A 286,178-nucleotide genomic window follows, 5' to 3' on the forward strand; every position below is an offset into this window, starting at 1 on the left:
TGCTTGCTCGCTTAATGCCGTCTGACGGCGGGGAGGTGTGGTGCGGGCAGGAGTGCCAACCCTGTCTGCGTGGAGCCTGAGTGATGGAAAAATAACTAGAAAAAGGCCAAGTCGAGCTCTGTATCTCAGCCCTGTCAAACTTCAAGAGGTGATCTAAGGTCCTGGTGCATAAACCCTATATTTTCTCCTCTCTGCTCCCATCCCCTTGGCTGGCAGCAGCATCCCTTTTAAAACACACCAGGATTTTGCAGTTTGACATCCCCAGGAAGCAAGTAGCTGGGGATTGAGACATCTTGAGCCAATGCTCCCATCCTTAGCTGCAAAGACAGAGGCACATTAGGCTATTTGCTAAGAGTGTTCGTGCGCACAACTGCGTGGGGAGGGGGGGGAAAGGAAGAAAGGGTGTCTTATAAACCCCACGACAAATGGGAAGGCAAAGGTAATTCAATTACTCTGCACAATGATGTTACCAAAAAGGATGAAGAACTTAAGTAGATAATTGTTTATTCTTTGTTTTCATTGTTGATTCAAAACTAATACAATTATTTGTGCAGGTGATGCCTCAGTTCTGATGCACATGAGGGAACAGTACTTCTTGTGCCTTATGAATTGTTAATTCAACATGACAGGTTTGACCTGAGAACGCTAATAATGTTGTCATCTCAGTTGTCTGTTGGCACAAAGCTGGACCGATACATTCTATCTCACTAGTTCAGGCACTTTTGTGAATTTTGTGGAAGCAGAGATCTCTCGGGCGACAACTGTGTACAAGGGGAATTTCTTTCCTTTTTCCCTTTTTTTTCTTTTTTTTTTTTTACAAAATCTCTTTCCCCACAACTTAAAGTTGTGGTCGCCTTTTGCTTTGGTTTCACCACCTAAGTCTTTCCTATATTACAGCTCCAGTAAGGGAAGAGGTATGAGCAGGAAAGTCATCTGCAAGGTGGACTTTGGAGCACAGTTAGACAACGTGGCTGTGGCGGGGATGTTTATTCCTCTGCCTCTGTCTTCTACTGCCAGCAGAAGAGAATTTTTTCCTTTCTCCTCTAATTATCCCTGATACTCAAATGGCAAAATCCCCACTCACAGATGTTTTCATTTGCGCTTTCCCATGAGAAGAAGCAGGGCTTGTGCCAGGGACCTTCCTCTCTGACCGGTCCCAGTTCAAGTTTCCAAATACTCCCACACAGCCCCTGCCAGGTGGTCCCCTTGTACATAAGCTGCAATCCCACCACAGCCACCTGTGCTCCATGCTTTTGTGGTCCAGAAAGTATAAGAAGAACTTTCCAGGAGCCTTAGCAAGCCTCCAAGACCTTGAAGATACGATCCCTCAGGGAGAGGGAGGCTCAGCTCTCCCTTTCCTGTGTCCTCCTGTGATTTAATTTGATTTTACCCTGCCATGAAAAGTTTCCCACTTGTCTGCTATATCCTTCCACCAGAGAGAGACCTGTGGTGAAAAGAGACGATGGTTAACACAGCTGCTGCAGGATGCAGTGTTGAACTCACTGAGATTCACATGGTGTCATCTTCAACCACCTCCAGAAAGGCAGCTTTGCTGTAGGGACCACATTCAAACACTTGGAGCTCTCAAGCTGGGTCTCTGAGGGAAGGAAGGCTGGAGGTAACAAACGCTGGGTGTTACGAGTTGCTGGGTGTCTTCAGAAAACAACTTCTTTGCCTTATTCATCTCTGTGGATCCATCTCAGTATCTTCTTTTTGTTCTTGGGCTGAATAGCTCCATTTAGCACTAGGAGTCTTTATTTAAAAGCATATTCCCTTAAATGAAGGAAAACACACAGGGAAGAGAGAATCCTCTTTACTTTCAGACCTCTGTCTTGAAACCTTTGCTTGGTAATGCTACTCACCAGTAGAGATGAGCATACACTTGCTTCTGGAGTACCGAGGAGAGGACAAAAGCTCTGTGTAGTAGAGCTGTTGCCTCATTATCTTCACTGCTGGGAACAGCTTCGGTTGTTACATCAGTTTTCCTATTTCCTGTTGTTGCCCCTAGCTGAAGTCATTATCTTGTCATTGGATGAAATGGAAAAAAAAAAGAAAAAAAATATGTACACACGCAGTGGGTATTCATTATTGTGGTAAGCACCTTGGCTGGTTCTCTTTTCTAGCTGATGACTATCCCTCCCAGATCAGCATCATGGTACCTGGGACTTTCTGAAGATGGACAGATCACCCCGATCATCTCACCCTGCCTCTGCAGACCGTCAAAGCTGTTGTTAAAGCACTAGCGCATCTCAGAAGCTACTTGACCCTAAAGGCTAGGGCATGGATCACAACAGATTCTCAACAGCATCCAAAGGAAATGATTCCCAAACACAGATCAGACACAAAATATCCACTAGGAACCAGAGCCGTGGGATGTCTCTTCTCACAAACTCCTCCACTCCTGCTGACAGCGGATGCTGAAATAAATTTGCTCAGATGTCACATTGGAGCCTGGAGACAGGCCAGTGGGAAGGGAGGAGGTGTGGGAGTGGGTGAGGGGGAAGGATTTTTTTCGCTTTGCAAACATCCAGTTTTACCACTGACAAGTCTGACAGGTGGAAACCAATTAAAAAAAAAAATCCTACTCAAAAGTGCCCAACTTCTTTGGAGAAGTTCCTCAGTTCTCCCCACTCCTTTGTAGTAACTTCTGCGTTGCTGCCACAGGGCAAGCGAGCGAAAGCAGCCTCGCCTCCCTGGTGTCACAGCCCTCTTGTTTGAACAGGGACTGTGCTGAGGTTTTCGTCAGCTTAATGGGGTAACGTGGCCACAGTCCCCCGGTTTGCACACTTTGTGGGACCACCCATCAACCACTCTGCTGCCCAGACTGTTTGGAACAATGCTGCAGAAGGGTCGATTGCCGTCTTTTGCTCCCATTTTCCCATAAGATGCTAACAAAGTGTCTCAGAAAGATAAAAGCTATTTCAGTTTGATGCTTAGCAAAGCAAGGATAAGGGCTAGCCTATTAAGATCAGTCATTTGGCTTCAGAATTTCCTTTTCTGTCACATACTAAAAAGGATCTAAGCAAAAATATCTGTGTCAGAAAGGCAGGTCCTGCCAATTCATCATCAGGCAGGCTTGGCACAAGAGCAGAAGATGCGTTCTTCCCCTTCCAGGGTCAAGTTTGAATTTAAACACACATATTGCTGAGAATCTGCATCAAAGATCCTAAACAGCTCATAACAGAAAGAGCAAGATGGGCAAACAATGTTATTATTCAGCTACATTTACAAAACCTCCATGCAAAATAAATGTGAATTACATTACTGCTGCAGTGTCTATGAATCACAGGCACCTTAATGTTTTAAAATTCCCTGACGAGCTTTGCTCTGCAAGATACTAAGCAAGTTTCCCCTGTACCCTGAAGTCAGTAAGGGTGGAGAGCTGCCAACGCTTTGTACGATAAAGCTTTTCCTGAGACAGGAAAGCTTTTCCAGAAAAGCAGCTTGTTTTTTGTCACTTGCACTTCAAAAAAACCCCGTGAGATCTGAACCCTGCAGACCCAGGTAGAAGCAGTCTGGGTTTAATGTTCCATGTACAGATCAGACACCAAGAGCATCAGCTCTTCTTCAGCTCTGCAGCCTTGGGAAACATATCACACTGGCTCTCTGGTTATTTCTGCATTTCCAAGCTGCTCCCAAGACAGGCTGCACTCTGAAATGCAACAACTGTTCACCCTCTTTCCCAGGGAGTCTTCTCACAAAGAGGGTAAAGCTTGATAACAAACAGCTGGGTAACATCAGCAAACATGGTCAACTGGCCACAAGGGTGTCAAACAGTTTGGTTTCTCGGTACTTAAAATGACAGACTCAAGTCCTTTGATGTCAAGAGACATCAAGTCACCATTTTAATTTCTCCTAATGAAAGGACATGAAGGACAATAGTACTTCCAGGTGTGACACTAGCAACCACGCTGTGAGTTGCTCCTCCTTAGGAAAGTAATAGTATTAGCTGTGGAGACCCTGCTAACAGCAACAACAGAAAGAAGCCACTGGCATTCCTTGGCCCACAATGGAGATCTCACCTCAGTGAATTAACCTCAGCCCAAGCAAAGGAGGCCCTTTCTCTCCCTCCAATGGCCTTAGAAGCTCTTTTTTACTTAGTGTTTGTCCAGGGATGCTCACCTCAGAGGTTGCTGCCCACTCACCCTTGTTCACATGTGAATCCATGAGAGATCTTATGCCGTGAAGCCTTTCAAAAGGTTTCCCCCTTCATGAGAGCCACTTCTCTGCAAGGAGCCACCGTGGCCTGGTGATCAAAGTCAACAGCCATCACCAGACACAGCTGCACTGTTATAACCCAGCTTGCTGCAGTGCAAAGCTCATTAACACAACTTGCATTCATCACTGGTCATTACACGTAGAGGCGACACTTTAAAATGCTTGGCAAATCACACAGCAAGGTCTCCTAACCCCAGCTTACTCATTCCTTCCCTAAAAAAAGGATCTGCGGAGTAATGACTGACAGAAGGTCTTATTTGCCAATGCTTCTTAGTCTGCACTCATGAATTTTCATCCCAGTGCCTTCCTCATAGGACTTTCAGAACGCCAAACTGATTTTACCAAATGTGACAGGAGATAACAGTGCCTTATAATAATTGCGCTTTTTTTTCCGTCATGAAAACTATATAGCGTAGCAACCTCAAGCTCACTGATGAGCGAAGGGATATCTTGCGAAGTCACAGCCTATAACGTAAGCAGCTAGAGCTCTACTTGCCCTCATTACATCCCACGTAAAGAGGATGACCCAGGAGGTTAGCACTGACGTCCAAAGCATCTTATGGTTCGGTTAGTCCCCTTATGGACAACAAAGAAGAAATTAGGATAGGAGCAAAAACACACTGGAGTGTATCTCCCTTCTGAGGGACATCCTGCTAAGATGGGGAATGAACAAAATGGCTTGCTCTACCTTGTTATTCAAATTTATTCCTGGAGATGGGCAGTTAACTACTGGATAATGCCAACAAGGGAATCTTCTCCCATGGCCAAGAAAAAGCCTGCCTTCGTTTGTGAGACTCAAAGGAATCGGTTGCTGAAAAGTTATCCAAAGCCAAAGGGAAAACTTCTGCCTACAACATCTGCCTCTCTGAGATGGGCGTCACTCACTGTGGATCAAAAGGACAGGAGACGTAGCAGGTTGGAACGTGGAAGGCTTGAGAGCAGAGGAACCAGCTCCACATGCGCTTGAGTTATGTGCCCGGTTGCGTGTGTCGGTCAGGCACTTGGCTGCACGGTGACTCCCAGGAGTGTCTCTGCAATTCATGCTACAAGCACGGGAAAGAACGGCTGCACGTTTTGTTTGAAGAAAAACTGGCGGTTTGGTGAAGATTAGAGCCAGACCAGGAAGCACTTTCACTCCTGAGTTCTGCTTTTTGCACAAAACCACCGGTGCAGAGATATCAGTATCCTAAAAGAATGCTCGCATACTTCATTTCTTCCTTTCAGCCTCATCATTCTCCAGTGACTCTCAGTTTGCTCCACTCGTAATATTTTTCCTCCAACAATAATGAAATTTACGCTATTTTCATTATCTTTCAATTTGCTGCACATTCTAAATAGCACTCTTGGAAACTGATACAGGGAGCGTGCTGCTGTCATTTGAAAGCAAGAAATGATTAAGGGGCCTACAGCCAGCTCTCAGATCCACTCCTTGGCTTAGCACAGCCAAAACGCGACAACAGAAGGATTACATTTGGAAAAGGGAACACAGAAATCACTCCTACAACCTATGGCACGAAAGTCCAAAAAGACCATCAGACACTTGCATACGTGCACACACTAGAACATGCCCCGTGTTGTATAGACGTAGAGACACGCATTTTGTGAGACCACAGCAAGGGTTACATGCATACTTCAAAAAACATGCATGGATTCTTGCAAATGCATGCAGTAGATTGGCTTTCTGACTTGTTGCCCATGCCAGGACTTGGGTCTCTTTGTGCTTCCCACTTTACCATTCTTTGCTTGAGATGGTGGAATTTCACCTTGGTCTCAGAAAGGACTGGTGAGCTATAATGTTTTCTCCTCACAACAGCTCTCTGCATCATGATGACAGCAATAAGCCAAAGCAAAACAGATGTAAAAAGTTCCTGAAAGCGCAGCTGATTCTAGGCGTGCTCATTCAGCAAAACATTTTATGATGCTGCATGTGAAAGGCATTGTGTGAAATTAATTGTACTACATTTAATTAGCTCTCAGTCTCTTTTTCAGGTCTGCTACATGCATATTTCCTTTCTTCCTGTTCAATTATTCTACATTACTCTCTTTCAACTCCTTTTTTCATTTAGCACTGTAGCTAATTCTATAGCTGGTTGTTTACTTAGGAAAGTGGAACTGAGGCAATTTGTACAGGAAAAAAACCCCTTTGTGCTACAATATGCACTTCTAGTGGCAGTCACCAGCCACAGGCTCTTTCTGCCTCCACCTGTAGACCCCAAACAGCTAAAATTACCCCTGACCACACTATATGAAGCAGAGCTGCAGCCTAGCTTAGATGTATGCAAATCCTTGGCAGCATTTTAAAATCAGGAGGAGCCGATGTCGATGGCCTTCTGTCAAGTAAAAGGAGTCCATCAAAGTCTACACCTTTGGATAGAGAATATGTCTGATTAATTTTCAGCTAAATACCATACGCAGTGGAGCTGTGTTTACCCGACTGTTTGGGCACAGTTTCCTTGTTTGGATTGTAGAAATTTGTATTCCTGTGCTGGAATGATTACTATTCTCAATGCTCATTTTTCAGCTGCAACATCATGTCTTTCACTAGAAAGATACCTCGGCAGAAGCAGAAGCAGAAAGAGAAGAAGTGATAGCGTTAACACGAATGTACCACATCCACAAACTGATGCAGAAACTATTGGCAGCAGAAGGACAAGAGGAGGAATAACCCAATGAGCACTCGTTAATTGAGGGGTTTGGATGAGCAAGCTCCAGGAAGGTGGCTGATGAGACGATGTGTGCTATGCAATCAAGGACAATAATACATCAACTTTTACCATCACGGACAAATACCATTTAGCAAGCATATCCCAGTGTCTACGATAATATCCCTAGAAGCGGCCCAATCTGCAACCATCACCACTGGATGATGGTGACAACGAAGATACAAACTGATGGCAACAAAACCAGTGTGGCTTTGTTTTGCATCCACAGTGAAAGAGAGCTCTTCCCCCCTTCCAGCTCTCACTCTTTGAAAAATTAACTTTGATGGGATCTTGCCTATTCCTCCCTTCTCTCAGTTTTGCTAGAATTTCTTTGAGATGTAGATACTGCCATAACAACGAGCTGAAGCGACCCTCAGCGAGCTCCGATGTAAAGCCAGACTCTCGAAGTTAGAATTTATGTAGAAGCGGAACAGGTATTTTGAATTACTTTTGCTAGAACCTTAACTTTGATGGGCACAAATACACAAGTGGATTTATTGGTGAAGAAGAGAAGTTAGTTAAGGTAGCAGTACATGAAATTGCATTAATGCTCTCTTTTCTTTGGCAATAAGTATTAAAGCTTCAGGGCAAAGGTCTGTTCTTCACTCGATTTTATTATGTGGCCTGGATTTAATTGTGAGCATCCTTTATCAGCTCTGTTCATTCTCTTCATCAGACTCCAGATGCACACATAAGAACACACATTAGTCTTCCCTGCTATTTCAGCTGTCTCTGAAATACTGAAGCACCAGTTTTCAAGGCAGCATCGGTGGCTCCTGGGATGCCAGAGGGCAGCTTAAATGAAGCTGGACAAAAATGTCTAGCCAGTTAAAAAGCTGCCATGTTATAGCCACATTAAATAAATGTTGATGTGGCTGGAAGAAGAGTGTGTCCTAACATCAAGGTGTAGTACAGTGAGGATTTAAAAACATGAGGAAAGGATCCGTTACTAAAAAGTCAGCCTGAGGAAGTGATCACCTATTTTGTTTACCCAGTTTTGCCTACAGATCTGCTTTTTCTTTGCTTATTTATCACTCAGCTCCATTATATAATTCCTTAGTCTGGCTGCCTATACACTGTCCAATTGTTTTGAGTTTTTCTCTCTCTGTGTCCTTACAACCCGCTTTCTGAAGCTTCCATCACAGGCTGGGACCAAATGATAGTGACAACGTGATTTTGTAACACGAAATTTCATAATGAGCTCCTTTTCCCGCACCATTCCAAGCATATTAATTCAGAAGTGGAAGCCTCAAAATAGCACTACTGCTACAAGTTCATACTGAAAACTGAGGCCAAATACACATGGAGTCTTTATTTATTAGTTCCAGTAAGTGTTAGTAAGCACAGTCTAAACTTCAAATCCAGAATGTAAGGAGAGCATTTGTAATACATAAATACTCTTGGTCAGTGACACTGAATGTGGTAAGAATGTTACTGCAAGAGAGCAGCTTGTAATTTTGGGTCAGAGCCAACTGAATTCAAAGGATGATTTCCTATCATCTCTGATAGGTTTTGGGATCAGGCCCAATTTGCCTTAAATCAGGAATCTGGCACTTAAATAAACTAAAAGGTTTCTTAGTTTGTTGGTTTCCAGTCAGGCTAGCAGCAATATGTTGTGCAAAGAGAAAGCTCTCATGTAATATTCCTTTCTAGCTATAGCTTTGTCCCAAGATGACAAATTGTTTTCAAATAACTCACGTGATATAATTCTATTACAGATGCTCTGTGCATGTTTCGTGATGGGTCTTTCTACTTCTTTAAACTCCTTCAGGAAGCATATTTTCTGTTAAGTGTATTGATTTATATATATCAAAAGCCGTGTGTTTAAAGGAAAATGACAAAATAATTCACTTTTTTTGTTTGTTTGTTTAAGAAAAAGTAGCAGGAAATAACAGAAAATGACATAACTCCTAGTACGTTAGAGTAATTACCTGCTGAAGGAAGAGATAAAACCTGTTCCGAAGCAAGCTCAGGTAGATGGGAACAGATCACCCCAGCATGAAATTAGCCCTCGTTTTATTTACAGAAGTGTCCTGTCAGAGATTTTTTTGTTCAGTTGAAATCTGGTTCATGCTCAACCCTTGGAAAACTGACCAAGCATTTGCACAACCTGATTGGCACAGAAGAGATGTTCATCGTGGCCACGCAAGAGAAGGTTGTCAGCTGTGCTATAATATACGTGGGCTTGGCTGATTTGATAATCAGAGACTCCTACACGTTGAGAGGATCTTGACAAGACTCTCCTGACACTGCTCTTCCCTCATGCTCTGCCAAAGCCAGAGGTCGGTTATTTCAGTTCTTCTACACATTGGACATTCAAACAGTTCCTTGGCTGCTGCTGTTTTATTAGGAACAAAATGTCACAGCTTTGGTACAGGAGGGATCAAGCCTTCTACTGCCAAGAGGCTCTCATCTTAGTTTGTGTATCACTAATCTGCACTTACGCATTTTCATGCTGGGATGATCATTCATAGAAATAAATGTATGCATAAAACCCCCGGCACTCAACACCAGAGGATCTGGGTTTGGCCAAGAATATTGTGCTAGGAATTTCATGTGTTAAATTCTCTGGATCCTAGTTAGAAAAGGCAGACCCTAATATTTACTCTGTTTCTGTCATGTCTTGTTGATAATCTGTGATAAAACTTCTCTTAGTGTTATTAATCTCTCATGCAGAACCATGTGAGCAGAGCCCTCAGACTTACCAAAGTCTGTTTTGCGAGCCTTTGAAAGCAGTTCTCCCGGTGTATCTGTCCCAGAGACCAGGCTTCAAATATGAGAGCAAAACCTAAAGTTCATGCTAATATCCATAGGGACTTATTGCAAATTATAGATACTAATGTTAGGTATGTGATTACCAACTATTATTATATCAAAGGCACCTGTAACTACTTCAGCTTTAATTATATTGATTAAACAACACAGGCACAAAGCAAAAGGAGTTAATCGATTGCTCAGCACAGTGACAGGCTCTTCCTTCATCTCGGGAAGATCCCTAGATGTAATTATAAAGAATGCAGGTTGGCCCATAGTGCCCAGACTGTGTTAGGGCAATGGGCTGCCCTTTGCAATTTCGATCATCTATCAGGCTTGTCTCCTCGTGTTCTTGCCTCTCCCAGATTTGTAGTGACATCCACAGCAGGAGCTGCTGAACCCTTGAGCTTTCTGCCATTCACTTGCTCCTTCTGATGTGAATTGGATGCACTGGGCAATCCTGGGGGAGGGTGGAGGGCACGGAAGCAATTAGCCATCGACCAGCTACAAGGATGAAACCATTTAATCTCAAGCAGCTGTGTGGAGGCAGCTGGAAGGAGTGTTTTCTTGAATGGGCATCCTTTTTATTGCTCTCTTTTGGGAGGAAGGACTGGAGGGTAAGGGTGAGTTGGGATATTTCTGGGGTTTTTTTGTTGGTTTTCTGTCTTTTCAGTGCCTCTTTTCAACAATGACAAGATGTATGATATACAGCAAGGGTAGAAGTGTGTGAAATGATATAAATGGGAAAGGAGGTCAAGCCAAAGCATTCTTTGGAAGAAATGAAATCTCTCTGAGTTGTTATATTTTTTCTCAGCATCTTTCTTTGCTTGAATCTTTTGGCTAAATAGCCAGGTCTCCTGGCACTGTTTCTTCTTCCCTTCTCCTGGAGAGGGTGTTTTTTCTGGTAGTGTGCTGTTTGCTGGGGTTTGTATTGGCTCTGTTCAGTGTCAAACTGGTGGAAACACTACTGGTGCCTTTGGGAAGCAGAGATGTGAAATGCCTATGAGCCATGGACATATGATGTCTCTATTCTGGCACAGCCAGTTAATGAGAAAAGCTGGAAAAACGTTGATGCTATGGACATCTACCTGCTGGTAGAAGCTACTCCTCACAAGTATTACTTAGTTTACTATAACACTTAGAGACAACAGTAAAGCCAGAGTGCCTCTGGGTTTGATGTTGCTCTAACTTGGACGGTCCCTTGCCTGCATTTGGTTTTCATTGTCCCAAGACCTAGAGATCCAGGAGCATCAGATCAAAAGTTTCATTTTGGGCTCATCACTGTGACAGGTGGGTGAATTTTATCCTTCCATGCCTTGAAGATAAGTCAATTTTTTTTTTCCACCAAGCATCAGCATAACTTTTATTGAGTCTTCACGATAAAGATTCTATTGTTTAGTCAGTATTATTGTTTCTAGAAAAGGAATGATTGTCAGTGCTGCTGTGGACTGGCATTTTCTCTGGATTTGAGTTGAATGAAAAGTCTAAATTAACAGTCTGCTATAAAAATGAAGAGATGGCAGCAGTTGTCATAAATCTGTCTCTCCGTGGAAAGAATAGTGGAGTTTGCTGCTGATTTGCAGATGGTAGATCTGGGTATCAGACCAGTATACAGTATGTCAAATAGAGTTACACTGAGGTCCAATGAATTAAAGAGGTGTAACTGCATTGCTGAGAGGATACAAATCCTCTATTACAATCAAAGCATAATCAGCCAAATTATTTCCACTTTGCTGTTTCTTCTGGCTCATGGTATGTCTTTATTCTCAGGAGAAATAACAGAATGAAAGACAACAGTCTGTATGACTTTAGGAGAATGCTTGGAACAATTTCCCAGACATAGTGCATCATTTTGCACTGGTTTCTCTGTCAGCAGACACAAGGCAGATGGGGGAAATTCCCCCATCATAGAGGAATGTAATGGTGCCATAGCAGTAATGAGTTCCAGTGACCTGCAAGATAGGGAGCAGAAAGTTGCCAAAACCTAGGGATCTCTTACTGTGAGCACCCTGGGGAGACAGGGGAAATGCAGAGTCTGTCCCAGACAGAGAGATGCTGCGGGGACTGTGTATTGATGAGCAATCCAGACTCTGCATTTCTAAATTCAGTGGGACATGTGGGGATGGAAGACAGAGGCAAGGCCAAAGCACTCCAATTTTCCACATGGAGCTGTCTCTCCACCTAAACTTTATCCCTAGAGAAAAAGGGAATATGGGATTGAAAGAGCTATTGACAGAGCTTGGGATCCAGAAGAACCATGTGATATGTCAGTGCTTTGTACCATGACTGCAACATAGAAAGTTCATATTCCTCTCCTTGCCTGCAATGCAAGTTTGTCATTTCCTCTGCTTAGGAAAGAAAGAAAAAAAATAAAGACAGAAAGATAGAAATGCTGTTCTGCTGTTGCAGCCCATCTCATAAAACATCACATCTGATGTGATAGCTGGGAGTGAAAGTGGGTCACTCTGCTACAGCAAGTGACTTTAATTAAACTCCTTGGCAGGATCCATGAAGGCGCGGTGTTCACACCTCTAATTTAATCTTTTTTGGGTGGTTGCATACAGCCACAGGATCCCCTTTTCTCCCTATCCTCTGCTGGCATCCTCTGTGCCCTCTACTCCCTCTGACCCAGCCAGCCCATTTTCATAGAAAAGCTGTAAAGAGGAAAGCTTATTGAGCTCACTGGCAGGGGCATGGACTGGTGGCATTTTGAGGATTCCCCTCTAACAGCCCTTCTTCCCTTGCTGCTCTTCTCATAGATGGTCAAGAGAGGACAGAGTGGCACAGAAGCAAGCACCAGCTGGTGCCTATATCAGGTCTCCAGGCAATAGACAGCCTCTATACATTGCCTTGGGAGGTTTTGGTGGAGAATGAGAGCTTTTAAGTAAGCCCTCCGCAAAATTTTTGCAAGATAATGCGTGCTGGTATAAAATACTGAATTATGGCATGGTGCCTCCTACATCACATTGTATTAGATTAAGCTCAGCAGCAGGACAGTGTATTACATGGCATCGTGGTGTATTAACTTGAATTTGTACTCAGTGTGTGTGCATCATGTGGTAATGGTTTGCTGTCAGCAAAGGTTGGTGTAAAAAGGAAGACTATTAATACAGACATAATGAAAACAGAGGGAGTGGGAATAATTACATTTCCTAGCTCTTGTTAGAGGGGCTCAGGGAGTGGCATGCACAGCCTGAACGTGGCAAGAAGGGAGCAATTAAGGGAATTCGGAATGGGAGGGGAAAAGAAGTATTGCCACAGAAGTTAAGACCGGGTGGACAACTTTTCTTCTGTTTAAATTAGGAAAGTTCCTACTTTTTTTTCTGAAACTATATGCTACCAAATGAATAACTATTCACGGAGAGTTTTTTTGGAAATAGCCTCATTTAGGAGCTCTGTCCCTGATAACAGACAAGCATTTATTGGGTTTATAGGAAGATGTTTGTGATTTAACCCCAGCCAGCAACTAAGCACCATGAAGCCGCTCACTCGCCCCGTTGGGATGGGGGAGAGAATCAGGGGGAAAAAAAACCCAGAACTTGTGGGTTGAGATAAAGACAGAAAGGAAAAAATAATAATTATAATCATAATTATAATAATTATGATAAAATGACAATAATAATAATAAAAGAATTGACATATATAAAACAAGTGATGCACAATGCAATTGCTCATGACTTGCTGACTGATGCCCAGTTAGTTCCCCAGCAGCAATCTGCCCCTGTCCTCAGCCCACTCCCCCCAGTTTATACACTGGGCATGATGTCCCATGGTATGGAATACCCCTTTGGCCAGTTTGGGTCAGCTGCCCTGGCTGTGTCCCCTCCCAACTCCTTGTGCCCCTCCAGCTTTTTCGCTAGCTGGGCATGAGAAGCTGAAAAATCCTTGGCTTAGTTTAAACGCTACTTAGCAACAACTGAAAACATCAGTGTGTCATCAAAACTATTCTCATACTAAACCCAAAACACAACACTATACCAGCTACTAGAAAGAAAATTAACTCTATCCCTCCTGAAACCAGGACAGAAGAACAAGGTCTTCCTTGGGAAAGACCTGAAGTTTCAGCCACCTTATTTCTGTCTTCCAGGCTTCTCATCAAAGGAGTAAAACTGATTTAGCACTGGATTGCTGTCTATGAGTCACCTGTAATTTAGTCATCACTTATTTAGAGAGACGTCAAGAGTAAATGGACGTGGAGTAAAAGCCAATGTACAATTAATATTTTTCTGTCAGAGATAATAACTTAAAATACTGAAAACAGGACACGGCTGATTTTAAAGTGATCTCACTCTTGGAGAAGCAGTGAAAAACTTGTTAAATTATGTCTTCTACAGATATATTTTCAACATGTATATATTCAGAAGACCCCAGAGGAACAGATTAAATAGAACAGGTTTTTAGGATGCCACCTGACAAGTGAGTCTTGTGGTCAAGGTATTAAACTGCAAGTTAGAAGAATATGCTTTAGTTTCTGGCTCTGCAAGAAATGTTCTCTCTGACCTTTAACATCTCATTTATTCTCCCGCTGTCTCCAAAATAAATAAGAAAAATCTTAATATTGTTGCCTAACCTCCAAAGGCTACTACAGTGACGAATGCATTCATGCCCCTAAGGCACCCAAGTAATGCCATGACTACAGCCTTATTAGAACCAAGACAGATGCTTCGTGCTTTGGCCCATCACTCACCTATGGGTCACCAGGTCAATCCATACCCTGTAAATGGAAGTGACAGTCACACAACAAATTGCAGGGCTGTGGGAGAAATGGATCTGTCATATGTTTCTGACCCCGTCACCCGCCCTCTGCCCACAAATGCATTTATGCCATCCTTCCCCATCCTTGCAAGCTCCAACCTGCCAGAATTTGACAACTGAATCTCAGCTTTGATGAGAAATATTTCGGGACCTGCTTTGTCATAGCTGCAAGATGAGCACTATTCTAATTCAACAGTGCTCAGATATCAGTGTAGCAGGGTGGGAAGTGTCTCCTGTCTTCTCTTTAACTCTGTCTAAATTACTGCTTTGCATTTAAAGAATATTCAGATGAAAACCTTGCAGTCACCAACAACCAATTTCATTTCCAGTGTCATGGAATAAGTTGCCATACATTATCAATAAATAGAGGGAGAATGTAATAATTCTAGAAAGAGATGTTGTTCAAAAGGAACTCAAGTGGACTCGAATGGAATAATACAGCACAAAAAGATCACTGCGTCTACCCTCATCACCAGCTATTTGTAGCAAGCACAGCATCAGCTATATCACCCCAAGGCAGTCCTGTCAGGATCAATGACATCTTTAACTAATCCAGCCAAGACAAAAACAAAGGAAAGAAATCTCTGCATTCAATATTTTCTTTCCACTTTGTATATCCCACAAAAATGAACTTTGGGGAAGGCAGCGTAATACGGCATTTTGGTACCCAGACATCCATCTGTACTCCCTGCCCTTTCCTTCCAACTGCCTCGCAAACCGCGCCGAGGTGGGAAACACGTGTCTGCACCAAAGAGGGTGTATTCGTGCCCTTTCACGGGTCTCAGACTTTTAGGTCCTAGTCTTTTAAAAGCCTGATTAGTCACAAAGCTGTTATCAGCCCTTTGGTAAGGGCTGACCTCCATCAAATTTGGGGTGTCACACCCTTCTTTTGGGGATATTTGCTCCTGTGCGTTCAATAGCCAGCCTCTGCTTCATTTTCTCCAAAGCAATCTAATGAAATGTATTAATCTCTCAGTCTCCAGTCCCTAGCTTTTCTTTTTAATTATCTCCTTTGCTTTGCACATGGAAGGTTTGAGAAGTGAAGCCGCCAGGGGCCAAAATTTAATTTGGGTGGATCACGCACCTAAGCAGACCTGATAAGCCAGAGGATTGGCAACGCTAGGAGCCTGGAGACAACGCTGCAGACGGCTGCATGACCTCAGGTAAACCAGATTGTTATTAAACATGATCTTAGTGCGGCTAATGCTTTAGAAACTAGAAGTTTATTAGGTTCTATATTGACATTCCAATCTCCAGCAGTTGATAGAACAAGCACAAATTCATCTTCTGGCTGACTGGGCAACCCTCTGCTCCTCTCATGTTGACAGATCTCAGCTGAAGCACATTTTCAGTTTTCCTGGCAGATAAGTCAAGGATTTTTGCCATCTGAGCTGTCTCGGGCCAAATTAATTCACTGCCACATACACCCATGCCCAGCTCAGGACACTGGGCACTTTATCTTGGTGCCAAGAAGCACATCCTCACTGAGAAGTAAAAGGACATCTCAAAACCTGGGTGACCCTATTACACACCTCCAGAGTGAAACTGTCCTTCTGGTCCTGTCCAGTTATGGGCACTGAAAAAAATCAAAGAATTTTATTCTGTTTTGTTTACACACGTGAATATGTATGTAAATTTACACACAAACATGCACATGCACACGCGTGGGTGTTTGTGCGTGTGTTGGAGTACAGCCATCCAAACAACCTGAGCAGAAAACAGACCACTACATTAAAGTTGATTGGATTATGAGGAAATACCGTACAGTACACAGAGAGAAAAAAAAATAGAGTAACAGAAAGCATTTTCCCAACTGATCCAGCCTCCCCAAATGCCTTTCCCTTTACTCAGGGGACTGTTTTATACTGTATTTGGAGTTGTTGACGATTTCTAATGATTTTCTGCATGACCATGAAGGCTATGGATGAAATCTGTGCTCCTGTACCACAGGATTCATGAATGGTGCAATCAAGACCTTTCAGATAGCTCAGATGGCTACAGATAACAAACAGATTACCTAGGGTACATGGCAATTCAGAGAGTCTGAGGGGCTTAAGGAGTTTCTCTGCTTTTAAACATGATAATGTTTTGCCAGAAGTAGCACCCTGTGCTGTCAGAAAGCAGTTTAACAAACCCTATCTCAAAAAACCTCTTGCTACTGCTACTTCACACCTCGTTTTCATATTGTCCAGGGTCGCTGTATGAAGCAGGGCGCTCTCAGACTCTTTGGGTTTCTGTGATTTCTCAATAGTAGGCAGAAAGGCAGATCTCACCGGAGAGAGCACACACAGGAGGTCCAGACAAGGATTTTCTCACCGAGGGAAGTGCCTGCTGTGTTTCTGCCATGTTCACTGGAAATTTGTGTATATTCTTCATAAATTAATGTGAAAGAAGATACAAGTCGGACATCACCCACTTCTCATCCTAGTGGAAAGAACTCTAAAAAGCTGTGAATATTGGCTAATCACAGAAGTGGAAAGGGCAACAATTCAATTAGCCAAGCCATTAATTATTAACACAGTATTTGTTTCTTCACTTTTCTGAGGAAACGCAGCAAAACACTAAGATAAAAATCAAAATGCATGATAAAGGCAATCCCTAAGTGTGTGTTTATTGACACTCACTTTTTAATGCGCATAGAGCTGCCACTGATAGGAAATAAAGTCCTTGTTTGAATCTCATTTCAATAAAACCCACACGATGTGCAGGGGGATATCCGTCCTGCTGAATGGGGGTGTCTGGCAGCCACTGAAGCTGGTTCCACTTCTAAACATCTGCTGGTGGTTGCACCAGCTTCATCTGCAGGATTCTTGGCTGGCTGTTTGACTGGGTTTTTATAACTTGTCATCTCTGTGAGATGAGGATGGTCCCATCCTGCCATCCCCATCTGTCTGAGGCTCCAAGACTCGGTTCTCCATTCTTCTGCTTCTCACAGCACAAATTTGGGCAACTGGGTCAATTTGCATCTTTGCTGTATTCCCCATATGAGTCCCATAGTAACAGCCACAGCACAAACTTTTGCTGAGAGGCAGGACCTGCTGAAAATACATTGCAAGCTAAAGGGAGGTGGTAGCTGGGAAGAGTCATTACCTTAATTTTGTGAGTGGACAACTGAGGTAGGGAAACAGGGTCTACAGTCCAACTCACGTTTAAAAATTAAGTTTAACCCTAACCCATTTCTTAAATCCTAGCCCAGGGTCTTACCCAAAACCCATTTTCTGAGCTGGGGTTGTGAAGGGATAACTGAAAAACTACCCTTTTGTTAACTTCATCGTTTTGTATCCCATTCTGTTACCCTTCCCCACGCGGGACAACATTTAGCTCTGCAATTCATCTCACTTAAACCCTGGGAACTCTATGGAAAGAGCAAGTCACTAATCAACTTGAGAGCAGACAGAATCTGGCCTTTACAAGGGGATGGAATGAAAATGGGAAAGCAGAGGATCTCGGGGGAGTTTAAAGTGTCTGTCAAACACACACCAAAGCTCCAGTTAAGTGGGCTGTGGAAAGTTTAATCGGATGGCATTATCCCAAACTGAATTCATTTGCTAGTGTATAATGTTAATGAACCTCGGCTGCTCTTGCTGAAAATAGGGTATGAATGTGCATTATTTTGAGTGCATGCATTAGCCACCACTAGTTCCTTAATTAGTTTTTCAAAAACTGTGTCTGAATGGAAAGGTTATGGAATAATAAGTGATAATGGACTCTTATTTTATTTGGTGCTCTTTCCTAATTTATGGGACATTAAAAGAATGGTAAAGAGAAATAATTTCTTTTCATCAGAGGCATCCATGTTGTGGGCAAAATGAAGCATGTATGTCTTCCACAAATGATCTGAAACTCAGATCCAGACAAGTTTGGCTTTGATGGAACTCCCTTTTCAAGGGACAATTTGTCTGCCAAAAAGGAGTGTATTTTTCATACAGCTTTTGGAACCTGCCAGCTTTGCTGTAATCCACTTGACTGATGCTCCAGTTCTCTTTAAAGAGCAGATCTGCATCTAAACTGCTTCAGATGCAAGGACAAAGGAAACAGTGAAATTCCAGGAACTGAAAACCATCGAGGCACTGGCAAAGGCATTGACATCCATGAAAAGAAGTGGATCTGGAGCTACAGGGCAGGCTTTCATGGAGAAAGAAGGCTGACTGATGGAAACATAAAAAAGGCCAGGGTCTTAGACAAAGACAGTGTCAGATTTCCCTGTAGAAAATGGGAACGGTTCTTGAAAGAGTTTTTTCACTAGCAAAGGCCTTTGCATTTTTTTTTAAGCTGGATTATGTAGCAGTGCTCACAAAAGCAGAGACAATGATCTACCTGAAACAGGAGACCCAAAATCTTACCATGGACAACGGGACTGGAAGATGCACCTCTTCTTTCCTGTCCCCTAATAGGGAACCCCATTACATCCTTCATATCCACAGGCCAGGGAGACCTCACCCTTACCCTGACACGGGTGAGCAGCAAATTCCCCCCACCATCTTTCTCCTGCCCCTTGCTGAAGGCTCTGTGTTGCTTTAGGATTTGCTGAGGAGGGAGCAAAGAGCACTGAGCAAGCACTGTTTTCTTTACCAAAGAGCCATCCGTGCTCCGCAGCCAACTTTTGAGGGTGGAAGCCAAGAGAAAAATCTGACTACAGGCTGCGATGGGATGGCCTGGAGTATGGGACCGTATGTGCAATGGAGCCCATCCAGGCACAGAAGTAGAGCTGGACTGATCTCAGTCACTTTCAAAAATAGTTTCACTACAAGAGTTCAGAATGTAGATACCATCTTTAATCTATTTTTTAGTGGGTTTTGCTCTCCACGCAAAATCAGAGGCACAAACTACACCCACAGAAAGGTTTGTATGGATGTCCACGCATGCCCCGCTTTCCCCGAGCCGTGTTTAAATCACACTGTCAGTTAAAGAAGCCCAGCTTCGTGCATCAGGTGGGCGTTAATCAGATCGCAGGGCTCTGCTGAGATCTGGCGGGGGGCTGTGCTTCAGCCCGTGCGTGTAGCATGGAAGGATTTGCTTAAAACTCTGCCAAGACATCATCCATTCCCTGTGCTCCCTCTCTGAGGATCTCACAGAGGTGGGGTGGGGTTGTCCCCATTAGTTATTGATTGCCCTGCTAGAAAAGTTCAGATTAAAATTTTTGAAGATTTTTTTTTGATATTGAAAAAAAAAAACATTTCCCAGGCTGTGTCTCAGACTCATGCAAAGTTGGATGGCACCTTACCAAATAACACAACAATCATCAGCTTCCACTGACATGGTTTATGGCTTGATAATAAATGACTTAATAAAATAGTAGTAGCCATTTCTTTTTGTATGAATCTGTTTTCTGCATGAGAGATCCTTGAGGACATTCTCATGCTAGAAAAATGTGAAATTCAGGCCCATTCCCTCTGGTATGTTATAGCTGTTCTGTTCACATCCATTTCCTTCACCCTCATATATATATATAACCTCTTTTACCTTCACTCCTTTTGTTCTCACTTCCTTATTATGAATTCTTGATGAAACAAACTGTGTTTTGACTGAACACGTACAAAAAAATGTAAATTTCTATGTTTATTCCACATAATTGTGCCTCAGCGTAATTGTGCAAGGCTTGATTTTGCTTGTAAGGGATCCATTTGCACACAAAGACTCTCTTTGCCTCAGCTATTTTCCTTTGCTTTATTGCTTAGAATAAAATGTAAACACCACAGTCCCTGCGCAGTTGTGCATTTCATTGTATCTCATTTCCATACTTCAGGTTTGCTAGCAAGTCATACTCTGTGATTTACAGCAAAAGAAAAATAGGAGACTAAGCTGTCAGCCCTGTCATTGAAAAACTGACACATAATAATGTCTAGAGAATTGCCCCTAATCAAACAATTTTTTAAATTCCAGTGTATTTAATTATTAGTAAACTTACCAGATACTCAAGCACAGAGCAGTCAAAACCCCTTCAGAAATCATTTTTCCTTGGAAAGCTGTTTTCGTGTGTCAGGATATTTGCCATGTTCAGACTTCTCACCCTGGATTAGTAGAGTCTTTAATGTAGACAAGGATTACTGTATTATTTGCCGACTTATTTAACAAATGCTGATGCCATGATGAATAGAAGCAGTATTTTCCTGAAAGTCTGGGATATAAATTAAACCCTGAGGGAGACTAATATCATCCCAGGCTGTTCTGAAGACCATGAAGGGACAGTGAGGCTTATTTAGATGCTCTTTCATTTCAACCAGAAATTTAATTTTTCAGAACACTAGAACCAATCTCTGATAAAACTTTTATACGAACTGGTTTTTTCTGCTCCTGTGAAGGATTACTTTCCAAAGAACCTACTTTTTCCACAAAAAAATGTTTCTGATCAGGTCCTGCTCCCAATCATGTCCCAAACATATTTAAAGAAGGGAGGGGATGCACAGCATTCGCCACAAGAGAAAAAACCATCTGCAGCTCTATCTCTCAGCCAGATGCAGAACACCCTGAAATGCCCTGGCTATTCGAGAGTTTAAAGATGAATCACGGCCACCTGCAACTGGCAAAGAGAGAGAGTGAAACTACTAGATTTAAGCATGAAGAGCCCTGCTGCAGGCTTGCATCCTTGCTCTCGCGGTTAGAAAAGAAACCTTTTTATCAGCTGCCAGAAGACGGGTTTATTACTCCAGACAGAAGCTCATGAGCCTTTCACTCCTAGTTCAGGACTTTAATAGAAGAGGGGAGAAGAAGGGTTGGAAATGGGAGATAAAATGAAAATCACTTCTTAAATTCAAGTGATTAATAGATAACATTTTACTGAGGTTTTTTTCTGCTTCCAGCTGTCAAGTAAAATGCCAGTAGGTAGTATCAGAGAGAAGATGGAAGCTTTCTCCCAGAGTGTAAGGATTGAGAATTGGGAGACACAGATTTAGTACTTGCTCATACCCGGCTACAGAACCTCCTCTGCTGCACTTTTCTTGTCTTCTTTTGCCACACAATAAGGAATTACTGGCAGGGGAAGGGTGGAATTGCCCAAAACCCTCTTTGAGCGTGACCATGGTGAGCCCTCTCTGCCACCTCTGATACCTGATGCATACTTGGTTCTGGGTTGCTGTCCCAGAGGCACAACAAGACTCAGCACCTTAAAGTTGAAGTCAGACACTGCAACAGAGTAAATAAGATCTTGTTATCTTCAGATCAATACTGGGTGTCTTCCTAGCCGTGTATCAGTCGCATGTAAGTGCGTCAAATGCAAGGTAAATGGGTGAAATTTCATGTCTGTGACATATCTGAAGTAAAACTATAGGATTCGATGTCCCTTCTGGCTTTAAGCTCACTAGAGCTGTACTGCAGTACTATGACTATAAAGTAGTCCTCGGTCAGAGCTTTTATATTATTTCATGTAATACCACAGTGGTGCCCAAAGGACATGGGGAATTTGTCTTGACAGAGGACTTCAGTCTGTCTCTTAGTCCCTTCAGCAATATTCCTTTTCTGGAAAACTAATTTTATTTTCTAAAAACTAACTGCTGTACCTTTTTGGTGTGCAATGCTGAGAAGGAAGGAAACATCTGGAAATTTCATTTAACAAACTTAAGAAGTAAGACTGTTTTTTGGGGCTGCGTGTTCTCACTGGAACACCTCCAATTCCTTACTCAAGGCTCTTTTTGTCTCCTCGGGGGAAACATTATAGCAGTACTGATGTCCTGATGGATTAGACAATTTCTTAATAATTAATGATAGTTTCCCTGCGCAGCTTGGTCAGCATCCCACTAAACAGCGCAAAACAAATGAGGTAACAACAAAATAGTTCACCGGTAGGTAATGCAGGGCGAGAGCTCTGAGTCTTCTTTAAATTTGCCATGCACCTTCAAACTCCTCGCGTGGGAAGCCTGTTTAGCGTTGCATTTTTTTTGAAGAGATGATTAAAGACCATCAGAAAATGAGCTCAAAATTTTGCTCTCAATAATATCCCCCGAAGTCCTGTAATTTCTGTTCCTTGAATGCAATGTGCTGTACCAACTCTGCAGAGACTCCGTCACTGCAGTGTACTCCCCAGCCAGAAGGTAGGTAGAAGGGGACTTAACTTTAGCCTTCTACTGATGGGCTGTTTGCAGATGCCTAAAGCGAACGTATCCCCAAGTCTCCGCAGCCTGTAAAAGGCAAAGCGCTGTCACCCTGCCCATGCCATGCTCAGGCGTCTTCACCGCGGTTTGAGATCTCCTTCAGCAGCATCGGGGACTGACATGCAGATGAAGAGACATAATGTTGCCATCAGAGAGGCACTGCTTTATTAAATTATTAATGTGCTGCTGGTTTCCTGAATGTTACTGAGAAATGATTATTTGAAGAAATAATAAAGTATACTTTATGCATATATATATACACTTTATATTTTATTCATACATAAGGATAAAGTGTTAGGAAAAAATTTCAGAGCCATCAAGTATTGGTTCCCATAGACTTCGGTTATACCTTTTCACTCTTGCATTTAATTATTTGAAAATACTCCATTCTTTATCGTGAAGAACACTAGCCATATGGGATAACCAAGCACAGAGAAGTGTGGATCTGTTACTTACTGCAAAAGAAGAGCAAATTATAGATGAAATGGAAAAAGGTTGAAATATGTCATAGCTGTACCTTCACCAATAATAAATAAATAAGTGGAAACCAGGTACGTGGTCTCCACTATTTTCACACAGGGTGAGAAGTGCAGGCCACATACAGATTAAGTACTATGTGAGTAAGGTGGATAATTGAGTTTGGCAGGACCTGCAGAAATCTCTCTTACAGTGTTTAAGGAAATGGTCAGAATTAACTATCTGACCATAAGTTATTTTCTATTTTCCTACAGTCTTTCCTGAGTATTTGCTATATAATGGAAGCAGAAGAAAATTACAGCTATTGAAGTAATCATATCCATTTACCTACTGAGACTGAGGCACGTAAACACATTTTTAAAAAAAAAAAAGTTGGATTTGGAAATATTTTTATTCTGTTGGAGCTTACAGCCTCATTCTTTACTTGTACAAAAAATCAGTACTGGGATCTGTTTCAGCAGAAATCAAAAGTCTTCCAAACTTGTGAACAAATTATGTCCTAAGTGAAAATTCCTGTTACCCTAGAGAAGCACGTGGCTAGAAACCAGAGCAGATTTGAGGCAGATCTCAAATCAGAGTGCATATAAACTTCTTATGTTGTTCTTACGTCCAGCCCCAGTTTAGGATTAAGGTTATGAAATGCTAAAATTATGTAATCAGAAATGACGGCAGCAGACAATTTATCAAGTTGTTAGGGAAAGAGGGCTGTTCCAGCTAAATCAGATGTGCCTTTATTTTAAATATTCTCCAAAGAGAACTAAAGGATCTCTGAATGGGAGAGGAGAGCAACAACCAAAAATTGAAGTTGCTAATAAAAACTAATAGGCTGAGTAATCAAATATGGCTTAGCAAACTGCTGCTCTGCACAGAGTAAAACACCAGCAAATGTAACTCATTTTCTGCGTGCGAGGATATTCACCCAGAGCCAGGGCAGACTCCGTGACACCCCGCGACACCCAGTGCCAGAACATCCGTAAGGGCATGGGCAAAGCAACCTCTGGGAACATAGTCTAGTAGCATTAAGGCTACCTGCCCTTCTCCAGCCCTGGATCCTGTGCTGACGGTAGCTCAGCCAGACCAAAGAGTTTTTAGAATATTTTATTGCAATTCTAGCTAGAAACTCTCTCACCTCACCATCTTTCTGTCCCTGAATAACCTACTAATAGGTCATGTTGGGTGATGTACAGTCCCAGGCTTGGGCTGTGTGATGGGGACTGCCAGGCAACCCGGATCCGCAGGCTGTAGGATGATGTCCATCAGCAACACAGTCAACACAACTAATTTTGTCACTTAAGGGAACGGGGGCCCTTCAGAGCTGTTGTCACCCTGTGACTGCAATCCAGGACCGGAGCGCTCAGTTCTCGGCGCCAGGTCACCCCGCTCTCGCCACTCTCAGCCCCTTGTACCTTCTGCTGTGTGACCACTGGAGCAGAAAGTTTGGCCACCCTTTACTAGTATCTCAGTGGGTGGGGGATTTCCAATGAAGAGAGCTGCCTTTTTTGCCTTTAAAAAGATTTCTCAAGTTCTCTTGTATCACAGGTGCCTACAGTGCCATCTCATGAATAAATACATTTGATCACTGATTAGACACTAATAAAAATTCCGTGCTATTGTTCTGGCAAAAACTGGTGCCACCAACTTTCTGAAAGTGTTGGGATGTTGTAAGGTTGGTAGGAGTTTGATTAAACTGTAAGTGGAAGCGCTGAGCACTACCACCAAAAATCTCCCTGCAGCTGTAGCTCCAAGTAGCACTCAGTCACCCACAGGTATTCTAAGTGATCAGAATTACAGAATTTCTCAATCAGAATCAGAATTCCTTGTTCCCCAAGCAATACTCTGACCAACAGTCTTCAAACACAGGAGACGGAGAAAAAGCAGATCGCTCTGCAGACAGATGGATGGACGGATGGATGGACGGACAGACGGATCTGAGCCGTTACACTTACCACTGAGGGCAGGTCCCATTTGTAATTGTGGCTGTAAATAGGCTTGAGCTGGCTTTAAACCATTCAAGTACCATGAGCACTACAGAACTGAATGGGGGCTGGGAAACCCCCTGTGGAAATTAAGTACGCATTGCAGCTGTCAAGTAAATTATATATTGGGGCAATGCTTCCAATTACTCCTGATTTAGCTAGTTAAAAAATAATCTGGGTAGAACTGTGTGACCTGACAATTTTCATAGTCTAAATAAAATTACACATAATTAGGAGAAGATGCCAGCTGGTAGGTATGATTTAAACACAGGTATCAGTTAAACCCATTCTGTATAAGAAGAGGGCAGTTCATGTCAGCCCGTTCTTTGATCTCTCCTTCACACTTGCTGTTTGCTCTCTGTTATGCATTCAGCTCTGCAGTGCGGTGAATTTTCATACTCCAGTTCATCCAGCGTTTACCTTTCAAGTGTTGCCAGTTCTACTGTAGCTAACTAAATTCATGGGTTCTGGAGGCTGTCCTTAGTATACTGCTGTTCTGAAGACAAATCCTGGTTGGTAGGTGCCGTCTCAGGATAGAAAAGGAGATGAAGCACTGAACTAAATAGCATTGCCCCAACCTTTGCAGTTTGCCGTAGCCTTCTTGTAACTGCCGTGCACTCTCTTTGGAGAGTTGCCTGCCCTGCTTTGCGAGTGGCTTTGCCTTGATTGATGGCTCTTGTGCTCTGTTCTCTGGGGCAGGAGATTCGGGGACGTGTGCCCAGCACTAACCAAAGGGGTTAATTCACATCATCTAACAGCTTTCACCTCGGCTGACTCAGGAGGGATGCCGAGAGGTTTGTAATAGGGCTCTGTCCAGCCAGAAAGCCTGAAAGATGCCAGCTCTGGGAAAAGGTTTGAAACCAGGGCCATGGATTACAGCTGGGGGGATGTTCCCGGGTTAGAGAGCCCTGCGGCTGATCCTGGAGGAGCAGGGAGAAAAGGCAAGTTTCTTTTGCTGTTCATCAGGCGGAATAATCACAGCCAGCAAGATGCAGATGACAAAGACGTGCCATGTTCCCATGTTCAATAAGATACCTGCTTCATAATTAAAGATTTTTCCAGCAAGAAATATTGCACAGTGGATTTTATTGCAGTCTATAAAGAAGCGGAAGGGCACTGTTTGCCTTCCAAGGTCAGCTGGGAAGCCTGTACTTAGAAAACTTGTCTAACTGTGCCTGCTTTCTGCTTCCACCCTCTAATGTCTCTGCCCTGAGGAGTTCATTTGCAAAATCAAAGCACTTACGGGACAAGGCATGGGATAACAGCTGGGGAGAAGAAAACTGGATGCTCCCGGGATATTCATAAGCACATTGTTCTGTGAGCAATGAAGCCTGGTAGCCTACAAAGTGGTGCTTCGTGGCTGGATTCTCTAGTATTTATTAAGGCATACTTTTTTTGTCTGAAGTCTTCCCCAAAGATTGCAATATTCATAAGGACTCCATCTTGCGTGTCTTCTCTGATGTCTACTTAGGGCTGTGCTCACACTGGAACCATTCCCCGATAAGAACACTGGCAAAGTCCACCCCCTTGCCAGGCTTCCTTCTGCTAGGAGGTTTGTCAGACATTCATTTCTTCAGGAACTCTCCTGGCATATGAAATGAAATATATAATAATGAATAAAACAGACCATTTGGGACAAAAACTCAGAGTTTGTTTACACAAGAATTCCTACAGAAAATGAGTTAAAAGCTGAAAGATGTGAAATATCTCTGAACTCCTGAAAGTCAGCCTTTCTTTCTTACTTTTCAGGATTAGGATCTTACCTAAGGATTTCAAGTCTAGTAGGGCAGCCATGGCTTGTTGTAACACCCAGCTTTATCCACCCTTTTTCTTTCAGTAGTTACAGACTATAAGCACTTGGGGCAGAGTCTGTTTTTGTAAGATGCATCTACAAATGCCTGATGCAAAGAGATTCTTACTGGATTTTCTTGCTAGTATTGCAGTCATATGAAGAAGAAAAACACCTGGACGCTGAACACAAATCCGTGTCTTTTCAGTCACAGGATAAGGCAAAAGATCATTTTGAGTGTAGCTGGGGCAGAACAGAATTGGTGCTTATGACCTTTTTATTTTTTAAATTAATAAACACTTTATTTGCTACTCCCCCTCCCCCCATCCCCTTAAAAAATAAAACCACTTAAAGATTTTGGAAAGTTTCTCTTTCTGGTTGTTTGAAAATTGTCTGGTATTGCCTCAGGTTAACAATAATCAGAATAGAGCATTCTGCAAATGAGCTCATGAACCTTTCCCCAGGACATCTCTCAACCCATCCTTTGCAGACCAGTGTTTTCAGCTTCCCTGGCTGTGGCTCTTCATTAACAAGATTTATGTGGCTTTCATTTGTCTTGGACAGGGGAACCTCCTTTAATCATCCATCATGGCTTTTCACTGAATAACGTGAGCAACAGCAGTGTGTATCCTTGTGTTGTAAGAAATAATGTACTTTCTAGTCCTTCACGGTGTTAATTCACCAGACAAACTCAATAAATTCCCATAGGAATTCAAGGGTAGTCAACAGCAGCCTAGAGAATGGGCTACGGTATGGAAAAGGATATTTCTTGTGTTGAATCCATGGCTGTGCTGTGTAGATAACGTAAGTATTGCTTATTTAGCTGTCAACAGTAATGAAGATTTTCTTTTCTGCAGGCCAATAGCAGTAAGTGTTAGCACATCACTGCAGCAGCTCTGGTTTGGGTTTTTTTTCTGGTTTGGGGTCTTTTGGAGGTTTGTTGTTGTTTGGGTTTGTTTGTTGGTTTGGGTTTTTTGTCCAGAAAAACCTAAGAGAGTGGGCAGGTGGAATAAATACTGGCAGAAGGCAGTACAGAATGGAGTTTAGGACAAGTAAAGGGAAGGATAAAGGAAAATCCATCCTGAGGACACTCCTGCTCCCCTTTTCATTGGTCACATAACAATTTTGGGCTCAGACACACATGGAGTAAACTTGCTAACTACCCATGCTGGTATTCAATTTGCAGAAATTGTATAATAATATGAGTTAGCCTAGCCCCAGAAAAGGTAAGATAAATGTATTCAAATTTATCTAAAAACTACTACATAATGAGATCAGTATATCATTAATTCAGGAAGAAAGTTAAGAACTGTTTTGATTTCAGGAGAGTTACTCTTCACACACACCACTGAAAGCCGCGTGTGGTGTTAAAACAGTCGAAGATATCTTTTTAAAGCTCCTGGAGGAATCCCTCGTGTTTTGTAACATAAAAATTACACCTTAAGTGAACTTCTGGAATCCCTGACAGAACCAAAAGACCTTATTCTCCTTTCATTTTTAATAGTAGAACTACTGACCGTTTATACTGATAAAAGAGAGGAGAATAAATAAACCCCGGCTGTGCACTAACACTCTCCAGAGACTCATTAAGCGAATTGTGGCTTGTTCACAGGGGCCTGATGCCAGTCTCACCTCCCTGCCTCTACACCACCATAGCCAGGGTCAGCAGAGTTCATTTTATACCCCTAAAGCCAACATTAAGACAAGTCCTAAGGAAAAACACAGTATAACTGAAATGCAACACAGCAACAGTTTTAATACTACCCTACTTCAGTTTGTTCCCCATGGGTATGCAAGAATTGTAATGTATGCAAAGCACTCGGCGGGACCATATTTCCTCCGAAAATGTTTCTCACAGGAAGCCAAAGAACGTTTCTTTATTCCACCCAGACTAGTTAAATTTGCATTTGCAAAATGAGTACCAATTTCTTCATGATTTTTTGCTCCTCAAAGAGAGGCTTCTTAACGTATATCACATTTCCATCACATGCACAAAATCCCCACCTAGAATTGTGGCCGTTTAGTTACCACAACCTCGTGTGCACAGGCCAGTTACTCATCTAATGGAGAAACAGCATTTATATTATAAATATTAAACATGCAAACCTGGCATGCAAATCTGAATGTTAGTCTGAAATTCAGGATCTGTATGTACCAGTAATTTTAATGCAAATAAACAAAGATGACCTACTTCAGCACACCAGCTCTTCCCTGATACAGATGGTTCTTCCAAGATTTTCTTTTTGCTCTAGGTTAGAGTTTAATCTTCATTACACAGGTGTGACTATGGATCTACTTAAGCGACTTCAACAGCTATTGCATTGATCCCACTAAGAAGATTTGGACTGTACCGACTTGCCCAATGTGTCATAGTGGATTTGTGACAGAGATGAAAAGAAAATCCATGAGTCCTCATGCACCCTGCTGTTCTCCTCCTTACACAACACTTTGTTACATAAAACTTTTTCTGGGAAAAAAAAAGGGACGGAGGGGGAGATGGAAAAAAATAACATCTTTTTGGTTGTAAGCCAGTTTTCTGTATCAACATGGCAGTAGCGTGTGAAGTGAAGCAAGATTTCCTTATAGCACCATGTGACAAGGCTAATCAAAATAAACATCCAAAAAATAAAGAAATTAAGGATGAGGTAGCAGACTGTGGGGAGAGCAGATGGTTATTTAAAATAACAGCAAATTTTGCATGCTGACTGCAACTATAGCTCTTGTCACAAAACATAGTTGTTAATGGCAAAAGAGAAGGCAGAAACATCAGCAGAGTATTTTGTGAGGTTGATGAAAGCAGTAGGATGAAAAATATATGGGGAAGAGGGTATTTTCAGGTCTCTGCAAAATCTGCCCCAAATATCAATGGCACTAGAGCAGAGGCAGGGGAAACAGAAATGCGGTAGGTAGAAAGAACATCATATTGATCAAATTTGTCACACAAAATAAAAGGTCTCTCACAAGCCCAGGGATCAGACACTGAGCTAAAAGAGAACCTTTTATCTCTCCAGGAAAGGAAAACCACAAAAATCTGTAATTTATAGTAGTTTGAAACACAGAAAAGAGGGTCCAGACCCTGAGAAAGGTGCTGGGAAACCAGGACTGAACTGAAAACTTAGTTCAAGTCGTCATTCAACTCCAGCCACTAGCACAGTTCCCAGCCCCATGCACAAATCCACGACTTGAGTTTGAAGTCACGGGTTTAGCCACGGGTTTTGCTAATCCTGTCATTTTGCAGGCTCTTACTATGAGAAAGGGTTGTTGCCAGGGGTCAGCCCCCATACAGGGCTGTTCAGCCTCTACTGTATCGCGTAGAAGTGTGCCAGGTTATTTTATCTTAACCTGAGCTTTCAAGGGATGGGGCAGAAACCGTACCTGCCCTCCCAAGTACTTCCATCCCTTCTCGTGACTGTGAGCATCAGCCACGCAGCTCAGTGTCACTCTGTAAGCATGTGGACTGCCCCTTGGGTTTGCCAGGATACATAGCAAAGAGAGGGGCAGATTATTGCTAGGCTGCAAATCACATTAAAGAACAAAATAAAAGCCAAAGATGGGTCTGTTTACAGACGGACAGGGGCATGAGCCAGTTCACGAACAAACTTTGTAGCCCCCAAATTTGTATCCAGTAGTCAGATGGCTCATAGACTCTGATTAGGAGCAAAACACTCACTCAAAGAGGCTACCACCACCTCAGAAGGGCTCCCAGCCATCTCAACATCTCCCGTTCATTTTGCAGATGCCATTCTCTGGACTGACTCCCTGAAAACTACACTTGAAATGTGCCTGGCTAAGAAAAAAAAAAACAACAACTAACAGTCTCCTACTGACATGACTGTTGTGACGAATTGAACTGCAGGAACAAAAACTTCTCTCTGTACAAACTAACTGCTTGACAACTGTGTGGGAAGGTAGGCGGGAGCAGGAGGGGAAAGTGGCTCGAAGCACCCAAAAAAAAATCCATCTTTTTGTACTGCAGCCTGCAGCAGCTGCTGTGGGAAATGCTCTGGAATAGCAACCTCCCTCTGCACATCCCAAATGATGCTACAGCACCAATCCATCTGCTCTTGGAGACCTGATCTTCAAATGTTCTGCAATCAATAGGAGCTCGAGGCCTGAATAACAAGGCAACGAAGAGTTTATCTACGGGGTCATCTCTGACCAGCCCACGGTTCACCCCAGATTGGGGAGGACAAGACACCTCACTGAAGACCATACCCAGGTTACCCCATCCTCCCTAGACCCATGCTCCATACATCTAAACCTTCCACACTGATCTCCAAATCTTTCCTAGTGAATTGCAAAATAATGTGCCATTGTAATTCTACAGGAGAGACTCCGGGAAGGAGGGGTAGCAGGTGTTTCAACCTGCATCACCATAGCAAAATGAGCAACTACCAATTTAAAAAAAAATCCTCAGATTTAAACTCATACTTGTTTCACACTGAGTGGCCACTGCCAAGTGCATTCCCCCATGCAGGCAGCACTGCGCATACTGGCCACTTTCAAGGGCTGTATATCCACCAGCATGATCTTTTTTACAAATTCAAATTGAAACGTGTGCTGGAATCTCAGGTAAAAACAGGGAGATGCAGTTTCTGAGAAAGAGAGGGTGCTGCCAACCAGCTGCCGAGCAGCATCTTGGGTGTTTCAGATTCAACAGAGAGAACCTGGGAGCCTCTGCCTGCAATTTCTCTCTGCCCTGGCATGTGCTGTTTGCAATTTGCCCAGTGTTATCCCTGCTAACTGTGAATTCATTGCTGGCCTTCTGGCAAGGAGCACCAGCAGGTTGCTGTTGTACTACCAGCCTGTCCCCTGGGACCAGCCATCCCAGTGGGGTCAGCCGAGCAACGATATCAACTCAACAAAAGACATACATGCTTTTATAAGTTCACAGGAAATACCTGTTTCCTCCTGAGCTGCTAAATCTACTACTTTTTACTGTGATTCCCCCGTTAAGGATGAATAATAAAAATAATAATCAGAAATTGCAGACAAATTGCTTCCTCTCTACAGTTAAAACTTTCAGAAGTGAGCTGTCAGCACATTGAAAGAATGGAAAGCAGCCAGCTCCGCTCTGTGCTATTAAGTGTTTTTAGCACACCAGACACTTTAGGATCTTGGCACAGTGAGCAATAAATGCAGAAGAAGCATCTTTTCTGTCTCCTGCAGAGGAGGGGGAAGTAGAGGGACATAGTCTAAAGCCTCAAAAGCTGGGGATGGCAGTGATGTAGGGGATGCAGCTGTACGCTTTTCCCAAGGATGACGGGTTTCCGTGGAGTTCACACCACACATCATCTGCAGTTTTGTTGGTCATGTGTGGTACCCACCCCGGTCTGGCCTTCTGGATGCACGAAACCCGGCCAAGTGTGTGTACACATGAAAGACCTAGATACAGCAACACAGCCCTTTCCCTGACACCTGAGCACTGACGCTGTATCTCTCCGAAAGGTGGAAATTGCCAGGTTGGATCATCCCCAGGGTCCATTTACTCCACTCGCCTTCTCTGACAGTGGCAGCACCAGATGCTTTGGAAGAAAGTGGAAGAAAACCCCCTTGAGTACTGCAAGCTGAGCAATGCCCTCAGATCTGGGAGGTTTGGGCAAGGCCCTCATCTGCCTTATTATCTGCATTTTCCTATCCTTCCAGCTGGTTTTCTGCCCTCTCTAATATAAATGTTTGTGTTTTCCATGACTGTGAGACAGCTTTTTTAGGAGTTGTTTCACTCCTTTAGCAAAAAAATAGGGTTCCTGAGTGTTCCATTGAATGGCAGCTTCAGGTCTGTTGCATCAGCTTCTCCTCACTCAGATGCATCTCAGTTCTTGTCTCACACAACTTCCTACTTAAAAATACATTTAGCAGCTATCTCAGCAACAGAAAGGACTAAGGCAAAGGCTTATTGCGTGCCCAGAAACACAGAAATTTTCATCTGTCTATCCTGATAAACTACTGCAGTCGAATAACAAATTAAATTAAAGTGTTTTTCTAATTTTCTTCCTCCTAAGTGATCATCCTTGCAAAAATTAACTGTGTGGATGCTCACAGTATTTAAGATCATGGTCTGCTCAAAGTTTTTTCTGAAGAGAAAGAAGTTTTGCTGACAGTCTGAATTCCTGGTGATTGTATACAAGATTCTTCTAACTCTGAATTTCCCCAGAAGTCATGCATCTTTGTAGTGGTTTTGTACACCCTTCTCTTTAAACGCCCTGATATCATGCAAGCATTTTCTATCACACCTCATCAGCACAGTACTGGAACACTTCCCACATAAAAACTGAGAGTGAATAAAAACCTCGGTTAATTCTTTGTATTTCTTGCACATTGGGGTAAAACCTTAGCTTTGATGGCAGTTTTATTTTTTATTTTAGATGTTACTATTTCTTCTTCACTTAACATTGCTTGATTAAAAGGGATTTATTGAACAGAAATGTTGTTTCCTAAAGCTGATTGTATTTGCTGGGACTCAGGGCAGGACAAATCTCATCACTAGCAGAAAGAACAAGGGTATTTCCAAGGTTATGATACACAGGTGGGAAAAAGACGCTGGTCATCCAGAGGAGAATCCCAGAACCACAGCTTGCGAGGTAGTTGAGCATGATTAGAAGGACCCAGGACAAACAGCAATAAGGAAAGCTTTAGGAGAGCTGACAGAGCCAGAGTTAAATCCACTGTCTCCTGTGTGTCAGAGGCAGATGTGGTGAGTCATCATACTGCTGTTGGGGAAGCAGAGCTATAGAAACATCTATATGTATACTAATACCCAATTTTCTAGCTCCTGCCAGATCATTTGACTAGAGCTTTTTAGTCTGTTTACTTCAGTTTTGCAAATATATCCTACCTCAGTGGTCTAATGAAACAAAAGATTATGGCTTTCTTCATTGCCGAAGGCCTTGAAATTCAGCACGGCAACTTCATTACAGAATCAATTTATCAGATTACATTAGAGTCCTTTGGATTTAAAAAATGGACGCTCGGTGAGCTTCTATATTACATTTCCAAAACTTCTTGCACTTAGCATCATTTTTCAATAAGTTTATTTGCAAATTAATTGGCAGTGTGATTAAATTCTTATTCGGGTACTCTATACAATGATTCAAGCCCCCATGTGAATATGTAATGAAACATGAGATTAGACTCACTATGGAAGCAGAACAAGAACAGTGACTGGCAATTTTTGCTTAGATATTTTCTTTTGAGATTAAAATTCTTGCCAAGTTTTACTGCCCCCAAAATTACACATCTATGCCTCTAATACCCTAATAAACAGCTGCTTTGCAAAACATCCAGACTTGAAGGATAAATTATTAAGTACAACCCCAGAAGATATAATGGAGGCTACTGCCATGTTTACAGGCTTTGATTTGCTTTTGAAAAATAGAGTCTTCCCATCTAATGTTTTCTGCCGGCAGGTCCCTGGCCTGCTCAGTGAAGTACCAACCAGGTAACAGGTAACCTTTAGTTTATTTTCAAACCATCTGGCCTCAAGGGAGCTGTGTACTTAAAATATCTACAAAACATTGTTTTTCCCTCTACCTACAGGGTGTGAAAAAAGAAGGAAATTACCAGGAATCAAATTCCCCTGCCCACTGTCTAGATTTATTTGGATTCCTCCTGCTCGGTGCCACATCTCCCACCCATCACAGGAACCATTAGGGCCAGAACTAGCAGGATTTTCGGAAGGGAAAAGCCCGAGTCATTCGTGGGACAGAGAGGTCCATCCTTTTTTGCTCAGGTGAGAGGCTCTACAGCTCAAATTCCCCCTCTCCTTTTGCTTTGCCACTTAAGAAGTAATCCCCCCTGTTACTTGTGGCATCTCTGGTCAATGGCTTAGCAGGGATCATTCTGTGCCTGCTTACAGAAAGATATGCAAAAATACCTAATGCCCTCTGGCTGGAAATGAAATCACTTAATCTGCAGACACCTTCCTTGAAAACAGCCTCATCAACAGTCCACAAACATCTGTGGAAAGTCTTCACCAATTTCCCTAAATCCCAAGCTTGGATGTGGCTCTTTCTGGCACTTGGCACGTTGGGCTCATACCCAGGGTAGTTGTCTAATGTCACAAAGCATCGCCAGCACTTCTGGAACAGCCCTGATGGCAGTGTAAATGCAGATAACAACCAGCAGTCTCAGACTAGACAATAAAAACAAGTGATATTAACTGCCCATTAAGCCTGATGAGCGGTACTTATCTTCCAAATTAAGGGAATAATAAAGTAGATTTGGATTCGATGATTTCGACTGTTGTTGCTATCAGAGCTCAGGTGCCAGGCCTGAGCAAAGCCTCCTCCTCCTCGTTTTTATCTCCCGGCACCTAAAATAGAAACATTTTCCCTGATCTCCTTCTTGCTGCCCACCAGGACCACGAACACACCGCAGGCATCACAGAGCTGCTGTCACTGATGCCACCCAGTGCCATCCAGCCAGCCAGGGTAAAGCAAACACAAAACTGCCGTTGCCACGCCAGGGCTTCGGATTTGCCAAGTGACTTGATGCCAGTGCAAAGTTGCTATCATTAAAGCCCGTTATTTTCACAACACGGCCACTCACGGCACTTTTGTCATTTCCCTCTGTACGCTAAACTGTTGTTATCGCAGTGCTGTGTGTATGTCTGATTCACATGAATGCTGGTGTGTTGTTTGTTAAAGGAACAACGAATGCAAAATCAATGTCTAGGAGGGCTTTATAACTGAAACAGAAACACCATGTTCTGGGCGGAGGAATGGAGGAGAGAGAAGAATGAAAATGGAGCTGTGGGAATACCTGAATCCTGCCCCACTTGGATACTTAGTGGGGTATTAAAAAGGGTGGTTATGGGTTTTCTTCTGATAGTTCATTTGTGAAAGACTGGGGTGTTCTTATCTGTGAAACCTTTGAAGCTCCTCTACTAGTCTGTTATTAGGAATTTTTAATTATTAAAAATTATTTTAAAATCCCGTAAGGAGGCTTTGTTCTCTACAACTTGTTCGTAGTAAAAACTGGATACGGTGCTTTAGAACAGGCTTCTGCCAGTAACAGTCCAGCAGGACCAGGAACACAATCCATTGCCATGGAATAATTTGCAATTACAACTCAGAATCCAGACCCTGCTCTTCCCAGCAGAGCTGCTCCTAAAACAACTTTCCTCCAAGCAGGTTTGTCACCTCTCATGGGCATTCATTTGGAAAACCCTTGCAGCTCTCGGACAAACCAGTTACAAGAAATTCTGATGCCCTTTTAATAAGGTATCACACAGCAATGGTGGGAACACAGCAAATACCTGCTGCCCCCCCCACATCATGCAGGAAAAGGAGGGGGCAACAGCCATCTCCAAATTCACAAGAGCTGTATCCATCAGCCAGGGCAAGGTGTGAGGAGCCAGTCTGGAGGCAGGGAGCACAGGGAACTGGGCAGCCTGCTGCTACAGGAACAAAGGCACCTCTAAGGGATGTTTCCAAATGACTGCTAATGCAACAGAAGGGACTAAAAATAAGTGGTTTGCATGTAAAACAGTAATCATAGGCAGTTCCACTTAAATGCTGTGAAACCAAATATTTTCCACTTATGATTACAGCCCATAACGGCATTTCCTAAAGGATCTTACTGTGCTGCTGACACAGACTAGAAGTGAATAGGATAGTCTCAGTAAAGCCTGATGTCCAATGGGTTGCTGGAAATTATTTACACTAAATGGTTCCCTGAATAGCCTATTCTCCTGAAGAAACTAGGCAGGATCCCACCTCCAGTGTGACTTGGCTACTTCTCTTCATCTTGCTGTGCCCCTCCACATGCAGCTCAGAGAAACGCAAGAGTATTCAGACAAAAAATTCTGACAAACTTAGTCACAGAGTGACATTTAAGGATATGTGGGATTAATTATATAGGAAAAGTTATACATCAGGTGTCAGAGGCCTAGGGTATTATGGTGAGAAGAAAACCACAGAAAATCAAAAAAACTTGTTTTCATTAGAGTGGGGAAGCATAGCATGTAATCATCATTTTTACTGCACTTCATCAGTGCCAGAAAGGTTTACACTAGCACCTCTCTTGCAGCTTCTGTTTCAAGACGTAACCCTGCACGTATCATAGGGCTGTCGGACAAATTCACTCCTGCCACTTTAACACAGCACAGCACCATTGCTGCTCCTACTTCTAAATCTCCAACAAAACTGCTTCTTTTCTGCCAAAGGTGCTCTTATGCTTTATGAGAAGCTTAAGAAATCTCTGTACAGAGGCTAAAATCCCAATCCAAGCTCCCTTTTGAAACTATTTCTATAGATCAGACATTTTAAACATGTTGTTTGTTGCTTAAAACAACAAAGTTTTACTCCAAATACTTCCAGCTATATACGTGTTATCTCTGTGCCAGTATTTCTTCCTAGAGGTAGATTTAAGCATGAGGACTAACATCAGATCATTTCTGATGTTAGAGAAATCTGAGTCCAAACCCAAACTGCCTGACTGAAATCTATTCCAGCAAGAATAGAAACCAAAGTACAATTCCAGATTATACACCAGTAAACTAAGCATTTGGATTTGTACCCCAGATTACCTTCTGCACTTCAGTTTCATCCCTTAAAATCAGTGAACAATCGTATTTGCTGAATCTAAGGCAGTCATCGTGGATGGAGACTGAAGTCACGTAACAGGGTATACAAATAAATTCAAAGATATGTAATTGGTGTTAGTGCTAATTCCTCAGCCACAAGAAATGGCATCACAGAGGGAAAGGAAAGAAATGCTGTGAGAACCTCAAAATGCACTGAATTTCACGAGGTGTAATGCAGGTATCCAACCACCCAGTATCATCAGCAGGGCTGCACTTAACTGCTTGACCATTCTTAAAAGAAAACCAGTTTTGCATTACGACGTCAAAGCTATGTTTAATTACTTGTAAAGTTACACTGAATTTCGAAAGGAAGAAATTGTCAGAGTGTACCAAGAAGCCAAGCAATTAGCCTGCATTAATTTTTGGTTCCTGCCATTCCCTAAGGTGACCTGAATTTGTAAGTTATGTGAGCTCTGAAGTCTATGTAACCACTGGGTCAAGCCACAAGAATTACACAGAGTTTTCATTTTGAGTCTGAATGCAAATGCACAAAAAACTAATGATGATTCTGAAGAATATTCAGGTTTCCAGTTGTTGACACCAACGGAGCTTATAAAGCAGCAAAAAGACAGCTGCTTCCACCAAACGTCAATTTGAGATCTGATGCTTGATCCCACTTACCTTAATTATAACCTTTCATCAACTGTCTAAAGAGAAAAACAATTTTAATATAGCATCTCTTGGCAGAAGACTCAATTGAACAGTAAATTGAGGAAAAAATTCAGACTCACAATGCAGTTAATAGTCATAATGAAAAGCTTTTTCCCTCAGCTGCTCTCTCGTTATAATAGGTCACAAAGTTTTAAAATTACATTATATTCAATGATCGGTGATTTTTTGCAATGTAAATAGCAACTGTTTTCCCAAACTGAAAATTAAAACATAGGGTTTGGTGACAGAATTTTCTTGTATTAGGACATATCATAGATATTAACACTACATCTTAATGGGATTTTAAAAAATTTTATTGTCTTGTCTTCTTAGATGTTTGAGGAATACGGTGATTTAAACCTCTTGGACAACCCTTGCCCTATTGTGAATCCACAGAAATGAAACTGCTCCCAGTGCTGTTCACCTGGGAGGTTTCCACCTCTCATGCACGTGGAAGGGTGGACTTGGACATGAAACTGCCCAAGAGAGCAAATAACTAAGTCTGAGGGCCTGAATTAGATCCACTTGTGATGAATAAATAGAGGATAAACAAAAAAAGCATCATGTAAAAGAAATAGCTATGTGGTATGAATTGTACTGCCATATAGACACAGCATCTCCTTCTGTTTGCACCATTGCGAATCAGGAGTATTTCCAGTGACCGAACGTGGTAGATTTAGTCCAGTGTCATAAAACAAGTGATCATCATCATGTTTAATTGCCTATTGTTTAAAATACTATCTGTTCGTAACTAAAGAGTAAATGGAGCAGCACACATTGTGTATTCATTGTTCCAGTAAGTCTGTGATTTTCATTTTCTAGAAATATGTTTGCCAACAAACGTCCTGTTATGAACCTGAATATTACCTGTATTAGAATCAGGAGCTTCAAATAGCCGTTGTCAGAATTCATTTTAGAAATTGGTCAGGAAGACAAGTATAAAGACATCTAATCAGCAATCCTATCTAATAAAACTGATTAGAAGAGCACAGTTTTGCCTGAGCCCACCTTGATCATAGTGACAGCAAATAGAAACTGTTCTGAATTTGAACAAATTAGAAACAAGCCCATCAGGGCACAGAGATAAGGTAATATAGAGATACGAATTGCAGCAATAAAAGATAAATTGGAAAATGAGATAAGATTATTTTTCTTAACAACTCAAATAAGTTGATCTAAGAATAACTTAAAAAATTCAAAGTGGTGAATGCAGCTTGTTATGTTCTTGGGTTCGTCTTCCAGAACAGACTGTAGATATAGCAGAAAATTCATCAGCTACCCCTAACTTTCCCATCTGTGTTGAAGATAAATTACACTTCTGCACATGTGTACATAAACAGCTACACACCTTATACGTGAAGCTATTTTCTAAGGGTGGAAAGATTCCCATTTCATCCCACCTTTGAACATGGAAAATATTCAGACGGAATCAATCAGACTCCACTTCAATGGAGAGAAATTAAATGAATGTAGTAGCAAGACTCTTTAAAAAACAGCTTTAGAAACTGCTGTACACAAAATGGGGAGAAACTGCCACTTTCCTTGCTGTGCCCATGTATGAAAGCCACCACAGATATCACAGCTGGGCACTCAGAAAGGCAATGGCAGATTAAATGTTGTCCTGTGCAAGAGTAGAGCTTCTGAAATGAGAATACCATCGAAATCACCTCTGCTGATGAAAGTTTGGCAGCTGTGTAAGGACAGCAGTTACGTTAGACCCAGGGCTAACTCTACATCTGTGTTTCTATCAGTTTCACTGATGAAAATCCTTCCCATAAAAAAAGAAAAAAGCAATTACAAGACTAGTTTAAAGGGGATCATTTAACAAAGGCAGTGAATGACCCAGCATTTTTAATTTGCTGCAAACATTATTTTTTCCACCTCTCATTTTAGGTCTTTCTCCACTTCAGCTACTGAGCATTTGGTCTTCAGGCTAAGAAATAAAAGAGAGGACAGCAGAACCAGATATAGGGAAAAAATGACAGCATGAGAAAGGCTAGCAGGAAAGGGAATTTCTGAGAAACTCAGCCGATAAGTAGATTTGGTGGAAGGTTCTTGCATACAACGGAGCTGGATGATTTTGTCCTCTGACCAAGGTCAAGTGGTTCTTCTAAGGTCACACGACTCTTCCTTTAAAAGCATCAAACAAAACATGGTAGATGCAAGTTCTCTTCTAAACTTACCACAGTTGTAAATTTTTTCCAGTGGAGACTTAGTCATTCAAATGAAAAATTGTGGTGATTATGTTTAACATCACCAAAAGTAGAGTGCACTTCAGGTAATAGCTTCCAGGGAGGGGAAATAAAACACTGGGAATAAAGCCATCCTTTTAATCTTGTAAATATTTATTATCATCGCATGAGGTATTCAGAATTCTGGTGTGCAATGTTAATAGGACCCATTACAGTTCACCTGAGCCCCAAATTTCCTACAGTTAAGGCAAACTAGATTTTTTTTTTATTCTTATTATTTTCTTAAAGTACATTTTACTCTATTATATGGCAAGATGTGTATGGATTCCAAATGAACTTTCATCTGCTTCTAATGGTGAATAAAAAAAGAAAAACTTGAAAGTCAGAAATATAATGTGATTGAATAATTCCTATCTCAGGACTCCTAGTGAACCTAGGGCCTAATTTAGTGTCTCTGAAGTTGCTGCAAAAAATAACTTTCTATTTTTTTAGGTTTTGATATCTCACAGCAGCAAAGAGAGCTGGGAAAAGAGCTGTGTTCTGCAATACTTGGAGTTACGTCCAAGGTATAGTAAGTTTGGCAAATATAAATTAAAGATATCAATTGCCATTGACTGCAACTCTCTGAGTACAACCATCCAGCCAATTGCCTATCCACCGAGTAGTCCATGCATCAGATCCATGTCTCTCCAGTTTAGAGACAAGGATGCCATGTGGGACAGTGTCAACTGCTTTGCACACATCCAGGCAGATGCCATCAGTTGCTCTTATCCACCAATGCTGTAACCCTGTCATAGAAGGCCACCAAATTTGTCAGGCACAATCTGCCTTAGTGAAGCCTTGTTGGCTGTCACCAATCACCTCCTTACTTTACATATGCCTTAGCATAATTTCCAGGTGGATCTGCTCCATGATCTTGCCAGGCACAGAGGTGAGCCTGACTGGCCTGTAGTTCCCTGGGTCTTCCTTTTTTCCCCTTATAAAAACAGGGGTTATGTTTCCCCTTTTCCTGTCAATGGGAACTTCCCCAGACTGCCACAACTTCTCAAATATGACAGAGAGTGGCTTAGCCACTTATTCCACCGGTTCCCTCAGGACCCGTGGATGCACCTCATCAGGTGCCATGGACTTGTGTGCCTTCAGGTTCCTTAGATGGTCTCGAACCTGATCTTCTCCTACAGTGGGTGGTTCTTCATTCTCCCAGTCCCTGCCTTTGTCTTCTGCACCATGGGTGGTGTGGCTGGAGCCCTTGCCCGTGAAGACTGAGGCAAAAAAGTCATTGAGTACCTCAGCCTTCTCCAAGTCCTGGGTAACCAGGTTTCCTTCTGGAGAGGGCTCGCATTTTCCCTAGTCTTCCTTTTAACATCGATGTACCTATAGAAGAGTTTCTTGTTGCCCTTGACATCCCTGGCCAGATTTAATTCTGTCAAGGCTTTAGCTTTCTAACCTGTTCCCTGCCTGCTCAGACAATTTCTCTGTATTCCTCCCAGGCTACCTGTCCTTGCTTCTAATGTCCCCTGTCCCTGCCCTCCCTTTAATCCTGACCCATAAGCTCTCAGTTGGCTCCTCATCTGTTCCCAGACGGAATTCCATGCACTCCAGCTGGTCATGGACATAGAGGGTGACACCCCCTCCTCGTTTGCCCTGCCTCTCCTTCCCGAAGAGCCTATATCCTTCCATTCCAACAACCCAGTCATAGGAGCCACCCCACCACGTCTCCGTGATGCCAATAAGATCGTAGCCCTGCAGGAGTGTGCACAATAAACTCCTCTTTTTCATTCCCCATTTATTAGCTTCTCACACAGTTAAATGATGAAGTTATCTATTATGAAAGAAATTGGGGCCTTCCTACCATTTTGAAAATTGCTTAAATTTGATACTTTACCTCTGATATTGTCTCAAGGAGCATAAAACCAGCATGAATGGCTGAAGCAATTGAGAAATCCTGAATAGGAGGAGAAGCTCTGCCTCTTTCCAAAAAGCTTACAGTCGCAGCTTGCTGGGAAAAGCTGTGAAAAGTGCTAACAGGCTTTGTCGCTAACATGATTATGCAAAGTAGATGATAGTAATAGCGCTGCCCTGCCATCACTTACAATGGCATCTGCTCTCTTTCAATTTTATGTAATTTTCATTGAATTTAGGTCCGTCAGATTGCCTTGCCATAGGATTCATGTGAAAATGAGATCCTTACTCTAAGCAACTGATGCAGTTGAAGAAATGGGAAGTGTTAAGACTGTTATCCATTATGCAAAGGCAGGAAAATTATTCAAAAAATGCAAAGAGATAAAATCTATTTAAATGTGCAAGTTTTCAGTTACTTCCATTCCAGAAAAAACTGAGGCTATTCTAAATAAGAGGTCTGTATATCACAGCTGGCCTCAGAATACTCCAACATATGTGTTCAGATGGGAATTATGATGTATATGTAAAATTGCTTGCAGACCTGACCCAGCAAAGAATGCATTCTGATAGGAATCCGAGTTGGAGTTTGGAGTGAATAATCACTTCTGCTAGCTTGAAATAGCAACTTTGGGGTAGAGGCTACTGAGCAAAATAAATAAGGGATAAAGCAGGACCAGTAATTTAAAGATGGACAGTGATCTTAGCAAACTAGCAGAGCACATTGGCCAAGTCAGCCTATATCAATCCACTATAAATTCCTCCAACACAAGAGTTTAATTATGTGGTGCTCCTAGTAGAAAACAGTGCAGAAGGCGGTAATTAGAATTTTGGAGTGCAGAGAACTGCTGATCCAGTGGGCAGGTTTATGCAATTAAGTCTCTCATGAAGGTAAGACACATAATTTGCTGAACTTCTTAACCAATAGCTCATTGGCATCATTGACTTTTACATAAGCTTGTAACATCTCTGTACAGTTTATAAAATCACTGATTTATGGTATACAAGCAGCAATGCGTTGAAATAAAGTTCTGCCTGCTGAATCAGAAAACAAAAAGTGGCTAAGTGTATCAGCGCATAACAAAAAGAATTGCACCTATTACCTTGGTAATATTGTTAGCTGTATCTGTTCCCTTTTATAGGAAGATATTTTTCTGTATACATATATATATTTATATTTTTATATAGTGATGTCAGTCATGACAGTGTCGTCTGCAGCCTTTCTTTAAACCTGTTTATTTATTTGAGGGTTTTTTTTTCCTCCTGAGACGCCCTAGGCATGCACATGGTGAAAACTGACATTTCGTTGGCTATGAAGATGGAAACACTTCCATGCTTCTGTTCTAATCCAAATACTTTAAATTACTGACATAGTTCCTCTGGCATTTTTGTGCTGTTTTAGAAGGAAAAGGCTTTGAAATATGTGCTGTAAATTACAGAAAAAAAAGTAAGAGTCACGGGTCTGAAATAAAATAACCATCTCCTGTCTCCTCTTACAGGTGTCTCCTAAACTGCCAAATAAATAGAAACAAGAATACAGTCTATACGAAATTCCAGCCTCACTGAAATAAATGGATTTTTCCCCTTTGATTAACACTTAAGCATAAGACAACTTTTTTTTTTTTTTTTTTTTTTTTGCAGTCAGTCTGTTTTAGGATTATTAAATATAGTGATGGATTCATTGAAAATGGTGAAGGACAAAACTCAGAGACTTTAGGCAACACTAGTTGAAGTTGCTCCTGATCCAGGACAGTAGCATCTGTCTGGTTGAAGGCAAACTCTGACCCATGTTAAGAGCATCTCCTACCAATATAACCACTGCAAATATACTGATAATTTCCGAGAATCCCATTTCTTCTCCATGTGATGGACTTCACATTCAGTGAGGAATTTGGCTCAACAGAAGAAGCTCCATCATCAGATACATTGGTTGATCAAGCATTCCCTACTGTGAGTAATTATATTCTTTGCACATGAAGATAAACCCGGAATTATACAGCTCTGGTTTGGTTCTGCAAAATAAATGCAGGCTTGAAATTTTGGAATCAAAACAGAAATGTTTGTAAAACAAAACAGGAGACAGGACAGGTCTGTTTTCCATGACTAATGAGGAAGAAATTAGTGTTAGTAGCACTTGTGGACTCTCTTGTTTCAGAGACGTGCTGAATCTAGAGACATATTTCTACAAATCAGAGAAGTTCAGACGTTCCTTGACAAGTTACTTGGCTTAGGCCTGGATGGTGCTATTGCCTTATCATCATTGCAAGCCAAATTTCAAACTAACCTGTTGTTTCTCACAGCTTTCTGTAACAGCAGCGTTGCCTGGCTGGCTGCAGCTGCAGTTTGTTCCTAACACATTATTGTTTGCCAATGCATAGGGTCTATCTTAGGAAGCAATCTTAAACATCACCCAGATGTCGTAGCCTAAAGGATGATGATGCTGAAGGGTACTTCTGAATACCCACAGGTGTTCAAAGTTGAAATGCAAAAAAAGGGCCCTAACAGAATCTCCCAACCCCCTGACTTGCAGAGTTCTGTCAAGGTTTGTATGTGCTTAAAGGAGTACACGTACTTTATGAAAATCTGCTGCCACCCTCCGCCACAGCAAAAGGCTGAGTGTGGTTGTCATTTTAATGTCAGCTAGTCAGGTTTAGTGCTTGTGTCCTTCCCTTCTGAAGATCCTTTCTGTTGATGCTGGCTCTTTTTTATTTAAAAAAGTAGTATTTTTGTTTTGAAAAATGAGATTTAAAAAATGCCCCAGAAAAGAAAACTATGATCTGAACAATCCCGATCACAACACTGAAACTGTCAAGGAAGGGAATCCCTTCTAGATTTATATTGACCAGCTGGGCTAGTGTGAGTTTAGTTTGGCAGGCACTTTAGGCACTATCAATAAAAATCACCTCCGGTAAAACATGCTATGGCATTCTGATGTGGGCTTGGGATAGCCAGGGATTCACGAACTGATTCTTGTGCTCACCTTAAACTGGTTCATTCTAAATCCACTGGTTCTTCTTTCTACTTCTGTGTAAGCCTGGGATATGATGGACTCATTAAACTGAGAAATCAGTAAGATGGCTTTTCCTTCTCCAATCCCCACTCTGCACTGGGAGATTTTAAAGCATAACAGCAGCAGTAATGAACGCCTCTGTGCGTGCTGAGAGATGATTATTTGCACTGTTTTCAATCTATCTTTCTAAGGCTTGCCATCTGATGCCCATCTAGTATATAGCCTCTCTCTGTTGGGAGAACGAGCACAACCGATCACAAGGGAAAAGTTCAGTTCAGGAACATATGTCCCAGCAAACAGAATGTATCCTTGGTCTGACAGCTGCTTCCCCCTTCTTTGCTGCTTCACAGCCCCCCCATCCCTCCTTATTTTGAATTAAATTCCATATTTTTGCCCATGTAAGAAACTATACAGGCCAGCTCTGAGAGTGAACTCCCCGTTCAAAGTTCTTGCTTAAAATATGCAAACACACCTTTTTGCTAAGAACTTAGGTAATTGGAAGAAACCTGGGAAGTATCTCCTTGCCAACCACTGAAAGAGGCAATGCTGCTCTAAAAGTCTGTGCGATAAGACTCTTAACAACAAACAGGTGTATCTTTTTGGTTCTTCCTCCTTGACAAGTTTAATGGGGAGAAAAGCATGTCTATATCAAACTACCTTCATTGATTTATTAAAAAGATATGAAAAATGACCAAGCTCCAACTTTTGGACAACTCCCTGTGCAGCTCTTTTAAAGCAAAACTTCCCACAGATTTCACACTGAAAGACAGATTTTGAAAGTACAACAAAAGCTTACAAATCAGATCAGAACTCCTCTTTTCAGGAGGTCCTCATCGGTCAGAAAGGGTATTATATTTGGAAATACTGAAATATGCCAAGGCTCTGAGATTACTTGTAGGAGGATTTATGGACCTGAGAGTAATTTGATATAGGACTAGGCCCCAAATGTATGTACTTCTGCATGTAAAAAACCCGTATGCAATGAAAATGGCATAATACAGTAACTAGTTATCCGGTTTGTCAAAAATTAAACCCAGCTATGGCTAGCGACAAACACTCCGCATCAGACAGCAGTGACTGCTGAGCACATTTATCAGCTTTAGCTGGGATCCCCATCCACGGTCTCCAGCAAACTGCAGCACTTCTCTTTCTCAATTTCTGTAGAATAAAGCTGGTAATGCTCTCCAGGGGGTCTCAGGAGGTTTCATTCACCTATGTAAGAAAAATTCTCTTAGAGTCTATATCAAAGATGTACTAAAAAACCCCAGCAAAGGTTAAGTGACTGGTTTTAATGCAAAAGTGTGCAGACGATATTCTTTTACAAACGTTCATGTGGCATACCAAAAATTATCCAGGATCGGGAATGAAGTTTTTACTTTGTTAAGGGCACTAACACATGGTGTTCTGAAATAATGACAGAAATAGTTGTAGCCATATTGCTTATCCCAGAAATCCAACGCTTCTAGAGAGAATGCCAAATGCTAGGCGTATTTCTCAGTTGTTGCAATGCCTTATGAAATATCAGATTGTCTCTCCGGGGGGACACGACCTGATCCAGCAAAGAAAGGGCTGAGCGCCCTTAGTTAATACAATAGGCAGCCAGGTTTCTAAGGCTGAAAGCAACCTAAAGAGTGGGAAGAGAAAGAGGGGAACTAAATTGTGCACGTCTTACACAGCTGCTACCTGCTTAAAACGCAGAGTAAGATTTAAACTTGAACAAGAGGAGGGTAAATTTTTCAGAATCTGAAAAATCTGTTCAGTGAGGGGGAACAAAAACGTCTAAAATGTAGAGGGAGAAGAATTTAAGTCTGGTCCGAATCCAGGTAGAGGCTGTACGTGGCATTATTATAGGCTCCCATATGTTTCCTAGAGGCATTGAAAGAGACAAGGCAATTTAGACACAGGGAAATGTAATTATTTGTGATTGAAACAAAATAGCAGGCAGTTTATGCATATACTCTTCCTGTTGAATTAACATTATTCTACTGAATTCTTTTCATATGCTATTGTACTTTCAGAGGTAGCCATATGTTTTTTCACATTCTGTTTCACATGCTACTTTTTTTAGTCATCAGAACTTAATGACATAAAAATTGCTATCTGACTTGACACGGTTATTCCCTCTTGATGATAGTCTTTAAGTAGAAGCATAATGTGACAGATGAGAGTGCTGAAGCTCAGTGTTTCAAACAGACTTAAAAATAATAATAAAAAAAAATTATTCCTGCAAAACTTTGAAAATGGGGGAACAATTTTTATACTCTGTAATTTATTTGCTTTGCTTTCTTCCCTCATTTTCCTACGCCTAGAAACATGTGTATGAAAACAGGAATTTAGTTGTTCAGGAACTCATTTACTGCTGCTGTGTAGTCATCACGGGAAATCATAACCCTCTCTCTCGGCAGCAGCTTAAGACTAGGTAGCAGCATAGATCAAATAAACATTGGATGATTAAACAGGTCTGAGACCCATACTGGATTTAGGGCTGGATTTAACTGGAAAAGCACGCAGACTTGTATTTGAGATCGGCAAAATCTTGTTGATAGATAATTTTGGCTTAAAATGGGGAAAGTAGCGTGAAGCCTGAACTGTGTAAAGGCAGGTTCGGCACAACCAGGACATAGGTACAGAGGTGACAGTAGGCAGAAGAAATATTTCTGGAGATTCATGTAGTCTTGATGCAGAAAAGTCATTCCAGCAAGATCTCCGTCAGTCTGAACGGAGCTTGCACAGGAACAGTTATTCCTGGAAAATCTCAACAGCATCTAAGCAAGACTGGAGTGAAACACTCCTTCCCATGTCGAGAGGCTAGCCTAAACCCCACTGGAAATGAGGATTTGTACCCAGGCATCCACATCCAGGACCTGCACCACCAAACTTCCCAAGGCTTCACATGTGAGGTTTTGGGTTTAACTCATTTCAAGTGTTTACTTAATGTTAGATTAATCTGTTTCGGGTATAAGCCTTACATCAAGCCCCAAAGAATGATATGAGTCAGGTTAATTCTCTGGGTATCAAAGGTACAGAAAGTTTTCCATTTCAGGAAATCGCATCTTTCCCTTCCTGCTTTTTATTATTTGGATAATTTGCATGAAAATAATGTCTCTTTGCCGGTGTGTTTTTGCCCCCACTGCTTTATTATTCACTCAGAACAGTCACTCTTAGCGCATGATGTCATTGTTGAAATGACATTGTTGAAATAATTTTAATGTCACAAAAAGGATTAAAATTTCAAGTGAGGAGTGAGCAATAGGAAAACCTTATCACCTAAGCAACAGAAGTCCTGTTTCATGCCTGTGTGTCTAATTATACCTAACAAGGCAAAAAAAACCCTGTCACGGAGGGAATGATACAGTCTCTTTCTTCCCAAACAGAATGGTTTTTTTTTACGCCTTAAATGATGGGCAAAGCTGGTGGGTTCTGCATTTTTTAAAACGTGCCAGGCGTAATTATTTGTCAAGCATCAACGGCAGGTTGATATAAGACGACCCTGTTGCGACAAGGACGAGCGGTTTGGGGGTTTTTGCAGCGCTCGGGACCTTTCCCCAGCGCACTCTTCCATCTTGGCAGCTCCTTGTGCCAGAGGATGACCGGCCGGGAGGACGAACCCTGAGGTGGCCGAGGCTTCTCCCGGCCCCGCTCTGCCCTCCGCAATGCCGCCTTCCCAACCCTCCGGGGATCTCGAATGCAGAACAGCCCTAGGGAGGCCATTTGGGATGGCGGCCTTGCCCTGCCTCCATGACTGGCCCCAGAAACCCGATCGCTTAGACGACGCTTCTCGGAGGCACCCGGCGGCCTCCTCCCGGCCCTGAGGGGACGGGCTCGCTCCCCGCCTCACCCCTCCGGCGCTACGAGCGCTGTTCGACCCAAACCTGAGGTAAACCCCCCCCCAAAAAACCTCCCCCTGCCCCAGGACAAAGGCCACAAAGGGCCTTCCCCCTCCCCGGCCTCGCCTCGCCCCGCGGCCCGCCACCCCCTCCTCCCGGCCGGCAGGAGCCGCTGCGGGCGGCGGCAGCGGCAGGCGGCGCGGCGATGGGCGAGGCGGAGGGCGGCTCGGCGGCCGCTGTGGAGAAGCCGCCGCTGCCCGCGACCGGGCCGGGGGCCGCCGCGGCCGTCGCTGCCGCCGCCGCTGCCGTTGCGGCCGCCGCGGCGGCAGCGGCCGCCGCTCCGGAGCCCGGCGCGCCGGCGGAGGAGGCGGTGGTGGTGTGGAGCCCTGAAGTGGAGGTTTGCCTTTTCCACGCCATGCTGGGCCACAAGCCCGTAGGTGAGAGCAAGGCCGCGGCGCGGCCGCGGCCTCGAGTAGCGGCGTTGGCCGGGGAGGAGAACCAGGCGCTGGGCCCGGAGCGGCAAGCTCCGGGCGGGGGACCTCCTCCGGGCCCGGGGGGCTAGCGGCCCGGCCGCGCTGCGGTGCTGCCCCTAGCGGCCTCCCGGGCCCGCTCCCGCCGTGGCAGCCGGCCCAGGGGCCCCGGGGCTTCTCCCGAGCGTGGCGGGGCCTGCGGGGGAGGAGGCGCCGTGCCCTGCCGGCCTCCTCAGCCGCCCTTCCCGGGGACACAGAGCCCGCCCGCCTCTCTCCCCCATGCCGTCCCCTTTCCTGACTCGCTGCCTTACACTTTCCTTCGGTTGTTTTTTTCACGCGGCCTCTCAAAAAGCTCTGGCTGCGGCCACATGTCAGCATTCCCCAGTGGGGCACCCTCAGCCCCTCTCCAGAACAGCACCTGTAATGTAGGGTGAAGTAACAACCAGGCAGGGCTGCCCAGATTGCCATGTGTTTCTCCTGTAACGTATGATTTCCTTGTAACGGTGGGGTGGGGTTTTTTTTTAATTGTGTGGCATAAATAAAACTGTTAGTAGCGTTAATGGCATTGAGTTCTTCCCCCAGGTGTGAATCGCCATTTCCACATGATTTGTATCCGAGATAAATTCAGCCAGAATATTGGACGGCAGATTTCATCCAAAGTGATTTGGGACCATCTGAGCACCATGTATGATATGCAAGCTCTTGTGAGTATAAAGGCTTGATGCAGCCACGTTCTTATTTCTTAGAGTTCAGGAGTTTTGACAGGCCAAAATCACTGGGCCTGTCATACCTTTCTTGTTACTTAGTTTTGTGTCAGTCCAGTGAGTTGATGGGGTTTTCCCTGTATAAAATACATCAGGTGGGAGACAAAAACCCTGCAGTGCTTTGGTTTTGTTTTTTTTTCCATACTGTGTTCTAACTTTGTTTATTAAAGTTGCCTAAATGCTGATCCAGCAAACGTTTACATAGGTACTTAAGTGTCAAATAAGGAGGTTATAGTTTATTTACATAAGAATTTGCCGTGATTGGGTTCCAGAAGTGATCTCAAATAGTCATGAGTCATGATCTCAAAATATCTTGACCTTAGTAATGAGTTTGACATCAGGATCCTCCTGATTCTCTAATGTCTGAAGTGTCTTGTTAAGAATTGTTTAGCTACTAATTGCATGTAAAATAGAAGTTGAGATTGCACTTCTGAATCCAAATCAAAGTTTTTACCAAGGTCATTCATAGACATCTTTCTTTTCTTTCTAAGCACGAGTCTGAGATTCTTCCGTTCCCTAATATAGAGAAGAATTTTGCTCTTCCTGATGAAATGATTCAAGAAGTGAGAGAAGGTAAGATGTGATAGCAGTCTTTTATTCTTGGTAGCTCTAATCTCATCTCAGAATGGATGGTTAACAAAACTCCCTCCAAAAAAGAACGTAACATGGCAGTCCAAGGCTGTTCTTTCAGACTGGTGTGTTAGGTGTATCAGGAGAAGGAAGTGTTAAGCAGATACAATTTTATCTCATGAATTTTTAATCAGCTGACTGAAGGAAACGGTCACAGGGAGGATCACACTACTTGTGCTGTTCATACTCTCACTATCGGCCTGTGTGATTGACCACTGTAGGAGACAGGCTAGTGGGAGAGATAGACTGTTGGTCAGATTCCACGCAGTATTTCTCATATTCTTACATGTAATGTAGATAGGACACCAATATAGCACAAAGAGGTTCTATTTTTAGTAGATTCATCTATTCATCTATCATCATAATAGTTTAGATTCATCTTCTGGGTGTACGCAAAAGCTCCATGTGCTTCACTGATACTAGTTTGCAGAGTGAAAGGCAAAATGTGGTTCTTTGCAAGGTGATCAGTAGTTTATTGTGGGGTTTTTGCGCTTTCTTGAGATGGCTGTAATATTACATCAGACCATAATTTTTGCTAAAATAGATGATCTGCACACTTGAATGTGGTTCATTTTGTAGCAAGATCATATTTTTCTAAAGAGTAGGAGCTATGGAGATGATGAAAGTAACATTTTGTGCATATAATTTGGATATAATAATATTTCTGTGATAAAATTTTCTGTATGAATGATGATATAAGGCAGTTAAATAGCAATTCAGCTAATGTTTAAAAACGTACACCAAGAATATACTTACTGAATAGCTGCAGTTTAGTAGCTGGAGAAACTTGCTTTTTGGCCATGGACTTGCACCTTATGCTGATATAACCGTCTCATTTTTGGGCTGTTACTATTTTTAATATGGTTCATATGTCTTATTTTTAAAAGGATTACTGTTTTTTAATGTCTGATGATAGATTTTTCATTAGGTTTTTTTCTGTAGTTGTGTTAAAATTATTGAAAACAAAAAATGTTTAGAGGCGTTTGTATAGATTCACGGTGGTTTCACTGCACTGTGAAATCAGCTCTTTGTGTTTTTATCTTCTTGGGATTCAGCTACCTAGTTCTTTCAATCTCTCTCATTCATGATAAGCCTACCGGTATTGTCTAATCTCATAGAAATACGCAGCAGTTTGGCAGAAATCTTAGGTTGAGCAGTGAGAGCTGGATTTTCAAAGTTGAGCTATATGTGTGTTACTTAGTACTGTTATCCACGGTTGGAGCTGGGAAGTTCAAGCATCTGCCAAAGGAGTCCTTGGGATATTTTAAACTACAGTGGAATGCTTCTCAGTGATAGGACGAGAGGAAATGGCCTCAAGTTGCGGCAGGGGAAGTTTAGATTGGATATTAGGAAAAATTTCTTTACTGAAAGGGTTGTCGGGCATTGGAACAGGCTGCCCAGGGAAGTGGTTGAGTCACCATCCCTGGAGGTATTCAAAAAGCGCATAGACAAGGCACTTCAGGACATGGTTTAGTGGGCATGGTTGACGGTTGGCCTCGATGATCTTAAAGGTCTTTTCCAACCTAAGCGATTCTATGATTCTATGACTATTAGGTACACTAAACTTTATGCTAAAAATTCAGTATAAAACCGTAATATAGCTAGGACATTGCAGTATGTTTTGTCTTTTTACCGTTTCACTTTCCTCCTGTTAGTAACTTCAGTGGAACTTTTTGACATGTGACATAATCTTGTTCAGTGCATTTACCTCACATTACCTCATTTACCTTTGCATTATGCTCACAGTATGCCTGGACTGTTAGCTACGTTTCTCTATCATAGTGCTAAGGAACCTTTACTGCTGAATGTTGCACTGAGTATTTGTTAGCATTATGCACATATGCTGAGGCTACTAATCCAGAAAAAATACATATGGTTCTTTAAACCCATCTAACCATTGCCTAACAATCCTTTCTGTAGGAAAAGTAATGATAGAAGAAGAAGTGAAAGAGGAAATAAAAGAAGAGATGGAAACGCATGCAGGTCCAGAAGAAGGTAAATTTGTAACTCTCTACTGTGTGATACAAGATTAAAAACCAACTGTAACTCTGAGAAATTAATGTTAAAATGTAAATCCCAAATCCAGTGTATGTTGTGATTTGTATTCAGACTTGGCATATGCTCATGCCAAGAACTAGAGTAATTTAAGAATGCACAGAGTAAGCAGTTGCCAATATCTGATACTTCAAAAGATTTTTCCTTTGCTCCTAATTCATATGTACAAAGTTGTATAGCTTTGGAGTTTTTTGGTTTTAATTTGTACTTGACAAAACCCTGGGAGTCTGAAGTAATCTAAGAATCTCTGAAAGAAAGTTGAGTCCAGTTTTAGCGAACCTAAATACTCTGTGTTAGGATCTTTGTAGTCACGGGGGAAAATAGAGCCTATAAATCAAAAATGATTGTAAGAGTGTATGCTTAAATGAGAAGGCGGGCAGAGTGGTTTTTTATTTTATTTTATTTGCATTATCTTTCTTCTTTTAAATATAAGGGTTATTTTCCTAACACTTTGCTGTAGAACAAATTCAAATGTGAACAGTAGGGATTCTGTTATTTACCTTAACAGACCGAGCCAACTGTAAACTATATAATTTCATAATATTTATATCACAGAATAAGTGGTGGTTTAAGATTGAGTGTAATAAAAGATCTAAAAATGTATTTTTAAAATATATTAAATTTCACATTTTGGATGTTCAGTTTTAAAATCTATCTATAATACCAAATGTAATGACTGTTGCTGATAATAAGTTTCATAGATTGGTCCTATGTTCTGTAAGTGTTCCTATTAAGTATTTTAATTTTAAGTGCTGTTTAATTCCACTTAATGAATTTCACTTTTAGCCTGTCAAAATACATGCCTGTCTTTAAACCAAATAATAAAAGCAAGATGTGCCTTTCTTACAGAAGATTTTTCCTTTAAAAGTGAAAGTAATACTTAAATAGTCATTAAATATGCTGAGAATTGATTGGTTTGAAAAGTTTTATGTAATATAAAGAAATTTGTTATCATTTCTTGTTTGCCTATGTGTATGACTCTGATCTGGAATCATTACTTTGATCCTATTTCAGTTTTTGCACCCTCTGGAAGTTTAGGAAAAACAACTGAAAAGCCAAGCAGCAAAGAGAAAGAGAAAAGTTCATCAGATTCTGGGTCCAAAGAAGGATCTGATAAGAGGAAGCGCAACAGAGTCACTGAAAAGGTCTTAAACGCAAACAGTAATCCTTCCAGTCCAAGTGCTGCAAAACGACGCAGAACATAAACCAAGCTGTGAAAGAGAGAAGTAATAAACTCTGGAACGTGAGGAGGGAACAGTAAAAACGAGTAGCAGGATAGTCGCTACATAAACTTTTTGAGAAGGGGAAAAGATATCTGAGCCAGGTATTGAAGAATCTGCACATTGGCTTTATACGTGCAAGACTTTGTCTTTCCTGATGTGTTTTCTAGTCAGCAGCGAGTAGCTGAGCGATGGCTGCCTTCTCAGGGCACTGGGGGAGAAAGCTGGCAGCATTAAGAGTTTATGCGTATGTAACAACTCCGGTGGTTGCATTTCAAACAAGTAACACACTCTGTGTCAGCCTAGTTCGTGAAACAAGTGCTCAGTGAAACACAGAGCCTCAGTTCATGAAAAGCATAGGTTATTTCTGTAAATTTTGGATTGTTTTTTCTGCCTTTGCTTTGTTGCTGTCTTTGAATATTACAGACCCTCTGTGGGTAATGTTGTTTGGCCATTTGACTTACTGCAAACATAGCGTTTGTATCAAATGTCTGAATTCATAGGTTCAGTAAAACTAAAATTCTTTTAAATACAGATAACTACTGAGTTGAAGTGTTCTTTCGCTCTGTTTGCTGGAGGAACCTTTACTTCTTTCACCCTTAGTGACGTAACATTTTCCAGTCTTTTTAAGTGTATGTACTATAAGTGAAGTGAAAATAACAATGCCCCTAGACAGAATAATTAATAAGTGTCCTAAATAAAATATCCAGTGATGTCACATGGTTTTGTAAGGGATCAGCTGAGCCGTGCATGAACCTGAAGATGTTGCCTCATCCATTTGTAATATAGTAGTATATAACAGTGGGTTTTGTACTTCATTATTTATTTTTTTAACACAGTTTTAGTAGACCTTAATGGAATTGGTATTCCAAAATGTTAATTTTGTTCTACAACTTAAGAATCTTACTGACATTGTAATGCTTACCTTTAATATGCTAGAATATTAAGATTTTATGAAGTTAACTGTTTTTGTGTTGTGAAAAGATGGACTGCAGTCAACAAACACATGTTAAATGGTGAATGAAGTAGGCTGAAATGTTACTGGATTTGTTTCACCATATTAACTATCGGTTAATAAAAAGAAGAATTACTTCTTAATCTGTCAGTATTGCCTTCAAGGTGAGGAACTTAGGAATCTACTAGTTTTTGCGTTTATTCTAGGTACGTAGCCAAGTTCATGTCTGCCTTATTTGCTTCAATTGTTTTATAGCAAGAATAAATTTGACTTGTTTTTATTTTGCTAAATGGTAATTGTTGTGTAACTTGATTAAAATTTGGCCCAACTTATTCTCAAAGTTATTTAGGTATCTTGTGCCTTTAGTGAAAGTGGTCAAAAGTGCCTACCTGGGGTTTGGGTTTGTTTGGGTTTTTTTACTAACTTTGCCTGGATCTTACGAAACTACTACCCTGTTATTTCTATGATACTTGATAGGAAATCCTGGCCTGCTGAACTCAGTAGGCAGGTTGCTGCGAGCTTCCAAACTAGAGGATTTTCTCTGTTCTGACTAGCATAATGGAATTGTGAAGTACCAAGTTGAGAAGGTGAAGTTTTTGTTGCAGTCTTTTGGAAGCTCACCTGTGCCCCCTCTTGTATGCACTGGTGAGCTCTACAAGGTCAGAACTGCTGGGATGGCAAGCTCACTGTTTTAGGGTCTGAGATAGCGGGGCATAAACAAATTCCAAACCAGAAGGTATGAAAAGTTTAGTTTAGTTTATGGAGAGTTTAGTGCTGTGCTCCGATAAGCCTTGCAAAATGTCAGTGAGATACCTGCCAGCTGGAGAGCTCTGTGGAGCTCTAGTTTGTGGGAGAGATGCTGCAGGAGTCTCAGAGGTTTTCTGGATGGGTAGAAATTGAACTTTTATGACCTTATGGGAGGAAGCTTCTGGGTTTAATTTTGATGTTTAAGAAAAACAATTTATTTGGAATGATCAGCTTCCTAGAAGTTGTAATTATATGTCACTTACAGATCTATCATCGGAGTGAGTGCTCACAGACAAATGCCTCTGCTCAGTTTTGCTGTTTCCTTAAGAATTAAAGTGCTGGTTACTTTGTTGTGACCTACATAGATCTTGGCTATAAAGTGCAGACTTTGTGACTTTCAAGTCTCACAGCCTTGTGGGTAAATCCTTTTCATCCAAGGGATTGTAGTCTAAATTTTTTTGCTGTACCAATGAAATGTTTTTTATAGCTTAAAGTAGAAATGCGTCAACATTAACATGTACTGGTGCAATCTCTCAACACCATGCTTGAAGCAGGGAAAGTCCAGTTGGGATTTCATGGTCAATCCAGCAACATGGATTTTTTAGGAATACGTTGGTGGTGAAGTTAGATATTTGGAAAATGTAAATGTGTTAAAAGACCTGGGTTGCTGCAGCTCTCTTTTCCTCCCTTCCCTTTCACCAAGTCCTGGCTTTTTGGGAAGATTGTTCTTTTATTCATTTTCCTGTTGGAGGAATATTACCCCATCCTACGGACGGAGCACGTTTTTAACGTGCGAAGAGGTTAAATACACAACTCTTGCTGAATTCTTTGCTCGAAAGGGAAGAGGAAAGCTCCCCTTACCTCCAGTATCTTGCTTCCGATCAATTTCTGCGCTCGGGGAGGGCATAGCCTCCCAGCGCCGGGGTGGATGGAAAAGAGCAGAATTATGTTTCCCTCTTGGTTTTTTTTTTTTTCCCCCTTTAGGTGGTCACGCCGAAGGGAAGGAAGAATCCCTGCAGCCCTCCGCGGCGCCCGGCTGCGTTGAGTGAAGGGGCTAGAGGGAAAGCAGCGGGCGGGCGCAGGGACCGCGCGGCGAAGAGCCGGGCGACGGCCAATGGGGGCGCGGCGCCGCAGGAAAGGGGCGGGGCGTAGGCGCTCTTCCTTCCCTCCTCACTTCCCCCCCCCTCCCCACGTGGTCGGGCTTTGTGCCCCGCCGCCCCTTTCGGTTTCCCTTTCGCTCCCCATGGCGGCCTGGCTCGGCTTCAGGGCGGAGGAGGACGAGGCGGAGGACGAGGCTTGCTTCTGGAGGTACGACTCCACCTGGGAGGAGGAGGAGGAGGAGGATGGCGGCAGCGATGATGATGATGATGAAGGCGAGCCGGAGGGAGCGGAGGCGGCAGCCGGGGAGGAGCCGGAGGAGCAGCCGGTGCCGAGCTGGGTGCAGGGCTGCCGGCAGGCCCAGGTGGGTGCCGGGGTGGGGGGATGCGGGGGGCACAGAGCAGAGCCTCCGAGGTGGGACGGGGGGGGGGGGAAGCCCCTTCCCTGCCGGCGCCGAGCTCCTCAGCCGGCTCAGGCTCCGCGCCCGGCGTCCTTCCCTGCGGTTCTCCGGCGGTTGCCGTTCGGGTATCGAACGGCTGGGTCGGTTCCCTGGGAGTTAGCGTAGCCCTCGGGTTGATTTCGGACACTTTTGGCGTCTGCGGCTGATGTGCACGCGTGGATCTTCCCAGGCCACCCGCTTTGTATGCCGTCAGTGTATTTGGGCCTCGTCTCTCCGGTATCCTAATTTACTGTCGGGAACTGGAGCGGCTTAAAATACTTAGAAGAAGCCAAACGGTTTTGTCCTGGCAGCGATCGCTAGCATATAATTTTGTCCTCGTCTTGATGAAGCACATCCCGAAGGAGAAGAGACGACGCTCAGAAATGAGCTCTGGGGGTGGCGAAGGCAGAGGTGTGCTGTGACTTTATGACCCCTTAAGTTCCATTAGACTGCCATGAGATGGGTTTTAATGTTTTTTTCCTCCACCATTCCCTGTGGTCTGGATACTTGATCCCATAACTACAAGTTTTGTTTTCTGTATGGCACCTGCCTGTTCACTGCATCCTGGTGGCCACTGGATTTGATGTTATGACGTTGATGTTCTTCAACAACTCCTTGCTTTTAAGGTTGTTATTGGTATCCTCATCTTTGTACGGTGGCCTTTTGTATGCTCTTTCATGCCATCAATAGAAAGCCGTCACATAACATCTGCTCACTTTTAAAAATGAGCTGTAACTTTTTACTTCTTTTAGACATGGTTTTCTTTTTTCTAGGGAGCGTATTTAGAGCAACTCTGAAAACAAAAAAATACCCACTGATGTTCTAAAAACTGCAGGTGTGTGTGCAGTTACAATGAGTGAGGTAGTGCTGCAAAATGTGGACATTTGTGTCTGGTGCCTTAAAATGATGTTGATTTGAAATAAAAGGAGCTTGTTAGTCTTATCTGAAGTTCCTATCTTTAGCATCACTGGTTTTGAGTTTGACATTGAGCATCAGTAATTTCTTCTACAGCATTGCTTTGGCAAACACAAAACTGTGTCTGTCTTTTTCAGTATTTCCTGGGTCAGTCAAAACACACTACAGTTCTTTAACTCCTCCCATTTTGAGGAAAGGGAAACTAATCCTTCACTTGAGTTTCATTTCAGCAACTCATCCATATTCTTAGAATATAAATAGGCAGATAAAGCTCTCTAATTAATACACTTTTAAAGGAGTTTAATAGTGAGCTTTAAGGGCTTTTATAAGCATTAAGATATTAAAATAACTTCCCTTTAAAAAAAAAATTCTGTGCAACATAGTGTTCCAAACACTCATGACGTCTCACAAAAATACACACTCTATGTTTTGCAAACAAAATCAAAGTTGAAATACAGCAGATGGATATGCCCATGCATGTCTCTGCATTTCCATGGAGTTTACTGCAGGGAATGTTGTTAGGCTTTAGCTGTGCAGGTAGATCTGTGAAAGGTCATGGGTATTTTAGGTGGAATAGCTGTAATACTTAAAGGAAGAGGCAGGGATTTCTTTTAAAACGTTTTGCATTGTTTGAGGGCACACTGTCAATTTTCTTTTGTACGTGGCTGGAGTTCTGGTTTTGTTCACAAGTTTTAATGCCTCCAGAGCATTCAGATTGTTCTTTTTGTATGTGTTTGTTCTTCAGATTTATTTTTTTTTCTTAGACCAACTTCTGGATTGTGACAACTGTAAAAGCAACGACCATTTTTTCATTCCAGTGAGTGGACTTTTTGAACTTTGCCTTGCAAAGGAGTATGTTGTCCCTGAGACTTGTGGCCCCTGGAATATTGTCCTGCATCTTTAAAGAGGAGTTCTTCCTTCAGTGATGAACGTGTAGTCACCTCTGTCTGATAGTGCCTGAAGAATTTTTGAGGGTAGTGAGAATGAATACAAAAAGAAACAGTAAATCTTCTGCTATCCTTTTATGCCTTACAACCTGCCAAAGGCATGAATCAGTTTCCAAAACTAGTTGCTATTTCTGCCTATGTGCACTAATTCTCATTCTTCTCCCCTCAGCCTAGATGGTATACTTTATGGCAGAAGCTGGTAATGTTTTTATTCAATACTGAGGTTAGAGTTTTTTTATTATTATTTTCACTATGCATTTTCAAAACCAACTAAAAATTCTACTTTTATCTTTGTGTTTCACTTGTATCTCTGCAAATACTCCATATTCGTGGTTTGAAATTCCTGCAGTTTTGTCTTTTCAGCTCTTTTGCATTTCGGTGCTTTTAGCTTTTAAGAGCGAGTGTTGAAAATCTTGGGGCTTATGCTCATTTTAAAAAGGTTACCTCTTAGTCTGCTGTAATGCATGGGGTTCGTGTTCCGCTGCTTAGAGCCATGTTTTAAGAACAAGCCCTGTAGTTCTGCCTTCTAACTCTTCATCAACAAAAAGGTTTCAATCACTCTTGTAGGATTCTGTCGTTTTTCTCATTCCTGTGTCTTGTTCACAAAGTTCCTTCATCCCTTTTGGTCACAGCTGGTTTTCAGTTTTCAGCCAAATATTGTTTGTTACCCTCTCCTAGCTTTGTTCTCTGCTTTACTCACGCTCTTTGCAAAGCAATGCACATTCTGACTGATGTGTTGCAGGTTTGGAGGGAGAAGCCCACTTAGATTGCCTATCAGTGTTGTGAGAAATAAGGGGGTTTGATTTATGCATGTGAGTTTCAGTCTTGCAGCTTAGTTTGTCTTTCTAACCTTGAAAGAAAGGTTTCTGTGGCTTAAATAGAAGTTTATAGAGACCTCTTTACTTCCCCATCTTTTTCTCTTTAATGTTGTGCTCCAGAGTGCCTTTCTCCTGGATCTAGTTTATTTCTAGACAAGCCTTACAGCACCTTGCACCGTGGCATGGTGGATCTGTCTGTATCTGCACTGACTCTGCAGTAAACCAGTTCTTTTTCAAAATTGGAGCCAGTCTACTGTTAGCCTGTCGCACCTGAGTGTGTTAAAGGATGTTATTTTAGAACCTTAAGTGTAAAGAATATATGGAAATTGATTCTTCTGTAATTGGAAATAAAATTTTCATTAATTCTACATGTATCAGAATTTCATCCTTGTAGTTCCAAAGTTATAGTCAAAAGCATCAATGAATTTCAAAGTGTTAAATCCCAGTCTGTGCTTATGTCTTGAACAAAAGAATAATACTGATCTATTCTGGCTGAACATATTTCTTAGTCTTGTGTTTGCAGCCACTTACTTTTTTTCCAAATGTTAGCTGTGTAGCAAAGTTGTGGGGTTTTTTGGTTGGTTGGTTGGGTTTTTTTAATACTTGTGTGTATTTCTGCAGTCTGGGTAGATTCTGGGGATAGACACCAGCACTTGGACTTCTAATCCTGTATGGGCCATGTGGCTGTGGGAAGTTCTGCCACCTATTTTGGTCTATGTTGCAATGTATAGAATGGAAATGTGTTGCAATGTAGATGAGCATTACTTTAGGTCGTCACAAGTTACTACATTTAAAAACCAACTTGAGCTTTATTTAATTCCTGTCACCAAAGTATGGGAGAATCATAGTGTGTAAATGTATATTTAAAATCTAATTTTGAAAACTTCTGCATTGTTGACCTCCCTCTGTGGATAAAGCTTTGATCTCCCAAATGCTGTGCATGCTTCATAATTTTTAAGTATTAACAGTCAGCAGGGCTGCTGAATGGATGACTTCATTACAACAAGGTGTTAAAAAATCTGCTCCAATTCCTGCCTTAATAATTAAGGAACCAGTGATCTGGGTTCACTAGAAAGTGGGTTTGCTTTTATTTTTCTTTGGGCAAATGAGGTTAGGACCTATCAAAGGAAGTTAAATAACTCAGGAGAGCATTTGCTGCTTCTTTCTTCTAAGTTTCTTAAAATGCTTACTTTGCAAGAGTCCGCCTATCTTATCTCTGTTTCACAAAGATCCTTCTCTTGCTGTGAGCTGGTGTTGGATGCTCTTAACTGCACTGTGCTTCACATTGGGTGGGTACTTTTACTCATGAGCAGTTGTCTTAATTTTGGTGGTTCTGCCTTGACAGAACACTTTTAAGCGCTCTCATGGTTTGGGACAAGATGGTTCAGCACTCAGCAAGATTAAACCTGAGTTGCTTGTGAAGTGTAACAAAATCTCTTACCATTGAAGTAATCCACTATTAATAAAAGTATCTATGCATATAATTCAGTTAAAATGCATTTTAAATTGTCATACTTTCAACTTTTATTTCCATGAAGTTCAGAGGAAGAAATGAAGCTGGTTTTTGTAATTTCTGTCTAAATGCTACATTTGGAATGAACGTAGCACATCTGTGTAGCGAGAAGAACCTGTCACCTAATTGTCAGGTGGACGTTGCACCACAGGTTTTTCTCTATAGCAATTTGAATTATGAATAAAATCAGTGAATTCAGCTGTAACTAGGTAAATCTGTCACTTAGCAACTAATAGGGATCATGTGAGTCACTGCTGTGGGTATTCTCACTTTGCATTTTTTTTTTTATTTTATTAGTGAAGTTTGGTTTCAAAGTGTTTCAACTGTATGCCTTTTATTTGTAGGAGCAAAGATCAAATTTGTCACCACTGTCTCAGAGGGGTTTTCAGGTAGGCTTGGCATGAAGTTTGCTTACTTGGAAAGATGAGCAATAGTGAAGATGATGATTGGAATGGAAGTCCAATAAAACAAATATCTAATGTGACCATGTGGCTTTATTATTGTCCATTGTGTAGATCAGCATGATGCTAAATCAGCAAGGCTGCTCTCGAGCAGAAAGCAGAGATGAAGAAAACTTTATTTCAATAATGTCTACAGGGAATGAGAATCTTGAATTTAAGGAGTATTTCTGCATCTTAAATTCAACAATTTTAAAGTCTGATCTCTGTCTTGACTAGGGTATATAGTAACTGAGAGAGACAGACAGGCAGGACTTAGTTTGTCTTGTTTTAAAACCTTTGAGTTAAGGAAGAAAATGACATTTTACTATTCGGGATTTCCAGCTAGTTCTGACCATTTCTGTAGGAAAACCCGACTGGGATAAAAGATATGCATAAAACGTGAAGAACTTGATTAATAAGACTAGAAAGAAAAAGAAATGTTTTGGTTAAAGGAGATGGTGTGAACCTCTCTTAGTCCAAAGTTGTCTTAAGGAATGCAGAAAAACAACTGCAGTAACAAACTGGCTGGTTTTGGGGGTGCTGGGAGTGCAGAGTGGAGGGCACAGGAGAGTGTTAGGCAGGGGAACGTGTGTGACAGATGATGAATTCAGCCAGTGGAATTTTTTAATTTTTTTTTTCAGTGGCAGAAGGCAACTTTATTCTGGATCTCTGATCTGTCTCTTTTCTCTAGTTCTCAGGCAGGCGCAACTGGAATGCAGCAAAAGACTTGCAGAGATACAGACATCGTTACCCGGTATGGATTAAATGATGATGCACATACTCGTGTGGCTCTTCCTCATTTGCATACTAAGTTTAGGAACGCTTTCTAGATTTGAGGGCACCCTTTTGTCTTTACATGACAGGCTCAGAACCTTTAAAGGATTCGTTTGTGAGGGGGAAAGGATGATGTGCATGTGGGCGCATCAGAAACAAGCTGTTACTTCCCAAAACACATTTCAAGGATTTAGCTTGAAATGTTTAGGAAACATGAAGGAAAGCAAGGAGAAGTGTTGAAGTGAATACTGCCTTTTAAGAGATTGCTGCTTGTTGATTTCTTGTTCTCATGTCCAGGGTCTGACAGAATCAGAAAATGAGGAGGAAGAAGAGATGTGGAACTTAAGCTTTTATAAAAATGAGATTTGTTTTTTGCCCCAGGGTGAGTACCTTGTTTGATGACTATTTGATGCAACTGTGCTGCAGCTGCTTGAATTGGTGAAAGACTAGCTTGATCCATGTGGGACAATTATTAAAAAAACCAAACCAAACGCACACACTACCAACACAAAAAAAAGCCCAAAACAAATGAAAAAAACCACCAAGAATTTCCATTTTAAAATGTCCTTGTTCCTGCTGTATGTTCCTTAATTTTCTGTTTGGTGGTAGAAAACTAAGGGTTTTTTCTGGCTTACCAGTATGGTTGTCTAGTTAGAGAAGCTAATGCCTGTATGCGAACACCTGGCTCTGGATAATGAGCCGCCTTGGGTGACTGGCTAATTTAATTTTTATTTGGTGTCATTTCTTCTTGCCTGACTTCTTCCTTTTCTTTTCAGGTTTGCATATTGAAACTCTGCTTGAATCTTGGTGGGACAACTATGAAGTTCTGGAAGAAAACCATTCTTACATACAGTGGTAAACTGTCTGCATGAATATACTGCCTATCTTCTTTAGTTGTGCCTCTTAAGAGTCAGCTGTATCTGTATTCTTGAATTCAGCTTCCCAAAAGGCCCATAATTACTCTTGAGTGAAACCTCTGTCCACTTTGTTTTTATTGAGTTATATTCTTCTGGAAACAATGCAGTGGAAATCCTGAAGACGCGGGTTTCCAGTGCAGCCGTGGCAATAGATCTCAGTCGTGCTTGGTCTTACAGCATACTGCAGAGCAAAGTGTTAGGGCAATGAGAGAGATCCAGATAAGTGAAGTATGTTGTAATCATTGGTGTAGACAGTGCTTTTATGGGAAGGATTTATTTGTCATACAGTGTCCGTGAGGATGTGAGGTCTCCAAGAGATGCCTGTGATACCACAATTTTTGGAATCTTTTAGTTTTAACAAAATGGGTACCCTGGGTCGGATGTCGTCTTTGCTCACCTGGGCTGAAAATTTCTTTCCCTTCAGGCTATTCCCTTTACGTGAACATGGGATGAATTGGCGTGCCAAACCACTCACGTGTCAAGAAATCCAGGTATTGAAAGCTTTTGTCTTCTTTCTTTTTTTCTGTTTTTTTGAGGTCTGAACGATGTTAGGATTTTCCCTAAATGCCTTATATTTGAAGACTAGGTTTTTTTACATTGCTTCCTTGGAACGCTAGTGTGAGTAGAGCTCACTCAAGCACTGCTAAGCATTTATCTGTCTTGTGTCTGCCAGTAGCTACACCAGCAGATGAAATGCTTAGTGATATAATCAAGCCTTGTTTATAGTTCAGGTGCCACTTAAACTGGTGCAGGTAATTAGGGAGTTGCACCTTGTACTCATTGGTCTTTCTTGTTTTCAGGCCTTTAGGAAGTCCAAGGAAGTTATGCAAAGGTTTATACGTGCTTATCAGCTCATGCTGAGATTTTATGGAATCCTTCTGGTCAATGAGGAAACTGGAGAACTTAAGAGAGCAGAGAATTGGGCTGAACGATTTCAAAACTTGAACCGGTGAGTCTCTGCTTATACTGCTGGTCATTTATTAAAGTCAGGCACTTCTTTGAGAAGAAAAAAAGTGAAAGTTGAGAAAATCCTCAGCCGTTGAGGAATGGAGGCTTTTGTTGATAAAAAAGTTAGCTAGCTACAGTATTTTTAACTTGGCTCAGCCTCTGACTGTAGGTCATCACACTCTGTGACTTTAACAAGTGACAAGTATAATAAGTAAACCAGCTGAGACTGGTTTTCTTTTGTATGCAGTGCAGCTGTTAACGGTAGGCGTTCTTCATGTTGGTCTCCTGAATTATGAAGTACAGACTCAGTGATGTTAATATTTGCTGTAGCAGAGCTTGTGTTTAAAACCATGTTTTAAGCAGGAATCACTGAAACATTTTCACAGGTAGCCAAATTGCCTTTGTAGTATTCTGTTAACATACAAAATAGGAGTGTTTCCATATGCTTCCCTGATGGTTAATAAAGCTGCCTTAACACATGTAAAATGCTTTGAATCCTTGGTTGAAAAGTTCTCTGCAAAGCGATGGTAATGTTTTTATATTATTGCAGGTCTTATAGAGATAGTGATGACCCTTAATATTCTAGTACTCCTAATGATGCTAACAAGGGCTCCAAAAGGCCTGTGCATACTCACAAAAGAAAAACCAACTTGAAGACTGTCAAGTATTAATAAATAAATAAAATCTGTGTCTGGCTTAAGTCCCTAAGTCATGAATTTCTAGGAGCATCCTTACATGCCTGTATTCTTATACTTTTCTATGGGCTTACCCTGCAGGGTTGCTGTCAGGGACAGGGTATAGGGCTGCATGGACTTGTGTGTCTGACCCAATATGATGGCTGTTATCTACTGGTGGGTGATGCAGCAAGCCAGAATCTTTCTGAGCAGTTGAGATGATTAATCCTAGCAGCCCAAGAAGGGCTAGGAAGGTACTGCTGAAGGCAAATAGCAGCAATAGGTGCTTTAAAAGTAAGCCCACCTGTACTCCCATCTGCATTGTCAAATAGTCTTTTAATAGATCACAGTCAACAATGCACAAAACATTTTGCAGATATCCCGGAGGTTCGTAGTGACTAGTAAGAATTCCACTTAGCAACTTTGCTTATCTGTTTCGTTCAGGTTCAGCCACAACAATTTGCGGATTACTCGCATCCTGAAGTGCCTGGGGGAGATGGGTTATGAACACTATCAAGTGCACTTGGTAAAGTTTTTCCTAACAGAAACTCTTGTTAAGGAGACATTACCAAATGTCAAGAGAAGTGCCTTGGATTACTTCCTGTTCACCATCAGAAGCAAATGGAAGAGAAGAGAACTAGTTCACTACGCTTGGCGACACTTCAAGCCTCGAGGCAGCTTTGTGTGGGGGCCGCATGACAAACTCTTGAAGTACAGACCCCGCTCTGCCAAGTCACAGCTGCACCAAAAGGCTGAAGATAAACAGGAAACCCCTGGTGAAAAATCTGATGATTCTGTGGAAAAGGATGAGAACCAGTCTCTAGAGGAAGAACAGAAAGCTGGAGATGCTGCAGACTCACAGCCTAAAGTGAATGATGAAGATGTAAAAGAGAAGATAAGTGAATGTGTTTTGAAAGGAGGAGATAGTGAAGAGGAGAAAGAGGCTTCATTTACACAGCAGGAGCAGAAGGATTTAAACAGTGAGGCTGAAGAAGTGCAGGGTACAGCAGAGAATGACTGCACAAAGGAGAGCAAGAAGAGAAAACTGGATGCAAATATGGCAGATGCTAAAAAGAGTGGACCATTGAAAAGCCCTACTGATATTGAAAACATTTCCCGTAATCTGGGAGAATGTGCAATTGATGCAGAAATCCCCTCCTCAGTTCCGCTCTTGCAAACAGAAGAGGAGCAGGAAACACTGAAAGAAGGCAATGCAGGCACCAAAGGCTCAACAGTGCCGGAGACCGCTGATGCAGCTGTAAAACGGAGGAAAGTTGATAAAAAAACATCGAGAACCAGAACGTTCAACTTGGCCATAAACCTGAACATGAACACTGGGCCCTCTGTCTCTAGTGCCAAGTTAAATCCATCTGTTGCAAGTGCCGAGGCTGAAAAAGAGAACGTCAGTGAGAACAACGCAACTGTGGAAGTGACAACTGAGAAGGGTGGTAGTGATGCAAATGGTGGGGCTGAGAGACTCCCGGTGGGTTCCAGGTTCCCCAAGACTGACTGGACTTCTCCAATAAGTGATGGCTTGGAGTCGAGTAAAGATCAAGTCACAGCAAGGAGTCATCAGTACCACTGCAACAGCACGGTCCTGGCAGGCAAAAGTGAGGTGGATGGGGTAGAACAGCATAAAAAGGCAGAAAAAGCAAGTGAAAAAGGGCAAGCAGAAGTCACAGGCAAGAAACAAGTTCCAGAGAGTCTTGAGCAGAGCATGGCATCCATTTGTCCTGAAGAAGACAGCGCTGAGGTCGTAACACAAAAACCTGAAAGCTCTGAGCATGCAGCAGAACCTGATAAAGAGCAGGTAGCAGCAGAATGAGACCAGCACGGCAAGCACTCGAGCAAGTGGAGATGACGCTGCCCTAACTGCTAGGAGCCGGCTTTGGTGATTTTGATAGCAGAAGTATACGGAAGAAGAAACTTCCTTTGGGCTGATCCAGGCTAGCCCCTGTTGGACTTTCATTCTTCCACACTTTTTTAATCATCTGTAGTAACTTCACTGAGACCCAGCCCTTGGTTACCCTAAAGAGGAAAACTAACTTAGTTATCTTCACAGACAGGCTGTGTCCTGTTCCTGTTTTTTATCTAATGCTCAGGACTGTCTTGGAGCAACAGGGATTTTTGCACTTTGCTTTGATTATGGTATGTCCCTTCTTAAAGAGAAGAGGAAAACTGATCTGTTTTCTTGTTTGAACCAGTCAAGTATTTATTAAATACATGATTTTTAATGTAAGACAGCATGACCTAATTTGCCACGCCTTTCTGTTACCATGTAACTTCTATTTGCTATTTTGAAAGGCTGTACCTTCCCAGCAGACTTATTCCTGGCAAAGGTGCTGTTTGCCTGAAAGCTACTGTTCTCTAGGGTGCAAGGCACTGAGTAATTTGTTCCCTTTATCCCCCACAGAAGTTGCTTTGTAGTGCTTGTTGGAGTTGTTAAGGACGTGAATCGTCTATTGGTTTCTAAGAGATATACCTTCAGACTTTGCATAAAGCTGTCTAGAGCTCTTCTTCCCCAGGTTTTTCCACCACTTCCAGACCCTTGATAGTCTTCCACAGATATTTAGGTCCACTACTGGTTCAAATGCCTGCCTTCCTCAACTGCCAGAATAGACCAAATATTTGTCGTTGCATTTTTTCAGACTTTGCTGTTAATTTGCAGTGGCCTGTGGGGCTATGTTTTCTGCAGGCCCATTGCATGAAGTTAGATGTGTCAGATTTAAGCGGCTTCCTAGTTAGGGCAGGATTGTTTTATCATTAATGATCAGCATGTCAGACAGTGAGGGCACATTCGAGTGCAGCATGTCTGGAAACCACTGGGCTTTGTGGGGCAGTTAATTGAAACTTTAATTGGAGGAGGTACGCTTGTCTGGTTCGTTTATTTACAGCCCTCAAGAATTTACTTTCAGACCTTGCCAGCTATTTGTCTGCCTTAATGTTCCTGACCTCCCTGTTAGCTATTCTGCTTGACTTACACAGTATTCAACCGAATCTGAAGGAGCTTTAAACAATTTAGCACTTTCGCTCCTAGAGATTTACAACAGAGGACCTGTTTCATGAAGCAGAGGAAGCCGTTTCCAACAGCCAGAAGGTCTGAACTTGCTGTTTGCTCAGATTGTTTGTTTTAGTTTTGGGGTTTTTAGGTGCTCTTTGTTTTGTGTAGATGGCTAGAGGCTTGCCCGCCTTGCCAGAGAGCAGATGCAGTAGCCTGTGCAACGTTAATGTTTTTCCTCTCTCTGCTCCAGCTTTTAAGAAGCTTCATCTTTCAAGGAATTTGTTCAGTGACTTGCCTTCCTGGACTGTAGGTCCTGATCCCGCATGCCACATACATGTGTGTGGGAATAAAAGTCTGCAAGCTTAACATCTAATGTTCATGGTCACACACGTGCTGGAAAAAGGCTTTAATGTTTTTAAAATACTTTTTTTTTCCTTATGAACAAGTGAAGTTAAATAGCCAATAAGAATACACTTAACTACAGATATAAATACTTGAAGATGTTGAGTGAAAATTCTTTCACAGAAGATTCATAAGAAATTGTTAATTGTGGCTTTTGTACAGATTTATAGTAACTTTTTTATTTAAGAAGTTTTCATTGTGAATATGTGCTCAGTTGGGGCATAGATCATAAATCTTGTTATGGTGATCTGTGATTTTTGTGTTTAATGGGATTTCACTGTGAGCTCTAGTCTGGAGTGCTCAAACCAAACCATTCCCTATCATGATCAGGTTTAGCGTTTTGTCTGTAGGTGTTTGCAGTGAGTTCACACAATGTTTTCCAGCACTCAGAGCTGTATCACAGAGTCTGTTATATTAATGTCGCCTATTAAAGCATGACTTTAATGCATACCAGTTTCCACTTATGGTTTTTTTTTTCCATCTTTGAGGGCAGGACATGACCGTAAATCTGCCCCCCCCCCACCACACCCTGTAGCCATCTGCTGTTGCTTGGGCACCTCCAACAAGCGGGCGCTCGGGGCTGTCCAGCGTTCCCAAGCAGAGGAACCTTGAGATAAACCTGCCGCTTTTTCCATGTGGAGATGACAATCAAGTCTTCCTCCGCCGCTGTAAAACGTGGCCGGTGGATGTTTGTGGGGAAGAGACACCCCCCCACACACACATGCTGCTTGTTTAATGATGTCCTTTGAAATGTTTCGGTATGTCCTGTCTCGGCTCTGTGCTGCCGTCCTCCCAAGCGTGCGTTGTGACACTTTGTAGGGCGAACGAGGACTTTGCTTTCGAGCAGCAGGCGGGAGGGCAGCTGCCTGGCCTGCATGTGGGGGCTTTAGTCTTGTGGGCCTTTTCCTTCAGGACGCAGGGTTGTCTTTGTGGTGGTGACTTCTGTAAGTCGCTGCGTCCCTTCAGCTGCGCTCCCTCTGCCTGGGGCTGTGGAAGGAGAGGAGGAGCGGTCCTCCTCTTGTTCGGCTGGGTGGGCTTCAAGCTGAATACTCACAGGGCTCTTCCTCAGCTTGCAGCAGCCCTCCAAGCCCTGGCTTGCTGTGAGCCATGTGTGGCTGAGGAATTTGGATCTGCTTTGCCTTCTCTCATCCCATCGGTTGGCCTCAGTGTGAAGGAGGGAGGTATAAGCTCTGTGCAAAGCAGTTCCTGCGACTGCGCTGCTCTCCTCCTGCGGGGTTTGTGGTGTTTAATAAAGCATTCAGTTTACTTTGAAGCCATCCGAAGGCATACAGACACATGCTCCCTTTCTGTCCCCAGCTGCCTGTTCCACAAAATCTTGTGGGAACTTAGTAAATCTTTGAGCCCTTTATCCCTCTGTTCAAGGTTGGTGCAATACTGGCTGCTGGGGAGCTGGACAGGCACGCACTGTGTGCTCATATAAACCTCCTGGTGTAAGGATGCCAAACTGAAACCTAGTATTTCATTTTTTAAGCTTTGCTTTTCCACTTCTGCTCTCCTCTTGCTAACCCAATGAGCTGTGTTATTTCATTCCTGATGAATCTTGCCACTGTTCCTCTCTGCTTCCAAGCCCTGCTTTCGATGAAGTTGCCTTTAATCAATAAAGGGAAGCACAAAGCTATTTGCAGATGATGTTCTTCATTAATATATTGCCATTTGGGATCACCTAGCTGGGAACTGTCATCCTGTTCATTCCTTGCAAATATTTCAAAGGCAATTCTTCCTTTTTTTTTGTGTGTGTCTCTGGGAATGTTTCTCCTTTTTTCTTCCTCCTTGTATCTGTCTGTGATCATCTGTTCTCTGGTCAAGATTCATCTCTTTCTCAAGAAATCAGTTGGCATTCTTTAGATCTCCCTGGGAAAAAAAAAAACCAAACCCAAACCAACAAAACCCAGATGTGAATACACTTCCAGAGTTGTTAAACCATCTCACAAAGCAGTAAGTGCATTTCTCTGTAGTGCATCTTGCGCTCGTTACAGGTATATTAATTTCTCTAGTGAAGTTAAGTAGCCTCAGGCACTGCATAACTCTCGCTCTGTGTTGCTTTTTATCTGTCCAGCACTGAGGTGGTGATGGGCTTTGAGAAACGGCCTGGATGAGACCTAAGGACCATCTTTGTATCTCCGGCTGGAGCAGCCGAATTTTGCTCCTGCGGTGTGTCTGCAAGTCTGGCCCTTCCTTAGGCTCCCTCCCTGTTTGCTCAAGGCTGGGGCTACCCGGCGGGGCATGAATGAGAGCTTCTCTTCCCGACTGACGGCTGCTCCCCCTCCTTCTCCCACCTCCTTCCCAAACCTCCTCTCTCCTCCCAGCTCAGCCCCTCGTTGCCTGTGCTCCTGAGCTCTGCCCCTCCAGCTGGAGCCGCAGGTTTATCTGGAGGCGAGGAGTCTCTGGTTTGTAAGCTGAGACCCAGGAGGAGGAGGAGGGATCTGCTGGACCCCGGAGGAGAAAGGGTTTAGCTGCCCAGGAGGAACGAAGAGAGGCAGAGCCTGGGCACCATGGCTGGATTCTCCGCTCTTGGGCTTCTCTTCCTATGCCAGCTATTAGCCACAACCCCAGCTCAGGTAAGAAGCCTCGTTTATGTCTTGTGCTCGAGAAAAAAGTCCGTAAGGGAAAAAGATAGTGATCTGCGTGTGTTCTACCTGCAGGATGAAATGTGGCGATAGGCAAGTTGTTAGAGTCTAAAGTTTATTAAAAACGTGTGTGTTGCTTGTGCTGTTATACAGAGAGTGCCTAACAAGCGCATCTGGTTTTGTACCTGTGTAGGTAGGCTTTTAGATCGTATCCTCCTGTGTAGAAACTGCTGCTTTATCCTTTCCGTAAAAGTATTGTCTTCCCGTTCAGGACTGCAGTTACAAGAGAGAAAGCCTTGGGAAAGGGGAGACCTGTTGATGCGAGAGAAACAGTTTTCTTTTACGATCAAGTAATGGTTGCCAATGAGACTGATCTCCTGATACGGGTCTTCATCTGAATCAGAATTTCTTATTCCTTCCCTCAATCAATTTTCAAATTTTACACTTGTAGCATATTTAACCCATGTTTACTTCAGATGTGAAGCTATATTAAGCTTCCCTGTACGGTGTTAATATTATTGCCTGGGGAAGTAACTCCTCAGTGAGGTTTTTCATTGTGTTAGTGAGGAATTTTTGCAGTCTGGCTTGGGAATTCAGAGCTGCCCTCATCTGCTGTGAGCAGAGCTGCTTCTACAATGAAACCTTTGTTCGCTGAAGCTACAGCAAGTTGCTCTCTGGAGCCCTCTCCATACAGAAGTCATTTATTGGACCTTTCTTTCCTTCCCCCCACCTCAGACCTCCTCCAAAATCCCAGATTTTCAAATGGTATCCTGCTCAGAGAGGAGACTTTCCCTTTCTCCTTCTGTCTGCAGTGGTGTCTGCCTGGCTCTTCTATCACTTCATCAGACTGGGACTATAAATTGATTTTTAATGCCAAGCACTTGGCACCTATTTTCCGTGGGCTTTGCATTTCCTCCTCTGCCCCAAATGCAATGTGCCTGTAGGCGGTGAGAACTGTTTCCTATACAACCAAAACCCATTTGCTGCCCAGTGACCGGCTCCGATTCCCAGTATAAGCCACCCGTTGAACAAGTTGGGAGCCCTGAGGATGTGCTCAGTCAAAAGCATTTTCCAAAGAGCCTTGCACCGCTCCTGAGCTCCTCTGAGTCCACCCAGGATGCTGGGGGGCCCTGGGGGATGGAGGGTTAGTGCAGATTTAGGGACAAGCTGTAGGACTCGGCCATCGCTTTCTGATTTAGCCCGTATGTTTTTTCTGATGCAAAAATAAATTCTTCTCTCTCTCTTTCCCCCAATCCTTTCAGAGAGTAGGACCACAAGGCCCCCCTGGACCACGAGGACCCCCTGGACCATCTGGCAAGGACGGCATCGATGTGAGTGCCTTACGGCAGAGGGCAGGCTCGGCCGAGGGAGGGCCAGGGGTGGAGCAGGGGCAGAGCCAACTGAGCAGGGAAGCTGCTCTTGTTCTCCAGAGACCCAGCCTTTGGGCCATCCTTTAGAGGTGGATGGACGTGGAGAACCAGCCTACTCGCAAGAGACCTCCTTCTGCAAGAGTCAGAACAGCGAGTGGAGGTGCTGGGTGGCCTCAGGTTCTTTGCAGGATCAATCCCCTCTCTCAGGAGAGAGTTCAGGACAAAACTAGTGTATGCACAGGAATTCGTGACCCTGTTTGCAAAGTAGGGTATTTCTCTTTTGGTGTCTAGGGAGGAAGGGGAATGTAATAGGTAAGGTTGAGTGCATGGGTACGACCTGTGCCAGAGTCATTGCACGTTCTGTAGTTCAGAGAGAGGTTTATGTGACACTTCAGAGCATCCATGTTTCTAGAGAGGCTCCAAGAAACTCAAATACGCAGCACTGGACACTGCTCTTACTTATATTGGTTTTATTTCAACATTGGCAGTATGGCTATCCCTAATTTACGTTGGCATGTGAGAGGTCAGAATCTGGCTCGTGTGTTGCCGGACATGAGTTGCCTGTAGTGGCACAAGAGGCAAATGAAATGGGCACCCTTTATTTCAGCAGGCAGTTCCTTATACGTACACCTCCTGCAGAGGTAGAAGACTATGTACCACAGGACTTACTGGAGGAGGAAAAAAAACTTGTCCTATTACTTTTTATTGATGTTTCCATAGAAATGAAAAATTTTGCTTCTGTGCATCTGTTGGATAAAGACTGAATTGTGTCCTGTGTTTGGCAATGGATAAAAAGAGCATCAGATGGACCTTCAACACGACCACATCAAATGCAAAAGGCTGGATTCCTGCTTCAGTACTCAGTTTGAGTAGGGCTTGTCTCTAAGCTGCTTATGGAATAGGGCAGGGCCTTTTAAAGTTTGTCTGCAGTAAGTTTATTGGAACTGGGCCTTTAAGCAACCTTGAAAAAAATTATTCATTCCATGCAGGTCACTTTCTTTTGGATAAGAAGGTAAAAAAGATATATGAGTTCCCTGGTATATGGTGAACAAGGAGCTTTTTTGTCTTCAGTGGTGAGCTTTCATAGCGGCTCTGTGAGTAAGGCTGGTCTGAAGAGAGAACCTCATTGATTTGCAGCTAGTTCCTCTAAAGTGTCCTTTCGACTAATGGAGGCTGTTTATTGAAAATCTCGCTCTGGCTTTTTAGCGTGAAAAGTTCAGTGCTGATACCTCGACGGTTTCTCTCCACTGTTTTTCATGATGTGATAAAAGGCTTGAGGGGACACCCTGGAAGAGGAGAAAGGACACGTGTTGACGTTCGCAGCAGCGAGCCTGTGGAGTCACTGCAGCAGGACATCAGCGTGGCCAGCGGGCTTCAGGAAAGGAGTGGCTGTGTTTTCTGTACAGAGTGAAAAAGAAGAATTTGGGAGGGATGAAGCCCCTCAGGCTTCAAGTCATAACCAACTTCTGCATACAGGCAATCGGAAAGAAACAAATCCCTGTAATTGTGTCGTTCAGTTCCTGCTTTCTACAGGATATTTCACCCCTTAATTCTGGAACAGTACCAGCATCACTTCTGATTGCTCTTGGAAACAGGAGCCTGGGGAGATGTTGGTCACGTGAACCTGCGCCCTTTAATCCACTGCTAAAAACTTCGGAAGGCTCCCTGTGGGACAGGACCAAATAGCAACATCTAATTAATATGAAGAACTTAGTCCTAATAAATCAAACAGCTGAGTAAAGTATTTAAGGTGCCGAGTCTTGCAGTCCTAGCTCGAGGCCGGAGTTTTGGCTATGCAGAAATAGTCTCTCATTTGAACAGACCTGATCTACATCCCTCCTATGGCTATAGGTTGTCGGGTGCCCTGTTCATACGAGGTGGTCCAGCTGTTCAGGGACAGGCTCCAGGATGGTTCCTGCTACTCAACAGGACATTTAGTCCTTTAAGGAACTGCACAGGAGAAATGATTCAGAGCTGTGGCTAGTGTTGAGCACAGTCATAGAGCCTCCCGGTTTAAGGGCTACTGTTTTTCTGGCAGTACCTTCTAAAAAATTGTGGCATATAAAATCCAACACTGGTCTACATTTTCATGGTGCTGCATGGAGAGGATCGTGTGGAGCCTGAGTGGTAGTGTCAATTCTACCACTGCAAAGAATGAAACCATTATTCTATTTTTTTTTTTTCTTTAGTGATGAGACTTCTTTTTAAAGCACAATCAGAACTTTTCTGGACCGTACCTATGCAAGTTCCCTGAACTCTGGAAGCCACTCCAGCTGGGTCGTCTTCACAGATGGCATTGGATGAACGCTGTGTGGGAAGAGTCTCTGAACGCTCTTTGAGCTGGATGAGTGCTGCCGAGGTGTTCAGCAGTCCCTTACCGTTGGCTGTGAGCAGTGAGCGATGCATAACATACAGCTGAATTATTCAGGATATCTCCGAACAAACCTTGGATGAACCCCATAAGCACAATTTCTAGAAGCTCCTGCTTTCATTCCTGCCTTTCGGTGGGAGCTGCAACATTAAGTCCCTCTGAAATATTTTATAATTATAGCCTTTTACATGCTTCACGTTTTATACTCAGTAACAAGCAAAATCTCTCCCTCCCAAGAATAGAAGCAGCATGTTATGATCAAAAGAATTAGTGACAAGTTCCTGTGAATTATTTCTGGGGATGTAATTCCCCAAATTGCTAATAAGCAATTGTCACTTCTCAAAAATCAAGGTTTTTTTTCCCCCACTTTCCGTCTCCTGGCTTGACTTGCTAAGAAAGAGTAAACTTCCTTCCCTCTCGCTTAGCACCAGGAGAGCATTTCCTTTTGCTGACAGCTTTTGCCTCTAATTCCCAGTGATCTGGCATTAGGGGTATAAACACTGATTAGGCTTTTGATTCAGCTGACTGAAGTTCTGGTGCTCCTGCAGAGTCCCGCAGGGGTCCACGATGGCAGGATCAAGGTTTCAGGTGGTCCCAAACAGCCTTTGCTGACGCCGTGACCTTGCTGTATGGATTACCATCACACAGGCTAGAAAAAATGCAAGGGGCTGGCAATCTCCAGCGATGGAGGAGGGAGTAAACCACCTCTACTGCCATTTCTAGCTGCCTTTTCAAACCATTCATTGCAAAAGAACTGCTCCTTTCATTTCTTTGGCAGGGGACCTTCCCCACCTATGATAATGATAACTATTTATGGAAAATCTGTGGGCAAAGGACAGCTTCAGCAAGACGGAGCATAAAGATCCCTCTGTTCAATGACCCTCTGGTCTGTGCATTGATCGGTCACCGGTGCGGTACATAAATCCTTGCCTGAGCGCACCAAGGCAGCCAGTCTGCAGAGATTTGCCCACAGACTTCACAGTTGCCGACACAGTAAATATAGAAACGTGCTATAAATTCCTCAACTTTGCTTACTGCCTTCTAATGCCTAATTATCAGGCCCACGGTGGGGATGGTGTTATTTCTAGCCTTGCTCTGTTAATAACCACCCTTTTTCCATATGGGTGTTTTTTCTTCCAGGGTATCAACATGCCCCTTCCCCTCTGCTCGCCCACAATACCTGAACCTCTCACGATATTTAGTGCAATTATCCTAAAGCCAGGAGGGGAGGGTACCATGCAGACATCTGAAACTGGGACACAAAGTGATTTTCTGTGGGATAAGATGGGAAACCAAGCTCCAGTCAAGCTCCTGCTAGTGACAGATGATTGCTTCTTTTGGGGGCTAACAATAAAACACAAATATCTTGTTGACTGGGTTCATGCAAGCTCCTGAATGATGTTACAGCTGGCTGAGCTAGAAGGAGTGATTCAAAGACTTCTTAAATATTGTCTTCCAAACACCTTTAATGCTGTTCTTAAAAGTTGCTTTCCATTAGGATAGGAAAAAACGAGCACTTTTGAAATATTTAATAAAAATTGGGTTAAATCCAGATTGTGCAATTGAGTTGGGTGGCCAATCAGCTGGGGGCATTGTTCGTTTGCTTTTCCTGTGAAAGTTTAGTCATACAAAGAAAATCATTGTAGGCAGTTTGTTCATTCTTCACTTTCTGATGGTCCCCAACTCCTGGTAGTACCACAGTTTCATACTGTGTCCTGGATACCTGGAAGCTTATCATTGTATCCCTCTGTTTCATCAGGAAGATGTTTGGAAACCTCGATGGCCATCCAGCTTCCTCTCTGCCCCACTTGCAGACAAGCCCAAGTGCAAATAATTTCTAAGTATATCTGGAAAAAGTTGGAGGTGCTGGGCACCACTGAGAAGCACTGGTTCTCTCTGGGAGGCTGAGGATGTGGGTTTCACCAAATCTGCTATTGTAAAGGTGGAAAAGGCTACCCAAGTTCATCCTGCTTTAGGGGGTAGCAGGATCTAGAGCATCAGCTTCATAAGACTGAGCATGGTAAATCTTGGAGTGGGCATGAAGGGAGACTTGAGCGCTATGACAGTTGGGAACACCATTGTTGCAAAAAGTCAACAGAAAGAGGTTCAGCACTAACACTGATGTCTTTTCTCTTTCATTTAGGGAGAGCCGGGCCCTTCTGGTTTGCCAGGCCCACCAGTGAGTATTTTCTGGTTGACGTTGACTTGCTCATCCTTTTGAGAAGGACACATTGCAAGAGCTAAGACTTACTGGCTCACTTTCCTCTTGATATGCAGCATTGGTCTGAGTCTGCTTCAGCTCCTCAGTCCGCCATGGGGTGCTCAAAATTGTACCAGGTGGCACAGCAATTTGGTTTGGGCTACTTACCCCATCCCTTTCTACCCCTCTGCTAGGAACAGCTTATGAGTAACTGTATGTGGAACTGAGCCAAAGCACTGAAATTAGTTAATTAGGATTTGGATATGGATTCATGGCAAGTTTCATCTCTCTGCAGGAATTCTTCCATGTTGCACAGTGTAAGATTAACACATAAGCAAATGAACTTCCATCTTGTAGCCTGTAGCAGCACACGCCACGTTTCTCTTGTTAGTATGTTAAAAATAATTGCCTGTTTATCTGATTTAGGGGCCGAAAGGTGCACCAGGGAAGCCTGGAGCAGCTGGTGAAGCCGGGTTGCCTGGCCTTCCTGGAGTGGATGTGAGTATTTTGTCATCTCTTAGATCTTTTAAATATTTCACGTAGGTGTGGGTGTTTTCCTGAAGTCTCTCATCAACTTTCTCTATGTCTACTGGAGAAGCAAACTAGGTCCTGGATCTACATATATCTTGCATATATGGAGAAATTTTAAGAGTTGAAAGCATCCCTTGATTGAACTAAGGACTATAAGAACAATTTTGAGATGCGTAACTGATAGGACAACACTCTTACAATGAAACGTGGCAGTTCTTCAGAGGTGCGCTGGGCAAGTCTGCAGAAATACAGGCAGCAGCTGACATTTCTGGAGCAAACCCATTGAGCGTCAATTCAGAAATCCAGTCGCACTTATTAGCTGAGGCTTGCTGGTCACTGGCGTGGGATTTGCCCTACAGCTCTGGACAAGTGACTGCCCACAGTCAAGTTTTCCCAGCTTACCAACTTACTGCCACGGTAGCTGAGCAGGGGTAAAGTTTTAGCCAGCACATTTTCTTCTGCACCAGCCGAGAGGAAGCATTCAGTCAGCTTCCACAGCTAAGCTGCAACTCAGTAAGCACCAGTAACAAGACTACTTGGTGCTGTTCGTCCACACTTAAATGCGCAGGGCACAATACTGATAATTTGCTTCTGGTCCTTTCCTTTGTGATTAATTACAGAGAGAAAATGGTTAGGTTTTCCTGAGAGCTTGGCATCCAGATTATTTGTGCTGGTGACAGGGACTTGCTATAGCTCTTCTTACTGTATTTCTCTGTTTTCACACTTGGGTTTTTTTGGTTTTTACAGGGTTTAACAGGAACTGATGGCCCACCTGGCCCAAATGGGCCTCCAGGAGACCGTGTGAGTACCACATTAGATCCTAAGTCCCTTTAAATGAGCTTTGTCACTGATTGTTTGATGATTTCTCATTCCTTTGTAAATTGGTGACATTCAAGCGTTGATTACTATGGTGCATTTATGCATACACCCTTGCAGAATACTTGGACCCTTGAAATGAAGCCCCAGATGGCTTTTCATTAGGCAGGGCGTGAGATCCATCTTTCTTTCACGTGGCTTTGAATGGGCTTGGATAGCCTCAGTGGTGGGAGTGCCAGTGCAGAACAGCTCTGGTGATATTTTGAGTATCTAAAAAGTTCCTTGAAGCAGTTGATAGACTTAATTATGAAGTTTATCAAAGTGAAGCTATTTTGGCTTTTATGTGCAGCCTGAGTACCCAGCTCCGTTTTGTTTATAATTACTGCTACTGTGTGTTAACTGTTTAAACTTTTGCCTTTTGTTAATTCTGGGGCTGTCCATATGGTTGACATTATTAGTTGCTTTGGCATAAACTTCTCCTGCCAGCATAGCAAGAAATAAGAGGGTTTTTCTTGCTTCCTGCATATTACAGCTCTGCTAAGGGGCACCACAGGGACAGAGAAATGATTGCCTGAGATGTTACAGATGTCCTTCAGATCATCTACAACGGGGCCAGAAAGGCACTTGGGCCTCCTTGTGACATTAAGAACTAAACATTAGTGAGCTATTCAGCACAGATGTTTATCCAGCATGGCTATTTTCCTGTCTCCCAGCATGGGAAGATAAGGCTTGTATCCACAGCTGATTTAGTGGTCTCTTGAACTCGGGGCTGCAGTGATGGGCTGAACACACATCACAGTGTGCAGAGGTTAAAAAAGGTGGACTTTTCTAACATGTTCGCTATCTCTCAATAATCCATTTGTTGCCCCAAGGAGTTACCCAGAGCTCAAAACTCTGTGAGTGGTCTCATTTAGTTAAAGGGATGAGCGATAGAGCCATGTATCTTTGATACGCTCTTCTTCCTTTCCCACGTGCAAGGCAAAGTTCGCTTGGCCACTGGGGAATTTGAGTGGCAGGACCCAAGCGTCTTGTTCACAGCTCCAAGCCTCCGTCCGTCGGCACTGCACTGAAAACCATCTCCTTTGCTTTTCCTCGTGCCCATCTTTCTCCCCAGAGATCCAGGGCTGTAAAATCCTGACCACTCTCAGACAGTCTGTGGCAAGAGTCCAGCACCTTCTGGGAACTGAGCCCTGGTTTTTAAAATAGAAAAGTTCAGGACCACACGCAGAAGACTGAGCAGTTTTGTGCCCCTTTTTTATGTTCAGTGGTAGTATTTGCCCATGCCCACTTTAGCACACAAGCCCCTAGTTTGCAGGGTAATTGAGCAGATAATTTCTGGGCACAAGAACTTCCTCTTCAGCTGTTTAGTAGAAGCACACAAGCACAGTTACTGTAACTACATGCTCTGATTTGATGTGCTTTCCCATGTCTTGTAACTCAATCTGTCAGCATGGGGCAAACTTGGGACCTGTTGTCATTTATGGGAGCTTTTCAAGGTCAGTGGTCCATCTGGATAATTGTTTTAATTGGTCTAATAAAAGCCCGGGAAAGGAAAACCTCTAAAAGCTTTAGCACTCTAAAAGGACAGCATTGTTATCCCAGCTTGCTTTTCTTTTCCCCAACTCTTAGAACATATTTCAGTCTCCCAGGAATCACTGAAATACAGGTGTCTACTTACTGTTGTGGGATTGAATTCATGCTTAACGCTATGACTTCTAAATAAGCATATTTTTCTGAACTGGAGTGTCTGAAAGCGAAGGTGTTTAGCATATGGAAGTGGGCTTATGGAAGACAGTTTTTAGTAATACATTATTGCTAAACATTTATTTTCCTCTATATGCCATGTTTCATCAGTCCAACAGTGATTCACGTCTGACCAGGGACAGAGTACTGTGAAGGCAGCATGCCAAAATGGTTTTTATCTTAAATATCTCCTGTTACTATCAGCATCCATTAGCTCTTCTCGTGGTCCTGCTTACAAACTGATTAGATCAAGCCTACTTGTTTTTCCAATTAAAAAAAAATCATCCTTTATTTTTAGCCAGGAATGAGCTGGGTTCTGAACTCCATGCAAGATACTGGTGCCTTTCACTGGAAAGTTTTCAAAGGCCATTTTGAAGTTTGGTGCATTACTCAATAAGCAATGAGGAAAACATAATTATTCATGTTTATTTATAAATGTCATATTAATCAAGTATTTGCTCCATAGTTGTACATTCATAAAGTATATTACTTTAAAGTGAAAAATTATGGTGAGATTCTTTTCTAATCAAAAGAGAAAGAACATTGTTACCAGGAGAATGAGTTGAGTCAGACAATGTTATTAAAATCGAGGTGTAAATTAGAGTCTCTCCTTTGAACTTAATGGAGTCACGTCAGCTTGCTCAGGGACTCAGTGATCTTTTACCATACCAGGAATGTTCACTGCTGCGTGCTGCACCTTACACCCTCAAAGATACCAAAATTAAAGAGAGTAAAGTGCCAATGCTTGACACTTTGGGTACTCTGCTAACCTTTTGGCATGCTGGCTAAAGCAGAAAGGGGCTATGCGGCTGGTTTTGGTGGGGACAGGATTAGGGTATAAGTCAGTAGGTGCCAGGAATTCAATGTTTTCTTTGCAGGAGGAGATCCCAGCTTGTCCCTTACAACCGTCAGTAGTTTGGCATCAGAAAAGCAGAGTAAGCTGCAGCAAGAGAAATGAATGAGCTGACATTTGCTGCAGAGTTGATTTTTATTGGATTATAGTCTTCTCCTCACAAGGCTGCTCTTAATGAGGCCTTGGGTCCGCTGTATGTTTCTCCTTAAGCTTAACAAGTGAAAAGATTTCTAATTTCGTTTGGTACGCAGAACATTAGGAAAGGGCTAGCGTCATCCCTGGGGTCACATTAAACAGCAGTGTGTTGGGATGTTTCCTAGGTCTATCCATCTGCCTTGTTCTCCTGGTCCTAGGGGTAGATACCATTTAATTCCAGCTCCGGACATCATTCTCGAGATGTTTCTGTGCAGTGTTTTGAGAACAGGAAGAAAGGTTTGGGCAATCTGGCTGGTGAGAGGCTGGGAAAGCCTCATGCTGTAATCGTTCTTTGTCCCCTGCACAGAGAGATGAGGATTTTGCTGGCACTAGTTTAACACAGTCCATAAATAACAACATGGTTTGTTCTGTGTTTAAATCTGTCACCTTCTCACTTACTATTTTAAGTTCTGCCTTTATCAGAGAGCAACATCAGCTGAAAACAACCCAAATGCAAGCAAAGAGCTGTCTGCGGCAGGGCCTGGAAAACAACACGGTTCTTCTGTGGCTCCTGAGTGTCAGCACAGCTTAGAGAAACTCACTGTGACAGCTGCATCAGTGCTGTTGAGCAAACTATTATTTTATTTATCATCTATTGCAAATTACGCTGGCAATTCTGCACTTTTTTTTTTCCCCCTTTTCTTTTTTTTTTTTTGCTTTTTAAAAGGAGTGACAAAATCAGTCTACTCTAATCAGCTGCCTGCCTCTGCTTTTCCTTTCCCTGTCGCAGCAACAGCTGTTTTCTGAGGAGGCTCTCAGACCTGAGAGCATCAGGCAGCAATGCACACCCGGTGTCTCTTGGAGATATCTTAACAGCTGCTGGCCAAGGTCAACCCACCACACTGGTTTTTTTGTTCATTTTTATATTTGCATCTGTTTCAGAATTACTACCTATAATTAATTTTACAGTCTACCAGCCAATGGTGGCATCTTTGCAATGCAACAAAGGGATTAAGAAGGTCTGTCTGTCTTACTATCTTCAGTTAAGCAGGAACGTAACAACTTCAAGAATAACTTAATTCTATTCTAAGACATAAGATCTCACCAAACTCTAGTTAAGCTTAAGAGTAAGAATGCAAACTGGGAAAAGGAGATTGGGTATTTGCCAAGGAAGCTAGCGAAGAGGCAGAAGCTGCCAAATCTTTGTCTTTGCTTGAAGGGAAAATGTATGAATTAATAAAATTCACTAGAATGAGTCCAAATCTTGTAAATAGTTTCAGATAATTTAGTCATTGGATCTACAATATGAATGTATTATGACTGAGAATATTTCAAATGGATGAAATTCAATTTATGAACCTTTAGATATTCATGGAGACTAATCTGAGGCCATCTGTGACTTGCAGAAGTATCTATTTGTCTTTTAGGACAGCTCATGTTTTAGTCTCTCCTCTCTTGACCAGAAAATGGTGAAGAAAGTTACTGGGGCCAGTTCTGAACATCCATCCCTACTATCTTAAAATGTTCTTTAATCAAGTAATTAATCAGGAATGACAGAGTCATTATCCATAAGCTTATGTCCTTATATTTGTGAATTCAGCTGAGCATCTCCAGCTGTGTGCTGTTACTGTAAGACACTGCTGGAGTTTTCCAACAAAGACTGGTGTCAAGAAGAGCAAGCGTTGGTGTCTACCCATGTGGGACTTTCTGTTTTATCCCTGCTAATTTGCACTCTGTTTTTTTCCTGCAGGGTGCATTAGGACCTGCCGGGCCACCTGGACCAGCTGTAAGTAACCCCTAGAAGGGCATATGTAAAGACGCTTTGTAATATTATGCTAAAACAATCACCAAGAGAAGACAGGAAGCCTTGTATCCCAAACAAAGGGATCAAAGCCTGAATGAGTGAAAATATTGTTTGAAGTGTTTAAATATGTATGTATGACCTGTTCTGGTAACACAAGGCCTGTTCTTAGTGTCTGAGTTGTTAAAAACAAACCAGCTTGGGATAAAGACTAGCATATATCAAATGCTATCAAGATTATTAGACGTTAGATAATGTCTAATAAAAGGAAAAAAAAAAAGGAAAAGTAGATGAACTAGAATGTTGTCTTCATAAATGTCTGTGCCCCCCACATCACCGTATGTGGCTTTACTTAGAGATGTCTCGTAGGTAACAGCGATGTAAAGGGAATACAAATTATTAGAGGCAACAAAAGGATTCATTAAGACTCCAGCACTGCTCTGATTGCAAATTACAATAATTGGGGACAGGGGAGTGCTAAGGAAACTTAAAAAAAATTAAGCAGCAGTTTCTGAGATTTGCTTTCTTCCTGTATGTTCAGTTTCAAAGTGATCTTTTACTGTTTCAAATGTTGTTTCCAGGGCAAAGGACTACCAGGACCTCCAGTAAGTAATGAGGCTCTTTTTTGAAAAAGAGGTTTAAATTAGTATACTAGCTTTATTGGATACTCTGAGTGTTACAAACCCACCCCAGGCCTCGGGTCCCTCTCCTGCGTCGGCAGCCTTGTGCGTTTTTTATGCGTACCGTGACCCCGGGGAAGCTGGCGCTGGTGTAAATTCAAGGCACAGCAGCCTTGTAATTGCTGGAAACCACCAGTTCTGGGGCAGCTTTTGTTTGGTGGGTTCCTGGGGTATCTCAGAGCTGCCCTGTGTCAGATGGGACAGATTTTGGCAACACAAAACATTGACGAGAGCGTGCTCTGTGGGAAGGTGGAGCAAAAAGAAAGATGTGCGTTGGTAAAGTGATTGTCTGGGTGCAGCATTGAGCTCCTCGGGGGGGTTAGACAACTGAAGACAGCCAGACTGTTTGTTTGCCCCTGGGCTTTGGCAGCTATGGGAGGTCGCCACGGGTGTAAGGATCTTCTCTTTGTTCAACAGGGGCCTCCAGGACCCAGTGGGCTCCCAGGTGGAAATGGATTTCGGGGTCCTCCTGTGAGTTTCTCCTACCATTTGATCCTCATTTACTGATTGTGCCACAACCACAGAAGAATGAGGTTCATTTCTGATCTCTTACCCCATTCTGGAAGCGTGATGCGTAAGACACTGCAAGCTCTACAAACGCCTGTGGGCAATGCTATTCCTTGTATCAGCTTCTGTAGGATCACCCCAGTCAACCAGTGCAATGCCAAAGGTTTGCAACTGCTTGCAGCCATATCTTCCTTTACCAACTATGGGTAAGGACAAAAGAGCAGCCGATATCACGAGAACAGGGGTCAGTCACCAGCTGACGTGTACTTTCAGCATCCTCAAAAGAAGCTACTGAACAGGATGGGTCTGATCTGAGCAAGCCCATTCTGCAGAAGCATACCATCGTTTTTGGGTGCCCACAGCTCCACCGGAGAGGTACAGAGCCAGTGGAAGCAGGGATGCAGGTGCAGGGATATGTTCTTCTGTCCTAATCCCTATGCTTGCATATGCATCTGCTCTTCTCTTTGCAGTCATAGAAGCCTCTGCAGAAGGAAAGGTGCAGTTTAGTCCCATTAGAGATATCTTGCCCCACATTCACAAATATGCAATGGTATTTGGTAGCCACCCTTCCTCTCCTTTTGCATTTTCATTTAAATGGTTAAGAAGGGGAATTTTTATTATTTTTCACTCTTTTTAGGGTCCCTTTGGTCTGCCAGGATTCCCAGGGCCTCCTGGACCACCCGGACCTCCCGTAAGTTGAGACTTGCAAATAAATGTGAGAAAATTCCCATGGGGAGTCCAGAATTTTCTTCTTGCTGCCAGAACGTACGCGTTTTATTTGCTGCCATTGCTTTGAGCGCTCCCTTTCCGGGCTAGGTTTCAGCAGGCCGTAAACACCGTGCCCCAAGGAGAGCAGTGACTTTTCACTGGCTGCGCTTTGGTGTGTTGATTATCTCCTGTTTATCGTCTGTGCTGTGGGGGTGGAGGGACCCAACGACATCCAGGCTTTATGGCACAGGCAGATCGCAGGATGGGCTTTCCGTTCTCTCGAGGTTCGTGTGATTGCTTGGATCACGATGTGTCCTTGTAGGGGCCAGCAAAGGGGGCTTGAAACCAGCAAGTCTCTGTTTTGGGTTTGCTGCGGTATCTCTGAAGGGTTGGAGGGGTAGGGATGTCTTTCCCAAGGAACTTCCCTGGCCCAAAGGAGAGCCAGGCACAGCTGCTCTTCTCAAATTGCTGCCTTCGTCACCTAAGGCTCAAGGCTCTTCCCCAAGTTCAGCTGTGCATCTCCAGAAGCTGATTACACCCCTGACATGTCTGTTTTGAGGACTGGTGCTGCTCATAATGCTCTGGGCTCAGGAGCTGCATTTTACGCTGTGGGGCTGGGTATCTGCCTCATGATGATCCAACTGAGCTGGGTCTGTAAAGTGCGTTTTCCAGAAATTGTATTTTCTCCCAGTGTTTGTCTTGATATATTTAAAAAGACCACGTGTCGTGAATTGCAGGGTCTTCCAGGCTCCTTTCCTGATGGCGGTGGGGACCTTCAGGTAGGTTTTTCTTCATGTAGCATGAAAATATTTTTTGGTTTAATCCCTGATGCGGCTTTTCATTGGCATACTTGGGTGACTGTCAGACCATTTAACATGCACTGTTCAGATTTGCAGACGTGGGTCTAAACTGCCTTATCACTGAATGCATAAGTGTTGTGTGTGTATTTACAAGACTGAAATGTTCTTTCAAGGAGGTAGATGTGCTTGTGCTAATTTTTTCCTTGATCTTTGCTTTCCAGTTTGCTTTCCAAAATGCAGGTTTTGCATACATTCTTCATTTACAAAACAACTTTAGCATTTGGTAAATGACAACAGCTTTTCATGCATCTGTTTTCAGTCCTGCTTTGCAAGAGAAGAGGTCGTGTGTGTTGCACTGTTTATTTCCATGGATGGTGGCACTGGGTTCCTATGGGCATATGCTTTGTTTAGACTTCCTTCTTTATGAGAAAGTCTTGACTCCTCTCTTTCAAGGGAATGAAAGGAGTGTTAAGTCCATGAACGATGGAAGTGACATTTCCAGATTTCACAGCTGTTGTTGTGACAGCATCTTTGGTTTTCTAATTGGCGTGCCCCAAAAAAAGCTCAGAGTCAGTTTAGATTGCCTTATGGCAAGTCATGTGGAAGTTAATAGAAAATGATACTATTTCTGCAAGTTTAATTTAAGTTACCCCGTGGAATATACTAGAAAATTAAATTTCTGCTACAGAGGTGTTGCCTGAGGTTCTATTGAGAGAAAAAACAAACAAATGAAAGAGAAGCTGCAGAAGAAAATCTTGTTCCCTATTTATAGTTTTTAGAGTATGGCCTTTTAAGTCCCCATTAAATATCCATGCATGTTCTGATTTGTTCCCAAACTCACCCATCCCTAGACGTCTGCAGATACCAGCTTATTGGTATTTGGATGAGTTTTTTATAGGTCCCCTTCTGATAAACTCTAATGTTTGTCCTTGTTTCAGTTAGGTGAGTCGCCTAATGGAAATCAGTAGGGGTCAATGAATGCATAGATTTAAATATCTTCCTAATGATTTATGAGAGACCCATCCAGCTTCACTGGGGAGCTGTGGTTCTCCAGCATTTTGGACTGTGGACCACTGTCAGCCTTCAGAATTTCTCACAGCCCATGTTCAAAGTGAAGCAAACCATTCGTAAATCATTATTTTGTGGGTTACTGGGGGCCTGAGGACCTGTTTAGGACCCTCTGACATAGGGAAATGCCAGTGAGTACGTGATGCTATGAATGAAATAGATTTAGTGGATTTAGAGCCAAACCCCATATGACCTTTTTCGCCTCTCCCTAGCGGTGAACCCAGCTTCCCTGGATGCGCTGTGCGTGCTTGATAAACCAAAGAGTGTTTCTGTTCCTTGCAGTGCCCAGCTCTGTGCCCACCGGGTCCTCCAGGTCCCCCAGGAATGCCAGGGTTCAAGGTAAGAAAAACACAACCTGCAGATACAAGGGTCTTTCTCCCCAAATAAATACCACTATGAACCCCTGGGATTAAACTGTTTTGTACACAGTACACATCTCCTGTAGGCTCCACAGCTCTCCAAACCAGCCGTGCATTTGCCTGGGTTTATGCTGTCGAAACAGAAAACCCCTAAAGCAGCCAAATTATGAGACAAGAGGAGGATGAAGGACCTGATCCTGCCCTCTTTGCAGGCTGTTGCAATAGCTGCTCTGCCACTGAACTCAATCCTGCAAAGTGTGAGCGCTCTCCCTTCACCTTCAGCCAGAGGCTCTGCATCCATCCTGCAAGTACCTGCCTCCGCTTGCGGGCACGTAGCTTTGTGGCTCCGTCGATTGCAACCTTCGTTAGATGGAAGATTTAACTCCAGCCGTTTATTCTTACAAATGAAATGGAACCCTTTTTATAGGGCGAGCACAAAGATTAAAACATCACGCAAGCCTTGTAGGACACAACTGATGAACAGGAGCAAGCAGAGAGTGGTGGTTCAGGGCTGCCTCAGGAATGATGTGCTGCCTTTTCAGACTTCAGAGGGCTGTAAAAATCTCACCAGTTCTTAAACTGTGCTCACAGACCCTGTAAACACAGAGGTACACATTTTACTGTAGCAAGACATAACTTACGTGATTAAATACGATTTAATTGTCATTTTATGCCCAGTGTAGCACCAAGCAGCTTTCTGTTGATGTTGTTTGATTCTGGTACATAAATTCTAGGTTGCAACACTCAGGAAACCTTCCTCAGCAGTTAAACATCTTCTCTGTCCCCTCTATGATTCACACGAATTGTGTGCAGTAGGTTACACTCCAGCAGTAAGCTGAAGTAATAAGTGACTCGAGTTTTTTTAGCAGGATTTAGCAGAAGTTGGCAATGGGTGGAACATCTCCTGAGAAATGCTCTCAATTCCTCATGAACTGACCTTTTGCAGGTCTGTTTGGTGTCTGAGCTGAGTCATAAATATCATTAGAAATACACAATATTTGGGGTATAACTATTCAAAATTCATAGCTTATGAAATGGAAAAAACCTATGAAGGTCTCCAATTATGATGCAAATGATGCACAGGACCTTTTGCATGGTGAGGAATAACATCTGCCATGGCTGAAATTAGTCTGGGTCTCTCCCACAGTAATAGGAAGGGAGCCAAGAAGCAAACTGAATCTGAGTTTATAGAAAAGATTTCAGTGGGACATGGATTTCTTTGCAAACTTGATGATGCGGACATTAAAGATGACTTAAACAAAAGGGGAGGTTAAAGATGCAGAATGGGGTTTTCAGGAGCGTCTCGGCCCCATTTTCAAACGTGATGGGAACTGAGTTCTGGTCCCTGACCTGTAATTGAGAATTGCGTCCGGAGACCTGTAGCCTAGTCTCACCACAAATCACTCTTGAAAACCAAATCTGGGCATTTCCTAAAACTAGATCAATTCTGACACAGTGATACCGAACACAGGAATGGTGCATGGCTAATTAACCCCAGAAGTGACCTCCATTCACACGGTTACAGCGTACATTATTTTCCCAGTAAGTTGTTTGTGTTGTGTGGGTTTAGGTCTTACAGCTATCTCACAAAATCTAAATTTTGAAACAAGACTGTACTGGAATGTGAATAATTGGAGCTCTTATTTCTAGGGACACACTGGTCACAAAGGAGAACCTGGTGAAATAGGAAAAGAAGGAGAGAAGGTAAACTTCAATGTAAAGGGGGTGGGGGAGGATTTTTCTCTTTAAAAGCACCATAACAAATGATTTCTTCAAGAAGACAGGGAGAAATGAGGCAATTGGCTGAACAACAAGGAGAAGTTACTATGACTGAAGTGCATTGGCTTCCATTGCTCTGCATGTATGACCGTGTGCTAATACTTCAAGAAAATTCATCTTCACAATGATCGCAATGTTAAGATCAGTTTGATAAGTTAACGCCTGTTGTCTCACGTGCAGGGATGTCAGCTCAGGAAAAAGCCCTGCATTAATCACTCGGGTAAATTCCTGACTGATCAAGTGTTCTTGCATGTAGAAAAAATTGCCTGTAATGTAGAAGCAAATTCCAAAGTGGTTGGGAGGGAGGAAAGTGGGTGGAAGGGAGCTCGCGGAGAAATAAGATGGGAAGGTCCCTGGCTTTGTGTTGGCAGGCTTATGCTGTCTCACCTCTTGTCTAATTAATTTTTCTCTCTCAGGGTAACCCTGGCCCTCCAGGTCCTCCAGGAATTCCCGGCAGTGTTGGCCTGCAGGTAACACCTACTCTTCGGAGCGGTTCCCTTGACCCTTTTACTGTGCAGCTCAATGGTGCCGTCGGTCATCTTGCCTCACACAAACAGCTCTCGCCTCTGCAGAATAATAAATGTGAAAGCTGGTGCTGGTGAAAAAAACCAAATCATGCTGGTTTCGCTGAGCTTTAATTCAGGTCCTGCTTTTGGCACCTCACCTTGGATGAGACATCCAAGCAATAGTAGAGCCCTGGACACCTTTTGGGTGGATCTGAGGCTGAGCTCTGGGCTGGCTTGACAGCCGGGCTGGAGAGGGCAGGCACTCCGAATGCATGTCTGCGTGGGGTGTCTTCACAGTGTCACTTGCTCAGAGGCCATCACCAAAGGGGAAAATGTCTCATTTGTGCATCAGAAGGCTGAGCTTTTTGCCGCTTTTCACAGTTTCTTAATGTTTTCTGTGTTGAGTTGCTATGTCGTGCTGTTCTGCCATTTTATGTTTAACAGTGATTGGGTTTTAACTGATTTGTTTTCTTAATTAGGGCCCAAGAGGACTAAGAGGCCTCCCTGGTCCAATGGGTCCGGCTGGTGACAGAGTAAGAATCACCTTCTAATTTTTTTCCCCCAGCCCCCCCAGTTTGTCTCATGTGAGGTCCAGGTGGCACTTGTCCTTACTGACGACTGGAGAACTTGTAAAGATATAAAGTGCAGGCTCTTTCCTGGATGCCTCCAGCAGAACAATCTTCCAAAGGTCGGAGGAGCCTGCATACCTGAGGGATTGACAGGATCAGGCCCAGCCTGTTCTAAGCAAAGTGCTGTCCCTGCAGGACCAACAATGCTAAAGAATCTCGCAAAAAACTGGGAAATGTTTCATGAACATTTCACTTTCTGTTCTGTCTCTTTACAAGAAAAAGCCAAAGAATCACCGGTGGACAAAGATTTTTCAGGACATGAAAGTCTCCTCGGTGAGAACAGGGTCAATCTTTAGCTCATCGTGGCTTTGGACTTTTGCCAAGGTCCCTTGACCATCAGCCTAGAGGCTGAATGGTTTTGAATTTGATAAAGTCATGCCTTTATTTAGGAACAAGTGTGTTACCAAGATAGCACAAATGATATCAGTGTATCACAGAGATAATGATGGGGAGATTCAGAGTAAAAACCTGCTTGTTCAGAGGGGGATCTTTTGCAAGACTCTGTTGCAAACTAGCAAGAAATCTGGGGTGTCCTTCCAGGGCCTTTGTGTTTTCTTAGATTGTGATATAAGGTAGGGATACTGTTACTTCAGGCTCTGCCAACCACAGCACTACAATGATGTGTTATTCTCTGCAGGGTGACATTGGTTTCAGAGGGCCACCTGGAATCCCAGGACCTCCAGGGAAAGCTGTATGTATCTACTTCTCAGCGTCTCTATGGCCCTGCCTTCCACAACCAAAGCCTAAAGTTTATTCCTCCTGCGCTAAACTGCCAGTAAACAGAAGGGGGGTGCTGACCACCTCCATCGGATTTTTCCCTTTGCCTTTTTCGCTCCAGTGAGAGCAACGTTATTTCACCTGACCCAGACCTCATGATGTCTTTCCCTCAGTCGTGTGCCCCATGCCAGAATAAGTTCACCACGTTTCCATTGCTCTCTGTTCTTCGCTGCTCTTCCCTGAGCATCAGTGGCTGTGGGCAAGCACTTGAGAGGGGCATCTGTGGTGTTCTTGGGAAGGAGAGTTTTGAGGAGGAATCAGCAAGCGCTATCCTGAGCTTTCATGCTTTGAGCCTGGTCTATTCCCAAGTGCCCACAGCTCGCAAGAACTTTAGCTACAAGCAGAAATGGTTGTGTATTAAAGATGCAGTCCTCATCCTTTTGCAGAGCTCTGGGGTGAAATGTAGAACACGGAACCTGCACGCTTACCTGTGGACAGACTCCCGTACCCTCCTTACTGTGCCCAAATGCGAGACCTGATGCAGCATTATGGCCTCTCTATAAGAGCATTTTCCACCTAGTCTCTTCTTAGGGTGGATAATATGACATCTACTTTATAGCAGCCACCTGCCTGCACCAGCCAACACACCACAGTCTGCATTGACCCCGAGGCAGTACCCCCCTCTGGGGACCCCTCCCTAGTCTTTGCAATTATAGAAGAAATTCATCCGAACTAAAATAAAATGAGGTGCTTATTGTCCACCAAACATTTAATTACCCCGAGCAGGATCTAGACAGTAAATAATAAAGTTTTTCTCCCACTCTATTTCTGGTTAAAGGAAATGCTTCATTAAATGAAGGGGAAGGTGGTCTCTGCCCCGAGAGATTGTTGGCAAAGTCCCTGCTGCAATTCATCTGTGTGTCAGGAATTACAGAGCGTAACTGAGAAAGTACAGCCGAGTTCCTAGGGGAGTGTGTACGTTCACACCTCTGCTAACGCCAGAAAACAGCACAAAAAACCATTCATCATTTGCACCCTTGAACCCTTAGTTTTTGTCATTGTGTGATGAAGATGCTTAATGGGTTTTTCTTCCTCTGTCATAGGGAGACCAAGGAAACAAAGGACCTCAAGGATTCAGGGGGCCCAAAGGCGATACTGTAAGTGCAGTAAAACTCCCGTCTGCTCAAATTTTGGATCTGACATTCAAAGGAGTCTGTTTCACAGGTTTATTATGGCTTGTCCCCCCTCAGTTTATTTGAAAGGGAGGTGAAAGGGATGAAAGTATTCCTCTCAAAAATGAGATGTTTGAGTCTTATTAAAGATGCCTGAGTAATAAGGTGCCTAAGTGCTGCTTACAGTCCAGAGCACAGCGATCAGATGTTACATCTCCATCCCTTGAAACAATCAAGAATTTTCCCAGATGCTACCACCAGCATTGGGCCGGTTTTCTGGTGTGTCCAAAGAGAACCGCTATACCTACACGAACAGGGTAGGAGCCAGCACAAACTGAATGAAATGTCCCTAAAGAGTTTGAGTATTCTCTTTGCCGACTGATTATTATTAAGGCTTGTGTCCTGGATAACACAGGATTTATTGTTCATTTCTAGGGTAGACCTGGACCAAAAGGAAACCCAGGGGCTCGTGGACTCATAGGAGAACCTGTAAGTCAATTAAGTAGGATGCGTGTCTCGCTGTTCTCTTGCTTGCGGATGATGAGATAAAACACGATAGGAGAAAACTTGCACCTTACAGTCTTTGCCATCAAAATTCTGCTCTGTGGGTCTGTGTAACCTTCAGTGTAATCCTGGTTGGACCAAACCCGGTTGTACTGCTGTTGATGAAAAATCTCCCCGTCTCCCAGTACAACTGGAGTTGGACCCATTGCCAAAAGGTTCTTTGATGTGAATGTATTTTGCAAACTCCGGTATCTGCCTCATAACCTTAACCTGCATTGTGCGCGGTTGCAGGGCATGCCTGGCAAGGATGGACGGGATGGAGCTCCTGGACTCGATGGTGAGAAGGTTTGTAAAGTCCTACTTAAACACTGCAGGAAAGATTTCTGTTACTGTCCCTTGAGTTTTGTAAAGCTACTGATGCTTGTCAAGAACATGGCTGGAAAGCTTTTGCTTCTAAAAAGTTTTCCAATAGTGTAACAAGTGAGGAAGGGTGAAGCTGCTTCTATTAATTAATCCCAAGGAAATTCTCTAAAGAAAGAAGATGCACATACGGGCCATGCACATAGGATCTAAACTTAACTGTGTCCTTATACTTAGTGGTTCCTATTGGCTGACTCTAGGCCCTCAGAGATGCCTTTTCAGAGCTGTTGACAGAGACATCTGTTTATTTTAATTGCCTGTAGACAAAGCGCTGTCGGGTACTAGTTGCCTGGTTTTTGAACAGTGATTCTGCAGGAACAGGGTCTGTGTGCTGCCAGGGAAGGCCGGGAGCTGCAAGGGGAGTAGGGAATCACCTGGGACCTCTGGGCACCCAGTGTCCAGTGGGTACCCATCCCCTGTAGACACAACAGGTTCTTGGTCCTGCACTTATGGGGAGGGAGAAGATTACAAATGCCTGTTTGGGAATGGGTCTCCTACCTGTGTCAGACCGTTTTCCAGTACCAGAGGGTCCCTCCTAACCTCTCGATATCCACAGGGTGATGCAGCTCGCATGGGTGCTCCTGGAGAGAAGGGACCAAACGGACTGCCTGTGAGTATGGCAGCAGGACCCGTCACCTTCGGGGTGCTACAGCAGCTTGGCCTGCATACAGAGGTCCTTCCTGGGGAGAGGGGAGGTTCATTTTGTGCATTGTCTTACAAGGCGCCCCATTTAAGCCAAGAGGAAATGCACTTTTCCCACCATACAAACAGGGGAGCAGTGTACAAGATGGAATGGAAAACATCTGGAGTAGCACCAAATACTAATACAGTAATACCCTGGCTTTTGGCCAGTCTGGCTCTGTTTGAAATTTAAATGTGAGAGGGATTTTCTCATTCAGATCCCAGTGACGTGCATCCCTTATGCAGGGAGGTAAGATCTGGGATACAAATGGCGATAATTCAGCAGTAGCCTGAGCTCTGTTCCTTGCTTACTGGTGTTCATTGGCAAAATGTTTCATCCTTCCAATCTTCCAACTGTTTAAATAGAGGTAAAGTGTTCCTTCCTTCCTGTCTTACAGAATATTTTGAACACCCCTAGAGAGAGGTTTCTGCTGTGCAAAATGTTGCTGCTGCTGCTCTATTTGTATATTCCTCCTCTTTGCTCTAATTGTCAAGGATTATTGTATATAGAGCTGCTAGTGCGGTGAACAAGAGGGAAACTGAAGCCATAATTTTCATGGTGAAAGCTGCAGAAATGCAAATCCTCCATTTCTTCAAGCAAATGTTGCTCCTTGTAAATCCAATCAGACCAGAATAACAAATTTAATAACTCTGCTTCTGACATTGCTTTAATTTTATTTTTTTTCAGGGACTGCCTGGAAGAGCAGGTGTTAAAGGCTCAAAGGGTGAACCAGTGAGTCTCTCTTATGATGGGTTCTGGTGCAGAAGCTGCTAAACTTGTCACGGCAAGGTTTTTCGGCTTTTGGGAACTGGTGCCCCCAAGTAGACCCTGGGAACACTTACCCCGAAGCGATGGTGTCAGCGTTCCTGCCCGGGCCGGGTTCTCCTGGCAGTGAGGAGCAGGCATTAGGTAGAATGACTGAGCTGGCCCTGCTCTTGCTGAGACAGCTCTTGCACCTCGTTCAGTGAAGACACAGCAGATGCACGGGAGAGCCGTCAGTTGTTTAGTAAACCTCAGAAGGGAGCAGTCACCCTTTTGTCAAAGTCCCAAGAGCAGGCTTCATCTTTGGGAATCAAAAGGCTGAGCGTCTGCAAGCAGGAGCAGGATTATCTCATCTTGCCTTTGGAAGACTTTCCCTCTACCTCAGGAGAAAAGCTTCCACAGAGCTTTAGATTGGCACCAACCTGTGAGATAAAAGAAAATCTCAGACAGACCAAAGCAGTTCAGCACATAGCTGTTCCAGAAAGTGTCTTTTTTTTTCCTGCCCCTCCCCTTCCTTTCTGAACTTCCCTCTCTTCACCTGCATCATCATTCTTGCTAATCCTCATGCGTGAGAGCACGCTGCAGGAAGGCATTTCTCCACACAGAACGGTGATGCAGGAATGCTGAGCATGCCTCCAAAAGAGCATCCCGGTCTCACTGGTCCACTGTCCGAGATGGGATGCGGTGGCACTGCCCTGGGGCTGGCAGCCCTCCCTAGTCACTGCTCCCAGGACGGGCTGTACACCTCCCCTGTTCTTTAAATGTCTGTTGTTCAGAGTTTTGTCACCTTGGTCTTAAAACTGTCAAAGTTTAAAGCTGGTTTTATTTCCTGATCCAGGTTTTAACTCCCTCCTCTGTTTGTTGCTCTACGTAGGACAGACGTGACTCTCTCTGAAGTTATGCCCTAACTGAGTGTTTGCTTTCTGCTCCGCAGGGCAGTCCTGGAGAGATGGGAGAGGCAGGTCCCTCTGGAGAGCCAGGCATCCCTGTAGGTATCCCCATCATTTACACTTACCACGAGCTCTGCTGAGTGTGTTTTAAACCAAACCGCAAAGTTGGAGCTCGCGTGGCTGCTTCCCTGCACAAATAAACCTTTCAGTAACGCGATGGGTGCTGTGCTGCCTGCAAGGCATGCAAGCCCGCAGTGACGAGCGCTCCCAGGCAGCCCCACGCTTGCGTGGAACTACGGAGCAAGCATGATGCGAGCCGGCCGGGTGGGCACCTCCGTGCCCGGATATTATGCTGCAGCACAGGTCAAAGCCCACCAAGGCAGACGGTGCGACCTAGTGGATGGACCAACAGGGCAGGGAGTTTGGGATTGAAATAGTCTGGGATTCGGGAATACATTCTGGTTCTGTAGTGGGTTGGGAAGGGTGGATTCACGGCTCCTAAATGGCATGTCTGACTTTGGTGTTATTGCCAGGGTGAAGTTGGTATTCCTGGTGAGAGAGGTCTGCCGGGACCCAGAGGAGCAACTGTAAGTACAGCGCTGCTTGTAAAGCAAATAGATACCAAACCGGAGTTCAGTACATGGGGATTACTCTCTGGCTAAAGTAAAAGGCCTCATTCTCTCTTGATATTGTCTCTGGGGAGTTTTGGCAGCAGAGGAATTACTCCCCCATAAGTGGGTCAGATCCTGCTCTCACTGACAGCTCCGTGCAAATGCAAAGTGATTCCTCCCATTTCGTTGCACAACTGCAGCTTTCTTTGCCAAAGAGGTTTGTAGAGCTGCTACAGTCAGACAGGAGAGACTGGACAGTCAGCAATTCCCTCATTACACAGTAATAATAAGGTTCAGCTTGCGCTGCATGTGAGACATTAATGAAGCAAAACTCCTGTTAAGGCATTGGAAGGTACATTGCCACCAGCACATGAAACACGAAATCCTTCCCATTCCTGTATCGCTCTCCCTGGAGCAGTAGAGGTTCACTGCAAAACCTGAAGCCGTACAAGCAACAAAACTGGAAAGCCTGCACATTGTCATGGTGAATGACAGGGGCTTGAAAAGTGTTAAAAAGTTGGTAGACCTGTTGGGAATCTCTTGCCTTTCTCACACATAGTTGCATGCTTTTCCCAACTGCTTGAAACAGATTCCTTCTCCCACCCAGTACTGCAGCAGCATTATCCTGCTGGGAGCTTGTAGGTATGAGCCCCTAGGGAACAAAACCCCATACACAGCTCTAGCAGTTCTCACTTTTACTCTGTGAACTGACAACTTTATGTAACTTCTGGGTCAGAAACTGCTGAGGTCCTCAGTAGAGCATCTTGTTCCTGCTTTCATTGCGTTCCCTGCATCATCTCAGAGCCTGAGAAATAAATTGGAGTTGCAATGCAAACCTGAAAATAACTGCATGGACCCATTATGTCCCTGCTGAATAGCCGAGATAATAATAAATGATATCAGGGTGATAAAAACCTGATTTTGTTCACACTACTAAAAATGCTAGGATGCCTTTTATTTTGTCATTCCCCAACTAGTGCTGCCATTGTGGTCGGACCTGACCTTCCAGTGGTTTTGTTGGGTGTTTTTTCTTCTCTTTTTTTCCCCTCTTAATCTCATTTTGAAATCTAGAAGCCTACAGCAAGTCTAACGTGATTTCTGGTATGTGCCAGTTGGAAAAAATTGAACTGTATCATGATTTATTGTTTGTGAGCAGCTGCTCTTTAAACTTCCAAGGAGAGGGAAATCACCCTTAGAAATAAACTAAATGAATAATGTTTGCTTTATGTTTGCAATTTTTCATCAAAATAGCTGGCCCCACGGAAGTTATCGTATTATTATAGCCAAAAATCAAATGCAGTTGAGCTAATTGCATTGGTGCTGACTTCTGACGTGGGTGCAATAGCAGCTGAACCCATATTTTTTTCTAACCTAGGTTTCTAATTTCTGATTTGTGTTATTAGAGTCCTAATTTATATGAATTATAGTTAAGCCTGGGCTATTCTAAGAGAGTTGCAGGATTTGTCTAGTGTTAAGGCTGTTTGGCTCAAAACAATCTGACTTTATTTAGCATAGCATATCAAGCATTTCTTCCCATTCAGAGACTGTCAGGTTCTATCAGGTCCCAGCACTTTAGAGGCACCAGCACAGCCGAGTCATTTTTGATGCAATTTAATGTAACTTTCCTAGACCTCTGTATTTACAACTCTCAAAGTTCCTTACTGAATTCCAAGCAGAAAACAGGAGTGGAAACAGTAACCACAAAAATACCTGAGCCTTTTGAAGGCGATGCTGCTTTATTTCAGCAGATCGGCTCCTTTCTTTGGGCAGACGCTGGTTTCTGCACGAGGTTACAGCCGTGTTGATCTTCAGAGCCAGGCAGGGATAAGGGCGGCTGGTTTAGATCATACATTGAGTCACACGTCACACGAGGATTTCCTCTTCCTAACAACCAGAAAAAATTGCAGGAGACAGTGGGTGTTCAGATACCGGGGAGAATTTGTAGGGCTAACAATTAGGGAAAAAATACTAAAGGAAAAAATAGAGGTGCCATTTTAACACAGGGCACACCTGCACTGCAATCCAGTAGACAGCTGGTGTCTTGGTACATTGGACAGTCTGTGCTGACTGATCCTCTGCCTGGGGCGGCCAGTTTTAACTTTATTTGTGTCCCTTAACACTACACCCAGCAGAGATGGCTGTGAAAGGAGACAAAGCTGAAGTCCCACCTTGTGACAGAAGTTTGCCTAAGGCATCTGTTTCAAGAAAGCGCTTTACAAAATGGGATTTAGATGCCTAAATTAGTAGGGTTTTTTTCACCCGAGATCTTTATCGCATTTTTCTCAATAGAAAACAAGAGAGACTCCTAAGGGTAATGTTCATGTCCTGTCTAGTGAGCCAGGCTCTTAAAAGCACCCGCACTAACAGCGTAAGACACTGCCTTTTTCTATATTGCTGGCACCAGGTACGTCCAAGGAAGTGGATGCAATTGCCATTTCTCATTTTCAAGTGCGTGCAGCACATTTTACAGTAGTTTCTTGCAGAAATGGATCAATTAAAAGCATGATATAGGGAAAGCAGATCCCCTTTAATGTATATTGTCTATGCACTATCATGCTACCACTTTTTGCTGTCATTGATCTTTACTGCTCATGAGTATGCTATGTTCTTAAGCATTAATATATAGAAATAAGCATTTCTGTTAATGATATTAACAAAGCTCAGTAACCACCGAGCACCACTTTACAGTGGCTCGTCAGGTTCATCAGCAATGCCACCGGGCAAAGTGTGCTGCGGCACAGAACTGCGTGATCTCTCTCTGTTAGAAGTGAGCCAGTTTAGTCACACAAGCGACTTACCTGGCCCTGAATTTTCTCCTCACCAAAGCTTATCTTTCTCTTTTCAGGGACCACTTGGTCTTCAAGGCCCGATGGGAGTCCCTGGTGTCAGAGGTTTCCAGGTTGGTATGCCGACAAGGGTGATTTAACGTGCATCGTGTTTTGGCAGGCCACTGCTTTCTGCAAACCGCTGGCAAGACCAGTTGCATGAGGGCAAGAAGTGATAGGAAGAAGCATCTTTCCGTTTGACACCTTTATTAACACAGTACAGTAAGAGCACAAGGCCAGATAAGCTGCCTGCTGGAACAATTTATATTTAGTATCTGTTTGCAAAAGAAGGGTTTGAGTTTGACCTACGTAAAGACACCTTAATTTCTCCTTGATCTGGACACCCTCAGCCTGTATGGTACTAGGGGGAAAAAGGAGAGAGGAGATCTAAGACAAATGACCTTTTCGAACATGTTATGGAGACTGGTGAACTTTGGGGGTGTCAAGACAGGCAGGGTTTCCTGGCACTGTAAGCTGTAGCTTGTTTTTTTTCTTTTTTGTTCTCCTAACAGGGTCCCAAAGGTGCCAGTGGTGAACCTGGCCTTCCTGGTCCAACTGGAATTCGTGGAGAGTTAGGTGACAGGGTAAGGAGAAGACATCTGTAACTAATTCCTGTTTGGGAGATGTGAAATCAGAGTGGAACGGGGCCCCTGAACATGGTGTGGCTGATATCAGCGCAGCAAACACAGGCAGGCTTGGTAGAAGGTGGGTGCATTGGGTGTCCCAGTCCATCCTTTGAGGCTGCTGCGTGCTCAAGATGGACCCTACGGCAGGTAGCAGGATTCGTGCATCCTGTCTCTTCTGTTCCTGTCCTTGTTTCTGTTTCAGTTCAGGAACTCCCACTATTTTTAGACAGGGTGGATTGTTTAAAAGAGACTTTGGGATCCTATCCTGGCCAGAATAGATGATTGGTTTGGTTTTTTTCCCTGCTTTGTATGCTGATTTCACCAAAATCTCGCTTCCTGTGAGCACAGGAGAGCCGATTCATGCATTTTTGATACTCAGATGCTTGATTAGGTTCTCTGGATTTTTTAAATTACAGTTTGCTCAGTGATTTTCTTTTTGAACAGCAACACACCTGGGCCCCTACACCTCAGAATAAATGCGACTTTTTATTTAAATGAATTCATTCTCATTTAAAAGAAGCCAGCAGGGCAAAGTGAACGACATTTGCTCAGGGCTTGCAGGAGAACAGTAGCCATGTGTTCGCCGGGTCCCTCGGCTCCAGCTTTAAGGTGAAGTTTCTGTGTAAGCAATCGCAGCGGCACCACGGGGGTTTCACAATGGCCCTTCTGTGCTGGTTCCAGGCAGGTTTAAAAAAGCCTCTTGGAGGGACTGTGAGCCTGGAAGTGTGAAACAGGAGGGTTATTGTAGAGCTGTGGGGTTCTGACTGCAGTCAGGGCTTTGCTGCGGTGAAAAATGTATGTTCAGAGGGGAAGAGGCCCCTGCACAGAGCAGCCTGGTATCCAGAGAGCTGCTCCAAGCAGAGGGAGAGAAAATGTTATGCTTCAAGCAAAAAAAAAAAAAAAAAAAAAAAAATCTAGGTTTTATTTCTGGCTCTGAAGTTAAGTGTAGTTACTCTAAGATGTAATTGTTGATTGTTTCTTAACACCACAGCTCGTTAACAGCTTTCCCCAGGAAAGCGTGCTGTAGCAGGTTTGGATAGTGCTGGAGACTTTCCACCTCCACGTACGCAACTGGTACTCAAAGTAACTTCCATCTGCCCACCCAGTCCCACTGGTGTCGGTGACAGCCACGTGTGCCCACAGTCCTCCTCCGTGCGGGCAGCAGCGAGGGCTGCGCCAGCAATCAGCCCGGCGAATTTCCACGCTTGTTACTAGGCACAAGATTAGGGCTGGGAAGACCCTAAAACTTCAGACTGTGTCCTTATAGCTTAAACAAACAGCCTTTGCTGCTGGGAGTGATGGCATCCGCCGGGGGGCGGACAAAGAGCACAGCAGATACTGCCCCGGGTTTGCTTTACTGCCAACCCAGCCTGCTGGTCCTGGTGTGTATAAAGAGAACAAATGCAAGTACAGGATCAATCCAATTACACTGTCCCAGCTGCAGCTAACCCATCACGCTCTTCTGAAATCAATTGTGGCTTTTTTTTTTCTTTGGGGGAAAAAAAAAAAAATCCTGCAAGCCTGACTTAACAGGTACTGATATGCTTTTTCACAGTCCTTGGACTGACTGTGGCCAGGAATATAAACCAGCATATCGGTAAGTGTATTTGCTGGCATGAAAAATACAAGAGGTTTAGTGCATTTGACTGTAAGATATAAAACAGCATTGAGATGATATATAAACCATCTTGTTGGAGTGGGATATTGGGGAGGGGAAGGATTTGACTGAGGTAGCAATAGGCAAATATTTTTCCTCAGCATATTTATTATGATCAAATTCCTGAGGATTCTGGATGCCGGTAGCCGTCTGGGGCAATGTCTCTCTCAGCGCCATACTGGCATCACCAGATGCTTAACCAAAAATGTTGGTTGTGTTTAACTGATAGGGTGATACAAACGTGAGGATGGCTGGTGGCCATCGAGCTGGTGGCCCTAAAGTCCTGTCACTTGTTCCTGCTGCATGCTGGGAATTATTACTGCTGGAAATTACAGTTTTGAATCAAAGTCTTTTTGGCTAAGCTTTTCTTTAAGGGAGCATTCCTCGCAGGACAGAGTCTTTGTTGACTAAGCTGTGTTTTATTGCCATAAACTTTTATGGAGCTTTGGGACTCTGTGAAGTCAGAGGTATAAATCTAGATAATAATGTTCAGAAAAGAATATATTGCCTTTGCCATTGGCAAACATAAAATGGGAGCTATAAATAGCTGTAGCCATTCTTGCATTTCCACATTCCATTGTCAGTTTTACTGAGAATTATTTTTTCTTTAATAGAAATCCCCCCCCTTTTTTAACTTATTCAGTGTTTGACTTGAGCAAAATGACATGTGTTTGTCCTCCTTGAAGATTTGTTCCACTGAGCCATCTCCTGATCTGGCTTGCAGATGCCAGACTGATGAATGTGCTGTAGAAGTCCTGTTTGAAGGGTATAATGGTTGAATTTCCCATGTAGATTTTGCAGTAGAGAAAAAAATCTGGGGTTCTCCTGAACTCCTGGTTGGCTCTGCCAAAGTCAGAAATAGGGCTGAAAATATCTCATGTCTTCTCTGTGAATGCCAGGTAGATAAAGTTGGAAGGATTTCTCAAGTTGTCTGACTTATTCGTAGGGTGACAATCAGTTTATTGTCTAAATGTATTTTATTGCTGTGGCTGTGTTCTTCTGTGAATCTCAAAGTCAGGAGCACCTAACTTTAAATCCCCAGAAAAACTGACAGTCTAATAAAGCCTTGAAAAACCATCCTGACTTTTTGCCCTTGCGGTACAATAATGTTCTTGTCCATTTTACACCATGAGTAAATTCAGTCTCCTTCTCACATCTTCAGGTGTGAAAGGCAGAGATCAATTGCCCACCAGTCTCATCCCGGACCTCGTCCTTTAATTTGTGAATTTGTAAAATTGCTGTTTCGGTCACAATAGTGAGATGACAATAATGAAAAGCAGAGGGGCAGAAGGAAAACAGAGTTCCCACCCCTGGGATGGATGTGAAAGATGACTTTTGTGAAACAGTTTTAAAAGACTAGGATTAAAAGCACAGAATTCATTTTAGTTTTATTTAGGAAATTGAGGAGGTTGGTATGAAAAAGGCCAGTGCCAGGCAGGTGGGGAGCAGCACATCACTGAGCCATGTCAAGAAAGTCTCTCTGGTCCTGTTGGATGAGGACTTGGTGGGCAGAAGACGACCAGGCTTGAACTGGGAGGTCCTGCCTGGTCTGGCAGCTGCTCTCTGCTGCCTCTGGCATGGCAAGAGGTTTGAGAAACCGTCCTACAACACAAACCAGTAACTGTACAGAGTGCTACAAAGCTAGCAAGGATGCTTAAAATCTCTTCTTATTTCTAAGAAGTATGAATGAGATTTGGACCCTCCTACTTGGCAGTTGGGAGGCTAATTCCCAACCCCTTGCTGAGTGAGTGGATGTCTGACCGCACCAGGAATTCACGGGAAAATAACAGTTTGAGCTCATTTGCCTTCTTTCTTTTACATATTCTCAGGGTCCTACTGGTGTTCCTGGTCCCAAAGGTAACCAGGTAAGTGAAAACTTTTCATGCTGTAGTCAGCAGAGGCATTTAAACCGTACCATAGGTGCAGGCTTTGACAGCACAAACTGCTTTTCCTCCATCAAATGAAAATATTCTGGAGCAGGCACCGGCAAAACCCTCTTTGGTCCCGTTTTTTCTGTGTTGGTAAAAGAGATGTAGTCTGTTCTAATGGAGACACATGAAAATGCTGTGATAAAAATGCTACGCTCTTGCTGTGTATTTTGTAACCACGAGGCGTGCCATATATGAACTCCTCACGTCATATTCCTCCTGAGTTTAGAAGCATAGCTTTTCACTGAACTTGATATGCCTGATGAAGAGGATTTGTGCTAGCCTCAAAGCTTAGCATACTAATAGACTAATTTAATCTTTTACTTTTCGCTGCTTAACTTCCATAGTTGGATTAATCTCAGCAACGAGCTTTTGAGCCAGTTTTCATCAAATATATGACTTTGATTCATGCATGACTGTTTTTGCAGTAAACGAGTGCTTTTCCAGCAAGCGTTGCTTATTTTGTTTACCCTTGTCAGTGTCTGCGTGGTCTCTGTTTTGTTGCTAAGGGAAAGATCAACCTAATCTCCGTTTGTCTTGAAATAACTTCCTCTCTAAAGCCATAGAGTCACCATAACGATGTTCATTATCTGTTCTAATTGCCGTGCAATAAGCCAGATCTGCTGCAGAGCGTTCGGCACGGGAAGCGCTGCCTGTGCAGCCGGTGACAGCAGATTGCAGTGATGCTGGAATTGCACACGCTGCTGTTGGCTTAACGGAGGCGATCAGCAAATTGATGCTCCTTGTCGTGGCTAGTAAAATTAATGTCACCAGAGCTTTAGCCACTCTTACGGTCCCCAGACAGAGTGGAGAGGGATGGTCCTCACCAAGTGATGGATCGCTTCTGTTTAAGCGTGGGATGAAGCTGTTCTGCAGATGACTCTCTACTGAGGAAGCCTAGAGGACACAGTTACACTGGACACTGAACGTTTAGCTGTCATTGCAAACCCACGTTTTCTATGAGACCCAGAGCCAGGGAACCTGAAATCTAGATTCCCTGTATGAGGAATGCCCGTGCCAGCCTGTGGATGTCTTTCACGGCCACCTCATCAGGGCTCTCATCTGTATGAATTCAGCCTTCCATCCAAGTACCAGCTTGTTGCAAAGGGCACCTAGTCCTCGTGCAAGCTGCCTTGCACCACGAGTGCCATTGTCAGCAGGGGAACAGCTACTGTAGAGTCCAGCTTTGGGAAGAGAGAAGTTCCTCTTGCTGGAGCAGCTCTATAAGCTGCTAAGTGGCCCCGTCTCCCTTAGGAGCTGAGGTTATCCAAGTGTCAGTGAGCCTTATTGTCAGTAATCTTTGTGCACCAATAGGTGCAGTGTTAATTCTGGTATCTCAATTTCAGGGCATTGCTGGAGCAGACGGCCTCCCAGGTGACAAAGGAGAACTGGTAGGTGTCCTTAAATTCAGTAGACTCGACTCCTCAAATAACAGATGGATCTAGAGAACCACGTATCAAGAACTAATGTGGTCAGTCAGAATTAACTGTCCAAGAGCTCCAATCCTGCTAGCTGCGATAAGAAGGCAACACAAGCCTTTCCGCCACCGAATTCACGGTGTGCATCAGCTCTTGTCTTCAGGAAGCACCGGATAGCCGGTGTGGCTTTGGCAGAACTGTGGTGTATCAGCACTTATTTGTCATTTTGCTCCTCAGAGCGGTCAATCTTGCTCTGTCTGGGGGGTTTGGTCCACCTCAAGAAGCAGCCAGGTTGCCTGGACCTGCGTTCAGCGTTGGTACCCGGGGCAAGTCTTGGCATTAGAGTCCTCTCCCTGTTGTGCTAGGGCTGAATCTGGTCTCCAGCATCCTTTTAATCATTCCTGGCCCCTTTGCTAGAAAAGCCCACGTACGTGTCATTGCGGCTTCCCGGAGCTTAGGAGATTTGACTTGAGATCTGCATTTTCTGAATGGATCATGCTTTCTTATTTCTCTTTTCTTTCTAACAGGGTCCCTTTGGTCCCCCTGGCCAAAAAGGAGAGGTACGTGTTAGATATTGTGGGCTCATGCCCCGAAAAGTTTGGGAGTAAACATGCTTATCACATCTTTTGATGACATATCTCTGTAAACTATGTTCTGGCATTGTTTCCTAGAAGCATGTTTCCTTCATGGTCATGCTATAAAATCTATGACAATGACAATTTTTTGTGGCATTCAGAACATTCAGATGTGATCATTTTCCTGCAGCAAGGACTCCTATTATCATGACCTATGTATGTAAAATCACCCATACGATAAACAAAATGCATATGGTCAGCCAGACCAGCGAGGGAAACCTGAAGAAAGGCTTAACTAATCCCCATGAGAAAAGAATGGCCCGTGTCTTGTGTTTTAAGTGGGTTTTGTTGGGTTTTTTTTGCTTTATTACAGCCAGGAAAAAGAGGAGAACTTGGTCCAAAAGGTGTCCAAGGACCTAATGGGACAGCGGGAGCACCAGGGATCCCAGGACATCCAGGGCCCATGGGCCATCAGGGAGAGCAAGGCATTCCTGGCATCACGGGAAAACCTGGGCCACCTGTAAGTATTATCTGCTTCTGGGGCACAGTCAAGTAACTAATGAATCGTGAATTTCGGATGCGTATTCAGAAAATAAGGTGCTGTGTTTGAGCAGGCAAAAGTAGGTAACAGTGTATGTAAGCTAACAGTCTTGCATCAAGAGTTTACCAGTGCAAAAAGTTTTAACAGTTTGCAAGCTTCAGAATTAAAGTCCCCCAGAATGCACGCCTGGGAGAATTAATCTTCTCTCACAATGATACATGAACAGATGATCTGCATCTATTGGAACGGGGTGTAAGTCCCTGTTCTTATTACAAAAGCGAGTTAGAAGTCAGTCATTTAAAAATATAGCTCCTATTCATCACTTCAAATGTTAGACCTCTGTCTTGGTCCAGAGCTGATGTTTCATCATTCAGGAAAGGCCAGATAAACTCCAGATTAAATATCTGGCTTAACATTACAATTGCTCTCTGCCATTAGTATGAAAGAGCTTCTGAACTGAAGCTGTCATCTTTTGAAGAGGGGAAAAAAAGCCACTCCTCTCTACTCCTCTTCATGTGGGATCCTATGCTGCTTACTGAGCTGCTGGAAATGTTTTGTGTCCTGAAGCTTCTGTCAGGGATGATTACCGATAATGTGCTTTGTATAAGCACAGATTCTTCTGTAAATTGCAGGGCAAAGAGGCCAGTGAACAACATATAAGAGAACTCTGTGGGGAAATGATAAATGGTGAGTATTACTGAGAGAAAACTGACTTTAATTACCATATTTAGCTGAAGATGAGTAGATTCTGAACATAAGATGGCTCCTGAGAGTTCTTATTTTTCTGTCTTAAGAAAAAATATATTGTCCTTTAATGTAAGGAAATTATTCAGGAGATCACCTCGTTGTCTGAGATGTCTTTCATTTTTCTAAAATTAGTATTTTTAAATGATTCATCATGGCAACATACAAAGTGTGCTGAAAGCAGCTTTGACCCAAGTCTCATGCACACACGCTGGCAAGAGCTGGCTGGTAGAAGTGTCTGCCCTGACCTGTGTCATTTTCAACTTCAGCTCCCACCTTTTCTCCTCTCCATGGCACACCCCATCACCCTGGAGCAGGGCTCGGGGCAGGCGTCCGCTCCCAAGGAGTGTTCTTCTTTCTTTGAGGCTACTGCTCTGTATTTAGAGGTTATGTATGTTGGCCATTTGGGATGAAGTTAAACTCTGAAAGCTTGTTCCAGAAAACTTGTTTTGATTATCTCATTTTCTAGAATACTTGACATCTTTTAAAGTGGTTTGGGAAACAGGATGTATCAACGGCTTAAAAACCTGCAGATTTCTGACCAAAATCTCCCTCTGTGGAGATGTTAAAAAATAAAAATAAAAAAATCCACAGATGAGCTGAGAGGACCATGTTTCCTCTGCCAGAAGCAGTTAAGTGTGTAGGAGCAGCAGGGAGCAGGATCTGCCCAAGCGTGCAGCTCTGCTTTACTGTCAGACAGAGTTTTCAACCACTCCACGCTTGGTGGCAGACAACAAACAGCCAAGCAAAGAGTGAAAATGGTGGACGTGTGGTTTTTAATTGTTCTTTTCAGATCAAATTGCACAGTTAGCTGCTAATCTGAGAAAGCCCTTGTCTCCTGGAATGACGGGTCGTCCTGGCCCAGCTGGTCCCCCAGGTCCTCCTGGAGCTATGGGAAGTGTTGGGCATCCTGGTCCTCGTGGTCCCCCTGGATACAGAGGGCCAACAGGAGAACTTGGTGATCCTGGTCCCAGAGGTATGTATGTAAGACTAATCCAACCTGGTCCTCTTTTGTTCCCACTGAAATAAATTGCAAACTTGTACTAATTTCAGCAGTGGAGGAGAAAAGATCAGGCCTTGGGCAGCGGGTGGAGTTCTGGAGGGCAGTTTTGCATCTTTAAGGATGCAGTGTAAGCAAAGATCCTAGGAATGTCCTGAGGATGTTGAGCTTCTCTTGATCTTTCTCCTTCCTGTCCTTGGATCCAGCTGCAGTGCACAACTCACTGTTGAAATTGTCTGTTTATGATTTAAGGTGACACTGGTGAAAAGGGAGATAAAGGACCTGTTGGTCAAGGTATTGATGGGCCTGATGGTGATCAAGGACTTCAAGGTAAGGCTGTGCAAATAATTCAATAAATAAACCATGACTAAAAAAGTAAAGGTTTAAGAGGGACAGCTCAGCATAACGTTGGCAGTATGTTATAATCACTTCGTTGTTGTAATCGTTACATTAGGGTTGTCTTCCTGTGGGTACAGCATGTGCAGAGTTTGAACAGCAGAACTCAGCACATCCCCTCTTCACAGCACTCCTGTCTAGTCCTGAACGGTTTGGAGAATGTTTCCGGGAAAAGCCTGCTGGGACAGCCAGGCTCTTCATTTGTTCTTGGTTTCTTCCACTAATGGCTGTGAGAGGTCAGGAGCTTTTCTAGAAGGGGAAGTTAGAACCCTTCGTAGCTACTCCCACAGGGTTGCCAGTGTCAGAAGGTTGTTCTTTTCAGTGGTACTTCATATGCAGTAACTAGTTAATTAACAAGTAGTGTATCAGTTCATTTAAAGGTGTGTAACACTTGTGGGGCTCTGGCTCCAGATTAAGGCAAAAGGATCATGCCTGCTGCCTGTTTCCTGGTGGACATGGTCTTTTTGGTGCTCTGCTTAAAGAATGCTGGATGCCCAGCTGTAGTTCTCCAACATTCAGTTCATGTTTCTGGATCAAACACAGGAAATCGGGGACAATATTTAATTTTACCAGAAACAAACATAACGTCCTAGTGTAATGATTTTGAAAGATAGTGGTGTTATTGCTCTGTCCCTGGCTATAATCCTAGTTTCTGAAGTCATGAATCCTTTATCAAAAGATTCAAACATTAATTTATGCAAATTAATGAATATCTATTAGAAACTTGGAAGAATATTCTTTTATTTTGCTCACCTGTTAAAGCAGCTTTTCTCATTGTGATTACATCTGTACAATGCATAAGCTACAGGCATCAAAAGCAGGCTCTGCATCCATGTAATTTCATAAACTGAGAATATTTATACCCAGTTGTCTTATTTTATGGAAGAATTTAATTGCATTAATCCATAAATGTTTTATTTTCCAAAGCACGTAAGAAGAGGCTACGTTTCACATACTAGATATTGAGAGCATTTGTCCTACTCGTGAAATGTGAGGAGATCAACAGTAGATGCATTTCATCACTTACATGAATAAAAAGGATCAGGCACCATCTCTCTCTCTATCATAATTAAGACAGAAATACAGGCTTATAGACCACCTGATATAGCTGTCCCTCAGGGAGACAGAATCATATTGTACAGTATTTCAGAAAGCTTCAGCAGCTTGCTGTTACAGAAATTAGTGTTTTGTGGTTATTTTTGGCATCTGAAGGAAAAAAGAAACATAATAGCAGAAATTATTTTTGCCAGTAAACAAAATATGTATTTCATCGTGAGCAAATTTTTTAAATTGGACACAGGTATAAAGGAAAATCCTTATCTGTAACGTCAGGGAGATGTTCTGTATCGTCATTCTCACTACTCCCCTGACTCAGAATCTCAATTACAACTAGACTTACAGAGGTGCAATGAATTGAAGCAGCTGAAGGCCACAGCATCCCACTAAGGCCGGACAGTTGTAAGCACTCCTATTGTCACAGTAAGTAAGCTGTGAGCTCACACATCCAGGACATGCCTTGAGCAAACTATTCAGGGATGACATAAAATAACTCTGGTTACAAATTACTTGTTATTCATGGAGTCCTACACTAACTGAGGCAGTACTGACATGGAATCCAGTTCTACAGCAGTCAGCAAAAGTCAAACCAGACAGATGCGGTAACAAAAACGCAATACTAAACATCCTCCTTCTACTATACCGAGGTAATTCCAGTAAAGGCAAAGGTACTCTAAAAAATCCAATGCACATGCTCCAGATTCAGGCTAAATTTATTCAACACCTTGTACTCAACAGGCCACAACAGGTCTGATGTACAGACAACTCAAAGTATTTTAAGAACTCTAAAAGTAACACATATATATATATACACACATATATTTAAAGAAAAGGGAGGGGAAGGAAATAATTCATGTAACCTTTTTCCCCTTGTTTAGGACTACCTGGTGTACCTGGAATTACTAAAAATGGTCGTGATGGTGCTCAGGGTGAACCTGGTCTTCCAGGGGATCCTGGTACTCCTGGTGCTATTGGGGCTCAGGGAACTCCAGGAATATGTGACACGTCGGCTTGCATGGGAGCTGTTGGAGCATCAATTTCCAAAAAATCATAAAACAGCACAAGAAGTGGAGAAGTGACTGAATATTTAAATAAACAGTGCATTGTAAGAGAACAGACAGAATCCTCCTAGTGATAAATGGACAGATGTTCCTTCTATTGTATTAAGTGGAGACTTTGACACAGTTCTATGAAAAAGATAGCATCAGATGACAACTTTAATTAAAAGATGCTTTATGAGTATTTTCTCCTCCCCCCAATTATTTTCCAGAATTTTTACTACTAAACACCTCACCTTCTCTTTCTCCCTTTGTTCAAGACCTGCAAGAGGAAGCATTGTTCCTTTTTACCATCACCCCCCACCCCCCCTACTGTGTACTAAAGATCACAGCTTTTCTGTATAAACACTTGAGCCTTGCCAGTTGAATTCCTTGGTGCTGCTCCCACTGACTTCAGTTATGCAGGTTTGTGCACTAAGATATATGTTGTTAAGATATTCAGGCACCTAACTGCTACTTCTATCAGTGGAAATTAGACATTTAAATATCCCGTACTTTACTATCTTAAGATTCTGGCCTAAGAAAAGACCATAGCTTATGTACAATGCTGTCAGTTACCAATTTTCAGACTGCACCTCAAATATTTGCCAAGACTAGTAAATAGTAATCCTCTTGCAATCAAATTCTGCAAAAGGTGTAATGTATATATTTTAATATACAGGGGAGAATTTTTGTATATTTCCATATGATAATAAAGGAAATTAAGTAACAGCATTTTCATGACCTCTACTTAAGCTATTTGCACAGTAATTGTGAATGAAACCCCAAATAAGAAAGGATGCTCTTCTAAAGTCCAGCCAAAAACACCTGTATGAACTGTTGTAAAAATAAAAGGAGATTTTTTTTTTTAACCTTTTTTTTGTGATGTCGTAAGTGTCATTATACACATCAAATTAACTCAGCTGAACTCCATTTTCCAGAACTGGTTGTACTAGGATTGTTTGGAAATAAATTGCTGCAAAATTGTCCATATCCGTGATTTAAAACAGTATTTATTTTGGGAGACCTTTTTATACTTTAAAACCTGCTAGCATCATCTATTTTTAAAAATTATTAAAACCATTCTCAGCTCACACTATTCTATTTCTGCCCTATATGCTAAAGCCTATGAACAAAGGAGTCATATTTATCTTTAAATAGGAAAATAGTTTGTGCATTTAAATAATCTGTTTACAATATGCCAGTCTTAGACTGAAGTAACAATACAAGAACCTGTTGGACAGTTGTGTGCAAGGCATTAACAATAGTACTGTATTTAAAAAAAAGTGCTAACACCATAGTATTCCTCTTTGGGGCCAAGTATGTTAAAATATTATGGCAAATGTAAACATAATATCAGCACAGTTTAGAAACTATGCACTTACTCAATTAACCAATATAACCTTTAAATTTTTAATGGAAAAAATGGGCATTATAATATGGTAACTGTAATTTCTTTTTACACTTGAAGAGTACATTTGCATCTAGTCATTAAAGTAACAGGACAGACTGATGTTCTACAACTATTCCTAACTGTACTGGATCATCTTTGGAAACAAACAAAAAAACCCAACCCAAAAAAAACCCAAAGCAGAATGACAAACAGAAAAAGAACAGATTTTTTATAACTAAAGGGGAAAAAGTACTTAGCTGTCATGACATTTTCTTGTAGCTTCTGGTCCCAAAGCCACTTCAACAGAGCACTGATTTCTATTGCTGGTAGTTAACTTTCATTTCCATTTTGAATAAAGAATGTTTTCTTTAAAGCTCTATTTATACATTTTTTACAAGTTATATTTTGCAATTCATATTCAGCATGTAAACGGAGAAAATAAAATAGTTTGGGCCATTGTTAGCCACACTTGTCATACAATTCAAGGTGGTCAGTTCAGACTACTTGGTCTCCATAGCCATGCTTGTTTTCCTGCACTGGGCATGTTACAAATGAGTCTGATCTTGCTATTTTTAGTCTCCTGCCTGTTTCACCACAGAACACACTCTCAAATTCCTAAAAATCAAAATACAAAAAACAAATAACAATTATGTTTAATGTAGATATTTACTCAAGATGTATGTTTTTGTTTCACTAGTGTCTTGGGGAGAAAAAAACCCAAACCTTTAACAGGAAGTGCTGAGGGGCCATACCAGTATCTAGACAAGCAGGTTTTCCTATACACATTCCATCTACTATCTTAAAATACTTAGCACAGCCAGAATTACTCTGGGGCTGCAATTACTGGTGTGGTAGCACAGGAGCTGCTTATAGGGCACACAACCCTTTACTACTCTCATGCACTTTGAGCTAGTGTGGGTAGGTAGCTCTCAATCCCATCACTTAACTACTAGTTCATGAAAACTAACTAGAAGACAACTCTGTGAAACAGGTGGGAAATAGAGAAAATTAAGGCTAAAGGGAGGAATGATTGAAGGCAACGGCAATTCTACATTGTCCACATAGCCCAATTCCTGACCATGATACTAACAACAACAACAAAAAAAAATTAAAACCTGATTTGAAAACCCTGACTGAGGACAGCCTACAATTTCATATTACTGAACTGAACCAGCTATTAGAAAATAAATAAATAAATTTAAAGGAAGGTCCAATGGTACAGTGGTCCTTCACAAACAGCATCATGCAGAAGCATTCCATGTACTTTTAGCTATGTTATGATAGCTTTAAAACATTTCACATTTTTATCAAGAACAAAAATGAAATTAGATTTAAAACCTGTTTCAGAGAATCACCATGCCTTTCCCGAATGTACTTCAGAAATGCAGTTGTCCATTGTAAAGTTGTTGCCTTATCAGTATCAACAGTACAGAATGGAACCAGAAGATTCAGCTCATCACAACAAATCCGGATTCTGCGCCTAGAGGCAAATACAAAAGGTTATCATCTCAACTGGTGGGTGAAAAGGAAGGAAAAAAAATGTTAAAAGGAAGCCTACTCACATGCACTACAAGCCATGGACTTTGGGGACTGCTTTGTATTTGTATATTGTTCATGTTATACAAAAGTTACCTTATCTTTATAGAATTAGTTACATGTCTTGAAATCTCTTTTTGTTTGTTTATAGAGTAAAAAAACAACAAAGATGACCACAATGAAACATACATATTTTTTGCCCCTAACAAACACCAAACCCTCACCACCTGAACTGCTTTTTCTTGTACGTAAAACAAAATATGTCAAATTTATGTTTTACTCTGGATAATGACAGGAGCATTACAGTATCAGTATTTTAGGCTTCAAAAGCTTTGTACTGCCCCTCTTCATAGAAATTACCTTCTGTCTCTCTCCATGCGGTTATGTCTTTCTCTTCGCTGAGCGATTCCATCCTGTGTACCACTTTGCACCTGCATACTTGAATTTGACTGTGCTGACTGCCAGCGACCCTGGGCAGATGCAGTACTCTGGCTATCATCACGCATATTTTGAATTTCACCAAGAGGTTTGCGATCTGTGTTTGGATCCAATGGGCTTATTCGGCTGCAACTTCTTCTGTTTATTGCTTGCTTGCATAAGGTATCTTCTTGGAAAAACAAAGAAGAAAAGAAGAACCTATTCATAACCTCCCACTAATCACTGCAAATACTGATCATGGAAAATTTTTTTTGTTGCTTTCTTTATGTGGAATCTTTGAAGCTTTATTGCCAACCATAGCAATGCGTGTCCTTCGGAAGCCCTAAGGCACTGTTGGCTGTTACAAAATCCATGTAGCTTCTATTTTCTCAGAGAACACATTGAGATCATGCCTGCCTTTTGATAAGCATTTGAGGGAGCCCTTTAAAATGTTCTTCAGTTTGATACTGACTGGATCTGCTATATCAACTTTGGGGTCAAAAAGTGTAGAAACCAGTTCTTACTCTAAGCCCACATTTTCAAAGATACTTTGCAACCTGAGGTTTTCTCATTTCAAGCTAGAAGTGCTAAACAATTTTGAAAGTACAGCTAAACTCATATGTGTTGAACTTTTTTGAAGAAATCTAGTCCCCTATCTCAGACATAAAAACCACACCTCATATGATTCACTAAAATTATATTCATTCTAGAAAACACACAAATTCAGAAAAAAATTGTAGGATTTGAAGGCCAAGAGAAAGCTAAGTAAAAAGATAAAAGGTTTACCTCCAACTTTAATCCAAACTTCCTCAGGCAAAGCTTTATTCATAGCATCTACTGTCTGTTTTGTGGATTCAGTTTCCTGATAACAGAAAGACAATGTCTTGGGTATCCCAAGGTCTTGATGTTTGGCAGCTTCCAAAACAGTGCAAGATGTTCCAGAGGCCTGTGAAAACCAAAAAGGAAATACTTAGAGGACTATATACATTAAAAAAAGAGACTATTTTGGTATCTTCATGTTAACTTGTTAAGTTTCAGCCCTGTGATTCAATGTGCTGTATCACAATAAATCCCAATTACTTCTGTGCACAACCATGGGATTTTGACAGACTGATGAATCTTCTGGGGATACCTCTAACATTTCCAAGTGTCATGCTATCACTCTTGCTTCAGAGGTTACTGCAGGTTTGCGGCGGGGGGGGGGGGGGGGGGGGGGAGATCTTCATCAAAATTAATTAGGAAAAAAGGAACCACAGAAAATGGTACTAAGTGTCTCCTTCTTGTCTTGCATAGATGAAGCTGATGATACACTGAAAAACTCAAGGAACAAAATCTTTCTAGTAAGAAATACTGATCATTACCTGGATTATTACCTGCACATTATTACAAATGCCACACAACTGATTTGAGTATTTTTGATGGTCTAAAAGATTAAGAATAAATTGCATTACAGATCATTCTGATCATCCCCACTCAAACCAAGTCACGCTTTAATGCAAACCTTTAAAATTATACTACACCTAAGAGGTGAACATTATTAGCATTTGAAATTAGCCGAGTACAACTAGTGGTGAATACATTATCTACCTGTGCCTGTGAAGGATTAGCACTTCCAGCAGTAGAACATGCATTCATAGTAAATAATGGGTATGTGAACTGTAAAGAAGGGGGGGCAGGTGCAGTCTTATTTTTCCCTAATGCAGCACACTTGTTTTCTTGCTGATGAAGAGGAACACCTATCAGTTCTGACGGCTGTCGAATCAACGTTACTAAACTTAAAAAACAAACAAACAAACAAACAAAAACAACAAAAAACAACACAGAAAACATAACAGACTGAATACTTGAAAATGAGTGCAGAAAAATTTACAGCTACACATAATTCTAGTAATTATCACCAAGAAAGCACTTTCATTTACTGTAAATGGAAATCACTGTTATTGCCATATTGCCTACTCCAGGGACAAAAAAAAAATCAGCTAAGAAGGCATTTTATTCTGTGCAGTAACAGTTCAGCTTTACGCCTCAATAAAATGTTTTATCAGCATGCTAATAGTTACAAGGCTGGACTGTAAAACAGTATTTTTGCTCAAAGTTTGCCCCATACTCAGGCCTCCACATTATAACAGTAATCAATTGCTCTTAATATTTTATTATGATCAATCAAAAGTCTACTTTGCCTTTAGCAAGTTGCATGTTAAAACTAGGTAATGTTCTTCTCTCACCTTTATTTACATCACGATATCAAGAATAAAGTTGTAAAGTAATTAATTTTTTAACTACATGCTGTACCATTTATGCACTATACAGAAGGGCCTAATCTGAGGTCAGTGGAGTTGCAGCCATGTTCAAAAAAAAGCCCAACCCCTCATTCTCATCTATTAAAAAAAGTACTGTTCAGAGGTTTCCTTTAGAAAATCAGTTTTGAACTATACGATGATACATAATTTAACAATATAAACTAAAATTAATTGCAACACACTTGTTAAGAGTTACTCCAGATTCTTGGGGTTCTTGACATCTGGGGTTTTCTGTCTGGATGCTGTTGAATCTGTCTTCCAACCGAACTCTGACTGCAGATTTAGATCTAGGCTCTGGTGCCAGTGCCGAATTTTCAACAAGTATGTTTTCTTTATTCATCCCAGCAAAATTTTCACCATATTTAACTTTTACTAAACTGCGTCCTGGGACTTCTGCAGAGCTACTGTTAGGCGTTTTATCTGTTTGGTTCAAAGGGAGGTTAGACTCGCTAAGTAACATCATTCTGAGCTCCTGAAAGTCAGTGTAGCCCAAATGTGGGTTTGAACTTAGCGAACTGCTGTCAGAAGGTAACCCTGACTGACAGGTAACTGGGTAAACTGACTGGTTCCTAGAGCAGTTTGATGAACTCCCCTCCTGACTGGTGTACAATGAGGTTTGGTGCAGAGGGGGGTCTGCAGAATTACCAGGCGAGGAGAAAGAATGGAGCCTAGCTTCCACTTCACCTTCACTAGCTTGTGCCTCCATATGTGAGTAAAGTATGTGCTGCAGCTGGGTATACTCAATTTCCATCATCTCCACCAGGCTGACGTCCGTGGTGGCGAAGCTAAGATTTTGCTCACCAAGGGAAACTTCACTTGAGCCTCCAGGTCCAACAGCAACCGGAGCAGGATCAGGAACACTAGCTGTGCTTTGAGGAATAGAGGTCTGAGGCTCCTCTGGGGCTGATCCTGACATGACTACAGTAAACCTAATCAGTTACCAATGTCTCTTTCAACAGTAACCGCAAAACCTTCAAGAATTATCAGTACTACCCAATTAAAAAAGGCAAAAAAGTTGCACTTAATACTGATTCCGTACCACCGTGAAGTAACAAAGCAAGGGGCAAGCTCCTGAGAGCGAGGTACCAGACAGTCTAACCACGTCTCCCCCCCTCCGAGCCCCAGTAACACCCTCCCTCCCACTCCGACACAGCTGCTCACAAAAAAAGGGGTTTCACCTGCCAACACCCGGCCTCGGGAGGGAAGCTCTAGGTACTCTGCTGCCTAAGACTCCCTCAGAGGAGCCCCCATGGGCCGAAGGCGGAGGGACGAGCCCCGGCTGAAGAGAAGCTGGGGGGGGGGGGACCGGCCCCACCTCTGCCCACAGCGAGCCCGCGGGCGGACGATGCCCTCGGCCGCCAAGGGGAGGACGAAGAAGAGGAGGGGAACCCACCACCACCCCTCAGCCCGCCCTAACGCCGAGGCACAGCGCCCAAACCTTCCCCCGATCGGACCGGACCGCACCGGACCGGACCGGACCGCACCGGACCGGACCGGACCGGACCGGCCGCGCTCCGCTCCCCGCGCGCCTCCGCCAACCGCCGCGCGCAACCGCCGCGCGCAACCGCCGCCCGCCCAACGGCCGCGCGCTTGCGCCCTTCCCCGCCCCGCCCTTCCCCTCAGGCGGCGGCTCCGTCCCGGGCCCCGGCTGTGAGGGGAGTTCGGCCGGGGAAAGGGCTCGGCGTCGCGTCGCGATAGGTAGCCGGCCCTCCTTCCCTTGGGGGTTTTTTGTATTTTGTCCGGTTGGGGGCTGTGGAAGAGCGGCGAGGTGGGGTGGCGGAGCCCGGTCCGTGAGGAAACGGCCGGGGGGAACTGCCAAGAGCGGGGAAAGGCTCCCCGAAACTCACCGTCTTCCCGAAACTCGCCATCTCCCCGAAACTCGCCGTCTCCCATCCTCGGGCGAAGCCTCCCCGTTGTAAATGTGAACGCAGCAAGGCTTTTTTTTCAGGCCCAGCCGTTAAATAGGAAGGCGGCACTGCTTTTCCACGTAAGGCTTGCTGGATAAACACACACACGACAGGAATTCTTTTCACCAACACAAGGCTTAGGAACAGGTCAGCCCCCAGCCTGTCTTTACTGCAAGTTGTCTTCTTGTCTTTACTACGAGTTACCTCAACAGCAGGGCAGTAGAGCTCAGCCGTTCAGGAGCACAAGACCTGGTGAATGGCAGCGGGCGTGTGGTCTAAATCACTCCTAGTATTTTGAAAATCCTCCCCAAACCCACTTCGGACAGGACTCTCAAGTCCCGACAGATGACACCTCATGCCCGTCCCAGTTTTGCTGTGATCCAGGCACCGTTTGGTACTTTCACCTACTAGTTGTTACCAGCCACCAATAGCACAGATAGTACAAAGGAAAATTGTTAAGACAGAAAAAAAAGCCACAATGGTTTGAAATTAACACTTCTGTTTTGTTTCAGTGTTGCAGGATAAAGGCTTTTCCCTGTCTGTTCTTGGTTTTTTTTCCCCCACCAAGAATCCTGCTGTGAAGCACTGGAGGCAGGAGGCTACATCCAATACACAGCTACAGTGGAGTCCGTAGCCCTGGGTTTCCTATTGTAAGATTAAGCTACTAAATTTTAAACACTTTAGTAGTTTGCCAGTGTTTAAAACCTGTTCTTTGATAGAAAGTTAATCCAAAGCCCCTTAAAAAAATACAGTTTTTCTGGACTTGTAAAGTGGTATTATCACATGTTTGCATGAAAATGAGCTTGGATGCTAGGTCTTCCGCTCAGAGACCATCTGAATGCATCCACACAGAATCACTCTCTCCACAAACAGGCATCTCACGATCATGAGCAGTTTGTTTGTAGGTCTCTATTACGTATCTGCTACTGGTTATGCATTTTAGTATTAAAACCAGATGCCTATTACAAAGATGCATTCTAGAAACAAGCCAGAGCGTGAAAGGCACAAAAAAAATGCTACTCTAGCTCATAAACAGAAAACAATAATAAAAAAATGTCAATGCTTTATGAAATCTTCATTCCCTTCAGGAGGTTAAAAAAATAAAATCTGTTTACTGCATTCTTTAATGATGTGCATGTTCACTCAAGGTAGCATGCACAGACATTTTCCATGTCGAAGTGTGCCATATTATATGAGGTGTAGCCAAAGTCTGAAAGTTACACTGGTGACTTTCCTCTAGAAACAAAAGCAGAAATTTTAAAAGCGGGTTTGTGCACATTGGAGTCAATACACACTTCCCTCCTCCTCTAATCCTTCTGCATGCTCTCCTTCAGAATGCAAAACGGAATATTACAGTCTTTTATAGATGTAATATTCTTTCTGCTTATATTGTTCTAGACCTTTCAGAGGCTTTTACATAAAAAATTGGAAAGTTAATTCAGCTTAGTACAAACATAGATAAATGCTCAAAATAGTAGGTTGTTTCATGTTAATCAGAAGTTTGAACAAAGCCAGAGAATTGTTTATTTTTCTCATTCTTGCAATGCATGATAACAATTCAGTACCATTTTTAGTCTCTAAATGGAGTTAAATTGTTATGATCTTTTCAGCTTAGCTTTTACTGTCTGCTGCAGCGTAGAACACAGGAACCTTGCTACAAAATCCAAGTCCAGGTCATAATAAACTATATAAAGCTGTGGTTTAAAAAAATAAGTCATTAGTGTCTGTCTGTTTGCTGTTGGGTTTTTTTGCCACAACCTCTGTGGGAGGATGCATTTACTGTTCCTAAATCGTGATCAGATTCCCCAAACTGATCTGTGATAAAGGAGTGTTTCCTAGAAGATGAAAACCCGCACATCTATTTCGTAACAACGTGAAGTCAAGGAATTCATAAGTGGTGTGAACTGAGTTTTTCTTAAGTTCAAAGCTGACCTAAATTAATTAATATTTTCTCTTTTCTTTAGGTTGGTTTTTTTTTTGGTGTAAAATCTACAAACTTCCTAATTCAAATAAAAAAAGCCCTTCAGAATAAATTAGGGGATGTTTTAGAACTGAGAGAAAAATGATAAGCACAGATTTTCATATGCTTTTTAGAATGCCTACAATGAAACATCGATGGGTAGTGATGTCCTGCAAAACATCTTCTTTTGTTAAACAATGAGGAAGTGAAAGCTGTGTGTCATCAGACTCTTGTGGTTTGTTCAGATGTAGCAATATTTAAAAAATAATATACACATACAGGTTTAAGAAATGGACAACAGTTCTCTGTAGATGTTTATTCTACTTACAGTAACAAAAACCTGTGAAGTCCCATATTTTAATGTACAGTGATATATTTTGCCATATAAAATACAATTTACAGAAATTTCTATCAAGTAAACCTAAACAAACACACTTACTTTTTGCATACTTTTATGTATGTCTTTAAATTAGAAACATCTCATTAAGAAAAAAATCTTACACCATAGTAGATGTTTGCATTTAATACCACCTCTCTGCATTTTAACATTTTGTCTACAGGTTCAGAATACAGATGACCATTTCAACCAGCAAATCCTTGATGTGTAAGGACTTCAAAGATGCACCAATAGGAACTGTAAAATCTGTAGTGAGATACATGGCATACATGCTACTTGTAATGTAGTCTTCAAGATGCAAATGTTCATAGGAATCTAATTTTACATTTCCAAAACTCTTTTATAAAAATATGAAAATATTTACCCAACTGTTAATTTACACAGTCAAACACATTAGCGGGGTTTTATTTCATACTTTAGAATTACGTACTTGAAGAATACATGAAAAGTAGCGATGTAATGTATTTCACAGTGAAAAACTTCCCTCTTGAAACACAACATGAAGTACCACCACTCTTCTTTTCAAGCTTAATGCAGTTATACCTTTTTCAGTGGAAAGTTTTATGTACACTACCAGACTAAGTAGGGTCTAACAAAAAAACAGTGACACTTTTTTTTCCAGGAGCAGAACACTTTTTGAATGAAAAATACAATGAAATGGGGACATTTCTTAAGTCTATGGCAAAATTCTGCAAAAACAAAACACAACAAAGCCAAAAAAATGCTCCACTAAATCAATTCAATTGAAGTAACAGATTTAGTGGCCTATTTAACCAACTTCTTCTTTCCTTTGGTATACCAATTCATTTATAGTCTTAGCCTTTTTCAAATAAATGTCTGATGTTTTTATAAGTTTTGCTGGTTATAAAGGTGCTACTCTTGTCTGTTCTTTAATTACAGGTTTGTAAAAATGCAACATTTAAAACCCCTCAGCCTCGTGAAAAAACTGAGTACGACTAGTATCTTTGCTGTACACTTAACAGATGGATTCCAAAACACAAAATATCTGTATATAAAAAGGAAGATAGTGCACTTTAAGCTTATAACATTCCATTTTTCAAATCCTCCATCAGTCACAAGTAATTATTAACACTGTTCTTCTGCAGCCTTTTCCTAAATACACACGACTCTTCCGTTGTAAAATAAACAAGATGGCAACGTTGGACTCCTTTTTTTTAAAGCGTGTGCTGTAGGAACAACTTTGACACCAAAATATCACGTAAATGAGATGTAAAGTATGGCTCCTAAGGTCTGGATTAAATTCTCTTATAAAATTACAATTCAAGTTACTGGAAAACATAACTTTATAATCTTAAAAAGCAATATGCTCTTCTTAGACTTTTTCCATTTCTGTACTGTAAATGGAAATTTTAAGATAAAGATGCAAGTAGAAAAACAAAATTTCAGTACAGGTAACGCTGTGAATTTTTATAAGAAAAACATTATGCACAAAATGCAGCAAGTGAAAGTCCAGTATGTTCTTGCCTTTTATCTCTTTGAGTATTTTCATTCACAGTTGTTCAAAAATTGCTAATTTATCAGTACATTTTGTAAGGCTAGTTTTACAACAGCATTTTTGTAAAGGTGGGAATATACAGTATATACAGAAGATGCTGACTCAGTCCTTGCTGTCTTGTAAAATTCTGTCATTTATGGGAAATATCAATCATACTTCTATGACTGATTAGTGGAAGATGAAGCTTCTGTTTCTGTTGGTTTCTGAGTTTCCTTCGGTGTTTCTGGCTTCATCTCTTTACCGATTTCCCTACTCTTACTCCGGTCTTTGCGATCTTTTCCTCTTTCTCTTTCACGATCTCTCTCTCTCTCTCGATCTCTTTCTTTTTCCCTGCTTCGATCCCGGTCCCTGTCTTTCTCTCTGTCACGATCTCTGTCTCTGCTTCTTGATCGGTCCCTATCGCGTCTCCTGTAGGATTCTCTCTCTCTGGTTCTTGCTCTCTCTCGGTCTCTGTTTCTTTCCCATTCTTTAGACCTCTCTGAATCCTTCTCTCTATCTTTGTTTTGGCTTCTGTCTCTATTTTTATCCCATTCCTTGTCTCTGTGTCTCTCCCAGTCCCTGTCTCTATTCCAGTTTCTGCCACGGTCTCTTTCCCAAGGTCTGCCGTGTTCTCGATCCCTTCGTCTTTCCTCAAAGGGTCTACCTTGTCGATTATCTGCTTGCTGAGGCTCTGGCTGATCTAAAACCTTGTCTTTATTTCCTCCCTCATACCTCTCTCTCTGTCTCCCTTCAAATGTCTGGCCTCTAAATTCAGGATTTTTGCCTTCTCGGAATTCAGATGCTGACCACTGTCCTTCCGACTCAGATCCTTGTCCAGAAATATTGGAAAGAGATGCAGATGGTCCAGCTTCCTCCCACATCTCTTTTCTGTGGGGTGGTGGATGGCTTGGAAGGTCCAGGAGCGGTCTTGGGGTTGGCTTCATACCTTGTGGTGACTGACCTTGGAAATGAAATCTAGAAGGAGGAGGTTCATTTTCTTCTGGAAACAGTGCAGGTGTGGCTCCTCTTGGTCCTCCAAACTGAAGCGGCGCTGGACCTCTCTGGTTGGCAAATCTGGGTGGTGGACTCCCTCTCCGTTCTTCAAATGGCTGTGGCAAAAGTCCTCTTGGACCAGGTATATGATTTGGAGCTGGACCTCTCTGCCCTTCAAATTGATTTGGGTGAGGCCCTCTTGGTCCCCCAAAATGACTCGGGGCTGGACCTCTTGGCCCTGCAAACTGAGGGCCTCCTCTCTGTCCTTTAAACTGAGCTGGTGGGGGTCGTCTTTGACCTCCAAAAGGAAAAGGCGAAGGACCTCTGTTTCCCATAAACTGAGGTGGATCTGGTCCTTCGAACTGTCCTGGAGGCCTGATCATTTCATTATATTGGGAGTCTGAGAATTCCCTTTGTTCCATGTGAGGTTCCCTCCGATCTTCAAACTGAGATGGTGACATTCCTCTTGGAACACCATGATAAGAAGGGGTAGGGCCCCTGTTCTCACCAAAAAGAGATGGTGGTCCATGCTGTGTAGAAAATAAGGAAGGAATGGGACCCTTTTGACCTCCAAATCTTCCTGATGGAGGTCCTCTTTGCCCATCATTATTTGGAGAACCATGCTCTTCAGAGAACTGTGGTGCTGGTCCTCTAAAATTAGGTCCATGAGGTCCTCCAGGTGCATTGAGCATCAGTGGTGGTGGAGGCCCTCCCTTCTGCCCAGACAAAGAAAATGGAGGTCCAGCTCGGTTTTCTTCAAAGTGCTGTGGGGAAGGTCCGCCCTCAGTCTGAACTGATGGAGTTTCAGATTGTTCTACAAATTGATGAGACTGAGGATTTCTTTGTTCGTCATATTGCACTGATGAAAGACCCCTCTCTGGTTCAAAGTGACCAGCTACCTTCTCCTGAGAAGTAAACATTGTATTTGAAAAAGAATCCCTTCCCATTACTTCCTTTGACTCATTTGACCATGATACTTTATGCATATCTTGCAAAGACTGACTGTCATTTGATGTGGAGAAATTAGGCTGAAAAGATGTACTTGGAGGTGTTGGAAGCAGCACTTTACGTAAAGGTTTGGATGTAGAAGGTTCTCCAGAAGCTGCTTGACTCACGTTTTCCAAATTAACTTGAACAGTGTTTTCAAATTTGCTATTAGATGCCTCTTTCTGGGATGTCGTAGTAGCCTTTTCACTTGAAACCCAATTATCACCAGTAAAACCAGGCTGAGTAGCAGAAATTAAAGTTTTGTCGTCTTTACCAAGTGAACTCTGCAAAGCATTTGGAAAACTTGCTGGAGCACTTTCTCTTGTGGTTATCTCATTCTGTACCACCTGTGGCTTTATTCGAGCATCAACATTGTCATTAGTCTCTGTCGCCATTCTTCTAGCTTGTCGAGGATCTCTATTCTGCCTTGGGTCACAGCCCTGGTTTAAAACTTGTGCTTGCTGATTTAAAGATGAAGGTAAATCTACTTTTTGTGTAGCTTGCTGGTCCTGATGGAATAATTCAGTCTTTATTAGGGAAGATTTTGGTGGTGGTGACATTAAAGCATCAGACACTGAAAAATGAGCCATTGAAACACCAACAGCTGCTCTTTGTTGTCTGAGGGCTTCTTCTTGTTCCTCTAGTTGTCTTTTCTGTTCTTCTATTTGTTTGTTTAATTCTTCCAACATTTTTTGCTGTTCTACCAAGGATGAGGATGCAGATAGATCAGGCACATATGAAGCAGATGTTTCTGAAGAATTGCTTTTAGTGTCTGTATACATTTTGTTAGGTAAATCATCAACAGTAACTTTTGCTTCTTCCAGTATAGTTTCATCTTCTGGATCGTAGGCCTCATCCTCTAGTTCTGCTGTATTAGATGGCTTTTCCACATTGTATCGTTTTTCACTGTCACCAGTCTGCATTTCAAAAGCTTTCTCTGGACCATATTCTTCTTCAGGATCATATGGTCTGTCATCCTCCTCCTCTTCTATAGCTCTGTCTTTTGACATCTGTCCAAACTGTTGCACAATGGGATCTAACAGAGGAACAGCTGACATTCCTCCATCAGCAGCACCTTGACCTTCCTGATTTGAAGACTGAACAGTTTCGGAATCCTTAGCAAGAGGCTCAAAAGTTTTCTTTTTCCCAAAAAGCGTCTGCAGGATGTGCTCCAGAGGAGTGGCAGTTTTTGAGGATGAAGACTGCGTAGCAGTAACGCTTGCAGAAGCAGCAGTTGAAATGGGTGGTGTTACAGTAGTTGTGGTTCCACTTTTAATTGAGGACAGTATTTTTAATACTGAAGGTGTAACTGCCGAGGTGTCCGGAACGGGAAGTGGGGGTGGAGGTGGAGGAGATCCAGGTGGTGTTGTACTTACGGTTGAATCTCCTGAATAAAGTGTGTATTTCGGAGTTTTCTTCTCCTGCGAAGCAGCTAGTGGCCCTTTAGAGAACAGTGATGTTTCAGTTTCCTCATGTGCTTGAATTCTGCTTCGCTTTTCCTCTATCTTTTCCGTTTCAATGCCAGTGGCAGGACGTTTTCCTTTCTGACAGATAACCAATCCAAGAATTAAATTTGGCCGAGATGACTCAAGACCTGAAAGGAAACACAAAGATTGTATATGTAAAAAACTAATTTTTAATTATCTTTTCAGTAGAAACTTATTATTTTAGATAGTGACAGCTACAAAAGTCAAAAAGATAACAGTTTTTCTAAATTCCATTAGATGACCTATTGGCAATTTTCATTAGCCCATAAGCATATGCATCTAATATTTCTTTACTTTTTATATATATTTGTATATAAGTAAAGAAATGTTTTAATTCCTTCCTTGATATTTTTAATAAAAGATTGCAGCAACAGGTATGATTATTAAAAAGGGTCTCTACAAGTGTTCAAAACCAAAGCAAGTTGTTATATTTTTTGTATTGTTACATCATTTTGTTGTTGTTCAACAACCCCTACCTCTCCCCTGAAAAATCATGTATTTACTTTTAAATAGTTTGCAAATATGTTGTATACACACTGAAAAATGAGAAAACCTGGGCTAAACTTCATAACTGTATTTCTGTTACAATCTGTGCTAAAAGACTACATTGACATTTACACCAGTCTATAAATATTTTGTCTATCTCTAAGTTAAACAAATACCAGTAGTTGCCAAAAAGATAATCTCAAACAAACTGTGTTTGGAAACAGTATTAAAGCTTGTAACCCACTCCCTGTTTGTTTGGTTTTTTCCAGCTAGACATTATTTTAAAACTTGAGAGAAGCAGGCAACCTGGTAACATACCAAACAAGCAAAGGAGAGCTTAAGCAGACACGAGTTTAGCATGTCGGAGAAAGGGACACTGGGTGTGTTTGCTTGCTCTGCAAGAAAATGGTTGGTTGGGTAAGAAACTGGTATTCAGAGGGAAAGGTGACTTTAAACCCTCAGTTGCAGGATTCAGTTTGATGCTGTAAGGCCCTTCTATAAGTAAAAATAAAATTGTGAGTAGAATTACTCCTTTGTGAAAGCTCCAGACTTGAATCCTTGGAGAAGTATATCCAAAAATGACGGGAGAGTTTCTGATAAAGAGGAAAAATAGAAAGGTCTGTAGGTCTGTTTCATGTTATTGTATTTCTTCCTTTTACACGCACAGTTCCCACTGGCACTTGTGGAAGATAAACATGTCCAGAATGAAGGGCAGGGAATAAACCCTTTAACATACAGTTGGTGGCAAATGTAGAAAATCTGTATAAAGAGAGGCTTTTTTAACTTCTGGATCTAATGAGTTTTAAAAGGTCCTCAATTTGAGGACCAGTGTCTTTCCCCTATATGTGCCATTAGTTATTATTTGCATTCAGCTAGGAAGCAGTAATATAGAGACACAAAACAATTTGTAAAATAACAGATAATATTCACTGTGGTTAAATGGTAAGGCAAAGACTCTGACCTACTATTGTTCCTTCTATTCACAATCCTGTAAGTAAGAGTTATATATATATGTAGGTTCCTTGTTCTTATTAAACCAAACCAACTGCTCATTAAGGAAGTTTTTAAATATCTAATTATTAGCACTGAAAACTTTTGATACCAACAAAAAACCCCAAACCCCACAGTTGCAGATACATGCCATTAGCAAACCACATTCACAGGTACATTACTTTGCTGAAACAACTGAATTTGAAGTTTTATGGGGACCTTCTAATGAGAAAATTACATCAGGTGTTTTCCTAAATGTATGTTCACATTTAATAAACTTAACCTTTTCTAAGTTCTTTCACACTGAGAAAACAGTAAGAGTTTAGTGTATTTTTAGCTTAAACATGAAGTTCTGTCAGTGAGAAGATACCATCACTCTTACAGCTTAAGCTAAATTCAGTTAGAACCTACTTAAGTACAAGACGAAAACTTAGCTGAACTGACAGCAAGGGAAAGCCCAAGCATTACAACCAATTAAGTCAAGATTTCCTCTTCAATGAAAGCCTATACTGCAGGAATTATTTGCAGTTTGCTAAATAACACACCAAAACCATAGCCGCTTTATGTTTTAAACTTACTATTTCTCTTCAATACTTGCTATATATTTCATTAAGCAATAACTTTTGTTCACAGAATGTCCCCCTAAATCACCACTTCATATGCTCAAATCTTATCCCATATAAACCTTATTTTCCAAATAATGAACTACAGATAATAAGACAAAGACAGTAATTTTTCAAATAAAATAACTTCAAAGTTTTATGAGATCTCTTGACAACAGGGAAAAAACCCTCCTCTAAAATTCTGTGTTCTTCTGATTATAATGGGTAACAGTCCAGTGAAACTGTTTTCATCACTTAATGAAGAAAACAGCAAAGTCTGGTTACTCCCTAGAAAGAGTCTTTTAAAAAAAAACCAGACAATATTATAATGAAAATTTGAGGCCAATCTAAAATATTTGCTTGAGATTTCCTATCAGGAATGGCTCTCATTACAATTATGTTGAGACACAAGAATAATTACATTTGAGTGAGAGTTTTTGAAAAACAGTTATTCTGTAGAATGCATTCTAGATCCAGAATGGAATTTATACTATTTCACAGTTCAGTGGTCACGTTTTACATAGTTCTGTGGTTAAGAGGGTATTAGACATGCTGTTTTAAATAATCTTTCATTTTTCATAAAATGGAAGAAAATTAAACTGGCTACATTACCAGAACTAAGATTTGCTAATAATTCAGTACACGCACAAATTTGCCTCTTAAAAGGAGGAGGGATGCTGAGATGTACAATGAAAGCCGGCAGGACAGGAACTGAACAAATAATTATTTTCAGTGAATCTAAGATTATTCAAAAAGGACCACATAAATACTTGACTTATCCAAATAGTCATTTGCACCCACAGCTTAAAGCAATTCTAGCAGTTCTGTTCACAATAATTTACTACTTTAAATGAAATGATATTACTATATAAGATCAAGACATAGTTCAAAAGTAAGATAACTGGGGAAAAAAAACATTCACAATTTACAGTCAGAATAGACTCATTAGTTAGAAATGGTTCACTGTGTGTAAATTTGCTTTACATTTTTTCTTTATCAGTATATGAATAACAACTCCACATTTGGTCAGTGTTGACCAGTGCAGAGTATCTCACAAATTGGTCTTCATCCAAAAGCTCCTAGTAGGCATTTGCTGTTCTTCTGTTGTTAACGTTTTGGGTATCTACTTTTATGCAGAGACTTGTGATTTATGCAATTAGTCACAATGACTCTCAAACACTGAATAATTGAAATAAACAGGTTTTAAAAATCCATCAGACAAGATACCTAATAAACAGCAATTACTGAAAAATCAGTTTTGAATCCCTGTAAAAACCAGAGATCAAGTCACTAATTAGAGTAAAATTTTAATACACTTTCAAGACAATGAATTCCAGTAGTAAGTTAATAACATTAGTTATAATCAGTTTAAGTTTAGTGATCATAGAATAAATTCATTAAAATTTTACATTTTGATACTGTAACTTTACACAACTATTAGAAGTCATGCCTAATCTGGCTTCTACATTTACTCCATTCAAAGCAATCAAATACTTAATGCTTCTTTTGAATGGAAAAATACAGCTAGACCAGCATTTCAAAGGTCAGTCCCATTCTATTTCAATATCCATAAATAGGTTAAGTGCCTAATTTTAGATAATAACAAAAATGTTGGCTGCAGTCTCCAACTATTGCTCAACGACTGTCTCTCACAAGCAAGCATTTTAAAAGTGCTGCAAGCTGTGTTGACAGAGTTAGTAGCTTTCAGTGCTAAATTATTTATAAAATAGTTATTATTCTATTATGTATTTGAAGTCCACATGGTGGTTTTATTGAGTTACATCCTGTAACTAAAGCCACTAGAACAGGATATACTAAATATTGGTATTGGATGAATGTTTGTTTTTCTTACCCCTTAATTACATTTTTTCATTACATTAGTTTTACCATATTTATGCATATAATGACCGCATCTTTCCCTATCATCATCAGGTGGTAGGAAGTTACCTGTACAATTAAAGATACATGCCTAATTTCTGTACCTCAATGACCAAACCACAGGAATGGAGTAAGCATACCCATGGTGTACATTTTTAAACTGCAGAGGACCAATACAAGATATTCTTTAAATGTTATCAACACCATTTAAATATTTGTCCCCATTTAATCATGAAAGCAACTGACAACTATGACCAAATTTGTGCACCCTTAATTCAGGGATGTAGATAACTTCCAGCATTTTAACAGTGCTGCACATTAAGGTACCCTTGCTGAGTGCAATGGGCTGGCATAGAAAATAAGGTCCATAATGCTTTATGTTCTTCTACTGCTGCTACCTTTCATAACGATATCTGTTGAGATGAAGACACCTAACTCCATTCAGAGTAGTTAAAATTTTGTTCCATTTGTTGCAGTTCTTAAGAGCATTCTAAACAGCATGAGATTTCATGCCTTCGTACTTGAAGAAGAAACATACTTCCTATTGTAAACTACCAAAAGAGATCTATCAACATTTGTGGAATCCTTTGCTGATATATGGCTGTTTTATTAAAATTCATTTATTTTAACTATACAAGATACTTGCTACGTTCCCAACGTTGCCACTAAATCCCTCAATAAATCACTTTCTGTTGGTAATTAAGTCTGATTATACTATTTTTTACAAAGTGCTTTGAGATCTACAGATGAAAGTGCTAAATAACATTAAATGTGTATGTGAAACAGACAAGTAAATTCACATACAGTAAACCATTGCAAAAAGACAATGCAGAAGAGCCCACTGATACATAAAATCTGGCAATAAATGTCTGAGATGAATTAAGTATAAATCTGGATAACCTTCCATTTTCCTCTGTTTTTAAATCAGCCATGTCAAAGTTTTTTGTAGATCTTGTAGGTACTAGTGCAGTTCAGAAGTCCTCAGTTGTGTTCCAAATCCAGTCCATCAGAAAACAGGAGAAATTCATAATCCATACGTGCCTGATGGAACTGGTTGATACAGCTGGAATATCTTCTAACTAGGATTTCTGGAGTGGCAGGGTTTTATTGTCCTCTCCCTCCTCCCCCCACCCCGAGTCGTATTTATCAAATCATCTTAAGCTATCTAAAGCATAATGCTTTTCGAGTCCTTGCTAAACTCTATTTGAAGGTACACGATTAAATTTAAGGAGACAATGACCACTTTCCATAAAATATTTTTATTGATTGTGAAAGAAAAAAGAGCGGTAAATTCCATCAGATGCCATTAAAAAATATGGATTACATGTCTTTTATGCTGTGGTTTTATACATACACAAACAGAAAAACAGCTTACCTGATTTTTTTGCCCCCCTCCTCCCCCATACCGGATCTGTTTTTAAAATATGAACACAACTTAGCACAACCATGAGGTAAAGGCTGCTACAGAAGTTTCCAAGAAGTGTGAATTGATGGCAGAAGCCTAAGTGGGTCTTCTGTGAAACTGTTATATCATATGGCCTCTCTGCCTTTGGAACCTTGCTTCTATTGCTATCCTTTAATCCACTTTGCCTTCAATTTGAAAACCTGACTCAAAATTTGCCTCCATGAACAACACCTGCAAATGATAACTACATTTCTTCTGAGCAACACCCTCCAGTTTTTAACAACTTCTGCACCTGAAACTCAGCAAAACCAGGCTGATATTACAAATTTCTCTACTAATACTTAGTATGAGTTTGTCTACATTTGCCAACCTCCAAGCTAAGAGTTTCATTTGAAATGAAACCTATAATGGAAAAGAGAAATGGAAAAAAGAAGGCTAGTATTTCCACAGGAATGCAAGTAGGCAACAATTAGGTAAGTGCCTCCCTAAAGCAGGTTATTTACTAGTCCAGCAAAAGACTGCAAACATTTACAGCTGATTCAGTGGCCAATCCCATTCTTGTGTTACTGTCCAGAAAGGAGGGTATTTCTCTTGTTCTGGCTGGAAAAACCAGTCCATGAGTTAAAGACTCTTTGCCTGCATGCCTGTGCCAAAAGTGTTCTGCACTTAGTGTTTTCACTTCTTGGCTATGAAATGGGAACAACAGGTTTTGCCTATCTTTCAAGAATTCAGCAAGTTAAAGACTATGAGGTGCTGAGATTCAACAATTATAGCTATATTGCTATAATTTAGATAGTAATAATCCTGCCTTTTTGGCTATAGCCTAAAAACAATTACCTAGACTGTGCACTGTTCAAGGACAGGTAAGACAGACTTGGGGTGTATGAGAAAAATCTTGTCTGAGGACGCAGAGCAAGCACCCTTTGCAATCCCATGGAGGAAGGGAGAGCATTTAACTAACGATGTATCATTTGTTGTTGTTGTTGAAGTCATATGCCATTAACACATGAAAACCTGTCCCAAACACTGTTGCTCCTGCATATAAGGCCTGAGAATGCTTTATTGAGTTTAGTCCTAAACTTGTATTTGAGTAGAAGAGAATCAGCTTCTCAGAAAGGCCAGCTCCTTGCATGTTTGCTGTTTCATACCTACCGTTTAATATTTTCCAAACCACTGCTGTGACAATGAAGTATTACCTTCGTTGTAACCTGTAGTTCTTCAGCTTCTCAATCTGTTATTTTATACAAAAGCCCAGGTACTTATTTGGAAACTAAGCATATGGACCTCCTCCAGTCTCAGATGAAGACGACTTCAAATTTTGTAATAGAAGGGTGTTTCAGGGCTGAATTCATTCTCAGTTCTTCTGTCACCATGTTCAATGAACAAACATAGAGCAATCTCAAGCCAAACACTACTACTCGTAATTTTATCTAAAAATAGAAGATTGTAATATAACCTGCCTATACCAACCCTAAGGAATGTGGATCCCTTTCCCCACCAACAAACTAATTTTCATAAGTCAGTGATTTGGCTAGAGTTTGCTCCAACTAGAACAAAAAATTTCAAACATCTTGTGCACCATATTGCACATACAGCATAACAATAAGCGTGAGACAGTGACAATGTAGTGAAACCACTATAAATATTACCTTGTCTTCATAGATTTCTTGGCTCCTCTGTGGGCTAAATGTCCTGCTTCATTTAAGTGACAGTAAATGGCTTCTAAGGGCCTAGGTTTTGTGAATTTATGGGTTGCTGAAGATAGGGTGGGGTTTTTTTTGTTGGTTTTTGTTTTGTTTTGTTTTTTTCAGTGTAGTGGCTGTTCCACATACTTGATTTTACAGGTAAACTCATCCTCCTAACAGCATATAAGCATCTTGTTGGAAAGCCTATGTAAATTTCAGACAATTTTATCCGGAACAGAGTTGGATTTCCAATTTTTCCCCTATTTATGTACTTTAAAAATTGGTTTTATATTAAAAAAAATTAATAATGCTTACATTAAACATTCAACAACAACTTGTCTCAGATTGACTTTTGTTTTGTGATTTTACCTAGCATTTAACCTCCCCTGTTTTGTGCTTACCTGGTCCCTCAAAGGGCAAGAGTTTGGAAGGAATTGGGTCCTTAGTACTCAGGGGGATCAGGTAGAGATCCTTGACATGTCTGTTGTTATTAGCTACAACACCAAAACGACCACGACTGCTAAAATAGGAGTAGAGAGAGATATAGGCAACTTCTTCTTCTTCTGTTGCAGGATGGAAACGAATCAAACACAATTCCTGTAATACAAAAGCAAAGTAGAAAAACTCAACCTGCAACATACCAGCAAATAAAATGGTAAAGGGCAAATGCCGGGGTAAAAATAAATTGTACATTTATCACTCCAACTATGTTTTCAAGGCAGTACTCCAGCTTTGAGAGAGTACTGTTGTTCAATTTGTAATATTAAAACAATTAGGTTTGTCATTTTCAGAAATACAAATTACTTGTGTATCTTATATCAAACTAAACATCCGGAGGCTCAAATTAATATGAAAGAAATGGAAAATTCTTAGTTTCATGACTATATCTGCATACTGTGCATCATTTTTTCACTTCTGAAGTGTTTTTAATAGTAAAATCTATTACATTTATATATTAAAGTTCCTTTTCTTTAAAATCTGAATTTCAATCTTCAATACTGAACAGATTATTTATGTTCAATCATAAAAATGAATAAATAGTATGAAGATTTAACTACTATGCGAGAAAGAGAGATATCAAGAGGTTCTGCAGCTCAAACCCATGTTTCTTCAATAAATGAAAAATTTCAAAGGAATAAGTGGTGTCAGTAGTTTTCCAGGTGTGATCTATGTCAGTATTTGCTGGTTACTAATTTATATTATAATAAAGTTGTCGTTTTATATTGCTGCATTTTTCTTCTGGGTTTTGCAAAGGATTTTAAGTGAATACCTTAGAAAGCGAAGATTTGAGTTTGCCAACATAATCCCAGACTGTCTTCGGTGAGATCCTCCCACCAATATGAATTGTATCTGGTAAATCCTAAACAAGAAGTATTACATGGTAGTATGAGAAAAACCAAAAGAGACTAATGATTAAAAGCAGTGCAGGTTGCCCCATCCCAGTAGCCTAGTGGATAATGCACTATTATATTTTAGTAAACTTTCATACATACTCTTCTAACGTCAGACAGGCTATTTCTAAATTTCATGGTGTTTCATTATGGCATGTTACCAAAAGGCTAACAGTACACAGGAAACAGAAAAGGCACTCCCAAAGATAGCAGCAAAATGTCTAATAGTTCTGTATGCCCATTACTGGCTTTGTTTTTATAGGGAAGCTGCTATTTGAAACACAGATTTTCTCCACACTTTCAGTTTCTCAGGAAATGCTGCACTTATGACTAGAAGTCACATGAATTCGAGTGAGCCTCCCGTCATGAGGACAGTAAAACCCAATTTTAGCAAAAGCAATACCAAAAAGAACAACCAACTGTACTAACACAAGTCCTAAACCACACATTTGTGTTTGAAACTTCCTAACAGTCACATAAAATGCACTTCAGACAAAAAGAAAGAAAAGCTTATTTGTTTTAGCGCAAACCTTTATACTGTCTCATTAGTTGAACATACACCCTCCCATTACTAAAGGGATGCCATTTACCACTGCTACAGTTCTAATATAACAATATACTGACCCCAGCCTTTCTAGCAACAGGAACTGCAGTACAGATTTATTCCAAACACATAAACATGTCAGTGCTAACCTCACTAAGATAATCAAAGCACCCGGAGACAGGATATGCTTTAGTGACAAATTTGGCCACACTTTGCATGTTAATAAATCCCTTCCAAATGGTGTTGAGACGAGAGAGAAAGAGGGAAGTATCGCTGTCTTGAGGGGAGCGTGGCTCTGCAACACTGCAAAACAAATCCAAAACAGAAAGGTTACAGAATACAAACGAGAATGGTCCCTTCTTTTTCACTTTTCTTCCCTCCTCCTATTCACCAAATATTTTATTTTAAACGAATAACAGAATTTTTACTAAATGCTTTGTTATTGTTTTCCATTAACTCAGTATTATTGAAAAAAGCAAAGAGTAATTGAAAATAAACTTGTAGCCGCACACAGGCAAAAAGATGCCAAAAGATATGACTTTTATAAAATTAGGTTAGCACTATAACTGTTGTGATTCTGACTGTAACACACTACTCTGAATTGGGTACTTTCACTAATTGTCAACAATACCCATCTGAAAGAGATTCTCAAAGAAAAGAAATTGATATAAACAAAAACCTTTTAACTGCAGTTTCATAGGGATATACTTTGCAGTATTTATTTTTACTATTGTACACACCCAGAATATGAAAGAACTCCACTTCCTTTCAAGCTGAGCAATTGGTTAATTTTAATTCATAAATTGAGATGTAACAGTATTTTAATATGGGATGAAAAATCTGGAAATGCCTTTAAACCATCTCTCACATGGTCACTTGCTTTCTATACATTAACATACATGCAGACTTCTAAGTCTGCATAATACCTTCAAGTTTTATTTATCTGCTGAAACACATTGTAGAATCTTTGCTGTCACCATATGCTGATGCTCCAAAAATTAGACCAACGAGAGAAGGTAAATGATGGTAAATTAAAAATCTGAATCAGGCTACCTGAACTTTAAAGTGGAACATGCCTTTTGTCTTGGGGGGGGGCGGCAGTAACAGGACATGGGACTTTGAGGATAACCACATTAAACATTTGGTAGCTTGGCTTACTATTAAGTATACGCACTTGATACTGGGTGAATGATGAACTGCTAAGTATCTTGGATCTGGTGAGGATGATGGTTTTGTTAATATTGATTTGGGGACAGTCATAACTGGTTTTGAAGTTTCCTGTTTTGTTTCCCCTGTTGAAACTTTGTCAGATGCAGGACCAGAACGCAGGGCTGGCGTCACAATACCAGAGGAGCTGCTCATTGCTGTCCGAGGGTCTCTGCCAGAAACTGTTACGGTTGTGACAACTCCACCAGCACAAGAGGCAGGAAAAGCAGAAGCCTCTTCAGGTACAGAAGAATCTGCATTATTAGGGCCCTGGGTTGTAGGAATGTAAGTTCTTTCTACGCTTGACTGAGAAACTGTTTCTGCTACTGGTCCGACTTCAGTTTCCATTGCATTTTCAGAGACGGCCTCTTTGGCAGGCTCTGCTGTTGGGGTTGGTGCAGAACTTTCGTATTTTGGCTGAACTTCTGGTTTTGATTTTGACTCAACCTTTTTAACAGGAGCTGCTGACTTTATCTTCTTAGGTGGTACTTCATCTTCAGATGCTGAAATCTGACCTAGAAATTTATTTCAAAAGCTTTTGATTACGATTTAACAATGAAATAGTTTGGAAAAAACAACTAAACAAACAACACACTTAACATAACAATTCTTTTACTTTGCATGAAGTCAGCAATGTAGATACCTGTACAGATTTTGCAGTTCAGGTCAAAAAGATGGGCTCGATGTTGACTTGTTGTATCCTTCAACATACTGCTAAAAACATCTAGAGAAGGAGCACTGTTTAAATTTGGTGCAGTTCGGGCTGACTCTTGCTGCTCCTGAAAGTTAATAAACACAAAAAAATATTTAAAAAAATAGAGTTCTCAAATAATGTTTGTCCTTATTTCACTCCATAATGTTCAGAAATAAAAGATTTCTCTGTAAATTGACAGCAAGGGCTGAAAAATACACAGCATTTTAGAATTGCACGCAAAATATGCCTATCATTTTGTTGTTGCACTCCTTCAAACCAAAAGGAAAAATGCTCATAGCACACATAGTAGGTAACAATATCCTTACAGTTCATTGAAACAATCTGCACTTCTGCTGAAAAATCTGAGGCCCTAGTCACCATTTATCTCCCTTGATGTCTTCATGCTGAAGCAACAGCCAATACTTACATCAGAATCGGACACTGGGGGAGAATCTTCCATATTTACAACTGGTACATGTTCCCGTTTTACAGTTGTTTTCTTGACTTCATGAGATTTGCTTCTTGACTCTATCATCTGAAAGAAACAAAACCAGTTTCATAAAAAGTCAACATATTTATTTTATAATTTTATTCTGTACTTTGTTATCATTTGGCTGGTGGTAGAAAAAAAGCACGTTGAAACTGAACATTATTAGTATTTAATTATGAAGAAAACAGTGCGTTAACATAATATGGGTGGTATGGGTTGGCAAATTCACTCCTAATTTGTATCTAAGGACATAAGGGAAAATTATGTTACTTACTGCTTTAGCTGGTTTCTCTTTCCATACAGACAGTTCTTTAGATAAAAGTTCTTCTGGTTTCATTCTCACTAGTTTTGACAGTGAGATTTCCTCACGAAGGACACGATGAAAAAGTCCCTGAAAACAAAACAGACTTTGTTGCCATGCTGAAGAGAACCTGCTTGGGTAACTAACAAGATTTGCAGTGCTGAATAGGCAAAACTTGTTCTAGTTTCTTAATTCCCTATTAAAAATATTGACTACTTATAAGCAAATTTGGAAAGGTGCAGCAACCGGAAAACAAGGTGGAAATAAACACAAAGGATGAATTTCCCTCATTATCATCAATAACTATCAATATAATTGAATAGGAATGTCAGAAGCTGAACAACTGTTTCATATCTATTGTAGAAATTAAAAAAAGAAAAAAGAAAAAAATTTCAAGTGTTCTCTAGTGAATATTTTCATCTGTACCAGCATCATTTTTTTTCTTTTAAAGCATAAATATGATCATGTACATGGGCAGTATCCAAAACATGCTACAGAACGTCGCAAGAGGAGAAATCAGTAAAATCTGTATTTGTTTTAAGCCATTGTGTAAATAAATATTTCACACCAAATGCCCAAACTTAATACATACACATGACCAACTAAAGTAGACTTTGAACTCCTACTTGGATAAAAAAAAATTTTAAAGATCTGAATGGCTTTATAATACTCTTTTATAGTACAATTCACAAGTTTTTATCTTGAAACTCTTGAGAGTACAGTATGACATATCATTAAAAACCAAAAGTATATTTCAGTACATGTTTACTGTTTAAGGAAATTCCAAACCTGGTTTTTGGGGTCCTTGAGATTGAACATGATGCTACGGTATTTACTCTTGTATCTGTTGTCCGTAACTTGGAACAAATTAAACATCTCCTTTTCAATATTGAGTGCTATTCTCCCTACTTCACTCTCTGTCATGACCAGATCATCGCTATCATTGACTCTGTTAAAAACAAAAGAGGGTACGTGCGTTTACGTTAGGCATGAATCTTCAGGTAGCATTCATAAAAACTAACTTTTCAGAGGAAGACGCTAACCTAGGCTCCTCCTTACTCAGTGAGGACTCACGACTCCTTTAAAAGACATCTCAAAGCCAAAGTCTGTCTCAGGACCTTGAACTGTGAACTACGGCAACCTTTCACTACTGCCCACAGGCAGCCATGGAAGGCAGCCTCTGGGAAATCAAGACAGCCTTTGGGAAATCAAGTCAGCCTTTACAACCACTCCTGCTCATGGCACTGAAGTTAGCAGTTTCTCTGCTGTGAACGGCACAGGGAGCCCAAGCACTTGAGGTTTAGCCCTAGATACTCCACTGTGAACTGCACTTCCATTTCAGCTACAATACCAGACCACAGTGGTCTATAATAAGTCTGGACAGTTGGCCTTGGCTTTAATAATCATTGTGGGAAAATCTGCCTTTTGTTTGTTTGTTTTTTTCTTTCCTAAGTGATACAGCTGTCCACTGACCAGGGTTTGTTGTGGTTCATTTTTATGTTGGGAGGGGGTGGAATCTCTACTTCAGTAAGCCCTTAACCTTTCACTCTATTTCCTGTACTATGTTCCCTACAACCTCTACAGCTCCAAACACTGCCATCATCAGATTTTAAAACTTCAGATCACCTGCATTATAAAAGCTTCTATGCTGTAATTGAATTCTTCAACTGTAATTGCCTCAATATAAATGGAATAGTGAGGTTTCTCTTGTTTTTTAAAGGCTTTTTCACATACACATTTATTTTGTATCAGGATTTTTTAATTTTTTTTTAATATAAACCCGAAATGCCAATTACACTTGTAGTAATTTGTAGTTTAAATTCAATCCCTCAATATCCCTTATCAAGACGTAAACAAAACTCTGCAGACTAAACATTTACTTCTAGTTGTAGCTTCCTATATAAAATAAGTGCTTTGAACTCCCACCTCTTCCATAAAATTTCTTTTAGGGATCGTCGAATATTTTGTCGAATCTGAGAGTTGGGTTGTGACTGCATAGGGCTAGCTGATGCTTTTGCTTGGCTACTTCCAGATGCAGTAGACATGGAAGACAGTGAAGGCTTTTTGAGTCCTCCACCCAAACTGGAAGATGTAGCTGGTTTTTTGGAAACTGATGAGCCATGAGAAAGAGATGAGTGTTTTGAAGGAACACTGCCTGATGAAGGAACACTGCCTGATGAAGGCCAAGGTTTCTTGGGAATTACACCTTTGAAACTTCCAGCAGGTTTAAGTGGTTGCTTAGTTAGTGATGTGTTAGAGAAGGATGGGGACTTCTTTGAAGGAATATTTTTAGTGAGAGAAGACGTCTGTTTCTCCATCATAGATATAACAGCTTTCTTCGATGCTGATGAAGGCTCTGCTCTATCTTCATTCCTTTTCTCTTCTCTTTGAGCTGTTAAAACAAAGAAGAAAATACAATATTAAAGGCTTAACTTTAGAACTTCCTATTCATGAAGACCAGGTACCGATCTATAATGAAAAGTCTGTGAAATGGCATCTCCAGAGAATAACTATCAAATAGGCAATTTAAGCTATTTACTTTCACTAGCCTTTTTAAAAGTAATTTTTAAAACCATGCAGAGGTTGACATAGTTCTTTTGAAGAAATTTGTCTTTGATCCTTCAGAGAGTACTTTGTCTCAGAGGCTGACTGAAGAGTTTAAAGGAGTTCCATTTTGGCTGTAAAAGTTGAATATTTCATTTAAAACTACTCAAGAAAACTGGAAAGAAGAAAAAGAAAAAAAAAAAAAAGGAAAAAGGCACCACCTTCAAAGATTCCTGAGTGGGATTTCATGGTTAAGCTTCAAATACACCCCAAACTTTCACGCATTTAAAAAAAAGGAAAAAAAAAAAAAAAAGAAAAGCTATACAATCCACATTTTATATTTAAACAGAAAAAGTCTCATAGCACCTTACAGAACCAGTTTATTACAGTGTCAGATATGATTACAAGAGTCCATGAATGTGAAACTGCATTAATATTGCTTTAAAGCTTAGTATTATTGAAGTTTAATAAACCCTTTCACCCAGGTTTTTTGTTTTAAAGAGCAAAGACAGATGAATTACGTAGCACAGAAGTTGCTTAAAAAGTTTAAATACATAATCTACTTGGTTGTTAGCATGAATATCATACTGATGACGTTGCCATAAACTATTATTAGATCTTCCTGTTCAGTTCCTAGCTAAATTCTAGATTTATAGAGTAATTAAGCATTAATATTGCTGCTCTAGCTGTGGCCATCTATTTCCCACCACTCTCAAACTATTCCATTCACAATATTCAGATTTTCCATTTAATATTTTTTCCTAATGTTAATGGAATAATTAATACATATCATACACAACAAAATTTACAAAGCATAAGTAAAGTCTCCAGTTTCCACACTTGTTGAAGTCATACTTGCACAGGACTTTAAAAGCAAGCATTTCTTTAAATTGTGTTTCATCTGTCCACCTTCTGGCACTGACAGGAACAATTCAACATAGCAAAAAAAGCCAAACCCAGAAACAGCCCCCACCCCTAGCAAACAAAACATCATTTATAAGACATTAAAGTTACAGTGGGCTAACACTAGCACATTTATCCTGACAGCTCAAACAAGGAGGCGTTCTGAGGGAAACTACCAAAAAACAACTCCTGAAATACAATTGTTTCAATTAGAAAAGCCAAGTTTTCTCCCAAAAAAGCCTTTTTTTCTCACAAATCTGTAGACAATCACTGACCAGTTAACAAGTTAATTTTTAATCTGATGGTTTTAGCTAATGAAGGTTTGTAGATGAATTAGCCCAGAAGCCCTAGTTGCAAAATGCAGGACACTTCCTGGGAAAGATCCAGGAATTAACTTTTGATAACTTTACCAAGGATGAAATGGACCCTCTTCGCCTTCCACATCTGCTATAATGAGAGCAGAAATTACTAGGAAGGGTCTAAATCGTCCAATCTATCTGTTTCGAGATGGACTTGAAGGGGACAAAGCACTCCTGTGAAGTCTGGTTCAAGAAACCCCACCAAGCAGTGCAAGCTTCCAATGCAAACATCCCTCAAAGCGGGGAAGATTTGGAATGCTCAAGAGACATAATGTGATACTCCCTCATTCCGGGACGAAATGGCCTTGCAACCTTTCTTCATGCTCAAAGTTCAGGTACCCCCCAAATGTTAGCATATGCTTCCAGCAGAAAGATGCTCCTAACCCTAGTTTCTTTAAATGGGCTCTTACTGCTGGCAGTTTCACCACAAATACAGAAACCAGTGGTTAAGATGAACCAAGAAATAACACTGTACTTGAACTTTTGTAAGGCTAAGTATAAGGGTGTGTGCCAAACTTCTGCTGGAACACAAGGAGAAGCAGCCAGAAGATCCAGAAACACTATATATTTATCCTGATTTTTCTTTTTCCTAGAAGTATTTTACAAGCAGACACCTTCAGGAGTTTTCCCGAGATTTAACTATTTGAAGTTTAAAATGAAAACAGCTGCCATAATACATTCAATCATTTCAAAGCATGTGAAGACTGTGCTATAAAGTAGATTAAAATTATTACTCTCACACTGTTCCCATAGTTCTCCCTAGAGATTGGTCTTGATTACTGTCAAGAGATGGAGCTAGGGAGACCGTCCGTGTGACTCCCAATGTCTCTCCTTACATCCCCACCCCACTAACACTATTCCAGTTGTCAGGAGGGCTCTGGCAATCCTGGGGCAGGGGGGCTGGAATTGGGAACTACTGCTGATGTTTTTTGTTTGGCCAAATTCAGCACCCAGAACTTATCAGAGGTAAAAAGCCAACCTCTTTTGAGTTAATAGTCTTGAATAGAGAAGGTGAAGATTCAAAATGTGTGCACTGGTAACACTGCAGGAATTACTCTACTTCCATTCTCTTCTTCCTGGTTTATTGCATCTTCTGCACAGAATTGTACCTTTTCAGGCAGGTAGGACAGAAGCACTTTTCTGTGACTCATCGCGGTAAGGCAGGACAGCACAGCTTCGGTTTCAAAATGATGACAGTGAAATTCAGTCCTCAGTGCTAAGACTTTTAGTTCTTTAGGGTTACAGAAGAAGTATAAAATATGAAATTCTAAATTTGTATTTAATCCTCTATACACTATCTTTTTAATCATTAGTTCAAGTTAGTTAACAAGAACTACATTGATAAAACTAAAAATAGCACAAGAAGTTTTGTGTCAATCAGATGTATATATATATGAGAACTATATCCACACCACAAACCTATGTTACACAGCTATATCATAGTAAGAATACGTACTTGTAGAATAAATAAATAAATGGTACTAGTACAAAGGTGGATTGAAGTTCCCAGGGTTGAAGGGCAGCAGAATCAAAAAGGGTCCAAGAAGAAAGATGCAGAAGCATCCTTTATTCTGCAAGCTGATATCGTGACTATTTAGAAAGGTTTCCAAAGTAAGGCGTGTAATTCTGTGCTGCTTTAGCACGGCAACAGAAGATGCGCAAGAACTTCATAAGCTTCATAAAGTTTCAAACTACAATACTACTTTATACCAATTAAAACTGTCCACCTAGCAGTACCTGTTGATTGGAGAAATGGATGGTACAGATTTTGTATGTACTAATTCAGTCACATGTAGGTCATTCAGTGCTTCAGAACACCTACGAACTACTTTTGCAAATTTACAGGACACATCACTATTTGAAGGACAGTCAGATCACGTGCACATTTTGACAAGGGATCAAGCCTACTTAAATCCTACATACGCAAGTAACTTTTGATGGCTGTAGTGGAACATAATCTAAAAAACCTCTTATCCTATTTTGACTATGAGAAACTAGAATTTTTGTCCTATCAAGTTTTGGTCTTTAGTGGCAAGATTAATGTGCTGCCACGTAATTTGGCTGAACCAACTCCCTGTGTCATTAAATGGGTCTTAGATCCAAGGCACAGGAGCACCCAGCTGAGGGAGAGGAAGGAGGAGGACTGCCTCTTCTGGTGGGAGCTTGCTCTTCTATTGACTTTGCTGCAACATGGGCACACCCCAAAGCTTACACTATCTTCTGATAGGTAAGAAACTATGGCAAGTATTATGTTTGGAAGAATTAATAGAAATATGTACTCTTTTCAGAGCAGTATGCCAACATATGTGGAATTTAACTTCTAAACAGATGCCACAGTCACTCAGCAAATTGATGGGACGTATGATGGAACAGGTATTCTCTCAGACCATGAATTTCAAATTGCTTGGCTTTGCAGTCCACGAACAACTTGAAGATGCAGTCAATGCCTACTATACATACTGGCCACTGTATTTTATACTGTGATGTTGCCAGTCCTTTTCATCAGTAGCTCCAGCATAACTACAATAAACATTCTTAAATTTAAAATAAAAGGATAGAGATGACTACTGAACATTAGCCTGTCCAGCCTAACAGAATAACAGGGAGTTTCACCAGAGACAGAAGATTAGTGCCAGAATAAGGCATTTAGTAGCTCTTCTATTTGGCATTTTTGAACACACAGGTGTACCTCCCTTGGCTTGATGTTAGAAATGGTATTTAAACCAAAACAAAACATTAATTCCCATTTCCCCCATTTTGTCCTGTGAGCCACTTATTAGGACAGCAACAGGATTCTTACTGACTGAAGAGGCACGGGCTAAAAAGACTGAGAGGTTCAGATAGAGCTAATGAGTCAGCTCATCTCCAGAGTGAAACCCAATGAACCCTCTAGCAAAAAAAGGGCATTCCTTGCAAGGCTTAAGAAATAGCATTACTATGGTATGTTCACTACAGACATAACTATAATATCTCCCACTAGATGTCAACAGATACAGAAGCCCTCCCCTAAGGAAATTCCCCGTGAAGCTAAGCCAAATAATACAATGTGCAGCTAAGAATGGAATTTCTGTAAGCAGTGGAGGACATTAACTGCTACATTATCTACTGTGTTACAGACAAGCCTGTTGAAAGCCTGATGGTTACATATCCTTCACTTTTGTACATCTCAACATTGATGTTTCAGCATTGTTAATGTGGTTGTTCAGGCCTAATTTAAGAATGATTTCCAGTGTAGTCCTGTTTTAATTTTGCACGAAGGATTTGCGGGATGCGCTCGTATCATAATCCCTCACCTACACTGAGAGGCTGTGTTTTACACCACCAGCATGTAAAGGGAACTTTGCTCCTCCTCTGATCTCTTAAAAATATTTCTGTAGAGCATTCAAGCCTATGCTGGTTCTTCCCTCTTTCCCTCTCCACCCAATCTTTCTTTGGAATAGTAGCTTTAGAAAGCCACTTCAACAGTACACCACGAGCCTTAGTTTCTATTTAAATTATCTCATTTGTGACGGGTTGTTTGCCCAGAGACATTATCTAGTTTTTCCAACTTTTAAATACCTGAGGAAGTGTGCTATTACTTTTGTTTGTATAGTTTTAAAATTATTCAAATCACACATTAAAGATCTTGCTCTAGTTGATGCTAAAAGTTTTAAATGATGCTGCAGACAAACCATAGGCAGTTACACTTCAAGAGTCTATCTCATAACGAGTCTGTAAGGCTCAGATTTTTTCCTTTGAAAAAATATTTGCAAAAGAAAAAAAGGCATCACAGCTGCTACAACTACAGAACACTTTTTAAAAAAGACTTTTGTGAAAAGTGTCTTGCAGCCATGCAAGCGGATGGTTACATAGTACGAATTATGAGAAGTTTCCCTACAGAATTAAGTCTGGCATAAGGCTGTTCATACACCAGAACTATTGTCTCTGGTGTCTAATATCATCTTAACATTTCCCTGTGTTCTCCATCTACACTAATCCACTTTTTCCCCCAGGATACTATTCCTCATGGCAGTGTGCAGAGAGCACAGGCTGATGGCGGCGGCGTCTTGTCCAGCTTGCACAGAACTTTCCACAGTGGGAGCACTGGCCCAAGGGAGCAGGATGCTGGCAACCCAACGCTTCAGAAGACGCTGCCTTGCACACCGGCGAGCCTTTACAAGCCCACAGCATGGAGGCTGGTGAAGCACGTGTGGGTTCTACGGATTATTTTTCATGCTCCTCTGTCACTGAAACAGTTTTAAGAAAAAACCCACCACCCACAACTATGAAATGTATGCACAGCATACAAGTTTGTGTGGCATCAACAGTGAGAAAGCTGGTAGTTAACATGTTTCTGCAAGAAAAAAAAAGAAAGAAAAAAATTCTGTAAAATTCCACAATATGAATAAAACCTAAGAAGCAGAGTACAGGTACTTGTGATCCACCTTTTAAAGTGAATCATTTACTACATTTAAAAGAATTTTTATGTCCTTTCAAAAAAAAAACAAACTAATGTCAAATTAGAGGGAGGAAAAAACTCACACTAGTGCAGCTCTGCAGTTGTTAAAAAAGCAAAAATACCTGTTAGAAGGTATTCTCCAATAGCCTATACAAAGGCCAAGTAAATATGTATTTTGAGAAGAGCTCATCTCTAAAGATCTGCAACAGCACTGGCCTTTACAGTGGCTTAAACATTTGATAGGAATGCATATGTGAAAAGACCAGGCAGAAGCAATAATCTATTTAGGAGTTCACAAAAAACCCAGCCAGCATTTTGTGTCACTAAAAAAACTGGCCTGTGAAATTGTCCTGTAAAGTTCTGTACAGTCCTGCAGCTCCTTCTTGCTCAGTTGCAGGTACCTGCACTATCCCATTTCTCTGTGCAGTCGTTCCAGCATGCTGCAGCTGTCCGGTCTGAACACTACAAAAGGTGAGGGCAGCCCATTTTGGCACGTATCACAGCAGAAAAGGACACGCTCTTGGCTCAGAGAAGATGAAATCTCTCACCCCTATTTGCCAATATCTGAGAATTTAAGAACTGCATTTTTCCCTTTGTAAAACTGTCGAAACAGGGGACGGGCAGGACTTCTCAAATTTAAAAGTGGTGGTGTTCCAACAGCTTCCCTTTGCCACTCAGCCTCACTATGTCCTAAATGGACTTGTCCAATGCGGCTGTGGTATGACCCCTTTCTGCATGATTCGTGATAGAAATAATCTTAACAGAGCAGAATTTAAACTAACCCCTCCACCCCAATGCAGTGGCCAATACCAAACTTTAATCCGTGAGTTCTTCTGAAGTGAAACCTTTTGATGCATTATCTAACTTAAAAAACTGAACAAAATACATGGGCGAGCTGGTGCTTTAGATGTCAGTTATAAAGCACTCTACAATGGGAGGTTACTTACCAGTTACGAGACGTTCCTCAAGAGCAGCCTTTGCATAGTCACACTGCTGGAATGCATGCCTGACATCTCAGAGCCTCAGAAACTTGTCGAAGAGTCAATCCTGTTAGGTGCCACTGAAGCACCCTCTTGTGGCACTGAACATTCAGTGCCCAAGGCTGTGAAGGTGAGGTGTAGTTTGTAACCGCTTCAGTTCCACGACCATTCAACTGTTGCTTTCCTGAAACCTGTTTTTGCTAGACTTTTTGTCATTGCCCGCAAAGCTAGTTTAGCATTAGTTCTAAATAATTCAAAAGTGTTGAACTATTCTTAAATAGGTTTCACTGTTATTTTTTCACTGTTAATTGCCTATGGAACAATGTGTCTGCTTCCACTTTCAAGACTTTATTTAATCAAACACTATAGTGTTTCAGAGGTGTGCCCCCTGCCCTGCTGTTTTTCTTCAAAAGCCTCTATCAGTTCTAATCTGCACCACAATGAGAAGCTCGTAATAAAGCTGCCTGTGTGCCAAGCCCTTACATTCAGGCACACAAAGTAAACCTGTCTTTAAAGTTAATTAATTTAGGAAACTCCGAGACAAGGGCCTTTTCTGTGGTGGTGATTTGTTTGCATTCAAGCCAAGGCTGTAGCTATGCTCATGCAAATCTGTAGCTTAAGACACGCAAAGCTTTGTTTGTTTTAATCTACATGAAATTATAGTGATTTATCTGATCTACATTAGCCGACTGCATCTTCACAACTACACCACTCCCGAGTGAAAGAGGCAAAAAAGGGCCTCCTTATTTTCCAGACCGTTCATGGATTGGTATCATCAGTCCTTGCAGGGACAGGCCATCTTCAGGTTCCAAGGTCAGTACAGATCACACAGCGAATCATCAGCACCAAGATCAGCAGCAAAACTTGACTCCAAAGTGCAAGTGATCACCTCAAAAAATCCCTTTTATTTGGGGACTAGCAGAGAAAGATCTTTTTCACTGGCTATGCAGTCAAGTGAGCAAGTTCAAAGAACTAAAGTAATATTAGTAAAAGAAAGCAAAACAGCAATAGAGGGTGGTGAGTTTTTTTAATCAAACTTTCATCACTTTCAGTGTTGATGACAAGAGATAAACCACCCTAATATTCATAGTGCATCCGTAAGTTGTACCAGGTTTCTGCCCCCCCCCAACCCTTCCCCTCAGCAATGGTTCCTTATACTGAAGCCACGCACCCATTATGGCCAGAGTGCTGGCCTTCTGTCGTCCAAGCGCCTTGGGGGTGCTAGGTGCTTGAAAGCAAAATAGGAAACATGCCAGGAGTAGGGACCAGCCTTCCTAACTTAAGAGACATGGCAAAAATCTTCATGTGGCTGATAGCCACAGAACAGATGTTAACATACCTTGTAGAGCAGAGAAGGGGAGCTCCAGTAGTTCACAGGCAGGAGATGATAATTGCTCCCCAAGGATCCCACTGCTCCTTTTAATTGGCTGGGTCCCAGGGAATGTTGGCTTCAGCAGCCACTACTGGTCTGCCTCACTCCACAGCCAGGGTTCAGATCATGTGCCAGCACAGCCCCTGCTGCTCTCACGATGCAAGTTCAGCACCGGAGCTGCGTTACACCAGCCACTCCTGTACTATAATCTTTCCAAAGCCAGAAGATCTCCAACATGAATTTCTCAGAAGTTCTGGCAGACTCATCTTAGGTATTCTGATCATTATTTGGTCTGTCAGCAACCTTTCTGAAAACTCCCCTAGTTACAAAGAGTTAAGGCTAGACCTACTTATACAGCAGCCACGTGTCCCAGAAAATGGCCAGTAACGTAAAATAATTTTTTTTATTCCCCTGGTACTACTCAATACTTATTGCCTCTTAATAAGGGTCTACATTGCAGAACACAGCATTAAGCAAAGACACCTTAGCTTTCAAGGAGTTAATTCAGATGCCAGAAGTAGTTTAGTTATAAAAGTATGGAACTTGGCACAGGCTAGTTTTTCCTGTGGGGAAGCACTCACACCAAAACAAAGGCATCAAGTTTAACTAGTCAGTCCTTGCAGACAAACATACTTATGACTTAAGAATGGCTCCTCAGTTTAAGTAAAATATTTTTTAATAGTTAAGCTAAACCAACAGCAGTATATCCACATACACTGCACTCAGTTGAATAGTCACAACTTAAGCTGGTACAATCTTGCCCAAAGAGAAGCATTATATTGGCACTAGTCAGCGTGCAAACAAGGCCTTACTTTTTCCTTTTTGCAATGGTACTTACAGCTTCCTACACCACTATTACCTCCTGAGCCATAACTCCTGTCTTGAGTGTACTACATTTTCCTCCTGCTCTATTTATAGTGGGATATTTTCTTTCTTTCCTGCCTTTGTACTGTTATTATGGAAAGAAAAAAAAATGACACAAGAAAAAAATACATAAATTATATATGCTATAATCCTAGCATTTTGGTATACACATCACATTTTCTGATGATGGGCTTCCAGTATCACTGTATTCCCTTTACAGTGTCTTCATATTTTGTTAGAGGTGTATAGGAACAAAGCAGTCCAAGTGACCTTTGTATCTGGGACCTTTAACTGTACAAGCAGGCGCTATTCACTTTGTGAATAGGTCTTGGGTGTAGAAAGTTTAGCTGCAGAAGAAAATAAACTGAAAGGGGATAATAAAAGGAAATTTTTATCACCAGAGCCAGGGCTCCTCAAACCTGGCCTCCCACTTCCAGGAGGTGGCAGTGTGAAGTTGTCTCTCTCTAATTCACTGCTGTAAAAAGCAGGAGAGGTACCAAAACCATTCTGCTTTTCTCTTTATGAAATACTTCCCCTTTGAAGTGCCACTCATGAACAACTTCTTTGAAATACTAGCACCAAATAACATGTTATAATAGATAGCTATAAGCTCATACTATTTATCTGCCTACAGTTAAGTAAACAGAAGTTTAGTGGCGTGGTGTGCTTTTTACTCCTAAGTTCTACCACAAGAACTTTCCTATGCGCTTAGTTACTTTTATCAATAAATGCAGTTAAGATGTTTAAGTAGCTTTAACACCTGAGTTCAGTAAATTACTGGTTCATGTATTTCTTCTAAGTCTAATAAGGTAAGTCAGCTGAACTTCAACAAAGATTTGAAGCACTGATGAGTACTTAAGTATACTTATAACTGGACAGTTTCAAAACTGGGATACCACAAACGTCTATCTTCTTTCCCACCCTTCTGGATTTGTTTTCTATTTTAAAACTGCTGATACATTTACTGCTGACTTCTATTTGGCAATTAACAGCAAAGATATAGAAAAAAGTCTCTTTCAAGTTTTGCTCTATCAAGCAAAAACCTGAGTTCAGGTGCTTCAGATATATAAATTGATACTGCTGATAAACCTCTGCATCAACAAACTTCATGTCTGAAGTGTTCTTTTACCCCCTTTTACAGGGCAGCAGTGCATATAATGGACAAATATTATTACAGATGCAATACATGATATTATTTAGTGTAAAACTTGAAGTGTAAAAGCTTTCAGCAGAGTAAAGCAGTGGACATCAACTGCTTTTGTTGTTCCTTAAGGAAAAAAATGTGCATATATTATGCTGTTTAAAGTTTGTCGTCCTCCAGTGTAATTAAAAATAATGCTTCCTATTACTGTAAGATGTATGTTAGTCTGCTAACGAAACTCAAAACATTTCAGAAATCATTTTGGCTGATGCTTCCCCACAAACACCTAGATGATCTTACTAGATAAAACAACAGTCTGTTTTGCTTTTGTTATGAATTTTACATCTCCTTAGATATGACCTAAATATTGATAATTAACACTAGCTCACATGACAAATTCAGGATTTCTATCACAACTTGAATCTCTGAACAATAATGTTCCTAAATCTCAACAATCCATATACTTGTATCAATTTGGAAGCTAGGATGGCTTAAAATTCAATATAAAAAGTTTACCACTGCATATTACATTAATACCAATTTTCCTAATGAAATTAAAAGCAACTTTTCTGAAAGGGAATGTGACACATATCTAATTTCCTCTTCTATGTGTAGTTCAAATACTGACTGCAACTTTAAAAGTACTTGTACTTAGTATTCACTTAACAAAGCAAGTTCAAGGTATTTCCTACTGTAGTTATTAAATGAATAAAAAGGATTATTTTCACTGGGAACATCAAGATGTAAGACAGTGTCATTAATCAGGCTCCAGATTTTCGTGTACAAAATCACTTCCAAGTACAGCCCTAACTCATCCCCAGAAAAAGCTACAGAAAAAAAATTATGTAGAAACACAAACTAATGGAGTAACGGAGGGAAAAAAAAAAAAAAAGCTGCTCTATATAACTGCATACTACTAGCACCAAGTGTCCTTTCTTTTCTTTTTTAAATGCAGAACAGGTTGGGAAGAGAAAAGGGGGCTTGGTGGCAGGGCTTAGATGCAAATATACTACATGCCCCTATCACCCAGCACATCTGTAAGACTGGCTTGATTTTCTTCTTGCTACTAGTGAAACTACCGTCATATCTAACAACAAAATCTTGTATCTGACAAGTACAGAGTAAACATATAAAGTAAATCCATGTCTGAAATATGATAAACTGACTGATGGAAAGAATATTAGAGAGAACAATTCTGCTAATCGTGTTAAGTTTCCTTAATTCCTAAAGGGCCTCGTGCACTGAAGTCGCAAATAAGGATTTGCGGAACATGGCTTGAAGCTCTGGGAGGATGCGGGTGGTATTTTGAAACACTGTATATGGAAGAATCCTGTCCTTAGCCTCCTCTAGGTGATCTTAAGTCCAAACATTAGACACCTAGATGCCTGAACTAGTCATCTTAAACATCTTTCATAATCAATGTTCAGAAACACACATTTCTAAACAGAGAGTCACTTTGTTCTGAGATTAGTGTCTAAAACAGATGGTATGCTTTGTCCACTGAAGGTGTTTTTCTTGATAGACTAGCTCAGTCTTAAAGAGTTCTAACTTTTAGATACCCTAATTGAAGTGAGATGACTCTCACGAATTTCCGTAATGCTGTAACTTCTATGTTTTTGAAGAGCATATAAAGATTTGTTACATAAATAAAATCTTGTAGAATACTCTTAGAAGATGATGCAATGGCAGCTTCTCAGGAAGATTACAGATCAAACCCATCCATCAAATAGCAGGACAATTTTTTTCACAAATACACAAACAATTTACCTGGGAATTTAGTAATGGCACAGAGTCCCCACATATTAGTACAACTTACCTTAATAATAGCAATCCGAAGGTCTTCCTTGCATTTGGTACGAGAGTTCTTCATCACACGAACTAGGTTGTTTTCTGTTCGTTATTAAAGTCTAGTATATACACATATTTTTGAACTAATTTAAAAATTTAGCTACAGGAATCCGATTTTCTACTGGAATTGGTTAAATCTGTATAACCACCAGTGTGGTAAAACTTAAGAGCAACAGCCCCTTAAAAACCAAATTTGTTGCCTCAAAACCTGTATTCCTGTCTCCTAGAAAAAAAACCCTATAGCAATAAGGACATTTTAAGTGATATGGTTATATGGACACTTGCAATTATATTGAGATAGAAAGTGTCACAAAGATTTGACATGTAAAATAAGCCCTTATAGTTTCATTTACATCTTTCTCAATTTTAGTTATGTTTAACACACTACTGTTTCTGACAAAAAAAGCTACAGTTTCTTTAGAAGAAGCTTAAAAAATGCAAGTTTGTCAAAATATGTATCTTAAGAGTGCACTATAAAAAAGGCACAGGGCCCAAGTAACAAAATACACAACAAAAAAATGCAGGGAAAAATTATACCCATTTAAACATTTGATATGGGTAAATAAAATTAAAACATACCTAGGAAGTCTACTGTGTGCTATAATAATAAACAGCAATTTAGGGTAGCTGGTGTTCCCTCAGTGTTTAAAAATTACACCTAAAAAAAATATCTCATCTTAAAGATAAGTTATAAACTTAACAGTTACTTTACATAGAATGTATGTGTTTAATAACTAGGTTTATTTCTGAAAATAAAATGTAAATTGGCTAAAGTGTGGTTAAGAAAGCTGTGAGAACTGAATTTCTGAATTCATTAATCTTCAAGTGAGTAAACATCAGACACCAGGTCATGTGTTTTGTAAATGTGAAATGTAAGATTTCATCTGAAGTTCCACCGCTGCATTATAAAACTACTTAGCTGGAGTCAATCAAAAAACGGTCATTAGCAGAAAGACTTGTTCAGGCTACAAAGCAGTATTTACTTACCTTTATATGAGTTACAAGGATGCTATTCAAAACCTGCAAAAATATGCAAGGCAATATCTCTGCCTAATATCCACTTAAGATGTGTTCTTGTGTGTGTGGATAATGTGTGAAGTATGAACATACAAATAGACAGGGGCAGGGGGAGAGGAAAAATAAAAAATAAAATAAAAAAAAAAAAAAAAGAGTACTGCCTCCCCCCCCAAACTTAAAAGTAAAGAATGGTCCTTAAATTATTTCATGTAAGGAAGAAAAGCAGCAGGAAGAACTTGGATATGCTTGACAGTTAAAAGCTGTTTGCAGAAGTGTAAAGTATCGTTGGATACCACGTTGAAGATTTCATTCTCGGCACTAGCACTGAAAATGCAAGACCTGAGAGACAGGTGCCAAATCTAAATTACAAAAATACAATTCAAATTAGTACAGTCAATTGCTGATTCACAGTGCATACTGTGGAACCTTTTTGTAAAACTTAACACAAATGTATCAATACTTACCTTTTCTAGATTAGAAACAGTTACTGTCTTTATGGGAAAAATTTAAAGCTTAATCATGTAGTTTTCATCCAGAAATCAGCTGGGTAGATTGATAGGCTCTTAATCATACAACTGACACATGATACAAATGAAACTTCTAAAAGTGTCTCCCATTTGTGTGTATCTCTGTGTGCGAATCTTTGAAGGTGGTGAAAAGTAGTTTGGTGCCATACTAAGAAAAAAAAACCCAAATCCTAAACTCCCTAGTCTTGCAGAGCCAAGAATGGATGGATATTCAAAGAAAATGTAAATGATTATTCAGGAATATCCCTATGCGATACATACATTTGAACAACAGTGAAGATGAAATGGCAGCAGTCCTTTCAGGCTTTACAGCATTGTAATTATGATCGCTTGCCCAGGATGGTGTGCTGTTTTCTGCTGCTGGCTCTTTAACAATAGGTTGAATGTTTGCCTCAGTCTTGGCAGTTGTCAAAACAGTCTTCTTCATATTCATCTCTCTTTTCTCAGGAAATTGTCTCTTTTGGTTTGAAAGAGGCTTAATACCTGCCTGTATGATTAGAAGAAGCTTAATTACTAATAATCATCAAATATATTATAGTCTACAAACAAGCAGAGACATAGTTGCATACATGTACACAAATTTCTTTTATAGTAAGCTCCTGTAAATACATTTGAAATGATGTAATTTCACACTCAACTCTATAAAGCAAAGGTAATATACACTGTAACTTCAGGAAAGAGAATGATAAAGAAACCACCTCAAAACAACAGTATTATCAAGTTGTGGGATTGGTTTTGGTTTGGGTTTTTCTTGTTTGTTTGTTTGAAAAACTACTGCCCATTTTATAGTGGTTTCCAAAGGGAAAGGAGAAGGTTTTGGTTTCATCTTTTTGCTTCACAAAGCACACATACAATGTCACATTAGTTCACAATTCACAGTAATGCTAAATTACTGCCCAAAAGCCAGTAATTTGGAGTTTAAAAAAGGTAAAATTAACTTGGAGTAAAATTTAAGTAAAAAAGATGTACTGCTTACCCTTTTTTTTTTTAAAGGTAAATTAATTTGGAATTAAAGTAATTAAAAAAAAAAGGTGTGCTGCCAACCAGAAGGCCCTTGCAAGAAACTATACAGAGGCAATTATTAAGATTTTTAAAATGTGACAGGAAAACATTTTATTGTTGGAAGAATCAAACAATGCTCTTACCACAGAAAAAGGCAAGAGAACAACAGAAAAATAGAAAGCTCCTCTTCAATGCAGGACTTGGCAATTTTATCTGACTCAAAAAGGAGAGCACAGAAACAAGCCACTGCGCTTCAGGACAACTGTTTTGGATCATAAAAATAAGCTTACCTGCAGTTGAGATTTTGGCATCCCAGGTTTTTCAGATTTTGGTTTGATCTTCTCTTTAGGTTTTGGTTTTGCATCTTTGCCAGCACTTAAAAACTTCATAGTGGCTGCAGCATGTTTGAGAATGCAGTCATTGCTGCAATACACAGAATCAGGCTGAGCCAAATTAAAACAGCCAGGACCAATGCACTTCGATGCACCAGGAGCTTCAATTACCTACAGATTGAAATGAAGTGAGTTCAAACTTCAAAGAGGAAAGAACAGAAACATACCTTTATAACATGAAGAAATGCCCACATATATGTGCAGACTGCAGCTATGACTGTTAGTCGCTTGCACAATTGCCAGCGTGAAGACAACCTTCATTCATGATATAACAGAAACAACCCATACAAAGGTAAGAATTTCACTCTTGTAACACACTATTTTCAGAACATCTTGTATTTTCAAGTGGTTGGTCTGCTAGCAGGGAACTAAGGGAGGCTGGTTTCCTAAATTTTCAGATCCCATAAGCACACAAATGCTTTTTTCTGCTCCTCTATGTCATGTGAGAAATCTCCTTAATAATGCAGAACTGGCTTCTCAATAGCAAGGTTTCTAAAACACATTTTACTTATATATCACCATCAGCTGCTGTCCTCAACCATGCACATGTGCAAAATGAGGCACTCAGCTATACAAGTGTACAGGTAATTCTTGCTCTAGAGGTTTACCAAATTTAATTTTAGAAGTCTCCAACTTAGATAAACACAACCATTCTCCAACACAATTTTGCCATAGCCTAATACTTCTACATATTGAGAAGTTTCCATATGCAGTCTGTACTTTCCTGTACCTTACAATTACTCTCCATTTATATCTAAGTGGTATATACTAAGCATTTCCTCTTCAAATGTTAAGATTTAGAAAATAGCATATTCCTTGAAAACAGAATACATTAGGTCAAAGTCGAGAAATATTTGAAAGCTCTTTAGGCTCCAGCACATCACCTCTAAGTATTACACCTTTAGTCTCACTCTTCCAGATTACTCCCAAAAATGTTATACAACTGACCTAACACTCAGAACTACCGTAGTTCTAGACAGCCTCTCCCCTATCAATATTAACTGCAATTTGTAATTACTACAAATAAATTTTTCAGGAATATTTCCAGTAAAAAAATATTATTTGCATAGTGTAGCTTATTTTTCCCCAGTCAAAAGTCAGTAAGACAGTATCTGCTGCAGTCTGATAAAACCTGGGTTTGGGAATTTTCCCATAAAAATTAAGTTTATGCTTTAGAATACTTTTCCATCACGTACACACTTAACTGTGATGTACAAGAAAGAAGTATCAATTCATGTTCCCTAAGAAGCACCTCAAACTTCAGATTAACTGAACTGTCATTTCTAATGAAGTGCATTTACTCGGATGCTGACAAAATTTTCAGTGTTGATGTGTGTACTTACACAGTTTCTAGGAGTTTTAACCACAAACCAAAATTCTACAGCTATACGTGCTTATGGACAGCAACAAAAAGGAGTCTTTCTCAAAGTGCTTAGAATTTTGGTGTAAGAGAACAAATAAACTGAATAATGAGACTGTTTAGTCACCATAACACAGAGTGATCTCAGCACATCAACACAGGAAATAGCAATGGCCTTTCTGCCTAGAACGGGCAGGGAATTCTGCAGAGAGAGTGGTGCTTATTTATACAAGCCATACAGGGATCTTAATTGAGGTATGAGGGACAGCATGGGCTAAACAACAGACTTCAACTGTTCAGTTCTCTCAAAACATGGTACCACCTGGCAAACACAAGTAGAGCAGTTCCATTCCATTTCCAAATGCCAAAATAATACCTAAAATACAAGCAGTTCTTCCCTAGGAGGCAATGAGTTAATGATAATTATGTTTTTCTTTCACTAAAGGAGAGATGCCTAACACATTCAAGTAACTTCTTAGCATGCTAATATTGAAGCATAATTGGTGATACTCAGAAGCAGAACTTAAAATTAATACTAACACTGTCAGCAAAATGCAGACCAACACCAACAGAACTGGACTAGCAAAAACATTTTTGTGTACAAAGAACAACGAATGTATTTGAAACTGTATTTGAAAACATATTTGAGAAAAATACTGTTTTCCACACATTTATCTTAAAATAGAAATATTTACAGTTTTAAGCTCAAGCTGTTCTGATCTATACATTAAGCTCACTATGCTGATATGGATAGCTCTGTTATTTAAATTGACTAGAAGTGGGTAGTGGTCCATAAATGTTTTGTAGAAAATGTACTACAACAGAAAGACTTCTCTAGAGATAGGCTTATACTCAAACTTATACTTATTCTAGGGATGATTTCAAAGTTTAAAGATTAGGCATGAAAGAACAAAATCATACAGAAAAAATATGAATAGCTGTAGCATTCTAACAGCAAACACACTAAACATGCTCTTCAAGGCATAGTAAGAAGAAAAGGAAAATGTTCAAGATGTTGGCATTACTACAGTAGCTTAGGCAGTACAAAGACAACCACCGTAGCATGAATTTTAAATTTGTGTACATTGAGCTAGAGAAGCTTCTTTGCCTGTATTTTGATTTGGGTATGGAACTTGCTATTATAAAATTTAAGCTTCTTTTCTATTTTATGCCAGAATTTGCAATAATTCAAAATACACATTTTTATGTTAAAAAAGGCAGTATAAAACAATTCTGTATGTACTAATAACTTGAAGAAGCATCAGGACAAAAATCAGAACTTCAAAGACTAATTGGAAGCACAGAGGAAGTACAGTTGGAATTAACTCCAAGAGACTTTTGTCAATGTTAAGTAAAAAGTTTCACTATCACTGAAAATGCCCAAACTGTTGGGAGATTATTTCAAAGCTAGTATAAACCAGTCCAGAATTCTAATACTTTTATTAAAAGAACAGCTTATTATTTGACTTCCAAAACAGTATTTAGAAAGGGCAGAATAGCACAACGCATTTCCTTACACCTAAATAAAACTTTTAAATCCCCCACTTCAAAATAACACTTAGTTTTAGTTCCTGTGCTGACAGAACTATGGATAAACTTCTGCTAAACAGTATTATTTAGTGGGTTGTTCAGCTTCATATTTAGCTTTAAAAAAACCAAGTCAGATTTAAAGCCATACAAGTAAGCCATTGTCTCAATGTAATCAGTGAAACACAAAAATAAGAAACAAAATACTTACAGGTTGAAATATCTTTAGTTTTTTCTTCCCACTTGGATTCGCAGCTTTTTCAATCCTACCCTTGATCCCTTGGTCCTCAACAGATTTTTGTTCAATTGTTCCTATGCTTGTGAATTCTGTGCCATCCACATTTACTTGCCCCGCTTTAGCTTCCTGCTGGTCTATTTCTGAAGCAGGCTCATCCTGTCCCTGTAGAATGGTGCAGTTCGGACAGATATAGTCCTCGCCATTCCTTTCCAACAATCGCCCTCGAGCTTCAGAAATACCCACGCAGTCACCATGAAACCATTCCTCACATCTATCACAACAAATCATAAACCTGAAAAAAAAACCCCCACGGATCAGTAAGACATTGTGAAATGAAAAGACAATTAATGCTCAACAGATATTTCAAGAAGCAGATCTTAAGTACCCTGTTAAAGTACCAGTATACTGTTCTGCCTCACTGTTCATTTCTGTATTCGTTTATCCCCCCTTTAAATATTTGTTATAAACTGTCCCCCCCAACTTCAAATACACCCAAGAGCTCATTTGCATATACTCAAAAAGTAGAGCATTAGCATCTGGTTTGATTTTTCATCACAGAAAAATTCCAACTATTTGCACCGCATTTTTACTTGAAACATTTGCCTACCTGTTGTTATGAGGCTGACGACAAATACAGTACAGTGCATTTGGGTCATAAATCTCAGACTCAGGTTTGCTTTTGGGCAGTTCTTCGGGTTCTTCATCTGTGATCCCTTTTGCGCCAAGAGCAGGCTTTACCTCCTTCTGAACCTGAAGATCTTCAGTGTCTTCCTCAGACACAATCACTTGACTTGCAATCTCAGTGTTGTCTGCAGTCTCAGGCTCTTGTTTGACAGGCAACTCAGACTCACCTTGTTTTTCAGGCTGGACATCACCTGTTTCTGTAGGATCTTGTTCTGAATTTCTTTTCCTCAGACGGTTCTGTATATCCTTCAATGTCAGCTGCACAGGTTTCTGTTCAACACGTTTCTTTCTTAGTCGATTCTGCAGCTCCTTTAGTGTTAACCCATCACTATCACTATCAGAAGTATCATCATCTTCCTCTTCCTCTTCCTCCTCCTCCTCCTCTTCTTCTTCCTCTTTTGTGCCTCTGCTTTTAGAGCCTTTCTGATCCTTGCAACTCCTAGTGTTAATTCTCCGAGTCACAGGTTTTATATCGGGAGTGCTCTCAACACTATCTTCTGAAGCAGTTTCAGCATCTGTAGCTGGACAGGATGCTGGTTCACTTGAATCTTCCAGAGTAGTAGGAACACTCCTCCTCCCTCTGCGTCTTACTGTTGTAAGAAATTCTTCCACTCTTTCTGTTCGCTTTGGTTGCCGACCACTACGCCTAAGGTTTAAGCTTTGTTGCTGCTGTTGTGGCTGTTGTTCACTACAGTCCACATCAGTATCTCCTGCACCTTCTCGCTTAGCAATTGTAGTTCTTCGAAACCCCCAGGTTTTCCTGAACTCTTTACTTGTAGGCTTGATAGTTTTTTGCTCCTCCTCATTGCTTTGCTCACCTTTATCATCCAAAGCTGACGCTAAAAGCAAGGGAATAGTTATTAAACTGGTGGTGAAGGAAGATGTTTTTTCTTAAAAGTTTTTTTCAACATAGTATTATTTTCTTTCTGATAATATAGATATCTCCACCTCATTTTATGACCCTGAAAACGGATAAAATGCTTTCTTGTGAATGTAAGACAACAGCAATAGCAATTAAGTACATCACTGAACACTGTGCCAACATAATCCAGCTGTTACAAACTCTTCTGTTATTTAGAAATATATGTATATACACACACACAACAGACAAATAAGCCTATTTTCTGCTCAATATAAAAGGAAGAAATCTTACCAGGAGAACTATTTTCCATGTTGTCGGTATTAGACTCAGATTCTAATGGTACTGGCTGTGAACTTACAGCTTGTTCCATAGTACGGACACCACTGTCCTCACCCTGAAATGCTGAAGAGATACATAAGGTTCAAAACTCAGATCCAAAAATATTCATAGCCTAAGCAATTATTAAATATTCTGATGTAATCTCATTCTGCTATTGTAACAAATAAGTAACTTGAATTTCAAGCCAAAAATAGTCACTGAATATCAACAAAAAGTTGACTGAATCCCTTCAAAGTACTAAGTTAAATATATGGGTTTGGACACTATACTGACATGTTTTATCAAACAGCCTTTTCATGGTATGAACCTACTCCCTGGGGTCTGTCCGTGGAAAAACCTATAGCAGTTCCACTCCTTATGTGGACACAGGAACCATGCGTGCACCAGTGTGAAAGACTATGGAGCAGAACAAGGAGTCATCCAAACAGACAGTGCAGACACAGTTACTGTTTTAAAGGTGAGGATGATATTTGATATCAATAACGTTTTCTGGTAGAAAGGACTGCTGATTACCTGCAGCAGGATAAGGAGCAAGGTAGAAACAACACCAAGTTTAAAGAAATTAAAAGCTACTGCTGTTTAGATAATACAGGGTTAGTCAAAGAATAACAAGGTTTTGGATTTTAAACAAAATGTAAAACCAGAGAAACACCCTAGTCTTCCTTGTTAAAATAAATTAGGCCTGTACCTTATCTATTAAATAGTTTAGCTGCTATTTTTAAGTTGTTTCAGAAGCACTGGTGGGTATTCAGGATAAAACAACACACTTTCCCTTCATTATTTCTCTAACAAGGTTTATGGGATAGAAGAAGTTATACAGAAAAGAACAAAATAAAAATCTTCCCAAACATCTCTCTGGAAAAAAAAAAAATCTGCACTGAATGAAACTTGAGAAAGGCTGCTCCTTGATATGATTATTTACAAAAAGGTTTTCAACCTGTATGATCTACCAGAAAGACAAACATCACCCCCACCCCACCCCAAACCCCAAAAGATTCAGCAAAACCCCTCCAACTATCACAGACAGAGCCATGGCTGGGGTGGGGGGGATAGGGGGGGTGGGAAATCTGTGAAATCTGTGCTGACAACCAGGATCCCTTTCTTCTCAAAAGTCTTTTCCAGCATACTAGGAGACTCTCTTATTTGAGAAGACAGAAGCAAGTGAGAGAAATAAATATAAGATCTGAGACTGCATTTTGAGTATTTCAGGAATAACCTGGTTTGAACAAGTATTAAAGTAGAATTACATCATGGTGCAATGTTTTCAATGAGTTACATGCCATGTAAATGCTCTCCTAAATGCATGCAGAAACTATGTTTTACAGTCATTGCAATTACATTGCTCATGTGAAACTATAATATGCAGTAGTAAGCATACCTCAATTGGGTAAACAGAAACAGTACTTTAAAGACAACAACAAAAAACACCCCCAACTCTCCCCCGAGAATGTTTTTTGGAATAGTTATTGTATATACCTGGCTCAAGGATTGCACAGGTAAGCCAAAAGGGAACATTAACAGAATTCCTAAACAACAGTACTTGCTGAAAGAATCAAAGATATTTCTAACAGTTGTACATATTACAGCTCCAAGTTTTCAGAGGCATCCTTTAGTATGCTTTTCCCAATCTTACAGTGTACACTGGTGATAAAAGCCTCCTTATTTCATATACTGCATCAGTTGCATTACAGTTTTGCCTTATCGAACATGATCACTCTATAGTGCAACTCCTCTGCTTTCTAGTGTTATATTTAACAATGCTTCAACAGAAAGTTAACTGTCAATGCTATGGAATCATAAACATCCATGCAGATGTATTAAAAAAATTAACACTTAAGTTGTAACTTAAGAGTCATTTCAGTGAGATACTATAAAAGTTGCAGACTCCAGAACATCAATTTAAATAGTAACATTACTTTTAACACTACAACCAGAATAAGAAGTGAATTTTAAGCCTGTAGTAAACAGGCAAAAAGCTGAAACTGCTTCAATCTGATACGAAATTCCATTAAGTCCCCCCGTAAAAAAATCACTAACTATAATTTTTTAAATTTTGTTTACAAAACCACACTAAAATTATATTCACACCAGAAGAAGGCTGCAATGGAAGTAAGGGAACAAGTCAGAACAGTTAAAGTTTACATCTTGCTTAACTTGGAAGATGAAGAAATGTTAAAAGCTATAAGCAGAGGTAATCCAAATTCTGAGATTTAAATTTCAGATAAAATGTAAAGAACTAAGTCTCTTCAATATCCTCTATGTGCTTTACCTGACACAGCATTAAAGGTTCGAATGGTTTCTCCCTGCAGAGCTGAATGAAAAGGAGAGCCAGAGGAGGGCAGCAAAGGATCAGAGTCATTCAGCATTATCCTTCCAGCACATGCTGAATTTCCTGATTCAGAAGTGCCAGACTGAGTCTCGGAGTTGTCAGCAGGACCAAATATCAATCCTCCTTTTCCTGCTGGCTCCTGGAAAAGAAAGAAGGGACAAAATAAGGCACTGATATGTTATGAACTTATCTTAGTATTTTTTACATAAATTTGGAATTGTTTTGCCCCTATTACACTATAAAGCAAATTCCATTATTTTGCCTTCTTGACAGTTTTCTACTTTCAGAAAGACACTAAAACTGGAAAGAAAAGTCAAAGTAAAGCAATACCACCTCCACCACTTATGAACAGCTGAGACCTTTGAAATAAATACAAATTATGATTGTACTCTTATCAATTCATTTAGATCCCATTAAGATTTTCAGAACAGTAACAAACTGTAATCAACGAGTCTATTCCACTCACAGTATTTAAAAGTATTCTGAGAGTGAAACTTACTAAGTGTATATTGTGAAATGAAAATGCAGAAATGCTTTTAAACTCCATCAGCATGCCCAAGGTTACAGTAGGGAAGATTTACCAGTTTGTACTAAATTTCATCACAGAAGACATCTATCTGCAGCTTTGAGGATTTAAATCCAAGAGGCTACTCAGTGGTTTTGCAAGATGGGGTAATAAAAATTTATAGCTGAGCTTCAGAATTAAAGAATATTCCTTATCACTGTCCTTTTCACCAATAAGGTTTGCAATATAGAAAGTTTCAGAAGCTTTATTTCAAGGACAGCAGATTATATCAATAACACACTTTCCCAAAAATTAACCCTTGGAAAACATTTCAAAATCATAAGGCATTCATTTAAAGCATCTGAACAAGAACAACTTTTTAGTCCAAGGGTCCCAATTCACATGCAGAATGGCAATAGAACATCAACACTGACTTCTTCCTTCAAGCAGGTGAGCTTGAAAATCAGCAGGAAATGCCTGCATTTAACCCCAAAGTAGTCTACCAAACTACAAGAACACTGGAAGAGAATTTGGGAGGAAAAGGAGGACCATACGGACAGAACAGAAAAAGTCACTTTTGAACTGGCCTATAAAATAAATTAGTGAAGACAAAACAACATTATTTGACACAGGCTCTGCAAGTCAGCATTCTGCAATTAAAGATGCAGGGGAACTGCCACAGGATATAACTAAAACATTAATAATTCTTTTAAAGGAGTAAAAGCTGACTGTCAATACTCCAGGTGGGGAGACATACAAATTTAAGAACAGACTAGATAGTCCCTCATAGACATGCCAATACACAGTCTGACTCTTCTTTTTAAAGAATGTCTTTTTTTTTTTTCAAATCTCTCAAGCCCCCAACTCTTAAAGCATCTTTGCTGTTTAGAAACACTTTTTACTAAGCAATGATCCAGCTCTAGGTGTTCTCCAATGCCATGTCACCATCCCAAAAATAAGGAGAGGGGAAAAGAGAAACCCCTCCCCAAATCTGATTTTACTCAGTGGATCACTTTATTATTTCATAAACAATAATTCTCAAAATTTGCATGACTGTGGCAAATCAGAATTACAAAAAAACCCATGAGTGTATAGCTAGATGCACATCAGTATTTCCCTCCCCTATACCTTCTCTATAGTGGATTAAGTACATTATCTACATTCTTTCCCTCAGCCAACTATTCCCACTCCAAAAAGAGGAGGAAAAAATTAAACAAAAAAAGACAATAGAATAAACTAATTGTGAAGACCCTAGTGCTATATCTCATGGCATTGAATACCTGCTCTAATATGTATTTTGCTCCATTGTCTGAATCAGTGATTATATCCAGGAAGTCAGTCACTGATGGCTGAAGACAGTCTGAGTTTAAAGTGCCTTCTTCCACGCTGTTGTTCTGTAATAACCTTTCAATCTCCCTGTTCAGAATCTCCAAATGATCACACATCATGCAATTTTTAAGTGATATTCCTAAAGGAAGAGGGAAAGTCAGCTAATCACTTCTTGTTCAACTCTAATATTAAACTATGAAACAAACTATGCCTCTATAACATGCAAAAAGTGCATCTTATTTGAAAAATTTATCCAGTAACATACTAAAGAAAGAATTGTCTGAAGGATTGACTTCATAGTGCACAATTACGTATCTGTGCATTCAAGGCCCTGTGTGCAACACACTCTTTACGATTATGTTTGAGCCACAGAGCCAATATCACTAAAGCATTCCAAAAACGGAATTGGCATCCTCTCTTCCTAGGAAACATTCTGGCTCGTTGAACATAATACATTTTAAAATGTTAGTCATAGCCCACCCAGCAGCAAGGCTGCACAGTGCACAGCCTACAGCTCTGATTTAACATAAAATAGCATTTTAAACACAAATAGTAGTTGAAAACTAAGTGATTCTATGCAGGAATCATGCTGCTTTTTGCATTAGTAATGTTATCTCGTTATTATTACCTGTATTATTACATCTATTACCTACAGGAAAAAACTTCCAACAGAACTGCAATTTTAAAATAATTTCAAATTTGAGAGGTACAAAAAATCAGTACACTTAAACCACTAAAACTGCAGACCCCCTACATTTGCTGTAAAATGCTTGGTTGTTTCTTATTATTATTTAGTATCTCCATTTTTTCCTCTCCCCATTTGGTCCAAATTTTTTTTCATGAAAAACAGAGTAAGTTTCAAACTTATTTTACATGAATCTGCTCTTGCAGAACTGCATCTTAATACAGGTTGAACTTAAATGTCCAAAAGAGGCTGAAAAATGAAGTATCATCAAAACATAAAAGTACAAAGCCTTAACTCACACTTACACTTTTAAACCTAGCAAACCTGCTGGCATTTCTAAGCAAATGTTCTAGTAACTGCGTGCAAAAATATTTACTACAACATAAGTCAACTTTGGAAGTCTTCAAATATCTGTTTCTCATCCCAATTCAGTATTATTTTTGTTCACTTTATTTTGTTTGTTCTCAAGTTAACTATTCAATTGCAGTTGAGATACTGACAGAAATGTAAGCTGAAGCAGCAAAGTAGTAATCTTGTTTCAAAGGAATTGAACATCCATGACCAACTTAATCTTATTCGTCCTAATGCAGTACATTAATCACATTTCTGAAACTGGAAGTTCTAACTGGAAACTTACGATTTTTGTAGTTCCCCTAATAGACAATTTCCATCAGCATCATCCTGCCTTTCTGCCACATCTCCTTCAGAAAGGATATTAAGTACCTCTGAAAAATCTGAGGCATGAATCTCCATAAATGATGGGACAGAACAGCAAAATACTGTTAATAATAAACATGTATACCATTGCTTATTCAAAAAGTCCTCTGGTTTTGCTTAGGTTAACAACTTCTATGATAAGCAATCCCCAATGTGAAAATGCATAAGCTTTAAGACGAACTATAAATAACGTTAGAGACACAAATCAAGAGTTTCTTAAAGCAAAAATATCTTCTCCCTTCACAGATGAAGTAAGTTTTGCCAATACAAACCCTAGGTTGACTTAAATGGTTACATAAGATACACAGCAGGTCCTCATTAAACAATGCATTCGCAGTGCTTATTAAATCCATGTTTATGGACTATGAAGAGCAGAAGTACAACCCTAACACTACTTGAGCTGCTACTGTCCTGCTCCCTTTTCCCATGCTCAGTTACATGGTCTATGACACATCTACCCACAGACCTCCACCACAGAAATAGTCCCCTGACTCCTTAGTAAACACACAGCTTATGAACTTAGCAGAAAATGAACCCACCAAAGACTGATCCAAAAGGATAAAAAAAGCAAACATCAGAACTAGTGTAAAGACGTGCAAGAACAGGGATGGAGAACAAGATCCCCTTAAGCAGGCTGAGCTGGCATAGCACCTTGCTGCTATCTCATTCAACACTTGCACACCATCATCCATCCGTGCAGCAAGCGCTCATCAGACCTTAGTCAGCAGGATTTCATTAACTGCCCCCTCAGTCAAGACTGTTTTAAGCTTGCAAACTGTAATAATGTGAGCATTCCAGTGAAACAGAACAGTCACTTATCTAAAAGTGGAGCATAAAGCTGATGCACATTATCTTGAGAAAGAATACTCAGACAAGAAAACATTTATCTAGGCTTTTCTTCCCCCATTAATTTCCAAGTAAAATGTTCCAGTTTTCCCAAAACAAGTTAGGCACTTTAATTCACTCTGGACTGAAATTCCAGAGGCAATCAAAGCACAAAAATATACTACCCTGGGGGGAGGGGAAATCACAAAACTATCACGAGATTTTAATTTCAATTTGGTCAACTACTCTCAAGCAGTGACAAACCCAAAAACACAGGGCTGCCCACTCTGTAAGACTAGATCATTCACTCACATTCAGCATCCCTCTGGATTCTCTACCACAAATCTGTGTTTCTCAGTATACATGGCTTGGAGAAATTCCAGAGCAGTATCAGCAGCCAATTTAACAAGAGACAGAAAAGATATTCCCAAATTCCAAATCCTGATACTGCAATACCACTTGTTCACAAACATGCAATGCATATTGAAAATCACACACCTTCATTAAACAACAACAAAAAAGAGAAAGCTTGTAATCTCACCCTACTTTTCCGTAAATATATTGCCCCTCTCACATTCAGACAAAATCTCAAAACCTCAAGAAAAGCATACTGCTCTCTACTGCCATTTTTGTAACGCAGCCGTTTACAAATCTCAGGCAAAAAGGAAGACAGATTATCTATGCCAGTAACTCAGAGCTGAGAGATGTTAACTGCAAGACAGGCAGCTTGAAGACACCTGGATCTGCTGATGCTGACTTCATTAAGCCCTTTTTAAGATGCCTCAATGTAACATCTTAATCTGATGATGGCAGAGCAAGGCTTTTAAAGAACATCAACATTTTCCCATCTTTTTGTGTTTATATTTTTAGACAAAGGCCAATTCAACAAATATACATTCAGATCAGTATCTCCACTTTTATTTTTTCTCTCATTTCCCTGAAGAGGTAATAAAACATTCAATGGGCCCACTGACTGCATAAAGACTTTGTCTTTTCTAGAACTTATTATTTTTAACTGCATTAAGAATTCCCTGCCTCAGTTAACTGGGAAGACTTCACTCTAAAAAAGGATCTTGAAAGAAAGCTTAGTAATAAAACCTTTAACATGAACTAAAAACAAGCAAAAGAAATAACTTTACTTCTCCTTTACCTGAGGACTTGTGTACAAAACAAAACAAAAATCTGTGTCAGAATTCAGGGTAAATTCTTCAGTTTCAGCTTACTAGCTATTTTATTTAGTTTTTTGAGGAATCTAAATGAAAGACTAGTGATCTTTATCCTCTCATTAATGTTAATCCTCACTGTCAACAGCCAGATGACAAAATATGCTGCACCTTATTCCATGTTCTTGGATGTCAGCACTCTTCAATACTGAGACAATTTGCTGTAATTGCACAAATTCTGGTATCTCATTATTTAAACATTATACAAGCACCTTGCATGAATGCTTTAGTCCAAATGACTAATATCTGTCACCTACTAGTTCTCTTACTCCCTACTCACCCTGAGAACTCTACAGATGTCTTCAATTTTGAAAGACCTCATGCATACTCATCCCTCCACAAGCATCCAAGAAAGCAAGGTTCACCTCATATTTAAAACTTGTGATAGACCCTCATACTCACAGTTTCAGTGTGACCTGTTACCTAACAAAGGTTCTACTGTGACAGAGAAACAAAGGCATTTTTTAAGAAACAAAGGCACTTTTGGGTTTTTTTTTTTTTTGTTTTTTTTTTGTTTTTTTTTTGTTTTTAAGTCTTCATATTGAAGCTCCAGTTACTGATTTAGATACATTATGGAAATTCAATGGCCAGGGCCCAAGGACAGGGCAGAAATCTCAAACAACCACAATGGCTAATATAAGGTTCAGCAACTTTCTGAAAACTAGGGTTAGTGAGAAGACAGAAGACTGTTTGCATCTGCAAAGAAATTCAAAGCCTAAGAATCTTATACTTTCCAGCTTTTAAAAGCAGTTATCATTCATCAGTGACCAGTTTCATCGCCATGTCCTGACACAAATCCAGTCTATGCCAGTATTTAAGATACTAGATTCAATTACAATGACTTGTAATGGGCCTTTAGTTATATTTTTCTGAGTGTTTCTTCAAAATTAGAAGGCTTGACATGCAAGGTATTTGGCTAGAACCAAAATATCTAGGGTAGTTTTCTTAAATGTCAAAGAAACTGCAGGATGTTATAAACAGGACAGAAAGCATCCTTTCCAGAATGATGTAACAGTGATTCCAATCACAATTGACACTGCTCATTTTATTCCCTGTAAAAGAGGCACTGGGCTTGGCCTATGCCTCCTTTAAGTGTTAAAAAATTCCTAATAAACAAATATATTAATATTACATGAGAAAAAAAATAATCTGAGAACTCACGTAAGCAGTTCTGATGCAAATAAAGGAACTGTTGGTATGGCATAGTTGATGCCACTCCCACTCAGAAGACTGATACCATTGAAAATTACTTTGCATCCCTGTTTGTCAAAGATGACATCTGGGAAACCTTCACTTTCTACTAAGCAGCACCAAAATTAATCCCTTGCATCAACAAGCATTACAAAAGTAGCCCAAAGGAAGTCAGTAGGACAAAAGTATTTTGTATATAAATGAGCCGTTCCATTCAGGCCATGGACAGAAGGTACAATCCCTTGAGCCCTAAGAACAGGAGGAAACAGGTTCTGTGCTAGCACTGGAAAAAGCCATGCCCACAGAGGGCTGCAGTGCAGTCCCCTCCATCTGCTGTTCATTCATGAAAGATGCAAGAGCAGACTACTTACATGAGAAGCAACAGAAAATCAGATGACCAAGTACAACTAGTATATGGTCTTTTATTTTCATATACAATGTATCCATTGCTTACTGATTTAAGTATCTTCCTTCTGAAAGTAGGAAAACACTTTTCAAAAAGTTGCAAAATGGGAATGTTGTGACAGGACGGAAGCAATGAGAGTTGGAAAAAAGCAGCAGCCATACGGCTCGAGTCTGGATATGGTGAGACATAAGAAAGTTGTGATCCTGAACTCCTCCCCTACACCTCAAACGATTTACTATCTCACTACTTGACTGCCATAAACAAACTGCAGTTCAAGGTCAAAAGTCCAGACGTACCTGGTACATACAAAGATCTTATGCCAGAGGAAGTTTACATTTGAAAGATCATGTTAAAAATAAAATTTGCATAAAATCAAATTATTTCAATGCTATAACACTACAAAAAAAGTAACACTTATCTGTAAATGCTTTTCTGGCTATCGTTAAGCATGGTAAATTAATTCCAAGATTATAAACAAACCTACCACCTCATATACCTGCAATATCAACAACTTAAAAGTGGCAGTTAATTCCTTCCTAGAGTCAATATGTTACTCCCATTAAAAAAAGTTAACACTTTAATAAGCTTTTAAGTAGATTCAGTAATATGTAATTCAGTAATACAGCCATGTTCCTCAAAAATACCCCATCCTAATTTAAGAAATGTGTGCTCTTCTTAAATACTGCATGAAGCAGTAATAATTCTAGGCAAATATGAACAGTGCTATACAGTCAAATTAGGACAAAGCATCACCAAGATCTAGTTTTAAGGTAGCTTTTAGTATCAGAACAGTATTTCAACCACAGATGCACATAACACAACATGATACTGTCAGGATGGCACCACTGACACCTACACTACAGTCTCACATCACACCCCTCCACTTAGACCTGCTGCTTCTTCCCTCACCTACCCATCTCCCTTCACGGAGACATGTTCTAGTACTTGTAAAACCTTGTTGTTCAGTGTTGGGTAGTACCCCACCTAAGTTCCTACCAAAAGTAATAGAAAAGAACTCACTTGGCTAGCATGGGAGATTAGGCTGCCCCAGGACAGAAATGGTTGCACCGGAGGATAGAGAATCTGCACCCTTTGAAGATGGTGCAAAGAAAGTGTGTGATGGCACCCATACCACAGTAGTCTCCACCGTGAGGGAAAAGCTCCCCAGGGATACCTTAGCACACCAGTGTGATCAGATCTCCCGGGTGGTGGGGTGGGCGATATTAATTGAGAGGCTTCTGCACCTCTGTTGACACCCCATTCCTCAATCTTGCTGACATTTTATCAAGAAATCTTTGAAGGTACTGTAAGACCTTGTGGTGTCATGATGTGGTTATCACATACCACGAATAATTCAGTAGTGTCCAACACCACCTTTCTATGGTCAGACAGCCCTGGAAACTCAGACAGACCCTTTCAATGAAGTTTTGTGGTTTGCAGACTTTCTGACTTTGGATGCAGCTTTTTTTTGTTTGGCATCGAAAAATTATTTCAAATGTTGAGGGTATGGTGCAAATCACTTGTCCTGTCTTGGTACAGGGGAGCCCATTAAGTGCATATTTACATGATATCAAGTACTACCAATATGCAGTGCTGATGCCAATCAACTAATGAGATTTAAAATGTAAACATTAACTACTTTTTTATTTCCAAAGATGAAGAAACAAGTGTTCCATTTTCTTCCAGATTTTTCTCTCATGAAAAATGAGACTCAGTAAATTTATTCATTTCAAAAGATCACTTCTTTCCACTTGAGAAACGTATTGAAGAAATACTCTAAATTAACAATAAACTTTATAGCAAACCAACTTGACAGCTATTTTTTAAAATAATTAAGCAAATGGATTTATTCCAAGAAGTTAAAGAAATATCTTCCCCTAAAAACAATAAATACATTCACTTGGTCTCTGTACTTGTACTAATAAAGAAATGAACCTTTCCAAATTAAAATGTCTTTAGTCACCCATTATGATAAACCCTCTCTACTGCATGTCTGAAACTAATATATACACCATCATCCTTTCCATGATTTCTGTCAGGCTACTCACTTACCTTACGTAAGCCTCATAAGAAGGCCACTGCCTCACATGATGGAAAACTGTGCACATACAGGACAGCAATCCTGCACATTTACAGTGAATGAGGGACCTCCTGGAAGTGTTGAATTTAATGTGTATGCACAGAATCAGATTACCATGCGCACACAGCAGACTAGTGCACAGTACCAGTTAGACAGAAAAGACCATGAGCAACTCCACAGTATGACATAACTACTCCAAGCAAAAACGCATAAAGTAGCTCCCTGGTTTATGCAAAATACAATACACACACACTGAAGTTTATTTTGATGTCTTTCAGACTAGAAAATCATCTTACCAAGCAAAACATTTAAAGAAAAAAAAAAATCTTATTTCAGATTGCATCATACAGGATCAGAACAGTCAGAAAAAACTAAAGGAAAGAAGGGATGGACCACTCAGCAGGCAGTGCAGCAGAATGAGAACAGCACCAAGTATTACAAGCGTATTTTATTTTGAATAAGTAACAAAAAGTACTTCTTTGAACCAGAGTGAAATTCCCACAGCTAAATTCAGCTAAATAGCAACTTCTCATAGAAACATTCAAGGCACTTTAGCAGCAGGCCCACCAGAAATCTGGCAAACATGAAAATTTTATTTAATGACAAGACTATGATCGTATCTAGACTACAGACGTTCACTGTCACAACTGCACAAGTCAGGAACGTTAAGGGGTACAATCCCTAATCAACAGAGCCATGCTGGTATAAGCGCCTCATATTGGTGTAATTACACCTGCAAAACTGTACTTTTACCTGTATGAGCCATTCTGTTTGCAGAGTAGCAGGTGTGCACCATCCTGGTGCAGCAGAGTTTTATCAGTGCAGCTGCACACGTAATAAGAAAGCCCTACCAACACATAGTACAGGCCCTTCCAAGTAGGGAAGCAGTTTATCTCAGGAGGAAGCAAGAGTTTGAAAGTTCACTCAAATTCCTTGAATTAAAAAAAGTTACATTAGCAAACAGATTCTAAGATATTTGTGTACACATTAGAGCTTTTGCCAGCACAGCTCTGTTAGTAGCTAGGGAAAAAGAACTGTAACTGACAACTGTACTGACAACTTTAGTAAAGGTCAAACCTTAACATAAGGCACTTACACTATGCACATCCTCCAACCTGTACACCCATAATTGTGTCCGATAAACAAAATTCATATTCAGTGTTTTCTGCATTTGAGGAAACATTAACTAAATTTAAGCAGAAAGAAAAGTATTATATACATGCCATTGGTATTTTCTAATCCAGAGCTTCATGGGTGCTTAAAAGAGTAGGCAGATACACTCTACTGGCTTAGTAACAGACTGACATTTGGCTTTTTTACTACTCCTATAACACCTTCTGAAGCCCTTATTCACATTCTTCCGAGTAAGCTAATCCCATATCTGCCCTAACAATGAAAATTTACCCAAAGACAAAATAAAACTGAAATTTTTGTCAAATTTACTTCTGCTCTCAGGGTCTGAACAGTATGAGCAAAAATCAGATAGCATATAGATTTTTGCTCATTAAGAAATGCGAGCAGAATCACAAGCAGTGTAGATAGGTCTGCTTTTTTCTTTTTCCCTTTTATACAGATTAAGAAAAAAAAAAGCAGCTTTCTGTGGTCAAAAGCTTAGATTAAAAAACCAAATACAACCATCTCTGTACAAGAAACCTTCTAAAGGCTCCAGTACAAGCCACTTTTACAAGCCATGGTCCTAAGTTTAGACAACAGAAATATCAATCATAAACTTTGACTGTTATTGGGTATTACTCAATATACAGTAAGTATCTTTAACATTCCTTTTCCATCCCCTTGCATGAAAATTTTACAAACATATACTACTTATTTGACTAATGTTCAATTTCTGCTACTGAACTTGACCTCTTCAGCAGCACTGAAAACACATTTTCAGCAACTGCACAGGAAACAATGCGCTTTGGAAAGGCGATTCACACAATCTGGCATTCCTGTGCTGAAGCACCAAAGAAACTAGTTCTTGATCAGGGCTGTTAGGAACACTCAGCTGTTAACCGAACAGCCACAGTTACTTGGCTGTTAACCGAACAGCAACAGTTATTCGAACAGCAACAGTTATTTGGGCTAAGCCCAAGAACCTTACAGTTTAACTCTTCAACATCCCACAGCTTGTTTATTTTTAAACATACAAGATTACAATTCTACAACTATCAGACTTCAGCTTGAATACTTACATTGTACTTAAAAATCCCTCTTCTCAAACAGTTTTACACAAACTAGTAAAGCTGTACAGGCTTTTTGTCAAGTTGGCATTATAACAGTACATAAACTAGTTACACATCCTAAAACATTAGGTGTAAAAAATGTTAGTTTTACATTATAATTAAATTATCTGTATCCTCTGGCATGTCTAGTTATTGTTGTCAGTCAAACTGTGTATACAGAAATGGACTCAACACAACTGCATAATTATAATTTCTGACCCTATCAGCACAGCTGTTGAAGAAAAAAAACCAACCTCCTGTTTTTCTCTTTGCCCCCCTTATTTCATTTGTAAAAAGTGAGCTAAAATATAGCATCTGAAACCAGCTAACATTTTCATTCTTATTCCATCAAAAAGGCTTCATTAAATGAAGTAAAACAGAAATGAATTTCTCCTTCAGAAGTTAGTGAAACACAGTAATTACAGCATACTGATTACGTTATTAAAAACGCAGTAAACACAGTTCAGTTCCCAATTTTGATTAGGGTTTACTGTAAGAACACACATAATGCACATTTTATCTTTGTGTCTTAACTCCCTAACTGGAAATTCAAGATTTTTCTTAACCCCAAAGTCTATCAGTGCTCTTGAGACTAGCACCATTAATAACTGTGAAGTATTCACTTATTTCAGAAGCTGTGTTAGATAAAAACTTAATAATAGTACAACCCTCAAAACGTTAACTGACAGTTAACCGAGAGGAGATTCTCCTAGTGAGGTGAGAGGCTCGACAGCACACAAAAAAGCAACCAGTTCTTGCATAAGCTAGATAAATCTTACTTATATTAAAATCCTCTCCTTAAATCTTCTAACACTGTCCTACTACTTGTAGCACTACAAGAGACACTAGGTAGAAAAAGCACACCAGAGAATAAAAGTAGTGTAGATAGACACTATTACTTCTGTCAACTAAAAACCACCTAATCTCACTCTTGCTGAGTACGGTCCCTTCTTCCATTTTTATCAGTTAAATTTTATAAACTCTCAGCCTAACCCCTGTAACCCTTGCCCTTGCTCTCCCCACTTAATATTTCTAGCCGAATTTTCAGGCTGTTACAGAATTAAAATCCCACAGTTGTAAGTTACAACTATAAAGACAATTACTATCTTAAACCAGAAACAAGTAACATAATCTACTGCCAGAAAATCTTAGTAGTGAAGCAGAATTAAGTAGAACAAACACTGCCTTTTGATGAGTCCACTAGACACTGAAAAATATTTATTTATTTACCACTTTGGACTCACAAAATTCTATTAGCATTGCTTTAAGGAGTTTGGGGTGGAGGGGGTGGTTTTGGTATTTTTTAACTCAAAAGACACCTCAGTTATGTGAAAAGCACCCTCTGAAGCACTGTGTGAATTATATGTATTGTTTTATATTTGAAGAGTTTTAAAATCTACAAGTATTTCGTAGTGTATATACATTTACAGGAGAAAAAAAATTTCATTTGCATACCAGTAGAAACCAACTAAAATATCCCTTAAAAAACCCAGACAACACAGAAACTTTGTAAATAACCCCATTATTTAAATGCTAGTCTTGAAATCAACAATTATTCGATTTGCAAATCACTGGAGCCATGCGGTCTCAAAGTAGGCCGAAGACTACCATGAGCTTTTATTCTTCCACCAAAGTGCATTAAAAAAAAAACTTTATGTGCAATATGTTTCTGGAACCATCAAGGGAAAAAAATTTAAGGCCTAACTGAACAGCTATTTTGAGCATACTTCTATATTTATTCCTATAGAAAGTTCCAAGTGTCAAAGAACAGTAACAAGCAGCTGGCATACATAAAAGTGGAGCACAACCCAAAATATCTATTACAATTAACACAGTATATGCTACACATGTACAGTAACTACGCATTATCATTTTCCATTGACCAGCAATTGTGTAAGCAGCTAGTAAATTTTGTTTGTAGAAGTAGCAACAAGACACTTGAAGCTAAACCAATTCAAGTTACCACTTACAAGAAAACTGTGTAAAATAGAAAAACAAAAATGGAAACAGTGAAAAAGTTCTTGTAAAATGAAGCAAAACATAGTTGAATATCAGCTGCCAAAGAATTTACTTGAACAAGGCTGTGATGATTAAGTATTCAAAAAAAAGCTATTTCTACAAAAAAACTCTCAAATAAACTATCCAGGAAAAAAAAATTAACCAGAGAAATTAGGAATGCTATATACATCCCTTTGAGTTAAATAATAAGAATCAGCATTTTACCCGAAGTTCCTAGAAGGAAAACATGAAAGCCCATGCAAGAAAAACAGCATGTTACACTGTTTTGAGTTACTGAACATAAAACAGCAGGAAGAGTGTAACACAGGTAGATTTTGAAACACGCTAAAAAGATTGTAACTTTCTTTCCAAGTTAAAAATGACAAGCTAAACCGGTAAGATTTTCTTAACCCACGACTAAAATATAGCTATCACTTGGAGGTATAAACTGAAAACTACTTAACTGTATGAAACAAAATTTGGTCACCATCAGAAAATAGCTTTCGCAAGCCAAATAAGCAGCTCCAAACTACCATCACCTCCAAGAGACAGTATTTAAGTACATTAGTGCAAGGGATGGGGAATGGCTATTGACAGGGAATTTACTGAATATTTAAAGCCAGCCAACAATTACTCCCGTCTAAAAATTCAGCCCCTCCTCTTTTCCCCTGCAAGAAAGTCACCAGAACTTGATAAAGTTCAACTTTTCTTGTTTAACTCACCGATAAGGAGATCGCCTCCATCGCCCAGAGAAAATAAACGTCCCCTCGAGGCAGGTTAAGTGTTAGCCCCACCCTCCGAAGACCCCCTGCCCCAGAATGAGTTTTCGGTTGGGTTTCTGGAGTCCCCCGCACCGCCGCAGCGAAGGGCGCGACCCCCGCCCCCCCCCCCAACCCCACCGGGGCCGCGGCGGAGAACCCCTCGTCCGGTACTAGGGCAACGGTGAAACTGAACGAGCAAGGCGGCTTAAAGTCGGTCGTGACGTCACGGAGAAGCTCGCCGGCGTCAGCTTGGTTATGACGTCGATCGCCTCAGAGCACAACCGTCCTCTCCTTTTTTTTTTTTTTTCCCCTTCCCCCCCCAACATGGAGGAGCCCGCCTTCTAGCCCGCTCCGCCCGGGGAGGGCGTCCTCTCCGCTCCGGCCCAACCACGTTATGAGCTTATGGGGCGGCGGCTTTTAGCTTCCTCCGGGGCCCCCGCATTGAGTCGCCGACCTCCTCTGGAACCGGGCCAGGCCTCCGGCGTGCCCGCGCCCTGCAGCCGCACCGACGGTCCCCTGAAAACAGGCCGCGCCGACCACCCCCCCCACACACACACACCCCTCACCCCCCCACCCCCGTCCCCGGGGTCCCTCCGGCCGCCCTGACCCGCACCACCCGCCCGCCTCCATTTTCTCGTCGAGCCCAAAGGCGTCCAGGCCGGAGGAGGCGGTCGCCCCTTTTCCGCCACCCCTCCGCCGCTGCTGCTGCGGCGGCGGCGGCCCCAGCTCCCTTTTTCCTCCCGTCCCGCTGCTTCTCCGGCTGCCTCCCTCACTCACCGCGGGGAGGGAGTAGGGGAGGGGGGAGAAATCTCGCCGCCGCCGCCGAGGGTTCTCACCCGAGCCGAGCCGCCATTTCCTCCTCGCAACGGCTCCAGAGCGCTGGGCGGGGGCGCTCCTCCCCCGCTACCATAGAGACCGACATGGCGGCCAACGGCAGTCCTAGAGCGCTTCGCTTTGCGCACGGCTCCCGGAGGACTTCGGCTGGCGGTTGGCTCCGCCTCCCGGCCGGGCGCCAACGGCGGCGGTGCGTGCGCGCGCTCCTTCACGGCAGGGCGCTGGGCGGGAAAACGGCGGCGGGTCGTCAGCCTTGCCCGCAGCCGGGGCAGCTCTTCCCGTCTCCCTCCGGTTCGAGGGGAGGCTGAGCCGTTCCCCACGCAGCTGTAGGGCCGCGGCTGTCGGCCCAGTCCCCGTCCCTTGGGCTTTAGGCCTGCGGCCGCTGAGGAAAACGGGAGGCGGGCTGCCCTGGCCAGCCTCAGGGCTTCCTCTGCAGAGGAATTGTGTGGGATCAACAACGCCTGTTCCCGGTTTTCTTACCAAAAATACGGCGTGATCTTACCTCACAGGAACTGCAGTTTCATTCATTATTCGTGAGGTTGCAAGCGCCGAGGGAAAACTGCACAGCAGCAGTGCTAAATACTGTTTTGCTTACAGTGACTTCTTCTCTCCCAGGACAAGTACGGCTTTGTCACAGGATTAACATGGCAGAGGAGCTTGTCTGCTGCTTGCAGACCAAACTGCTCACATCAGCTACGCTCCCCACCTGTGCTTATTCCATTGGGGTTTCATTCTGTTTTTCCTATTCTACTCCACCTGTTTTAGAAAATCAAATAGCAATTGCTGCAGTAATGCTTTCTTCTGGGTCCAGGTTACGGAGTGCCGTGGAAAGGAAGCATTCACTGGATCAGCTCATCCACCTCATGGAGGCTTCCCAGTAAACAGCCTTTAAAAATGGTTAGGCTACTCAAAAAACTCTCCAGGATCCAAGCCACTATAAACAGTTACAGAGAGTTAACTCCCATTTACACCTTTTCCTCCTACTGTCAGCATTTGTAATACTAGCAACCAGAAACACCTCCACCTCACAGTCACTGAGGGGTCCGGTCCCAAGATTTACAGGAGGACCCGTGAGGCCATGCAAACACTCCTGACCTGGACATCGGAAGAGCCTTTTAGGCAGTCGGAGGTGTGAGGTTTGGCTCTTGGATAGACCCTGATCCTGCACATTTTTCCTCATGGGTTGATAATATTAATTTCAGTTGGATTCCAGACAGGTGCAGTGTTTACTAAGATGGATTAAGGAATGAAAACATAAAAACATACTTAGCATTAATTCTATAGAATTACAGGATTCTACAGAGCAATTTGATTACATCTTTTACAAGTCTACATTCTATATATGAGACTTCTGGTGGTAAAAACTCAGGATAATGTTGGAAAAGCTACTATTAGCTTTCTGCCTGATAGCATCTAGTCAGCCTCTTTCTCCACCTGTAAAACCAGGCAGTATTAATACTTACTTCACACAGGAACACCAAGGGGTAAAAAAAACCCAACAGATTCCTGTGCAAAAGTACAAGACACCATGATTAAAGGCAAGCAGAAGTTTAATTTTTGTTCTGCAGCTACAGAGCTACAATAAATGAAAAGCACAAGGAGGGGAAATACCTTATGATTTGGTAGATCAAGCTGCACTGTGATTTACACCCTGAGAAAAGCTAATAACATGTTGTTAATGGACAAATTTAGCATCTAGGGAGTGCTCAAACCCAGGAATTACACACCAAGGGAAAGGGAGCATGCGAAACCAGGAATTGCATACCAACAGTGAACAGGGGATGCCTGCAATAGGGGATCCAGCATTGAAACAGGTATTAAATACCTCTTACATGCATTTGGTAAGAGTCTTACACCATCTTAACGTAATACTGATTCACTTTGCACACCCAGTGAATACCATCTAAAGCACATTACACTTTCAACCCACAAAACCCCCTACATCTTTGTGTTAAAGCCCAAGTCGGAGTATCTACCTTTGCTGACTAAACACCTGTGTCACCTTCACTTAAATGGTACCATCAGCACCTCAGGTCCTTTCCCATCTCATTCCCTTCCCTTCCTAATTCTTTTCCTGTTAGAGCCTAATTTCCCTTAATTTGGGAAATTTAGTCCTGTGTTACTGGTCTGAATCTGCATTGTCCTGGCAGCACACAGAAGGAGCTTTTTTGGTGATCTATATAATGCGAGTTTTGTTTCAGTTTAGGCTTTTTCTCATATAACACGATGATAGTTTCTAACCGGTTTGAACTGAAAACACTGCTGGGAAATCCTAGCAGAGATTAATGACTATCAACCAGCTTCTAAAACAGTCTAATAAGCACCTTATCTATCTCTCCTTCTTAAACACCAGAGAAGCTTATGCTGAGATATTTACAAATCCCTCGTCACTAACTCTCCTTAAAACTTTTTTCCACTGCTTTCCAAAACCTCTTCCGCTATTAGGCGGTCAGTACACTGAGACCTTCCTCTGCAGCTGACACACGTTTATTTGTTTATCCCTTAGGTTTCCCTAATCAGTCTTTCTTAAACTTTGGGTGTCTACAAACTGGCCTTACTTATATTTGCAGTGTCTTACATAAGGGTCTTTAGTGATAGGCCCTAAGGCATCGTCTTCGTGTTGCACAGAGATGGTCGCCCCAGATCTGGGATGTCACTTCTGCTCTCTCACCCACCTTTCCCTTCACCAAGATAGCAACCCTTTCCAGTGTTTGAAGACACAAAGCCCTTAAATATAATACTTACTTTACGTTCACGCCTTCTCTCAGTTCTTCCTCACTGAATGTTCTGGTGAGCCAATTTCAGCAACCAGGTAAAAACCAGAGACAGAGTTAGCCCAGGAAAAGAGTAGGGATGAAAGCAAACGAGCAAGTTCTCTTCCCTCCTCCATCTCTGGCATTTGTGTTTGGGTTTTTTTAACAGATAATGAATCATTTTAAGTCAGAACAGACTGATTTCTGTTGGCCGTGCTCCAGCTTTACCTTTTTTTGTGGAAAAAACTCTCTGTCCTCAGAGTTCAGCACATCACTCAAAATAGATACATCAGGTGTCAAGGCAGTGTGTCTTGTGAGTCCTTGATTCTCCAAGGCTCCTGATACTTTATTCTTCATAAAGACTAGATGAACACAGAGAAATACTTTACTGAGGGTTCATCATACTCACATAAATAATGCAATCCCTTTCCCTACCAGCTGAGAGAAACTTGCAGTTGTTGTTCCCCCCCCCCAAGTCTAGGTAAACTCTGCCCCCCACCCCCATATGCCTTTTTTGCAGGGATTTTTGTGACTTCTCCAGGAATTAGTGATTTTGGTTTGGGATTCACTCCACCCAACTCCAAATATCAGTCATCAAAATACCTCTTTGAGATTAGGATTTATCAAATCCTAATTCATGTAAAAATTCTATAAACTGCACTGAATTACAGTTATTATGTTTCTTTTCATCTCAATTTTGTAGTCTCACCCAAAAATCCAACTTTCTGTGTTATTACTGCCCTCATTACTGTAAGATTCTTGTAGGACTGTGGGACATTGAAGCCACAGGATAGTTTCCTGAGAGCAAAGTAGTTTGTTTCCATGCATTTTAATTGAACTTTGGACTCACAGAAGCATCCTGCAAGGTTTTCCCTGAATAATAAAAGACAGGTTTGGTTCCAACTTTGAGGAGAATGTGAGGGTTTTTAACAGAAGTTAGGCTTTAGTGCTAGGAAAAGAGGGAATGATGTAGGAATCTTTTGCCCTGAAGTGCTGCACAGCTTTGTATCTTCCTACTCCCTTCTTAATTTTGTGAGGTTTAACAAAGAAAAACCATGCAAATTTGGTATTTCCAAATCCCTGGGTATTCTAAGCTATGAAGCACGGGGAACGTAAGTGTTCCTCTTTGCTAAAGACAGCCGCAGGTATTATACACGGGATGATTAAACATGTATTCAGTGAGATACAAGTTAAAAAGAGGGGAATACAGAAGGTCACTAGGCAGCTTTCTATCAGGAAACAGTTAGTATAAAATATGTGTTATTTATTACTCAAGATACTGCTCAATCCCCCCAAACATGCAGAGTTTTCATTGCACCCAGAACATCAGTAGCAAAAAAAAAGGCCTGTATCAAGATAAAGGAATAATAGTTTTGTAAGTTTTTTAATAGCTTTATAAGTTTTTTTTATATACTTAGGATTTTATCACATTGGGCTAATGCTGCCATCAAAAAAGGTGTCACTACAAGTAGTACTATTTAGTATTATTTAACCAAATAAAAACAATTCATGCATTAGAAAGTCACTTTGTTTTCAGTCTCAGTGAGAAAATGCTTCAATAGTAACATTCAAAGCGTGTTTGTTGCAACTAAAGAGGTTATAGCACCTCTTCTCTCAAATGAAATCTCAGTTTCTAAGAAGGTTTGACGTTACCAGAAACATCAAAAAGCTAGAGAAAGTACATGAAAGGAAAAAAAGATGAGAATGCAGCTGGCTATGATATTCTGCACAGAAATATTCCAAACTTCTTTTTGTTAACATTAGGGCCAGAAAAAATGCCAACTCCTAAAAATATTTAAAAAACAAACCAACCAAACTATTTTTCGTGACAAGCAAAACCACAACTCAGGAGCTGTTTTTAGCCCATTTTTACTTTTCTTTAGCTCAGGGACAACAAAGGGGTAAAGGGAAACTTCTGTTGCAGTTGGTTGAACAGCCCAACCTCTGAAAAAACAGGTGTCAGCACCACACAATCAGTATGCTGCCAAACAGCAGCTCACACATTTTTAGCTTACTTATTCAATATATTATTTGACTAATTAGAAAGCAATTACGCTTATTCTTTACCTGTAAACAGCAATTGCGGTATGAATTACACTCTGTTGCTTCCTCTCTGCTTGGGGTATGTTTCCCTCCAAAGAAGTCAGGAAACCCTCCTAAGAAAGGCTCACCTTCCTCCTCTCTCCCTCTTTATGGAAGTCTCCTGAGAAAAACTCCACCTTTTTAGGGAGGAGCTGATAAGAACCAGGCAGGACATCTGAGCCAAAGGGAGATTTACAAGCCTGACAGTTCAAAAATAAAGTCTGAATGTTGATGTTTCCCAATGAGCCAAATTCACTGAGATTAGTTTTTAGATTAAAGCCTGAGGAAGAGCCCTCTTCAACCAATAGGAGTAATTGCCACGCTGTAACTTTCTTTGTAATATGGCTCACAACTACTGGTGTGTATTACTAAATATTTTAAGTTCCTTAGTCCAAAATTCTGCATTGTTTATAAACTTGGAGCTTTGTTTGGGGAAATATGTTAAAATAATAAATTATTGACTACATTGCAGATTTTCTCGGTTTCAGTGTAGGGACAATTGTAATGAAAGTGAGTTTTGGAGGCTGAGCTTTATTACAGAGTTAGAAAAACAAGAGTGAAAAATGAGTAATTGTATCCATACTGCCAGTCTGTGTTAAGTGAAATTACATTTTTCTGAGGGGTATCATTTGCAGCATTTCACATATAAAAGTTGTATGTCTTAAGCCTGCTCGCCATTTAAATATACAAATCGGGGTGTTTTCTCGGCTTCCCTGCAGAGCTTTGTCTCGCAAGCCCCACTGGATCTAGCCGCGGTGAGTTTATGCGCTCTCCTCAGCCGCCAGTACAAGTTTTGACAGAGATCACAGATCAGAGCCCTCAGCCACGACAGTTCACAGCCCGGATTATCGACTGAACTCGTGGAACCGCACATTAACGTAGCGGGCTGTGACCTACAGCGGACCCATCTCCCTTTCCATCACCCTGTCAGGGCCAACTCCGCGGGCTCCAGCGGCTGACCCTTGCCAAGCGAAGCTCTCGAACAACCCACAACCGGCCCAACTGCGGAACCCGCCATGTCGGTGCGGGAGCGGTTCCACCTCACACGGCGGTGCCCGCGCACACCCCACCGCAGCAGGGACCGCACCAGCCCATCAGTCCATTTCTGCTTCGCTTGTTACTGGCAGGGTTGGTGTTCCTCTCCCGGGGAGCGGGGGGTCCACGCTGTCACCTCAGGGAGGGAGATGAGCCAGAGAGCCGCTGCCGTAGCTCCGGGCAGAGGTGGTCGCGACCACTGAGGGAAGCGGCATGGCGGAGCCAGCACAGGCCCTGCCCCGCGGCCTTGAGCCAAAGAGGGGCTTGAGGGGGGAGGCAGGGACGGAACGAGACCCGGCCCTCAACTCTGCTCGGCGCGGCGGCCCCGCTGACTCCGGTGACCCCCATCCCACCGGCTGCCCGAGGCGGCACAACCGCCATCTTGCCGCGACGCTCGCCCCGCACCGCCGCCGCTCTAGGGTAGCCCTGGCGGGATCGCGCCCGATCTCTATGGTACTGAGGCGCGCCCCCCCAACACCGCCCTCGGCCGTCTCTATGGTCCCAGCTCCCCACCGGAGGCGTGACGTACGCTCTGTCCCGCGGGCCGACTCTATGGTTGCATTTTCTCGCCCCTCTTCGGGCGCTGATTGGCCGAGAGGACGGCTCTCGCGAGACCCGCGCGCCTGCGGCCTAGGCGGAGGCGGCGGAAGGGGCCCGCGTTCGTGCGTCGGCAGCCGGCACCGCGGCGCGCTCGGTAAGATGGCGCCGGCGGGTCCGCTCCTTTCCCTCGGGGGACGGGGACTGGCGGGGTCCTTCCCCTGGCCCGGCGGGTCGGCTGGTTTTCGAACGCTGCGGGTGGCGGGGAGGTGTTGGGCCTGCGGCGAGCGGGGCCGAGCGCTTAGGTGGCCCGGGCCCCGGGGAGGGCCGGGTCGAGGGGGGGCGGGCAGCGCCTCGGCGTGCCGGTGGCGGGCGGCGGGGTGAAGGTCGGGATCCCCCGGTGGGCTCGAGGTCCGCCGCAGCCCCGTTTGTGGCCGGAGCCCTATTGCCTCCCCCCCACCCGCCGCGTGGTTGGGAGCGGCGTGAATGCGGGTCCGGGGAGCGATCGACCCCCCAGCCGGCCCCGGGCTGATCCTGCCTCCCGCTGTCCGACTTACCCCGGGTGCGGTGTGGTTTTGGCGGTAGTTCAGGGAAGGAAAAAGCGGCTGGAAGTGGGCTGGTGCTGAGAAGGCGCACTGCCGCTCCTGTCTGCCCGAGAGGGGTGGCGGTGCCTGTTGCTGCTGCTGCTGTTGTTGTTGCCGCCTCTCCTCCCCCTTTCGCTGCTCCTGTGATCGTGACTTGAAGGTAGAAATGGTTAAATGCCGGCTTTAACGAAGCGCTTGGCATACGAATCTGAAAAAATAAAAAACAAGCTACTGCCGGGAAAAATACTGGGAGATAACATTTTAGTAGCGTTGACAGGAGTACCTCGGGGGACAGGGAAGCTAAGCTAGCCTAAGTCTCTTAGTTGTGCATTGGATAATGTATCATGTGCAGTTTTGTAGCTGTACAATATATGGAGATGTCCTGTCTTAAGTTTTGGTGAAAACTTTAAAGCAAATATTGTCTGCGTAGGCATTGCTTTAAACATTTGTTACAATTTTTCTGGCTAGCTGTCAAACTCTTTGATTCATTTGTTTCACACTGTGATGCTGTGGGTCCTGTATAAGTTCCAAACGAGACTTACTTGGAGTGGATTTAAGAGTAAGTACAAGAAGATGGTGTTTCAATTTTTTATTCTGACGGTTGATGAAAGCAGCTTTAGAGACTGGCTAGTAGATGTGAAAGAGTGCAGGAACAAGGAGGAGGAAAATGTAAAATTGTGGTTTGAGATAGAAGGGTCCCTTTTGGATTATTAATTTAAAAGAACTCATAAAAAAGATATAAAGGTGGTAGTAACACAGTGCTTACACACATTAAACTTACTTCTTCTTGAATCATGTTAAATGAGATGCTTTTCTTTTCTTGTAGTAAGAGTCCAGGATGAGTTATGCAGAAAAACCTGATGAAATCACGAAAGATGAATGGATGGAAAAACTTAATAACTTGCATATCCAGAGAGCAGACATGAACCGCCTTATCATGAACTACCTTGTTACAGGTGAAAATGAGTAGTAATACTAGGAGGCTCTTAAATGTATGTCACTTATTTTATCGAGACAGACAGTTTTGGCTAGAATATGCTACTAGATGGAGTGAAATTAAGGGCTTTGAGGACTTTGTGATTGCTGTTGGCTTCTCTTAGCAATGTACAACTGCTCTTGTGTTCTCTTAAGTGGAAACTGACTAAGATTCAGAGGCCGAATACTTATCATGCGATAGAATTGACATTTATTCACCTTAACGCTTCTGCTAAAAGGTATAGAAAAGAAAGTGTTTTCTGGAATGCTGTAAACAAACATGACCCACTTCTGTATGATGTTCTTTTTTGTGTCGTTAAAACAGATTTCAAGATACATTGCAGTTGTTAAATAGTGCTCTGAAAGTTGCACAGAACAACTATCAGAAGCAAGTTTTAACTGGCTAGAAAGATAAACTCTAAAAGGGCACTGCTGTCAAAATAGTTTGAGACCAAAAATATTAACCTCTTCAGCATATAGCCTAATTTTATACTTAGAACAATCAAAAACCCTCAGAAATTGTCCCTAGCAATTATGATGCATACCATCACAGTAAGCTATACTAGGGCGGAGGCATTTGTATCCGATCTACACCCCTGTTTACATTGGTGTATAGGTGAAGCCTCTGGGAGGAAGGAAGAGCATCTTAGTGGGTGGCGTAAATCGTTTTTGTGTATATGAAAGCGTGACTTAGGATTTAAAATAGCTGTTAGAACTGTAAAAAAAAATAGCGTTAGTACAAGAAAGCAAAATTAATTTTCTTCTCAGTAAAAACTGCTAGGTCTGTATAAACAGATTTGGGGGCTGGAGGAAAAAGCAAAACCACCTAGATTTTGAAAATGTGATTCTGAAAATCCCATTTTGCAATAAGTACACTGCTCTAAGTATAAAACAAGCTTTCCAGTTAAGAGGTAGTGGATTACAAGTTGCATGCATCCTTAGAGAATGAGGGCACAAGAGTTAAGAATGAATTAAGTGTGTATTGTTAGATGCCTGTTGGATAAATGCCTGTTTAAATAGAGAAGAATTTTTCAGGAGTTCGGACTTAATCTTTAAACGCCCAAAATGCACAAGCAATACTCAAGTCTTTTCATTTAAGCTGAATGGTTTTTTTAAGGTGTTTCGTAAAATATATTTTATAGGTAAAATATTTCTATTTCAGAGGGCTTTAAAGAAGCAGCAGAGAAATTTCGAATGGAGTCTGGAATTGAACCCAGTGTTGATTTAGAGACTCTCGATGAAAGAATAAAAATTCGAGAAATGATATTGAAAGGACAGATTCAAGAAGCCATTGCGTTAATAAACAGCCTCCATCCAGAATTGCTAGATACAAACAGATATCTTTACTTTCATTTGCAGGTAAGGACAGGTGGCACACTTTATCTTTGTTGTAGATGTTGCTGAGAGACTGGAAAAAGTAGTGCAGATTTTACGAGTACGTTGGGAGGTTTGTAACTGAATATGGATGCAATTTCAAGTGTTTGTTCTTGGCATCATTTTGTAGCAACAGGAAACTGTGGCATGGTGCAGAAACCATCATACACAATTAGTAACATGAAAACTTGTAACAGCAGCAGTGGTCTGTGACTTACCAACTTCCATTTACTGCTAGATTGAATTTCCAGTAGTTCCTTTAGTAACACATCTTTTCAAAACGTATTACTGAAAAGTGTCAGGTTACCTTTTTCAGTAGGTTTTGTAGACAAGTGTGCCGCTCCTTGTCTCACACGTTGAGAAGAATTGACCTCAAACTGTCAAATTATGGATTAGCGTTTGTCTCAAATTACACACTAATGTCTGAAGATTACAGTCTTGAAATACTGAAGATGTGTTAATTTGTTTAGCTAATATTGCTGTGTCTTTCGTATATAGCAGCAGCATTTGATCGAACTGATTCGGCAGCGTGAGACAGAAGCAGCTCTGGAATTCGCTCAGACCCAATTAGCAGAACAAGGCGAGGAGAGCAGGGAATGTCTGACAGAAATGGAGCGTACGCTGGCTTTGCTTGCCTTTGATAATCCCGAAGAATCACCATTTGGAGACTTGCTTAACATGATGCAGCGACAGAAGGTAGTCCTTTCTCAAAAGGAAATTGATGTCTTTTATTCGTATGTGGTGAAAATAATGTCCAAATATTTTTGAAATGTTTAGAGAAAACTTACGTGGTGGTATGCAAAAGAACAGAAGTATTTCTTAAACAAGATTAAAAAAACCTGGTGTTACTGTATTCAACTACTTGGCTCTCTTCCTTGTTTTCTCCAGGCTCATAGTCTATGGAGCTTTGTCCTGACAACGTTCAGAGGAATTAGCACACTAGGTGTGATCTTTTCAATGTCTGTGTGACATTAGCAGTGTTAGTCATATGAAAACTATTACTGAACTCCAGTATTTCTTTTCCAGGTATGGAGTGAGGTTAATCAAGCTGTTCTAGACTATGAAAATCGTGAATCAACACCCAAGTTGGCAAAATTACTGAAACTACTACTGTGGGCTCAGAATGAGCTGGACCAGAAGAAAGTGAAATATCCCAAAATGACAGACCTCAGCAAGGGGACGATTGAAGAACCCAAGTAAAATGTGTGCAGATGGACATCAAACAATCTTAGTACTGCACAGTATACATTTATATCAGTCTGTGACTGAAATATTTTTACTACAGTACAGCACTCAATTCAGATTTTTCAATGAACATCTAATTTGAAGGGAGAAAAGTCCCTTTTAAATGCTGCAAAAACTGCATTGAAAGGCGCTGTATCTCTTTGAAAGTCTGACTTAGGCTATGCACTATAATACATTTTTAAAAAACAATTAAAACAGGACAGGAAACATAGCATTTTTAAAAGTACAGAACTCAAGCTTTCTAATTGGCTGCTGATGCCTAGTTTAGTGGCCAGTGAGTTGATAACGGAGTTATATTGGCAACTATTCAGTTAAGTTTAACTGTCTCCTGTTTGAAATGTGTATATAGAACAGTGAATATTTTCTACCTTTAAGTTATAGCCAGATATACATTCCCCTTAAAAGTAACTGGTCAAGTTTTCATCTATAAACTTTGCAGTAAGGTCAACCTTTTGCTTAGGAAATAGTGTACAAACTTGTAAATCATAATTTAAGGACTGTTTTGGGGTTTTTTTGTTTTTTTTTTTTTTTTTTTCCTTGTTTCTGACTTTTTGGTGCTTTATATGGTGAGAGCTATGTTCATAACGGATCAGTGACCCATCTTTTCAGGAGGAGTATTGTTGGAAATAAGTTTTTTCTTAATTTTCATGAATGACCAAAATGGCCCCCAGAGGCATTTGAGGGTTTTTGTTAACAGGGGCCTTTCCCCCCTATAATAAATTTGCAGCTGTAGACACTGCAGTTATTCCAGCAGGCTACTAAAGCTTTGAAGGCCACTGGATGTTTGTAAGCTGAAGGACATGCTTGTGTTAGGAAATTAAGTGGAGGGGAGAGATGCTTGTTGAAGCCTCTGATGCATCATCTTGTGTAGGATCTGCCTTCATGCTTGCTGAATAAGAATTGTAGTTTTAGAGCTACTTGGGCTGTTTTTATGCCTTGAGCTCAGCAGAGCGGGGCTGTCTAAAAACAGAAATTTCCATTTTCTCAATTCTTCCATACCTTTCTGAAGAGATGCAGTTCATCTTCACCTGTATTTGTTTACTGACTGTCCTCATTCTAGTTAGGATTATAGTTTTAATGTTTTACATGTGAAGTCCAGACTTTCAAGTCAACAAATTGTAATCTTCTGGGTATGGGATGTTCTGGTCGACTCAATTTTGCAGCACTGTACACTGGTATATATCCAGTGGTAGTAAGCACTAATCTTGCCAAATCGATCTCTAGAGTTTTAGGTCCGTACATCAAGTTATTACAGATTTGCTGAACAAAGACCGAGCTGATGGGTGAAATAGCTTAACATCATGAAACACTGGCAGTTGTCACACCAGTCCCATACTGTACATAATCTAGTCTTGTATGGTAGATATTACCCTGTAGAATGAAACTTAGTTTTCACTTAATTTTACTGGAATACTTACGCATTAAACTGTATAAAGCTTTGCAGATACACCTGACTTACCGAAACTAACAAAACCTGTTACTGATTGCATTACTGTGAACACTGTTTACTTGTGTAGCTATTTTTTGTGGGGGGAAACCGTAGTTTGTTAAGCAGCTATTAGAGATGAGGAGCGCCAAGGTTAAGCTAGATGATGGATATAACAAAATTATTTGTTCCCATTTATTACTGATCATTCTGTTCTCCACTTTGAGGCATTTGTGGTATGGAGGTCTTAACAAACAAGCTATCAGTAGCCCCCCCCCCAACTACAACAGTCGTCTGGCTTTCCTTCACCCAGGCTGGTTATTCTAACACCAAACTTTTAACAGTTGTGGGTTTGGGGTTTTTTGGGTTTTTTTGGGGGAGGGGGTTGGGTTTTTGGGTTTGGGGTTTTTTTGTGTGTGTTTTTGGGGGGCTTTTTCCAGTCGGTTGATGTCTGAAAACCATGTATAACTTTTAGTTTGTGAGAAACTGTATGGTTAATGTAACTTTGTTTAATAACAAACTAGAGAAACAAAACTGGAATAGCTCTAATTTCTTCATATATAACTGATCAGCTTTTCCTCTGTTCTGAGACTTGCATTGTTAAATCTCATCTGAAGCTTCTCCCGGATGAAGTGGAAAGTGGTGCGTTTTTGTGGCATGACTAGCATTTTTCTCCATGAGAAATGCAGTATTACAGTCCTGGTTGAGAAGTTCACTGTACTTCTAGAATGCTACATTAATTTCATATAGTATTTGGGCAAAGATTGAGCATAGATTACTTGAATTTTCACTAGCTTGGTTTTTTTTTTTCCATTACAAAATAAACATGTTTTTTAAGGGGTTTAATATAAAATTAGTATAGAACTATTTCACTTTGGTTTTATGAACATGCCACATTGATAAGCAGCTTTAATCTGTAAAGTTTTTGGTAACTGCAAGAAAATATTCGAAAGCTATGCATTTTAGAGAAAGCATAAAGGTAGTGATATTGGTACTTCTAAGGATCTTTATATTAGTGTATATAAAATAGTTTGCATATACAAATATAATATATAATCTGTTTGAAATATTCTTGAATGGTAGGGGCTGTGAAACATAATTTATGGAAATATTGTACACAGTAAACAGACGTCTCAGTACACGAATGAACTTTTGTCATATGCATGAGAAGTGTCTTATTTGGTGACTACTAATGAATGGGATTTTGTTAACCCATTTTTGTTAGAAAACCACTTTAACAAATACTATTAAATGCCACTTTGATCAGTTTGCTTTAGTGTAAAAATACATATTTTGTTCCGCTTAATTTAGAACAATACGAAAATAACTTTTCTAGGAAGATTTGTTCCAAACTCAATGGTGGCAGACAAATCTGGTAATTAAACGTGGTACACTACACTCATTCCTCCCCCAGCCTTTCCTTTGTTGAAAGCAAGATTTTTTTCATTAATGCTATGGACATGAAGAAGTTGGATTGCAAAATACCCTGTCTTACATGCCTCTGCAGAAAGGCTGTATATCAAGTGTGTTTTGATTAGGCTACAAATCTCCCTCCTTTTCCAAAACCTATCACCTCGCTAATAACTGTCGTCTTTGCTTTTACCATGTTTCTTTTCTGCCTGTCAAATCTAAGCTAAACTGTGGTTGCTTCTGTTGTACAATGGAGTCATTTGTGAAGGGGGGGGGGGGAATAATAGGTTTCCATGAGGATGAAGTACTAGTGGTACTTTCTGAGAAATACTTACTGAACTGTTTAATTTTGTATAGCTGGAAAAACAGAGGCTGCTGCACAGAAACTAACAGCAGAATTTTAAGTAAAGCATTTCCTCTCAAGACTTTTGAAGAGGCAAACATACAGAGCTTGAAACCAGGTGAAGTACCTCTTTCTCTTTAAGATGATTTCATTGAAACGCTTTCAGCTCCTTCCAGCCACATTAAAAGAAAAATTGAAATGAATGTGGAGAGCACTTATGTAGCATTTAAGATATGTGAAATTACCTGGAAAGAGTCCTGTCTCCTTTCCACTCCTTGTACATATAGGGGAAGCCATTACATTATTCTAGGATGATTTTATTGTTTTTAATTTGTAAAATTTATGCTTTGTATGCTTGAGTATAAGCTTAAAAGCATTACTTAAAAAAATCCTTGACTAGTAGATGAGTGTTGCTCGACTTATTTCAAACCACTTTCTGTCCAAGTTCATTACGAAGCTTATTAAATTGAGTTGGAGCGTGATCCCTCTGTGTCTTATCTTCACGGGTAACGGGGCCTCCTGCTGTCAACAGCAGCTGAAAGCATCCTTGAGATACTTACCTCAAAGAATATAAAAGGATATGGAGTCATATTTTTACCTAAATCTTGCCTTTAGGCTACAGCAAGTTGAGATGGGTTCAGACCTGCACTGTAGGTGTCTCTGCCATCCAGAAGCAATGTCGCTGGTCAGTATTTGTTTCTGCTGTAGTGTTCTTAACGAAAAGGGACGAGTAGGGTTTATAGCTGTTGCGTGAACAACGGTGTCCCCCTGCCCTGCTCGTCAGCTTGTTTGCTTTATGTGCTCAGCTGTGCAGAGACAAAACACAAAGCTTTATGAACAGCACCCTCAAAAGCATTTGTATTTCTCAATAGACACGTCAAGGTGCTAGAAACTATTTTTATTCCTTTTGTCTCTGCTCCTGCCTTCGGATGATTAAATTAAGGACAAGATTGGCCAAACTACCGGTGGGCTGCACGTTGATGCATTCAGGCACCTCAGAACCAGAAAGCCCTGTGCATTCTCTGTCATGCTTTTCATATTAAATGGGGATTCCAATGATATGCAGCTACCTTATACCCAGCTGGCTGAATTTCTGCATTGGAGTAGCTGTTCATTTGAAGACAGCCTCAATTTGTCAACTTTTCTGAGCATTTCCTTATTTCTCAGCATATTGCTGTCTGCAGCAATTTTGCAAAGTTGCATTATTTAGCCCTAGGAACCACATGCGTTTTCTTCAGACTGGACAAGTTGCGTTGAAACTGCTCTTGGTTAGCAGGGAGTGTTCAAGCTGCAGTTGGACTGGCCTTTCAGGAGGCAGTTGTCCTTTATGGAATGTGTGAGCCTTTTTCTCCTTTCACACCCCTTCAGGATCTGGTCGCGATGGGTGCTTAACTTTGTAAAATCTTCAAGTAATACAACCATTGTGTGGATAAACTTCAGTGATAGTAAATGTCAGCCCAAACAATAACCCAATAATCTTTTGTTTGGTTTAATCTTTTGACAGATTAAGCTGAACGCGGGAAAAACTAAAGGAGATTGTGTTCTTGCATAAGATTATTTTCTTTAGTCAGCCCCTGTCTTCTGAACTGATTCCATTTGCCATTTAGTCAGCTTGGTGGGAGGTTTGCTTCCAGAAAATTATGCAGCAGTAAAAGGAACGATGGCCATGTTTTTACTTTTTAAACTTATTTATGTGCATGTGATGGACGTTACGCTCAAACGCTTTTTTTAACTGCAGCTGGTTTTGACAGTGAAACTAGCTTCATGCGCGAGAGGCAAATTAGTCAAAGAAGCTATTAATTGAAGAGGTAATACTGAACAGTAAAGGAAAGGAACTGAATAGTACAACAAATAAAGAAAACTTTGTGCGATGTGCTTGATTTCCAAATTGAGTAAGTTAGTAGCCACTGTTGCAGTGTCTGTATTGGAAGTGCTTGTATTCCACAGCCGTGAGACTTAACATAATACTAACTCATACACGGGTATGAGTTAAGTTTTCTGTATCTGTGATTGCTGTACCGTGCCCAAGACCTCTTCAGTTCTTTTTCTGAGCTTATTACATGCATTTCACTTCTGTAGTTACACTTCTGCAACTCATCTCCCCTCCTGCCTCAAATTAACTTAATCCAAACTTACACACTATTTTAAAAAAAAACCATTGAAGAATGGTTTTGATTTTTGGCTGCATTTTACCACGACTTGGCTCCCTCTTCTGGAAACGGGCACAGTAGCAGAGTATGTAATTTATAGTTTCCAGTCTCCTGTCCAAACGAAGGGAGGAAAGCCTACAACTGGATGAAGGCTAAGCCCTGTGGTTACTACACATGGTTCCCCTCAGTTTCCACTTGTACCAAAGCTTGTTGTATTTGTTTTCTCTGTTGGTAGCAGGAGTGCGCGACCGTGTGTGGCTATGCCACAGGCCTTTTGGGGTAGATCTCGTTCCTCTGAGCAAGAAATGCTGAAGCAAAGGACAGAGTATGATTTTACGATTTTTGCTTTTGTCAGCCCTGGTGACCTCCTTCTTCTGGAGTTGTCTCTATGGTGCGTAAGGAACCTTTTTGCTATTTCAGTCTCTTTAAACTTCAGCTCAATAATACTGTTAACCCTCTTGATTTAAGTAGCTAACTACTCTTCGGGGACCTGCAAAGTATTCATGCTAGAAGAATGGGTGAGTTAGCTAAACATTAGTCTGCTACAGACTTAATTTTAATGAGCATTTACAGGCTGCTGGCTGCAGGAGTAGCAGCTGGGAGGTGCCTGCACCTGCGCCCTGTACTTTTTTGGTGCAGCCCAGAAGCTTTTGAAACCTTTCCCAAGGGCCACATATGACCTTGGTTGGGCTGTGCCAGAGCTCCTCCATCCTTTGCTGCCCTGAAGTTTTGCCATGCCTGCATCCAAGCCACAGAATCACCTGAACGATGTCTTAACAAAGCTCCTCCACCTGCTTATTCATGTTCCTGAAGTGAGTCACGAGTCCTCTTGTTTTGGACCAAGATAACCATCGTTTTAATTATCTGCTTCCATAAAGGAGTCTGATTATCTCTCTCAGATAACTTAGAGCAAGGCAACAGCTCTATCTGACAGAGTTAAATCAAGCTGTAACAATAGGGATTCCTATTTCATTTTTCCTTAAATTCTTTGGATGGGAATATTGTGTTCTGTTCTGATCCTTAAAAAAGCAGAGGCAGAGACTTTTCTGCTGGAAAGCTGAAGGGGCAGGGGGCTGTCTTGCCATCTGGTTATCTCTCTCGGATAACTTACAGTGAGGCAACAGCTCTATCTGACACAGAAATCGAGCTGTAACAATACAGATTCCTATTTCATTTTTCCTTAAATTCTCTGGATGGGAATATCGTATTCAGTTCTAATCCTTAAAAAGCAGAGGCAGAGACTTTTCTGCCGGAAAGCTGGTGGGGCAGGGGGCTGTCTTGCGCTTCCCAGGTATTGGGGGAGAGGACAGACCCTGTTTAGCCCCCGCTGTTAACCCCTCTCGGTTTTACCCACGGGAGGTGTGAGTATTTACCGGAGGAAGAGGAAAAAAATAATAAAAAAAAACCCAGAAAAAGAGAGAAACCCCCCCAAAGTGGTGGGTGACGGCCGGAGAAAACGAGCCCCAGCCGTGGTCGGGGGTCCGCGGGTTCGAGGCTGCCCTAGGACCGAGGAGAGGTTTTTTTGGGGGGGAGCAGGATCCCGCCCGCCCCCGGCCGCTTTGCGGGCGGCGGGACTTCCCGGAACGGCGCGGGGGGGGGGGTGGTGGAAGGCGCTGACACGTGGCCGTGGCTCGGCGAAGGGGGGAGGAGAACCGGCGGCCGCCGCGATGTGAAGCCGGGAGGAGGCGGAAGGCGGCCGCCCGTATGGCCGGGGGGGGCCAGAATGTGCCGGTGTGCAGCGCCGAGCACGGGGCCCGGGCGGGGCAGCACGACGGGATGAGGAAGGACGGCGGGGGGGACCCGTACTGGTCCAGGTAAGGCTGGAAAACCTCGCCGGGACACCCCCCCCCCTCTTACCCCAGCAGGCTGGGGCAAGCTCAGCCGCAGATATTCCCCCCCCCCCCCCCAAACTCCTCCACGTCGTGATGCTGCTCCTGGAAAAGATACGGGAGGGGGGGGGTCGGGGAGCCTGAGGCGGTTTGGGGAGGTGCTGGGTGCTCCCCCCGCCGGTCCCGGGGTCTCCTCTCCCCGGGGGGGGGGAACCCACCGGCCCGGGCAGTCGCCGCTGTGTCACCCCGGCAGGGATGGGAGAGGAAAAGGGGGAAGATAGGGAATTCCTGTGAAATACTAAGGGGGGGGGGGGGGGGGAAAGTGTATCGAGCTTATTTCTGGCCTGTCGTCAGGTATTTAAACACGCCGTTGAAATCACGGTGAGGTTCTTATCGACGTGTTCCTTGCAGGGATGTTTGTACTGGCGGTAGTAATTAATTAAGATAAAGTCTGGAATAGTAACCGGGCGGCAGCTAGACGGCACGAACTGTTCCTCAAGTGAACTAATTAAAATACTTAAAGATATTATTAAGCCCAAACTGACCACTTTTAACAGGAGGGACGTAAGGAAACGCGGGGTGCTCTTGTGTTTGGAGCAAAAACCACGGACCCAGGACGGAGCTGGGATGTTCGGGGCAGCTCTGCTCCCCCCTGCCACCCTGGGAAAGTCACCCAGCACCCCGACCTCAGGATCCGCCGCTTCTCCCGTCTGAGGCGGGGTGAGATGGTGATGGAGAAGTGCCATGGGGCAGCTGGAAGGGACGGTCGGAAGCTTTTCCAAACCGGGAGACTTCACCGCGTTGCGTTGAAATTTGGTTCGGTTTAACGCTGCCACGAAGAGGAGCTCGGGCCGGGTAGGAGAGCCGGCTTTAAACTGCCGTCCCGAGGGAGACTTTTCCTGCAGTCAGGGACCTGGCAGTCTAATCAAACCCACGCTCATCTCGGGAGTAAGGGGGTAGGTCTCAAAAGCAGACCTTTGGCACGAGGGTGGCTTAAAATGTTAAGATTCTTTTCCCCCAAAAGCAGTTAGGAAAATCCCTTCTCTCTGTCTCCCCCTTTCTAACTTTTCAGTGAGGCTGTGTGAAATGGGAGTGGTGGGAGAGGAAGATCCTCAGGCCAAATTTTCATTAAACAGTTTCCATTTAGATGTTTATCCTCTAGAAAAAAAATTAATACTTTGGGCCAGAGCAAACCCTCCAGTTTCCCAAATCTCTTTTGAAAAACGCAAACCATCGATAACACTTTCCAAAACAAAAGAAGTGATTTATTTATCGAGACATACGTATTTTGAAAGCAGCTCTGACCACCTTAAGTGCCGCTAGTAATTGAGAGAATCCGGTTAATGCAAAAAAGCGGCAGGCTAACCATAACTCCAATCAGATCGTTATCTGTATCGCAGCAATTCCCACAAGCAGAGATCACCTCCCTGTTGTCTGGTGTAGACACGCACGGGCGCAGCCCTTGTTTGGGGAGGCTTTATGGAGGCTTTATGGTCTAACGTAAACAGGGCAGGCGGAGGGTGGGAATGGGAAGGGGGGAGCAGAAAGGGGGAGCGATCCGCCGGATCAGGCCAGCAGGTTGGTCGAGTTGTATAAAATATCTCGTTGGATGGTTTCGAATCCATTTGGTGGACACTTTTCGAACAGCATATGCAAATAAATAGCTCTTGACGTTTCCAAGTAATGAGTTATTGCCATGGAGGCAAGGTTTTATCAAGTGGGGGAAGTGACATGGGTTCTCCTTTCATGCTCCAACAAAAGACACGCCAGGCAGCCTTCCAGGATCTGTCTGCACCGTCAGTGCAAGGAGAGATAAACAGTTATCTTGGCAGGTTTATTTTTCCATCTTTGTTCATGCTGCTTCTTTTTTTGTCCTCCCTTTTTTCAGCTGGCTTTTCCTTCCTCTTCCACTGTTCTTGCCCTACGTTTTATCCTGCCTCTCCTGCTGCCTTTCCCAAACTTTTCTGCAGGTTTCCAATGGCTCCATTATCACACATCTCCTCTTCCTCTTCCAAGAGCAACGCTCGGGGATTTCTGTCTGGGGCTTGAGTTTACGTAGCACACCTGGACAATTAGATGGCACTTTTTAATGGAGATCTGAACATGCCAAAGCAGGACTCTTCAGGCAGTAGGTGTGTTCTAGCATCCATCTCTGGTTTAGCTGGGGGAAGACCGAAGCGCTGAGAAGAGAAATCTATTGCTGAAGGTTGCACACAAAGCCACGGGCAGATTCAGCCGTAGACATGAGGATCACATTTTGGATGGTGCTTCCTGGAGAGAAATACAAGATGGAAAAGGCAGTGTGTTCTGGGAAGCAAATGACTCCTGAAACCACTCTGCATCTCCCAGCCTCTGGCTACATCTGAAGACAAGGGGTTATTACAGCAGTTTCTTTAAGCTCCAGAGATAAAAGGAGTTGTACCACCAGCCACAAGCTGGTCTCCAGTCGCCTGACTGTGCTCTTTGCCCGGAGCCAACGGTTACGGGTTTTTTTTTCTGAGTTCTGTGCCCTGATCTTTTATCAACACAGTGTCGCAGCGTTAGTTGCATATTTTGTTTCGGTGGTTGGGGATTTTTGTTATTGAACAAGTTCCTCACCCTGGTTTTAATCATGCCTTGCTGAGAACTTATTTCACGTGGAAAACGTAAGCAAGACACGCGTTTCATTCCTGGCTGAAGCGTTTCATTCCTGGCTGATCCATGTACGCCCTTAGATCAGCGTGCAAAGCACGCGTGTGCTTCATTATTACATTTTCCCACTGCCTCCACCTGGCCTTAACAACTATTTCCAGCTCATACGAGCTGCTGAAATCTAATTTCATCTTCGCTTTTGCCGAAAGCAAGAAATGAAGAGAGGGAATAAACCCAGAGCCGCGCTTGCTGAACACCACTTTGTTGCCATCTGCGGCTCTGCGGAGGGAGTTTGTGTACAGGAGGCTGACAGGAAACCAGCAGCTTTCCCAGGAAAAAAAGCCCTGTGTCCTCTGTGCCGCTCTCGCTGGCTGTTAGCTGGTGGATTTGAAAAAATAAAAAAACACCCACAACCCTTCTCTAAACCCCAAAGCTACTTTTGACAGCGACAAATCATGAGCTTGGAGCTGGTCTGCAGCATGACAAAATCAACTCGAGGAGGGGCGGGAAAAAAAAACCACCAAAACCTCTCTCTTGACAAGCATGTTAGATTTTCAAGGGAAGGAGAAATTGTTGTTGAGAAAAACAAAGAGAGAGAAGCGAGCGGGCTGTCAAACCGGGTTAAAAATAACTACCTGGGTATTATCTCCTTGCACAGGAGCGTCTGCGCGACCGCTGTGTTTGCGCCACGTCAGTCAGGCCGTGGTTGAGTTGGAGATTACTGTAAATTAAAGCCATAGGCAGGGAAGCTGGAGAAGAGGTTTTCGAAGGGGGATGCCCCCGTGGGGCTGGGAATGGGTGACGAGGAGGGAAACGTCCCCAGGTTGCTTCGTGCGGGTGACAAGTGAGCGGGCTGGGGGCACTGGAGGTGGCTCCGGGTGATGTACCCTCCGTGTCTCTCCCACTGAGCTGGTTTTAGTCTCTTTTTACAGAAGAGAACTGAGGCAGAGATGCCCTGGGGGTGGGCGGGATGCCCCGTCACCGATACCTGCGCCCACCTTGGCCGTGGTGCAGCTCCGATGCGGATCAGGAGCCGCAGCTCCCGGTTCTTCTCCCACTTCCAATTCCAGTTATGGAAAACACCCACAAACCTCAGAGGTGGCTTCTGGCCAAGAGCTGTTGCTGGGACAGACTGTTCGTGGTCCTGCTGTCTAACACAGCTCTCTTACCACCTGAAAATACCCGATGGTCCAGACTCGTGCCTTGAAGGGGGTACTAAACTGTAATCTAATTGATAGCCTGAACTGCAGCAAGTCCATTTTAACAGTGACCCGCAGTGTCTGCAAACAGACAGACCTGCAGACTGGGGGAAAGGAGGGAGGCAAGTCAAGAGAAATAAAGTTGAATAAATATTTGCTCTGTGGCATCTACCGGAGAAATTCCTCCAGCAGGAAAACACACTGCAAATAAAGATACCCTATGCTGCTGGCTCTCCTTCCACCGCGGGATGGCTCGGCTTGGTTTGTGCCCCTTTGGGGCTCGCAGGCATCCTTGAAAATCAATCTTAACCACCGTGCCGTAGGCAGGGGACCCGTTCGGTTGGTGGGAGCTGGGTCCCAGGGGAATCCCTGGAGGCCTGGAAGCAAAGCTGTGACCACCCAGCGCCCGGGGCTGCGTTTGGAGGAGGAGAACCGAGGGACATCAGGCAGGGCTGCTCAGATATAGGGCTGCTGCCGTGCAAAAAGCAACCCAGGAAGAGTCGTTAGGGCTCGAGCTAATTATGGTCTGTCTGGGTGGTGGTTGGAGGTTTATGAAATAGGAAGCGTTTTCTAGCTGCATGGCTGCTTTGCTCTGTAAGGAGGGTCTCGGTGACATGCAAAAGGGGGTGCACCTGCAGTGCCTGTTTCTTCTGAGCAGAAAGGCATGACAGGTCAGGAGAGCACAGGCTGGGCAGCGAGGAGCTGCCACCGTCACGTGGCACCCAATTAAGTCAATTAGGTGGCTCCAGACAAGCTCCGGCCGGTGAGATGGGCATGGTCGCACGGATGGCACCAACGGCTGTGACTTCCTTAGGTTTAGATGTGCTTTATTCCGACTCAGTTTGGTTATTTCCAGCACAGATTATCTCTACCTCCCTCATCAGGGAAGCCATTAGATTTAATTTGTTAACACTGGTAAAGCTCCGCTTCTCAGTTGGCTGGTGTTACCTACAAAAACTATTGTTTGATTTGTCATTATTCCTTAGTTTTTGAAAGAGAGTTTTAGTTTGTCCCCTTTGTACTAGTCGAGGTTTCTCCTGTAACCTTTGCTGTTGTTGTTTTGCACTGAGCAGAACATTGACTCATCGGCAGCCTCTGTGATAACTATAATTAGGAGAAAATGCATTTACAAAGCTCTTTCCTCTGATGCAAGCACATGATTGTCCTTGCAGAGAAATAATTCTTGCCATGCTTCCAGGTGGGTGTGGGCAGCTAGTGATTACATTTGACACTCTCATTATTTCAGTGGATTTTCCTAGCTGGATATGCTACCTACGGAGCAAGTGGTAGTCTGAAGCTGTCTTTATACTACCCACTTGTTTTGAGCATAAGTCTCTACTGATGCATTTAAGCATACAGGAAAAGAATATGAATGCCTAGAATGGAGTAGTAATCAAAAAGAGCATTGAGATGGTGTCATATACCCAGGGACTTATTTAGTGCTTTTGAAAAAGAATAAAAGTCAAGAAAAAAAATATTCACTGAAGCTTTGTCAAAACATCAGCTGGGGAAGAGGCTTGTCGGGAGAACATCTCTGCTTGGCCATCCCGTCCCTCAGCTGTGCTTTGAACGGTGTCTTGCTTTTTTGCAGGGAGCAACGTGACCCTTTGTGCCCTGCTGTCAGCCAGGTCGGACTTATCGCCTGGATGACCCAGCACCGCTGGCCTGGCTACCTCTTCCCCACCACCCCCAAATCCCCTTGCGTGCCCCCAGCCCCTCGGGTGACTCTGCCTGCCTCATCGGGGCGAGAAAAAAGGCTGGGAGCTCGCAGCATCCCCTCCTGCCCCTCTGCCCTGATGCCAGAGCTGCTCTGCAGCCTGCTCGTTGCTTTTTGGGGTTCGATCCGTTAGCACCAAACTCTGCTCCCCCTGCCCGCACCTTCCTCGGACACCGGCATTGCTGCGCGTGGGTTTTGCTTTTCCTAGTTGCAAACGCTCGCTGGAGGGAACAGACCTTGGCAATGTTATAAAGGGAAGTGGAGTAAAGACCAGTTGAGCTGCACAGGTCTTTTTCTCTCCGTCTTACACCTTGCAAGGCGAAGGAAGAACCGTTGATCTAATATCCCATTAAAATGCTGCTGTGCTCATCGGAATAACCGCTGGGAGAAGAGGCAGAGCTCAGCCCGGCTCCAGACAGTGAGAAAGCTCATAAATGTCTCCCTTCGCTTCAGGGGGAAAAGCACAATTTAGAAAACTATCTCGGTGGCTAAATAATAGGAAATACCTACGCACATCGTAGGCTGCTGCATTTTACTTCATCACCTCAATTGTTGCAGGTTCAATAGCTCAAATTAATCAGCGCCGTGCCGCTGTAGATAACAGGAGAGATTACAGCCCCGGACTGGCAACAGCCCATTTCTGCGGTTGCAGGAGCACTGGTTAGGCAGGCTCGGGTCGGTCGCTTAATCCTGCAAGCATCTGATTTCGGATTGTCTTGAGACACCCTTTTGAGGGCTCTCCGTAACATTTTCCATCGACGGTTACCCCCCACCTGCCCTCTGCCTCCTGGGGGGAATTCGTACCCCAAATCCCTGCCCGTATCGTCCCGCTGGGGTTGGTCTGATCCGGACACGTGGGGTCCGAGAGCTTTTGGTGTTGCTGTGCTTTGCTGTAGGGAGCTGAAGGCGGTGGAGTGGCTGCTGTCGGAGCTGGCTGGGGCAGGTGATTAAAAAAACAGATCACCTTTGGTTTTGCAGCAAATTAAGATAGGATTGCTGCATATCTTCCTCTTGGTGTAAGAGCAGGAGGGGCTCTGAGGGCATTTATCAACCAGTGCAAATGGCTGAGGCAGGTCAACCCTTGGTTACTTATTCCTCCAGCAAAGATACGTGAGGTTTTCTAGTTCCTGTGTTATTTTGTACGTGTGCACAGTAAAGATGGTTCCAACCTTCAAAGCACCAGCTGAAACACTTCCAGTTCCTCCTGCCAGAGGCTGGCACTGAGCTGCTTATCTGCCTTGTTGGGAAACTGCAATAAATGCACCTCCAGCGGGCACGGCTGCCCCGCGTGTTTTACTTTTCATTGTTCCTTTGCCTCCGTCTGTGACGGGCCATTTGACACATTTATAAATGGGTTTGTGCTGTGTGGGATTAACCTACATTTATCATAATTCCAGTACAGAGAAATAAATGCTTATTTCAATACAAAAAGTGACCCAGGTTGTTTCCCACGCAGAAGGAGGGTATGTTTAGTAGGGTGGAAAGCACGGAGGTCAGTGCCCTGGTACAGTGAATTCCCCGGTCATCTCTGGAGCAGAGAGAGTCTGTTTGCTCAGTGCTTTGTGCTCTGGCCTCTGGGCATAAAAATAACCAAATACAAATAACACAAATAGTGGGTGTTCTTACTAAGCTTTTAGCTCCGTAAGTCACAGGCAAAGGGGGACCCGGACTGATGTTAGCGGGGCTGCGGGAAGGCGGAGGAGTTTACCTACACCTGGGGCCTGAAGTTTGCAGCAAAATGTGGGTCTCTGCTCCAGAAGCACATTGCTGACTTGGAGCAGAGAAAATTGCCTTCCTATCGATTTCCAGCCTGTATCTTCTGCAGGAGCGCTTTTCTTCGGGCTGAGTACTCATGTACCAAAAAATATGTTCTGTTAATGTATTATTACTAATAGTATCTTAAACAAGCTGGATTATCTTACTCCTCTCTCTGGGCTATTCAGCCCAGTCTTGTCTCTCACTAAAGAATTCCTTCACCTCCCTTCTATTTAGGAAGGCTAACACACAAGCCACCTCCCTTGGGGAACAGGTAGGAATGCCAAATAACAAATGTTTGCTACCAAGACGGTGTGTCTCATGCAAATGCTTCCAACCTCGTGCACTGACCTTTCCTTTGTTATCCTTATCTTTTAAAGAGAACAGTTTCTAAAGCTTTTATTTGGGGAAAAAAGCAAACAACCCAGGTTTCCCCCCACCTTTCCCTCCATCCACAGTCAGCGATGCCCGAGCAGCCTGTCCCACCTTGCAGCCTATGGACAGACGTTATTTTGCTGCTGGGGTCAAACGGCGTTCGGGATGAAAGTTAGCATCGTTCATAAAAGTCACCAGATGCGATACGCTCTGTGTCAGAAGCACGGTGCCACAGGGGGGATTATGCCGAGCTTTATTGTATCGAGGCAGACTCAGCTTGCAAGCAAAGTCCTCGCCGTGCACGGATCTACCAGGCAGACCGTTCCATCTGCCCTTTCCCCATCTTCTTCTCCATCCTTGCAGGCCCGAGTCCCGCGTCTGGAAGGTGATGTTGCTGCTGGGGACGTGCCTGCTGTACTGCGCCCGTGTCACCGTGCCCATCTGCGCCGTCGCCCTCAGCACCCGCTTCGACTGGGACAAGAAGCAGTCGGGCATAGTGCTCAGCAGCTTCTTCTGGGGCTACTGCTTGACACAGATTATCGGAGGACATATCAGTGATCAGTACTGGCAATTATTCTTACGTTTTTCCTCTGCTCGGGCTTTTTTCATGGCGCTTAGCTTGGTTTTGATCTCTCGGTTCCAGTCTCGACAGTGGCTGTGCCACGTTTCACCCTGGGAGGGAGAGAGGGTGGGAGAGGGAAGCGTGTCCATGGGGAGAAGTTTTATGGGGCACTGCAGGTTGCTCTGAAAGCAGTTAGGGTCTCTCCATCAGCCTCACTCGGGGTCTATAGCTCTGATTCAGAAAGGACACGTGTAGTTTTGACTGCCCGATTAGATTCCCGGGTCTTGAAATTGCTGCTGGGCTTATTGGGCAGTATGCACAGAAGGACTTTGCACAGGCAAAATCCCCGGCAAACACAGGGAGTGTCTACACGATCATTACTGCCCCGACAGTTCCTGCAGAGCAGCTGCCAGGAGGGACCTACAGTCGTGGATGCTTAGACCAACATAGGCGTTTTTTACCTGGAAACAGTGAAGAGCACTTTTATACCAGCATAATTTTTCTGATGGAGGTTGTTTTTAGCGCTGGTTCAGTAACTGGAATAAAAAAAGCAAACCCACAAGCTTACATGTTAAGCTGATGAAAGGAATAGTGGGTGTAAAGCAAACTTTATTTTAGAAAAGTGATAAATGCTGATGCTTATGCATAGTTCATAGCTGCTGCTCACTGGGAGTGTTATTTGTTCATTAACAAACAGCTTAATCCCAGCAGTGCCAGACAGCCATTTGGAAGGGTTTCTAGCTGCAATCACTAACCACAAGAAGAAAATATTTCCTTTTTGCAAGAAACACAGCTTTTTTCTATTTGATCTGCATAGTCGATATTCATTTTCAGTTCAGCACCTCCAGTTTTTCCACCCTATATTCTCACACAATCTCTTCACAAGCAAGCCCCCATCACGGTTTCCATCATGTTTGGGAAAACCAAGTGTCTCCATTTTATCATATCAATTAAAAAACAACTTCCCCAGGTAGCTGTAAGGAAAGATCTGAGTAATTACCTGCTCAAGTTCCTTTCCCCAGCCACCCTATTCTTAGCGAGGAGGGCTTTCCTAGGAAATCTTTTGTGAGGAACACATGCCTGGAAGGAGAACATTATCCATGCAGCGCACTGTGCTATTTAATTATGTTCCTTAATAGTTTGCAAGCAAACGCCTGCAAAAAAACAAATGTTAGCAGGCAGAGCTGATGCAAAAGAGCAGATGGAAGAGGAAACACAGCGCCTGGTTAAGAAAAGCAGAAGGGTGACAGCAGCTTGGGCTTCCCCTCCGTCAGAGGCTTGAGTGCATCAGCACGACGGTGTCTCTGGGGCCGGTGGTGCTGGAGTTGGATGGGCAGCACTGATGCCCGGTGTCCCGGTGAGAGCAATACTGGTGGCCAGCTGCTTGCTGCCAGCTCCCAGGGAGCAGGAGGTGGGACGGGAGGAGGTCAGAGCTGCTCCCCAGAGGGCTAAAGGCTTTTGTAAGGTTTAGAAAACCTCCGAGAACAGGTTTGACTGAAAGGTTGCTCTTAAAAACAGGCTCAACTGGGAAAAGCACTTGAGTCTTGACTGGGGGACTTTGCCCTTTCGCCCACCCCTTGTTTTTGATAACGTGTTTTCTGTCTTCCAGAATAGGAGGTGAGAAAGTCCTCCTCCTCTCCGCATCAGCCTGGGGGTTCCTCACGGTCCTCACCCCGCTGCTCACCCACATCACTTCTGCCCATCTCGTTTTTATGACCTCCTCCAGGTTCCTCATGGGGTTGCTGCAAGGTGAGACCCCTGTCCTGAGCACGTGTCTGTGTGTCTGTCCGCCCAGGGGCTTCCTTGCAGGGGGGGCTCGTGTGCGGTAAATTCAGATGCAAGTCATGCGGTTTGCAGTGCGTGAGCCCTTCTCTTGCGCGTTCGAGCAATCCTCTGCCTCAAAACTGCCTCCGCATCCAGCACTTCCACGGGGGGAAAAAAAAAAGAAGTGACATTTCTAGAGAAAGTCGCTGACAAATCATTCCCCTGTAGAAATCTCTCTGTCAGACAAGGGCTGCTGCCTTCTGAAATCATCACTGTTCCTGTTTGATTTTCCACATTTTAAAACTCCTTCAAAGGACTTGGGGAAAATTAGTCCTTGCCAAAACTTTTGCATAATTTGGGATGATTTTCCTTCCCTCTTGCTGAGCTGCAACACTGTTGAGCCACTGGGATAAGTGCATTGGCACTGATGGATTTACGGTCGCAGCGGTGATGGTGAAACAGGGGATTACGGAGAAGGCAGAAACAAAGCTTTCATGGCGATGGAGTCACTTATTTTCTTTTATATCCCTGTTTGGAATTCACCAAAGGTTTTGTTGCTTTGTCTCGGTGTTTTAACTCCTGCTGGATCTTTTAAATTTGCTTTTGATTTGCTCACGAGGGCACAGGAGCCTGACTGATCCCTGCCTTGCTCACAGGGGTGTATTTCCCATCCCTGGCCAGCCTGCTGTCCCAGAAGGTCCGGGAGAATGAGCGAGCCTTCACCTACAGCACCGTGGGGACCGGCTCGCAGTGTGGGTAAGTTCAAAAGGCTTTGAGCAGTGAGTGACAGTCTCCGGACATCATACGTGATGAAATGCCATTAAATAGTTGGAGGCAAAACTCGCAGCCCAAAGTACGTGTGGATTCCTGGGTCCTTGAGGATACCGGCTGCAGCTGAGGAAGCCTCAGGCAGTTGCTGTCGTGCACGTCAAGGATTTATGTATTTTTTTTTCTTTCTTTTTAAGCCAGACTTCGAAGAGTGTTTGCAACTTTTAATTACGATGGGAAACAGCCTGCTCCAGCAGGAAGAGCAGGGGTCAGCCCGAGACTGGTCACCTGTCCTCTCTGATAGATGGGGATAATATAACTTCCCCGTCTCTGCTAATCTCCACGAGAATTTCCTTTCTAAATGGAAGGGTTGCTTAAAAGCCAAATAGAAATATTACTGTGTTTAATCACTTAGTTTCCCAGTGTATTCATTTCTTTTGCTGGTCTATACATTCCCTGAGATACTTCCCTTAGTGGTTTCTCTACCAATGACTTTTTTAAGCGCATTTAGTGACACGCAGCATCCTCCCCACGGAGCATCTCCCGTTGATGCATGCAGCCCAAACGCTCTTAGCCAGACCTGTAAATCCGAGTGGGGTTTCCCTTGCAGGACGCTGGTGATCGGCGGTGCAGGATCTCTTCTCCTGGACTGGTACGGCTGGGAGAGCGTTTTCTATTTCTCCGGTTTGCTCACTTTGCTCTGGGTTTACTGCACCTGCAAGTACCTCCTGAATGAGAAAGGTAAGTCCAGCCGCCTGCATCCCTCGGGCTGCCAGCACTCCTGAGGCTGCGGGACCCGAGTGGTGCCTCTCCGCTATTTTCTACAAATCCTCTGTGTTTCTAAGACTGTGCCTGATTTTACACAAAGACCTTTTGTTCAGATGCCTTCCCTAACACACGCTGTGTCTCACCCAAGATGCTAAACCCAGAAACAAGGTTTTGAGCTCTTGCATTGCTGATTTCCTATTTCAAGTCCCACGCTGGATTATATTGCTGTCGAGAGCCTGATCTGACTCCTCAGTACTCTTAAGCACCAGTGAAAACACCAAACAGAGCATGATCTTCAAAGTGGATTAAGCTAAAGCAGGGCAAGATACTTATTACAAACTAAGAACATCTACACATAGAGCTTTTAAAAACCAGTTAATCCGGAATATCTCTTCCCAAATAACTGTCTGGGAGTAATTCCACACATGGGGAAACCATTAGACCTGGCTACAGCATTATTAGTGCGAGCGTGGCATGTAGAAGCCCAGCTCATCAGGAGGCAGGCGTGTGCCTGGTGCTACGCAAAATCCAAACCTGGTCTTTGCCCAAGAGTTTTTTGTTTAAATATAACAAGAGATATAACAGATGGGGGAAGGTGGCTGGATGGGGAAGTGTGTGGATGCAGTGGAAAAATTTTGGTCAACAGAACAAGGTGTTTTCATGAGCGTTCAATGGAGGTGCAGCCAAAAAACAAGGGTTAGAAGGAGATTAAAGGTGGTTGTATAGTGGGCTCCCAGGGCTCCCTCCAGCTGCACAGAAAATTACTGATCAAAGCTGTCCTTTGTATGTTTTCTTCCCTGCAGAACTCATCATCCCCATAGACTATTTAATGAGAAGCCTCTCGATATCCAAGCAGACCAAAGTTCCCTGGAAGCAGCTGTTTAAGAAGGCGCCGATATGGTAGGCAGCTGCGGTGGCCTCGAGCACTGGCAGGGCTGGGAGAGCACCCTGCTTCCAAGGGCTTCTTGTCCTCTCTGTGCTTATTTCTTCTGCCTGTGTGTTTGCCCACTTATTTATTGGAAAATATTACCAGGTTTTCTAATCCCTTCTGTATAAAGAACTAAAAAGGTAAGCTTGACTAATGGCAGTTTATGTTCTGTCCGGAGGAATGTCAGGCTTGAGTGTTACTGGCAAAACTTTCTCCTTCACAGGCTGTTCCCTGGATGAGCTGTGTGCTCCTCCGGAGTGATGTTCTCCACCGGGCTTGTTAGAAATGCTGCTTGTAAAGGGCTCCTAAGAAGTGCTGCTCAGAGGCACTGGGTGGCACAGGCTGTGTTCTCTTTGCTGGCAAAACATCTTTTTAATAGCCATAGGATATTTTAATAGCCATAGGACATTTTAATAGCCATAGGAACAGCCATAGGATGCTGCATTTGGTACTGAAGCTCATCCAAGCACGTTCCCAAGTGCCGTTTAAAGATGAGGAGGAGGGCGATGGGGCTGCGGGGCAGCAAACCCATTCCTGCCTTGAATAACCCGGGAGCATCTGCTGATAACAAATCCCTAGAAAACCCTAAACAACACCTCTTGGAGCGGGACAGCTCTCGCAGCGCTCGAAGGGACTGGTGGGAAATGCACTCGCACAATTACCGCCGCAATTAACCTCACCTGAACCCAGGGGCTGACGTCAGGCACCCGCCTGGGCGCTGTGCGGTGAGGGCAGCGAAGGAACGAGCGGTGCTGCAAGGTGGCGAGCCAAAAAGGAGTAGTTATCTGTGAAAAAAATCTCAGGAATTGTAGCACTGTGAGGGATTTATTTATAGACCAGGAACTGAAATACCGGGTTGCTCGAGTGCCCGTTTCCCACCCCGTGTGACATGTCACTCCTGATTATTTCCTCTCCGCTGTGTATTTTCAGGGCTGTCATCATCGCTCAGCTTTCTACGGCCAGCACGTTTTTCACTCTCCTCTCCTGGCTGCCGACGTTCTTTAAGGAAACTTTCCCCGAGTCAAAGGTAAGTTGGCTCTGAGACACAGGAACTGCCGGTCCCCGCGCAAACGAGGTTGTGCTGGGTACCTGCCGGAACGGGTTGGTTAGGGAGGATGATGATGGCAGAGGGATTTGGTGAGAGCAGGCTGGGAGGCAAGAGGAGTGGGGTTAGGGGCCACTACCCCCCTGCACAGATATTTGGAGATGAAAGCATCTTCCCTCCAGGTAGGCAGAGGCTGGTTTCTAGTTGCTTGTTTAGGGATGCTGAAGTGAGGTAGAGCTGGGGAACCTTCCAGGCAGGGAAGAGGGGGTTATATTTGGTTTTCAGACTGCTTTTCTTCTGAGGAAAGGATGGTTTTCAAACGGCACAGAGCTCGTGACATTATGCTGTTGCAAATGACCACCATTCATTCCTGGGTTTTCACCGGGTTTTTAACTGTACTGACATTGTCTAGCTCAGACCTGCCAGCGAAAACGATAATTACCGTTAACGACGTGTACTTCAAAAATACTGTCAAATCTACCCTCTCCTCAGTACAAATGGTGTTCCCATTTTTCAGAAACCTAGGCAATACTCATCTGGGCTGAGAGCTGGTATTTTGATCTTGTTCTCAGAAACTCAGACAATCTTTTCCACGATGGCTCTGTTAGGTTTTTATAATTTCCAGAGCTGCTTACAAATGCCTTTTCATATGGCATGTGTAAGGCGCTTTATGGCATACTCGATATTTATATTAAAATCATGTATTAAACCAGCAAACATATTGTTGTGACAAGATCTGTGCACCTCGAGTAATGTGCTTGTGCAGCAGTAATTTACCATCTGTTAAGCATTATATCACGGTGTCCTTACGTAAGATGCTCTATATAGCGTTCCTGCATCTGATAATCACTTTATACATCTCAATAAAAGGGGGCTTGACGATGCTTGATTTTAAAGGACGGACAATAATCCTTAATGTGGGAAACCTGTGGCACCTACTGGTCAAAGTCCCTTTCTGCAGGTGAGCTGCCTTCACCAGCTGCCTGCAGCCCACCTGGATGGATGGATGGATGGATGGATGGATGGATGGATGGAGGTGATGGAGGGTTTTGGCTGACGCTGCTCAGGGCAATGGGCTGTAGGGATGGACAAAGGTGTTTCGGTGTGTTGGGATTGACTTGCTGAGCAAGCCCAGCTGGTGTTAACAGACACCAGAGGGATCACCCCACAAGCCCTCGGGGGTAACATTTCCAAAAGCGACCAAGACCCAGAGTTTCAAAGCCACTGAAAGATGGACCCTGGTACAATTTCCAGGAGCAGCTGAAACAGCGTTATTCAAAACCAAGATTATTTGGCCCTCCCACGCATCCTGAAGCCAGGCGAGGAAGGGAGGGATGCCTCCACGGGGTGACGGGCTCAGAGCAAAGGGGGAGATGCGGGGGACGACGGATGGATGGATCAGTAGGTTCAACCAGCTGAGATGAAGCCCAGCCCAACCCACACTGGATTTCAGCTCCTCGTGGGATCTGGGCACCAAAACGCCTCTGAGCAGCTGTAATCCAGATGACCAGTAATCATCTGTGATTACAACTGTAGCAAGCTCGCTTAATTGAAAATAGGCCGAAGTATGTTGCTACCCATAATGTTACCTAATCCTCGCATTAGAAAATCCAGCTATGTTCCCTCAGCTTCACAGTAACGCTGCTAATGAGGTTGAAGCTGATGTCGGAAATTTTGCCGGCAGCTTTACTGATGACCCACAGGGCAGAGTAAAATCTACAGCTTGCTTTCCAGGGCTCTGTGGCTCTCTGCCACATCACCTTGCTGAACAGTAAACTTTGCCACGTTTAATCCCTCTTTCCCAGAGCAGACAGAGCTTTCTGCCTCTCCCCTGGACGCAGGGTCACCGGGGCAGAAGGAAAGACAACAAACCTACGAATGCTACAGCCCCGTGATGTGCCTGCCACCTTACAGACTTTGGAGCGATGCAGGGTGTAGCTGGGAGCTTGCTGGGCACAGGGGGTAGAGATCCTGCAAGAAGTCCTGATCACTTCATTTTTTTTTTTGCTTTCTGCAGCTATCACAGACTATCAAATAAAATATTTGCAAACAAACTCAGCTCTGACAGCAAACCTCTCTTGATTTTTGCTCCCTTTCAGGGTTGGGTGTTTAATGTAGTCCCCTGGCTGGTTGCAATTCCTACAAGCTTGTTCAGTGGATTTCTGTCTGATCATTTAATCAACCAGGGTAAGAGCTCTTTTGGCTTTTCCTCAGCTCTTATTTTATGTGATGGGGAAGGAGGACCTGGGTGGGAGGAGGTGGGTTTGTTGGTAGGGAGAAGACCCAGCAAATAGACAACCTGAGGTTCTGATATTAAAGCAGAATAAACACTCCAGGGTCCAAATCCCATCCAGGTGTTTGGATGTCAGTTTGATCTCAGTCGCAATATCCACGTAGAGATGAAATCTGGCCATCTGAAATCCTCTTACCATGTGCTCTCCTGGCTGGAGAACAAGGGAACCTGGTGAGCTGTGCTTAACTGCAACTCTCCCTTTCTCTTCCAGGGTACAAAACCATCACCATTCGTAAGTTCATGCAGGTAAGAGAGCTGAAGCCACGGGAGAGACACCTGAGTTACCTCTGACCTCTGCTTACATGGCAGATTAGACCTCTTGGGGACCTGGGTTCATGATTATAGGCAGAAAGAGGAAAGGTTTTCTAGCTTTGCAGATCGATTGGTGGTCAGTGCGTATGGGAAATGAAATCCAGAGGAAAGCCCTGACGGAGGAACAGAGCGTGGACCAACGGTAACACTGAGCACAGAGATTCGTGAGTGCTCCGGAGAGGTTTTCTTTCACAGGCAAAGGCCAAGCATACACTGTCTTTCTAAATGACCCCTTAGATACTGAGGAAATAGCAATACAAGGATGAACAGAAATAGAAGTGCTGGGTGAGAGCACAGCGTATCCTCTGCTCCGCAGCACCACATCCCTCCGGACAGACCTCTGACACAGAAAGGCAGGACACCGGGAAAAAAAAGGCTTGAGAAGCACCTGGTGCACACAAGCCCTTGCCATCGTAAAAGGGAACAGTTTGTCCATGAAAGGAGTTGCTTTCTTCCTCAAAGAAAATGTGCTGTGCTATTTAATTTTCCCTTTCTTCCAGGTCATTGGCTCCGGCGTCTCGAGCGTTTTTGCTTTGTGCCTGGGCCAGACCTCCAGTTTTTGCAAAGCAATAGTGTTTGCCTCTGCCTCTGTTGGACTTCAGACCTTTAACCACAGGTAACGAGAGTGATAACAACAGTGGCTGTGGCCCTTAGCTCTTACCCCGTGCGTGGCATTCTGGGGTCTCGGAGGAGGCTGCCGCTTGGAGTTGAATCCTTTTCCTCCTGGTATTCTCCTGTGCTGCTTCACTCTCAGCCTCTTTCCTCCTTTCTCCTGCCAGTGCCATTTATTGTCTAGGAGTCCTTCCTTTCGTTTGGCAAACTAAACTCTGTGTAAATGATGAAAAAGCAATCGCGCTCCGTTAAAACTGCCATTTTCCCCTCTCTGTTTCTCACTAGTGGCATTTCAGTAAACGTACAGGATCTGGCCCCCTCGTGTGCCGGCTTACTGTTTGGTAAGGATTCTGGTGGGGTTTTTGTTACGCTGGAAAGTGGTGTGTACGGGAGGGGACACGGTCATCAGCATTAAAGTCTGAGCAGGAGTATTTCTGTGCAATATCTACTCCGTATGTGCAACCTCAGTGTCCTTCTGTGATATATGTGCCATTGCTGGAGGCAGGTAACTGCACCAACACGCCTTTCAATTTGCCAAATGCTTACCCGCACCGCGGGCTGGGGATGAGGATGAGTGTGGGTTGTCCCAGCCATGAGCAAGGGGTTTTGCTGAGCTGGGGGTCAGGCGGGAGCCCGGCAGGAGCCGCTCATGTCTGCGGGTTTTGAATATATAATTTCTTGCTTTTCTTTACAGGTGTTGGGAATACAGGTGGAGCCCTCCTAGGTAAGGTATCCTCCTGCAGCTCATCCTTTCCTGGGAATCCTCTCCTCGCAGGCGGGCAGGATCCCGCATTTCTTTGCATTTCTTTCTCTTCTTTCCTGCCCCAGGTGTCATCTGCGTGTACTTGGCTGGTTACCTGATTGAAACGACTGGCTCCTGGATTTCTGTTTTCAATCTGGTGGCTGCCGTTAACAGCATTGGCCTCTGTGCGTTCCTCGTGTTTGGAGAGGCCCAGAGGGTGGACACAGACTCTGCATACGTGGACCTCTAGAGAGGAGTCCAGCAAGCAGCCGAAGGACAGGAGAGCGTCACGTCTGTGTGTCATTGTCGCACAAGTGCCAAAGAACATTTTTTTTTTTTTTTTAGGTGTTTAACAGGAAAAAAATATACTGAGACCAAGTATATAATGGGTCTGGGTGAAACCCATGGGAGAGAAGAAATTTAGCGTTCATTTTTTGCTCAGGGCATAGCTGATGGCCAGCAGAGCCGTCCAGCTCAACAACTCCAGTGAGGATACGGCCCACGAGACCAGTTTGCCCCAATCCGTGTCCGGTGGACAAGTATCCATGTGGCCAAAGCAGCTTAGCCGGCTTGTCTCCGAAGGCTGCTGCGGCTTGCATGCTCTGCCCCGGAGGGTGCCCGGCTCTTGGGCTGCCACTCAACACGTGTCCTCTGAACGACATGAAAGGAATAACCCAAACAAACGTACCTCTGACCTTAACCCTCCCTCGCGTGCCTTCATTTTGCAATCTGCTCGACAGGTACGAGCCAGGTGTACAGGAGAAGGGGTTGTGAGATGAAGTCAAGGCTTCCCTTCAGGGGAAATCTTCTGGCTGGATGACTACTGTGGACCCAGGGGCAGGAGGTTGCATCAAGACTGCCTTCCCCGCGCTCGAGCTGAGCCGGGAACGCTGCAGAGCAGACCGCTCAAACCAGCTGAGCCCACCTTTGCTCGAGGGCTCCTTCCTTTTTGAGTCGTTTTATTCCAGCCCTGAGCCACGGCAGACCACCTCCGACGTGAGAGCGAAGCTGCCATCGCCCGTGGTCAGGCATAGCTGGGCTGACCTCGCGGCGGAGGGGCGGCCAAGGAATCCCCCCGGGAGCTGTTTTGCCATATGCTGTGAATGTATAGGAAGAACAGGTCGGGTTCTGTGCTATGGATCTGTACTCCCAAATGCTTTCTGCTTGATCAGATGTGTCCTCCGCGTGCTCTCGAAGGGGTGCGGGAGACTTTCCAAAGAGCCTGCAACGGGCACGTTTTGTTTGTACATGAAGCATAAAGCAAATTTCTCCATTGGATTGGGGATCCATAGTACTGGATGTGGATCCCTGTGGTTCCCCGTGTCAGAGGGAAATGCTCGGCTGTACACGCCTCTGAGCCTGAATGTCTTAAGTTATTTATAAATATTTTTAAATTTAAGTACCAAATTCTATATTTTATGTACTTGAGGCCTGATTCTGCGTGCTTATTTTGAGTGGTACTCCCACCAAACCCCACAGTATTTCTGGAAGGGAAGGATTTACCAGCCTACAGTTTCCGATTTTGTAGGATCTATTTTAAATGTGACATTTCATATTAAAGCGAGTCATTGCTTTTCCTCCCACCCCTTGCTTGCAGGCTGAAAGGATCTCTTTGATTTCTCTCATGCTTACCAGAAAACTTCACTTGAGACTTGGGAGCAGATTTCCCAAGGACCTCGCTGTGCAGGAAAGCTGTAGGTTCAGATTCATCGTCCTTAAAAAAAATAATTATCCCCTGCTTCTCCTTTTGTTTTAGCCGAATTTCTTCTTGGAAGATATATGTTGGAGCCATAACATGTTTCTGAACAGCTGGGTTTATAGTGAAAATACTGACAGCCTTTTAATTGCAGAGTCACTAATGGGTGCCACCAACCTAAGCTGAGGTATTTTGGGGGGATATTAAGAGATAAAGATGCAACTGCCCGACGTCTTCGCAAGAGAATATACGATCAGTGTGGCCTGATTGGGGGCCAGAGAGATAAGAAAGTATTTTTTTCTCCTTCTGTGTTTTTTTTCTCTAAAAGGCTGGTTGCTACCATAGGTACAGCCCTGTATCTGGGGTGCTGCAGAGCCAGGACACACGAGCACTGCCGGGAAGCTTCTCAAAATCGGGTGGTAAAATGGGGAGGGCACACAGAGCGAATGCAAACCAGGCTTGCCAAAGAGGCCTGAGGCTGTGCAGACATCTCTGCCAGCCTTGTCCCTCGTCCAGTCTGAGCAGATTGTTTGCACGGCCTTTTCTATAGCGACATAAGAAAAAAAAAGGTGGGTTTTGTTTTGGGTTTTTTGACGTCTTCCCTGGGTGTTCGGTGTTGCGGGTCAGGAGCACAAGGAGTGAATTCTGGTTCTCTTTGCTGCATGCACCATTTCACGTGGAAATGTTGATGAGTTTGAATCACTTGCATTTGAACCAGGCGGCTTGGCCACCCCCTGGCTCTGCAAGCTGGGAAATTTGGAACTAAGAATTTCAAAGGAAAGTCAATGTTGCTGGCTGTGCCTTCTTTGTAAATCCAGTTAACACTTTGGTGGGCTGTCCAGATTATCTGTCTCTGTAAACTGGTTAATAAGTTAAATATTTGAAATACACTTGAGGCTTAGGTTTCATTATGTTCGTACCTCTTTGGCGAAGTATTGAAACCATTTTACATAGCTGTACTGTTATATGTTTAAGCAACCTTGCCAAAGCTTGCTGTCTGAGAGTTTTTGTTACGGAAGGACCTAAAAAAAAATAAAGGCAGCGAATCATTTGCACACTGTCTGATTTTCCGTTGAATGCAGAGGTGCTAATTTGTGTGATCAGTAAGGGACAGACAGAGCTCATCTGTATTTAATGTGATTAACTCCTTAGGGCTGGTGGGAGACGATGGGGAGGCTGTGCTGGGAGAATATCTGGGCTGGCAGATTTTCACAGCAACCTTGTGTCTACTGGTACGTCAGCCCTCAGAGTGCATCCAGCTCCATCTTCTTCCCACTTCTTTTGGAAAAAATGACCGAAAAGCTGTCTTCAGCAGAGCTGTGGTCAGTACAGCACCAGGAGACATGCTCCAGAAGCGGTTCTTCGAGTAAAAACACAAATGAAGCAAGTCTTCGGTTAGGTGGGATACACCCCCGCAGCCAGACCACCTTCCACCTGGAGACTGCTTTTAAAAAAAAAAAAGACATTGCCAACGTTTTTGCATCCTCGCTGAGAGGTTCGAAGAGATGCCAACAGAGGGAGCTGTAAGATTTGGGATGTGGCAGCTCCTGGCCGGCCGAGAGCTGCTCAGCCTGGCCCTGGCACAGCTGGCACAGCTGGCACAGCTGGCATAGATGCTGTGGCTGGTTTGGCTGGCACAGCTGGCACAGCTGGCACAGCTGGGCAGCCAGCAGAGCCTGGCCCCACCAAGGAGCAGCCCTGGCTGGTGGTTCTCACCGCCAGAGCCCGCGCTGGGGAGTCCCAGGACCTGCTGTGCCAGCATTCGCTTTCCCTCTTCATTTGGCAATTGTACAGCTAGTAAGGGGAAGGGGGGAGCAAAAGTTTGGGAAGACGTTTTAAGAGGGGAAATAGCCACTAAAGAGACTTTAAAACCTCATCTGTAGGGTCATGTAATCAAGAAAATATCTTTAAGGACTGTAGAGTCCCCTAATTTTCTCCTCAATTTGCTCAGAAAAAAACCAGCGTGAAACTTTGTGGTATGAAAATTTATCAGAATGCAAGTTATCCTCAACTTTTCCTGTCCTTTTACTCCTCCTATAAAGGTATAGACAACCTCTGACATACACAATTGAGCTACTTTGACCTGTAAAGCTCTAAGAAGCCACAGACCCACCTAAAACCCTGCCCTGTTCTTCATGGCATCCTGCATCTGTGTAAAGCCTGAGAGAAAAGAACGAGCTCTGCCACATTCCTTAAATTGTCTGGGTCCCAGGGCTACCCTGCCTGTCAGGCTGGATCCCAGTTTTCCAGCCTGCCCTGAGCCAGCAGGGACATGGGGACGGCGCAAAAGGGACTGGGAATCTGGGACTGGGCTTAAAGGCTGATTAATCACAGGTATATTGTATTGCTGCTGTGGGGTGGGATTGATGGGTCGGTTTGTATTTAAATTGTTTGGGGCATATTCAATAGTTGGCTCTAGAGCATTGGAAGGATCCTGTTTTATTGCAGTTTGCATAACACTAAATCAATAAACACATTCTAGCAGATGGAAAGCAAAACACAGGAGAAAAATAGCACTATTTGGAGGAGAAAAGAAATAGCAAAGAGCACTTCTCGCTGATACTTTTGCCTTGAAAACACAAGCAGATGCTCTCACAGCAGAGACCTGATCTAACATCCACCTGCCAGCTCCCCAGGGCTGGGACATGCCCCAAAGACACCACCATTCTGCAAAGGGCACCCAGCACCGTAACAAGCAAAATATCACCGTTTATTGCAGCTGTGACCTACTGCATGGCACGTAATAAGGAATTTTCCATTTCAAACTTTAATGCAATAATTAAGATGTCCATTAAGGTCTTTACAGTTTGACTGCTTGTAATTAAAAATGGGGGTGGCGGGGGGGCAATGGCAGGGAGTTGCAGTCCAGGGCATCAAGCTCCCGCCGGCACCTTTAAGCGCTCTCCCCTTTTTTCTTCCCTTTTTTGTTTTTTTTCTTCAAAATAATTTTCCTGCTTTTGTTTGTAACTGTCCTCAGGGCAGGTGGCCTGAAAAACAGTCTTAGTTCCTACAGATACAACCTGGCTTTAAAAAAAAAAGCTTTTCCCCTCTACCAAAACACCTCCAAAATACCGGTGGTGCTCCTGGGATGCAGTTTTTGGGGGTCCCATCCGACGGCCCCGCAGCAGTGATGGGGACACGGCATGAGCCAGGGCAGCCGAGCTCCATCAGCAAAGAGTTACAGGAATAACCCGAAAGCACAGCGTGACCGTCAGCCGCAGGAACGGTAACTGGAGTTTTATGCTCCAGTTGGTTTCCAGACTGGTATAGCTCCCTGCTTACACAGTTCCCCGTGCAGGATTAAGAGTGGGGTAGGTTTTAATCCAATAATGAAAAGAGAAGAAACCCCCATATAAACCCACATCTTCCAAAGGGTCTCTGCTCCTGGGAGGCTAAAGTCCCATTATCCAGTAATAGGATTTGGCCTTCTAAAGCAGGACTGAAATACTTGTAAAATTTTGTTCTCAATTCACCAGATTTTTGCAAAGGATTAACAAAAATTAATGATTTGACTAAGGAAGTAGCTGCCAGAAAAGCTTTGGCTGATCCCTTGAATTCCTTCCCAAATTGCTTTCCCCTGCTCTGTACAACTACCAATTTACTGGTGACTTGCTCTTGTTCTTCCAAACACAGCGCTGGGCGCGATCTCCTGGCACTTTGGCATTAATTATTCTCTAATAAATTGTTTTTAATTTCAGCTCCAAAGGAAAAAAAAAAAAAAATCTCACTTCCATGGGAGACAATGGAAAGGTACATGTGTAGCAATTATCGGTAGGATTTTACACAAAGAATTAGCAACCTACTCGCGCATGTCCTGCATTCTCATTAAAGGCAAACTGTTTGTGGTTGACAGGGGATTTTCCTGTGCAACCATTTAGGCTCGTTGCAGCTGCTAAATTCCTTTCATGTTGGTTTTTTTTCCCCCCTCTCCTACCGAGTCTCATACAACCCCACTCATTTACAATCTCTCCTGTGTACCTGCGTGAGTTACAAGGGAGGTGGATGCTTTCATGAGACTCATCCTTGGCCCTTCAGATACCCGGAGCTGGTGTGAACCTTGGCTGGTCACAGATGCCTTGCTACGTTTTCGCTCTTATTTTGCCCCAAACGAGACAAGCGATGGCTCGTGCCTGTAAACCCGGTGTCACAAGTTTCCTGGCCGCGGTCGCCTTCCTTGTAAAACCTTGTGGTTTTGCTGCTGCAGCCAACCTGCTCCTCAGTGCATGCAGCTCCGCTCTGTCTCCTCCAGCATCCTCCCTCCGGCTCCTCCATCCCGTGGTCCAGCCTCCTCCCAGCCCCACTCCACAAGCCCATTTAGCAGGTTTGGGGGAGCAGACAAGGTCCCCACATGCCCCCAGGCTTACGGGAGGGAGGATGTGCCCTCTTCTTCTGCACCCCAGACCCTGATTATTTACTGGTTATTTAGCAAAATAAACCCCCTAAACAAATAGTATTATCAGCAGGAGTATAATCAGATATCAGAAAGGAGGTCTTCAGATGAGTAATTTATCTTGATCTGGTTTATTTCATTTTATTTCAGCCAATCTCAGGTACAATTGTGCTTTGAAAAGGGCTGGAGGCTGCAGTTCCCACCGCAGGAACCACCTGGACCAGCGAGAGCTCAGCGTAAAACCTCCGTCCCTGCAATTTCATTTTACAGAAATCTCTAAGTAGGACACGCACTGCAACAAAGTGGGTGACCTGAGAAATGTTTGCACAGCCCTGGGCTGTCCTTCCAGGAAAGCCAAGGCCGGTGGCAGACGGGCTGTTCTGCACCTGGACAAAAAGGTTTGGATCCAGGGACCATGACAAACCTCTTCAAAGGGGTACCTGTTTTCTGGGGATTTTGTGCCTGGAGTCAGCTGGGAGCACAAAATTTAAAATGAACTGATTTCTTAGTTAAATGATGCATTTTTCAGGATTAAAAACTATGGGGAAATTTTGATTGACCTCCAAATCAGACTTTTTTCCTGACTTATGGCTCTATGGCGAGCTAAGTGAAAAGCTTTAGCCTTTATGTTGCCAGACTCTGGATGCAGCTCTTCACCCTTTGAGCTCTGTCAGATGCCAAGATGTCTCAGTACCCTCAAATAATTTCAATATTTTCAGAAATGCACTGTGTAATTTTGATTGGAATTAGGATAAAATTGCTGAAATCCAGAAACAGAGACAGAGCCTTGAGATGGACAAACTCTTCCTGGCAGGTTTTGGAAATCTTTCATAATAGCTTAGGGTTGAAAAATGGGAACTGTTTGGGAGAGGTAAAAGATAAACATGCCTGGAACCAGCTGTATTTTAAAGGGTTTAGGATAGAAACCATGCCTGAAAGAGCGTCATTAAGATGTATTACCCACAGGTTTAAAGGATATGGATAAAGCTGTTCAGGATGGAAACTGAACCACATTCACTGTTGCTTCAAAACCAGATATGCTAATACACATGCAATTATATGCCAAATTTGCCATGGTAGTTAGCCTGGCTGAGATCTGCCTGTGTGGGTTGTATCTGCATGCACTGTCGCAGTTAAAACACACCGAGTAGACATGTGAAAATCTGACTTGCAAATGTAACACCAAGGTAATGCAATTTGGGGTATTACTGGTTGGTTTTGCTGTTCGGATTGGGAGGGGGCTAAGTCTGACAGCTCAAATAAGGCATCTGCCTCCAGGAGTGTCCCAGATCACTGGAAACCGAGAGGGGTTTTGCATTAGCACCTACCCTTTTCTGGCAGGTTTAATGCGGAGCCAAAAACTAGAGCATGAGTAAGAAACGGCATATTTTGGCATTGCTCAGGGCTTTGGTGTTTGTAGGTGAATCTTCACCACTGGGCTGGTGAGAACATGTCACCGCTCTCAGTAAAGGCACTGTTTTCTCTCTTTTCCTTAAATGCAGTGCCAATTTTTATCCTCTTCTGATGGGGTCTGTTCATCCTCTCCCTCCTCCTCCTCCTTGGAGATTTCTGGATTAAAGAATAAAGCACTGAATTGATTTCCTGAACGTGCATTAGAGAGGATTATTCCAGGAGATTCATCTGTGTTTGGTGGATTAATTTCCAGGGAAGGGCATCTCCGATCTCAGCCAATACTTCTCCCAACATATCCCAAAACATTTTTTTCTTTTGCAGGCAAGCAGGAGCATCTCTGCCTGGCAAAAGACAGACAACAGAAGTTCACGGCACTGGCACAAATGCTTCAGTATCTGTTGCAACCCCAGCATTTCCCATATAAATATATGAAAGGTGATTTGTGTGAATTCTGCCTTTTCTTTACCCTGCTAATAATAAAGAATAAAACCAGACACATGTCAGACAGACACAGAAGTCGCTACCAGCACCAGGGAAGTCAGGTGCAAATCTCTGTGTAGCATCACTTGCCACCGACAGCATCCTCTGAGAGAGGGGCACAGCATTCAAACGAAATAGGGGCCTGTCCAATGAATTAATTTGGCCTCCATACCCTGCACAAACATAGCAGATCAAGGGCCTATTATGTTATAAGAGCAATCTGTGAAGCCTTTATAGCAATGCGTGGCTCTGAATTATGCTTCGGAGGTTAACAACTAAAGTAGGACTAAAGCTCCCTCCCTCCTGGTCTGTCTTGCACGTGGAGGAGACACTGTGTATAATCGAGCAGAAGAGGCAAAACCTCTTCCCAGGAGAGGTGGAGGCGAGTCAGTCCCAAACCCTAATTGAGACCTCGGAGACCAGCCTTTAGATGTCAAGCAGCCGGATAAAAAATGATTGCTTCTCAGTCATGCTTGGACAGATCAGCTGGGGTCCCCTTGCCCTCGGCTTTAGCAGGGCTCGGTCTGGTAATGGCTGTAAGGAAAAAGAAGAAAGGAATAAAACCCCCAGATTTTAGCAGGAGGGGGGCAAAAGAAAGCATTCAGAAGGACTGTCTATCCATCCCTGGAAATTTTCTTCTGGGTATCGACTGCTTTATCTGCTTGTACTCTTGCATGGTCCAAGCTTTGCAAGCAACACTGCTGTTAAGGCAGAGTAAGGGTTAGAAAGCAAACTGGGGACTAGCGCCCGCGGGATGGCAGGTAAAATTGTCCTGCCCTATCGTCAGCACATCTGGCAGCTGCTTCAGAGAAGGAAAGGTTCTTCGCTTTTACACTGCCCTCCAAACCGAGGAAGGCACTTGAGTGTTGTAGCCACACTCTTCTGAGAGTCTGAAACACTTGGTTTCGAGACCTGGTTTGATTTCTTGCTTCTAGACCCAAGAAATCCCCAAATATGAGAGAAAATCATCTACATGTCTGTAAGAATGGGGAAGGAAACAGGACCATTGCCTGGCTCTGTAAGGTGGGTGGGAAAACCTAGCAGCAGCTGAAGGGTCATGCTAGAAGGAAGGATGGATCTTCATTCACCCAAGTTGGATACTGGCATTCAGAGTAGGAGATGGGAACGGGGAATTTTAACTCCTGATCTGCTCTGAAGAAGCAAAGAGCTGACCCAGAGGGTGGGATTGTGGTGAGGGTGGGAAGGTGGTCGGTGTGGGAAAGTCACAGTGGAGAGTACATCTTACCCCTCCTCGCAAAGCATTTATCTCCCTGCTTTCATCTGGCTCTCAGGAATGATGTTTATCAGGCAGAGGTTTCTATCCAGGGCCTCCAGGCACAGGTGACATCAGCCCTCTTAGATACTCCAGACGGAGCAAAGCAAGAATCTGAAGTGCAAGGGCAAAATAATTGGTTGACTTTTTGTCCATCTCCTGAGCAGCATCATCCCAGCGGCAGCATCTGCATCCCCGCAGCTCCGCCGAGGGACAGCCCTTTGTGCGGCGCACACAAAATTTCCTTGGGAAAAGCGTGGATCCCTCCACCCGTGGCTGATAAACCACATGGTCTCACAGCTCTTTCGTTACCGTTACCCAACTACAAACATAGCAAATGGGTATGCATTTTCTTAAAGCCACTGGGAATTTGGAGGAAAAATTTTTCCAGCTGATGCTCAGCACTGGGCGGTAAGGACATTACCCCATGTGCTACAGCTCTAGCTGGGATGCTGAAATGCAGAAACATGACCTGACACAAAGAATAAACACAAACCACATGATTTATTTATTTATTAGTCCCCTCACATGATGTGCCATTAGCTAATGCCTCAGCAATGCGTTACCAAGAGGCAACATAATGAGTATTGTCTTGCTTGGCTTCAGATAGAAACTTCAAGGTGAGACATGGATTGAAACATCTCCTTGTGGTCTCTCTTGCTTTCCTCCTTTTTTTCCACAGGAATTCGAAGAAACTCCATCTCCCTTCCCTGTCACCATAGCAGAAGTATCCCACACCAGGTCACCGTCTTTTTTGCTTTCTGTAACAAATCATACGAGACTTCTCTGTACCTCTATGTACTGAAACAGTAGGGACAGTTGGACACTACCTTCCTTTTCTCCCAATTTCTATTTTTCTGTAATTAATGTTTTCTCTCTAGAAGGTCCCCCCCCCCTCCCCAAGGTCTGCCTGAAAAAAGCAGCTCTTAAAATAAAACACTTGGGGTTCAATATGGATATGCTCCACAGGAATTTCTCTTGGTTCGTTTTCCAAGTGTTTTGAATAGAAAACTTCAACCAGATGGCGCCCGAGAGAGCGCTTCGCAGCTTTGCATTTTTTAGGATTGATATAACTTATCGTCAACTGCAAAATAGCTTCTTTCACGCTGTTCCTTATACCAGCCCTTAACAGCAACCTCTTTGGTGACACAGCTCAGTAATTAAAACCTGCACTCGGGCAGCGAATCCTTTCACTGTGGAAATTAAAGTTGTTGCTCCTGAGCTTCCAAACATTTGCACGGGACCGAGAAGCCATCTGAGAGCCTGTCCCCACCGTGGTTTTACCGTAGGAAAGGGAGAGAAAAGAGGAGAGCGATGCCAACGCTCGGTCCTCGGAAAGAAAAGAGCCGCTTGCGAGTGCGTGTGCTCCAACTGCAGCCTGGGCTCGTTGTAAATCTTCCCCCCGTGCAGCAGCACCGCTTGCTTGATAAATGATGCTCCAGCCTGAAGTGTCAAAAGAAAAGAAAAAAAATCCACTTTTTTTTTTTTCCCCCCTACTTCTTTCTAGTTATTTTTGACAAGCTGGAAGAGAACAGGGGGAGAGGGAAAGGCTGACGCATGTTTGATATACACTTTTGACGGAGCTTTTACTTTATTATGTTTAATTGAAAAGTGTTAACATCGTCCGACATGAATATTCAGCTGATGCCTTTTGGTGCTGTTCCAGGAGTTACGATCGCCTGTGATTCCACTACGGCTTCTCAGCACGGAGCCCTGTCAAAGCCAGAGTGACAGTGGGGAAGCTATTAATTGAAATAGCTTCATTAATTAGTAATTAACAGCAGGGTAATGACTATGTCACACATCGTATTTCAATGAATGCCCTTCATGTGTTATGGGGCTTTTAATTAAAGAATATGCATTTTAATTAAAGGCAAGTTTGGCCCTTTGGCCTCTGGAATACAAAAGATGTTTCTAACTTTCAAGACTGGGAGGAGGAAAGGTTAGTGTGGGGAAAAACAGGCTGAGTGCAAGTCGTTTCAAAGTTAAATCCCCACCGCTGCCGTGCCCGGAGCGTGATTCCCGGCTCCCGGCCGGGTGAGGAGCAGCCGCTGTGTTTGCAGGATCCGTGCGTAAAGCCGGGTCTGAGCAAATCACGTCTTTGCACCCAGGGTGTCGCTGGAAGCTGCCCCGCACCGTGCTTGAGGCAGCAGCCGCATTCGTGTCTGACCAAGAGAAAATGAAGGTTTGGGGGATTTTGGAGCAGCTCGAGCACAGCTCCCATCCTTCACGGCGGTTCCTGGGGAAGAAAGTACCCGTCACTCCTGAGACGGGCACAGGAGTGGGAGAGGTCCATTTCAACGAGCCAAACGGAATAAATCATAGCAGATTTCAGTCTTTGCATATTCTGCTGGTTAGGATTTACTCCCTGGGACGGGAGTGGGCACGGTGTTGGTTTCTGTTGGCTGTAAGCGCAGCTCTTTCTGGAGTGATCCCATGCATATGCTCGGAAAGATGATTTGGAGGTTTGAAATATACGGGCTATACAGTGAGCATCAAGGGAAAGTTTAGGAAAATAGATTCAAGGTGCCTGAGAGCTATTTACAGTCTCAAGCAAAAAAACCTCAACCCCCATAAAACAATAAAACCTCAACCCAACCCAACCAGAAACAACCACCAAAAGGGTTACTTTACATTTTGATCAAAAAAGCATTTATGTTTTAAAAACAAAAAAACTTCAAACCGGCCCCTTTCAAAAATAAACTCTACTCCCCTGACATCCCGATCTGAAAGACTGAAGAGAAGCTTCCCAAATGTGATGAGGATTAGATGAGTGAGACATTGCATTTCAAAGAGAAAATGGCACATCAAAGGCGGCTCCAGCCCGATATTGAAGTACCCACCCAGGAGGGCTCCTGCCTGGAGGATTGGACGAGGCAGAGGCGGTCGCTGCTGTTGGGAGCGCTCGGAGAGAAGGTGGGAAGGGCAAGAGGCAGCCCCACGTCTTTCTGAAGGCAGCTGGGGTCTGGATCAGGCCAACGCGGTTTTTGGGAAGCACATCTGCCTCTCCCGGCTAATGATGCCGGTTGGAAAGTCACCGCTTTGCCCTCTGCTGCTGAAACATCAACAGCGTGATCGTGTCTTTGACCGACCCCAGAAATTAATGTAATAACGAACTAAGAGCATCCTCTGCCTCCCCACCTGGCCACTTCCAGAAGGTTTTGGGTGAGGCATCCCCCACCTTGCCGTTACATTGCCAGCGTGTCTTGGGGATGGCTGGTCCCCCGGTCGTCACGCGGTGAGGATGCCGTTTCCCTTGAGCGGATCAGACGTTGTCTCAATTTATGGGCTATAGAAGAAATTGTGCTAAAACTTAGTCATAAAAGCCAATAGTTTCACCAGGTGAGGATAATTTATACTACTATTCATACTAAAATATGACTGTCTTATTGCACTAGAGTGCTGAACTCCTCTACTATCTCTTTAGCCTCATCGGAGAGGGTGCAGAGAGATCTGCGAGTCCCTGATACTCATCAGCACTAATTGAGCTCACCCTGGGTCTTGGCACGGGCCAAACCCTTCCAGACGCCCCGATACCCCTGGGGATGTGAGAGCTGGAAACTGGGACACACACGTACGCACCAAACGGAGACTTGGTGGCTGTGGTGCGAAAGAAGGAGATGCAGAGGAAATAAGGTTTGGAGCAAAGTGGATGGTGATGGTGAGATGCCATCTGCCAAATCCCTTCTGCTGCTTTAAGGAAATAAATGGAGAAAACAAGCGGATGTCGAAAATCAGAGTTAAACTTTGGAGGAGAAGTTGGGGGAGGGAAAAACGTGTGAATCACTCAGGGTATCCAAGTATGGTAATTAATGTTAATAACATTAAATAATTTAAATGGACAAGCAATATTTTATATTATATTTCTTTGGCATTTTTACTGGTGTCACACTGGGTTTGTCCTTGTGTCCTGGATCAGTAAGATCCCATTCACCGTGAGTAAAACCAAGGGTGACTTTGGGGTGAGGGGTTGTTTTAAAGTTCACTGATTTTTTTTCTATTTCCCAAGGTAAAATTCCAGGTATGAAATTCCTAATCAGGTAGGAATGTGAATTGTACAGACACAAATGATTTATTTATTTTGCAACAGCAGGTATTTTGTGCAATTGAGGGAAGATGGACCATGTTTCTGTTCACCACTAAGGCTTTTGTGTGTACATTTTGCTGTTACACTTGCTCAGATACTAAGAACAGCATATTTTAAGCATATTTTCACCTTTAGGCCCTACATGCATCCATTGGTTTCACAACCTGTGCTAAAGTTGGGACCAGGCTGGAGGGGAAAGTGCCATCACAATGCGTGTCAAAAAAAGTCTTTGGTTTTACCACAATTGCTTATACGACTGTTAAAATGCTGCTGGTGTGCTCAGCTGTGTATAAAACACGGAGATCAGGTTTGCCTCCTGAACGAGGCTGCTTGAAAAATCATACATGAATTTTTAAAAGGAAAATGGTTCCTTAGGTAAATAAATTTTGGTGGCACATAGAACAGCAAAAGATGCTATGGCTTTTGTAAAAATAAGAATCAAACCCTCTTTTTTTCCAGTTATCTCATCTGTAACGCTGGCTGGATTCACCTTAGCAGAAAAAAACCCCTCAATGAGTCTTAATTTTCTTCAACAGTTCAAACCAAAATAAATCCTGATTCAGGGTCAGTCTTGATAGACTAAACCTGAACAAGCTGAGCATGAAATGCCTGGATTGTCCCAGCCTTATCCCCTTTCTTGCTGCAGGGAAGAGAGATGCTTGGGGTGTTTTTGCAGCTCTGCAGCTGGAAAATTCATCAAAATACAGTAAATCCCTGTTCAGATGCAACATAGACAGGGGGAAAGTAGTCTGGCTGGTCTCCGTGGGACATCTTGGCCATAATTTTCCTTTTTATTTGCAGACACAGCAAGAAAGTCCAACCTGGACATGACCCACCCTACGCAGAGCAGAGTTTGGCCCTGATTGACGGCGACCGCGATTCAGGTCTGATGATGCTCATGAGGTTTCTCCCACTTGGGAGAAGAGTCTACCATTAGCCTGCCCATTAGGTGCAAGCCCATTAAGCTGATTGCAATCACTGCAGGAAAACCACCGACGGCTCCTGCCCCCAGCCAGGGGATGCCAGCAGCCAGGTCTGCGGCCGATGCCGGCGCCGGCTCTGGAGTGAAACCAACGCCGCTCCACGCTTTACCTCCACCTGGGAAGAGCATCGTGGCAGAAGACAGGCCGCCCTGTCCTATTTACAGGTTTAAGTGAAATCCAAACATCCCCGCGACACGCGCTGAAAACCCATGTAAATGCCTGACCTTGCTCCGCTTTCCCTCTGTTGTACAACTCCAGGAGGGGAGCCAACTTGTCCCTTTTTTTCCACTGCTTTTTTTTTTTTTTTTTTTTTTAATACCTTGTTTGTTGTGTACCAGAAGTTGCCTCATCGCTTTCAAATCAAACGTCGTCTTCCTTTCTGCTCCCAGAAATTAAAATATGGCAAGGTCTTTTCTTCTTCTTCTTCTTTTTTTTTTTTGTTTTTGAACAGCAAGATTAAAAGTTGTTTGAAGAATAATGTTTTCCTAAGTTTTAGCTGACATTCAATTTTAATGACTTTTTAAACAAAGTAACTATTAACTGTGCATCGTTTTATAGTTTCCTGATGTCTGACAGGTGTTTTTGCCCATGTGGGAAACAGATGCTAATAACATTTTCCCTAATAGCTCATAAATAATAAGCATTTAGCATTTTCCTTTGTATACTGCTCTGTCAATAGCCAATTTACTTTTCAGAAGCCACAACGTTTTCCTGTCAATCAGTTCTAGCCTCGGGCACTTTTTGGTGATTAGAAACCCCTTAGAGAGTGAGAACTCCAAATTAGTTTTAAATAAAAAATAAGAATATTCATGCTGTTGAACATCTAAAGGTAAAAAAAAAAAAGATCTGGGTACATAAATATCACTGGTGGGGTATTAATACTTCATAGAAATAGAGTGACCAACCGCTCTCAGGAGGAATGCAGCAAAGACAGACACGCACATGACACAAAGAAAGTAATGTATGCTGGAGAAAAATAACTTCTTATTTAAAAAAGGAAGTAATTTAGGGGTTTGCTAAAAAGCTTTAACTCTAGGAGAGCTATATCACCTTCTCATTCGGAAAATGAGCAGCGGATCTAGCATAGCACTTGATGCCTACCACTGTGCCTCATTCTTCCAATATGCCTTGCATCTAGTCCTGACATTTTGTCTCTTTCCAGAAGAGAAAAGGAGTAAAGCCAAAATCTTTCCCTCCGAGGGGAGAGCAGATCCAGAAGTGGGATGTCCGCAATGGCAGGCACCAAACCCAGAAGGTGCCTGGAGGACCACAGGGAGCAGGGACCGGCTCTCCAGGCAGTTGTCTTCTGCTGGGTCATCCCTGCAGAAACCTTCCCTTTCCTACAGCCACAAGAAGCGGCAGGTAAGGGTCCAGGTATCTCCTGTCAGACCTTTTAGGTTTCACTAATATCTACGCACCTCCCAAGTAACAGCAGTTTTAATAAACTCCATTAAAATCACCTTTTTCCCCTCAATGATCGCAATAAACAGCACTTTGGAAGAGAGAAGAACCGTGTGCTCCAGGATTCAAACCTATTTCTGGTGGTGGTGTGTTCAGGTTTGACAGCGGCTTTGCGTCACCTGACGTTTTCACGTCAGCATTTTGGGGGTTGTTGGATCTTCAGCAGAGTTCTGGTCACCGCCAGAGACAGGATACCAATACGGATGCGGCTTGGCTCCGACACAGTTTGGCCTTTTCTGCATAAACGAGCTGAAATTCATTGATTTCACTGTTCATTAGCCTTAGATCATCACATTGCATTGTAATATGCAGCTCTTCTGCCAAATTTATTTTCTCGTTCATTTTGCAAGAGAAATGGAGTGATGCAACATTCGCCAGCCAGTACAAAAGCCAGCACTTTTTTTAAGAGAAAGCGGCCTCATTTATTCTAACATATTGACCTGAAACTCTGCGGCACACTGACATATCTGCAGCCGCACTGAATACCATTAAACCCCAAGGGGTCTTAGTTAATCAAATGTAAACATGAATAATGCAGTGACATAAAATGCAGGTATCACACATATATAAGACAAAGGGTCAGACAGTGGGTTGGTTCTTCTGGTTGATTTTTCTCGTTGAGTGAAGGAAAAGGAAACTTTTGCCCTCAAATGAAGTGATTCTTCAATCCCTACCGTCAAACATGACAACAGTGACGTGACCCACGTTACTTTCTTCCTTCATGAGCTCATTTTGCAGCAGTAGCAGTGTCACATCAACTCCTTTGGAAGTGACAGCAACAAAATGGTTAATGGCAGTGTTAAATGACTATCCTTGGATTTAGCATTAACACTGAGGTGAGGAAGCTTGGATTTCTCTAAGCAATTCAGGCTGCCTGGTTGCCCATGCAGAAGGCAAACATGCCTAATGTTTCAATTCACATGTGGTAACTTTCTAATAATAGGGGTGTTAATTGAGAGTAGAATAGCTCTAGCAGGTGAGTAACAATTAGCTGACGCTCCTGCTTTTACAAAACGTACCATGGCACATCCATGCATAGGAGGCTGGAAATCACTTTTGCATATCTAATTTTTAAAGCTAAAAGATGGCTGTTCTGGAAGCAAAAGGGCTTCTGGCACCAGGCTGGGGCATTGCATTAGCACTCATTGCTCCAAAATTGTTGCAGCGAACAGCCTCGACATCGCTGACGGTAGGGTGCCGGGTTTTGTTGAGTTCAGCACCTTCTCTTCAATCCCCAACTGGACAATGTCCTTCAAGGAGTACTTGCCAGGAATGGTTGGATGAAAGGAAGGTCGATGCTTGGTACTGCTGGGATCATAATTCCTTTTCACGGTCTGGGTGCTGGTGGAGTACCGAAACCTGCGAGAAGTTTTGAGACTCGCTCTCCAGATGGCGTTGGGTGGGAATTGTCACTGCTGAGTAGCTCAGCGTTAAGTGTAAGAGGTTTGAAAGAAACCTGAAAGACTCATGACACTTTTCTGTCTGTTATTTTTCATTCATTTACTCCTCGGTGATCTTCTCCCACCCATCCTCACCAACCCCAAACCCCTTATCACTGCTGCTCAGGCTCCCACGTGGGAACAGTTCACTCCTTGGCCAACCTCAACAGCCTGAAAATGAGGGAGAAGCTCTTAAAACCCACACACATCCTTATGAGACTTTCTCTTGCACGTCAAAGTGATGGATAGGAATCAGAATAATCCCAGTGAGCTATCTCAGTATATTTAACCCCAATTCTTTTTGCCCCTGCAGTAGTCAGGAATAATGCCTGGTTTTGGTCTTCTCCCTTCCTTTTTTTTTTTCTGGCTTACTACACACCAAATGGTAAACTGCCCTGAACAGCTACCTTGTTAGTTTTTCCTCTCTGAGCAGTTGGGTTGAAACATATGCCATTAGACCTGATGTCCCCAGTTAAAACCCCTGTCACATCACTAAATATTTTAGCAAATAAAAAATTTTTTAAACACGCGGCCAGATGTCCACATTGACATAGTGCTTAAGGCGTTTGACTGATAAAAAGCCAGGGCCCTTGGTAAGTGGGGATTTAAAAACATGTCCTGAGGCAAGTGTGTGATATTAAAAACATCCTGGGCTCTTTTGTATGGAGATTTGCATACGTTGAGGTTTTAAAGAGAGTGTCCATCTGTCACTGAGCATTCTCCCAATACAACAAAGCATCGACAAATATTTTGAACCACAGTCACTTTTCAGCAGGCACCAGCAAGGAAGCAGAATGGTTTCAGCTGGGATATCCATTGCTTTGTGCAATAAAAGGAACTGCAGTTTCACTTGGAAGCGGTGTTTAATATTCATGAGGATGACAGGCCTGTACAATTACAGAACTACAACCTGGCCCTTGAGTGATTCCATAAAAAGTATCGGCCAGCCAGAGCAAAAAAAAACCCAAAACCTAAAGCTTTTGTTCTGGGAAGTCTGGCTGCTGGATGTAGCGATGTACTGCGACCGTGCTTCGGCAACAGCGGCACCCGCTTGCAACGCACATGGCAGCCAGCCTGCTCCAGTGTCTGTTGAAGCGATGGAGAGACTCCTGCCAGCTTTAATGAGCTCTGGACCAGCCTGGATGCAGCTGAATTGTCACCGAAGTGGATGAAATCCATCGTTCTTAGTGTACTTGTTGGGAAGAAAGGGTCAAAACCAGGCTGCAGTCCTGTTCAGATCTATTGCATCAGCGATGGGTTTGGCTCCTTGGATTTAAGACAATATTCTGTTTTAAGGCTCAGTCTGGGATGTGAGAAAACATACAGTGGCAGCAGGGATGAGGATCAGGATGTTCTCACTATTCTAGAAGGCCCAGCGCGTGGAAGGCATTTTACAGAAGGAAAAAGCAAGCAAGCAGGCATCGCTTGATGCCTTGAGGAGCTGGCAGTCTCATTTCAGATGGGACAGGGTGAATGACCAGCTCTCCAAATTCCACATTTTTATTTAGGTTTGCTTTTCTGGGTTGACATTTTCCATTCTGGGTTGCCATATTCCTCTAATTCTCCAACCACCTAGAAGATCTGAAGTGTCTAATTGAGACGAGACAAAGTCACAGCACAAAATACGCTTGCAGCAACTACTTTAGTTAATTAGACAATTACAGTTTAAGCACGTGTGCATTTGAACAGATTGACTATCTCAGTAGATTTCCAGCCTGTCCTTCTCATGTTGTTTCCTCCCTTTAATCTAAATCCGTTTCTGAACTCTTCCTGCCTCACCACTGACCATTCTAAGGACCCACCCATAAAGTAGATGGTTATTAATGTTTGGTTTCTCTGTTTTTCTTGCAAAGCTGGTTCTAACGGTGCAGTAAATATTACTGATGGTGCTGATGGTGGGAGATGCCAGGTGGCAGCTGGATTTTTTCATAGGTGCAGCATGATGCTCTTACACAGTATATGGGTAGGTGACTGCATATCCAGCTTGACTGAGAAAGGAATCTCTACTAGCACGTGTTTGGGGGTATTTCTGTAAGTCTCATGTTTAAGTTGTTAAACATCTGAGGAAAGGAGACTTTCAAGAAAGCAAAAGGTGGACAATAATAAACCCCATCTACTTCATTTGCAGAATACACATATTTATTGGAAAGGCATTGATTTCCACCCCCCAGCAGGCAATACATGTTTACTGCTGCTTGAAGGCAGCAATACTTTATTTGCAAGCATATGCTGCTAAAGGAAACTCTGACTTTCCTGTCTACAGTTGTAGTACAGCTTCTAACCAAGCAAGGGACACTTGATAGGCTTTGGGACAAACCCTGTGTGTCTTGACGGTTAAATGGCTGCATCAATTGTGTCAGTGGTTGTGGTGTTAAATGCATGATTGCTTGGGAGAACAGGAGGATGTGACAGAGGAAAAATGGCTCATGACCATATTAATTTCAGACAGAAGACAGGGGATGACGTGGATAAGAATATCAGCCAAAGACATTCCAGTCCTAAGGCCAGTTTGGAGAAACTGAATGCTCACCTGCTTGATTAATCTCTGCTGGAAATTTAAGCTACCTAATATGCAAACCGGGAACAAAATGTGCAATTGCAGATCACAAGCTTTCTGCATGCTCAGTTGCTGGTAATAAGGCATGCGATCAGACGGCTCAGTTCTGAAAAAGGAATCTGGTATTCTAGTCTTTGCTTGTATTTTGGGCACTAATTCATATTAAAGGGCCATTTCCCCACTCTGGTACAAGACCTCCGCTCTCATTTAATGCAAGGGCTTAGATATTTTCCTCAAGAAAAAGGACTATGATGACCCACAGCTTGCATCCACCCCAGCGGTGTGGTACGTCTCAGGGGCTGCTAACATACAAATCAAGTGTCATAGACCTTCCCTGTGAAATCTGGTTCCCAGGAATTTGAGACTTGGGCTGCAGGGAGGGATATTTCCACAACCCTCTCAAACTCCTGTGTTCTGCTTCCAAGCAGAGAGCAGTCCCTCCTTGGATTAAGCAAATGAATTTCAGAAGGTCTACCTTGATGACTGCTGGAAATTGGTGCAAAAATTTTTGAATTTAAAGTTTGCCATATCAAGAACGCGTGTGAGGGAGTGTTAATGCTTCCAGCACAAGCAAGAGCCAGGAAAACAAATGGTGATTTTAAAGCCTTTGTGGATAGTCCCAGTACTTTTTTGCAGAGGGGACACAGCTGTATATTGAACCAGTTTGGCTGGGCTTTATTTGATTGCCAGAGCTGGCTTGGATGCACCAGTCCCATAGCCCATGCAGCTGAAGAAGGGCTGGAAGACTTTTATTGATCATTTAACAACCTGTTGGTTGGTGCATCCTCGATCCAGCACTGATGGCCTGGGGAGCATGCACACCATGCCCGCATCAGCCAGAACCTCACCTCAGCAAGCCAGCAGAGTCATGCCAAGTTATGCTGTCTCCGACTCTTGCCAAATGGATATGCCATAGAAATTATATGCCAAATCCTTTTGGTTTTGTATAGCCAATTAAAGTCAATTAGACTACTGGCGTGAGCTGGGCACACCAGCACTGGGGTAAAGACAAAACCATGCTGCATGCCTTCAACAAGCAGAGCTGAATTTTCTCTGTTTTTCCCCAGAATGATTCAAGCGAAGGGAAAAGGCACTAGCCTGGGAGGAGAAGCATTTCAGAGAAAAAATCAGCCCTCGCTAAATCCATATCCCATCTCCTCAAAGCGTGCTTACTGCCAGCTCCCTAATTTATGTAAACTAGTCGTCAGAGCTGAATTAAAACCTACAATTAGCAATCCAGGAGGGCACGGCTGTAATTCAGACAGATGTGCCACTTAAAAATATTTACATAAAGCTTGCAGGATAACTAGCACTCCCACGGGGAGCCATCAAGCAAGCCTCCCGTCGAGCCCGGCCACGGGACAACGTGACTCAGAGCTGGCTTCGAGGTGATGTCCACCAACCCAGCTCAGCGGCCCCAGTCTGCAGAGAACAACTATGGCTTCGATTTGCAAACTGCTGCAACCACAGCTGCAGCTCTTGGGATCAAAAAGTATCAAGACCTAAAGAAGTTCTCAAGAGCCTGACTGTTTTCTGACCTTTTTCTCGGAGGAGATGGGAGAAGATGCTCTGGAACGGGTGTGAGTTGGTTTGAAGCTGCTCAGGAAAGCTGAAAACCATCTTAACGGACCAGAAAAGCTTTGTTGCTTGCTGCACCATAAGCTTATTGGCAAGTACCCTCCCTGCACGCAACGATTAGGACTTTCTGAGTTTAAAACCCAGGAAGAAGTACATGACATGGAGAGCAGCTTGGGTCTGTGGTTAGAGCAGGGGGAAAGGGCTGGCAGCTGCTTCTCAATTCACTTTTTTGCTTGTAAGGGCCAATTCAATCTAGCAATTTCTTCTTGGAAAAGACTTCAGAGATTAATTTGCAGTTTTAAAAACTTCAGATTATTGACCAGACTAGAAAGCTTTCGCTGTGACCTGGCTGTAAGCATGGCTTCCACTTCTGTTTTAACCAGCTTGTGCCAGCAATGTGCTTTTGTTAGAAAGTGTGAAGAAGCTTAGGGGAAAAGTTTTAATTTGTAAAGATCCATTGCTGTTATGGTGCAAAATTTAAAGCTGTTTATACACAGCCTTAGTCATTCTTCAGTGCAATTCAGATGTGAAGGAAATCCTTGTGAATGGATGCTGGGTTCTATTTGTTGACCTCTCCCTCTGGTGCACTCCCTTTTTTACCTCCCAAATCAAACGCAAGAGATAGATAAACTGCCTCTGGAAAGCAGCAGTTTCTATGTGTCAAGAAACTCGAATTTAGAGGCTTTATCTCCAATTTCAGAAGCACGTAAGGATTGCTTGAAAGGAATCGTGTTGGTGGTGTTGGCATGCCAGGAGGGGAATCGGGCTTCCTCAGGAGGGTTTAGGAGCCCTGAACAAACACATCTGCCTGAGTGTTTTAAAGCTGGGAAAAACATTTGTAACAGTCAGTTATAAAATGGGGCCAGTTCACACAGATGGTGAAGACAGTCATGCTGTTTTAAATCCACAGCAAACCCAATGACTAAAATTGGCTCAGATGTAGCTCTGGTAGAACCAGTAAAAACTATTCGCAGATGTCAATTTATGGAGCTAAGCTTTTTTTTTCCTCCACCACTGCCCTGGGTACAGATAATTGCCATTTTCCACCTTTCCAGCTGCCGAAGTTCACATCTGATGTAAAGAAATCTCAGCCTGGAGAATGCAAATGAAATTTTGAAGGTATTTCTTTGATATCCACTTGCTACTCTCATCATACACAGTATTTCCTGCTCCCTTACTGGTAGCCAACACCTCCTCTGGCACTGACACATATTCCAAAATGATTGCAAAAGCCCATCAATTTTTCTCAAATATTTATGGGAATATCCAACATATTCACAGCAACAGATGAAAGAAGACTGAGTACCAGATTCACTCGTTTATTAGCAAAATACAGAAAAAAAAGAAAAGTGGTTGCCCCGTTTTCTTTCTATTCTATCTGTGGCTTGCTCCAAACTTTCCAAATTTGAATATACTTTAATTTTAAAATGGAAGTGATTTACACCAAGCTTGATTCATCTGCTGGCCTTGGCAGCTGGAATATTCCAGCAATGGGTTTGCTTTGTTTCAGCACAATAGAAGTTGAAAAAAATACTGCAGACGAATTTTATTATTGCAGCTTTTATATGGGACATGAAAGTGCACTAGTTTAATACAAAGTCATTACTGCAGTTAAAACCATTAAGTTAATTAATATGGACATTTATTACTACCGATAAAAGATAATATCAGGGGATTTATAGAAACAATATATCTGTATATTCTTCCTCCTAAAGTCTCCACAAAGACAGGACTTTCAGTGGGGCGGAATATATTGTAATGGCACCTGTTACTGGGGCTCGCACTAAAGGTAGGTCAAGGGGAACACTTGCAGGAGAGTCATTAAGATAACCCCGGCCCCGAGAGCACCAGGGCTCGCAAAATAAATCCTTCAGCCTTTATAACGACAATACGTCGAAGGAAGCAGAAAGTCCCTTGGTCCTGCCAAGCCTTGAGCGGTGGAGGGGGAGTTGTTAGTGTAACCCATCTCTTCCAGCAGGAGCGACCCCTCCACTACCGAACGTGGGGACGGTGTCGGCTCCCACCCTCAAACATAAAGATAATTCCGTACGCCGTTTTTTTAGCTAGAGAAAAGTCAGCAAACCCTCAGCTTTCACCCCTTCCACCTCCCCAGGTCTTTGGAACCGAAAAACCTCAAGTTGTCCCTGACTGCTCTTGGTCATTTCCTCGTACTGATGCTGGATAACAGTTGGGCGACGTGGTAATTTAATAAAGCTTTGCAAATGTCGACAACTGCAGAATGTGATAGAGGGGCTGTATCAATCACGGTAATGACAGACATTAGCAGAATGCCAAGTGTTTTGGTCTCAACAGATCTGTCACCGGTTTGCAGGCGGCAGTTGTAAGTACAGGTCTGTGCAACGGCCGCTCTAATTTAGTGCTGTCTGCAAAGCTGTCATTTCAAGAGGAGATTTATTGGGCTGATACATGTGATTTATGTCAGACGGTTTCAGCTTTGCTAACTTGTGTGCAACAATAGTAGTTAACAAGCAATTAAAATCTTTGGTCCATTGTGCTGGAAGCTACAGGATAGTTCCCTGGAGCCATCATTCAGCATTATCCCCTCTTAAAAATCCTCGTTTTGGAGGCTGGGGAGAACTTCAGGGACTGCCCTCCCTGGCATAGATAGTTTCTTCCTCTACTTAAAATGGTGTGAATCTGTTCTCGGGTAGGGTATTTTTAATTCTGATTTTCTCTAGCTCCATTTGTTCCACGGTTATGCTGTGGAATTCTCTAGGTGATGAGAGATATCTACCACTTATGTGTCTGCTCCTGCACGCACACGATGCTGTGACTGTGGTCTGCAGCCAGCGGGAAGCACCATTAGATATAATGACCCAAAGAAACATCGCCTCGTCTCGTGGCTAAGGCCAGGCAGCCTGTGCACACACGTTTGCTGCGATCCTCTCTGCCAGAGCAGCTCCCCCAGGACCCGGCTCCTTGGCTGCTTTCCTCTCCCCCAAGCTGACGAGCCGGTAACCTCTCGGTGATGTCCACCCACCTAAACTGCTGAGGGCGTACCCATCCTGGGAGCAACGGGGCAAAAACTTGGTACAACCACACCTGGATATGGAAAAAAAAATAAAAAATAGATATTCTGGAGCAAAAATGAATTTGGGTCAATTGTTTCAGGCAGCATCTCCTCAAGCTGCACTCGTGGACCCGTTGCCGTCATCCCAATGCCGTGCTCCATCCTTGCCGTGCTCCATCCTTGCCGTGCTCCATCCTTCCCACGGCTGCGGCTGTCAGGGGCTACAGACGCTGATGAGCGGTAACAAACCCTTTCTGCCGCCTCCGAATCCCACCGTCAGGGCGAGGAGCCGAAGTCAAACCGCTCCGACTGAAGTGCAGCCAGCCTAGCTGTGTGAGCCCCTCTGCGTGTTCCCGTGAACCAAACTCTTTTAAATCAAACAGTACTTTGGAGATAATTAGCCTCATTGCATATACACAACGGCTCTCCCATGAATGATGCAGGCTTAATTACTAATGACAGGGCTGGGGTTTTTTTTTTTGTCCTTCTGTTACAACCGCGAGTGACGGTAAATACACACCTTAGTGGGGATTTTCACCCACTGAACGCTGCGGTCCTTTTTCCCCCTTTCTTTTTGTGATCTTTGAGATGGTATTTGAGACACCAGAGGTTTTTTTCCCATTTTGAAATGGGTATGGGAGGCTGCATGCAGTCGGAGTTTTCTGTGTGTAGGTGATGTGCTTGCTAACACCTACTGTATATTTAAATCCCTTTTCCCCTTGTTTTATGTACAAACTTCAGTTCCTATTAGAAATACTATATTCGTGTTTCTGCACTTTTCAACCTGTTAAAATCACAGGGAAGTTTTACAGAGGAGTGATTGCCCAGCGCAGAGAGCAGCCATCGGGAAACGCTGCATCTCACTGCTTAACCAATAACCAGAGCTTTTGTATATTTTCCAACACTTTGTCCTGCGGGGACAGTGTTTATATGTCTCAGGTGAATATCTGGTGTTTAAAAACCCACAAAGCCCTCCCCCTAACCCTCATCCCTGCTATTAGTCACTTGTGGTCCACACGCAGAAAGCCTTGAGCAGGGAAGGTGCTACTGGAGGGCAAACTCCAGTGATGGGCTTAGTTCAGTTTTTTGGCTCCAGCCCAGCTTTACTAGTATTCAGGCAAGCTTTTCTGGTATTTACAATTTTCCTGGCTGTTTTTCCCTCTCCCACCACTCCAGAGGCTGGATCCTTCCTGCTCCCTCCTGCCCAACAAGCCAGTAAAACCCTGGGGCATCAGCTAATGAGGCATTGGGAGGGATTTGTGCTTTTTGGTACAAGGTGGGTAGAACAGGTCTACTTCTGCTCCTTTAAATTGTTGAATGTTTTCTTCCTTTTCAAGGCAAAAACTATATCCAGCCTTTTGGCTCATCTGTTTTTAGCGGGGGGCTGAATTGTCTGATCCTTTATACGCAGAACCTGGGTGTGAAGACCCAAATAATTCCAGGATTATAGTCGGCATCCCAACACAGTCTGCTGCACTGAGCCGTGCAGCCTGTCTCACACATCAGGTTGGGAAGAGGGCACGTTTGCTTAAAGTAAAGCGAAAAATACCTAAGGAACTAAACAAACCCTCTGGAAAAACTTCTGCTGAGCAAAGGTGATCCGAACTGACATTGAGAATTGTTTGATTTACAATAACGGGGAGATAATATTTTGCTAAGCCTTCCTGTAATACAATGTGTGTCATTTTAAATTTCCCATTACACTGAGCAATCTAATAAATAAATGCCCCGGCTGCAATAAACATGAATCATTCAGTGCGGTGAAGCTCTCAGCAGCCCTGTAACACATATCTTCTTCCTAATGGTCTTTGGAAGTCACCGATTAATTTGACTTTCAGCTGACTGGCTTTGAAGCAGAGGAGCCTGGCTACTGCCAGACAAGTGCCTGCAAGATGCTAGGTCAAACTCAGCAGAGATTTAGTGACAAATCAGATTTACAAATTAGGGATATGCTGCTCTGTAAAGGATATGGCTCAAGCCTGGTGATTAGCAAGTACACGGTCAAATAGAATTGGCTACCAGGGTTTTCCAGTTGTTTTTTTTTTCAATGGTAGAAAACAAAAGCAATTGTTTTACATGCTGCAGTAATGGAAGCCACCTTCTGAGAACAAAAAGAAGTTCATGTTATTTGTCGCCTAATTTCTGCTGTTAATCTTTCACCGGATTACGTGCACGTGAAGGTATTTTAGCTATCTTCTGCCCTCATGCCAATATTTGTTAGAATTTGGGATGGAATTTAATATGAGTAATGCTAGGAGAAACAGGTCAGGGTTTCAGATTAACACCAATAACCATAATGAGAACAGATGCTTATATCCATCTGGAATGTAGATTTAATATGTTAAATTCATAGCTCAGCCCATGAAATGCAATCATCAGATGTTTACTGGTCCCAATTTAATGAACGATTTTGGATTAAACAGGGGCCAAACAACAGGCCACCAATCTATATTAAATCTCTGCAAAATGAAAATTGCAAAGATTTACTTAGGGTCATTACACAAGAAAATTTAATCACAACCTCATCCATAATGTCACATCGTCATCAGACTGATAATTGAAATGCCATGTGAGGGATTATGAATAACCCTCTGTTTATGAAGATAGCTTTCTGATTATCTCGATGTCCTGTGAGTAACATAAAATATGATTTGTATTAATGTACATAGTCCTTGCCTAAAAGAAACGCATTGGGGATCTGCATAAAAAGTCTGGGTTTTTTACCTTTGCTAATACTGACGGGAGATGTTGTTAAGTAACATTATTGCCACAATTTTAAAGCTGCACAGTAAGGTGAAGCCTTGCATACAGACTCATGTTGTGTTTCATGGCATCGCAGGGAGACATAGCTTGCAATATCCCTGCAGCGGTGCGGGTGCTATAAAGTATTCAGCACATGATTTTAGTAAGCAAACATTGATTTGTCTAGAATCAATATTAATTTTTCAGACTGTATGTTCTCTGGGGCAAGAAATGTATCTTCCAGTATTTACTAAACACTTAGTACATTTGGGATGTTAATAAGAGCACGCTTTTGATTTTGGCGTATTACAAAATATTAAACTCTTGGATATCTGACAATTACATAATTGTGCATTGTACTGGATTATACAACAGCCTACAAATAGCCAAATTTCTAATAGCATTTGTTTTGAAAGGTCCATCTAAATATTTATAGAGCTTGTGCTGAGGGACTTTCTGTTCCAGCCCTGAAGGTGAATGCTCGGTTGAGATACTCCAGAAACCACACAAATGAGCAACAGGCTCTTCTGGTGAACAAGTGTATAAGCTGCTGACATACGTGTGTCGCTGCCACCCTTTGCTTCCAAATTTATACCTGCTTGGTTGTTTAGTTCACACTTATGTGATGCAGCCCGTCAGGAGATGATGTCCTGCTCTGCCACCGACTTCCTTGCTGTCCCTGGGCATGTCACCTCGTCCTTGTGAGATGGTACCACGACGCCAACGTACCTGGCCACAGGAGGTGACCCAAGACACTGTTAGTGGAACCAGTAAGTGCCCTGCACAGAGAAGAGGGTTTCTCATTTTCTGGCCCTGCAGATGAGATCTCGATTTGAGTAACTAAACTGAGCTTCCCCCCAGCCAAGGCCAGGGCGGGAGTGAGGATGAGCTGAGCAGCTCGTCTCCAAAAATGTGGCCTCCTCCTCCTCCGAGTTGCCTGAGCTCAGTCTGACCATGTCACACACCCTGGGGATTGAGGTCCATTTGGGGCAAGACCAGAAGGCAAGCGGGAATGTGTCTTTTGCCCTGTTCGGAGCTGCTTTCTGTACCTCCTCACTGTCAGGGCTGCAAAACCGATCACATCCGATGTGTTTTAATTGCCCTGCATATGAATTAATTAGCCTCTTTGTCAGAGAACAATTAAGCAGCAAGCTCAGGAACAAGAAAAGCCGAGGCAGAATAAAAACCTGAGTCTCCCGACTGCCAGACAGAAGCCAGCGGTCCCTGAGATGGGCATCTCGCATCCCAGCCGGAGAGCGGTGCCTGCGGTGGGGCATCCCGACCATCGGGTCTTTGCATGGCTGCAGCCCCAAGCAAAAGTTCAGATCAACTCCTCACATCGCGTTTATTTATCCAAATTTCGAACAGCTTTAGCCACATACATGCCCACATGGAGAGAGCTAAAGTTTCCAGTGGTTTTCAGCCCACATTGAGCTTAACAGGCTCTGCAAAACTTTTGCATCTACTTCTTAGCTGTGCTAGCCTGGGAATGACCTTCCCCTCTGTAAATCATTTGTCTCCAAGCAAATCTGCGCGCCTCTTTGACTGCAGCAGGTATCAGGCAACCACAAGTGGAAGGAGCCAGATTTTTCGTCAGCAATTAAGTAGGAGGTAGAAAAAAAGCTGCACACTTTGCAGGTGAAGGTTACACCTGGAAAAAGGCTGGCACTCAACACTGGATGTGTAACCCTGAGCTCTGATACATTTACCAGCGTCTACGGCTGAGGATTCACAGAAAAAATGTTGCTGTGCATTCAAAACCTGTATCTGCTGTATGTATACATGGAACTGAAGAAAGCAGCGGAGCAGCTTGATGGACCCACAGAGGTACATCGGTGCCACTGCCCATGGGCACGGTTTATACATCGGTTTGGCTTAGGTCGGAAGGTACGGGGCAATGCGATTGAAGTGCAGACAAAATGGATGTTGTGAGTTTGTAATTACAGGGCTTGTCAGAAAACGCAGGCTGAACTTCTTGCCCTGAGATTAATGCCAGGGTGCCAGGTCCTGGAACAGGGATGAGATGGTTACTCTGCCCCGAAAATTGGCTCAAGAGAGAGGGAGCACAGATGGAGCCCTTTCCAGCTGGCTAGTCCGGATCAATGACCGGACCCCAGCTTTCATTATTTACACAAGTAGCACAGATAAAGCTATTAAAAACAAGACATCCGCAGAGAATGGGGAGCCATACGCTGCGCATAATTTACATCAGAGCATGCACCAGCACTAATACATAACCAATGCAATTAAATGCAGATAAATAGGTAAGCCTTATCCCTCCGTGGACCAAGGTAAGAGAAGATGTTATTTTAGAAGTCCTTGTGATATTTCTGGCTGCCCAACCATTGGAAAACCATGGACCAGCTCCCATGTGGATGGGATTTTACCCAAGATGCCACATACCCAACTAAATCACAGGAAACAAGGTGCATTAAGTGGCTAATAATGGGGTGGACTCCTTTTGTTAAGTAGACATAAATGATAATGGCCCAGCACTTGAAGCACACAGTGATTTCTGTCTGCTGGTGTTAGCAGAGCACGCAGATGGGGAACTCCATAGGCGATGACGCTGCTCTGATAACTTCATTTCAGCGTATGCTTCTTGAAGGGGATGGCCCAAAGCTACTGTTGCAAGATGGGGTGGTCTCCGAAATCACCACAGCACCATGGAAAGGTTCTTTGGGAGGATTACCCCAGCCCTTAAAAAGAAACGTGTTTTCCACTAAAGCCACAAAATATTCCCTGAGCCTCATTTACATCTGTTTAATCCCTTATTGGCCAATAGCGTTTTTAAGAATAGTATGAAAGAATGGACTGGGTGATCTCCTCTATGCCTAAGGGTTTGTGCTTGTCATGCCACCCAAAATGCTGAAATATGAGCAGAAAGTTTCTGCTACCAAAGGTGCACGGCCCTGACTCTGTCCTGAGCCAGGACAGAGAATAACCTGTGGTGTTTGAGGTGGGTATCCGTAGAAGTTGGATATGACTCCAGCTTTCATCTAGGAGCTGTTTGGCCCTTGCTGTCTTCCACTTTAGGTGTGATTCCATCAGAGACCACTGACAGATGATGGTATATCTAGCGGCACATTGAATGGCACCCTGAAATGCCACTTCCCAGCTGTTCCCTGCCACCACTATGGAACAAGGTCCCTGCTTTCCCAAGGTGCGCGTGACGAGGGTGACGTGTACCCAACACGTGTGGGCTCTCCACACCATCTTCCCATGCTCACGTGCAAGAATCGGCCCGCTGTGCCTGCAAGTGGACAGTTCCAGTCACTTTCTCGGGATCTGCGTATTGAACAGGCTTAGCCAGCGTTATGTCTCCCAGGCACCTTCTCTCCTGTGGGCTGATCCATATAAGCACCTAAGAGCATCGTACCACTGCCAGGCGATGGTTTGCTTCACTGACAGATGTCCCTGTGCGATATTTAAACTCTGAGGTTCTAATCCCGCAATTACCCATTAGGGAGGTCATTATACATGTACTGACACAGCAAACCTGGGTGGAGATTGACTGCTTTCATTAGTCCCTTCCTCTTTTCCAAACCCAGGATATCTTACTGAGTTTGTCTAGACATAAGGTGCTGGAGTGGATTCAGCTTTGCGGTGATGACAGGACGCTATCTGCTACTTTTTCATTGAACAGTTGGGCTGAGTGTTGCCTTCCTTATTACCGAGGGTAAAAAAACAACGAGTCATTATTAATGGTTGCTGGCATGTGGGCAAAGTTCAAAGGTGTTGGGTGAGGGCCAAGATATGCACATGCCCATGGCTGCATGGATACAGGCATGTTCTCATGTGTGGGTCTCCCGGCAGCTATGAGAAATAGGAATGTAAATGCAAATACTGCTATGGGGACAAAGCTCTCCGGTGTGTAACGGGGCTGATATGGCAGAATGCTTTAGTGAATCCCATTCTGTAAAAGTCCTCGTCTGAAGGTGACAGCAGCCACAAAATGGAGGTGTTAAAGAGAACTGACGCATCAGATAAACTCCAGCTGTCGCCTCCAGTCAGCGCCTCTTCTCTTTCCCCTGTCTGGCCCTCTTCTCTTGGCTAATATCCCCAGTGATTAAGATTGAAAACAATTTTTTCTCCTTTTGCTGTCAGCCTCAAAGGTTGATCTTTGTTCTTCTTCCTTTCGTTCTTTAAACAGTCTTATTTCTCAAAGAAGAGGCAACTGAAACCCAGGAAAAGTCAGTAGTTTGCTGCTTGACCTGTTTTTCTCTAGAAAGCTTGTAAGACACCTTTTGGATGCTTTTCTGTATTCCTCCAGGTAAACACTAGTCCAGACTCTGTGCTCAGTACTTTTCTTTTTCTCTCCCACCCCCTGTTTAAAAGAGCAGATCTGAAGCTTTTTTTCTTGCTGCAAAAAGACTTCTAACACAAATCAGAGGACACCAACCCAAAATCTTTGAGGTCAAACTTGGGTCACATCATCTAGTCTGAAACAGATTATTTTTGCTATATTTTCTGGTTGAAAGTTTGGTGTGGTGGTGCAGGGTGGTCTGCAAACAACTGCAAACTACTACAGTGGCCCCTGGTCCAAAAATTAATTGAACTTAGTAGACTCTCTCTTTCGAATTGTTTCATAGGGTGATTTTCTCATAGCTTAACCTTAGCCAGGGCAAAGATGAGTCTGTTCGCAAAGAAAATCATCAAAGAGTTAAAGGATGCTGCAGAAGCAGAGGCTGCCGGTTCAGGATGCAAATACACTATCCACTAAATCAGGGCTAAAACTAGTGTTCCTCGGAGGGTAATAAAGATTGCTGTGTGGCTCTTCTGCGCTGAGATGAAAAGATTTGTTTGAGGTGCCTCCCAGGTACCCAGTTTTTGCATGGCAAAAAGATACTAAAAGCATTCCTGGCTCAAGTAACAGTGCCAGTAAGGACCTGTCTCCCTCAGCTCTCCTGGCAGGGTAAGGCAGTCTTCCCTGCCTGTACGCAACCCTGTTGCGATTCACTCAAACTGCTAAAATTGATCCCTGTCCCTGTAGAGGCAAAGTATTTAGGACCTTTTGGGACACTTAATTTTGCTCCAATAAGCCCAAATGCATAAAGTGTATGTGTGTATACAAGATCATGGGCTTTAAATGGACAAACGTTCGTTGTCGTGCTGACAAACGGGCCAAACAGGTCTAAATATGTCTCCATCAACAGATATATCGAGACACTGATCAATTCACCACTATACCTCAGGATGTTATTTTGTGCAGAGAAATAAAAATCTTTTAAATTAATTTCTACTCTTGTCTCAGGGGTGCTGTGGAAAATTACCCAATGGTGAATAATGTCACTTACTAAAATCTTATTCTGTCCAAGTAAAATGGTTGATAAATTAATGTAAATAATCTACAGCACTTTGCTTTAAATAGTCCACCATCAGTTAGAAATCTCATAAAGAGACTGAAGCAATGAGGAAACATTGTAGAACTGACCCCTTGATGTTGTTTTTTTCCAATAGTGGCTATTTTGAAAATATACTCTGCTTACTTACATGAACAACGCACAGAGAAGAGTTAAAAGTGGCACATTATCTTTCCAATGACATATTTAGCCAGTTATTCAGGCTATAATGAAGCTGTGTAATGAAGTCAATGTCCTTGAAAGTTCTTCATCAATTTTTTTCTCATCTGTCAGCATATCCACTTGCCGACACAATATTAATTAAACACAACATTTCCTGGAGTGTTGAAGTGAAGTCCCATCACTGATAATGAACAGGTTTAGGAGAGTCACATCCCAACAAAATTACTTTTTAAACCAGCCTTATTAAGCAGAAAATTAGACCTAAATCACCCTACAACATCCTCATTAAAAGCCACTGATCCTTGGCTGCTTCTATGTTCTAACATCTTTAATTAGCAAACTGCTAGTCTATCTGCCATGATAAATGCTATTAATCTTACCTTTCATTTGCTTTCTCTTAACCTATCGTTTGCCCACTTCAGGGAGACACATGCTTCCACCAGAATTCATTTTATTGCATCTAACGTCCTTGTAAGAATGAAAAATGTGGTAGTCATGGGTTAAACGCGATGACTCTCTCCGCCCTCACTCCATCACTGAGTTTCAGGATTTGCAGATATCTTGGATGGCAGACTTGCTGTGTTTGAGGGGAAATTAAGACTATTTTCCAATAGATGCGTATGGAATACTGTTGTCAAGCCTCAATAGTAAACCACAGTGCAACTGTGGAGAGGTGCCCTTTCTGCTGCCCTACTTAAACCAGGGAAGAGTTAAGGATGTCAATTAAAAAACCTTCTGGGTGTCTGTGAAGGCTCCACCCAGGGAAAAGACACGCTTTAAAAACACAATTGCATTTTAGAATTGTAGCTACTAAATCTACCACCTTTGAGTAGCCTTTACAAAGCGTGACAGCTTCACAGCTTCCTTAATATTTGTTCACAGAAGCTCCAGAATGTATCAGGACAAATAACATACTGCATTAGGCCACTTTCACATTACATTCATCAGATGTAAGCACATAATGCAGGGCCATGCTATGCATTTCAGCAATGCATTATTATTTGTCATGTTCTTAGGCGCAAAATGCCATCTTGTACATGCAGTGCTTTTTTCCAGTTTATAACTATGGAATCGGGACTTTTCACTAGGTCCACGCTGGCTGGTTTTTGCAGCGTGCCTGTGCATCATCTCCTTACAGCAAATAACAGCACCATCTTCAGCTCACAGCTCTTGGGCAACAGAGAAGTACAAATTTGACCTCACCCACTCAGATATTTTGTGTGATACATTCTGTTCGCATTTTTCAGTAGGTCTTTTCAACGGATCTCTGAAAGGGGCTCTGACCCGGGTTAACATTGCATGTCCTGATCGCAGACACTGTCCACAACCTTCAATTTTAGGAGCTTAGCTCTGAGGTTTGTCAGCATAATTTACTCCATTTACCCCTATTCATTTATCTCTTTCATTGTTATTATCCCATATTATTTAGTGACCACACTTGCTTCCCACAGATATAAACACTTTCCCTTGGCAGCTTTAATGAAAGCTGCTTTTAATTTCACATTGCCTTGGGTTATGCTTACTGCTGATGGGCTGCTCCTTATTGCGGCCAGGTTATTTTAACTGGTAGGAAACCGCAACCTTTCAAGCTCTCATTTTAAGTCCTAGCACTAGGCTGTAAGGCGGGGGTTTATCTCCCTGTCTTTAGGCGTCTGAAAAGCGGGCATCTATTCTAAGCAACCTGTGTACCTTCTGCAGTCAATGTCAAGAGATAAGCATCCCCAGAAGGCGACTTGTCCACCTATTCTACAGTGACATGAATTACCCTTGGGAAACCGTTACCTATTATTCCTCAGTATGGAGACAGCCCAGGCTTAATTAGTTGTCTGACTTTTAGATGTTGAGTTAGGTACAATAATCTGACTCCTAGTGATGTTTTTTCGGTCTGGAGCAGATGAGTCACGGTTCGTATGCGAGAATCGTATTCATGAAGCTGTGCTTTTCTAATGAAGCCCTTCTCTCACCCCCAATATGTTTCCATTATCTCGCCATCAGGAAATAATTTTTTCTCCTGCATGCGAAGACACATGACATGCTCATTTACCCGCACACGTGCGAAACCAGATTAACTACTCCATAAATTACTTAAAAGATTTTCCCAGAGAAAATGAAGAGGAAAGACATGTAATTTCCACTTCTCAACTCCTGAATGAATGTACTCTGTCTGCTCTGTCCATGACTATGTAGACAGATACTAGAAATCCAGATCACTGAATTGTGATGATCAAATTTATGTGAACAGAGGGTCACCAGTCTATCCCAAGCTATTCATGTTTTTATCTCAAAATTAATGACCGCAGTGGGTTTTTTTCATATTTGGGTTGAACACCACCATCCCGTGCCTCCAAATTTGGGATATACCGATCCTGAATTTTAACAGCTGGACCAAATGAAACCCCGAACTTGGGGTAAAACCACATCTGAATGGAAATTGAGATCAGAATAAACATTTGGTCTAACTCAAATAGAGTGTTTCAGGCCAGCAGCTAGGATAATGTGGTGAATGAATCATAGGCCAGTGTAGCAAACAGACTGAAAGTCATTAGAGAGTCATCAGAAGACTTGTGACAAAAAAAATAGCTTTTGCCATGATTGGACTGGTTACGGGGCATTCTTGTCTGAGCAGATACCCCTCACATCAGTACCAGGCTGAGCCACTTTCTGCTGGCCAAATCCCAACAGAACCCCAATCCACTGCCCCTTGGAGGAGCTTTTAGAAGTTTTTAGATTATATTAAAGTGCAAAAGATGACAGTTACTCAAACTGCAGGACCTGGTGGGAGTTACACTCCTGTGGAGCATATCTGCCACATTCAGCAAGTGAGCAGACACATACCTTTTCGTCTGGGTTGAATAAAATATCTTCTGTGCCTTACCTGGTCACCTGGGTTGTCTCCTTTTGACCAGAGCATTCCTCATGTCACTTTCTAGCAGACTCTTTAATGCCATTGAGTAGGTGAAAATAGTTCTTTCATTTCAGACAAATAAACCCGGCTATTAAAAGGGTTTCAGCCAGCAGAAACGTGTGTGTGTGTGTCATTAGCAATGTTGGGTGTTACACAGGACATCATGGAAAGGGCTAGAGAATAGAAATGAAGTGCTAGAAGTTAACTGCCCAAATAATGCTGATCACAAAAAGTGAATTTCATGAGGCTGGCTCTTGTCTCATTTGAAAACGAGAAGGCTTCCTGACATTAGGAGAGTGATACCGGTGCAAAATTAGTGTAAGAAACGGATTAGCTCCTTAGAATGAAAACCAGAAGTTGGGTGTCAAATTGGGAAGGGAATTAGAGATGTGTAAGTATAATCACCTCAGGATGAGCGAGAGCAAACTGCGGCTGGTTCAAAACCAAAGGCTAGGCTAAAGTAGGGATGTCACTATACGAACAAAAAATCCCCGTTAGAAGTGCCTGTTTTCCTTGTAAAGAGAAAACCAAAGAGTTGTTCAGCCAGCGATAGCACCTCCTCCTCCTCCCACCGTGTATCAGTCTTTCTTGTTTCCTGGGGTTACCAGCTTTGTGCAGGACTCTCTCTGAGGCAGGAGCCTGTGGCTCGAACAGCGACAGAGATGCAGAGGAAGCAGCAAAGGACAGCCCTGCGATGACACTTCACGTTACAGACTGGTGCTCTCACAGACAGAGCCAGGATCTTGGCTGGAGTCTTTGCCATCTCCCCCGTCGCAGGGCAAGACGCGAAGGGCGTTGAGACGGGAGCTCAGAGAACCAGAAAGCTGCGTTTTGCAGCGAGGGCATGTTTCTATAGCAAAGCATTTCATAAACTCTGGTCCAGATTCTCCCCTATGACTCGACTGCGCTCAGTGCAAGACGAGGATTGGAGAACAAAGGTGGCTTGAAGCCACCTTTATGCTTCTCCACTCTGGAAGCAGCTGGGGACTGGCTGGTCCCCGGGTAGGTTCAGGTCGCCTCGGGCTAGAGTAGCGGCAGGAGATTGCTAGAAAATAGCCAAGATGAAGCTACACCTCCTTTTCCATTGGCTCTCGCTGCTCCAGAAGGAACCAGGAGGTGACTTGGGTGACACCACCACCACAACAGAGGCTCGATCTTCCCAGGGACCCCGAGCGTGCGGAGAGAGAGAGAGAAAATATCAGCACAGATGCTGCCGAGGAGGCAGCGTAATGCGCGGCTTATTTAGGAAAGCAGCAAGCTAAGATCATCTGAATTCAAATATGGTGAGCCACTCACTCAAGTCAGTGTGTGTCCATGGGCAAATGCCTTGATCTTTTCTGCGCCTCAGGGCAAGGCAACTGGAGAAGGAAGTCAAAAGCAACAGAATTTCACTAAAATGATCAGATGCTGCTTCCAAATTTGGTTTAACTCTAAACCCCAAACCAAGTAAATATCTACAGACATGCACGCTTGATGTGGTTGAGAATTAATTTCTCACATATTTATATAGAAACTATTCTGTTTGCAGGCTGGATCAGAATCCCACTGAGGGCAGAAGCATTTACAGGGGAGATAATTTGCAAGAATGGGAACTTCAGCAATAGGTCTGGTCCTAACAAGTGCACACGAGAGCTCAAAAAGGAAAGGAAAGTCTCTTGCCTGGCAAGGATTTTGGTTTTGCTTTTGATGGAGTAAAATACAAGACAGACCCCAAACAAATGCCAAGGAAAGAAACACTGGTGAAAAGGTGCTCTTTGTTGCATTGCTTACCCCCCCAAAAAGGGTATTTGCGAACTGCTACTAGCAAGCACCTGAAAGAGGAGTCAAGTCATACAGGAATAAGCTTGCCTATGTTCTGCAATCTCCCAGTATCAAGATTATTCTATACAGTGCCACATTCAATTGCAAAAAGGACCGTTAGGAGTAATAGAGCTCCTGTAACTAAAGTGTTTTCTCTCCTCAAATCTTCGAGGAAACTGATGGAGGCAAGAGAGGGAAAAAGCCAAGGGGAGAAAAGTTGTTAGAAGTAAAATTGTATTTTCTTGGACATCAGAAAGAAAGTAGAACTAAGCCAGAGGCCTCCAAGTCAGCAGCCATTTTAACATTTTGCAAGAGATTTTCATCTTTTTCCCCTACAGCCTTAGTTCTGCTGTAAACACCGAGTGCACCCACCATGGCTGTCAGCTGTGTAGTTTGCTTTACACTGAAGCTGCCAGGAGATAAAAAATACTTAAGGTAACATAATTTACAAATCAGTGGCATAAGGATTTCTTCATGACACCTCTGTGAAGAGCGCAATGCATGACATTTACTTTTAGCAAATCAATAAAAATAGGATGCATGCATTTGGAAACCAGTAAAAGCAAAGATAACGCTCGTTCTCCATCGTTCTTACTGCAAAGCTGCCGATGGCAGAATGGGAAACGAACACCCTGTCCTGTCCCAAGACATCACTTTCTTTTTTAAGGGTAAAATAAAGCGATGAAAAATACTATTCATGGGTTTGTCACGTTGGACAGGTCAAAGCAGTTTTTCAGAGACCAGTGGTTTTTACGCAATGACACTTTCTGTGCTACAGTCAAATGATGTTGTACAAAGTTTCATGAGAAGATAATAAAAGCATTCCAGTAAAGCTACCAACAATTGATGGAAAAAAGACACGTTGGGTAAATAAACTACAGAAATACTCTTTCATGCGTGCATGAGTGCAATACATGTGAAGACATTATAAATATACATCAACACATCACGCATGTGGATGTGCCTTTTACACAGACAAACATGCCCGCACATAGAACCACATTTATCAGTGTAACCTGATTTTGACAGGTTTTTTTTCCTCAATAATCAATTGACTGCTGTTTTCTTGAAGGCAAACACAAGCACAATAAATTCCTTACTGGTATCATGGAAGAGGAAACACAACTACAGACTATAGAAAAGTTCAGCACTAGTAAATTCTGATGAACACCATTACTGTGATTACTGTTTGTGCAAAGATATGCCTGCCTCATTGTCATTTCTTATACTACATCAAGCAAAGGCTGGTGGGGACCTAGTACTGCTGTCGCCCAACTGAATGTGACCTTTTTTGGGTGACCGCGTTGCGGTGGGGGTTTTCCTACTCCTCTGGGAAAGCGTGAATAAAAAAAAAAAAGTGCAGACCCTTGGATGCGACGTAAGGTTTTAATAAGTGCAGAAATTAAATAGGTGAGCTTTTTGCTTTTAAATGTCAGCATTGCAACTTCCCTGTCGTTTGCAGGAGAAAAGGGAAGGGGCTAAATATCTTGGGATGTGGCGAGTTTTAAACCACATAATGATGGCGATAAAAATCTATAATGTCAGTTGCCTTGTGGCAATCAACAAACATTTCGCATTATGCTTGCATCTTAAGGTTTGCGGCCAAAAAACAGATTTGCCTCTGTCTCATTAAAATAACGAATGCAGTCCGAATGGATCTGCAATGATTCACTGTACGTCACACTAAATCACAACGCTTTTTGGAGCCAACTGACTATGGCCTCATTACTTTAGACAAAAGTGGGCTTGGAGGAAAAACTGGGGTGATGTTTTTTTGCTCAGCCATGTTTTTCCCTTTGAAATACTTAAGGCAAAAGAGCAGATAGTTTTTTCCCATTGGTAGCTGAGGAAGGTTGGGTTATATTCATAGTACAATTCCGTATCAATATGCATAAACACACAAAACATTAGTATTAGCGTGGGGAAATAGAAATTAAGGAAATACAAACGGCATTAATGAAACAGATTTTAATGAACATGAATCACTGATGAAATTAAAGACTTAAAAATGAAAATAAGCTGTTAAATAATAATAATAAAAAAATATATTCTAACTGTTTCACTAGGGCAGGGAGTTTGAAAAGCAGCATGCTCTCCTTCTCTGTTTTGTAAGGTGTTACATACTTGTGGTTTTTCTTCTGCAAGTCTTTGTTCTGCAAATTTCACTACCTGACGTATAGCAAAAAAATTAAAACCCCACTTTTGGATTTTTTTTTGGTTAAATATCACTACAAATCAATTTATTTTAAAACTAATACTTCAGATTAATCTATTTGGCCTTAAAGAAATTTTGAGATTTATGCTAAAAACTGTTTACCATTTCAGGAGTAAACATTAACTCAAATTTTACTATTGTTAAATGAAGTTAAGAATATTTTAAAAAATTAACTGGATAATTTCAAAACTGTATGTATTTATAAACACAAATGGAAATAAGAATTTGAAGTAACAGGTAAAAGAATTAATGTGAATTTTGACTATGAAAATATTATATAAAGTTCAGGGGGAAAATCATACTTTGAAACATCTAAATGAATGGCAAAGATCTCTCATATATATTCTTTGTTTTCATAATTGTTTCCATTTTCTCTTAGGCACATATGCTTTATTATAAAGAGAAAATGTTTCATATTAAGCTATTTTTCTACAAAAACCATGCAAACATATTTCTAATTTGACAGCAAAATATTTTCTTATATACCCATTAGGTATTTTTTATTTCAGGTTGGAGAAAAACTGCCTGACAAGTATTCATGGAATGACTGATTTAAATGTTATAAATCCCTGAATTTTTCATCTCCCTTTGAACGGAACGCCAAAGGGGATTAAAGACTAAAGACATATCACAAACAAATTTACATTATTAAAATTACTGTAATCAAGAGTCTTTTCTAGCCTTAATCAGGATTAGTGAAAACAAAAACCCCCAACTTTTCTACTGTGCAATACTAATCAAAATTCTATCAAATGACAGGTAACAGAGTAAAAGCAGTTTTGAAAATTAAAAATATCGGTTGGTGTATTCTAGTACTCTTTAAAAGTATTTTCACCTATTTGAGATCAGAGCAATGATTTCTCTGCTGATAATTCACATGGCAGGCAACAAGCATAGGTAAAAATAAATTTCAGTGACGCTGCAAAGTCCGACCTCTTATTTTCAGGAGCACATCCAAGAAACATACTTGTTTGAACATACGTTATAGAAGCAGGAGGGAAAAGTGCAGTGTGGAATGCTTGGTTTTGTTCTCCTAAACTCTAAGCTAAATAACACGAGTTGTGGAAAACTCAACTTGAAACCTGCCGTGAGAACTCAACCTTGCAGCACCGCGACTCCCTCGCTGCTGAGCTGGCAATTAGCAGGTTTGGTCTGAAGAAGCGTGAAAGATTTTAAGCAAGGTCTTTATCCACCGTGCCTGATGCTTTACAATTGTGTTACAAGGCTAATACAGCAAAGGGATAAAGCTTGTACAGACTTTCCTGGTCCTCTGGAGCCTCTCGAAGAAGGCACCATTATGTTGGTTTCGGAAACCACCACTGTGCTCTGGAGCATCAGGCCCCATCTTGCTGTCACTAGTATCACCAGAAATGCCGCCAATTAGTAAAACAGCAGCAGGATTGGACCCTACATTCATTTCACCCCTGTAAAATGTCAGCTACTATTTTAAAATGGAAAGGATAGAAATGTATAGGTAAAGAACAACCCTGAAAAATGATCTGAGAACAACGACCACTTTCTAAAGTCTCAGAAACAATCTCGGCAATGCAGCAATATTCAGATATTGTGAAGTATGTCAGAAAATCAACTATACAGGTTAAAGAACAAGGAAAACCACATGATTCTCATGCCTTCTTTCTAGAACTCCAACTGATTTAACTTTTTGCTGGTACCTGAAGTAGACAGCTGCCTTCCGGGCCCTCCATCTACAAACCTGTTGCTTCCCTGTATTTGGTTAAACAAGGTTTTACCTTGCAAGCTCAAGACTGCTAATGTTAAATTTTGACTGATGCAGTGCAAACTGACAGCAGTTTCCAACTCCCTGTTAGTAAGGTTATATATATTAATTATTAAAACCTTAGTTTTGGTTAGTGACTAGAATTATGCAGCTTAAAAAAAGCAACAGACAGTGGAGCAGCATCTCCTCTCTGCATCTCTTCCTAATGACACCTCATGCTGATCATTCTTGAAGTTCAAAGAAAAACTAAGTGAGGTTAGAAAACAATATATTATCTTTAATTAAAAGTTGGCATAATGTTTTCTTCAAAGTATGAACATACCAGGATAATGAGTACATTAGAACACATGATCTGTATTTCAGTTCCATCTGAGCATACACCATAAATCCTTCTTGGAAAAAAAGCAGGCAGCATAACAAGAACATTTGAGCAGAAAAAAGATGTTCAGCATTTTGAAGTGCTCCCTTTATATTCTCTGAGACACCAACCAGAAGCAGACACCTAAAACCTTACATGGTACACAAAATAAGTTTTGGTTTTGTTTTTTTTTCCATACGCCAGAGAAGGGGAAAAACAAATGACAAGTTACAGGATCTCATCCCCAGGATAACCATGCACATTTGCAAGGTTAGCACCGATGCTTCACACACACAAATGCAATAATCAGATGCTAGTTTATCCCCTCCCAACAAAATCATCTTTCCAGTGGTATTAGGCATTCACTTGGCAGCGGTTTTAGCAGCAGCTCAGCACAAAGCGTAAGTCACATCAAAATAGATGCCTTCCTGTCAACGGGAAACGCGAAGGGCTCAATACGGGTTTCAACTCTGTATGAGAAGAGTTAAAATCCTATAAGTCTGTGGCGGCTAGAAGCAACCCACAGGACTGAGCTTTCAGATTAACTGAGAAGTTAGTCAACTTCGTTTTAGTTTAATATGAATTTGTTAGTTGCAGGAAAAATTATGATTGGACTTCTTTTTACTTTTGAATTAAACCCCCTGTACTTTAAGGTCAATTTCAGTAATGATTTACAAGTTCCTCTAGTATTGCTTTGGTAAGTTCCACATTTCTGTTTTTAATACCTAGCCTTTTAACAGTACTTAGATACTCAAGCTTGCTATTTTTTCTATCAAAATTTTCTTTACTGAAGGTTTTATCTTCTGTATTTGAAATTCCACGTTTAGCCTCCTGAGATCGTTTAACTCAAAGTGGGCTCTCAAAGTGCCTTCTGAATATTTCAAGGACTCTCAGAAGGTGGATTTTTAGGATTCTAGGTAGATACGGTAATACGAGCAAGCTTTTTACTCATGTAAATTATAGCAAAAGAATTAATCACTGTACTAAAAACCACTGTTCCAAAAATAGCTTGCCTCTAAGACTATGAAGAATTTTTTAGGCTCTGAAATTAGCGAGCCACTTTTTTTTGCCATAATTATTTGAGAAAGAAGCAATCATAAATTCCATTATTATTAGCGTAAGTCTTTAACCAAACTCATATTTAATATTAAGCTGTTAAATACTTTATTGTCCAACTATCTTAGTTTTGGTGAAAAATGAACAGTTAAACTAATCTCCATTTAAATATTCCCAACTGCTCAATCTTCTATAACTTTCACCAGAAGTAATAAACATTTACCTAAAAATCATGACTCTCTGTTAAACTGCCTTTTTTTTTTTTTTCCCCCAAAATATTATCTAGCACCAATTCAGTCTGCAAAATTTTAAATGACCTTTGCTGATTTGCAGTATCCAGTCATTTTTGCTTCAGTAGTGGTTTTGGTCGGCTTTAGCTTCATCAGATGCCTTTTAAGAGTATTTTCAAGATTTTCTTTTACGGAAAAAGGTACAACAGATAAACTGTTCTGTAAAACTATTCTGTAAAAAAAAAAAAAAAAGAAGAAATGAAGATATAAAAATGGAAATGAGCAGGAACCAGTTTTAAGCATATGTCTTTATGACTGAGGCTTAATCACACACTTTGTTTTCCAAACACAAAAAGTCTTTTGGAAATGTATTAATTAAAATTAAGTGCCATAGACAAGCGGCTTTAGAGGGATGGCAGTCCTTTTCAAATTAGCATAACACTAGCGACAGGCATGGAAATTGGTTTAATAACCCTAAATAGTTACACCCCACTCCTAACACAAATGGCCATGGACAGCTCTAGCCCCTCAGGCTGCAACTGTACCAGTTTACGCAGTTGCTCTGACATTGGGTGGGTATTCCAATCTGAACAGGAATCACTGAATGCACCTCAATTATTATTATTATATAATGACTAGTGAAGCGTACAAGGCACCAAAGCGTTAAACATCATAAACCAGAAAACCAAAGTAAACCAACACAAGCAACATCAAAAACTTCGCCAGCAAGGGGCTCACTTTGTAACTTGTACTAACACACTCAATACTCAGCAAGAGATTATTAGTTTAGTCACGATACTAAGTGGCCCAAACCCCACACACAGGTCTAGGGTCAAGCCACAGATATAACAGAAAACCAAGCCAAAGGGATAAACAGAGTCTTTAAGTGATTTCCTTCCCTGCCATGTTTTACATGGATGTCCTCAGAGCTAAGATCAGTGCTACAATGACCCCTTTCAAACACCACTTTCAGGGCACAGCATTCTCCAGCAAGTGTCCAAATACACAAGCTAAATCTCTACCTGTTTAACTCTAGATGTCAGGCATAATCAACATTTGTGTGCTCACGATTCATAAGAAACTGGAGAAAAAACAAATCCCTGCTGATAAGGAGCTGAACGTCCACAAGCTTTTTCCAAGTATTCTGATCATCCGCCTAACTTCACAAAGCTGCTCCTCTGCAAAGGACTGCCGTGTCCGTCTCTACCTTACTTCAGCAGGGGCTTTGCTTTGACTGCCAGCTGGTTTTAGAGACATGTAGGACAGAGAAAGTGGTTATTCATGTCTTTTATTTATTATAAATACATATAAATATGTTAAGTGACCTTTTGCTTTGTTTATCATGATGAGCAATGACTTTGGAAAATCATCCGGAAAACTTAACCAAGCTGAGAAACAGGCAAAAAAGCAGGCATTAGCATACAATCACAGGTTCCTCTCAGTTCAAGAACGGGTCAATTTTTATTTTAAGAGGAAAAAAAAAAAAAGAAGCATCTTATTTTGAAGCATCTATTGTTTTATCAAGAGCACCGGTCTTCCCCCCTCCCATGAGCTGACCAAATGACATTTTAATTTGGATTTGTGGGTGCAGTCCAAGCCAACTGGCTACACAGGACATCCCCCACCCCGATTCTGAAACATTGCATAGTTTTGCAGCTGGATTTTGCCCCCCCCCCCCCCCTTTTTAAGCTATTTTTAACACAGGTCAATAATTCCAGAGAAAACTCACTGAGGTTTCCATTTCCAGATCTCTCTCCCTCCCTGTTTTTCTATGGTTTAGTTTAGAAACTGCTCAAAAACTTTGTAGATCAGAGCAAGCGGAAAAGCAACATTGTGCTCACAGTCCACTAACAGGCTGGGAAGGAAATAACTCTACAGATGAAGTTGCATGTGGGGGGTGCAACTAAACAAAGTTGAAAGTGGGTGTTTTGGGGGTCCACGTAAACTGCCAAATATTTCCAAACGGGGTGCGGGGAGGGGAGGGGTATTTAAGAGAAGCAAATGAAAAGAAAACCCAGACTTAACTGATGGTAGGAAGCCAGGGCTGATGGTAGTGGAAAGAAAAAGTGCACAGAAAAAAAAAAATAATTAAAAAAAAACAGAAGAAAAGAAACCCAAAAAGCCCGAAGAAGCAGCCAGAAGTCAAGGCTTGTCATTACAGTGTTTGCAGAGGGCGGAGGCGGCTCCTGTGAAGGCAGTGCATTTCTCGGGGCAGCCGGGCAAGGCCGCGCCGCCGAAGGGGTAGACGGCCGACTGTCCGAAGGGGTTGAGGGTGGCGGGCAGCGGGGTGCTGAGCGTCTGGCCCTGGTTCAGGTAGGCCACCAGCCGCCTCATCTCCTCCAGGGCCTGCGCCTGCATGAGGATGTAGTTCTTGGCCAGGAGCAGGGTGGCGATTTTGGAGAGTTTCCGCACCGAGGGGCTGTGGGCGTAAGGGATGACGGAGCGCAGCCCGTCCAGGGCGTCGTTCAGGTCGTGCATCCTCCGCCGCTCCCGCGCGTTGATGCTGAGGCGAAGCGAGCGCTGCTCCTTGGGCTTCTTGCCCAGGCCTCCCCCCTTCAGCTTGCCCTCTCGCTCGAAGGCCGCGCCGCCCTTCACCCCGGCCTCGAAGCCGTCCTCCTCGTCGCCGCTCTGCTCGCCGCTACTCTCCGCCGACTTGCCCAACGCCCCGGAGTGGAAGTCCGACCCGCCGCCTCCTCCTCCTCCTCCGCCGCTACCCGCGTAGGCCCCCCGCGGGCCCTCGGCCCCGCCGCGTACCGCCCCGTAGGCGAAAGCCGACGGGCCGTAACCCGGGGCCAGCGCCAGGTACGCCTCGCCGCCCAGCGACTTGAGCTCGGCCATCGCCTCGGCGCGGGCGGGAAGCCGCGCTCTGCCGCCTCAGCGCTGAGGAAGAGGAGGAAGGAAGGAAGGAGGAGGAGGAGGCGGCTCCGCCGCTCCGCTCCGCGCTGCGCCCGGGCTGGGGGCGGGCAGTGAGCCCGGCGCCGGCCCCGCCGCCCCTTATATCGCGGAGAGGGGCCCGCTGGGATTCCCCCGCCGCCCAATCAGAGGGGGCCGCGGCGGCTCGCGGGGGGCTGAGGGGGCGGCGGGCAGCGCCTGAGGCGGCGGGCGGGAAGGGGAGAGCGGAGAGGAGAGCGGCGCCCGCCTTTCCCTCCGTGGCCGGCCTTTTTCCCTCCGTGGCCGGCCTTTTTCCCTCCGTGACCGGTCTTTCCCTTCGTGACCGGCCCGCGGCTCCCCGACTTTTCGCCGGCGGAAGGGTCCCGGGGTCTGACAGCGGCAACGGACCCCCCTCGGTGGTGAGAGGATGAGGGGGGGGGGGGGGTTGCCTGAGGAGCGGCCGGAGAAAGGCGGCGGCGAACAGCGAGCGGGAATGGGAAGGAGCCCCTGTTGGCCTTCTGGAAGTTGTGTTTGGTGGCTGGGACAAGGCAGCGGAGGAGAAACTGGCAGCGTGAACTGCTCGGCGCCGAGGGTATGAACTCTGCTTCGCTGGGTGCTGGCAGGGCAGGGAAGGCGTCCTGACTTCGTAGTGCAGCCCCTGGCGTGCGGTGTCCGGACCTTCTGGAAACGTGAGAGCAGGTTCAGCTCTTAGAAAGTGGTAGCGCTGAGCTCCAGGCCTGCCAGTTTGCTCCTTTCCCTTCCTAAAATTAAAGGGAAAAGGTGATGGTCGAGCTCATGCTTCCGACTGCTTCTCACCTTAGCCCTTGTTGGCCCCAGAGCAAATAAAGAATTGAATAGGGAACCAAAGTATTTTCTGGAGAGCTTTCTAGTGTCATTCCCAGGGAAAACTGGAGGAGCGAACACTCTCCCCCGCCCCAGACATGGGAACACGAACCACCCGTGGTACGTGTTGTGATGGGAGGCAAAGGCATGCAAGGTCTTGACAGCTGTGGGCATGGCTTGCTGATCAGGTCCTTTTGATTTAGGCGAGGATGACAGAGGAGGCACCTGTTGTGCAGAGAGCTTTCCAAGGCAAAGGCCCTGTCTATTTCCATTTTCTTCAGAGACTCCCTTTGGTCCTCCCTTCCGTGTGCCAGAAAAAGAAGTTTGATCCTTGGTGACTCAGTCCAGCTCTGAAGGGACTCTCTGTCCTTCCCAGTTGTGGGCGCAAGTAATTGAGTGCTGAGCTTGGAAAGGAAACAAACCACTTCACATCGTGGCCTGTAGTGCGAGAAGTCATCATTCGAGGGGGGAATCCTTGCCATGACTGGTGGACCGCCTAGCCCACAGAGAAATCCCAAGGAGAATCCAAGGCAGCCACTGACAAAGGTGAGAGCTGCATAGAGAAGGATAAGCAGGATGCTTTGTCTCATGTTCCTGCATTGACATGATAGAGAAGGCCTAATCTTTAATTGCAACAGAAAGAGGTCCCAGTGTCTTTTTTTTTTTCCTAGGCTTCTGAGACTGCTTCACAATACTGAGTTTTGGTATAAAGATAGTATAAGGGCATACCAGGCTTTCTCCAAGCATGACACGGGCCTGGTCCAGGCCCCTCAAGTGTCTGCTTAGAAAGGATGGGATGAATCCTGTGAAGTGACATACAGATGCGAGCAGGTGGATATTGCCTACAGGCAGATGCAACCAGTTGATGCAGATGTACCTGGTAGGTTATTTGCTGTAGTAAATATCTTGGGTGTTAAGGTGACACGAGGCTTTTTCCAGAACGTGTTTTGTTTTTATCAGGCCCTCCACAAAGCGTAGTTAGCTTGTCCTCTTCCCATCACCTCCCTTTATGCAGTGCGCTAACGTGAAATGACGAGCTTGTCTCTCTTCCTTCTCCACATCAGAGCCAAGAGTGCCAAGATCTGCAGTGACACATGCACCCTCACCCGTGGTTGCAGAGCTGCTGCCTGGAATGAGGCTGTTCTCCAGCTTTGTGAGTGTAAGTCTGGAAGGTTGTGTTTCCGTGTTTCGGAGTAGTGGAGCACATAAAGCTAGCTGCTGTCCAAGCCTGGCTGTCAGGCCGTGTGCAAGGTTTGACCATCATACTTTTCACTGGGCTTCTCTTATCTCACCTCTGGTGTCTTTAATGTGTTACAATATTGTCATGTCTCTTCTTTGCTACCCTTATTGGGCTTATCAGACCATGAAGACCGATTACTGGTTTTAGTAATTTAATTGTTTTATGAGAATTGGACCACTTAACTACTCCCGGGACAGATCACTGTGTATATTCATGGGGACTTTCAAATACCGGCGAGCACAGTGTAACTTCCGCTCATCTCTGGAATCAGTCCCGCACTCCAAGTGATAATAGACAAAAGGAGGGAGGTACTATAATATTATTACTGGCATAAATCATTCCCATGGGAAAGATGTGCAGGGATTGTTAAAAGCAGGATCGTCCCCTGCTAGAAATGATTTACCTTTTTTCTAATGTGTTGAGATCTTGCAATGAGAAGGACTAGCAGTGTTACAACGTTTCAGGAGTTCTGGTTGTAAAGAGACGTTACAAGTATTGCTGGCTTTCTAAATATGTCATATGCATTTATCAAGGCTAATGCCAGGAGAAGCAGTGGGCTGAAAATTAGATGTAAACACTTTTCACACAGGCTCTCTAGTGCTTTAATAAATAGATGAGTTCTTCAAGGGTTATTTCAACACTGAAGGGCAGCTTGGGAGGTATATTAACTACAAGAGAACAGAGCAGAAGGATTTGATGCTTTATATGTAATTCCAAAAAGCACAGCTGAGGGAAATCATTTGGAGCCTGTATGAATCTGAAAGCAAATCAGGTTTAATGTGCTACCAAAAAATGCACATCGAAGAATTTGGTTTGGACTTCTCTCTCGAATTTCAGCTGTGAATATGCATCTTTGAAACTATTCAACCTGGTTTCTCACTGAAAACTGAGAAACAGGAACATCTGATTTGGATTTTGACATGTTGGACTAGAACAACAGAAAAGGAAGATAAAAAAATAGCAGAAGGGAGTGACTCATATGGAAGAACATGGCAGAAAATAAAATCTCTTCCAAGTGCTTTGGGGAAAAATGGACATATGCAAGAGGAAATAAATTTATCAGATGCTGTAGAGTATTTGCCAGCTTTAAAGTGTTTTTTTTTTCTTCTACATATTCAAAACTTGGTGTGAATATTTAATAATTAATAGCAAACTATTATCACTACAGTTATAATAGTTCTTGTAACTGTAAGTTCCTTAAGGCAGGACCCATACCTTTATTAAGACTCTTTCAAGTCACAAACATTTTATAAATAATAGGCAGCGTCAGTGATTTGATTACTGCATTCCATACATCTGCTTCCGTAAATTCAAGGGCTTTCTGTTAGCTTGACAAGGTGAAACTACCTACAAAGAGAAACACTTGCTGCTTAACTGTGTACAGGGACTGAACCACGAGCAGCACAGACTGCCAGGGCTGCACTGACCATCGTTTGCTGCTATTTCAGGACTACAGCTCCCAGGTTCAGCTGCAGCTTGGAGATTGCTCTCATGCTTCTGGGGAAAAAAAGTGAATTTGGAGGTTGCAGCACCTGTTACTACAGAAAGAGCTTGAATACAATTTATTTCAGTTTTGATATGAAGAGAGGGAGAAAAGGATCGAAATAATTACATATTTTCTTCAATTTCAGTTTTAAAGTCATGCACCTGAATCAAGCTATGCATCTTACAGTGTCAGTGCCTACTGTCTGAATGTCTAGAGGACTGGAATGAGGTAGGACTAAGCTATAAAGCATGAACCTTTACTCAGAGCTATGTGTTACTTATCACACGTAGATAAAAGACCTCAGTGTTTGGAGTGGACCTGTTACCAAAATGTATTAGAAAATTAGTTGCAAAGACTGCCACATTCGTTTAAAAACTTTAGTTGTTTTGCTGGATAACAGCATTTTTGACTGAGGGACGGATGCACAAATGGATTTTTTTCCACCAGAAAGGAGGAGGGGGCTGCTGTGAGAAATGCGTCTCCATCCCGACCAACCAGATTTGGCTATTAAAAGTAGAACAACCCAAAATCTCTGGAAAAGATCGGAAGGAAGGAGGTGTAAGAGAGACCAATATGCTCTGGTTTTATGGTTTTTGTTAGGACGGCGGGGTTGGGGGGGGAGGTCGGGCAGCCCCCCCCCCGAGGGCCCGGTAGCCGCTCCGGTAGCCGGGAGCGGTGGCCGGTGTGGTGGTCCCATGCTGACACCTAGCGACCACCTCCTCCACAGCCCCGCCATCAGCAGGCACCCACCGACCCTCCTCGGCATCCAGGCAGAGGGTAGGCAAAGCGCTAAAAATTCAGAAATAATAACCCAAATGGCTAACAGGCACAATAAGGGCTGTGAGCACTTATGGGCCTCGGGTTGTAATCCCACACCTTGTGTTTTGGCTGCCTGCCCTGTAAATAGGACCCTGTTCCTGGTGGCAGCTGTCACTGCAGCTTTTGGACCTTTTATTCAGACAAACACAAGAGAGTGGAAAGTGAAGAGGTGTTCCAGCATCAAAATGAGTGAACGGATCATCTTCTGCTGAGTACAAATGATGGTAGGACAAGTGGAGTTATTCTACTGAAAGCTCAACTGGAACTGCTGGAAATAGTGGGTGAATACGTCTTTCCCTCGGGTGTAATAGTAGAAAAACGGCAAGAACAACCAGGCAGAAAAAGCACAAGCTATGGCAACGCTGTGCTGGTCCTGGCTATTTGGAAATGGTAGGTAGGCAGAGGACAGAAACTCAAGGCAGGGAAAAGCAGGCAGGGCTCAGTCTAGCAGGCGTCTGGCCAAACATGTATAGGTCTGGACTAGCTAGAGGTCACGGCTGTCGCCTGGAAGCATGGCAGGAGTGTAAGAAGAACTGGAACTGCTGAAGTGTTAGTGTTTCTGCTGAATTCTTGTCTATCACTTGTCCATTACACAGCTGAGGCTTTCCTCTCAAAAAATCCCTGAGTGATGCAGGAACATACCATTTTTATTTTAGAGAAGGAAGACCTTATGGCTAAGGTACAGGACTTTGGATATAAGACTTCTGTTCTCAGTCCTACCTGAAGCTCACTCAGGTACTAACAAGAAGTTTCATTCTGATTGCAAAACCTGCCTGAAAAATTAGGTGGATGTGCAAAGAGTCTATGCTTATAATCCTCCCTGCCATAGTGGCTATACTAATTATGTATTCATGATAATATAAAAGACAGTGAAATCTTCCTTTACTGTCTGATACTGCAAAGACCACCTCAATTCCTACAGCTTATAAGAGCAGTCCAAAGAGTTTCAGTAAAACAAAATGGTCAATATTGTGTTGCTCTTCAGACAGAAGTGATCATAAAGACCTCCATTAGTAGCTGGGCCCTTTCTGAAGGAGACTTCCAACAGGGAAGGAGCAGACCTTCGTGCAACTTTGAAGGTTATTTTGAAGCAGTTTATTCAAAGTAAGAGTTTGTTTAGTAAGTACAAGCCTCTGGGATGGCTTTTGCTCCACTTATGTCACTCAGTCATACTTTTTCCCCTTCACTAGGTGGCAGCAAGAAGATAGGTATAAGAAGTTGCAGGATTTTTTTTTTTTTTTTTTTTTTTTTAATACTGTAAGCGGAGAGTTTTCAACTGGTTTCCTGTTTGAATGGATTTCTTTAGCAGTCCCTGTACACAAACAACCCTTAGCAACCAAACCAGCCAGCAGCAAGTTGGTCAAAAGCACCGGCAGAGGTGCCTGAAACATCCCTCCCACATAGGAGAGAAGAGACGCGCTTCGGTGCCTGTTTCAGCGTGGAAGGAGAGATTATGTGGTCTGCAGTTCCCTCTGCTGGCAAAGTCTCTCCTTGCACCAGCCAGGCTCAGAGGCAGCCCGGGGGAGGAGGGACAGGGCCACACTGAGGTAGCCTCGGATGTGCTGCCTGGGCACAGGGCCACAGTAGCCCTTGCCCCTCACAAGAGCAAGGGGGCATCATCCTTTCTTTCCTGCCTAGCTCCAGTTTTTGCTTGCAGGTGGGATACTAGATATTGAAACTGGACATACAGTTCCTGCTTCTCACATGTCACAGTCTCCTCCTGTTCTTCCTTCCCAGCACTAGGACAAAGTTCTTTATGGCAGCCAGCAGCGCACAGAGGGCCAGCAGCGCATGGAAGGCCCTTAGCTCTGGCTGCACCCTCTACAAACTTGCTGAACAGCCCTCATCATTGCTTCTGCTAAGAGAAGGCATGTGTGGATATTCAGCCTTGCACAGAGAGGAGAAAGCATATATTTTCAGGGAGAGTTTGCGTAGTCTTATGCAGAGCTATATCCCAGAACATGAAACTACTAAAGAGAAGACAGAGTGACAAGAACCCCAGCTGCCCCCTTAGAGTCCAAGCAAAAATGTTGCCTGCCTTCAATAAAACAAATGCTAAACACAGTCCATTTCTAAACTGGAAGAAAGGTTCAATGCACGCCTTCCTCTGTTCTTTACAACTCTCTTATAAATCCGCTGTGCACCTTGCTAACTCTCCACAGTTGGGTGCAAGGAGCAGCTGGGATTTCTTTCCTAGCCAAAACAAAGGAGATATAGCCCTTCTGTGGTCCTCTCCTGGCACAGTGCGCTGCATGACACCAACATGCAAGTGCTTAGTTTTCCAAGAAGAAAGTGTTGATGGAAGCAGTAGGATGCGGAAAGAAGGGATGGGCTGACTGTTCAGACCTGAATGACTGTATAGTCATGGCGTGGCTAGTGGGATGTGCAGTGTGAATGCAAGTGCATCGTCAGGTTGGTGCAGGCTGGCAATCATGGGCTTTGGTTTCTGTGCTCAAGCGTAATAATGAGTCCCTGTTGTCATATCCTCAAGTCTTAGAGGCATTAAGGAAGGTGCAGGGGATTCTTCTGGTAATTGACTTTCTAAGACATTGGCTTCTCCCATCAAGTATGCTTGTTTGGCTCTTCCCCCTCCCCAGAACTGACCCATGCATTAGAGAAGGTGGTGCTTGAGAGATCTGGATGTGACAGATGGCCTTGAAGAAAAACTGAAATGAAAAGATGTTCCAGCGTGGGTGAGGGCTGACGGTGCACGCAGGATGTGTCATGGTTCACAGAAATGGAGCCAGGCTTTCTATCAGAAGGTTTTTAGAGGAGGGATTTGGGTTCAGAATAAGGTCTAGGCTTTTCTCCCAAAGGCAAATGATCTGTTCTCTTTCCTGCCTTTCAGGAGGTTTCTGCTTCTCTGGGTGCTTTCAGTTCCCTCCTGCAACGTGAATATCCCAACCTAACAAGTGTGGGAAAACTTGGCTGTTCTAATAAGACAGGGGAGTAGTTGAAAATGGATTAAGAAGGGATTGAATGTGTCTTGTGAGAGCTTGGCTATTGATTTCTAACCCTCCCATTCTGATGTTATTGCAGAAATGATTTTCTCCTGCACCATGCAAAGATTAAATATTAATAAATAGAAAATTAAAAAAAAGGAGGAGAAAAAGACCAGATCCCAAGACATCCCACTGCACAATTAAAATTAAAAAGTAAATGAAGGATTTCTGGAATGAAAAACTTTGTTTCCTCAAGTTTTTTTGAGCTCAGAGTAGAAACGTAAGGGGTTTTGTTGAGATCATTTATAATATTTCTATTTAGTGTTTTGTAGCAGAGGTGTGTGAGTTTGAGCCACATTCAATTGCAGTAGGTTGAGTATAAAGATAGAATAAAAAGGATGGAGATTTACTTAGATCCCATTCACCAGTGACCCATTTACTCACTGATGATGAAGTAAGGGGGAAGATGCAGGTCTACTCTGGCTTCGCTTATGCTGCATCCTGCAGTCATACTCAGTTCCATTAGGTTTCTATTTATTATTTAACAGAAGAGATGGAAAACAAGGCACACCAAGATGATTTTTATGTCCTAGGCTTTTCACTTGCACAGACATTGCACAGGCTGCTACTTCCCATGAACTCTGTGGTTCCCAAGTGAAACCCACATCCTTGGGTCTCTGAAGCAGGAGAGGAGCAGACAGGCAACCTCTGCAAGCAGAGCAGGGCTCCTAATGTGCATAGGCTTTGCAAAGAAATCTACTCCCCACTTCGAGCTCTGCTATGAGAACTGCAGTTACCATTCTGCCCCATCTTTCCCCTCATTCCAGAGAGCTGGGTAGTAACTGAATGAAAAAAGGGCTCAATGAGAATCTCCCATCCAACTTCTGCAAGATCAGTATTCTCTCTGGAGCAGGACACACATGGAAAATACAAATGAAAATTTGGAGGCACTTAATATGGAAGACCATTCTTTTTAAGGGAGTTGTTACCATGAGAAGGGGGCTTGCTAGGGTCTTATCCAAAGGCTGCGTAAGTGTATGTGTCTACCTCCCATCATTCACGTTCTCTCCCAGCACTCTAAAAGGTTACTTATTTTGGTACATTGTCCAACAAATTCAGAGCAAAGTTAGTGAGTGGAGACAACAGAGGAAGTAAGAGGAAATAGCTCTAGGGTCCCATGAGCATAACCAAAGGCAGGATTTGGCCCACTGCTTTTCTCCGGTCCCATCTGCAACAGTCAGCAGTGTTGCTGGCTGATTTCCATTCTAATCCAATAGCTTTCAAGCTTCACAAGATGTATGATCAGTGTTTTACATCCCAAAGAGGCCCTTCTTTGACAGACTCATAGCTGGACATACCTTGTCTGTTCCTGTCTCTATTCATCTTCTTTTTTATGATCTCCCTTGAATTTAGTGGCCGTGGCTGGTTGTGGCATTGCTACTGTCAGTTCTTCATGGCCTTAATGCTCAGCCATTTGAAGTCAGCTCTTTAGCTTTGGATCTTGTCCCCATGTTACTCATTTCATTATAGTCCTGTAGCCTGTTCTTTGTTTCCTCAGCAAAGCAAGCCCAGGTGGGACTTTCAAGATAGATGGGCAAGCCTGTGGAGAGAGACCCCTAATTTGGATGGCAGAACTGCTGACCACCAGTAGAGGAGGGGTAAAAGGATTGTTTCTCTGGATTTAAGGGAATTTGGTAGATAAATTTGTGCCAAGCACATGGACAAATGGAAACCTGGCCCTGGGCTTCAGATTCTGCTGTAGGGCTGAGCAGATGGGGCTCCAGTCTTTAGTCTTTTACCGATTCACTGTGTGCCTGAGGTGGCCCAGGTCCTTGAAATCAGTGGGAGTCAGGAAGCTAAAGGCTTGTGAAACCCTGGCTATAAAGTGCTAGAGCTTCCGCTGCTTGACAAGTGACTGCCTATCAGCAGAGCTGGAGTACCTAATCATGTGCACTCTCAGTCTGTTCTGAAAATAATACATCCTAAATTGGAGAGTGGTCCAAGAATGCTTATATAGACAGTTATTAGGGATCAGCTGATAGGTGGTAACCCTGTAAGCCACAGTAAATCAATTGCTTTCTGTTATTCCTCATGCTCTCAGCTGCTTTCTGCGCTTCAGTTCCTCGTCTTCAAAATAGCAGTGTTTGCAGTCCTGGGCCCTGAGAGGATCATACACAAATGATTGTAAAGCACTGATGTTGTAGATAATGCTGGAGTCCCATACATGTTCTCCAGTGTTGCCTGGTAAGATGGTACAGTAATAGAAAAAAGTGAGTAAATGCCCTTCCTGGGTGTATAAAAAGAGCATGTGCAGATTATCCAGCACGTCACACCTAGGTTTAGAAGCAACATACGGCATTATTTGGCAGACACTAGGCAATATTTAGTGACTACGCGAGCTATATATAATGGAATTATGGAGGGTGTGAGAAAGCAGCACCTCCTCCCATCTGCCCCTCTTAAGGGACGCAAATGCTTTGCTATAACACTGTTCCCCGAGAGCTAGAACTTTAGCAAATAAGGGACTTTATTAAGTTGTTAATAAGATTTCATTTTCTCACTAATGCTGTGGTGCTACATTATTAATTTAAAACTGTATTTAGCCTGACATGCTAAAGTGCTAGGCCTCATTATTAATGCATAAACCCATGCCTCTGTTGTTTAATTAAACACCATGATTATGAAGTTCTGATGTGGTTTAATGATAGCAGGCTGGAGTGGCAGTACATTCCTGTGCTCAGATCTCCTCCATTCCCCCCTCCTGCTACCTTATCCTTTCATTTCCCTTTAAAAGCACAAATGCAGTTGTTGTTCTGCTGAATAAACACCACATGACAAATGATGTTGATCTTCCCAAGGTGACATAGAATTGCATTTTTATTTTCCTAGGCTTAGCTTCTTATTGACCAGAGATTCCTATCCTTGATTTCTTAACAGCTCTGAAGGTAACTGTTTGTATTTCCCCAGAAGACAATGTAATCCTCGCTCCCAATAAAGTCAACAGGAGTTTCCAACTGATTTCAATGGGGCAGTTTCACCGAAGGGCAGTTTCACCGAAAGGCAAGAAGAGACCAAGAGAAGAAGCCTAGACCATTGTTGTATATGTCTGTTTAAACATGGTCGTTCCTAAACAGTTGTTACCTTGGAGATGGAGCTTGGTCAAGGGAAGATAATGTTGTACCGAATCACGTAAGAATTAAGTGGATCTAGACCAGGATAATAAACCCTGTGGACATTTCCTTGTTTCAGTTTCCCCACTAGCATCCTTCTGCATCGTGCTCAAGCATTTTGGAGTCATTGTTTCATGCAGCCCCTAATTTATTGTATTCTCCTTGTTGTCCTTTGCAGGACCAAGACTTTCTGGGTATTTCTGGGAGACTTTCTGCTATGTATTCCCTCCTTTATCCCCTCAACATTTGGCTTCATCATCTTACTCCTCCCTGTTCCTTGTGATGATTCTTTCTGAACAGCAGCTTACCCAACTTGGCTTGCAGAGCCTCTTACTTTATTGACTAGGAGTAAAATTAAACATATTCTTATGTACCTTCCTGATTAATAAGCATTTACGCAGATCAGCCCTCTGTGCCTGTGTTTCTCTCCATACCCCTTGCCTGGTTGTCTGTTCAAACAGGAATTTCTTGGCTTTGGAGCCTGCCGTCTCCCAAACTTTGCAGTCCTCTCAGTCTTTTGAAGGCAAAGAGGGGTTTGCTGTGGTCTTTACTGGAACCAGAATTTTACTGCAAGCGTTTTTAAGCCAAGGCAGACACCGGTCTGGCTAGAGGAGAAGGACAACGAACAAGTTGCATGACTGCATCAGGAGTGCAGGAGCACTCATCTTTCTGGCCATTTCTAGTCCCTCTCTATTGCCATCCAGGTGAATTCACAGCTGACAACTAGTGCTTTGCTCAGCAGAGCCCAAATTCTGTTTTTAAATAGCCATTTGTTTGAAACACATCTTTGATTCTCTTCCTTGTATTTCTCAAAGAAGAAATTTGTTCATTATAATCAACCTTCCTTTGCATTCTTGCACTGCTAGTGAGTGCACAGATCTGTTCTCTGCATGGGCAAATACAACAGAAATGTTACCAAGCTTAATTTCCTTTAGTAGATTTTTTTTTTTTAAAGTATGTGTTCAGCAAAGTAACCTTTCTCTAACAAAGAGATGACCTTTTTGCATTTATGTAGTGCTTGTTGCTAGGATTTAGATCTTTGCTGAAAGCTGTTATTTCTCTTAAGTATGGGAGAAAGTGCATTTTCACCTCCATTTGGGTAAACTGTCATTTTCTACTGTTCACTGCTTTTCTCACCATGGAATAATAATTTGAGGTTCAGTGGATTTTTTGAGAGAATGCATTCCAGGAGTGTGGTGGGGCCTGGGAAGTCCTCTATGTTGCTGGTGGGGGAGAAAAGGAAGAGGAGGGAGAAGGCTTCTGAAATATTTAAGGCTTCTGAGTACTGCAGTTGCTCAGCTGCTGCCATCAAATCATATTCAATTTAGGAGGGTCATGCAGGTATTTTATAATCGTACACAAAAAGCAGCTGGTGGGTAGCTGAGAAGCTATACATGTATGCATAATATATTATTTTTTGGTGGTAGCACTAGCATCCATGGGAAGCCACTTTAGGTAGATTTATGAGGATTCTGTCCAACCGTGATACTGATGAATAACAGAAATAATCTAATATTACTCTTTGTATAGCTGCGTTACCGGTGTTATTAGAAGTCATACCGTTAATACGTGATGCAGTGGGAACTAAGTGACTTCACATGCAGTAGGCTGTAACAGAGTGAAAGGGAGAGTTAGACACATGTATGCGGATCACTTCATGAGGCATAGAAATTAGTATCTCACTCTTTCTTGAACTGTTTCCTGTATTAGCTTCTGTAGGTAGTGAGAGATGAAAGAAACTGCAAAGAGCAACTTGACTAGTTATCTCTCTTTTCTCTGCAAATTGAGCATGGGAAAATCCCTCAATTCCCTTGGTGTTGGAAATGTATGAAGACGCTGCCTACTGGGGAAAAGGACCCAAAGACTTCAAGCATGTGCATCTGCAGTTCTCTCCAAATAGGAACATGCAAAGTAAAAATGTCCCCTAAGAATATTTACACTTTTCTTGGTCAAAATTGCTCTTCAAACACATGACTTCATAAATTGGATATGCTGTTTGCCAGTCTCACAGTATTTCAAGAAGTGGAAGGCAGTATCATAAGCGTTTATCAGTCGTGTAAAATATGTCGTGTAAATTGGTTGTGTAAATTGAATTGAATGGCACAAAATTGCACTGCGCAGTGCAGAGTGCATTGCATGCTGTGGTTTCCAAAGGTCAGTCAGGCCAGCCAAGTTAGCAGGAATAGTCCCTCTTTACATCCTCTTTCTGTCTCACAGGCACTTAGAAGCGAGAGAACAATCGACAGTTTCTTTGCAATTGAAACAACTGAAATTAATCAAGTCCAAATCCATCCTGTCCAAGAGACCGTGAATTCAACTGGATCAGAAGCCCTTGGTTAAGCAGCCCCTGAAAGTCTATCAGAAGTTTATTAGTATGGTAATTTATCTGGGTAAGCGCATAAAGATGCTAATTGAAATGTTTTTTTATGCATTATTTTTTAAATGCAGAAAGGCTGGGGATTTTCTAGGAAGAAAAGTAGAATTGTCACTTATGTTTCATCATGTCATAATGTTATAATTTCATTATTTTCCTATGCTTCACTTTAATTTTTTTATTTTAAACACGAAGAACAAAGAACTTGATACTCCAAAGATTTGGGGCTCGTGCCACGTCTGGTTCTGGTCTTGATGCATGGAGATAGATTGAATTAATCAAACTTCTTCACACTGCTATTTAATCGGGTTTACAATTAGCTGAGGGCTGCAGGTCTCCCGGGCCTATCAGCTTTGCAAGCAGAAGCTGTAATACAGCAGCTCTGCAGCCACACACTGGGAGTGCCTTACAGACCAGATTGTCATAATGTGGCATGAAATTAAAGCGTGATGTTACTTGACAACAGAATTTCAATTTCTCCCTCCCCCCCTTTTTTCTCTTTAACAAAGTCTCTACCTAGAGATAGGCCTCCCTGTTGAGTTGCACCCACCTGCTCTAAGCTACACAGCTGCCTTCAAAAGAGTTTCTGATACTATTAAACCAATCTGTGTTCCATTACAGTCATTCTGATATTCTTCCCTGTCTGCTTTCAATGGCAGATTATTTTGCTGTGAGGAGCTAATAAGCATACAGCTCTTAACTTGTTTCAATTCTTACTCAAATGTATTGATTTCGTCTCTCCCTCTCTTCTCACAACACAGAGGGTTTTCACTGGCATCTGTTCTCCCCAGACCTGCCTGCACTGTTATGTCAAGCCTCCTCAAACCCACTTCCATTCAGATAAAAAAACCAGAGGAGTGGAGAGCCTGGGCTGGTTTTTCCTTCCATCACCCTTCATCTCTCGAGAAGCAGTGTGGATGCACGGTTTGGAAATGGGATTTATAATTCCCCCTCCCGCAAGCAAGTCAAGATCTTGTGAACACCACCACCACCACCGCAAATTAATTATCTGGGTGTTGATGATTCTGTGTGGTTCAGGAAACCTGTCATAGGACGAGTTGAAAAGAGAACATAATGAACCCAGAAGGGCTGGCTGGAAAGAGGTGAGGATCAGGTCAAGTTGGTAATGGAGGATGTTATTCCCTCCTTGAACTGACCTGGAATCTAATCTAATTCAATGTACACCTTAGAAATCAATGGGTAGATGATGAAGCGTTCCCTGCAGTTGTAAAGGAAAAGGTTGTGCATATGTTCCTGATGGTGAGATTTGACTGTGGAATGAGCTCCCAAGCTGCAACTCCTGAAGGTGCTGGAGTTACACTGGACAAGGAGAACCAGACTCTAGGTTGAGAAGCCTGGCCAAGTGGTGTACATGGGGGATCCACCTCTGCACCTGCTGAAGGGAATGAGTGAGGCTTCTGCAAAAACAAGGTCTGGCCTTTGATGACAGTTTGGTTTCTGTGGACCATGCTCACTGTGTTCTCATGACTTCTCTAGGTCTGGGAAGTGATCAGACCCACTGGTGGCCTGGCCCTTCAATTTGCAATGATGGATTCTGCTCATTAGTTCTGTGCTTTTTTCCACCTCTGAATTAAAGAAGTATTTAAATTCTATCATCTCTTCTAATATCAGACACTGAATCAAAAACCATATTGGATCCACAGAACAACACTTGTAGGTGGGTGACAGAGGTGACATTTGTGCAAACCAGGCATAATTATGTCTTCTTCATTCACTTTAACTGTATCTGCTGCCTGAAATGGTACAGAGCTACAGTTCTCAGAGTTTTTTGGACATATTTAATCAGAGTAGCCTCCATTTAGTTATCAAACACAGGAGCAAAATGAGCTTTGCTTATAAAAAACCCCAAACTTTCTAAACCTCTGTCCCCCATTGCTCTCCATTCTTTTTTCCTTCCTGCATGGTGCTGAGCATCTCCCAAGGATTAAGCGATTATTCAGAAAATTGATTCTGCTCCCATTGAAGGTGATTACTTCCCCCATGCTGAAATCCACAAAAGCACAATCAGGTACACAACTAAGGTAGTTTTAAGCATTTGCATCTTATACAGGTTGGCCTGCAAACACCTGTAGTTTTCCTGGCTGATAGCAACCATTTATGGGCATAGGGGGTAAGGAAAAAATCAGTGAACTTTAAAAAGCAAAATAAAAAGGGAACATTTTTCTGATTGAGAAAAATCAAGCTTAATGAACTGAGATGAAATCATTTCCTCAATTTGCTTGGACATTTTAAATTAAAAGCAGAGTGTAACCTCTGCTTGCAAATTACTGTAAACATTTCAATCCCTCTCTAATTCATGGTGAAAGGGAGGAAAGGCTGGACTATGGAATATTAATCAAAGATCACTCCTGGGAAGTCAGACTCTTTGTTTTCCCCTATTTTTTTTTGGGCCAGAGTGTCTAGGACTTTACAGAATTTTTTATATATATATATATATATATATATATATATGAATATTTATGAAGAGCTTGCTAGTGACAGACCAGGCTGGCCCTGCAGGCCCAAAGGAATTAATGTAAATTCCAGTCAACCATGAAAACCCACTAGAATTGAACTGTATTTCAGCATGGTGGATAAAGCACATCAAAGAGCAGAATTTCTATAAGATAATTACACACAATGCAACTCTAATCACAGAAAGACTGTGGATATTGCTGATAAAGCGTAATAAATCTTTTATGACTACGCCTTGTTCTGCTGAATCAGCTTTCTGTTTCTATTGCACTAAACTCCAGATTCTTGCCCTTATTTATATATTTACAATTTTAAAAAACACATCAGCTAACAATTTACTGTAAAGGTTTGAGTTTATTTAGATTTTTGTTCTTGCACTTGTTGAAGTGCAGTTAGATCAACAACAGCAAAATATTCGTCTCTCCTGTCTGGCAAGTCTGCAGAAATAAATTGTCTGTAAGCTGAGAACCTGCCTTTCTGTTGTATTTTAAGAAATTGGAATAATTTCAGTTTTGACAGTTCAAAGTGTTCAAAATCCAGGCTCTTTCCTTCATATTCTGTAGCACCATGAATTCATCTCGCAGACTCACAGAATGGTTGAGGTGGCAGAGACCTCTGGACTCTCATCTAGCCCAATCCCCCTGCTCAAGCAGGGCCACCTAGTCCTCAGGACCACATCCACTCGCGTTTTGAATGTCTCCAAGGATGGAGACTCCATAACCCCTCTGAGCAACTGGTTCCCGTACTTCACCCTCACAGGAAGTTTTTTTTCCATACATTTAAACAGAATTTCCCGTGCTTCAGTTTGTGCCCATTGCCTCTTGTCCTTTTAGTGGGCATCACTGAGAAGAGTCTGGCTGTTTCCCAGCTTCCCACAGCTGCTGTCCCCTTACACGCAGGTGTAAGCCTGGGGAGTGAGCAAGCTCTAGCACAGTACGGGCCCCGAGCAGCAGTAACTTGTGCCAGGGACAAGGCCTGATGCTGATAACACCCCATTCCTACAGCAGTAGGGGAACTGGAAACGTAGAGTGTGTGGTCACCGACTGTTTCTTGACTGTTCTTGGGGACTCCTTGTGTCTCACTGTGGATCTCGCTCATATATCGAATCATCATCTGAGCACCAGCAGCCACATTTATGGAAGGTGTCTTTACTGTTCCTTAAGCAAGAAGCAAAAGTTTGCCTTCTTCATGTGAGCTTTGCCCTTCATTTGTCTTTCTGGCATATGGGCAGCAGAAGGTCTCTGCTTCTGACAGAGTGAAAGAATTTTACATATGGTTTAATTACAGTAAATTATCAGCAAAGGGAAGAGTTTTCAGGGGGACAGCTGAATCCCACTCATGGGTTCAGTGAACGTCTGCCCAGGATCTCGGTGCTCTGCCATGTTTCACAGTGACACTTTGCTCCACCCCAGAGGACAACTGTTTTGAGAAAAGTCCATCCCTTGGTGTCTCTCTGTGCTGGGAACCTTTCTCAAAATGACAGCATGGGAAATGTGTGGCTTCTTAGTCTGTCATCTCAACTTTGTGCTCTGGGAGGAGCATGGAGAGGAATTTGGCAACAAGATCAGTATTTCCTAACCCCAGATTCATATCCTCTTCTAATTCCAGAACTTAGAGGCTGATGTCCTCTCTGGCTGTTGTCTTCATTAAGTCTATGGCAAATTTGAACATGAACCGATGTATCCTCTGGCAAGTAGCTAGATATTCTCTTCCCCATCTATTGCACATTCCTGATCCCTTCAACAAGTGCATGTTACTCAAGTTATACTTAAGGATTTCCACAGCCCTTTTGAGGGCACCATAACTTCAGAGCCTTATTTATATTAGTAGCATCACCCTGGTTGTCACCCAATGGGAAGTGCTTTTGTATGCAATCCCCCAAGCAGACATGAAAGACCATGTCAGGACAATGGAGGGTTGCAGAAGATGTTCTTCCTTTGCCTGATTTACATCGTATCTTTGAAAGCGTATCCCTCTTGTGACAGTCTGAAGCGAATAAACAAAGTTCCTTGGGAAATGGTATGCAGTGTTCAAACACTTTGCTGAACTTTAATGTTCTGTAAGTTGTAAGAAAATGACTACAAAAGCCTTGGAAGAGCAAAGGAAGAGGGTTAGCTCAAGGCAAGGTGATATTCCCTCATTAAAATCTATTTGTGCAAAGTTAAGATGTCAAAGAAATTTCACTTGTTCCAAGAGGGTATGAAAGCCCATGTTATTAGTGATCAGAAGGGACTTGGGAGTCCTATTTGCCAAAGAGGAGGGTGTAGTGAAAGAAAGAAAAAGAAAAAAAAATTGTATTTGAGCATTGAATGTTATCTAAGAAGAATAATGAATTCAGCTGCCTTAAAACAACAACTTTTGTTACCCACATACGGATCATAGAAAATATTTTTAAGGAAAAAAGTCTTCCAAATGTGGGCTGAGATTCTGCATGCAGTTTTTCAAGCCATACTGCTGCACACAGAGACACCCACAGTTCCAAGGGTAACCAACCTTGTATCACTTCACTCATTTTCATAGAGGGTGAATGAGGTTGTTAAAGACCAGATTATTAATTCTTAGATTATCCAGATGTATGCTTTTGTGGATGGTGTGTGCCCCAGAACCGTGGTATCACAGGCAGGGTTAGAATGAGGTTTAGCATTAAACCTGGCACTTCTTTTCATATTTTCATAGCTCAAGGATGACAGCATCAGGGGTTTTTACAATCCATGAACCAAACACTCCTCAGATGCAAACCGTTTTGTGGTAGTCGGGGGGTTGGCCTTTTAGATGCAGGGGTTTTGGCAGAATCAGCATTTGCATCTGTGTTCAAAGTTGCCTGAGCAGAGATGTGGCGAGGAGCGCCATGTGGTCAGCCTGCCCTTAACTGCTAGTGAGTAGAGGGGGAAATGAGTCTGGGCCTTCGATTCTGCACTTCATGATGTATTAGCCATCTGCAACAGTGGGAAGAACTGCTAAAAATACTAGCCTGAGGTACTAATAATCCTGCCTCCAGGAAAAGTAGCTTTGGCTGATGATGGGGCATGCAAGTGAGCCAGACTGCAATATTTAGCAGCATTCCTGGACACCATGTGCCAGCAGTGACCCTTTTCTGTGCCTCTTTCCAAGTGCTGTACTCTTCGACAGGATCTGCAGTGCGACCAGCTTGGGAAACTCAGCCCGTGCTCCAGAGAGAGCAGCCGTGTTGCAGCAGGGAGGGGGTGGCAGCAGACGAGACTGCAGTAGCACACACAAAAATGGAGTTAGGATAGGTAAGCTTATGACCCTCCAAGGCCTTGCCAGAGCCTCGGTTGCTCCATGAGCGGTAACTGCTGAGGATGTGCATAGTGCTCACTGCATGCTTTTTTTCTCTTTCCCATAGAAATCAGCAGAAATCTCCTATCTCTGCCTAGGCTGGCCTGTCCATCTGTTTTGACAGCTCCTTTTATCACTAGTGGCCATGTGAAGAATGAGCACATTAAAAGGTAAGGCTCTTTTTTTGTGCTGATAGTAGACGAGGCCCTCCCCCAGTTTTGCATTAATGTAGAGTGGCGACGTGGCCACGGGCTGATTGCATTTGCTAATGTTAATCACCAAGGGGCCAGGCGAGGTGAATAAGTGAACTATATTTTATTCAGTTTGACAGAAGGAGGAGTCGAATGGAAATGATTTTTATCTCTGGTTGTGGCCGACCTAAATTAATGTTACCTCTGGTGCTGAAAGGCTCAGGAGAGCAGATGTCTGTATTTTATATGCTCTCCTTCGTAGGGGTACCAAACTAGACATCAGACTGTGCGTTAACTTATGGACAAAGCTGATCTATGTCCCCAGTTGCATGGGCTGTGCAGCCTGAAAGATGAAGATGTAGGGAGTGAAGTCATGGTTTGTTTTGCCTGCTTGAAACAAAGACAGGTGACTAGAGCTGAATTTCAAGTGCTGGAGAAGTGGATGGCAGGTCCTTTAGCATGACGTGTACAGAGGGAAAGCGGGGAGGGAAAATACCTTAGCAACTCTTCAGCAAAACACTAATTAATTGATGAACACCCGTGATGATTACTATCCTGCCAGGAGTGTAGACCTGTCTGTATTGTTTTTGTCTGAGGAGATTCTGCACTCCCAGACCAGGTAAACAAGGTTGCATGTTGGACTGTTCCCCAGACTCACCCAAACCTTGCAATCTAAATAATACTGAAAGCTTTCAAGGTTTAAGTAGGGGGTAAGATGTTGCTGCTGCGGTGCCCAAGTGGGAGTGGAGTTACTAGAAGCCTGGCAAGGACCCTTGTCTCTAATGTCCCTCGTGGGGAGCAGTGCTATGGGCTCCCTGTCAGTGGGATCTGAGGTGCTGCTTGCCCAAAGGCTCTACAGGGGATTGGTAGGAGAATGACCAAGGCCTGGCAGTACCACCAGAAAACCTTTCCTGCCTTTCATCTTGCTTTTTTTTTTTTCTTGGGAAAGTATCTTGCATTTGCCTCTGGCATTAGCATCTTGCATCTTGCGTTTGCTTCTCAGAAAAAGAAACACTGTGCTAATGATAGATAGGTTAAAACAGAGCAGTCACTGGAAAGAGAGAGGATGGAAGAGGCTTAACGAAATCTACCCAGCGAATGAAAGAGAGATGGGAAGGAGAGCGAACAGGGAAGCAAATGTGATAATTGGCAGAGCGTGGTAAGCAGTGCCACCCACACAGCTATGGGTGGGATGTTGGGAACTAAGGCAAGAGGCACTGCAAGCACATTTCCATTTCTTTATTCTCTGTATCATGTTCCTCTTCTCATTTCAAGGTCTGATCAAGTTTGACTATCATCACCCCTTTTTGCTGTAAAGACACCTATTAATGTTGACAGTTTAGGTGGCTGGGGGATGTGATATTAGTACTGACAAATGCTGGTAATTTGCAAGCAATGTTTTCCCTCTAGCACCAGTGGGAAATCACCTAACCTTTGCCAATAATTCTCAACATAACTCACAAAACCTCATCTTCTATCATTACAAGGAGCAGCATTTCTGAAAATTATCAGCTTCTTCTTGAATCCATCCATGCTAGACTATACAGAGGAGGTGATATTAATCAGTGTGTGAGGCCCACTGTAGTATTAAGGATTCTCTTACAAAATCTTTTTACCATATGCTCTCTGATATTAAGCTTATTTGATTATGCTTTCAGATATTTTTTTTCCAACTTTTCACATCACTTGGCTTTAACTATTTTTCAGCTGTTGTTATTATATCAGGTTTTTTAACCATAATTTGCTTAATATGTCTGTGGAGAGCACTTGGGTATGTTTTTGCTTTAAACTAACACTGATTAATCAATAACTGGTGGACTGGTATAAGTGTAATTGGCATAGATCTGAAGGCTGCAATGGGGACAGTGAGAATCTGACCTGCCATCCATACACTGAAGCATAAGTAACAGATATGCAGAAGTGCTGAGCTTAGAGCAGCTCCTTTGGAGGATGCATTGAGCTGTTGGCCAGTTAAGTCTTTGGCAAATCTTGCCTTAATTTTTCAACTGAGAATATACAAAGAAACGACACTGGTAGAAAATATCCTGGCACCTGTGCTGAGCCGAGGAACCTCCTGAGTTCACATACAGCCTGATCTTATTTTGCAGAAGCTGTAGCCAAACAATGCTGATAGCAACTGTCTTTAAAGTGAAATTAAAATGTAATGAGGGTGGGAGGCAGGGACAAGCTAGCATGGACCATCTGAGCTGTTGCAATTCTAGAATTCATCAGTGCTGCTGAAAGCGGAGAGCGGCTGTTGTGTTATTGATGCAGGGGGAGAGCGAGGTTATTGCATTATTGACATACAGTAGGTGGAGAAAGATTACCATGTTAGCAGTGGTACAAGAAGCGAGATTATCCAAATGCAATAAGCCATTGTTACAGCAATGACATTTTTCCACACCTCCCCCCCCCCCCCTTATCCTGTCCTTTCCACCTCCCGCCTGCATAATATTAAAGGTCAGTAATATCCAGACAGATGGTTGGGAGGGTTTACGGAAAGGGCCTGCTTTCTTTGGTCATTTTTCTGAAATGGTGATTGTGCTCAGAAAAAAAGAAAGCATTTGGGTTTTCCGACTGGGATTAACTCATCCAAATGCTATACTAGGCAAGAGAGAATTTGGGTTAGGAGATTGTCCCTTTCACTGACATCTGCGCTACTCTATATGACAGCTCTGAGAGGCACAGCTGCATCACAGGCACTGGAACCAAGAGATAAATGCCACTGGATTTTGGGTCTTCATTTAATAAATAACTTTACTAAATGTTTTTTTGCTGTGAAAAAGGTGCAGCAAACTTTTTGAGGAGGGTCTCTGCAATGTGTTGATCCTCAAAGGACTCTGATCCCTCATTAAGAGAATATTTATCTCTCAGGTTCACTTTTTTTACTTCTAGATGAAACTTGTCTTCTCTTATATTTCAGTTACCTGGATTTAGTTCTGTCTTCATCTGGAACTGCTTGTTTGCTCCTAGAGCAGGCTTCCTAATACTAAACCATAATTGGGTAAAATCATTACCCGCTGCAGAGAAAGTGACTCACTGTGTAAAATATCCTCCCTAGAAGATGCATCAAGCAGTGTTCATGGGTCAGATCTGCAGTTCAGAGAAGTTCATGTCAAGATTCCCCATCGACAATCATGAGTTTTGGAGCTGGCCCGAAGTAAGCAGCTCATATCCTCTTGGATTTAATTGGGTTACAGGGGCAACTTCTGATCCCTGATCCCCAGGGAAGGAGCCACAAAGATTGCCGCGTCTGCAGCAATCTCATCTGTCCATGGTCGCAGTCAGGGAGAGAAGAATGGCTGCTTAATCAGACGCACAATCTGAAAATGTCACATTATTATTTATGAAGTGTTTAATAATCACACCACAATCATTGGACGCAGTGAGGTGGAAAACGAAAATGTATTTTTTCAAATAATATATTCAAATTCTGTTATTTTGGGAGAAAAAAACCTAAGTAAATGATTTCTTTTAATTTGAAGAATACAGTTTGTGCTAGTCTTGCAACAATGCCTCATTTATGCGTGGCTCAGAAGTCACACACAGCTGGGGCAGTCTTGAATTTAGCAGCTAGGATCAACTAGATGTGCCCTTCTGCTGTCCACATGCATGTCTGACTTGCTGTTGTGAAACCTGCAAAGTTAATTCAGCTCTCAGCATCACAGCCCAGGCACTGAATTGTCTCTAAGAAGCAGCACACTGAGAAGTTCAAACCTGGCTGTGTCTGTGAATACTACCAATAATCTATAGCTTTTAGGTATTTTTTAGATAAAGCTATAGTACAATGGCATTTTCAGCTGAGAAAAAGAAACAACTCTACCATAAAAAACACTTACTTAACTATCCCAGGGGTGGCTGGAGGGCAAACTGCCTTTGGATAGATGTAGGTCTGGAAACCAGAGTGGTGCAGGGAGCATTTCTACTGTGGGCAGGTATTTGCATGATGCTGGAGAACATGACTTGTCTCAAAAGAAAGGCAAGCAGGCCACTGTGCTTACTGAGGGAGAAAAAGGAATATATAGTGTTTCTTTTCAGACAGAAATTAATCTGAAAAAATGGATTAGTGTAATTTGTAATTATTAGACATGTGTGTCTGGTTTTTTGCCTGTGTGTTTCACCTAATAACTTTTCCATCTTGCTGTCTTTCCCTTTGTGATCAGGGAATTATTTTGTAGAAGAGCTTAAGCTTAAAAACATAAACCCCTATCCTCTCTCACTGTTTTGCATCCTTTCTTTCCAGTGTGGCCTTTTCTTTGCTGATGTCTTGCTTTATTTTCCTATTTTCAGATCACGGCTCTTATTTGGAGTAGGGTCCTGCGAAGAGCTGAGCTGCTCCGTGTCCTGTCGCAGGGGAAGGGAGTTCAGAGCACATTATTTGTCCAAGGCTGGAGCCTTTGGCTGCCTCCTGGTTTGTGTGCCAGCACGATCAGCAATCGAACACAGCCAAGGGGATCGCAGAGTCCAGGCATGTACTGCTGCTCAGGAATTTGTGCTCCCTCTGTTGGCTGGCTGGCTCTGGAGCAGTGGAGGGAAAAAAAAAAAAAAAAAAGTTATTACGTTATGTCAGGCGGAAAGAATTTCTCTACTTTTAATTGCCGGGTGCCCAGCAAGCCAATTTTGGAGGGCACTATCAAAATAAAGGGCCTATGGCTTCAAGAATGTGACTACCCAACTGCTTCTGATTTGGTGTGTTGTGGATAACTCAGGGAATTAGACCTTGATTCATTTAAATGCTTCCATCTGGGGTATGTGTCTATGTGGGAGAAACAGTGTGAAGCTGAGGTGGGTGGGCTCAGGTCTGTGTAAATCTGAGCAGCTTCAGGAGCCATTCCAGCACATCCCTGGAGCAAAGAGCCTTCATGGTGCATGGCAGCCAGACATGTCCCCAAATTTGTCATCTGTGCTTTGGGTCTGTTTGTGGAGATGGTGCAAAGCCTTGTGCTTGGCGTGTGCCTCTGTGGCGATGCTGTCAGCTCATCCGCAGCTTGCCTCCGCACACACTTGCAGCAGAAATGGGTCTGCCTCTCTCCCCCACACCTGCACCTCCCACCCCACAGGTGTGTAGGTGATGGCACGGGGAAGAAGACAACACAGGCCCGTACTGACATGTATTTCATATAGCTTCCCATGTATCATATCATCTCTGCCGATTAATGCGGTGCAATCAACAGTTTAATATGTTACTACTAAATACGTTAATTATATTATTCCTTTCTGACACTGCAATCACTAGATTTTTATGCTTTGATGCTGAATCTAGTAAAACTTTAAATTAGAGTAATTAAATAATTAGCTGTAATATGTGACAAGCCAACAAAACGATTACTGTTTTATTATTTTTGCGGTGACATCGTCACTTCTGTTTGTGTTCAGGAAGCCAGGCCTTGCAAGGGAGTATACAATCAGGAAAACCATCTTATTTCAGAACCAGAGATCTCAGCCAGAGTAAATTTTGACCAGGGAAAGTAATTTGTACTGTCTTGAGCTCCAACAGTAGCTCTCCATGTTTTTCTGACTTCTGTTTCTTTGTCTTTAAGATATACTTCACCATCCCTTTCTCCTTAAGAATTATTTCTACTCTTTTCCAAAGCTCTACTGTCCCTAATGGCTTTTCCCTCTCCGTTTAACCTTACACTTCAGTGCACTTGTTTAGGCTTTTATCTTTGGTTCAGGGCTCCGCTGTTTTCTGCATGCCTTTTTTTTTTTTTTTTAATTTATATATATTAGCTGCCCAACACATCCCTGTGACAACTGGAAAAAGAAATATCCCCTTTTCTGCCTGAGGAGCTCCTGCAGGGGAAAATGAGTTGGGTGAGGTTTCACGGTATAGCACTGGCAACCTGAAATGTATCAAACTGGACAGCCCTGCGAGAGAAATGGATCTGTCAATGCCGCGTTGTGGTATGCTCAGAAATCAAACATCCATTTAGATGAGCAGGAAGATTGCCAGCACAGACCTAGGCTCTTCTCTTTCATTTTCCCTCTTTACCTCTTCTCCCACTCCCTCTGGTTCTCCCTCGCTCTCCCGTTTATTCATGCAACCACTTGTACCCGAGCAGCACACAAAGTGCTTGGGAAATCACTGGTTGCAGCAATTGCAATTACTAGATTTTATAACTCCTTCAGAGATCATTGAGATTTTTAAGTTGACATCTGAACAAGGTCCTGTTATGAGGATGTCAGGTTTTAATGGAGCCTTTGTTTGTTTGTTTGCTTGCTTGTTTATTTTAATGCCAGCTGTTTTCTTACAGGTTGGTGTCAGGAGGAAATCCTGCTCTTGTGCATTATTCAGGACCCTTTAGGTGAGAAAGGGGATGCTTCCCTGGCCCCTCTGCAGTGCTTTGGCACTGCAAACCATGGCCAGAGGCAAAATGAGAGTGTCCTCGTTTACCAGCTCCCTCCCATGACAGTGGGCAAAGCCTCTGGAGTGGCATCCAAAAGCGTTTTGGCTTGTGTTGTTCCAGCAAAGTGCCCCTCGTGCAATCCCTTGGCACATGGACGTCGGCATCTCACTATGATTAAAACCCCCAGCCCGTGCCTGCGCAGAGGCAGGACCTCGGGCTGGGGGACCCTCCTGAACGACAGCTTTTGTCCCTCCTGCACACGTTCTCCTGTTTTCAGCAGCTCTTCCAAAAACTGAGAGCAGCAGTGATGTGTTTTACAGCCCCACAGAGTGTGAGGAGAAGTGACAAGATTTTCCTATAAATAAGACTCTAATCACACAAATGTGCAAACCCCTTAGGAGGGATCCAGGTGAATTTCACACTCTCTGATAGGTTTTTGTTGTTGTTTCATTTTCTTGTCTTTGGGTTGGGGTTTTTTTTGCTAATTTTTTACATTGCTGCAAGTTCTGGGCTGCACCTTACATTTTTTCTTACAGACAGCTTAGGCTACGTCCCCAGAAACACAAAAAGGATCTAAATTAAATACTTCACAGCAATGCAGCACTTTACAGCCTTGAATTGACTATTAATCCTCACACACTCTCTTTTGGCCAGCAATGTAAAAACGGTCTGACTCCTCTAAAATAAGTGGAAAACAAAGCAGAAGAGCCAGGTTAACTGTTTGCCCAGTAGCAGCATCAACTTCAGTAGGCTTATGTCAGGGGTTAATTTGGCTTAGAGAGATTCTGTTTTTAAAAAATAATCCTCCAATTTTCCTCTCGTCCTATCAGCACCTTTATTTGGTGGGTACCCATCCAGTAATGACACTCATACCCCTGACAGAACATAAAACCACCAAGCCTTTTGCTGTTGCTATTTTTCTAGCAACACGAACACTATATATATTCCTCACGATACATTTCAAGCATTTTACATCATATGTACATATCTGGCATCACTGGTCCCTGAGATGCTGCTTGCTGGTTAGCTTGATGGGATATGAATTTTGTTAGCTTCCCTGGGGAAAATTCATTCTTTCACTTGTTTTAACTTCTTGTTTTAATCCTAAAAAGGAGCAGCAGGGAGTACTCTTGCAAAGTAGGAAGGATATTTAAGAAAAAAGAAAGAAAAAGAGAGTCATTGTCAAGCAGGCTTTTTTTTTTTCCCCATAAGAAGCACTATTTTAAAATGTTAGAAATTTGAATATAGACACTCAAATGGATGTTTTTAGCAAAATTAGTGGAAACCCCAAAATAACACCGTAAGTAATTAAGGCACTTTGCTACTAACTCCTGAGGTATTTGGTAGGCTTGGCTCTTGCACAGCAGAAGTTGGATATCATTGCAGGGAGAGGTCTGTAAAGTAACTTAGACCAGGTGGAAGTTTGATGAGATCTAACTTAAATAGGTGCCTTTTAGGGCATGTTACAATAGCTCTACCTTTCAGCCCATTACTGAGCAGCCTGCATGCAAACCAGTGGGATCTACTGTCCGTCACCTCCGGTGCTATTTATATGGGTAATTTAATTTAACACCAGCAGGAGGCTTCCAAATAACTCTCCCCAGCATGGGAAGAACAATAACCTCTAGTGCATATTCACACAATATTTTTGACCTGCGGGGCTGGCCAGATTTGGGAGGGGATGCATGTTGTTCTGCTTGGAGGAGAAATGAAGGCAGATATGCCTTTATCCTCTTTCTGTTTTATTTAAGGGATTTCCTAATTCTCCTTTCTCAGAGCTGGGTCTCCAGAGCTCATCGCGTCCCTGCCATTTCTTTCTCCTAGCTCTTGCATTTGTGATATTATATTAAACTGCACAAATCACATCTGCCTTTATGAACAAGCCTCTATGCTGGATTTTTTTTGGACCGTTACACAAATGCAGTTTCAACGATGGCCCTATAGACGATTGTATTGACCCAGGAGCAGTGTGTGTGGCTCTTAGGGGTCGGGGACATGGTACCTCAGGGCTGGGAAACTCGGAACCACAACCCTAGCGTTGCTGTGCCAGCCTGTGTTTTGAGTGATGGCCTCTCTTGTTTTGGCTATCATGACATTAAGCCTCAATGGAAAGGCAACTGCAACTGCCAGTTTCACTGAGGTTATAACCCACCCATCGCAATATGGTATATGTCTGCGTAGAGTGAGGATTTATAGGCTTGTGGAAAGATGCCACATGCTTACTAGCCGGTGAATAGAAATAAGAGAGTACTAATTAGGTCTGTGATGTTGGCAGATGGATCCATGTGTCAGGAAAAGAAAGCACTGTACTATACAGAAATCCGGCCATCTTTCAAGTGTATTCATCAATATATGTAAACTGGGAAGAAGAGTTATTCCACATTTGAAGAACACAACACAGATTTCGACGCCAGGCTCCTATGAAAGATGCAACCTTCTGAACCGAGCCATTTCTGAATACATCATTTAACTTATCTCACGGTGCAGCTGTCTTGTGTGATTCCAAATGTCACTAAGTTTGGGGAGATTTCTGAAAGGAAATGTGCTCGCTATTTCTTCAGTTGCCTTTATTAATTGAACCAGAGAGGGAACAAGTGGATACAAATGGTTTCATTTGGCACGTGGGATATATTGATGCCGGTATTTTATCCTGCAAGTATTATTTGCTGGAGCAGAAGTTTTCCAAGCTGGATACCAGTTTTATTTAGTGCCTTCGCATGTCTGGGGGAAGCTGGCAGCCTTGCCTGCGAATCTGGTGGCCCAGGTGAATGCATAACGCTCTGACTTCGCCTGCCGGTATTAGTCCTTGCCCTACATTTCCTCGCAGCACTCAACACTCCTTTATTTCAGCTCCCCCCAAACGGCCAACAACAAGAGCTAATTGCCTGCTTCAGCTCCGTTGCCCAGGCCTGTGCATATCAAAAAACAGTATTTTGCCCATGCATCGACTGTGTTACATGAAAACACGCTCTGTTGCATCCTGCCAGATGCTGCTGCCCCTTATACTAGGGCTCTGCAGTAACCAAGCCCTGGCAAATCCTGGAGGCATTCTCACCCCTCAGTCAGGGTGCTGATGGCTGAAGAAACATGCTTAGCTTTTTTGGGAGCTGCGTTTAATTATTGCACTCAATTAGTCACTTCCCCCACCCCCACACTTTATTTATAATTCTTTTTCCACGAGTCATGAAAAGGTTGTAGCCAAAAGCTTTAGAGATGACAGATGATTCACAGATAACCCCCTCTCCGTTTTTGTACTCCCAAGAACTTTGGGAACCAGAAAGCAAAGTAATTTTTGGACTAATGCAACCGCTCATGCTGGGGCTGTATAGCGATAAATTACCTGGCCTCTCCCTCCTCCTTCCCTCCGGTGGCTCTGGCACCTGCGTGTTGTGATTAATATAGGCATTGCAGGTAATATTAAGCACACTGGAAGGTTTCCATGAGCCAAAGGCTATTGGGGCCATTTCATGGGCTGGAACAAAGGCTGTTAGGGAAAATGTGGGCATTGCAATTTCATAAAATGCATGAAGAGCTGGCTCTAAAGGAAGACACACCTCCCTCCTTTGAGAGGAGACCCCAGAAAGGCAATCCTTTATTTTCCCGAAGCCTTTTTCTGCCTGCTTAAGTTCTTGAGCTGTTACAGAAAATAGGAACATTTGGGCCCTATCAGTGTAATAGCTAATAATAGCCTCACAGTTTACTTATCTTCACAAGAACCCTTTAATATACCCACTCATTTTCTAACAGATGGGAAACAGGTATGGAGGAAACCTAAGCAGCTGGCCCAAGGTCGTACGGGAAGGCTGTGGCAGAGCCGGAGCTGAGTCCAAGTCTGCAGATCTTGAGCCAGATCCCCAGCGACTGGGTGATATCCTCACCTAGCAAGCAACGGGAGATAACACGCTGGGAGCCAAGCCATGTCCTGGACTATCCTCAGCCTTATCTGCTGACAGAGAAGGTCTCAAATTGCTGCTGAGGGCTGCGACCGCTCTGCCCTGACTGATGCTGCAGCCTGACCCGGGGCTGGGATCTCAGTAGGAACAAGAGGGGCTCAGCATCTTTCCGAGCGGTAGCTAGGATTTGGCCTTGTGCAGCAGCGCCTATGCTAGGGAGAGCTGAAGGAGCTGGTCATCTTGCAGAATGCATGCATATATGTAAATATATGTATATATAACCTACCTCCCCCATGCAGCTGGAGAGGTTCAGCTCAGTGCCATGGGCTCTGCTCCACCTATTACTGAGCTCACCCCGC

At 42.6% G+C, this 286,178-nt stretch overlaps 8 protein-coding genes and 2 long non-coding RNA genes across 22 annotated transcripts; 7 read left to right on the forward strand and 3 right to left on the reverse strand.

Moving 5' to 3' along the window:
• Positions 1–49,111: 49,111 nt before the first annotated feature.
• MRGBP (MRG domain binding protein) lies at positions 49,112–54,954 on the forward strand. The gene is made up of 5 exons (XM_075020611.1): positions 49,112–49,359; positions 49,975–50,096; positions 50,648–50,729; positions 52,707–52,781; positions 53,856–54,954. Exons 1-5 carry the CDS (start codon positions 49,128–49,130, stop codon positions 54,044–54,046), a joined length of 702 nt encoding a protein of 233 aa, XP_074876712.1. The 5' UTR covers positions 49,112–49,127; the 3' UTR covers positions 54,047–54,954.
• A 1,979-nt stretch (positions 54,955–56,933) lies between these two features.
• Positions 56,934–69,097, forward strand: OGFR (opioid growth factor receptor). Of its 4 annotated transcripts, none has more exons than XM_075020623.1 (9): positions 56,934–57,225; positions 59,332–59,385; positions 61,838–61,882; positions 62,625–62,687; positions 63,005–63,089; positions 63,484–63,562; positions 64,049–64,115; positions 64,425–64,573; positions 65,691–69,097. In XM_075020623.1, exons 1-9 carry the CDS (start codon positions 57,007–57,009, stop codon positions 67,069–67,071), a joined length of 2,142 nt encoding a protein of 713 aa, XP_074876724.1. In that variant the 5' UTR covers positions 56,934–57,006; the 3' UTR covers positions 67,072–69,097. The 4 variants fall into 4 exon arrangements, with proteins under 4 accessions (XP_074876724.1, XP_074876732.1, XP_074876738.1 ...); XM_075020647.1 differs by lacking the exon at positions 56,934–57,225 and adding an exon at positions 57,288–59,189; XM_075020631.1 differs by lacking the exon at positions 59,332–59,385 and having other exon boundaries at positions 56,935–57,225.
• Positions 69,098–70,740: 1,643 nt separating this feature from the next.
• On the forward strand, positions 70,741–110,327 carry COL9A3 (collagen type IX alpha 3 chain). 4 transcript variants are annotated; one of them, XM_075020656.1, is made up of 34 exons: positions 70,741–70,821; positions 70,977–71,228; positions 72,500–72,568; positions 77,122–77,157; positions 77,256–77,315; positions 77,605–77,676; positions 78,457–78,510; positions 83,007–83,042; positions 83,639–83,662; positions 84,155–84,208; positions 84,882–84,935; positions 85,690–85,731; positions 87,103–87,159; positions 88,830–88,883; positions 89,375–89,428; positions 89,944–89,997; positions 90,731–90,784; positions 91,914–91,967; positions 92,418–92,471; positions 92,778–92,831; positions 93,463–93,516; positions 94,276–94,320; positions 95,285–95,338; positions 95,774–95,827; positions 98,697–98,750; positions 99,189–99,260; positions 102,789–102,824; positions 104,234–104,278; positions 104,833–104,865; positions 105,254–105,400; positions 106,054–106,108; positions 106,959–107,141; positions 107,418–107,495; positions 109,496–110,327. In XM_075020656.1, the coding sequence occupies exons 2-34, from the start codon at positions 71,163–71,165 to the stop codon at positions 109,669–109,671; spliced, it is 2,088 nt and encodes a 695-aa protein (XP_074876757.1). In that variant the 5' UTR covers positions 70,741–70,821; positions 70,977–71,162; the 3' UTR covers positions 109,672–110,327. The 4 variants fall into 4 exon arrangements, with proteins under 4 accessions (XP_074876757.1, XP_074876766.1, XP_074876776.1 ...); XM_075020665.1 differs by lacking the exons at positions 70,741–70,821; positions 83,639–83,662 and having other exon boundaries at positions 70,889–71,228; XM_075020675.1 differs by lacking the exons at positions 70,741–70,821; positions 77,256–77,315 and having other exon boundaries at positions 70,900–71,228.
• Positions 110,328–110,517: 190 nt separating this feature from the next.
• Positions 110,518–116,760, reverse strand: TCFL5 (transcription factor like 5). Of its 2 annotated transcripts, XM_075020699.1 has the most exons (7): positions 116,479–116,760; positions 115,483–116,218; positions 114,588–114,774; positions 113,787–113,946; positions 112,944–113,190; positions 112,386–112,527; positions 110,518–111,662 (listed from the first exon to the last, which is right to left on the reverse strand). In XM_075020699.1, the coding sequence occupies exons 2-7, from the start codon at positions 116,214–116,216 to the stop codon at positions 111,543–111,545; spliced, it is 1,590 nt and encodes a 529-aa protein (XP_074876800.1). In that variant the 5' UTR covers positions 116,217–116,218; positions 116,479–116,760; the 3' UTR covers positions 110,518–111,542. The 2 variants fall into 2 exon arrangements, with proteins under 2 accessions (XP_074876800.1, XP_074876809.1); XM_075020708.1 differs by lacking the exon at positions 116,479–116,760 and having other exon boundaries at positions 112,944–113,187; positions 115,483–116,403.
• A 2,695-nt stretch (positions 116,761–119,455) lies between these two features.
• DIDO1 (death inducer-obliterator 1) lies at positions 119,456–175,796 on the reverse strand. Of its 4 annotated transcripts, none has more exons than XM_075020745.1 (17): positions 175,703–175,796; positions 160,865–161,063; positions 158,548–158,658; positions 157,318–158,233; positions 156,684–157,002; positions 153,484–153,696; positions 152,453–152,678; positions 138,125–138,590; positions 136,988–137,147; positions 136,172–136,288; positions 135,835–135,942; positions 135,357–135,492; positions 134,682–135,228; positions 133,657–133,810; positions 132,843–132,932; positions 131,974–132,169; positions 119,456–124,633 (listed from the first exon to the last, which is right to left on the reverse strand). In XM_075020745.1, exons 2-17 carry the CDS (start codon positions 160,959–160,961, stop codon positions 121,239–121,241), a joined length of 7,251 nt encoding a protein of 2,416 aa, XP_074876846.1. In that variant the 5' UTR covers positions 160,962–161,063; positions 175,703–175,796; the 3' UTR covers positions 119,456–121,238. The 4 variants fall into 4 exon arrangements, with proteins under 4 accessions (XP_074876846.1, XP_074876835.1, XP_074876828.1 ...); XM_075020734.1 differs by having other exon boundaries at positions 175,644–175,795; XM_075020727.1 differs by lacking the exon at positions 175,703–175,796 and adding an exon at positions 174,828–175,418.
• A 6,381-nt stretch (positions 175,797–182,177) lies between these two features.
• On the forward strand, positions 182,178–189,946 carry GID8 (GID complex subunit 8 homolog). Of its 2 annotated transcripts, XM_075020762.1 has the most exons (6): positions 182,194–182,264; positions 183,160–183,250; positions 183,518–183,647; positions 184,829–185,025; positions 185,539–185,736; positions 186,067–189,946. In XM_075020762.1, exons 3-6 carry the CDS (start codon positions 183,530–183,532, stop codon positions 186,238–186,240), a joined length of 687 nt encoding a protein of 228 aa, XP_074876863.1. In that variant the 5' UTR covers positions 182,194–182,264; positions 183,160–183,250; positions 183,518–183,529; the 3' UTR covers positions 186,241–189,946. The 2 variants fall into 2 exon arrangements, with proteins under 2 accessions (XP_074876855.1, XP_074876863.1); XM_075020754.1 differs by lacking the exon at positions 183,160–183,250 and having other exon boundaries at positions 182,178–182,264.
• A 3,047-nt stretch (positions 189,947–192,993) lies between these two features.
• SLC17A9 (solute carrier family 17 member 9) lies at positions 192,994–213,646 on the forward strand. Of its 2 annotated transcripts, XM_075020773.1 has the most exons (13): positions 192,994–193,428; positions 201,484–201,681; positions 203,292–203,431; positions 204,103–204,202; positions 204,825–204,955; positions 205,786–205,882; positions 206,841–206,937; positions 209,055–209,142; positions 209,460–209,494; positions 210,061–210,176; positions 210,458–210,513; positions 210,867–210,896; positions 211,001–213,646. In XM_075020773.1, the coding sequence occupies exons 1-13, from the start codon at positions 193,319–193,321 to the stop codon at positions 211,162–211,164; spliced, it is 1,362 nt and encodes a 453-aa protein (XP_074876874.1). In that variant the 5' UTR covers positions 192,994–193,318; the 3' UTR covers positions 211,165–213,646. The 2 variants fall into 2 exon arrangements, with proteins under 2 accessions (XP_074876874.1, XP_074876882.1); XM_075020781.1 differs by lacking the exon at positions 201,484–201,681.
• Positions 213,647–255,149: 41,503 nt separating this feature from the next.
• Positions 255,150–256,814, reverse strand: BHLHE23 (basic helix-loop-helix family member e23). The gene has a single exon (XM_075022592.1). The coding sequence runs from the start codon at positions 256,707–256,709 to the stop codon at positions 256,014–256,016; it is 696 nt and encodes a 231-aa protein (XP_074878693.1). The 5' UTR covers positions 256,710–256,814; the 3' UTR covers positions 255,150–256,013.
• Positions 256,815–257,928: 1,114 nt separating this feature from the next.
• Positions 257,929–260,519, forward strand: LOC142028758 (uncharacterized). The gene is made up of 3 exons (XR_012649685.1): positions 257,929–258,131; positions 258,650–258,744; positions 260,457–260,519. It is a non-coding gene; the product is annotated as an uncharacterized LOC142028758 (long non-coding RNA).
• Positions 260,520–275,205: 14,686 nt separating this feature from the next.
• Positions 275,206–280,144, forward strand: LOC142028757 (uncharacterized). The gene is made up of 3 exons (XR_012649684.1): positions 275,206–275,345; positions 275,456–275,558; positions 279,870–280,144. It is a non-coding gene; the product is annotated as an uncharacterized LOC142028757 (long non-coding RNA).
• Positions 280,145–286,178: the final 6,034 nt, after the last annotated feature.

The sequence above is a fragment of the Buteo buteo genome, chromosome 2, assembly GCF_964188355.1.
Source record: "Buteo buteo chromosome 2, bButBut1.hap1.1, whole genome shotgun sequence".
In the NCBI taxonomy this organism is placed as follows: Eukaryota; Metazoa; Chordata; class Aves; order Accipitriformes; family Accipitridae; genus Buteo; species Buteo buteo.

What these genes read in the sequence shown, in the direction of transcription:
- MRGBP (XM_075020611.1), top strand. Translation starts at nt 49,128, where the DNA reads ATGGGCGAGGCGGAGGGCGGCTCGGCGGCCGCTGTGGAGAAGCCGCCG. An exon ending in GCTGGGCCACAAGCCCGTAG is followed by an intron (nt 49,360 to 49,974) that starts GTGAGAGCAAGG and finishes TTCTTCCCCCAG; the next exon opens with GTGTGAATCGCCATTTCCAC. An exon ending in GATTCAAGAAGTGAGAGAAG is followed by an intron (nt 50,730 to 52,706) that starts GTAAGATGTGAT and finishes TCCTTTCTGTAG; the next exon opens with GAAAAGTAATGATAGAAGAA.
- OGFR (XM_075020623.1), top strand. Translation starts at nt 57,007, where the DNA reads ATGGCGGCCTGGCTCGGCTTCAGGGCGGAGGAGGACGAGGCGGAGGAC. An exon ending in TCACGTGTCAAGAAATCCAG is followed by an intron (nt 64,116 to 64,424) that starts GTATTGAAAGCT and finishes TCTTGTTTTCAG; the next exon opens with GCCTTTAGGAAGTCCAAGGA. An exon ending in CGATTTCAAAACTTGAACCG is followed by an intron (nt 64,574 to 65,690) that starts GTGAGTCTCTGC and finishes TGTTTCGTTCAG; the next exon opens with GTTCAGCCACAACAATTTGC.
- COL9A3 (XM_075020656.1), top strand. Translation starts at nt 71,163, where the DNA reads ATGGCTGGATTCTCCGCTCTTGGGCTTCTCTTCCTATGCCAGCTATTA. An exon ending in CTGGCAAGGACGGCATCGAT is followed by an intron (nt 72,569 to 77,121) that starts GTGAGTGCCTTA and finishes TCTTTCATTTAG; the next exon opens with GGAGAGCCGGGCCCTTCTGG. An exon ending in CCGGCAGTGTTGGCCTGCAG is followed by an intron (nt 89,429 to 89,943) that starts GTAACACCTACT and finishes TTTCTTAATTAG; the next exon opens with GGCCCAAGAGGACTAAGAGG.
- TCFL5 (XM_075020699.1), bottom strand. Translation starts at nt 116,216, where the DNA reads ATGTCAGGATCAGCCCCAGAGGAGCCTCAGACCTCTATTCCTCAAAGC. An exon ending in CTAATCCTTCACAGGCACAG is followed by an intron (nt 113,947 to 114,587) that starts GTAGATAATGTA and finishes TGGTTTTCACAG; the next exon opens with GCCTCTGGAACATCTTGCAC. An exon ending in AGTTTGGATTAAAGTTGGAG is followed by an intron (nt 113,191 to 113,786) that starts GTAAACCTTTTA and finishes TGTTTTTCCAAG; the next exon opens with AAGATACCTTATGCAAGCAA.
- DIDO1 (XM_075020718.1), bottom strand. Translation starts at nt 162,877, where the DNA reads ATGATGTGTGATCATTTGGAGATTCTGAACAGGGAGATTGAAAGGTTA. An exon ending in AACCTTTAATGCTGTGTCAG is followed by an intron (nt 158,659 to 160,864) that starts GTAAAGCACATA and finishes GTATCTCTTCAG; the next exon opens with CATTTCAGGGTGAGGACAGT. An exon ending in TCAAGGACCCCAAAAACCAG is followed by an intron (nt 136,289 to 136,987) that starts GTTTGGAATTTC and finishes TTTTGTTTTCAG; the next exon opens with GGACTTTTTCATCGTGTCCT.
- GID8 (XM_075020754.1), top strand. Translation starts at nt 183,530, where the DNA reads ATGAGTTATGCAGAAAAACCTGATGAAATCACGAAAGATGAATGGATG. An exon ending in CATGAACTACCTTGTTACAG is followed by an intron (nt 183,648 to 184,828) that starts GTGAAAATGAGT and finishes TTTCTATTTCAG; the next exon opens with AGGGCTTTAAAGAAGCAGCA. An exon ending in ATCTTTACTTTCATTTGCAG is followed by an intron (nt 185,026 to 185,538) that starts GTAAGGACAGGT and finishes TTTCGTATATAG; the next exon opens with CAGCAGCATTTGATCGAACT.
- SLC17A9 (XM_075020773.1), top strand. Translation starts at nt 193,319, where the DNA reads ATGGCCGGGGGGGGCCAGAATGTGCCGGTGTGCAGCGCCGAGCACGGG. An exon ending in GTACCTCCTGAATGAGAAAG is followed by an intron (nt 204,956 to 205,785) that starts GTAAGTCCAGCC and finishes TCTTCCCTGCAG; the next exon opens with AACTCATCATCCCCATAGAC. An exon ending in CCATTCGTAAGTTCATGCAG is followed by an intron (nt 209,495 to 210,060) that starts GTAAGAGAGCTG and finishes CCTTTCTTCCAG; the next exon opens with GTCATTGGCTCCGGCGTCTC.
- BHLHE23 (XM_075022592.1), bottom strand. Translation starts at nt 256,709, where the DNA reads ATGGCCGAGCTCAAGTCGCTGGGCGGCGAGGCGTACCTGGCGCTGGCC.